This window comes from Macaca fascicularis, chromosome 19 (assembly GCF_037993035.2).
Source record: "Macaca fascicularis isolate 582-1 chromosome 19, T2T-MFA8v1.1".
NCBI classification, from domain to species: Eukaryota; Metazoa; Chordata; class Mammalia; order Primates; family Cercopithecidae; genus Macaca; species Macaca fascicularis.
Window position 1 is genome coordinate 57,506,806 of NC_088393.1, and position 245,608 is coordinate 57,752,413.

At 53.2% G+C, this 245,608-nt stretch overlaps 11 protein-coding genes and 2 long non-coding RNA genes across 111 annotated transcripts; 9 read left to right on the plus strand and 4 right to left on the minus strand.

Annotated features, from left to right (window-relative positions):
* Nucleotides 1–16,548: 16,548 nt before the first annotated feature.
* Nucleotides 16,549–43,034, minus strand: NOSIP (nitric oxide synthase interacting protein). The gene is made up of 9 exons (XM_045380004.3): nt 42,993–43,034; nt 21,440–21,510; nt 20,774–20,879; nt 19,730–19,811; nt 17,906–18,065; nt 17,691–17,809; nt 17,372–17,559; nt 17,142–17,250; nt 16,549–16,660 (listed from the first exon to the last, which is right to left on the minus strand). Exons 2-9 carry the CDS (start codon nt 21,507–21,509, stop codon nt 16,589–16,591), a joined length of 906 nt encoding a protein of 301 aa, XP_045235939.2. The 5' UTR covers nt 21,510; nt 42,993–43,034; the 3' UTR covers nt 16,549–16,588.
* An 87-nt stretch (nt 43,035–43,121) lies between these two features.
* On the plus strand, nt 43,122–54,425 carry PRRG2 (proline rich and Gla domain 2). 6 transcript variants are annotated; one of them, XM_045380007.3, is made up of 8 exons: nt 43,122–43,183; nt 43,895–43,950; nt 46,391–46,528; nt 46,758–46,933; nt 47,172–47,211; nt 51,957–52,092; nt 53,319–53,471; nt 53,786–54,425. In XM_045380007.3, exons 3-8 carry the CDS (start codon nt 46,444–46,446, stop codon nt 53,802–53,804), a joined length of 609 nt encoding a protein of 202 aa, XP_045235942.2. In that variant the 5' UTR covers nt 43,122–43,183; nt 43,895–43,950; nt 46,391–46,443; the 3' UTR covers nt 53,805–54,425. The 6 variants fall into 6 exon arrangements, 4 of the variants coding, with proteins under 4 accessions (XP_045235942.2, XP_065391782.1, XP_045235940.2 ...); XM_065535710.2 differs by having other exon boundaries at nt 46,431–46,528; XR_006694398.3 differs by lacking the exon at nt 43,122–43,183 and adding an exon at nt 44,163–44,240 and having other exon boundaries at nt 43,813–43,950; nt 46,431–46,528; nt 53,402–53,471; nt 53,786–53,922.
* A 189-nt stretch (nt 54,426–54,614) lies between these two features.
* PRR12 (proline rich 12) lies at nt 54,615–92,205 on the plus strand. The gene is made up of 14 exons (XM_045380003.2): nt 54,615–55,157; nt 56,724–56,836; nt 57,840–58,001; nt 58,083–61,399; nt 62,568–63,234; nt 65,275–65,702; nt 79,471–79,587; nt 79,813–79,946; nt 81,898–82,376; nt 86,427–86,552; nt 87,544–87,641; nt 90,618–90,764; nt 90,878–90,973; nt 91,227–92,205. Exons 1-14 carry the CDS (start codon nt 55,072–55,074, stop codon nt 91,371–91,373), a joined length of 6,117 nt encoding a protein of 2,038 aa, XP_045235938.2. The 5' UTR covers nt 54,615–55,071; the 3' UTR covers nt 91,374–92,205.
* A 9,300-nt stretch (nt 92,206–101,505) lies between these two features.
* On the minus strand, nt 101,506–106,570 carry RRAS (RAS related). The gene is made up of 6 exons (XM_005589931.3): nt 106,373–106,570; nt 103,256–103,343; nt 103,037–103,139; nt 102,832–102,940; nt 101,948–102,066; nt 101,506–101,874 (listed from the first exon to the last, which is right to left on the minus strand). Exons 1-6 carry the CDS (start codon nt 106,523–106,525, stop codon nt 101,790–101,792), a joined length of 657 nt encoding a protein of 218 aa, XP_005589988.1. The 5' UTR covers nt 106,526–106,570; the 3' UTR covers nt 101,506–101,789.
* Nucleotides 106,571–107,018: 448 nt separating this feature from the next.
* SCAF1 (SR-related CTD associated factor 1) lies at nt 107,019–124,741 on the plus strand. 5 transcript variants are annotated; one of them, XM_065535674.1, is made up of 11 exons: nt 107,019–107,190; nt 111,399–111,512; nt 111,732–111,789; nt 112,488–112,582; nt 112,879–112,979; nt 113,068–113,183; nt 117,038–119,872; nt 120,525–120,607; nt 120,828–121,046; nt 123,871–123,999; nt 124,307–124,741. In XM_065535674.1, exons 2-11 carry the CDS (start codon nt 111,405–111,407, stop codon nt 124,496–124,498), a joined length of 3,936 nt encoding a protein of 1,311 aa, XP_065391746.1. In that variant the 5' UTR covers nt 107,019–107,190; nt 111,399–111,404; the 3' UTR covers nt 124,499–124,741. The 5 variants fall into 5 exon arrangements, with proteins under 5 accessions (XP_065391746.1, XP_045235944.1, XP_045235946.1 ...); XM_045380009.2 differs by lacking the exon at nt 107,019–107,190 and adding an exon at nt 108,604–109,102; XM_045380011.3 differs by lacking the exon at nt 107,019–107,190 and adding an exon at nt 108,604–108,637 and having other exon boundaries at nt 112,488–112,586.
* Nucleotides 124,742–125,670: 929 nt separating this feature from the next.
* On the minus strand, nt 125,671–132,701 carry IRF3 (interferon regulatory factor 3). 21 transcript variants are annotated; one of them, XM_074024242.1, is made up of 9 exons: nt 132,473–132,701; nt 131,900–132,019; nt 131,511–131,683; nt 130,327–130,498; nt 130,172–130,242; nt 129,428–129,608; nt 128,954–129,331; nt 127,376–127,491; nt 125,671–125,936 (listed from the first exon to the last, which is right to left on the minus strand). In XM_074024242.1, the coding sequence occupies exons 3-9, from the start codon at nt 131,673–131,675 to the stop codon at nt 125,751–125,753; spliced, it is 1,269 nt and encodes a 422-aa protein (XP_073880343.1). In that variant the 5' UTR covers nt 131,676–131,683; nt 131,900–132,019; nt 132,473–132,701; the 3' UTR covers nt 125,671–125,750. The 21 variants fall into 21 exon arrangements, with proteins under 21 accessions (XP_073880343.1, XP_065391764.1, XP_065391765.1 ...); XM_065535692.1 differs by having other exon boundaries at nt 131,424–131,683; XM_065535693.1 differs by having other exon boundaries at nt 132,469–132,701.
* A 146-nt stretch (nt 132,702–132,847) lies between these two features.
* On the plus strand, nt 132,848–140,411 carry BCL2L12 (BCL2 like 12). 6 transcript variants are annotated; one of them, XM_045380018.3, is made up of 8 exons: nt 132,848–132,911; nt 133,009–133,128; nt 133,521–133,635; nt 133,846–133,988; nt 135,110–135,196; nt 135,279–135,370; nt 136,785–137,057; nt 140,196–140,411. In XM_045380018.3, the coding sequence occupies exons 3-8, from the start codon at nt 133,529–133,531 to the stop codon at nt 140,244–140,246; spliced, it is 753 nt and encodes a 250-aa protein (XP_045235953.2). In that variant the 5' UTR covers nt 132,848–132,911; nt 133,009–133,128; nt 133,521–133,528; the 3' UTR covers nt 140,247–140,411. The 6 variants fall into 6 exon arrangements, 5 of the variants coding, with proteins under 5 accessions (XP_045235953.2, XP_073880377.1, XP_045235951.2 ...); XM_074024276.1 differs by having other exon boundaries at nt 133,849–133,988; XM_045380016.3 differs by lacking the exon at nt 133,009–133,128.
* Nucleotides 140,412–143,200: 2,789 nt separating this feature from the next.
* On the plus strand, nt 143,201–155,622 carry PRMT1 (protein arginine methyltransferase 1). Of its 9 annotated transcripts, none has more exons than XM_074024252.1 (12): nt 143,201–143,531; nt 146,958–147,015; nt 147,226–147,324; nt 147,573–147,674; nt 149,000–149,155; nt 149,285–149,348; nt 150,647–150,789; nt 151,465–151,552; nt 151,633–151,748; nt 153,291–153,441; nt 153,799–153,920; nt 155,337–155,622. In XM_074024252.1, exons 3-12 carry the CDS (start codon nt 147,322–147,324, stop codon nt 155,418–155,420), a joined length of 1,029 nt encoding a protein of 342 aa, XP_073880353.1. In that variant the 5' UTR covers nt 143,201–143,531; nt 146,958–147,015; nt 147,226–147,321; the 3' UTR covers nt 155,421–155,622. The 9 variants fall into 9 exon arrangements, with proteins under 9 accessions (XP_073880353.1, XP_073880352.1, XP_045235968.1 ...); XM_074024251.1 differs by lacking the exon at nt 143,201–143,531 and adding an exon at nt 144,325–144,563; XM_045380033.3 differs by lacking the exon at nt 143,201–143,531 and adding an exon at nt 144,325–144,404 and having other exon boundaries at nt 147,226–147,339.
* A 1,160-nt stretch (nt 155,623–156,782) lies between these two features.
* Nucleotides 156,783–157,781, plus strand: ADM5 (adrenomedullin 5 (putative)). Its single transcript, XM_005589943.4, is given in 4 exon segments — nt 156,783–157,096; nt 157,099–157,114; nt 157,310–157,406; nt 157,409–157,781. Coding segments are annotated over 4 exon segments (501 nt in total). The 5' UTR covers nt 156,783–156,999; the 3' UTR covers nt 157,700–157,781.
* A 233-nt stretch (nt 157,782–158,014) lies between these two features.
* Nucleotides 158,015–182,814, plus strand: CPT1C (carnitine palmitoyltransferase 1C). 50 transcript variants are annotated; one of them, XM_074024204.1, is made up of 21 exons: nt 158,322–158,546; nt 158,878–159,107; nt 159,375–159,529; nt 166,367–166,506; nt 170,242–170,413; nt 170,740–170,841; nt 170,920–171,057; nt 173,689–173,940; nt 174,213–174,290; nt 174,508–174,615; nt 174,715–174,799; nt 175,399–175,594; nt 175,728–175,910; nt 176,955–177,060; nt 178,116–178,232; nt 179,282–179,446; nt 179,684–179,818; nt 180,778–180,930; nt 181,700–181,813; nt 181,936–182,028; nt 182,502–182,814. In XM_074024204.1, exons 3-21 carry the CDS (start codon nt 159,389–159,391, stop codon nt 182,685–182,687), a joined length of 2,664 nt encoding a protein of 887 aa, XP_073880305.1. In that variant the 5' UTR covers nt 158,322–158,546; nt 158,878–159,107; nt 159,375–159,388; the 3' UTR covers nt 182,688–182,814. The 50 variants fall into 50 exon arrangements, 45 of the variants coding, with proteins under 45 accessions (XP_045235960.2, XP_045235961.2, XP_073880313.1 ...); XM_065535678.1 differs by having other exon boundaries at nt 158,878–158,988; XM_065535679.1 differs by having other exon boundaries at nt 159,039–159,107.
* A 10,977-nt stretch (nt 182,815–193,791) lies between these two features.
* Nucleotides 193,792–200,598, plus strand: LOC141409119 (uncharacterized). Its single transcript, XR_012427881.1, has 2 exons — nt 193,792–194,012; nt 200,244–200,598. It is a non-coding gene; the product is annotated as an uncharacterized lncRNA (long non-coding RNA).
* Nucleotides 200,599–211,474: 10,876 nt separating this feature from the next.
* On the minus strand, nt 211,475–241,685 carry TSKS (testis specific serine kinase substrate). Its single transcript, XM_005589949.3, has 11 exons — nt 241,087–241,685; nt 240,071–240,299; nt 219,754–219,849; nt 219,465–219,548; nt 218,470–218,553; nt 217,583–217,875; nt 216,596–216,790; nt 215,620–215,793; nt 213,604–213,739; nt 211,781–211,905; nt 211,475–211,654 (listed from the first exon to the last, which is right to left on the minus strand). Exons 1-11 carry the CDS (start codon nt 241,254–241,256, stop codon nt 211,498–211,500), a joined length of 1,743 nt encoding a protein of 580 aa, XP_005590006.1. The 5' UTR covers nt 241,257–241,685; the 3' UTR covers nt 211,475–211,497.
* Nucleotides 217,577–225,742, plus strand: LOC123570271 (uncharacterized). Of its 8 annotated transcripts, none has more exons than XR_012427880.1 (5): nt 217,577–217,882; nt 218,088–218,276; nt 219,803–219,870; nt 222,074–222,179; nt 224,252–225,742. It is a non-coding gene; the product is annotated as an uncharacterized lncRNA (long non-coding RNA). The 8 variants fall into 8 exon arrangements; XR_010583110.2 differs by lacking the exon at nt 224,252–225,742 and adding an exon at nt 222,307–223,516 and having other exon boundaries at nt 218,636–219,870; nt 221,987–222,179; XR_010583107.2 differs by lacking the exon at nt 224,252–225,742 and adding an exon at nt 222,307–223,516 and having other exon boundaries at nt 221,987–222,179.
* Nucleotides 241,686–245,608: the final 3,923 nt, after the last annotated feature.

Below are 245,608 nucleotides of genomic sequence, written 5' to 3' on the forward strand. Positions count from 1 at the left end.
CTGTGAAGCAGGGGAAGCGTGTAGCAGTGTGGCAATGCTCTGATCACTGAGTGGCCGGGAAAGGTCTCAATGATAAATGGCGTGAAGGAGGGAGCCACGGAGAGATATGGAGGGAGAGCACTCCAGGGAGAGAGAAGAGCAAGTAAAATGGCACTGAGGCAGGAGTGGGCCTGGTGTGGCAGCAAGGAGGCTAGAGTGGCTGGAAGGGCATGAGCCAGGGGAAGAAGGTCAACTGAAAGCAGATGGGGCATGCGGCCAGACTCTGCAGGTCCCTGCAGGCAGGTCATGGTGGTCCCTGTTTGGTGGGACAAGACAGAGATGGACAGAGACCCAGAGAGAAGGGGATGGGGACTCAGAGAGAGAGGGACAGAGACCCAGAGAGAGGGGGCAGAAAGAGAGAGGGAAACAGAGACCCAGAGAGAGGGGGACAGCGACCCAGAGAGAGAGGGGGACAGAATTTATTCTGAGTGAAATGAGAGCCGCTGGAGTGTAATGAGCAGAGGAAGGATTATAAACAGCTTTGAGTTATTTAAGAGTCGGGTTGGGAGCAGTGGTTCACGCCAGTAATCCCAAGGATTAATCAAGGGTTGTTTGAGCCCAGGAGTTCAAGACCAGCCTGGGATGATCTTTCATGAAGACAGCATCTCTCTTTTTCTTTCTTTGCTTTTTTTTTTTGAGACGGAGTCTCACTCTGTCGCCCAGGCTGGAGTGCAGTGGTGGGATCTTGGCTCACTGCAACCTCCACCTCCCGGGTTCAAGCGATTCTCCTGCCTCAGCCTCCTGAGTAGCTGGGATTACAGACCCGTGCTACCATGCCCAGATAGTTTTTGTATTTTTAGTAGAGACGGGGTTTCACCATATTGGTCCGGATGGTCTTGATCTCTTGATCTCGTGATCCACCCACCTCAGCCTCCCAAAGTGCTGAGATTACAGGCATGAGCCACCGCGCCTGGCCACCAGCCCTGTCTTTAAAAAAAAAAAAAAAAAAAAAGGCCGGGCGCGGTGGCTCAAGCCTGTAATCCCAGCACTTTGGGAGGCCGAGACGGGCGGATCACAAGGTCAGGAGATCGAGACCATCCTGGCTAACACGGCGAAACCCCGTCTCTACTAAAAACACAAAAAATTAGCCAGGCGAGGTGGCGGCGCCTGTGGTCCCAGCTACTCGGGAGGCTGAGACAGGAGAATGGCGGGAACCCGGGAGGCGGAGCTTGCAGTGAGCTGAGATCTGGCCACTGCACTCCAGACTGGGCGACAGAGCGAGACTCCGTCTCAAAAAAAAAAAAAAAAAAAAAAAAAAAAAAAAAAAAAATTAGGCCAGGCTCAGTGAGCCAAGATCGTGCCACTGCACTCCAGCTTGGCGAGACAGTGAGACTCCGTCTAAAAAAAAACAAAACAAAACAAAGAAAATTACATTATAAAAAATCCCCCTGGCCGGGCGCGGTGGCTCACGCCTGTAATCCCAGCACTTTTTTTTTTTTTTTTTTTTTTTTTTTGAGACGGAGTCTCGCTCTGTCGCCCAGGCTGGAGTGCAGTGGCCGGATCTCAGCTCACTGCAAGCTCCGCCTCCCGGGTTTACGCCATTCTCCTGCCTCAGCCTCCCGAGTATCCAGGACTACAGGCGCCCGCCATCTCGCCCGGCTAGTTTTTTGTATTTTTTTTTTTTTAGTAGAGACGGGGTTTCACCGTGTTAGCCAGGATGGTCTCGATCTCCTGACCTCGTGATCCGCCCGTCTCGGCCTCCCAAAGTGCTGGGATTACAGGCTTGAGCCACCGCGCCCGGCCAATCCCAGCACTTTGGGAGGCCGAGGCGGGCGGATCACAAGGTCAGGAGATCGAGACCACGGTGAAACCCCGTCTCTACTAAAAATACAAAAAATTAGCCGGGCGCGGTTGTGGGCGCCTGTAGTCCCAGCTACTCGGGAGGCTGAGGCAGGAGAATGGCGTGAACCCGGGAGGCGGAGCTTGCAGTGAGCCGAGATCGCGCCACTGCACTCCAGCCTGGGCCACAGAGCGAGACTCCGTCTCAAAAAAAAAAAAAAAAAAAAAAAAAAAAAAAAATCCCCCTTATTTTTTAGGGTAGTGAAACCATTCTGTGTGATACTGTAATGATAGATGGATGTCATTATATATGACACAAAACTCACAGAATGTACAACACAAAGAATGAATTCTAATATAAACCATGGGCTTGAGTTAATATATCAATATTGGCTTATTGATTGGAACAAATGTACCACACTAATGCAAGATGTTAGTAAGGAAAACTGAGGGTGGGGTGGAGGGGCATATGGAAACTCTCTGTACTTTGCACTCACTTCTTCATTAACCTAAAACTGGTCTAAAACTAAGGCTCTTTAATTAAAAAAATCATAAGGAACTAAGAAAAAATATCTCCTTTATAAGACTAAAGTCCCATAGGTCCATCCCCTCATATTTAATATATTTTTTTTCACTCTTGGGAAAGGAGATAGACATAACCCAGGGTTAGATTGTAAACCTGTAGACGGTTTGGAGAGAACTGACATCTTAATACTATTAAGTTTACCAATCTATAAACACGGTATATCTCCACATTGCTTTAAGTCTTTTAATTATCCCATCAATGTTTTGTAGTTTTCGGTTTGTTGTTGTTGTTGTTAAATGAATCCCAAGTATCGTGGTTTCTTCCTCTGCTATAGCAAATTAAAATGCTTTTTAACTTCATATTTCAAGTTTTTGCTTCCAATATATAAAACAGAATTATTTTGATATTAACTTCATATGCTGTGAACTTGCCAAATGTGCTTACTAGTTCTAGAATTTCCATGTTATTCCTTTTTATTATTTATTCACTGACACTTCCTGTCGTTGTATGCATTATAAACATTTAGACTCTTTAGTATAGTTATAATAGCTATTACAATAGCTTTGTGTGTGTGTGTGAGGCCCCAGTGTGTGTATGAGGCCTCATGCAGTGGTAAGAACACAGCTCATTGTAGCTTTGATCTCCCGAGCTCTAGCTATCCTCCCACCTCAGCCTCCAGAGTAGCTGGGACTATAGGTGCGTATCACCAAGGTGGGTTTTTTTTTTTTTTTTGAGACAGAGTCTTGCTCTGTCATCCAGGCTGGAGTACAGTGGCATGATCTCAGATCACTGCAACTTCTACCTCCCGGGTTAAGGCAATTCTTGTGTCTCAGCCTCCCAAGAAGCTGGGACCGTGGGAGCCCACCACCACACTTAGCCAATTTTTTGTATTTTTTTGGCAGAAACAGAGTTTTGCCATGTTGGCCAGGCTGTCTTGAACTCCTGGCCTCAAGTGATCTACCTGCCTTGGCCTCCCAAAGTGCTGGGATTACAGGGGTGAGCCACTGTGCCCGGCCATGCTGGGTTCATGTTAAATTTTTTGTGGAGAAGACATTTTACTATGTTGGCCAGGATGCTCTTGGAACTCCTGGACTCAGGTGATCTTCCAGCCTCAGCCTCCCCAAGTACTGGAATTACAGATGTGAGCCTCTGCAGCTACCCTATCAATGGCTATTTTTATTTTTAAATTAAACAAAACAATTCATTTTTTGAGACAGGGTATCACTCTGTCACCCAGGTTGTAGTGCAGTGGCAAAATTATGGTTCACTGCAGCCTCAACCTCCTGGGCTCAGGTGATACTCCCACCTCAGCCTCCTGAGTAGCTGGGACTACAGGCATGGGCCATTAGAGGCAGCTAATTTTTTGCATTTTTTTTTTTTATAGAGACAAAGTTTGTCATGTTGCCAAGCTAGTCTTGAACTCCTGGGCTCAAATGATCCTCCTGCCTCAACCTCCCAAAAGTGCTGGGATTACTGGCTTGAACCATTATGCCTGGCCAATAGCTACTTTTTGTTTGTTTGTTTTAGGTGGAGTCTTGCTCTTGTAGCCCAGGCTGGAGTGCAATGGCGCAATCTTGAATCACTGCAACCTCCACCTCCCGGGCTCAAGCGATTCTCCAGTCTCAGCCTCCCAAGTAGCTGGGATTACAGGCATGGACCACCACGCCCAGCAAATTTTTGTATTTTTAGTAGAGACAGGGTTTCACCATGTTGGCCAGGCTGGTCTCGAACTCCCGACCTCAGGTGATCCGCCTGCCCCGATCTCCCAAATTGCTGCTATTACAGGCGTGAGCCACCGCGCCCAGCCAGTTCACTTTTTTTTTTTTTAGGTTTAGCTGGGCTTTTTGGAGTGTGCCCATGCAGCCACGTGTGGTTCAGGGTCAGCTAGATATTTGAGTAGAGTTGGGCTGGGTGCGGTGGCTCACGCCTGTAATTCCAGCACTTTGGGAGGCTGAAGCGGGCAGATCACAAGGTCAGGAGATGGAGACCATCCTGGCTAACACGGTGAAACCCCATCTCCACTGAAAATATAAAAAATTAGCCGGGCGTGGTGGTGGGGGCCTGTAGTCCCAGCTACTCGGGAGGCTGAGGCAGGAGAATGGCATGACCCCGGGAGGCGGAGCTTGCACCACTGCACTCCAAACTGGGCGAAAGAGCGAGACTCCATCTGAAAAAAAAAAAAAAAAAAAAAAAAGATATTTGAGTAGAGTTTATAGAAATCATTCCGGGTATTGGCCGAGCGCGGTGGCTCAAGCCTGTAATCCCAGCACTTTGGGAGGCCGAGATGGGCGGATCACAGGGTCAGGAGATCGAGACCATCCTGGCTAACACGGTGAAACCCCGTCTCTACTAAAAAAATACAAAACACTAGCCGGGCGAGGTGGCGGGCGCCTGTAGTCCCAGCTACTTGGGAGGCTGAGGCAGGAGAATGGCGTGAACCCGGGAGGCGGAGCTTGCAGTGAGCTGAGATCCGGCCACTGCACTCCAGCCTGGGCGACGGAGCGAGACTCCGTCTCAAAAAAAAAAAAAAAAAAAAAAAGGCCGGGCGCAGTGGCTCAAGCCTGTAATCCCAGCACTTTGGGAGGCCGAGGCGGGCGGATCACAAGGTCAGGAGATCGAGACCACAGTGAAACCCCGTCTCTACTAAAAATACAAAAAATTAGCCGGGCGCGGTGGCGGGCGCCTGTAGTCCTAGCTACTCAGGAGGCTGAGGCAGGAGAATGGCGTGAACCCAGGAGGCGGAGCTTGCAGTGAGCCGAGATCGCGCCACTGCACTCCAGCCTGGGCAACAGCGTGAGACTCCGTCTCAAAAAAAAAAAAAAAAAAAAAGAAATCATTCCGGGTACCCTCTCTCCAGCTTCTCTCTCCAAGATTTATCTCCTCACCTTCCTTTTGCTGTAGTTCTTCAAGCTAGGAAGACTGGATCTCTCCTGGTGTTTTAGCCGCCAGTCATGGTATTGGCTGGAACTCACCCCCAAGTAAAAGTTGTACAAATAAGAAACTTGCCCAGTTTCTTTGTTTTTTCTGAGTGTCAAGTCCCCTCCAGTTGCTCTATCTGCTTTTGTTTACCGTCCAGTGCCTTGCCTTTGGGTAATTGTTTCCTATGTTTTTTCCAGAGTTTGTAACTGTTATCTGTGTGGGAGGGCTGGAATTTCAATCCAAGCGCGTCTGACTCCAAGCATTTTAGTATGATTACATACTGCCCTCTAGTGGCTGGACGTGGAGAACTGGTTTATGTGGGAGGAAGGGCGTATTGGTAAATCTCTGAGGGCCGCATGTTTGGAAACATTGTGTATCTAAAACAATACCCACACATAGCAACAAATTACTTGCAAAGAACAGTTTATGGTGAAAAACTGCCCAGCATCTTGTCACACTTAGTGCTTCTCTCCAGAATTTTTTTGGTTTTAAAATACTCTTGCATATTTTATTTTAAAATAATGGCCATACTCTCACAGGATACAAAACCCTAAATATACAGGATGCTACAAGCTAAAAACACCACCTTCCACTAAGTTCAACTCTTCACAGACAGCCAGTGTTTCCTTCCAAGGAGAATCTACACATATTTAGGCAAATAAGTACAAATAGTTTTTTTGGGTTTTTTTTGTTTGTTTTTTTTTAGACGAGTCTCCGAGTCTCCGTCTATCTCCCAGGCTGGAATGTAGTGGTGCAATCTTGTCTCACTGCAACCTCCACCTCCCGGGTTCAAGCGATTCTCCTGCCTCAGCCTCCCAAGTAGCTGGGATTACAGGCGCCCGCCACCACGTGCAGCTAATATTTTGTATTATTAATGGAGACGGAGTTTTGCCATGTTGGCCAGGCTGGTCTCAAACTCCTGATCTCAGGTGATCCGCCTGCCTTGGCCTCCCAAAGTGCTAGGATTACAGGCGTGAACCACTATGCCTGGCTAATTTTTGTGTTTTTAGCAGAGACGGCGTTTCACCTTGTTGGTCAGTCTGGTCTCGAACTCCTGACCTGGAGATCTGCCCTGCTCAGCCCCCCAAAGTGCTCGGACTACAGGTGTGAGCCACCCCGCCTGGCCTGCATTTTTTTGTTTTGTTTTGTTTTGTTTTGAGATGGAGTCTTGCTCTGTCGCCCAGGCTGGAGTACAGTGGTGCAATCTGGGCTCACTGCAACTTCCGCCTCCTGGGTTCAAGTGATTCTCCTGCCTCAGCCTCCCTAGTAGTTGAGATTACTGGTGCCAGTCACCGTGCTTGGCTACTTTTTGCATTTTTAGTAGAGACGGGGTTTTGCCATGTTGGCCAGGCTGGTCTCAAACTCCTGACCTCAGGTGATCCACCTGCCTCGGCCTCCCTAAGTGCTGGGATTATAAGCCTGAGCCACTGCGCCTGGCCCCAGCCCATGTTTTTAAAGACACAGTCTTGCTCTACCACCCAGGCCAGAGTACTGTGGCACTCCGGTTGCAGAGAGCCAACATTGTGCCATTGCACTTCACTGATCTCAGCTAGCTGCAAGTGATTCTTGTGCTTCAGCCTCCCTAGTAGCTGGGATTACAGGCATGCGACACCACGCCCAGCTAATTTTTTTTTTTTTTTCCTTTTGAGACAGAGTCTTGCTCTGTCGCCCAGGCTGGACTGCAGTGGCGCAATCTCGGCTCACTGCAAGCTCTGCCTCTTGGGTTCACGCCATTCTCCTGCTTCAGCCTCCCGAGTAGCTGGGACCACAGGCACCCGCCACCACGCCCGGCTAATTTTTTGTATTTTTGTTTTTTTTGTTTGTTTGTTTGAGACGGAGTTTCGCTCTGTCGCCCAGGCTGGAGTGCAGTGGCCGGATCTCGGCTCACTGCAAGCTCCGCCTCCCGGGTTTACGCCATTCTCCTGCCTCAGCCTCCGCAGTAGCTGGGACTACAGGCGCCCGCCACCTCGCCCGGCTAGTTTTTTGTATTTTTTTAGTAGAGACGGGGTTTCACCGTGTTAGCCAGGATGGTCTCGATCTCCTGACCTCGTGATCTGCCCGACTCGGCCTCCCAAAGTGCTGGGATTACAGGCTTGAGCCACCGCGCCCGGCCAATTTTTTGTATTTTTAATAAAGACAGAGTTTCACTGTGTTAGGATGGTCTCGATCTCCTGACCTCATGATCCACCCGCCTCGGCCTCCCAAAGTGCTGGGATTACAGGCGTGAGCCACCGCGCCCAGCCCAATTTTTGTATTTTTAATAGAGATGGGGTTTCACCATGTTGTCCAGGCTGGTCTCAAACTCCTAAGCTCAAGCAATCTTCCTACCTCAGCCCCACGAAGTGCTGAAATGATGGGTAGGAGCCACTGCGCCCAGCCACTCTAGCTCGTGTTTTGCTGAGCGTCTTTGCATGTCTTTGGGGTACGTACACAGGAGTGAGGTACTGGAGTACCAGCTAGGCACATTTTTAGCGTTAATCGATATTACCAATTCATTTCCCCAGTTCATGTGCCCACCAGCGTGGTAGACAAGTTCCAGTTTCTCCACATCCTGGCCAACGGTTATTAGAAGAAACTTTTGAACTGTTTTTGCTTTTAGTTCTTCCGTTGGTGACCTCCCCACTTTCACATCAGCAGATCAAATCCCCATGCTGTTGACAACACGCTGGGAGCAAAGAGCCAGGTGGAGCTTCTAAGGAAGTCAGATCTTCTGATATTTTAAAAGCTAAGATACAATTCACAGGCCATAAAATTAACCCTTGGTTGGGCATGGTGGTTCACACCTGTAATCCTAGCACTTTAGGATGCTAAGGCGGGCAGATTGCTTGAGGCCAGGAGTTCAAGACCAGCCTGGCCAACATGACTAAACCCTGTCTCTACTAAAAACACAAAAATGAGCTGGGGGTGGCACATACCTGTAATCCCAGCTACTCAGGAGGCTGGGGCAGGAGAATCACTTGAACCCGGGAGGCAGAGGTTGCAGTGAGCCAAGATCATGCCACTGCACTCCAGCCTGGACGACAGAACCAGACTTTGTCTCAAAAAAAAAAAAAAACAAACAAAAAAAAAACGAGGCCGGGCGCGGTGGCTCAAGCCTGTAATCCCAGCACTTTGGGAGGCCGAGATGGGCGGATCACGAGGTCAGGAGATCGAGACCATCCTGGCTAACACGGTGAAACCCCGTCTCTACTAAGAAATACAAAAAATAGGCCGGGCGCGGTGGCTCACGCCTGTAATCCCAGCACTTTGGGAGGCCGAGGCGGGCGGATCACAAGGTCAGGAGATCGAGACCACGGTGAAACCCCGTCTCTACTAAAAATACAAAAAATTAGCCGGGCGCGGTTGTGGGCGCCTGTAGTCCCAGCTACTCGGGAGGCTGAGGCAGGAGAATGGCGTGAACCCGGGAGGCGGAGCTTGCAGTGAGCCGAGATCGCGCCACTGCACTCCAGCCTGGGCTGGGCGACAGAGCGAGACTCCGTCTCAAAAAAAAAAAAAAAAAAAAAAATACAAAAAATAGCCTGGTGAGGTGGCAGCGCCTGTAGTCCCAGCTACTCGGGAGGCTGAGGCCGGAGAATGGCGTGAACCCGGGAGGCGGAGCTTGCAGTGAGCTGAGATCCGGCCACTGCACTCCAGCCTGGGCGACAGAGCAAGACTCCGTCTCAAAAAAAAAAAAAAAAACGAAACCCACACCCCATCAACAGTCACTGTCCCCTCACTCTCTGTACTCCCAGCCCCGGACAGCCACTAACTACTTTCTGTTGCTATGGATTTGCCTATTCTGGGCATCTCATTATAAATGCAGTTGTACATGTGACCTTTTGTGCTGGCTTTCTTTAAGCGTGTTTTCCAGATCCATTCACACTGTAGCCCGTGTCGGGACGTCATTCCTTTTTAGGACTGAGTAACATTCCATGGCACGGGCTAGACCACATTTTGTCTCCACTCATCAGCTGACGGGCTTCTGGGTTGTTTCTGGGCTATGGTGAATTGTGCTGTTAGGGTCACTCATGTACATTTGTTTTGCCTCAACCTCCCGAGTAGCTGGGATTACAGGCATCCACCACCACACCTGGCTAATTTTTGTATTTTTGATAGAGATGGGGGTTTCACCATGCTGGCCAGGCTGGTCTCCAATTCATGACCTCGTGATCGGCCCACCTCGGCCTTGCAAATCAGGTACATATTTTTATGTGGACCCATTTTCAGTATTCTTTTTTTTTTTTTTTTTTTTTGAGACGGAGTCTCGCTCTGTTGCCCAGGCTGGAGTGCAGTGGCCGGATCTCGGCTCACTGCAGGCTCCACCTCCCGGGTTTACGCCATTCTCCTGCCTCAGCCTCCCGAGTAGCTGGGACTACAGGCGCCCGCCACCTCGCCCTGCTAGTTTTTTTGTATTTTTAGTAGAGACGGGGTTTCACTGTGTTAGCCAGGATGGTCTCGATCTCCTGACCTCGTGATCCGCGCGTCTCGGCCTCCCAAAGTGCTGGGATTACAGGCTTGAGCCACCGTGCCCGGCCTGTTTTCAGTTTTCTTGAGTAGATAACTAGGAGGGGAATTGTGGAGCTGAATTTTTCTTTTTTTTTTTTTTTTTTTTTGAGACGGAGTCCCGCTCTGTCGCCCAGGCTGGAGTGCAGTGGCCAGATCTCAGCTCACTGCAAGCTCCGCCTCCCGGGTTCACGCCCGTTCTCCTGCCTCAGCCTCCCGAGTAGCTGGGACTACAGGCGCCCGCCACCTCGCCCGGCTAGTTTTTTGTATTTTTTAGTAGAGACGGGGTTTCACCGTGTTAGCCAGGATGGTCTCGATCTCCTGACCTCGTGATCCGCCCGTCTCGGCCTCCCAAAGTGCTGGGATTACAGGCTTGAGCCACCGCGCCCGGCCGAATTTTTCTTTTATACATGTCTGACTTTGTCACCCAGGCTGGAATAAAGAGGTGGGATCATAGCTGGACCTCCTGGGCTCACAGCATCTTCTGGCTTCAGACTCCCATGCAGCTGGGACTACAGGTGGGCACCACCATGCCCAGCTAATTTATTCTTTTTTGTAGAGATGGGGTCTTGCTACAGTGGCCAGGCTGGTCGCCAACTCCTGGGTTCAAGCAATCCTCCTGACTCGGCCTCCCAAAGTATTGGGATTACAGGCGTGAACCACCTTGTTTGGGTTGATTTTATTTTTTAGACAGAGTCTTGCTCTGTCGCCAGGCTGGAGTGCAGTGGTGTGATCTTGGCTCACTGCAACTTCCACCTCCCAGGTTCAAGCAATTCTTCTGCCTCAGCCTCCCGAGTAGCTGGGACTACAGGAGGTGATACCACGCCCAGTTAATTTTTGTAATTTTAGTAGATACGGGGTTTCACCACGTTGGCCAGGATGGTCTCCATCTCTTGACCTCGTGATCTGCCCCCGCCTCAGCCCTCCAAAGTGCTAGAATTACAGGCGTGAGCCACCGCCCCTGGCCATGCGCTGATTTTTTTTTTTTTTTTTTTTTTTTTTTTTTTTTGAGACGGAGTCTCGCTTTGTCGCCCGGGCTGGAGTGCAGTGGCCGGATCTCAGCTCACTGCAAGCTCCGCCTCCCGGGTTTACGCCATTCTCCTGCCTCAGCTCACTGCAAGCTCCGCCTCCCGGGTTCACGCCATTCTCCTGCCTCAGCCTCCCGAGTAGCTGGGACTACAGGCGCTCGCCACCTCGCCCGGCTAGTTTTTTGTATTTTTTAGTAGAGACGGGGTTTCACCGTGTTAGCCAGGATGGTCTCGATCTCCTGACCTCGTGATCCGCCCGTCTCGGCCTCCCAAAGTGCTGGGATTACAGGCTTGAGCCACCGCGCCCAGCCCATGCGCTGATTTTTAAAAAGAGAAGTGGAGCCTGTAATCCCTGCGCTTTGGGAGGCTGAGGCAAGTGGATCACTTGAGGTCAGGAGTTTGAGACCAGCCTGGCCAATGTGGTGAAACCCCTTTTCTACTTAAAAAATACAAAAATTGGCCAGGCGCGGTGGCTCACGCCTGTAACTCCAGCACTTTGGTAGGCCGAGGCGGGTGTATCATGAGGTTAGAAGATGGAGATCATCCTGGCTAACATAGTGAAACCCCGTCTCTACTAAAAAAATACAAAAAAATACAAAAAAAAAAAAAAAAATTAGCCGGGCATGGTGGCGGGCGCCTGTAGTCCCAGCTACTCGGGAGGCTGAGGCAGGAGAATGGCGTGAACCCAGGAGGCGGAGCTTGCAGTGAGCCGAGATCGCGCCACTGCACTCCAGCCTGGGTGACAGAGTGAGATTCCATCTCAAAAGAAAAGAAATGGAAGGGTTAGGTATGGTGGCTCATGCCTGTTATGCCAGCACTTTGGGAGGCCAAGGTGGACAGATCACCTGAGGTCAGGAGTTTGAGACCAGCATGACCAATGTGGCAAAACCCCATCTCTATGAAAAATATAAAAATTAGCCGGGCGTGGTGGCACATACCTGTAATCCCAGCTACTTGGCAAGAGGCTGAGGCAGGAGAATGGCTTGAACCCAGGAGGCGGAGGTTGCAGTGAGCCAAGATCTCGCCACTGCACTCCAGCCTGGGCGACAGGGCAAGACTCCGTCTCAAAAACAAAAAAACAGAAATGGAAATGTAGTTTTTCACATGAAATCTCCCAGCTCCTTTTTTGCATTTGAAAACTTCATACAGTAAAATCCACTCCTTTTGGTGAACAGTTCTGAATTCTCATAAACCGGAGTCATGTAACCACCACAATCAAAATCCGGAACTGTTCCTTCACACCCCACCTAGAATCTCTTACTATTCCCCACTTTGGAGTCAATTCCTTTTCCTACCCTGGCAACCAAAGCTTTGTTCCTGGTTCATATAGTTTCGCCTTTGCAGTGTCAGAATAAATCTTCCTGTTTTTATTTTTAATTGTTTTGAGATAGGGTCTTGCTCTGTAGCCCAGGCTGGAATGCAGTGGTGCCATCTCAGCTCACTGCAGCCTCTGCCTCCTGGGTTCAAGCAATTCTCCCACCTCAGCCTCCCAAGTAGCTGGGATTACAGGGGTGCTCCACCACACCCAGCTAATTTTTGTATTTTCAGTGGAGACGGGGATTCACCATGTTGGCCAGGCTGGTCTTGAACTCCTGACCTGGGGCGATCCACCCGCTTTGGCCTCCCAAAGTGCTGGGATTACAGGCATGAGCCACCATGCCCAGCCATCTTCCTGTTTTAAATTATTTTTTCTTTTTTTGAGATGGAGTTTCGCTCGTTGCCCAGGCTGGAGTGCAGTGGTGCGATCTCAGCTCACTGCAACCTCCGCCTCCAGGTTCAAGCAATTCTCCTGCCGCAGCCTCCCGAGTAGCTGGGATAACAGGCCTGTGCCACCACACCCAGTTAAGTTTGTATTTTTTTAGTAGAGACAAGGTTCCACCATGTTGGCCGGGCTGGTATCAAATACCTGACCTGAAGTGATCCACCCACCTTGGCCTCCCAAAATGCTGGGATTACAGATGTGCACCACTGTGCCCAGCCTATTTTTATTTATTATTTTAATTTTTATTTTGGAACAGAGTCTTGCTCTGTCGCCCAGGCTGGAGTGCAGTGGCGCGATCTCAGCTCACTGCAACCTCCACCTCCAGGTTCAAGCAATTCTCCTGCCTCAGCCTCCTGAGTAGCTGGAACTACAGGCATATGCCACGACGCCCGGCTAACTTTTTATATTTTCAGTAGAGATGGGGTTTCACCCTGTTAGCCAGGATGGTCTCAATCTCCTGATCTCGTGATCTGCCCACCTCAGCCTCCCAAAGTGTTGAGATTACAGGTGTGAGCCACTGCACCTGGTTCATTTTTAAATCTTTACAAGTAACTACAATTTTCTGGAAGAGCTGTCTGTGAGCTTCTTGAAGCTGGAGCCCTCGGCAGGCACGCCTGCCATCAGTGCCACAAAACCCAGGTCTTGCTCTAAACTTTAGACCACTGTCTAAGGAAACTCTGCTCAAAAAAGACAAGATTTGTCTCACTTCCCGTCTCTTCTGCTACAGCTGAAGCTGTGGTTCTGCTCTTGCTTCCTCTCCAAGTACTTCAGAACCTTAAATGACAGAACAGGGCGAGGTGACTCAAGCCTGTAATCCCAGCACTTTGGGAGTCTGAGGCGGGTGGATCACTTGAGGTCAGGAGTTCAAGACCTGCCTGGCCAACATGGCGAAACTCCATCTCTACTAAAAATACAAAACAAACAAGCTGGGTGTGCTGGCAGCACCTGTAGCCCCAGCTACTCAGGAAGCTGCGGCAGGAGCCTAGATCATGCCAGTGCACTCCAGCCTGGGCAACAGAGCAAGGCTCCATCTTAAAAAAAAAAAAAAAAAAAAAGAACAGATTGGAGCCAGGACTTTGACCTCCCCACCCTACACTGCACAAAGTGTCTGTGAACACAGTGGTGTTTAGGTTCCTTTGGGAAAACACTGGTGCAAGATTAGAACCCTTCAGATTATTATTATTTATTTTTTTTTATTTTTATTTATTTATTTTTTTTTTTGAGACGGAGTCTCGCTCTGTCGCCCGGGCTGGAGTGCAGTGGCCGGATCTCAGCTCACTGCAAGCTCCGCCTCCCGGGTTCACGCCATTCTCCTGCCTCAGCCTCCCGAATAGCTGGGACTACAGGCGCCCGCCACCTGGCCCGGCTAGTTTTTTGTATTTTTTTTAGTAGAGACGGGGTTTCACCGTGTTAGCCAGGATGGTCTCGATCTCCTGACCTCGTGATCCGCCCGCCTCGGCCTCCCAGAGTGCTGGGATTACAGGCTTGAGCCACCGCGCCCGGCCCCCTTCAGATTATTATTGGGGGCGAGGGTGATCTGTTCAACATGTGAACAAGATGGGGGGTCTTAGAGGGCTGCGAAAGCTGGAAGGACTCGGTTGGTTGAGAGGTCTTGGGAAAGAGGACAAGGATTAGATTAAGGATGTTGAAGGAAAGGGCATGACATGGAACTCTGGGTATGGGGGCATGTGGTGGGAGCTTGTGGAGGTGGAGAGGCCAGTGGTCTCTAGGGGAGAGAGGGCATGAAGGATGGGGGAAGGCCAGGACAAAGTCTGGGGATCTCAGAGGCAACTGGCTCCTGGGGGAACCTGGTTTCTGTCACTCCCTCAAGCACGTGTGTCTTTGCTCAAGTTGTGCCTTCTTTTTTTTTTTTTTTTTTTTTTTTGAGACAGAGTCTCGCTCTGCCGCCCAGGCTGGAGTGCAGTGGCGTGATCCTGGCTCACTGCAAGCTCCGCCTCCCGGGTTCACGCCATTCTCCTGCCTCAGCCTCCCGAGTAGCTGGGACTACAGGCGCCCGCCACCTCGCCTGGCTAGTTTTTTTGTATTTTTTAGTAGAGACGGGGTTTCACTGTGTCAGCCAGGATGGTCTCGATCTCCTGACCTCGTGATCCACCCGTCTCGGCCTCCCAAAGTGCTGGGATTACAGGCTTGAGCCACCGCGCCCGGCCTCAAGTTGTGCCTTCTTGATCGTGCCATTGCACTCCAGCCTGGGGAGTGGAAAAGTATTACTCACTGAACAGCATGGTGCGTGCACTGCGATCTTACTTTGGTTGAAACCTTATGTGTACTCTTACATAAAGACAAGGAAGGACAGAACCTAGGTGGCATCACTCTGTGAGGCAGGAATGCTGTCCTTCTTGGTTTTGCTGTTGTTATTGTTGTTTTTTGAGATGGAGTCTGTCGCCCAGGCTGGAGTGCAGTGGCGTGATCTCAGCTCACTGCAACCTCTGCCTTCCAGGTTCAAGCAATTCTCCTACCTCAGCCTCCCGAGTAGCTGGGAATACAGGCACCTGCCACCACGCCCAGCTAATTTTTGTATTTTTAGTGGAGACAGGGGTTTCACCATGTTGGCCAGGCTGGTCTCAAAACTCCTGACCTCGTGATCCACCCGCCTCAGCCTCCCAAAAAGTGCTGAGACTACAGGCCTGAGTCACTACAACTGGCCTGTCTTTATTATTTTAATCTTTGCTTGTCTCCATGCTGTTTTTCACACTGCCCCGCAGCTGCTTTTGTGACTCGATGGTTATTAAACACAAGGCCTTAAGGGCAGCCCCTACATTCCCAGTCAAGTCTGACGTCACCGGGCTGCTTCCTGGTCCCCGCTCTGCCCTGGCTCCCTCACTTTCCCCTGCACGCCCTCTGCTCCTTAAATCTGCAGAGTGCATTGCTGCTCCTGGGCCTTCGCACTCACGGTTTCCTCTTCCTTTCCCCCTCAGGCAGCCACAGGTGGGGGCGTGGTGCTCCTGACCGCCTTTCCTAGTCCGGGTGCTGCGCAGCACTTTCTCACAGAACTGCACTTCCTTTGTGGGTCTAATCACACTGCAGCCCGGAAGACACGCTCCTGGGCATTTCCTGTTCTTCAAACCTGCCAAAACTCCGGGAACCCTAACAAAGAACTCGAGGAATTTCTATGTAGCTCATTAAAGTGGCGCACTCACGGGGTCTTGGCTTAGACTTGGACTTCCGGCCACTCGACCAATTTTAATGTTGTGCATTTGCTTTCTATTCAGGTTTTTTACTTTTTCTTTTTTTTCTTCTTTTGAGATGGAGTCTCGCTCTGTTGCCCAGGCTGAAGTGCAATGGTGCGATCTTGGCTCACTGCAACCTCCGCCTCCTGGGTTCAAGCGATTCTCCTGCCTCAGCCTCTCCAGTAGCTGGGATTACAGGTGCGCACCACCACGCCTGGCTAAATTTTTTTTTTTTTTTTTTGAGACAGAGTCTCACTCTGTCGCCCGGGCTGGAGTGCAGTGGCCGGATCTCAGCTCACTGCAAGCTCCGCCTCCCAGGTTTACGCCATTCTCCTGCCTCAGCCTCCCGAGTAGCTGGGACTACAGGTGCCCGCCACCTCGCCCGGCTAGTTTTTTTTTTTTTATTTTTTAGTAGAGACGGGGTTTCACCGTGTTAGCCAGGATGGTCTCGATCTCCTGACCTCGTGATCCGCCCGTCTCGGCCTCCCAAAGTGCTGGGATTACAGGCTTGAGCCACCGCGCCCGGCCTAATTTTTGTATTTTTAATAGAGACAGAGTTTCACCATGTTGGCCAGGCTGGTCTCAACTCCTGACCTCAAGTGATACGCTGGCCTCGGCCTCCCAAAGTGCTGGGATTACAGGCGTGAGCCACCGTGCCTGGCCAGATTTTGTTCTTAATGTGAGACCACATTCAATATGCTTAGCTCGTTCTTTCAAACTCCAGCGTGCGCTGTAGGAGCGCTGTTTGCACGGCCCCGCATCCTCGCCTGCCCTGTCCCCAGGGCGCCCACGCCGCGAATGAAGGCGCCACGTCCTTGAGCACCCTTGAGCACCCAAGCCGGTTTATTTGGTCTCCCGCATACAATCAGGCCTGCATCACCGGCCGCGATTTCTCCGCTTGCAGCTTTACTCCAGAGCCCGCGAAGCCGGTACCGCCCTGGGGGAGGTAGAGAGAAGGGCGAGGTGGAGGCCGGCCCGGGGGTGACCGGTGGGGCTCCAGGTGGTAGTGGGGATTCCTAAGCGGGTCAAGGTGAAGCGGGTTGCTGGCTAAGGAGTAGGAGTTGGGGAGGGGGCAAGGAGTAGGAGTAGGAGTTGGGGGGGGGCGAGGCGACCGCAGTGGGCATGGATGGACAGGGCGCAGGGCACAGAGAAGAGGGTAGAGAGTGGCGGGGAGGGGCCTTGGGAGGGGACGTGTGAAGGAGAGGGGTGGAGCCTTGGAGGGATGGAGGCAGGGGAGGGGCGGGGCCTTAAAAAATAGGGCGGGGACGGGGCCTGGGAGAGCAGGAGGAAATTGGGGGCCTTGGAGAGTTGGAGGAAGGGGAGGGGACGAGGCCTTGGAGGGGGGGAGGGGGTGAGGGGGTAAGGGGGAGGGGCGGGGCCTTGGAGTGCTGCGGGAAGGGCAGGGGTGGGACTCTCACCCGCTGCAGCACGATGATGTCGCGGTCTGTGAGTTTGTCTCCAGTCACAGGGTCCACCATGTCCTTCCGAATCAGCTTCTCCACGCATTCGAGGGTGACCACAGCCCCACTGCGGTGAGGGCGAAGGTGGGAGACTGATCAGAGGCCGTCCTGGAGACCTACTGGCCCCAAAGCCGGCCCGCCCCGCAGGTTCCCAGGTGGTCCCTTCCCTCCCCTCCTAGGTGACTCACGAGGGCCGCAGCACAGCGCAGGGGGTGGCGTTGCTCAGGCTGTCGCGGGTCACGGCGCACACGTAGCGCTCGCTGCGCGTGATGAGCCCCACGCGGTCCACGGAGCTGTCGAGTGGTGTGAAGTGCACGGGCGTCAGGTCTGACATGCGCAGGGGCTTCCCCGACATGGGGCAGGTCACCGTGCGGGACTGCAAGGGGCGGAGAGAGGCAGGCTCAGTAGGCAGGGCTGGCGCAGGTGGAGAACGGGTGGTCCCTGTGCGTGAGAAGGACGCTGGGGGACCCTGGCGCCCTGGCAGCGAGGGGCGCTGTGGGGGCTCACCGGCTTCTCCAGCTTGGTGGCCTTGGCTTCGGGCGTCAGTGACGGGATCCAGAAGCTGGGCAGCACTTTGTCCTTGTCCTTACTTGGAGGACCCACACTGGGCCCAGGTTGGGCATTATCTGTGGAGGAAGAAAGGGACTCAGATGCCGCCCCCTGGGCCCGCCCAGCCCGCGGCGCCCCGCCCCCCAACCCACCACAAGCGCACTCTGAGTCACCTGGGCTGGTGCCCGAGAGGGCCTTGGCTGTGAAAGGGTTGAGAGGCCGGCTTACGATGGCGGACTCCTTCTCCAGGAAGCCCCGCACATGGTCCTGCGAGGCCGCCCGCTGAAGCTCCTTCTGCTCCTCCCGCCGGGTGCCCCGCTGCTTCTCGTAGGCCTGCGCGGGGCGGAAAGTAGGCTGAGCATCTGCCCGTGAGGGTGGGTTTGGACCACCCTCGGGGTTTGGAGGTATCTTCCTCTCATTTCACAGGTAGGTAAACTGAGGCCTACACAGTGGAGGCAGTATCTGGCAGAGGGTGGTAACTGCCTGGGCGGGTGTGAACCTTACTGCGTTGTATAGCCAGAGCGCCAGACTCAAAGCCCATCTCTGTCACTCTGTGGCCTGAGTGAGCACTATGACCGCTCCTGGCCTCAGTTTCTTCATCTGTAAAACAGGCTAACAGTGGTGACCCACCTCGGCGGCTCACTGAAGGTTACATAAGGTGAGTGTTTAAAGCATGGAGAGCCTCACCTGGCACTCAGCTAAGCGTTTAATTAATGTCACCTGCTGGCCAATTAGGTTTACTATACAGTGCATGCCCCAGACCGTGTTTGGGACGGGGGATGTAGACTCCAGGTCTAAGGGAATGCTGAGGAGCCCAGTCTACAGATGGGCAGGGAGTGAGGACGGGAGGAGTGAAGCCACATCCTGAGCTCAGGCCCGCCTGGCGCACAGCAGGTGCCTAGGCAGTGCTGCAGTTCGAGACCACCCTGGGCCACCCAGCTGAGTGAGGAGGTAACAGTGACAGTGATGGATGCTCAGGAGGGCCTCCGACATGACAACCAGGCTGTGTGGAGGACATGGGCACGGGGGAGCCACTTGCTCAGGACAAAAAGCCCAATAAGCACATGACCTGTAGTGTTTCCTCAGTGCCAACAAACAGGCAGGGGAAGAGGGGGACAGACCCACTGTGCCTCAAATGGGGATAAACAGGGCCCCTCCTACCCATCAAATGGCTTTGTCCATGGAAGGCCAGGCCAGGTTCCCAGTAAAACGCCTTGAGAATGCTCATCTGCCTGCACCTCCCAGGTTCCCTGCTGTGTCCTCTGATTTGGCCCTGTCAGCCCATTTTACAGATGATGAAACTGAAGCCCAGAAAAATGAAGTGATGTCGATTCATTTAGCACATCTTTTTTTTTTTTTTTCTTTTTTTTTTTAAACAGAATCTCGCTTTGTCACCCAGGCTGAAGTGCAGTGATGCCATCTCAGCTCATTGCAACCTCTACCTCACGGGTTCAAGCGATTCTCCTGCCTCAGCTTCCTGAATAGCTGGGATTACAGGCACCTGCTATGCCCAGCTAATTTTTTTTTTTTTTTTGTATTTTTAGTAGAGACAGGGTTTCACCATGTTGGCCAGGCTGACCTCTAACTCCTGACCTCAAGTGATCCGCCTGCCTCGGCCTCCCAAAGTGCTGGGATTACAGGTGTGAGCCACCACTGCCGGCCCATTTAGCACATCTTTACTAAGGACCTAAGCCACAGGGGGGAAAACTCGAAGTCCAGAAGGGAAAGTGGGCGTGTGTCAGACAGCCACAGGTAGAGTTACAACTATGCCAAGTGCTAACAGAAGAGGTGACTGGGGCAGATCCAGGGGACTGGCAGGAGCTCAGAGGAGGCAGCACCTGGGCTGAAATCGGTGAGGAGGATTTGGCCGGAAGCAGGAGGGGAATGGTGTACCAGGCAGAGGGAACTGAGACTGGAGGGCTCCAAGTGGCTCTGCCTGTGAGCTCAGACTCAAAAGCTCCTGCCTGCCTGTGCCTCCTTCTCCCCATCCCCATCACCTTCATCTGCCGGGCGATCTCCTTCTTCTGGTGCAGAATGTACTCCAGGATGGCCTCACGCTCATACAGGTAGCCATCTGGGCTGCAAAGACAGGGTGCAATGAGGAAGAAAGAAAGTGATCCTCCCGCCTCGGCCTCCTGAAGTGCTGGGATTACAGGCAGGAGCCATCATGATCAGCCCCAAGTTCAATTATTCGCTAGAATTCACAGAACTCAGCAAAGCTGTTACACTCATGGTGATAGTTCACTGCAGTGAAAGGATGCAGACTAAAATCAGCAAAGGAAAAAGGCACGTGGGGCAGAATCTAATAGAGACCAGATTTCAGCTTGCAGCTGTCCTCTCCCAATAGAGTTGCAGGGAAAGTGCTTCATTCTCGCAGCAACAATGTGTGCCACATGTTGTTGCAGCCAGGAGTTCGAGACCAGCCTGGGCAACAAAGTGAGATCCCCTGTCTACAAAAAACAAACAAAAAAGCCAGGTGTGGTAGTGCACCCCCGTGGTTCCAGCTACTCAGGGGGCTGAGGCAGGAGGATCATCTGAGCCTGGGAGATCAGTGAGCCAAGATCTCCTCATTGCACTCCAGCCTGGACAACAAAGTGAAGACTCTGTCTCAAAAAAAAAAAGAAAAAGAAAAAAAGAAACTGAAGGTGGCCTTGGGGGCCCTGATCATTACTGTCTTCTACAAAATATACCACTAATTGAGCACGTATTTAGTGCCTGGACTCAGCACCCGTTAAGCCTTTGTCCTACCATCACAGGCAGGTCATGGGAAGTGTCCGAAGGTGAGCTGCTGTGATGGCCTCGGCAGTGCTCCAAGAGCCCTACACCCCATTAGGAATATGTTCCTTTCCATCTGTTCCACACTATGAAACAGACACTAGGATCATGCCCATGTCCCAGGTCAGAAAACAGAGGCTCTGAGGATAAACTGCTCGTCCAGGGTTCCCTGGCTGTGCAGGTGGCCAGGCCCACACACACAGCCTCCTCCTGGTGGTTCCCTTGCCCTCCCCACCCAGACCTACCCATCCCTGTTCCCAGCTCACGTGACAACAGGATCGTGGCAAGGCTGCAGGGACAGACAACAGCAGTCGAAGTCCTTCACGGCATCCCGGCTCAGTCGAATGTTCTGGGTCCCATAGCCTGAGGCCGCTGGGGACAGAGAGGGGCAGAGTGATGGAGGGGCAGAGCGACAGGAGACATGCCCGTCTCCAAAGCCCCAGAGAGAGAGGCAGAGAGACAACGGGGTGGTGGGGGTGGGGGACTCAGAGAGAAACAGGCAGTTGGGAGCCGCTGTCTGTGTGCTGGGGCCATGGGCTGAACCCACAGGGAGGTGTCAACCCTGGAGGGTGAGAGGCAAACAGGCCTGGTCACTGAGTGGCAGCTCAGTGGAGGGGCTGACGGCTGACTCCCCTCCACCCTTCTGGCTGTGACCAAGCTCTAGTGCCTGTCCCTCTTTGGGCCTCAGTTTCTTCTTCTGGAGCATGGGGTAACAACAGCGCCATCCCTGACACTCTTGTTGGGAGGAGTGAGTTCATGCGCAGAAGGCAGGGAACACAGTGCCAGGCCACATGGGGGCGTGGGATCACCCGGCTGTTGTTTACATGGTCATGGCCATCAGTGTGTGTCGGGGGCGGGAGACAGACATCCGGCACGAGGGGAGATGGTGACTCCAAGACACATCCATGCCCCGCCCTGCCCTAGCCCTGCACCTGTGTCCTTCTTCTTCTCGTGGTAGGTGTAGACGGCCCCCGCGGTGCAGTTCTTGCCGTGCCGTGTCATCCTGGGGAGGAAGGGACAGTGGCAGGGCTGTGGTGACCGGAGGCAGGCAGCACAGGGAAGACCTCTACAGCCCTCAGAGCTGATCTGCCCCCTCGATGACTCTACAGCCCTCAGAGCTGATCTGCCCCCTCGATGGGAAAGCGGAGGTGGAGAAGCGGGGTGAGGTGGAGGAGAGGGAGGGCATGTGGTCACCAGGCCTCCTCCTGGAAGTCCCCCTTCCAGACTCACCTAGACTCATTTATATATGAAAATAGCACCTTTACCAACAGAATTCTTTGTTTGGAGGGAAGAGGGTGGGGATCCAGGGTTCAAATTCTACCCACTACTTCAGATTAGCTGGGGTGGTGGCTGTGCCATTTAATGGAGGCAGAAAAAAAAAGACACTAAGGGGGCCACTACTGTTGATGAATCCACTCCACCTTCCCTTCCCTTCTCCTATCTGTAGGCTCTGACTGAGGCCAAGGCGTGGACCAGCCCCGTGATTGGCTCAAGGCTTGGCACTTAGCCAAGGCTTGACCCAATCGCTGCGTACCAGTCCACTAGCGATTGGATCTAGCGTCTGTGATTATATCTCAGATCGACCAATCAGAGGGCAGGTCAGAGTAGGGCTCTGTGGCTAGGGGAAGAGCTACCTCCACTCCCACTGCGGGTAAAGGAGGAAGAGAAGACCCCAGAATCCTGGAGCTCAATTCAAAAAGCAAAACTTTATTCTGTAAGTTTTCAAACACATACAAAACCAGAATAGCGTAAGGAACCCCATGTACCCATGTCCTGAGGTCCAGCACCTGTCAACATCTTGCCACCCTACTTTGATACCTTTGATCATTCCCCATACTTGAGTGCAAGCCCCACCCTTTTAAAAGACTTTATTGAGACTTAATTCACATACCATAAAATTGACTTTTTTTTTTTTTTTTTTTTTTTTGAGATGGAGTTTCGCTCATGTTGCCCAGACTGGAGTGCAATGGCATGATCTTGGCTCACTGAAACCTCCGCCTCCCAAGTTCAAGCGATTCTCCTGCCTCAGCCTCCCAAATAGCAGGGATTACAGGTGCCTGCCACCACACCTGGCTAATTTTTTTGTATTTTTAGTAGAGATGGGGTTTCACCCTGTTGGCCAGGCTGGTCTTGAACTCCTGACCTCAGATGATCCACCCACCTCAGTCTCCCAAAGTGCTGGGATTACAGGCGTGAGCCACCGCGCCTGCCCCTGCATGCTTTTTTATCCCTTAAAAGGATTCAGAGCCAGGCTCAGGGCTCACGCCTGTAATCCCAAAACTTTGGGAGGCCGAAGCAAGAGGACTGCTTGAGTCCACAAGATAGAGATGAGCCTAGGCAACACAGCAAGATCCATCTCTATTAAATTTAAAAAGAAATAAGTTGATGGCCAGGTGCAGTGGCTGACACCTGTAATCCCAACACTTTGGGAAGCCGAGGTGGGGGCAGATCATGAGGCCAAGAGATCAAGATCATTCTGGCCAACATGGTGAAACCCCATCTCTACTAAAAATACAAAAATTAGCTGGGCGTGGTGCAGGCCTGCAATCCCAGCTATTCGGGAGGCTGAGGCAGAAGAATCGCTTGAACCCAGGAGGTGCAGGTTGCAGCGAGCTGAGATTGCACCACTGGACTCCAGCCTGGTGACACAGTGAGACAAAGAAAGAAGAAAAGAAAAGAAAAAAAAAAAAAGAAAGGAAAGAAAGAAGGAAGGAAGGAAGGAAACAAAGAAAGAATCTAGTAACATTATATACTAGTCTCACTCATCTCTAAGTTGCCACCTAAAAATTCTCCCAAGCTTAAACAGTTGCAAAGGATACAATTTCCAGCAACGTAAATGTGTAGCTAATGGAATCTAAATACTGTAATGATTTGAGACCATTTGAAAAATGCAAGAAAAAGCTCTGCTTTAACAGCAGAAAATTGTACATGTCCTGTTTTTCTCTTTGAACTTGTATTTCTGTTCCACTTCCCTCTCTGCCACCCATTTTTAATCTAGCATCTTTTTTTTTTTTTTTTTTTTTTTTTTTTTTTTTTTTTTTGAGACAGGGACTCGCTCTGTTGTCCAGGCTGGAGTGCAGTGGTACAATCACAGCTCACTGCCGCGTTGACCTCCTGGGCTCAAGTGATTCTCCTGCTTCAGCCACCCGAGTAGCTGGGACTACAGGCATGTGCCACCACGCCCAACTAATTTTTGTATTTTTAGTAGAGATGGGGTTTTGCCATGTTGCCCAGGTTGGCCTCAAACTCCTGGACTCAAGTGAACTCCTGGCCTCCCAAAATGTTGGGATTATAGGTGTGAGCCACTGCGCCTGGCACATCCTATTTTTTGTGCTTGAAAATTCTTTTGTTTTGAGACGGACTTTTGCTCTTGTTGCCCAAGCTGGAGTGCAATGGCGTGATCTCAACTCACTGCAACCTCTGCCTCTTGGGTTCAAGCAATTCTCCTGCCTCAGCCTCCTAAGTTGCTGGGATTACAGGTGCACACCACCACACCTGGCTAATTTTTTTGTATTTTTAGCAAAAATGGGGTTTCACCATGTTGGCCAGGCTGGTCTTGAACTCCTGACCTCAGGTGATCCACCTGCCTCAGCCTCCCAAAGTGCTGGGATTACAGGTGTGAGCCACTGCACCTGGCCTGAAAATACTTGCTTTAGTGATCACCCTGTTATATATCTCTGCAAGACAAAAAAATATGGATAGGAAATCCTTTTAAACATTTCCCATCGTTCCTAGGCTATAAGAGTCCAATATTCTTCTAGCAGCGGTTCTCAAAGTGTGGGTCCTAGGACCCACACTTTGGGTCCTCGGTGTGGTCCCCCAACACATTTCTAGGGAGTCTGCAAGGTCAAAACTGTTATCTTAATAATACTAAGACATTATTTGCCTTTCTCATTCTCATTCTTTCACAAGTACACCAGAGGCTCCATGAGGTGTGATACTGCAACACTAAATTAGTAGTAATTTGTTACAACAATGATAGGAAACTAATATAGTCACCAGGGAAACGCACATTAAAACTTCACTGAGGGCTGAGTGCAGTGGCTCACACCTGTAATCTCAGCACTTTGGAGGCTGAGGCAGGCAGATCACTTGAGGTCAGGAGTTTGAGACCAGCCTGGCCAACATGGCGAAACTCCATCTCTACTAAAAATACAAAAAGTTAGCCAGGCGTGGTGGTGCGCGCCTGTAATCCCAGCTACTGGGGAGGCTGAGGCATGAGAATCACCTGAACTCGGGAGGCAGAGGTTGCAGTGAGCCAAGATCGCACCACTGCACTCTAGCTTGGGGGACAGAGCGAGACTCCATCTCAAACAAAACAAAACAAAACAAAACAAAATAAAACTTCACTGAGATACCTCCCCCCACGTACCACAAGGGCTGCAATTAGACAGAGGGGTGCAGGCAAGGACACGGAGCTACTAGAACCCTCATGCACTGCTGGGGGAGTGCAGACAAGCACAACCACTTTGGAAAGCAACTGTCAGTATCTACTGAAGCCAGGCATATGCCAATCCTATGAGCCAGCAATTCCTCTCCCACATATACACCTAACAGAAGGGTACTCCTGTTTACAAGACACATACTGCCCTATTCTCAATGGCTCACAAACTAGAAACTACCCCACCCCTGTCAGCACAGAGTAGATAAAGAAACTGGGCCATAGCACATAATGGAAACGCCCAGCAATCAGACACAACAGCCTACTGTCATACCCATAGTATAGCTGAATCTCACAGACGCCGTGCAGGCCAGACACCAGACATGCAAAAGAAAACTTACTGGATGGTCCCATTCATGTGAAGTTCAAAAACTCACAAAGTAATTATGACATTAGAAGTTATGTGTGGGTGGGTGTGGTGGTTCACACCTGAAGTACAAGCACTTGGGGAGGCCAAGGCAGGAGGATCGTTTGAGCCCAGGAGTTTGAGACCCGCCTGAGCAACACAGCAAAACCTTGTCACTATGAAACATAGAAAAATTAGCTGGGCATGGTGGTGCACGCCTGTAGTCGCAGCTACTTGGGAGTCTGAGATGGATCACCTGAGCCCAGGGAGGTCAACGCTGCAGTGAGCCATGATTGGGCCACTGCACTCCAGCCTGGGAGTCAGAGTGAGACCCTGTCTCAAAAAAACAAAAAAAAAGTCAGGTGCCTTTGGGAGGCGGAAGGTGGGGTGACTGGGAGGGGGCACAGGTAGCCTCTGGGAGGCTGGGAATGTTGTTTCTTGTTCTGGGTGCTGGTTACATGGGTGTGTTTGCCCTGAAACTCGCTGGGTTAGACAGTTATGCTTTCTGTACTTCTTGGTACATGTTATAAAAAGAAATTGGCTGGGCGCCATGGTGCATGCCCAGCCAATGTCTTTGGCTATAATCTCAGCACTTCAGGAGGCTGAAGCTGGAGGATCACTTGAGCTCAGGAGTTCGAGACTAGCCTGGGCAACATATTGAGACGCCATCTCTACAAAAAAAAAAAAGTATATAAGGTGGGCGCAGTGGCTCGCGCTTGTAATCCCAGCACTTTGGGAGGCCGAGGCAGGTGGATCATGAGGTCAGGAGATCGAGACCATCCTGGGCAATTCAGTGAAAGCCTGTCTCCACTAAAAAATACAAAAAACTAGCCGGGCGTGGTGGTGGGTGCCTGTAGTTCCAGCTACTCAGGAGGCTGAGGCAGGAGAATGGCGTGAACCCGGGAGGCGGAGCTTGTAGTGAGCCGAGATCGCGCCACTGCACTCCAGCCTGGGCGACAGAGAGAGACTCCGTCTCAAAAAAAAAAAAAAGAAAGAAATCAATGGCTCCATCTTGGCCATCATTCCCCCTCAGCCCACAAGGCACGTCCTTGGTCTCTATGTGGCTACAGATTCGTCCCTGCATGAACGCGACTCTTGGATTTGACACCTGTGGACAGACATCCTTGTCCATTATGACAAAGCAGTTTGGTACCCAATGTGTAGTATGTGTCCAAGGATGTTTTTCAGATAAATTCTTTTTTCCTTTCTTTCTTCCTTTTTTTTTTTTTTTTTTTTTTTTTTTTTTTTGAGACGGAGTCTCGCTCTGCCGCCCAGGCTGGAGTGCAGTGGCCGGATCTCAGCTCACTGCAAGCTCCGCCTCCCGGGTTCACGCCATTCTCCTGCCTCAGCCTCCCGAGTAGTTGGGACTACAGGCGCCCGCCACCACGCCCGGCTAGTTTTTTGTATTTTTTAGTAGAGACGGGGTTTCACCGTGTTAGCCAGGATGGTCTCGATCTCCTGACCTCGTGATCCGCCCGTCTCGGCCTCCCAAAGTGCTGGGATTACAGGCTTGAGCCACCGCGCCCGGCCCCTTTTTTTTTTTTTTGAGACGGAGTGTCATTCTGTCATCCAGGCTGGAGTGCAGTGGCGTGATCTTTGCTCACTGCAACCTCTGCCGCCCGGGTTCACGCCATTCTCCTGCCTCAGCCTCTCGAATAGCTGGGACTACAGGCGCCCGCCACCTCGCCCGGCTAGTTTTTTGTATTTTTTAGTGGAGACGGGGTTTCACTGAGTTAGCCAGGATGGTCTCGATCTCCAGATCTCGTGATCTGCCCGCCTTGGCTTCCCAAAGTGCTGCGTTTACAGGTATGAGCCACTGCGCCCGGCCTTTTCTTTCTTTTAAGACAGGGTCTCACTCTGTCATCTAGGCTGAATGCAGTGGTGCAATCATAGCTCACTGCAGCCCCAAACTCCTGGGCTCAAGTGATCCTCTCACCATAGCCTCCCAAGTAGCTGGGAATACAGGCGTGTACCACCACGCCCAGCTAACTTTTTATCCAGACGGAGTCTTGCTATGTTGTCCAGGTTGGTCTTGAACTCCTGGGCTCAAGCGGTCCTCCTGCTTTGGCCTCCCAAAGTGCTAGGATGACAGGGTATGAGCCACTGCACCCAACCCTGCTTTTAAGATAATTTTTAAAGTGGAATCACTAGTTCAAAGGGTGTGTGCATTTAAAATGTGGTTAGAGGCTGGGCTGAGTGCAGTGGTGTTTACAACTAATTGATCACAACCAGTTACAGATTTCTTTGTTCCTTCTCTACTTCCACTGCTTCACTTGACCAGCCAAAAACATATATACACACATATACATATATACACACATATACATATATACACACATATACATATATACACACATCTACATATATACATATACATATATACATATATACACACATACATATATATATATATATTTTTTTTTGAGACAGAGTCTCACTGTCGCCCAGGCTGGAGTACAATGGCATGATCTTGGCTCACTGCAACCTCTGCCTCCCAGGTTCAAGCAAATTCTCCTGCCTCAGCCTCCTGAGTAGTTGGGATTATAGGCAGGCACCACCGCGCCCAGCTAATTTTTGTATTTTTAGTAGAGACAGGGTTTCGCCATGTTGGCCAGGCTAGTCTTGAACTCCTGACCTCAGGTGGTCCTCCTGCCTCAGCCTCCCAAAGTGCTGGGATTACAGGCATGAGCCACCATGCCCAGCCAAAAAATGTTTTTGCTAGAATTTACTAGTTGCTCTCCATACAGACTGCACAGGTCTCTATACCTCCAACAACATGAGAGAGCCACTCCTCACAACTTTGCCACAGGGCTTCGTGGGGCCGGCTCTGAGCTGTGCCTGGGTCAGCAAGGAGCCTCCTGTACTGTGCTGTGGAAAATGTGGCATCAGTGAGAGGCTGGGAGAAGATATTTGTAATGCCTACAATCGACAAGGGACTAATATTATTTTTATTTTTATTTTATTTATTTTGAGACAGAGTCTTGCTCTGTCACCCACGTTGGAGTGCAGTAGCACATTCCTGGCTCACTGAAACCTCTCCGCCTCCTGTGTTCAAGCGATTCTCCTGCCTCAGCCTCCCGAGCAGCTAGGATTACAGGTGCCTGCCACCAGGCCCGGCTAATTTTTTTGTATTTTTTTTTTTTTTTTTTTTTAGTAGAGATGGGGTTTCACCATGTTGGCCAGGCTGGTCTTGAACTCCTGACCTCAGGTGATCCGGTCGCCTTGGCTTCCCAAAGTGCTGGGATTACAGGCATGAGCCACTGCACCCTGCCAACAAGGGACTAATATCTAGAATGGTCAGTTCTACTATAATGCATGCATTTATAAAAATCACAGCAATATGCAAAATCCTGCAGTCAAAACCACAGGGCTTACAGAGAAAACAGGATTGTGTCACGATCCTCGTAAACTTTGTCAGTGATGCTTAAAGAAAAAGACAAGAACGGAATACAAAAGGAGAGAACAGTTTCACACAGGCGAGGTGGTTAAGACATACCAACATACTCCAAAATATATGGCACTTGACCTTGACAAAGACTTGAAGTTTGTTATGGCAATGGTTGTGGGGTGGAGGGAGCAGCTTGTGAATTACTGTGATGTGGTGGAAGGAGGGTTATCTGAGATCTGATGGAAAGTCCTAGTACCAGATGTGGATGGGTGTGGCTCCTAACACCCGGGGAACTGCGGCGGTGGTATTTGTTTGAAGTGCCGTGTATGTGTGCTTTGTGTATGCCTACACTTGAAGTGCCGTGTATGTGTGCTTTGTGTATTCCTACACACACACTTATAGCAGAGTGCAGTTTCCTGGATTCACCTTGGATGAGCATAAGCAAATGTGAAATTGGGGTTATGCTCAAATTGTTCCCTGATATATCAACTGCATTGGAATAAATTCACATTTTCAAAATAAGTATTATAGTAGAACTGATGGTACATGAAACTTCAGCAAATCAAAAAGAAAATAAAAGCCACTCCAATAGAAAGATGAGTAAAAGAGGCTGGGTGCCATAGCTCATGCCTGTAATCCCAACACTTTGGGAGGCCAAGGCGGGAAGACTGCTTAAGGCCAGGAGTTCAAGACCAGCCTGGGCAATATAGTTAGACTCCATCTCTAAAAAAAAAAAAAAAAAAAATTGTTTATTATTTTTTCTTGAGAAGGAGTCTTGCTCTGTCACCAGGCTGGAGGGCAGTGGCATGATCTTGGCTCACTGCAACCTCTTGGCTCACTGCAACCTCCGCATCCCAGGTTCAAGCAATTCGCCTGCCTCAGCCTCCTGAGTAGCTGGGACCACAGGCGTGCACCACCACACCCGGCTAATTTTTGTATTTTTAGCACAGATGGGCTTTCGCCATGTTGGTCACACTGGTCTTGAACTCCTGACCTCGTGATCTGCCCGCCTTGGACTCCCGAAGTGCTGGGATTACTGGTGTGAGCCCACTGCGCCCAGCCTGGGAGGATTTTTAAATCATAGTGCTTGATGAGAAAAGAGTAAAACGAGCTCAATACCATGTAGGCACAGGAAATCTACAGGTGCAGACAATTATACTTTTTTTTTTTTTTTTTTTTTTTTTTTGAGACAGTGTCTCGCTCTGTCGCCCGGGCTGGAGTGCAGTGGCCGGATCTCAGCTCACTGCAAGCTCCGCCTCCCAGGTTTACGCCATTCTCCTGCCTTAGCCTCCCGAGTAGCTGGGACTACAGGCGCCCGCCACCTCGCCCGGCTAGTTTTTTTTTGTATTTTTTAGTAGAGACGGGGTTTCACGGTGTTCGCCAGGATGGTCTCGATCTCCTGACCTCGTGATCCGCCCGTCTCGGCCTCCCAAAGTGCTGGGATTACAGGCTTGAGCCACCGCGCCCGGCCTGACAATTATACTTTTTTTTTTTTTTTTTGAGACGGAATCTTGCTCTGTCGCCCAGTTTGGATTGCAGTGGCACAATCTAGGCTCACTGCAGGCTCCGCCTCCTGGGTTCATGCCATTCTCCCGCCTCAGCCTCTGGAGTAGCTGGGACTACAGGCGCCCGCCACCAGGCCCAGCTAATTTTTTTTAATTTTTTTTTAGTAGAGACGGGGTTTCACCATGTTAGCCAGGATGGTCTCGATCTCCTGACCTCGTGATCCGCCCACCTCAGCCTCCCAAAGTGCTGCAATTACAGGCATGAGCCACCGTGCCCAACCTACAATGATACATTTTAAAGAACACTTGGCCAGGCACGGTGGCTCACGCCTGTAATCCCAGCACTTTAGGAGGCCGAGGCAGGCGGATCACCTGAGGCAGGAGTTTGAGACCCGCCTGGCCAACATGTTGAAACCCCGTCTCTACTAAAAATACAAAAATTAGCCGGGCGTGGTGGCAGGCACCTGTAATCTCAGCTACTCAGGAGTCTGAGGCAAGAGAATCACTTGAACCCAGGAGGTGGAGGTTGCAGTGAGCTGAGATCGCGCCATAACACTCCAGCCCGGGGGACAAAAGTGACACTTCGCCTCAAACAACAACAACAACAACAAAAACACTTGCGGGACGGGCGAGGTGGCTCACGCCTGAGGCCAGCAGATCACCTGAGGTCAGGAGTTCAAGACCAGCCTGGCCAACAAGGTAAAACCCTGTCTCTACCAAAAATACAAAAATTAGCCGGGTGCAGTGGGTGCCCGTAATCCCAGCTACTTGGGAGGCTGAGGCACGAGAATCGCTTGAACCCAGGAGGCGGAGGTTGCAGTGAGCCGAGATTGTGCCAATGTACTCCAGCCTGGGTGACAGAGACTAGTCTCAAAAAATAAAGAATAAAAAATAAAGAACACTTGCAGACAAAAGGCTCCACATTACACATATTAGTTGTATTCAGGAAAGATTGTCTCCTGCTCTCAACTAGGCTGCAAGTAAGATCCAGAAGTTGGGGTGGGGAGCACAACCAAGGGTCCCACCGATGTAAAAAGCAACTTCATCTCTATCGCCCCCTTCTGGTTGCTTTGAGAAACTTGCCTTTCCCATTCAAAACTTGAAACACAAACCTCTAGGAGCTACGGAGCTCTCTCTCCCCCTACTGGCGTCTTCTCAGAAGCCACTCTGGGTTTTATGTATATTTACACAGAATCAACGCAAAGACCTTTACAGTTGGATGCGTTTTGACAAATGTATACACCCTTGTGACCTATGGAGATACAGAACCTTCCTATCACCCTAAATACCCCCTCACGCCCATTCCTGATCAATGTGCCCCTTGAGGCAGACAGGGCTGCTTGCAGAAGGGGACCTTGATCAAATACCCCAACTTGACCCAGGGTCCCCTCCACGTGCCAGGCTCCTCCTCCGACTTCCTCCTGACCGCCAAGCTTCTCAGTGAACGTCCAGCACCTGTTGCCTCCCCTCACTCACCTGCCACCCGCTCCCCAGCCCCCACAACTGCCACTCATGAAGGTCACGGTGACCTTCTCGTGGACACATTCCCCACTCTATTCTTAGTTGTCAACTCCCTTGACCCTCTGTGGTATTTGGCTCTAGGCACCTTGGCTTTCCCAGAGATGAGCTTGCTTGCTGTTTTGTGGCCAAGAACTGAGGTTTCAACACAGATGGGAACATTTTCCCTCCAAAAATGGGAGGAACAGCTGTAGAGGAAGCATTTAAACTTTTTTCAATTTTTTTTTTTTTGAGATGGAGTCTTACTCTCTTGCCCAGGCTGAAGTGCAGTGGCACGATCTGCAACCTCCACCTCCCGGGTTCAAGCAATTCTCCTGCCTCAGGCTCCCAAGTAGCTGGGATAACAGGCGCCCACGCCCAGTTGTTTTTTTTTTTTTTTTTTTAAGTAGAGACAGGGTTTCACCATGTTGTCCAGGCTAGTTCTGAACTCCTGACCTCGTGATCCGCCCACCTCGGCCTCCCAAAGTGCTAGGATAACGGGTGGGAGCCACCGCGCCCGGCAAACTCTTTGATTTTTAAAACTCAGTGATTTTTAAGATCCTGAGACCAGGCTGGGCACGGTGGCTCACACCTGTTAATCCCAGCACTTTGGGAGGCCGAGGCGGGCGGATCACGAGGTCAGGAGATCAAGACCATCCTGGCTAACACGGTAAAACCCTGTCTCTACCGAAAATACAAAAAATTAGCCGGGCGTGGTGGCGGGCGCCTGTAGTCCCAGCTACTCGGGAGGCTGAGGCAGGAGAATGGCGGGAACCCGGGAGGCAGAGCTTGCAGTGAGCCGAGATCGCGCCACTGCACTCCAGCCTGGGTGACAGAGGGAGACTCCGTCTCAAAAACAAAAAAAAGATCCTGAGACCAGAAAGTGTGAGCGCCTCCAACCAAGGGTTGAAGAATAGCCAGGTTCGGGATTTATAAACTCCGAAAGCTGAGCTCTCCTGCCCCACACTGTATTGTCTCCTTGGTAGGTCCAATTTCTTTTTTTTTTTTTTTTTTTTGAGACGGAGTCTCGCTGTGTCTCCCAGGCTGGAGTGCAGTGGCGTGATCTCGGCTCACTGCAAGCTCCGCCTCCCGGGTTCACGCCATTCTCCCGCCTCAGCCTCCCAAGTAGCTGAGACTACAGGCGCCCGCCACCACGCCCGGCTAGTTTTTTGTATTTCTTAATAGAGACGGGGTTTCACCGTGTTAGCCAGGATAGTCTCGATCTCCTGACCTCGTGATCCACCCGCCTCGGCCTCCCAAAGTGCTGGGATTACAGGCTTGAGCCACCGCGCCCGGCCGGTCCTATTTCAAAATAGAAAGCAGACTGCTGCCATCTGCTATCACCAGTATTTCAGAGAGGAAACAGACAAAGAGCAGGAGCAACCGATGTCAGCATCATCCCTGCCTCACAGGACAGGAAACAGGCTCACAGCATCTCCCAGCTGGGAAGTGGCAGAGCTGGGACTCAGACCCAGGCAGCCAGGCTCTGGAACCATTCCTGACAACTGTCAGTTTTCCCAGGAAAGTCACAGTCTCAGAAAAAAGGCCAATCAGGCTGGGCGTGGTGGCTTACACCTGTAATCCCAGCACTTTGGGAGGCCGAGACAGGTGGATCACGAGGTCAAGACAGTGAGACCATCCAGGCCAACATGGTGAAACCCCACCTCTATTAGCTGGGTGTGGTGGCGGGCACCTGTAGTCCCAGCTGCTCAGGAGGCTGAGGCAGGAGTATCGCTTGAACCCAGGAGGTGGAGTTTGCAGTGAGCCCAGATCACACCACTGCACTTCAGCCTGGCAACAGTGCGAGACTCCATCTCAAAAAAAAAAAAAAAAAAGAAAGAAAAGAAAAAAAGCTGCTCTGAACTAGACCCTGGCTCTAAGCATTTCACTGAGTATCACAACACCTCAAATGGTTGAATATCACAGCACTCCACTGAATATCACAACACCTCAAATGATTGAATATCACAGCACTCCACTGAATATCACAACACCTCAAATGGTTGAATATCACAACACTCCACTGAATATCACAACACCTCAAATGGTTGAATATCACAACACTCCACTGAATATCACAACACCTCAAATGGTTGACTATCACAACACTCCACTGAATATCACAACACCTCAAATGGTTGACTATCACAACACTCCACTGAATATCACAACACCTCAAATGGTTGAATATCACAATACTCCACTGAATATCACAACACCTCAAATGGTTGAATATCACAACACTCCACTGAATATCACAACACCTCAAATGGTTGAATATCACAATACTCCACTGAATATCACAACACCTCAAATGGTTGAATATCACAACACTCCAATGAATATCACAACACCTCAAATGGTTGCCATAAATGAAGAGAGGCACAGAGGCGGTGCCCTAGGTTATGCAGCTAGTGAGTCCTACAGCTGAGTTTGATCCAAGCACCTGTGGCTTTGACCACCCACTGTGCCAGCTGGCTGCAGGCGGCCTCAGGCACTGTGCTGAACTCTGAGAGAGGATCGGACAGCTAGTGTGTGTCTTGTCCTCCCCGAGATCCTGTCTCCTTTCTCCTCCAGAGCACTGCCAAGGTATGCCTCCTCTAAGAAGCCTGCCTCTCCGGGATCAGTTAGGTTCTCCTCACACTTGACCATGCCCTGAGCTACCTCCATTATAGCCCATCCCTTGGTATTTCGGCTCCAGAGTAGGGGCCCCTGGTTGGTGGGGCCTGGGTTGAACTTCAGTCTGGGTCCCAGCATTGCCTGGCACCTGGGAGGTCTCAGAGATGTCATGATAGAATCGATGAACCACCTTCAATCCTAGGGCCAGGGGAGGTGGGTTAGCAATGAGCTAACCGTGCAGCTATGACATCATGCCTTTAATACACTCATAATTCATTAGGAACACATGAATCACAGCAGCACTAGAAGAACAGAAGTAATCATCATATCCTTTAATCCCTTAAGAATCAGACCTTGTGGGAAGCACTTTCCATATGTGAACACATTCGGTCCTCAGGACGACCTCCCCACGTTCTGCCCCTTTTATTTCATTTTATTAATTAATTAATGTATTAATTTTTGGGGACGGAGTCTCACTCTGTCACCCGGACTGGAGTGCAGTGGCGCAATCTTGACTCACTGCAACCTCCGCCTCCCGGGTTCAAGTGATCCTCCTGCCTCAGCATCCCAAGTAGCTGGGATTATAGGCACGCACCACCATGCCCAGCTACTTTTTTTGTATTTTTAGTAGAGACGGTGTTTCACCATGTTGGCCAGGCTGGTCTGGAACTCCTGACCTCAGGTGATCTACCCACCTAGGCCTCCCAAAGTTCTGAGATTACAGGCATGAGCTACCGCGCCCGGCATCGCCCATTTAATAGGTAGGAAAATTAAGGCTTGAAGAAATTGGCCTCTGACAAACCAGTCTCGGGGGGCTTTTCAGAATGGAAGTTGATTAAGTCACTCTCTTCAACTGCTTCTTGGACATTACTCAAGACAAAAACCAAACTGTTCAGACTCGTGTAAGAGAAATGGGAGAATAGGAAAACTGCCATTTTGCAACCTCTGGTGAAATAGTTGACTCAGGCAATGATTGTTGATGGATGGCATTAATGGAGAGGCTGATGGGGCCTGGAGAGTCACAGGATGCTAATTCTCGCTGCTGGAAAAGACACAGTTGTAACTTTACAGTGCGCTTTTCGATGGCTGCCACCCGTCTCAGTCTACTCCCGCTGCCATAACAAAACACCACTCTGGGAGGCTTAAACGATAGACATATTTTCTCCAGTTCCTGAGGCTGTAAGTCTAAGTTCAGGCTGCCAGCATGGTGGAGTTCTGGTGACACCCTCTTCCTGGTTTGCAGATGGCTACCTTCAGTGGCAGAGAGAGCGCTCTCTGGTGTCTCCTGTTTTTTGTGGGGAGTCTCACTCTGTCACCTAGGCTGGAGTGCAGCAGCAGATCTCAGCCTACTGGAACCCCCCCCTCCTAGGCTCAAGTGATTCTCCTGCCTCAGCCTCCTAAGTAGCTGGGATTACAGGCGTCCACCACCATGCCTTGCTAATTTTTTTTTTTTTTTTTTTTTGAGACGGAGTCTTGCTCTGTCGCCCAGGCTGGAGTGCAGGGGCATGATCTTGGCTCACTGCAAGCTCTGCCTCCCAGGTTCACGCCATTCTCCTGCCTCAGCCTCCTGAGTAGCTGGGACTACAGGCGCCCGCCACCACACCCAGCTAATTTTTTGTATTTTTAGTAGAGACGGGGTTTCACCGTGTTAGCCAGGATGGTCTCGATCTCCTGACTTTGTGATCTGCCCACCTCGGCCTCCCAAAGTGCTGGGATTACAGGCGTGAGCCGCCGCGCCCGGCCTAATTTTTGTATTTTTAGTAGAGATGGGGTTTCACCATGTTGGCCAGACTGGTCTTGAACTCCTGAACTCAGGTGATCCACCCACCTCAGCCTCCCAAAGTGCTGGGATTATAGGCATGAGCCACTGTGCGCGGGCGGCCTCCTCCTTTTAAAGGACACCAATCCGTCAGATTAGGGCTCTGCCCTTTCACCTTAATTATCTCCATAAATTATGGCCCTACCTCCAAACATAACCACCTTGGGGAGTGAGGGCTTCAACATACGAATCTGGGGGGACATTCAGTCTATAATGCTGCCTGAAGCCTGAATGAATTATGCCACCCCTGAAAGTGGGGCATCCAGGCCGTATGCAACATGAAGGGGCCACCTCTGAAGTAATCACTTGATGGCTGAACGGAAATTTAATCAAGTCTTTACATTCAATTTCCTGATTCTAGGAAGTCAGGGGATACAGTAGGGAATAACAAAAAACGGCCAGAGAGTAACTGTTTTGAACTTTGCAGGCCAAACAGCCCCTGTAAGTATCCCACTCGGCCCCTGTAGCATAAAAGCAGCCACAGACACACAAATGGGCATGGCTGTGTTCCAATAAAACTTTATTTTTGGATTCTGACACGGAATCACGTACAATTGTCATAGGTCACCAAATTCATTCTTTTGATTTTTTCCAGTTATGTAAAAATGTTAAAAACCAGGCAGGGCGCGGTGGCTCACGCCTGTAATCCCAGCACTTTGGGAGGCTGAGGTGGGCGGATCACGAGGTTGGGAGATGGAGTCCATCCTGACTAACACGATGAAACCCTGTCTCTAGGGCGCCTGTAGTCCCAGCTACTCGGGAGGCTGAGGCAGGAGAATGGCATGAACCCGGGAGATGGAGCTTGCAGTGAGCCAAGCTCACGCCACTGCACTCCAGCCTGAGCGACAGAGTGAGACTCCATCTTAAAAAAAAAAAAAAAAAAAAAATTAAAAACCATTTTTAGTTTGCAGGCTGAACAAAAACAGGTAGCAGTTACAAAAGTCAGATATCTGCTGGCTGTTGTGGCTTGCAACTGGATAGAGCGCTTTGGGAGGCCAAGGCAGGAGGATCACTTGAACTCACGAGTTCAAGACCAGCCTGAGCAACATGGCAAAACCCTGTCTCTACCAAAAAAAAGCAGTAGCAACAGGAGTTTTGAGACTAGACTTGAACTTGCTATGGGGAACACAGCAAGACTCCATCTCTACAAAACAAAATGTAAAAAATTAGCTGGGCATAGTGGCATGCACCTGTGGTCCCAGCTACTTGGGAGGCCGAGGCAGGAGGATCCCTTGATCCCAGGAAGTTGAGGCTGCAGTGAGTTATGATCGTGCCACTGCACCACTGCACTCCAGCCTGAGTGACAGACTGAGACTTTGTCTCTGGGGGAAAAAAAAAAAAAAAAAAAGGGCCGGGCAAGTTGGCTCACACCTGTAATCCCAGCACTTTGCGAGGCCCAGGCGGGGCAGATCATCTGAGGTTGGGAGTTCAAGACCAGCCTGACCAACATGAAGAAATCCCATCTCTACTAAAAATACAAAATTAGCCGGGCGTGGTGGCACATGCCTGTAATCCCAGCTACTCAAGAGGCTGAAACAGGAGAATCACTTGAACTCGGGAGGCGGAGGTTGTGATGAGCTGAGATCACACCATCGCACTCCAGCCTGGGCAACAAGAGCAAAACTCCATCTCAAAAAAAAAAAAAAAAAAAAAAAAAAAATCAGGATATCTGATAAGGGAATTGCAGTGAGAATATATTAAAAACTAAAAACTTGGCCGGGCGCGGTGGCTCAAGCCTGTAATCCCAGCACTTTGGGAGGCCGAGACGGGCGGATCACAAGGTCAGGAGATCGAGACCATCCTGGCTAACATGGTGAAACCCCGTCTCTACTAAAAATACAAAAAACTAGCCGGGCGAGGCGGCAGGCGCCTGTAGTCCCAGCTACTTGGGAGGCTGAGGCAGGAGAATGGCGTAAACCCGGGAGGCGGAGCTTGCAGTGAGCTGAGATCCGGCCACTGCACTCCAGCCTGGGCGGCAGAGCGAGACTCTGTCTCAAAAAACACAAAACAAAACAAAACAAAACTAAAAACTTACAACTCAATAGTGAAAGGACACCTAACACAATTTAAAAATGGGTGAAGGATTAGAATAGACAGTTCTCCAAAGATCTAGAAATGGCCAATAAGAATGTTAAAAGACACCAGTTCACACCCAGTAGAATGACTATAATCAAAAAGACAGATAATAATAAGTGCTGATGTGGATATGGAGAAACTGGAACCCTTATATATTGGTGGTAGACGTGTAAAATGGTATAGCCATTTTGGAAAAGTCACAGTTTCTCAAAAGGCTAAATAGTCACCTTTTGACCCAGCAATTCCACTGGTAATAGAAATAAAAACATACATCCACACAGGCCGGGCGTGGTGGCTCACGCCTGTAATCCCAGCACTTTGGGAGGTCAAAGCGGGTGGATCATGAGGTCAAGAGATCAAGACCATACTGGATGGTGAAATCCCACCTCTACTAAAAATACAAAAATTAGCCGGGCGTGGTGGTGCGCACCTGTAGTCCCAGCTAGTTGGGAGGCTGAGGCAGGAGAGTCGCTTAAACCTGGGAGGCGGAGATTGCAGTGAGCCAAGATCCCGCCACTGGCCGGGCGCGGTGGCTCACGCCTGTAATCCCAGCACTTTGGGAGGCCGAGGCGGGCGGATCACGAGGTCAGGAGATCGAGACCATCCTGGCTAACATGGTGAAACCCCGTCTCTACTAAAAATACAAAAAACTAGCTGGGCGTGTGGTGGGCGCCTGTAATCCCAGCTGCTCGGGAGGCTGAGGCGGGAGAATGGCGTGAACCCGGGAGGCGGAGCTTGCAGTGAGCCTAGATTGTGCCACTGCACTCCAGCCTGGGCGACAGAGTGAGACTCCATCTCAAAAAAAAAAAAAAAAAGATCCCGCCACTGCACTCCAGCCTGAGTGACAGAGCAACACTCAATCTCAAAAAAGCAAACAAACAAACAAACAAACATACATCCACACAAAAACTTATATACAAATGTTGCTAGCAGTATTATTTATAAAAGCTAAAAAGTGGAGGGCCGGGCGTAGTGGCTCACGCCTGTAATCCCAGCACTTTGGAAGGCCGAGGCAGGTGGATCACCTGAGGTCAGACGTTCAAGACCAGGCTGGTCAACATGATAAACCCCGTCTCTACTAAATATACAAAAATTAACCAGGCGTGCTGGTGGGCGCCTGTAATCCCAGCTACTTGGGAAGCTGAGGCAGGACAGTCACTTGAACTGGGGAGACGGAGGTTGCAGTGAGCCAAGATCGCACCATTGCGCTCCAGCCTGGGCTACAAGAGCAAAATTTCGTTTAAAAAAAAGTGGAAACGCCGGGCGCGGTGGCTCACGCCTGTAATCCCAGCACTTTGGGAGGCCGAGGCGGGCGGATCACAAGGTCAGGAGATCGAGACCACGGTGAAACCCCGTTTCTACTAAAAATACAAAAAATTAGCCGGGCGCGGTGGCGGGCGCCTGTAGTCCCAGCTACTCAGGAGGCTGAGGCAGGAGAATGGCGTGAACCCAGGAGGCGGAGCTTGCAGTGAGCCGAGATTGCGCCACTGCACTCCAGCCTGGGCGACAGAGCGAGACTCTGTCTCAAAAAAAAAAAAAAAAGTGGAAACAACACAAATGCTCATCAACCGAACAACAGATAAGAAAATAAGTATATCGGCCGGGCGCGGTGGCTCATGCCTGTAATCCCAGCACTTTGGGAGGGCCAGGCAGGTAGATCGCAACTTCAGGAGATCGAGACCATCTTGGCTAACACAGTGAAACCCCCGTCTCTACTAAAAATACAAAACATTAGCCGGGCATGGCGGCGGGCGCCTGTAGTCCCAGCTACTCAGGAGGCTGAGGCAGGAGAATGGTGTGAACTCGGGAGGCGGAGCTTGCAGTGAGCTGAGATCTTGCCACTGCACTCCAGCCTGGGGGACAGAGCGCAAGATTCCGTCTCAAAAAAAAAAAAAAAAAAAAAACACATGCTAAGTGAAAGAAGGCAGGCAGTCACAATAATATTTTATGGTTTCATTTGTGTGAAATACCCCGATTAGGCAAATCCATAGATATAGCAGATTAGTGGCTGCCAAAGGCTGGGGGTGGGAAGGACTGGGAGAAAACAGGGAATGACTGCTAATGAGTACCATGGTTTCTTTTTGGGAGATGAAATGTTCTTATAGTGTTGATAGTTGCACAACTCTGTCAACGTACTAAACACCACTGAATTGTATACTTTCAATGGGTGAATTATATGTTAGGTAAATTATATCCCACTAATGCTTTTTTTTTTTTTTTTGAGAGGGAGTTATGCTCTTTTGCCCAGGCTGGAGTGAAGTGGCATGATCTCGGCTCACTGCAACCTCTGTCCCCTGGGTTCAAGTGATTCTCCTGCCTCAGCCTCCTGAATAGCTGGGATTATATGCACCAGTCACCACAACCGGCCAATGTTTGTATTTTTAGTAGAGATGGGGTTTCACCATGTTGGCCAGGCTGGTCTCGAACTCCTGACCTCAGGTGATCCACCTGCCTCCACCTCCCAAAGTGCCAGGATTACAGGCATGAGCCACTGCGCCTGGCCAATGCTGATTTTTAAAACAGGTAGCTGGCAGGATTTGGGTTTGGTCTGTAGAATGTAATTAGCTGATCCCTGGCATGAAGAAACAAGTAAAATGAGGCCAGGCTCAATGGCTCCCACTTGCAATCTTAGCATAGCACTTTGGGAGGCCAAGGCAGGAGGATTGCTTAAGCCCAGGAGTTTGAGACCAGCCTGGGCAACACAGCGAGATCTTGTATTTTTTTTTTTTTGATACGGAGTCTCGCCCTGTCGCCCAGGCTGGAGTGCAGTGGCACGATCTCCGCTCACTGCAACCTCCGCCTCCCGGGTTCACGCCATTCTTCTGCTTCAGCCTCCCGAGTAGCTGGGACTACAGGAGCCCGCCATCACGCCCGGCTAATTTTTTTTTTTTTTTTTTTTTTTTTTTTTTGAGACGGAGTCTCGCTCTGTCACCCAGGCTGGAGTGCAGTGGCCGGATCTCAGCTCACTGCAAGCTCCGCCTCCCGGGTTCACGCCATTCTCCTGCCTCAGCCTCCCGAGTAGCTGGGACTACAGGTGCCTGCCACCTCGCCCGGCTAAGTTTTTGTATTTTTAGTAGAGACGGGGTTTCACTGTGTTACCCAGGATGGTCTCGATCTCCTGACCTCGTGATCCGCCCGTCTCGGCCTCCCAAAGTGCTGGGATTACAGGCTTGAGCCACCGCGCCCGGCCACGCCCGGCTAATTTTTTGTATTTTTAGTAGAGACAGGGTTTCACCATGTTAGCAAGGATGGTCTCGATCTCCTGACCTCGTGATCCGCCTGCCTGGGCCCCCCAAAGTACTTGGATTACAGACATGAGCCACCACGCCCAGCCGGAACAGTTCTAAATTAAGAGAGATGTAAAACACAATAGCAAAAAACACTATATCCTGATTGCAACAAACCCACAGTTACACTGGACTTGACTCTGCACCACGTAATGGATAGTAGTCTAGAATTACAGTTGTTCTTGTAAAGTGTGATAATGGTATTGTGGTCATATTAGCAATGTTTCTGGTTTTCACACGCGCACCCTGTTAAATAAAATTTATAGAAGGTCATTGGTTAGGACTGAGCTCCTGCACTAGGTTCAACGAACCAAACCAAAATGGAGTCACTCATGCTAAAGTTCCATGCTTCCAAGCCAAAACTAAGTTGATACCCGATCTTCTGAGACATCGGGAGAGAGATAATAGCCAAATCCCCAAACAGCCCAGTTTTAGCCCACCTGATAAAGGAAGTCCCCTCTACTTTAACCTTTAACTTAGAAATTTAATCAAGTTAATCAATTTAACCAACTAGCTTTTTGTTTTCAGTTTCTGACTTTCTCAGCCCTTTGTCTCTGAAAACAACCTCCTCCTCTGCTCAGCTCATCGGAACACTCATGCTATTTTCCATAATTAGATGTTGTTCGATTGTAGATCCACAAATAAATGCCAATTAAGATCTTCTCACTACATGTGTTGTAATTTTGTCTTTTGACAATCCTTAAGTGTCGAGATGCCGAGGATTTGTTTTAATCTCTTTATGGTTAAAAAAAAAAACACAGCAAGTATGGCAAAAATAATAATTGGTAGATTTGGGTGACAGAAATTCCTGTATTCTTCTCTCAGTTTTATGTAAGTTTGAACATTTTCATAAGAAAACATTAACATCAAACTGTCTCAAGGACCCTTCAAGCCCCAAGTTCACAGAATTAGCAGCACAATCAGAATGCGAATCCACGACTGCCTGACCCCGAAGCTCCACACAGGAAAAGGTGAATCCCTGCACCAACCCCGAGAGGGAAGGGGCTATCAAAAACGTGAAGAGAAGGTGGCGATGGACGACTGCACAATCTGGTATCGCCCGCCGTCCCACCACAGTCTGAGAAACTGAGGCCAGGAAAGGAGTTATCTTTCCTCAACTCCCACTGCTTAGACCGCCAGCAATCCCAGTCCACTCCTTCCCTTGGGACCACCAGCAAATCGCCATCATCTACAGCGGAACTGTAACTCTCAGGAGAACTGGCCGATGCTGGCTACCACTTCGCTGAGTTTATTGTGAGAGAGAGTGAGAGTGAGTGAGTGAGAGTGAGAGACACAGAAGGAGAGAGAACTGCCCGATGGACGGTTGGCCACCTCCAGGAGAGTGTAGTTCAGCTTCAAACTTGGGGCGCCCGGACAGCTCTATTAATAATGATTGACAGGGAATCGGGAATCCAAAATCTTGCCCCAGTCTCCCTCAGGACCCCAGATCTCTAGCCCGCAGGAAAGCGATCCCAGCAACACCCTTCCTGCACCGCCTCGAACTTACCTCCCGAACGACTCCCGGTCCCTCGGTCGCTTCTTCAACTGTGCCCCGACACCGGAAAGGAGCACTATTTTCCCCCTCCGCTCCGCCCACTTCCGCCCAGTAGAAGGCATCGGAAGTAGAGCTGCCCCTAGTTGCGGAAGTGCCTCGCCTGGCTTGCTCAAGTCCTCTCTTCTCTTTCTCCCTTCGGAAACGTGAGTGGCAAATAGAAGGTTCCGGATATTGAACCTGGTGGGAATATGGAGAACGCTTACTATGTACTAGGCATTTCCCAGGGAGATCGTTTTTTCCTGCTTGATTCCCAGGCTTTGAGTCCCTCCAAGCCCAAATTTAAGGACTAATCACTTCCCCTAGAGATCGGGAAGCCCACTTCCCCAAATATATCATCCACTCTTCTTGCTGCATCTTAAAACTCAATTGAGAAGGGACAACTGCGCTCCCATTTTACAGACAAAGCCATTGGGAAATTGAAAGTCAAAGCCGTTCAAGTCGCCCTCAGGAAACAGGGATTTACTGCGGCACTGCCCAGCTGTCCCAGGGACTAAGGCATATCGTCCCCGCTAGTTTCTAGGTATCTAGGGACCCAGACATTAATTTTTCTAGCTCGGCCAGGCGAACTTCCAGGGTACAGCCAGAGCGGGTAGGGGGCGAGAGGGAGGAGGAGGGTCGAATCCAATCCCCCAAGTGCCCCATGGTATTCGACACCTTGGCTTCCCCATGGATCTCCGGACTTTAAGTCCTTTATCCCAAGGTCCCTTTAAATACTTTGTCCCTTACCTGAGTCCCGCCCAGGGCAGGTAATGGCAAGTTCCGCCCCCCTGCCAGAAACCGGGATCAGGCTTGGTTACCGGGAGTGGGGCACCCTCCTCCTTATCCCCTCCCCTCTTCCCTGTCCCTCTTCACAGCTGGCTAAGGAGGTCTCCATTAAAGAGGAAGGGGCAGTGCTCACATTTCTGGGCAGGTAAGTGAATGTCCCTGGAGGAAGAGCCTGGCTTGGGGACCCAGGCATCCTGGCTCCCCGCCCCTCCGAGACCCAGAAGTTTGGGGCTCCTAGGCCCAGGAGTCCAAGGCCCCTGCCCCCTAGGTCCCTAGACCCGATAATACAACTAATCCTCTGCCTCTGCCTCTCTCGTAATCTTTGTTGTCTGTGGGTGGATGTGACAATGAGCACAGAGAGAGGCACAAGTGGAAATTACCAGGAAGGGAAGACTCCAGATCACCAGTGGACATGTTTATGAGCATCTGTGTCAGGTGCTGTAGACACAATGGGGAAAAAAGATAAGCTGCTTGCTCTCTGCTCTCTTCTCTGGCGGACACTGCCTTCACTGAAATCCTGGCTCTCACACTTGCACACTGTGTGACCTTTGGCAAGCTATTTTACCTCTCTGTGCCTCAGTTTCCTTTTCTCTATATTGGGGACAATAATAGGACTCCTGGTCGGGCGCAGTGGCTCACACCTGTAATCCCAGCACTTTGGGAGGCTGAAGCAGGTGGATCACTTGAGGACAGGAGTTTGAGACCAGACTGGCCAACATGGTGAAACCCTGTCTGTACTAAAAATGTAAAAATTAGCCGGGCATGGGCTGGGCGCGGTGGCTCACGCCTATAATCCCAGCACTTTGGGAGGCTGAGGCGGGCAGATCACGAGGTCAGGATATCGAGACCATCCTGGCTAACACGGTGAAACCCCATCTCTGCTAAAAATACAAAAAATCAGCCGGGCATGGTGGCGGGTGCCTGTAGTCCCAGCTACTCGGGAGGCTGAGGCAGGAGAATGGTGTGAACCTGGGAGGTGGAGTTTGCAGTGAGCTGAGATCCTGCCACTGCACTCCAGCCTGGGCGACAGAGTGAGACTCTGTCTCAAAAAAAAAAAAAAAAAAAAAAAAAAATTAGCTGGGCGTGGTGATGCGCGCCTGTAATCTCAACTACCCAGGAGGCTAAGGCAGGAGAATCGCTTGAACCCAGGAGGCAGAGGTCACAGTGAGCTGAGATAGCGCCACTGCACTCCAGCCTGGGGTGACAGAGCCAGACTGTCTTAAAAAAAAAAAAAAAAAAGCTGGGCGCGGTGGCTCACGCTTGTAATCCCAGCACTTTGGGAGGCGGAGGCGGGCGGATCACAAGGTCAGGAGATCCAGACCACGGTGAAACCCGGTCTCTACTAAAAATACAAAAAATAAGCCGGGCGGCCGGGCACGGTGGCTCACGCCTGTAATCCCAGCACTTTGGGAGGCCGAGGCGGGCGGATCACAAGGTCAGGAGATCGAGACCATGGTGAAACCCCGTCTCTACTAAAAAAATACAAAAAATGAGCCGGGCGCGGTGGCGGTCGCCTGTAGTTCCAGCTACTCGGGAGGCTGAGGCAGGAGAATGGCGTGAACCCAGGAGGCGGAGCTTGCAGTGAGCCAGGATCGCGCCACTGCACTCCAGCTTGGGTGACAGAGCGAGACTCCGTCTCAAAAAAAAAAAAAAAAAAAAAAAAAAAAAAAAAAAAAAAAAAATAAGCCGGGCGCAGTGGCGGGCGCCTGTAGTCCCAGCTACTCGCGAGGCTGGGGCAGGAGAATGGCGGGAACCCAGGAGGCGGAGCTTGCAGTGAGCCAGGATCGCGCCACTGCACTCCAGCCTGGGCGACAGAGCGAGACTCCGTCTCAAAAAAAAAAAAAAAAAAAAAAAAAAAGGACTCCTGTGCAAAGTTTTGTTTTGTTTTGTTTTTGACATGGAATCTCACTCAGTCATCCAGGCTGGAGTGCAGTGGCACGATCTCGGCTCACTGCAACCTCCGCCTCCCAGGCTCAATCGATTCTTCTTCTGCCTCAGCCTCCCAAGTAGTTGGGATTACAGGCGCCCAGCACCGCGCCCGGCTAATTTTTGTATGACTCCTGTGAAAAGTCAAATGAGTTGAGTCAGAGCATAGTGGCTCATGCCTGTAATCCCAGCACTTTGGGAGGCTGAGGTGGGCGGATCACTTGAGGTCAGGAGTTCAAGACTGGCCTGGCTAACATGGTGAAACCTCATCTCTACGAAAAATATGAAAATTCACTTTGGGAGGCTGAGGCGGGAGGATCACGAGGTCAGGAGGTTGAGACCATCCTGGAGAACACGGTGAAACCCCGTCTCTACTAAAAATACAAAAAAATTAGCCGGGTGTGGTGGCAGGTGCCTATAGTCCCAGGTACTCAGGAGGCTGAGGCAGGAGAATGGCATGAACCCGGGAGGCGGAGCTTGCAGTGAGCCGAGATCGTGCCACTGCACTCCAGCCTGGGCGACAGCGTGAGACTCCATCTCAAAAAAAAAAAAAAAAAAAAACAATATCTGGCAGAGAATACAGGCTGTGTAAGTGTCTGCTATTATTATCATTCGTGGACCACAGAGGTCAGTCGATAGAGCACTGCCTTATTACCCAGGGACTGAGGCCCTTGTCAGCTGTAACACACCTGGTTCTAGGTGTCTGGAAAATATGAGGGGCCACCCCTCTCTGCTGCTGCTATACATGGCATTAACCACCTGCCTGGACACTTCACCCAGTGGGGAGACAGACCAAGGTGAGTGTTTGGGGGAAATGGTGTCCAGATACTTGGCATTGGCCTCCCCCTGACTCAGGAATGTCTCTAGTCCCTCCTCTTCCAGGACCCAGCCCCTTCCTCTTTCAGACCCAAGAGTCTGAATTCCCAGCTCCTGCTCCTTCCTCCGGGACCCCACTGCTTTCCATCCCCCTATGACTTCAGCCCTAGGGACCCTCCATTTTTCTGTCCCTCATGTCTTTGGGTCCAGAAGTGTTCCTGGCTCCGCCAGAGGCCCAGAGCTTCCTGAGTAGCCATACCCGGATTCCAAGAGCCAACCACTGGGACCTGGAGCTGTTCACACCAGGGAACCTGGAACGGGAGTGTCATGAAGAGAAGTGTTCCTGGGAAGAGGCCAGGGAATATTTTGAGGACAACACTCTCACGGTGAGGTCCTCAAGACCCTGGAGTTTCGGGCCCTCTCTCTTCTCTATACCTGTGGGGAGGTTGCAGGGGGAGGGCCTCTGTCTTCTCTATACCTGTGGGGAGGCTGCAGGGGGAGGTTCTGGCCTTCAGCTCCCTCCTCCCTGGTGTCTCAGAAGTCAGGATGGGCTAGTTTGGGGGTGTGAACCTACCAGCTGAATTGCTGCTTTTCCCCCTTCTTTTCTACTCCTCCCCCCTCAAGGAGCGCTTTTGGGAGAACTACATCTACAATGGCAAAGGAGGTGAGTGAGGGGCTGAAGCCGTCTTGTTCTGTGCAGCTAAGGGAGTCCCTTCCCAGGGAGGCCAAACCAACATCCTCCACCCCAAATTAGGTACAAGAATCGTCTGCCCCCCAATTCTGTGCTCTCTGAAGCTGGCTGCTAAAGGAGTTCCCCCGCTTAAGACCCCGGCTTGCCTGAGGAGCCCCCCACACCTTATGATTATTTTATTTTTAATTATTTGTTTTTGAGACAGGGTCTCGCCGTGTCACCCAGGCTGGAGGGCTGTGGTACAATCTTGGCCCACTGCAACCTCAACCTCCCAGGCTCAAGTGATCTTCCCACCTCAGCCTCCTGAGTAATTGGGACTCCAGGCCCATACTACCATGATAATTTTTGTAGTTTTTGTACAGACCGGGTCTCACTATGTTGCCCAGGCTGGTCTTGAATGCCTGGCCTCAAGCAATCCTCCTGCTTCAGTGTCCCAGACTGTTGAGACTATAGGTGCCAGGCCCCACCACATCTTATTGGATGCAGGTCCTGGGTCCCTAGGAAGGGAAGTGTCAGTGGAGGGAAAGGCTAGAGCTGTAGGGCCTGTCAGGCCTTAAGCTGAGAGGGGAAGGCCCACCTGAACCCTTCGCTGGTGTCCAGAGTAAATGGAAACACCAACCCCTCCAGCAGCCTGATTGCGGGAGACACTGCCCTCTAGCAACGTGACCAAGGGAGGAAGCCTGCCCATCCTCACCTGCCCATTTTGCCCCCAACAACCCCTCCTCTGAGTTCTGAGGCCCCATCTTGTTGCCAGCCTTGTTGCTAAGGGGGGCTGCTCCTTAGCAACAGGGCCTGGCCAGGCCAGACCAGATGAAGAAGCCTGAAGCAGTACCTGGCTGATTCCCCGCCCCCCACAGCCCCATCCCAGCAGCTGCCTGGTTGCTAAGGAGGCCTTCTCCCTAGCAACCACACCTAGCCAGGCTCCAGGACCCAAGGCCTTCTGCCCACTGGAGGACCACCCTCCGGGCCCCCGATGCCCCACCCACTTGTGGCCCGGTTGCTAGGGGTAGATGCACCTTAGCAACAGGCCCTAGGTCTGGGCTGGAGTCTCACACTGGAGCCTGGTTGCTAGGGGAGGTAATTTCCCTACAGGCCTAGCGAGGCATAGTGGCTCCTTGAATCCACCTGAAGGTGCCCACATCAGGAGGACCTGCCTTCTGAAGCTGCACTTGCGCTTTTTGCTAAAGGGGCTCAAAAGTCTGGGGGTTTACTGCGGTCAGATGTGGTGGCTCATGCCTGTAATCTCAGCACTTTGGGAGGCCAAGGCGAGCAGATCACCTGAAGTCAGCAGTTCAAGATCAGCCTGGCCAGCATGGTGAAACCCCATCTCTACTAAAAATACAAAAATTAGCCGGGCGTGGTGATGTGTGCCTGTAATCCCAGCTACTCAAGAGGCTGAGGCACAAGAATCACTGCAGCTGGGAGGCAGAGGTTGCAGTGAGCAGAGATTGCACCATTGCACTCCAGCCTGGGAGATGTCTCAAAAACAAACATACAGCAGGGTGCAGTGGCTCACGCCTGTAATCCAAGCACTTTGGGAAGCTGAGGCGAGCGGATCACCTGAGGTCAGGAGTTCGAGACCAGCCTGGTCAACATGGTGAACCCTGGTCTCTACTAAAGATACAAAAATTAGCTGGGCGTGGTGGCGCACACCTGTAATCCCAGCTAGTTGGGAGGCTGAGGCCGGAGAATCGTTCAAACCCAGGAGGTGGAGGTTGCAGTGAGCCAAGATCACACTATTGCACTCCAACCTGGGCAACAAGAGGGAAACTCCATCTCAAAAACAAACAAAAAATTTGGGGTTTACCTCTGGAGGAAAGCCCACCTATCTAGTGCCCATGGAAGTTTCCCCAGCAGCAAGAGCTAGCAAGGCCTCCCCAAGCCCAACGACTCCCTATACTCCCTTGTCCTTAGACTCGAGGCCTTGGATTGCAAACAGGGCTGCACCTTAGTAACATGTCAAACATGTATTCTAGATTCTTAGTTACATTGGCGGGGAGAAGGGGGTCCCTAAATTCCTCCATTTGTTTTTTGTTTTTTTGAAACGGGGTCGGGCAGGGCATGATGGCTCACGCCTGTAATCCCAGCATTTTGGGAGGCTGAGGCTGGTGGATCATGAGGTCAGGAGTTTAAAACCAGCCTGACCAATATGGTGAAACCCCATCTCTACTAAAAATACAAAAATTAGCCAGGCATGGTGGCGCACGCCTGTAATCCCAGCTATTTGGGAGCCTAAGGCACCAGAATCGCTTGAACCTGGGAAGCGGAGGTTGCAGTGAGCCGAGATCACTCCAGCCTGGGCAACAGAGTAAGACTCCATCTCCAAAAAAAAAAAAAAAAGAAATGGGGTTGCTCTGTTGCCCAGGCTGGAGAGCAGTGGCACAATCGCGACTCACTGCAGCCTCGACCTCCTATGCTCAAGTGATCCTCCCACCTAAGCCTCCTGAGTAGCTGGGATTACAGGCATGCACTACCAATGCTCAGATAATTAAAAAATTTTTTTATGTAAAGACGGGGTCTCACTGTGTTGTCTACGCTGCTCTCTACCTCCTAGGCTCCAGTCATCTTCCTGCCTTGGCCTCCAAAGTTCTGGGATTACAGGTGTGAGCCACCGAGCCTGGCCATTTTCTTTTTTCTTTTAGAGACAGGGTCCAGTCACCCAGGCTGGAGTATACTGGAGTGATCCTGGCTCGCTGTAGCCTCGACCTCCTGGGGTCAAGTGACCCTTCTTCCTCAGCCTCCCAGGTAGCTGGGACTACAGGTACCTGTAGCACCACACCCAGCTATTAAAAACATTTTTTCCGGCCGGGCAAGGTGACTCACGCCTGTAATCCCAGCACTTTGGGAGGCCGAGGCGGGCGGATCACAAGGTCAAGAGATCAAGACCATCCTGGCCAACATGGTGAAACCCTGTCTCTACTAAAAATACAAAAATTAGCTGGATGTGGTGGCGGGCTCCTGTAGTCCCAGCTACTTGGGAGGCTGAGGCAGGAGAATCGCTTGAACCTGGGAGGCGGAGGTTGCAGTGAGCTGGGATCATGCCACTGCACTCCAGCCTGGTGACAGCACAACTCCGTCTCAAAACAAAACAAAAAACCAACATTTTTTCCCCAGGCTCAGTGGTGGCTCATGCCTGTAATCTCAGAACTTTGGGAGGTAGAGATTGGTGGATTGCTTGAGGAATTTGAGACCAACCTGGGCAAAAAATACAAAAAATTACAAAACACAAAATTAGCCAGGCATGGTGACGCACACCTGTGGTCCCAGCTACTCAGGAGGCAGAGGTAGGAGGATCACCTGAGCCCTGGACGTCAAGTGGCAGTGAGCTGCGATTGCTCCACTGCACTCCATGCAGAGTCAGACCCTGTCTCAAAAAAAAAAAAAATTGTTTTTTTTTTTTTTGTAGAGCCTCCCTATGTTGCCCAGGCTGGGCTCAAGTAATCTTCCTGCCTTAGCCTCCCAAAGTTCTGAGATTACAGGTATGAGCCACTGTGCCTGGCTACCATGAATAATTTTAAAAGCATATCCCAAGTAGTGCATGTAACTTTTTTTTTTTTTTTTTTTGAGGGGGACAGAGTCTCTCTCTGTCATCCTGGCTAGAGGGCAGTGGCACAATCTCCCCGGCTCAAGCAATCCTCCTGCCTCATCCTTCTGAGTAGCTGGGACTACAGGCAAGCACCACCAAGCCTGGTTAATTTTTTTTTTTTTTTTTTTGAGACGGAGTTTTGTTCTTGTTGCCCAGGCTGGAGTGCCATGGCGCAATCTGGGCTCACCGCAACCTCCACCTCATGGGTTCAAGCGATTCTCCTGCCTTAGCCTCCCAAGTAGCTGGAATTATAGGCATGCGCCACCATGCCTGGCTAATTTTGTATTTTTAGTAGAGACAGGGTTTCTCCATGTTGGTCAGGCTGGTCTCGAACTCCTGACCTCAGGTGATCCAGCCACCTTGGCCTCCCAAAGTGCTGGGATTACAGGTGTGAGCCACTGCGCCTGGCTAATTTTGTATTTTTTGTAGAGATGGGATTTCACCATGTTGGCCAGGCTGGTCTCAAACTCCTGACCTTGTGTGATCTCCATGCCTCAGCCTCCCAAAGTTCTGGGATTATAGGCATGAGCCACCACACCTGGCCAGGACATAGTTTTGTTTTTTTGGTGGTGGTGGTGGTTTTTTTATTTTTTGAGAGGAAGTCTTGCTCTTGTTGCCTCGGCTGGAGAGCAATGGGCTCGATCTCAGCTCACTAAAACCTCCGCCTCCTGGGTTCAAGCGATTCTCCTGTGTCAGCCTCCCAAGTAGCTGGGATTACAGGCACATACCACCACGCCTGGCTAATTTGTTGTATTTTTAGTAGAGACAGTGTTTCACCATATTGGCCAGGCTGGTCTTGAGCTCCTGGCCTCAAGTGATCTACCTGCCTTGGCCTCCCTAGTGCTGGGATTACAGGCGTGAGCCACTGTATCCAGCCTGTAATCAGTCACGTATCCAGCCTGATGTCATTAAGTTTTCACAGTGGGGTAGGGGTTATGGTTCCCATTTTACAGAACCCGCAGTGGAGGGTCAGAGAAAGGAATGAGGTGAATTGCCTGAGGTCACAGGGCTAGGAAGGGACCCCAGCTCTGCCTGCTTCAGGGTCTGTTCTCTTCCCTCAGTGGGAAGGAATTTTGATTAGGGTGGGTGGCAGTCCCCGAAACAGTGGCTCCCCTTCCCTGCTTCCCTGCAGGGCGTGGACGAGTGGATGTGGCAGGCCTGGCTGTGGGACTGACGTGTGGTGTCCTTCTCATTGTCCTGGCTGGCCTGGGAGCCTTTTGGTATCTGCACTGGCGACGCCGCCGAGGCCAGCAGCCCTGTCCCCAAGAGTAAGGGGGATTCAGTGAGGAGGCGGTGGTGGTGGAGAGCAAGGGGAGGGAGGAAATGTTGACCTAAAGGGATGTGCTAAGGATTGGGGGCAGATGGGCACTGATGAAAGACCTGAGGACACTGTCATTTGGAATCTGTGAGCTGGCTTGTGTCTGGTTTTGGTGTCTGTTGCTCTGTCTGTCTAGATCCTCAGTACCTGGCCCACAGTAGGAGCTCTGACCACTTTTGCTGCCGGCCTGTCTTTGTGGTACTGGGATTACCACTCTGGATATTGTATCTGGTGAGGCTGCGACGGTGCAGCCTGTGGTGTTTGGGTGTCTGTGGTATGTCAGTTTCAGTGGTGACAGGTGCAGCACCTGAGTGGGTGTGGGAAATTGGTGAGGAGTGCATCTATGTTGTGTTCCTGTCTATATGGATGGGCTGAGTTCTGTCTGTTTGGTGTGTGTTGGCCTGCCTCTCTGCAGGGCTTTTTTTTTTTTTTTGAGACGGAGTTTCACTCTCGTTGCCCAGGCTAGAGTGCATAGTGTGATCTTGGCTCACTGCAACCTCTGCCTCCTGGGTTCAAGTGATTCTCCTCCCTCAGCTTCCCGAGTAGCTGGGATTATAGGTGCACGCCACCATGTCCTGCTAATTTTGTATTTTTAGTAGAGACGGGGTTTCTCCATGTTGATCAGGCTGGTCTTGAACTCCTGACCTCAGGTGATCTGCCTGCCTCTGCCTCCCAAAGTGCTGGGATTACAGGTGTGAGCCACCACGCCTGGCCCTTTTTTTTTTTTTTTAAGAGACAAAGTCTTACTGTGTTGCTCAGGCTGGAGTGCAGTGGCCCGTTCACAGCTCACTGCAGCCTCAATTTCCTGGGCTCAAGAAATCCTCCCACCTCAGCCTCCTGAGGATCTAGAACTATAGGTGTGTGCCGTGCATCCAGCAGGGCTGTCTTTTTCTCTATTGCTCTGCCTGTATCTGGTGCACATGGGTGTGTCTGAATAAGAGTGTGTCTCTGTGGTTGCTGATTTCTGTGTCTGCCTGTGTGTAGCTGACTGTCATTTGAGGCACTTTTCTGTGTGTAAGGCTAGGCTGAAGGTGACCCTCCTTTTCTGAGGTCCACCTCCCTTCCAGCCCTGTCCCAGTTTCACCCTGAATCTCCATCTCCTAGATCCCCTCTCTTCCGCCTTAGTCTAGGTATCCTGTAAGTTGCCTCTGCTAACTGTACCTTTGCTGTCCCCAGGGCTGGGCTTATCAGCCCTCTGAGTCCTTTGAGCCCTCTGGGCCCACCGACACCCCTGCCTCCATCCCCACCCCAACCCCCAGGCCTCCCCACCTATGAGCAGGCGCTGGCAGCCTCTGGGGTACACGACGCACCTCCACCCCCCTACACCAGGTATGGGGCGTGGCTTCTGCCCGGGGGCGGGGCGCAGAGGGGTGGGCACGTTGGAGGAGGAACCTGGGCTCAGGGGCGGGACTTGGAATTTGGGCCTTATTACCTAGGGCGGGGCTTGGAGTGCAGGGGCGGGGCCCCATGCAATGGTCTAGGGGCGTGGCCCAGCGTTGTATGTGCGGAGGCGTATAAGAGGGTGGGGCCTGTGCCCAGAGGGTCCGGGATTGGCTGAGACTCCAAGGGCGGTCGGAGTGGTCTTGGCTGAGGGGAAAAAAACACAGGAGCTTTGACTCCCTAGTGAGCCTCTTCTCTTGCAGCCTCAGGAGGCCTCACTGAAGAGCTGCTTTCGAGACCCGGCTCTCCGAACCGTGCCCCTGATTCACACCGGATTCCGGAAGCCCCTAGGCCTCGTAGACGCCGAAGCTGGACTTGGGGGGGCGGGGATGGTGGGAGTAGGGGTCGCCCGGCCCGAGGCCTGCCCTGGCACACGCGTTTCCCCCGCGTATGGATATACACATGTTCTCGGCAACGTGTTCCCGTGTCCTGGCCCCTCACGGGCCCCCACACTCTCCTGACCGTGAGGGCACTGGTCAGTTCCGCCCCCGTGGTAGGCAGACGCGCGGGGAAATTCGGACCCAGGAGCCCAGCCCCGGCTGTGCCGTCTTGTGTATGGGCAGATATGACCTGACAGTCCCCTCCAGTGCCACAGGGTACGCACACGCACAGCCCCGCCTGTGCACACGCGTGTCTTCGTGCACTCCCTGTGCGGTACAGAGGCACTTCGTAACCCAGGGAAAGGGCGGGGGGCATATTTGCAAGCGTGCTCGGTGCGGGCAGGCTCGCATTGCACCCAGGGAGCTGGAGTTGAGCTCTTCCCCTAAATAAAAACCCTTCGGAAAGGAGACCAAAAAAAGCAGAAATAATGCAAATAATAATAATAATAATAATGAACCGCGATCCCGGGCGCATCGGAACTGGTTTTCTGTGCAAACGCGCCCTACACCCCCAGGCCCTGCTTGCGCTCAGTCTCTCTCACTCTCCCTTTTTTTTTTTTTTTTTTGCATTTGCACGGGATTGTGGGAGGAAGCGGAGCGCAGCCAGACACCCCGCCGCCCGCCCCCCCTTCCCCTCCCCCCTCCCCCAGCCGCCTTGTGCAAAGATGGCTGCACCGTGAGCGCAGAGGAGGAGGAGGCGGCGGCGGCGGCGGCGAGAGAGCGAGCACCCAGCGCCTGCACCCACCCCGGGGCCGCCCGGGACGCCCCCTCCCGAGCGCGCGCCCCCCTTTTTCTCTCGCAAGCGCCGGGGCAAAGGCGGAGACAGCGGGGTCCCTCCACCCCCCCTTCCCTCCTCTAGGGGGAACCCCCCTTCCCCCTTCCTTGGCTCAGCGACTGCACCCCCTCCCTTGCCCGCCCCTCCGCCCCTGCCCCCTCCCTCCCCCGCCCGGGGCCTTCCCGGGCCTTCGGCGGCTGCAAAGAAAAAAAGAGAGAGAGAAAAGGGGGGGAAAAAAAGCAGCAGCGGAGGGAGCGGCGGCGGAGGAGAGCGCGCGCGCCCCCTCCCTCCCTCCCTCCCTCCCCCTCCCCCCAATTTCCACCGCGGCCAATTCATGGACAGGAACTACCCCAGCGCCGGCTTCGGGGACCCGCTCGGCGCCGGGGCGGGATGGAGTTACGAGAGGTCAGCGAAAGCTAGGTAAGGAGCTGAGGGTGGCCTGGAGAAAGGGGCCAAGGGGTGGGAGCCCAGGCGGGCCGGGCCGGGCCCGCCCGGCGACGCGTGCATCGCAAACTCCCCTCCGGCTTGCAAGGGAGCGGCCTTCCTCGGTTTGTAACAACGCCGCCGCCCCAGTTTGCAAATTGCAAACTCCGCCAAAGCCAGCTCCGGCATGCAAAGGGAGAATTGCAGCGGGAAAATGGGGGTGCAAAACAATTTCGGACGGGAAGGCCTTGGGAAGGTGGGAGGGACTGGCGAAGCAAGGCCTGGACTTCCCCCATCCTTGGATTCCCGGCTTGGTGACCCCTCCCCCCCGCGCCCCAGGCGCTGCTCTTGCAAAGGTGGGAAGAAGAGAAGAATTAGAACGCAGATCTGGGGGGCGCGAACCCCCCTCAGGTCCTATTGTTCCGGGACTGTGCGAGGCCGCGCCACTAGGCGCCCCCCCAAGAATTCCGCGCGCAGAGTGGGCATGGGGCCCCGCCCCCTTCCTAAGCTGCGGTTCTGTGTGTGTAAGGGGGGGGTCTAGCATCTGGGACACGCCCCCTTTAATGCCCCCACCCCCAAAGGCAGAGAATCCTAGTTAATGGCAAGGAGTGGAGCGTTTGCCCTCCTGAGTCTGGCCACGGACTGGGGCCGTTGCATGGGAAGAGTCGGATGTTTCCCGGGTGTGTGTTTGTGTGTCTGAGCGTGGGCCCTCTGCGTGCGTGGCTGGCAGCGTGTTCACCTGTGAATCTGCCCCTTTCCTGCTGCTTCCTCACACTTCACCTACCCCCGAGCACCTCCCCCCCAACACACCTGAGTTTCCCAGCACGGCATAACCCCAATTGTGTCAGGATTTTCGGTGTGGGATTCCTCCGTCTATATCTTTTCTTCCCCACGGGTGAGTTGGATACCCATTTGCACACACACCTGGCATTGCACGGGCCCATGCATTTGAACCTCAACCCCCGGGGATGGACGGTGTTCTTGTCCACACTTGTACCTGGTACTTTCCCCGGGTCTTATTCCCTCTTCTCTCCACCCCCCCCAACCGTTGCCGCTTGGGAACCGATCTGCCTCCTGCTCCCAACTTGTTTTGCACCACCCCATGAAGTTCAGGGCCTCTGTGTTCCCGTGTGTCTACGGAAGAGGAGTCGTCCATGTGGACCTTTGGCGTTGGCCCCATGGCCAGTGTTGCCGGAACGGGGCCTGGGGTGGGGGGTTGGTGGCGTCGACGGGGGAAGGCTCTCATTTGCAACTCAAGACGCTTCCTGTGCCTTGGACCCTCTTCTGTGTGTTAGTTTCGTCTCTGAGCATGCCTGTTTGTAAACGTGAGACTATCCGGGCTCTCTTTATTCGGGCTCTGGAGTGGGGGCCATTTCTGTGGCTCTTTAGTTGGGTACCCCGATTCCCTTGTCTTCTCCCCTTTAAAGGCCTACGGTTCCTTAGCTTAACACCCCCTACCCCAATCAGCTGGAAGGATCCCCCCAACTCCCTGGGGGGTTTCCTGAGCTCCTTTCTCAGAAGGCAGCTTGGGAGAACCCCCTGACGTCTTTCCTTTTCCCCCAGCTTGGTTTATGGCAGCTCCAGGACCTCGCACCCCGAGACGGACATCTTACACCGCCAGGCCTACGCGGCCCCCCACCCACTGCAAAGCTATGCCACCAACCACCACCCGGCAGGTACGGCCCCCATCCCGCCCCGCTTTGGGCTGGCCCTCCCCCGAGGCAGCTGATTGGCTGCTGAAAGTTCCGCCCCTCCTAATTGGCCGTGGCCCGTGCCGTGGCCCGCCCCTTGCCGTGTCTCCTCTGATTGGTTGCCTTTGAGGCTGCTGGTCCTTGCTTCATTTCTCGCCGGATTCGTCCGCCCCTGCCTAGCCCCGCCCCTTTCGCTCCAATTGGACCTGTCCCATCAGCCCCCAAATCCCACCTTCTCTTCCAGGCTTTTCCGCCTCTCTCCAGCCCACCCCAATTCTTTCCCTCTGGGTTTGCCCTATTCTTTTGGCTCCTTGGAACTCTGAATTCTGTCTTCCTGATTCTCTTTCTTCCTGACTGGCCCCAATTATCTGGCCCGCCCTCTTTTATCTTATTTTGCCCCATTGCCTTATTCCACCCCCTGCCTTTGCCTCCAAGGTTTCTGATTGGTTCCCCCTTCCTAGGGGTACTGGCAATGACATGATGCTGTCTAGTTTGACCTTTGACCTTCCTGATTGGCTCCTTCCCTTTTTCCCTCCCCATCTTTTTTTCTGAACCCTCCCATGGAGCTCAGTCCCTTTTGACTCGTTCTCTGGTCTTTCTGAGACTTCATTGTACCATCCTTTCCACTTCCTTGCTGGAAATACCCACATTTGGTCTCCCTCCTGGCCTTCCTGAGGACTCTGTTCTTTTGCCACTGGCTCTTTCGCTTCTAGATTTTTCCACACTTTTGTCTACCATTTCCTATCTGGGCCCCTGTCCTTATGACTGGATTGCCCCTTCTCTTGCTTTACTGTCTCACCTTTCCCCCTTCCCTCCCCTCATTCCTGTCTCATGAGCTTGCTTCTGTCCATCTTGTCTTCGAATTTGCCCTTTTCTCTCCCATCCCCTCCTTTTCCTGATCCAACTTGCTTTTGACCTCTTCCCTTTCTCTCTTGACCCTATCCTACCCATCCCTACCTGGCTGACTATACCCCCTGTCCCCGGGCAGGTCTTTCTGGACTCTTCGACACTGGCCTCCACCACGCGGGCTCAGCAGGGCCCGACGCCTCCGTCATGAACCTCATCTCAGCCCTGGAATCCCGGGGCCCCCAGCCTGGCCCCTCCGCCTCCTCTCTCCTCTCCCAGTTCCGCAGTCCTTCCTGGCAAACCGGTAAGCCCAGCGCCGGCCCTGCAGGGCCAGGGTGGGGCTGGCTTGCTGTCCGCTCTGACCCGCGGTCTTCCTCATCTCCAGCTATGCACACGCCAGGCCCCACGGAGCTCTTCATCTCGGGCGCCCTGCCGGGTTCCAGCACCTTTCCGTCCTCCTCTGCCCTGTCGGCTTACCAACACCCGGCTTCCTTCGGCAGCCGCCCCTTCCCAGTGCCCTCGTCCCTCAGCCTCCAGGACCCCCCATTCAGCCCTCCAGCTAATGGGCTCCTGTCTCCTCATGACGTGCTGCACCTGAAGCCCTCACAGGCACCCACGGTGCCCTCTTCACTGGGCTTTGAGCGCTTGGCAGGAGGCGGTGTCTTGGGGCCAGCTGGTCTCGGTCCAGCCCAGACCCCCCCTTACCGCCCTGGCCCCCCAGACCCACCACCGCCACCTCGCCACCTCCCAACTCAGTTCAACCTGCTGGCTTCCTCTTCTGCTGCCGCCGCCGCTGCCGAGCAGTCCTCCCCACAGCTCTATAACTTCTCGGGTGCTGCCCCGGGCCCACCGCCGCCTGAGCGGGCCCTGCCCCGCCAGGACACAGTCATCAAGCACTACCAGCGGCCAGCCAGTGCCCAGCCCCCACCACCCCCGCCACCAGCCCATGCCCTCCAGCACTATCTGAGCTGTGGAGGCAGCTACCCCTCCATGGGCCACCGGGCCAACCTGGCCTGCAGCCCCTTGGGTGGTGGGGAGCCCTCCCCGGGTGCTGGGGAGCCTAGCAAGGCTGGTCCCAGCGGAGCCACGGCGGGGGCATCTGGCCGGGCCACAGGCCCTGAGGCAGCAGGGGGCGGTGGGGCCGGAGGTGGTGGCGGAGGTTACCGCCCCATCATTCAGTCGCCTGGGTATAAGACGGGCAAAGGTGGTTATGGAGCAGCTGCCGGGGGTGCTACCAGGCCCCCCCCACCCCGTTCGACCGCTACCCCCAAATGCCAGAGCCTGGGTGGACCGGCAGCCGCCTATGCCACTGGGAAGGCCTCTGGGGCTGGAGGGGCAGGGGGCCAGGCTTATTCCCCTGGTCAGCCGCAAGGGCTTCTGGGACCCCAGGCCTATGGGCAAGGGTTTGGAGCGGGGCAGGCACAGGACTTGAGCAAAGGCCCCAGCTACTCAGGGGGCCCTCCACAGCCCCCCAGCGGCCCTCCTCCTCCTGGCCTGGCCACATGTCAGAGCTACTCCCCGGACCAGCTGCAGGGGCAGCTGTATGGGGTGCAGGGCGAGCCATACCCAGGGCCAGCCGCCCACTCCCAGGGGCTGCCCACAGCCAGCCCCTCGCTCAGCTACAGTACTGGCCATTCCCCAGCGCTCTCAGGCCATGGGGGTGGCTGGGGACCCAGCTCCTTGGGAGGTGGTGGTGAGGCCAGCCCATCTCACATCATTCGTCCGCTCCAGTCACCGCCTGCCACAGGCCGCCCGCCTGGAGTCGGTTCTCCAGGAGCCCCTGGCAAATACCTGAGCTCAGTCTTGGCCTCAGCCCCTTTCCTGGCACCTCCGGGAGCTGGCAGCTATGCAGCCGGAGCCGGTGGCTACAAGGGCAAGGGGGATGGCTCGGAGCTGCTGGCGGGCCCAGGTGGGCCTCCTGCGGAGCGCACAGAGGATGAGGAGTTCCTCATCCAGCATCTCTTGCAGGCGCCCAGCCCTCCTCGGACCTCAGGGGCAGACGGCTTGGTGGGCGAGGACGGGGCAGCAGATGCCTCTAAGGGACTTGGGGGGAGTGGCGGGGCCGGGGGACCGCCGGGTACACCCTACGAGTTGGCCAAGGAAGACCCCCAGAGGTACCACCTGCAGAGTGTCATCCGCACCAGTGCTAGCCTGGATGAGGGTGCCACTGCGGCACTGGAGCTGGGCCTGGGGAGGCTGAAGGAGAAGAAGAAAGGGCCAGAGCGGGGTGGCGAGACCCCTGAGGGGCTGGCCACCTCCGTTGTCCACTACGGGGCAGGTGCCAAGGAGCTGGGGGCCTTCTTGCAAAAGAGCCCACCACCCCCACCTCCCACGGCCCAGTCCACCCAGCCCACTCCCCATGGCCTCCTTCTGGAGGCCGGGGGCCCTGACCTCCCACTGGTGCTGCCTCCGCCTCCTCCCCAGCTGCTCCCCTCGGTCCTCAGCCATGCCCCCAGTCCCTCTCCCAGCGCCTCCAAAGTCGGCGTTCACCTCCTCGAGCCAGCCACGCGCGATGGGGCACCCCAGCCACCTCCACCGCCACCCCCGCCTCCACCACCCATGCCCCTGCAGCTCGAGGCCCACCTCCGCAGCCACGGCCTGGAGCCCGCGGCCCCCAGCCCCCGCCTGCGACCCGAGGAGAGCCTGGAGCCGCCAGGCGCCATGCAGGAATTGCTCGGGGCTCTGGAGCCGCTGCCCCCGGCGCCTGGGGACACCGGCGTAGGCCCGCCAAACTCGGAGGGCAAGGATCCCGCAGGTGCCTACCGCAGTCCCAGCCCGCAAGGCACCAAGGCGCCGCGCTTCGTGCCGCTCACCTCCATCTGTTTCCCTGACTCCTTGCTCCAAGACGAGGAGCGCAGCTTCTTCCCTACCATGGAGGAGATGTTCGGTGGAGGGGCCGCAGATGACTACGGCAAGGCCGGGCCACCCGAGGACGAGGGGGACCCCAAGGCGGGCGCTGGGCCACCCCCGGGCCCCCCTGCCTATGATCCCTATGGGCCCTACTGTCCTGGCCGGGCGTCGGGAGCCGGGCCCGAGACACCAGGCCTGGGCCTGGACCCCAACAAGCCCCCTGAACTGCCCTCCACGGTCAACGCCGAGCCACTGGGCCTGATCCAGAGCGGCCCCCACCAGGCGGCGCCACCACCCCCGCCTCCGCCACCACCACCTCCCGCGCCGGCCTCCGAGCCCAAGGGTGGCCTCACCTCGCCCATCTTCTGCTCTACCAAGCCAAAGAAGCTGCTCAAGACATCCTCCTTCCACCTGCTGCGGCGCCGCGACCCACCCTTCCAGACCCCTAAGAAGCTCTACGCCCAGGAGTACGAATTCGAGGCGGACGAGGACAAGGCTGATGTGCCCGCCGACATCCGCCTCAACCCCCGGCGCCTGCCCGACCTGGTCTCCAGCTGCCGCTCCCGCCCGGCCCTCTCGCCACTGGGGGACATCGACTTCTGCCCGCCCAACCCGGGACCAGATGGCCCCCGGCGCCGTGGCCGCAAACCCACGAAGGCGAAGCGTGATGGGCCGCCCCGGCCCCGGGGGAGGCCCCGGATCCGCCCTCTGGAGGTCCCCACCACTGCGGGGCCCGCCTCGGCTTCCACGCCCACCGATGGCGCCAAGAAACCCCGGGGCCGGGGCCGAGGCCGGGGTCGAAAGGCTGAGGAGGCAGGGGGCACCCGGTTGGAGCCCCTGAAGCCACTTAAGGTGAGGGGGATGGGGTCTTGTAGGGGATAGGGGAGGAGGGGCTGTGCCCGATGTTTGAGTCTAAAAAGGAAGGAAAGGTTTACAGCCGCACCTTGGCATTTCTGGGGCAGGGACATAATAAGGTTTATATTCCTAAAATCTGTGAGGAAGTTAGGTGAGGAATCAGGGTCCCACTGGCAGACCTAAGAATTGAAATTCTGAATCTAGGCTGGCCACGGTGGTTCATGCCTGTAATGCCAGCACTTCAGGAGACTGAGGCGGAAGGATCTCTTCCGGAAGGAAGCCAGATGTTGGAGACCAGCCTGGTCAACGTAGTGAGACCCTGGTTTCTATTAAAAACAAAAATTTAGCCAGATGTGGCTGTGTGTACCTATAGTCCTAGCTACTTAGAGGCTGAGGTGGGAGTATCTCTTGAGCCTTGGAGTTCAAGGCTGCAGTGAGCTATGATTGCATCACTGCACTATGGCCTGGAGTGAGACCCTGTCTCAAGAAATAAAGGAAATTATGGGTTTAGGGAGAGGCAGGAGGTTGGGGCTTATGCTTTTAGCCTTTTTTTTTTTTTTTTTTTTTTTGAGAGAGTTTCTGTCACCTAGGCTGCAGTGCAGTGGCATCATCTTGGCTCACTGTAACTTCCACCTCCTGGGTTCAAGAGATTCTCCTGCCTCAACCTCTTGAGTAGCTGGGATTACAGGCACCCGCCATCACACTTGGCTAATTTTTTTTTTTTTTTTGGTATTTTTAGTAGAGATGGGGTTTTACTACGTTGGCCAGGCTGGTTTGAAACTCCTGACCTCAAGTGATCCGCCCGCCTCAGCCTCCCGAGGTGCTGGGATTATAGGCGTGAGCCACCTCACCCGGATTGCCTGCTTTTAGCTTCTATATCCCAAATGATGGGCATTCAGGGATCCTACGTTCCTGGGTTTCATGGGAAGCAGGTCTGGGGACCTGAACTGGGCTGTAAGTGAAGAGCTCAGTGAGTCTAAGTTCCTGGTCTTCTGAGCGAGGAACTCCAGTCTTGTCCTAGAATCTAAGACAAGGGGTTTGCAGGTTTGAATTCTAGAAATTCACGGGCTGAGCACCTGTAAATTTGGATTTTGGGGGGCTGAGGGGGGATGGGACTGGGGGCCCAGAATCCTGGGCCCTCACGGCCCGCCACTCCCATGTCTAGATCAAGCTGTCTGTGCCCAAGGCTGGCGAGGGTCTGGGAGCCTCATCGGGTGATGCCATATCAGGCACTGACCACAACAGCCTGGACTCGAGCCTGACTCGGGAGAAGATTGAGGCCAAGATCAAGGAGGTGGAGGAGAAGCAGCCGGAGATGAAGTCGGGTTTCATGGCCTCCTTCTTGGACTTCCTCAAGTCAGGCAAGCGCCACCCACCACTTTACCAGGCGGGCCTGACACCTCCGCTCAGCCCTCCCAAGAGCGTGCCACCCTCTGTGCCAGCCCGAGGCCTGCAGCCCCAGCCCCCTGCCACCCCCGCTGTGCCACATCCCCCGCCTTCCGGAGCCTTCGGGCTTGGGGGCGCCCTGGAGGCTGCGGAGAGTGAAGGGCTGGGGCTGGGCTGCCCTTCACCCTGCAAGCGACTGGATGAGGAGCTGAAGCGGAACCTCGAGACACTGCCCTCCTTCTCCTCGGACGAGGAAGACTCTGTCGCCAAGAACCGAGACCTGCAGGAGAGCATCTCCTCGGCCATCTCTGCCCTCGATGACCCACCCCTTGCTGGGCCAAAGGACACCTCCACCCCAGATGGGCCGCCCTTGGCCCCCGCAGCTGCAGTTCCAGGGCCACCCCCTCTTCCGGGGCTCCCCAGTGCCAACGGCAATGGCACTCCTGGTGAGCTCTGGGAACGTGGTCTGGGAGTAGAGTGGAGCTTAAAGGTTATCACGGTCACTAAATACAGTTGTGCAGGTTACGCACTGTTTAAGAGACACCATTCACATAGATGGTACAAGCTGGCATATTTATGAAGGGACTTTCCTGATTACACAGGCATTTTGAGGAAGGTGTGTATCTTGTTCTAATTCACCCAGAGGTGCTAAGTGGACTAGGAGGGGCCCCAAGGCAGATACTGGAGAATGCAAGGAGACAGGGCAGGTGATGAGTTACAGGAGAGGGGCTACTCAGGTTCTGAATGGTGGGAGGTGTGGGGACTGAGGAGGGCTCTGAGTCAGCCACATGTGAAGGTACAGAAAGATGTCTGGGGGCAGAGAAAGACTTGGGGAGGGTGATGGGTCTTGGGAGTGGGCAGCGGAAGGCAAGACTAGGGGCACAATTGGGAGATGAGAGGTGGGAGCTTACGGGAGGGCATAGAGGGGACTTGGGAAATGGAGAGAGCTTTTGGGGGGTGTAGAAAGTTGGGGAATGGGAAGTGGGGAGGTGAGAAGAAGGGGTGAGGCCAAAGCTGACAGGGTCATTGTAGGAGAGAACAGCCAGGCTGAGAGAGCCTTTGAAGGGCTTGGAAGGGCCATGGCCAAGGATACAAGGACGGAGAAGCAGCAGTTTTACGGGTCGGGTGAGATTTCAGGGAGTTAGAGGGGAGTGTTAAAAAAAAAAAAAAAAAAAAAAAAAAAAACCATGACAGGCTGGGCACAGTCGGCAACACCTGTAATCCTAGCACACTTTGGGAGGCTGAGACAGGAGGATCACTTGAGCCCAGGAGGTTGAGGCTGTGGTGAACCATGATTGAGCCACTGTACTCCAGCCTGGCTGACAGAGCAAGACCCTAAGACAGGGTCTTTTTAAACAAAAAACCTCCCAAACAAAACAAAAAGACCCTGTGAGGTTTTTGTTTTGTTTTGTTTTGTTTTTTTTGTGAGACAGAGTCTTGCTCTGTCACCCAGGCTGGAGTTTAGTGGCGCAATCTTGGCTCACCGCAACCTCTGCCTTCCAGGTTCAAGTGATTCTCCTGCCTCAGCCTCCCAAGTAGCTGGGACTACAGGTGCGTGCCACCATGCCCAGCTAATTTTTTGTATTTTTAGTAGAGATGGGGTTTCACTATATTGGCCAAGCTGGTCTTGAACTCCTTACTTCGTGATCTGCCCACCTCAGCATCCCAGAGTGTTGGGATTACAGGCGTGAGCCACTGTGCCCAGCCGTTTTTTTTGTTTTGTTTTGTTTTTCAAGACAGAGTCTCACTCTGTCCACCAGGCTGGAGTACAGTGGCACGATCTTGGCTCACTGCAACCTCCGCCTCCCGGGTTCAAGCTGTTCTCCTGCCTCAGCCTCCCAAGTAGCTGGGATTACAGGCACCTGCCACCACACCTGGCTCATTTTTTATATTTTTGGTAGAGACAGGGTTTTACCATGTTGGCCAGGCTGGTCTCGAACTCCTGACCTCAAGTGATCCGCCTGCCTTGGCTTCTGAAAGTAGTGGGATTACAGGCGTGAACCACCATGCCCGCCTCCTATGAGGTTCTTAAAAGGCCTGAAGAAGGGAGCTGGCAGACAGAGGAGGGGTTAGCAGTCTGCACACTAGTGAGCAGGCCAAGGAAAGAACAAAGATGGGCCTGGAGGGAGGAGGATGAGGCCTTGGAGGAAGACAAGGTGAGGAAGTAGAGCTAGGGAGGTGATGACTTAGGAGTTGGGAGGGTCATTCAGGAGGAGGAGTTAAGAGCCAGACAAGAGCTTTGAGACCACAAAGAGACATTTCAGGACTGAGAAGGGGATTAGGGATGGGAGACAGGTCTCCTTTACAGCCACAGGAGCCAGAGTAGGTCTCTGTAGAGACTCCGATAGGGTAGAAGGGCCACTGGGAGCTGAGTGGTAGTTACAGACAGAGGGGTTCTTGGTACAGAAAGTGATGTTTAAAGGACAAGAGGAAAGGTGCCAGGAATGATGAATAACATCCAGGCCTGATGTCCCTGTCTCCCCCAGAGCCCCCACTGCTGGAGGAGAAACCCCCACCCACTCCACCTCCTGCCCCGACTCCTCAGCCTCAGCCTCCACCACCCCCTCCGCCGCCACAGCCAGCCCTGCCCTCACCGCCCCCGCTGGTGGCCCCCACGCCCAACTCACCACCGCCACCACCGCTGCCGCCACCACCTCCACCAGCTATGCCCTCGCCTCCACCGCCACCCCCACCAGCCGCTGCCCCACCCGCTGCCCCTCCTGAGGAGCCCGCCGCCCCGTCCCCCGAAGACCCTGAGCTGCCGGACACCCGGCCCCTGCATCTGGCCAAGAAGCAGGAGACGGCGGCCGTGTGTGGGGAGACGGACGAGGAGGCTGGCGAGAGTGGCGGAGAGGGCATCTTCCGGGAGCGGGACGAGTTTGTCATCCGCGCCGAGGACATCCCTTCCCTCAAGGTGAGTCCCAGCCTTCAAAAACTGGGCCTGATGGGTTTGGTCACCTGTTTTGTTGAGCGCCTGCTGGATGACAGGCTTGTATTGGGACCTGCAGATCCAGTGATGGCCTGGCCGCCCTGGAATTCACAGTCCGATGGGGCTGATAGAGGTGTCGAGGACCTGCGGGCCTCAGAGGTTTTATTTGCGTTTGTGTGTATACATGCATTACTTACATGTAAGGTAAAGCGATTGTTAACGTGTATGTGTCTATACATGCATTACTTGCATATAAGGTAAAGCGATTGTGAATGTTTATGCAGATACCCTACTGTGGGTGGTAGAGGACCAGTACTGTACAAGCAGATGCGGCTCTGGCCTCAGGGAGCTTCTAGTCTAATGGAACGAGCCAGAGAGACAGGCTACTTTGCCATTTATGGCACAATGGTGGAAATGTGAGTCACTGACATAGACTACCTGCAGGTAACCCGTAAATGTAATTGGGCCGGATGCGGCGGCTTACACCTGTAATCTCAGCACTTTGGAAGTTTGAGACCAGCCTAGCCACATATTGAAACCTTTTCTCTCAAACCAAAAGAGTGAATCATTTGGGAATGCTCACTGTGTGTCAGGCTATATCTTTTTTTTTTTTTTTTGAGACGGAGTTTCACTCTTATTGCTCAGCTCACTGCAACCTCCGCCTCCCAGGTTGAAGAGATTCTTTTGACTTGACCTCCCAAGTAGCTGGGACTACAGACACACGCCACCACGTCCGGCTGATTTTTGTGTTTTTAGTAGAAACGGGGGTTTCACTGTGTTGGCCAGGCTGGTCTCAAACTCCTGACCTCAGGTGATCTACCTGCTCGGCCTCCCAAAGTGCTGGGATTATAGGTGTTAGCCACTGCACCCGGCTGGCCATATCTTCAATACTTACTTTAAATAGTTAAATACATAAATGCAGACCAACAGCCTGTTCACTGCTTCCAGTCTACCGCAGGGGTTGGAAAACTGTGGCCCCTAGGCCAAATCCAGCCCACTGCTTGTTTTTGCAAATAAAGTTTTATTGGCACACAACCATGCCCATTCATTTACATGTTGTCTATGGCTGTTTTTCGCATATGGCAGCGAGCTGGGTAGTTAGCTGGCCCTCAATGGCAAAAAATATCTCTGGCTCATCATGAATAAGGTTTGCTGGCCTCTACTGTACTGGGTTCATTGGACAAATAGAGTTGGATCAGAGGATTAACTTGCAAGGCACTTGATGGGGTAGGTGTTATCAGGTGCCCATGGAGTGCTCTGCACAGGGCATGCGGCTGAGCAGGTGTTCAGGAGGTCAGCCCTGATGGTGGCATGGAAGCCAAGGCCATTCTCCATGTCAGTCATTGTCATTGATTGTACTGATTATGAGACAGGATTATTGTTTGGCCCTTCATGTATACTATGACACTTAATTTAATCTTGGCCAGGCGTGGTGGCTCACGCCTCTAATCCCAGCACTTTGGGAGGCCAAGGCAGGTGGATCACTTGAGGTCAGGAGTTTGAGACCAGCCTGGCCAGTATGGTGAAACCCCGTCTTTACTAAAAGTACAAAAAATTAGCTGGGTGTGGTGGGGCGTACCTGTAATCCCTTCTACTCGGGAGGCTGAGGAAGGAGGATCACTTGAACTCTGCTGGGGGAGTGTGGGGCGGAGGTTGCAGGGAGTGAGATTGTGTCACTGCATTCCAACCTGGGCGCCAAGCAAGACTCCATCTCGAAAATAATGATAATTTAGTTCTGGATGTTGTTTTAATTTAATGTTGGATGTAACATGGAGAAATTATGGGAAAAATTAATTATAAGGATAATAACTATTATTACACTTTCTTCTTTTCTGTTTGTTTGTTTGTTTGTTTTTTGAGATGGAGTCTTGCTCTGTCACCCAGGCCAGAGTGCAGGGGCGCAATCTCAGCTCACTGCAACCTCTGCTGCCCGGGTTCAAGCAGTTCTCCTGCCTCAGCCTCCTGAGTAGCTGGGATTACTGGCACGTGCCACCACACCTGGCTAATGTTTGCATTTTTAGTAGAGAAGGGGTTTCAACATCTTGGCCAAACTGCTCTTCCACTTCTTACCTTGTGATCCACTCATCTCGGCCTCCCAAAGTGCTGGGATTACAGGCATGAGCCACCGCGCCCGGCCTTACACTTTCTTCTTAAGTGTGTTTTTTGAGGCAAACTCAAATGTATTTTTTCCTATGTTATTTCAATGTATTTCATTGTGGGAAAAGTAAATAATAGAGCAGGCTGGGAGTGGTGGCTCACGCCTGTAATCCCAGAACTTTGAGAGGCTGAGGTGAGAGGATCACTTGAGAGCAGCTAGCCAAATAGCAAGACCTCACATCTACCAAAAACAATAAATAAATTAGCCAGGCATGGTAGCGCATGCCTGTAGTCTCAGCTACGTGAAAGGCTAAGATGGCAGGATTGCTTGAGCCCAGGAGTTTGCGGTTGCCGTGAGCTATCTATGATTGCACCACAGCACTCCAGCCTCGGTGACAGAGCGAGACCCTGTCTCTAAAAAAGAAAAAAGAAGGCCGGGCGCGGTGGCTCAAGCCTGTAATCCCAGCACTTTGGGAGGCCGAGACGGGCGGATCACGAGGTCAGGAGATCGAGACCATCCTGGCTAACACGGTGAAACCCCGTCTCTATTAAGAAATACAAAAAACTAGCCAGGCGAGGTGGCGGGCGCCTGTAGTCCCAGCTACTCGGGAGGCTGAGGCCGGAGAATGGCGTAAACCCGGGAGGCGGAGCTTGCAGTGAGCTGAGATCCGGCCACTGCACTCCAGCCTGGGTGACAGAGCGAGACTCCGTCTCAAAAAAAAAAAAAGAAAAAAGAAATGTCTACTACCTCCTGAGGAACAGGATTTTGGGAACATCACAGTCAGAATTTCGTTTTATCTTTCTTTGTTTTTAAAATCATGGTCACATACGTACCATGAAATTTGTCATTTTAACCAGTTTTCAGTGTATGGTTCAGTGGCATTAAGGATATTGACATCATGCCGGGCGTGGTGTCTCACGCCTGTAATCCCAGCACTTTGGAAGGCCGAGGCGGGCAGAACACGAGGTCAAGAGATTGAGACTATCCTGGCTAACATGGTGAAACCCTGTCTCTACTAAAAATACAAAAATTAGCTGGGAGTCTCATGTCTGTAATCCCAGCACTTCGGAAGGCTGAGGTGGGTGGATCATGAGGTCAGGAGATCGAGACTATCCTGGCTAACATGGTGAAACCCCATCTCTACTAAAAATACAAGAAATTAGCTGGGCCTGGTGGTGGGTGCCTGTAGTCCCAGCTACTCTGGAGGCTGAGGCAGGAGAATGCCGTGAACCCAGGAGGTGGAGCTTGCAGTGAGCCGAGATTGCGCCACTGCACACCAGCCTGGGCGACAGAGCGAGACTCCGTCTCAAAAATAAAATAAAATAAAATAAAATTAGCCAGGCATAGTGGCGGGTGCCTGTAATCCCAACTACTCGGGAGGCTGAGGCAGGAGAATCGCTTGAACCTGGGAGTCGGAGGTTACAGTGAGCTGAGATCGCGCCACTGCACTCCAGTCTGGTAAGGGAGCAAGACTGTCTCAAAAAAAAAAAAAAATTGACATCATAGGCCAGGTGCGGTAGCTCATGCCTGTAATTGCAGCACTTTGGGAGGCCAAGGCGGGCAGATCACCTGAGGTCAGGAGTTCGAGACCAGCCACTGCACTCCAGCCTGGGCTACAAGAGCAAAACTCTGTCTCAAAAAAATAAAGAAAAAAAAATATTGAGATTGTTGAATGACCGTCACCACCATCCATCTCCAAGTTTTATCTTTTTATATAAAAAAGATAAACTTCATTATAGAGACTACAGTAGCATTTTGCAGGGATGGAAACTGAGGCTCACACAGGTAAAAAGTTCTTCCGACTGCGAATTACTATGCCCATTTTTTTGAGACAGGGTCTCTCTCTCTGTTGTCCAGGCTGGAGTGCAGTGACATGATCTTGGCTCACTGCAACTTCTGCCTCCCTAGTTCAAGCGATTCTCATAACTCAGCCTCTCGAGTAGCTGCGACTACAGAGGACCCTACCATGCTTGGCTAATTTTTGTATTTTTAGTGGAGATGGGGTTTCACCATGTTGGCCAGGCTGGTCTCAAACTCATGACCTCGGGTGATCCGCCCACCTCGGCCTCCCAAAGTGCTGGGATTACAGGAATGAGCCACTGTGCCTGGCCTATTATCCTCATTTTTGAGGGAAGGAAACCGAGGCACAGAGAGATAAAGTAGCTTTCCCAGGCTTTTGTAGCTCGGGATCCACACCCAGCCCTGCTGGCCTTAGGAACCCATATTCTTATTTATTTATTTATTTTTGAGATAGTGTTTCACTCTTGTTGCCCAGGCTGGAGTGCAATGGTGCAGTCTTGGCTCACTGCAACCTCCTCTTCCCGAGTTCAAGTGATTCTCCTGCCTCAGCCTCCCGAGTAGCTAGGATTACAGGCATGCGTCACCATGCCTGGTTAATTTTGTGTTTTTAGTAGAGACGGGGTTTCTCCATGTTGGTCAGGCTACTCTCGAACTCCTGACCTCAGGTGATCTGCCCGCCTCAGCCTCCCAAAGCGCTAGGATTATAGGCGTGAGCCACTGCGCCCAGCCAAGAACCCATATTCTTATCCCCGACTCAGCCAGGCACCATGTACATTCTAGTCAAACACAGCTGAGCCAGCACTGGGTCAAATGAACAGGGTCCTAGGGCAGGGACCTTGAGCATCCCCATTTTACAGATGGTGAAGTTCACATTCAGAGAAAGGGAGTCAGTCGGCTGGCCAGTGCCAACCTGGGATTGGAGCCAGGGCCATCTGACACCACCTCCCAGCTGGCATGGGGCAGGGGAAGGGGCCAGGTGAGGACTCAGATGCTTAAAATACAACTTGAGTGTGCATTATAATGGGGGACAAAACCCCATGCCTTTGCCAAACATGCAGACCTTGGGGACTCATTTGTGGGCCTGGAGACAGGGCAGGCTGCTGGCTTAGTTAAGACCCCAGCTTTGGGCCGGGCGCGGTGGCTCAAGCCTGTAATCCCAGCACTTTGGGAGGCCGAGACGGGCGGATCACGAGGTCAGGAGATCGAGACCATCCTGGCTAACACGGTGAAACCCCGTCTCTGGCCGGGCGCGGTGGCTCAAGCCTGTAATCCCAGCACTTTGGGAGGCCGAGACGGGCGGATCACGAGGTCAGGAGATCGAGACCATCCTGGCTAACACAATGAAACCCCGTCTCTACTAAAAATACAAAAAAAATTAGCCGGGCGAGGTGGCGGGCGCCTGTAGTCCCAGCTACTCGGGAGGCTGAGGCAGGAGAATGGCGTAAACCCGGGAGGCGGAGCTTGCAGTGAGCCGAGATAGCGCCACTGCACTCCAGCCTGGGCGACAGAGTGAGACTCCGTCTCAAAAAAAAAAAAAAAAAAGAAACCCCGTCTCTACTAAAAAATACAAAAAACTAGCCGGGCGCAGTGGCGGGCGCCTGTAGTCCCAGCTACTCGGGAGGCTGAGGCAGGAGAATGGCGTAAACCCGGGAGGCGGAGCTTGCAGTGAGCTGAGATCCGGCCACTGCACTCCAGCCTGGGCGACAGAGCGAGACTCCGTCTCAAAAAAAAAAAAAAAAGACCCCAGCTTTGGTTTAACCCGACTGACTCAAATTTCTGACACTTATTATTATTATTTTTTTGTTTTTTTGAGACAGGGCCTCACTCTGTCACCCAGGCTGGTGTACAGTGGCATGATCATGGCTCACTGAAGCCTCAAACTCCTGGGCTCAAGTGATCCTCCCACCTCAGCCTCCCGAGTAACTAGGACTACAGGCATACAACAGCATGCCTGGCAAATTTTTTTATTCCTTAAGTAGAGACTGGCGTCTCATTCTGTTAACCTGGCTAGTCTTGAACTCTTGGGCTCAAGCAGTCCTCCCGTCTCAGCCTTCCAAAGTACTGAGATTGCCGGTGTGAGCCACTGTGTCTGGACTTTTTTTTCTTTTTTTTTTTTTTGAGACGGAGTCTCAATCTGTCTCCGAGGATGGAGTGCAGTGGCACAGTCTTGGCTCACTGCAACCCTCACCTCCCAGATTCAAGCAATTCTCCTGCCTCAGCTTCCTGAGTAGCTGGGATTACAGGCGCGTGCCACCACGCCCATCTAATTTTTGTATTTTTAGTAGAGATGGGGTTTCACTATGTTAGTCGGGCTGGTCTTGAACTCCTAACCCTGTGATTTGCTCCCCTTAGCCTCCCAAAGTGCTGGTATTACAGGCGTGAGCCAGTGTGCCCAGCCCATTTTTTTTCTTTTATCCATCTCTTTTTTTTTTTGAGATGGAGTCTCGCTCTGTCTCCCAGGCTGGAGTGCTGTGGCACAGTCTCGGCTCACTGCAACCACAACCTCCCAGGTTCAAGTGATTCTCCTGCCTCAGCCTCCTGAGTAGCTGGGATTACAGGCACCTGCCACCACACCTGGCTAATTTTTGTATTTTTAGTAGAGATGGGGTTTCACCATGTTGGCCAGGCTGGTACAAACCACTCTTAAAGCCCCTTCAAAAACAAGCTATAGACCATCGTTTATTCCAGAAAAACAGCAGTCCAATATAAATATCACCTGAGTCATGTATGTGATTTTAAATGTTTTCATTCCTGCATTTATAAAAATAAAAAAGATAGATGAAATTAGCAATAGGTGGCCAAAGTGCTATACTCTCAGCACTTTGGGAGGACGAGGCAGGAGGATTGCTTGAATCCAGGAGTTGCAGACCAGCCTGGGCAACATCGTGAGCCCCTGCCTTAAAAAAAAAAAAAGAAAGAAATTAGCCATAGGGATGCATTTTATTTAACCTAACATATCTAAAATATTATTTTGGCTACATGCGGTGGCTCACACCTGTAATCCCGGCAGTTTGAGATGTTGAGGTGAGAGGATCACTTGAGCCCAGAGGTCCAGGCTGCAGTGAGCTATGATTGCGCCACTGCACTCCAGCCTAGGCAACAGAGTGAGCCTCTGTCACGCACGCATGCACACACACACAGAGTTTCAACTTGTAATTAATAAAGAACAACTCTTAATGATGTTTTTGTCAGGTGTAGTGGGTCATGCCTGTAATCCCAGCACTTTGGGAGGCCAAGGTGGGTGGATCGCTTGAGGTCAGGAGTTCAAGACCAGCTTGGGCAACATGGCAAAACCCCCCTCTCTACAAAAAAAAAAAAAAAAGAAAAAAAGAAAAGAAAAAATTAGCTAGATATAGTGGCATGCACTTGTTGTCCTAGCTACTCGAGAGGCTGAGGTGGGAGAATCGCTTCATCCTGGGAGACGGAGGTTGCAGTGAGCCGAAATCGTACCACTGCACTCCAGTCTGGGTGACAGAGTGAGAGCCTGTCTCAAAAAAACAAAAAAAAAGAAAGCTGTTGGCTGGGTGTAGTGGCTCAGGCCTGTAATTGCAGCACTTCGGGAGGCCAAAGCAGGTGAGTCACCTGAGGTCCAGAGTTAAGACCAGCCTGGTCAACATAGTGAAACACCATCTCTACCGAAAATATAAAAATTAGCCGGGCGTGGTGGTGGGCACTTGTAATCCCACCTACTCGGGAGGCTGAGGCAGAAGAATTGCTTGAACCTGGGAGGTGGAGGTTGCAGTGAGCTGAGATCGTACCATTGCACTCTAGCCTGGGCGACAAGAGTAAAACTCAGTCTCAAAAAAAGAAAAAGAAAAACTGTTAATGATGTTTTATTTTATTTTATTTTTTTTTTGAGATGGAGTCTCGCTCTGTTGCCCAGGCTGGAGTGCAGTGGCGCGATCTCAGCTCACTGCAAGCTCCACCCCCCAGGTTCACGCCATTCTCCTGCCTCAACCTCCCGTGTAGCTGGGACTACAGGTGCCTGCCACTACGCCCCGCTAATTTTTTTTTTTGTATTTTTAGTAGATACTGGATTTCACCATGTCAGCCAGGATGGTCTCGATCTCCTGACCTCGTGATCTGCCCGTCTCGGCCTCCCAGAGTGCTGGGATTACAGGCGTGAGCCACCGCACCTGGCCGATGTTTTATTTTTATTTTTTTTAATTTATTTTTTTTTTGAGACGGAGTCTTGCTCTGTAGCCCGGGCTGGAGTGCAGTGGCTGGATCTCAGCTCACTGCAAGCTCCGCCTCCCGGGTTTACGCCATTCTCCTGCCTCAGCCTCCGGAGTAGCTGGGACTACAGGCGCCCGCCACCTCGCCCGGCTAGTTTTTTTTTTTTGTATTTTTAGTAGAGACGGGGTTTCACCGTGTTAGCCAGGATGGTCTCGATCTCCTGACCTCGTGATCCGCCCGTCTCGGCCTCCCAAAGTGCTGGGATTACAGGCTTGAGCCACCACGCCCGGCCCCGATGTTTTAATATTATTAAATGGGGGTATTACTAAAATGAAAAGTTGAGGTTTTAACTTCTTTTTTGCGTACCAAGACTTCAAAATCCTGTGAATACTTTGTACTGATTGAATGCATCCATTGGACCAGCCACATTTCAAGTGCTGCATCCTGTCACCTTGGGCGCGGTGGCTCAAGCCTGCAATCCCAGCGCTTCGGGAGGCTGAGGTGCTTGGCAGATCACTTGAGCCCAGGAGTTTGAGACCAGCCTGGGCAACATAGTGAGACCCTGTCTCTGCACAAAATTCAAAAAAATTTAACCAGACAGGGTGGTGCCCGCCTGTAGTCCCGGCTACTGGAGAGGCTGACGTGTGACAATCACCGGAGCCCAGGAAGTTGAGGTTGTAGTGAGCCACGATTACACCACTGCACTCCAGCCTGGGTGACGGAGAATGTGACCCTGTCTCAAAAAAAAAAAAAAAAAAAATCAATCTCAAAAGCTCAAGATCCGCTTGTGGGAACGAGCTGCCAAATTGACAGGGCCAGGCTAGCCCATTCTCCTTCCCTGCCTGTAAACTGAAACTGCCGTTGGGGTTGTTGTAAGGGTTGGGCAGCGTGTATACTCCAAGCATGTAAGAATTCACTGGGTGGAGACTGGGCGCAGTGGCTCCTGCCGGGAATCCCAGGACTTTGGGAGGCTGAGGTGGGTGGATTGCTTACGCTCAGGAGTTCAACACCAGCCTGGTCAACATGGTGAAATCCTGCCTGTACTAAGAATACAAAAAATTAGCCAGGTATGTGGTTTCACATGCCTATATTCCCAGCTACCCTCGAGGCTGATCACCCCGAGTTTGAGAGATCAAGGCTGCAGTGAGCCAGGATTGCGCCATTGCATTCCCACCTGGGCAACTGGAATGAGACCCTGTCTCAAAAAAGAAAAAGTTGGCTGGGTGTGGTGGTTCGCATCTGTAATCCCAGCACTTTCGGAGGTCGAGGTGGGTGGATCACTTGAAGTGAGGAGGTCAGGATCAGCGTGGACAACATGGTGCAGTCCCGTCTCTACTGAAAATACAAAACTTAGCCAGACATGGTGGCGGGTCCCTGTAATCCCAGCTACTCAGGAGGCTGAAGCAGGAGAATCACTTGAATTCAGGAGGCGGAGGTTTCAGTGAGCTGAGATAGTGCCGCTGCACTCCAGCCTGGGCCACAGAGTGAGACTCTGTCTCAAAAAAAAAAAGTTCATTGGGTGGAGAAGAGTATGGTGTTGGGGTTGTCCAGGCAGAGGAAACAGCTGTGCAAAGGCCCTGTGGTGAGGGAAAGCACACTGTGTTTGAGGTGTGCAGGGTCACAAGGTGTTAAGTGACTGGACAGTGAATGCTGAGGCTGGGCAGGTGGGCTGGCCCCAGCCATGTTGGACATGGGTGCAGGGATGAGTTCCGTGGGTGCTGGTGAAGACATTAGGCTCTATGCCATTTAGAGCCCCTGGCTAGTAGGGAGGTGACTGGGGAGTTGTTCAAGCCTGGACAGTACTCTGTCCACAGCATCTGTCCTGGGACTGACTCCCCTGTTAATGGAACCCTGCAGTTTTCTTTTTCTTTTTTTTTTTTTTGAGACAAGTCTTGCTCTTGTCCCCCAGGCTGGAGTGCAATGGTGCAATCTCAGTTCACTGCAATCTCCGCCTCTCGGGTTCAAGCGATTCTCCTGCCTCAACCTCCAGAGTAGCTGGGATTACAGGCACCTGCCACCACACTTGGCTAATTTTTGTATTTTTAGTAGAGACGGTGTTTCACCATATTGACTGGGCTGGTCTTGAACTCCTGACCTCAGGTGATCCACCCACCTCGGCCTCCCAAAATGCTGGGATTACAGGTGTGAGCCACCCTGCGCCCAGCCTGGGGCCCTGCAGTTTTCTCATTAATATCGAGTCTGAGTGTCTCTAGCTCAGTGGCTTACATCCCCACTGCTTACAACACACGTCTTAGCTTGTCACACTTCAGATTCTCAGGAGAAAATCTGATTCTACTCAGCCTATAGGGCCAAGATGAGGTCAGTAGCTGGGAGCAGTGGTCCACGCCTGTAATCCCAACACATTGAGGCCGAGGTGGGAGGATCTTTTGAACCTGGGAGTTGGGCATGCCATGGTAAAACCCTGTTTCTTTTTTTTTTTTTTTTTTTTTTGAGATGGAGTCTCGCTTTGTCGCCCAGGCTGGAGTGCTGTGGTGCAATCTCAGCTCACTGCAAGCTTCGCCTCCAGGTTCACGCCATTCTCCTGCCTCAGCCTCCTGAGTAGCTGAGACTACAGGTGCCCGCCACCACCCCCGGCTAATTTTTTTGTGTGTTTTTAGCCAGAACGGTCTCGATCTCCTGACCTGGTGATCCGCCTGTCTTGGCCTCCCAAAGTGCTGGGATTACAGGCGTGAGCCACTGCGCCTGGCCTTTTTTTCTTTTTCTTTTTCTTTTTTTTTTTTTTTTTGAGACAGAGTTTTGCTCTGTCGGCCAGGCTGGAGTCCAGTGGCGCAATCTTGGCTCACTGCAACCTCTGCCTCCCAGGTTCAAGCGATTGTCCTACCTCAGCCTCCCGAGTAGCTGGGATTACAGGCATGTGCCATCATGCCCAGCTAATTTTTGTATTTTTGTAGAGACGGGGTTTCACCATGTTGGCCAGGCTGATCTCGAACTACTGACCTCAGGTGATCTACCTGCCTCGGCCTTCCAAAGTGATTACAGGCATGAGCCACAGCCCTGGCCGTGAAACCCCATTTCTACAAAAAATACAAAAATTATCCAGGAGTGGTGGTGCATAGCTGTAGTCCCAGCTACTTGGTTGTGTAGGTGACTGAGGGAGGAGGATCACTTGAGCCTAGGAGGCAATAGGTGAGCTGTGGTCATGGTTGTGCTACTGCACTCCAGCCTAGGTAACAGAGTGAGAGGGTCTCACAAAAACAAAAAACAAAACAAAAAAGGCTGGGTGAAAACTCTGTTTAAAAAAAAAAACTCTATCTAAAAAAAAAAAAAGAGGCCGGGCGCAGTGGCTCACCCCTGTAATCCCAGCACTTTGGGAGGCCCAGGCGGGCGGATCATGAGGTCAAGAGATCGAGACCATCCTGGCCAACGTGGTGAAACCCCGTTTCCACTAAAAATACAAAAATTAGCTGGGCATGGTGGCGTGCGCCTCTAGTCCCAGCTATTCGGGAGGCTGAGCCAGGAGAATCACTTGAACTCAGGAGATGGAGGTTGCAGTGAGCCGAGATCGCGCCACTGCACTCCAGCCTGGCGACAGAGCAAGACTCTGTCAAAAAAAAAAAAAAAAAGCCTGCTGGTGACCTCCCTAGGTTGACTCTCCAATCTCCAATCAGCTGTGGGTTCCACTGAGTAGGAGGCTGTGGGCCGGGCCACTTTTCTAGTAATCGGCGGTTGGCATGGTCAGTGATATGAGTGACATGAGGAGAGGCAGGATGGGTGGGGCTTGGGGATTGACTGGCCCTGTTTGGGGAACGGACAAGGCTGAAGTCAGGGTGAGGCCTGATGACTGGGTGTGGAGTGGGGATGCTGGGAGGAAAAGTGGTTTGAGGGAAGGTACCAAACCCAGTGCGAATGTGCTAGCCAGGGGGTCTGACTCCAGCTACAGTGTCAGCAGCTTCCTGAGAGGAGGCTGACACAGGGAGTGGGAGGGGGCAGAGGCAGGGGCAGTCTTCCTGGGCTGACAAGATGCTCCAATGGCTTCCTCAAGCTGGTGCTTTTTCACCATGTAGGCTGGGCTGGTCTCAAACTCCCGACCTCAAGTGATCCACCTACCTTGGCCTCCCAAAATGTTGGGATTACAGGTGTGAGCCACTGCACTCAGCCTGGCCCCCCTTTTAAAGACACATTCCTTCCAGGGACTCATTTTGGCATCTGTCACCCATTCCAGGAAGCATTCTTGGATTCAGTTTAAATTTGAGGCTGAGCGCAGTGACTCACGCCTGTAATCCCAGCACTTTGGGAGGCCGGGGCAAGTGGATCACCTGAGGTCAGGAGTTCGAGACCAGCCCAGCCAACCTGGCAAAACCCCGTCTCTACTAAAAATACAAAAATTAGCCTGGTGTGGTGGGTGCCTATAGTCCCAACTACTAGGGAGGCTGAGGCAGGAGAGTCGTTTGAACCCGGGAGGCACAGGTTGCAGTGAGCTGAGATCGCACCACTGCACTTCCAGCCTGGGTGACTGAGCGAGGCTCCATCTCAAAAAAAAAAAAAATCTGAGGCCCCTCCTCTAGGCTTCTATAGTGTCCTGGGAATTGGCAACAGGACATTTATGACTTGTACTATTATTTCTTGTGTCCATATTTGGCGCCTCTGCTGCCTCTTCAGTCCTCAAGGTCACATTCTCTCACGTCCATCAGTTGCCGTCGCCCAGCTGGGGCACACGCAAACTGCAGGGTGGTGGTGGTTGGTGTTCAGGTGTTTGTGGGGTAGGGGGAGCAGAGATAGGGAGCCTTCCTGTTGCTCTGTCTTCCCCGCTGTGGACATGCTGATGAAATGGTCTCAGGTAACCTCACCTGCCTGTTCTTGGCACAGGCCACAAACTCACCCTGCTTTGTTTATTTGCTTGGCCGTCTTATTACCTCTGTTATTACCTCTGTGTGAAGGCTTTTTTGGTGTCTTAGACCCCTCAGGCTGCTATACCAGAATACCATAGACTGGGTGGCTTATAAGCAACAGAGATTTGGCTGGACTTGGTGGCCCACGCCTGTAATCCTAGCACTTTGGGAGGCCGAGGCGGGTGGATCGCCTGAGGTGGGGAGTTCAAGACCAGCCTGACCAAGATGGAGAAACCCTGTCTCTACTAAAAATACAAAATTAGTCGGGCGTGGTGGCGCATACCTGTAATTCCAGCTTCTCAGGAGGCTGAGGCAGGAGAATCAGCTTCAACCCAGGAGGCAGAGGTTGCGGTGAGCTGAGATCGCGCCACTGCACTCCAGCCTGGGTCACAAGAGCAAAACTCCGTCTCAAAAAAAGAAAAAGTAAAAAGAGAATTGTGAGGGGACACAGACCACAACAGGACGTCTTGCTCACAACCGTACCCTCCTGTCCAGCACAGTAAATAGCAGGCGGTGCCCAAAGATTGTCATTACTCTGAGTCACACAGGAAGTTCTGGGCTTTCACCCCGTAAGGCAACAGTGACTCAAACTCTACAGCCTAAGAACGAGCAGCCTGATGCAGGGTACCGGGTGGGCAGGAGGGGACAGGGCCAAGTTCAAGCCGCACACAGAACTGAACACATCACGGGGGTAGAAGATATTTGTTGTTGACGTCTCTGCCTTTTCTCTAAGGGGATGGTGAGGGAGGCCAGTGGGCCAGGGCATAGGGGCAGTAGGTACAGGAATGAGGGCTGACCCAGCTGGCCTCACCACACCCCTCCTCCTCAGCTGGCGTTGCAGACGGGGCGCGAACCCCCACCCATTTGGCGAGTCCAGAAGGCCCTTCTGCAGAAATTCACTCCAGAGATCAAGGACGGCCAGAGGCAGTTTTGTGCCACCAGTAATGTAAGCCTGCAAAGGGGACCAAGGACGTGGGGGCCCCGGGGTGTGGTGTCTAGGAGCTGGGGTTCCCCTTAGCGGGGCTGTGACTCACTCCACAGTGTACCTGGAAGGGGGCCCCCTGCTGCCGGGAGACTCCAGGCAGCTACCATGGTAGCCCAGGGCACAGGGGTGTTGGCCGTCTGGCTGGCAGTGTGAAGAATTTCCTCATGTGCCTCTTTCTCCCCATAGTATTTGGGGTATTTTGGGGACGCAAAAAATCGGTACCAGCGCCTCTATGTAAAGTTCCTGGAAAATGTCAATAAGAAGGACTACGTGAGGGTCTGTGCTCGGAAACCCTGGCATCGGCCCCCAGTGCCAGTCAGGTACCAACCACGGGGGACACAGGGGCAGGTAGTATGCAGCGCCGACAGGCATGGGGGTGGAGCATGCACGAGAGAAGGCTAGAGAGTGGGAGGTGGGGACAGAGCCCAGAGAGAGAGAGGGACAGAGACCCAGAGAGAGAGAGGGACAGAGACCCAGAGAGAGGGGGGGACAGAGACCCAGAAAGAGAAGGGACAGAGACCCAGAGACAGGAGGACAGAGACCCAGAGACATGAGGGAGATGGAGACTCAGAAGGAGACAGAGACCCAGAGAAAAAGAGGGGCAGAGATGGGGGAGGATAGAGATCCAGAGAAAGGGAAACAGAGACCCAGACATGGGAGGGGAGAGAGCCTCACAGAGGAGTACAGAGACCTGGGGTGGACAGAGACCCAGAAAGAGGGCAACAGAGACTCACAGAAGGAGGGGAACAGAGACCCAGAGAGGGAGGGGGTCAGACACCCAGAGAGGGAGGGGGACAGACACCCAGAGAGGGAGGGGGACAGACACCCAGAGAGGGAGGGGGACAGACACCCAGAGAGGGAGGGGGTCAGACACCCAGAGAGGGAGGGGGTCAGAGTCCCAGAGAGGGAGGGTAACAGAGACCCAGAGAGGGAGGGGGTCAGACACCCAGAGAGGGAGGGGGACAGACACCCAGAGAGGGAGGGTAACAGAGACCCAGAGAGGGAGGGGGTCAGACACCCAGAGAGGGAGGGGGACAGACACCCAGAGAGGGAGGGGGTCAGACACCCAGAGAGGGAGGGGAACAGAGACCCAGAGAGGGAGGGGAACAGAGACCCAGAGAGGGAGGGGGTCAGACACCCAGAGAGGGAGGGGAACAGAGACCCAGAGAGGGAGGGGGTCAGACACCCAGAGAGGGAGGGGAACAGAGACCCAGAGAGGGAGGGGAACAGAGACCCAGAGAGGGAGGGGATCAGACACCCAGAGAGGGAGGGGGTCAGAGTCCCAGAGAGGGAGGGTAACAGAGACCCAGAGAGGGAGGGGGTCAGACACCCAGAGAGGGAGGGGGACAGACACCCAGAGAGGGAGGGTAACAGAGACCCAGAGAGGGAGGGGGTCAGACACCCAGAGAGGGAGGGGGACAGACACCCAGAGAGGGAGGGGGTCAGACACCCAGAGAGGGAGGGGAACAGAGACCCAGAGAGGGAGGGGAACAGAGACCCAGAGAGGGAGGGGGTCAGACACCCAGAGAGGGAGGGGAACAGAGACCCAGAGAGGGAGGGGGTCAGACACCCAGAGAGGGAGGGGAACAGAGACCCAGAGAGGGAGGGGAACAGAGACCCAGAGAGGGAGGGGAACAGAGACCCAGAGAGGGAGGGGGTCAGACACCCAGAGAGGGAGGGGGTCAGAGTCCCAGAGAGGGAGGGGGACAGACACCCAGAGAGGGAGGGGGTCAGAGTCCCAGAGAGGGAGGGGAACAGAGACCCAGAGAGGGAGGGGGACAGACACCCAGAGAGGGAGGGTAACAGAGACCCAGAGAGGGAGGGGAACAGAGACCCAGAGAGGGAGGGGAACAGAGACCCAGAGAGGGAAGGGGTCAGACACCCAGAGAGGGAGGGGGACAGACACCCAGAGAGGGTGGGGGACAGACACCCAGAGAGGGTGGGGGACAGACACCCAGAGAGGGTGGGGGACAGACACCCAGAGAGGGTGGGGGTCAGACACCCAGAGAGGGAGGGTAACAGACACCCAGAGAGGGAGGGGGTCAGAGTCCCAGAGAGGGAGGGGGTCAGAGTCCCAGAGAGGGAGGGGGTCAGAGTCCCAGAGAAGGAGGGGATCAGAGTCCCAGAGAGGGAGGGTAACAGACACCCAGAGAGAGGAGGGGACAGTATGAGAGAAGCTGTTTCTGTGCCTAGGGCACTGAGCAGGGGCAATGAGGAGAACCTGGGTTCTCGGGGGCTACTGACTACCTTCCCTTCTCTGTTCCCTTCTAGACGCTCTGGGCAGGCCAAGAACCCCACATCTGCTGGGGGTAGCTCTGCACCTCCCCCTAAGGCCCCAGCACCACCTCCCAAGCCTGAGACCCCTGAAAAGACGACATCTGAAAAGCCCCCAGAGCAGACGCCTGAGACGGCTATGCCTGAGCCCCCTGCCCCCGAGAAGCCCTCCCTCCTGCGGCCTGTCGAGAAGGAAAAGGAGAAGGAGAAGGAGAAGGTGACGCGTGGGGAGCGGCCACTGCGGGGCGAGCGGGCCGCCAGCGGACGGCAGACGCGGCCAGAGCGGAGTCTCGCCACAGGACAGCCTGCCACATCCCGGCTGCCTAAAGCCCGGCCTACCAAGGTGAAGGCTGAACCGCCCCCTAAGAAGAGGAAGAAATGGCTGAAGGAGGCAGGGGGCAACGCTGCGGCAGGCGGGGGCCCACCAGGCAGCTCCTCAGACTCGGAGTCCTCCCCTGGAGCCCCCAGCGAGGACGGTGAGGCCCCAGGCAGCCTCAGGGCTGCAGGGGTGGGTGGGAAAGGGACGACACAGGTGAGGGCTGTCCAGAGGGCTCTAGGTAGCCTCAGCAGGATGGTAACAACTAGTATGTTACAGATAATGGCAGCAGCTGACAGTCACGGGGCATCTAACTGTACAACAGGCTGCCTGCTAAGAAGCTGATGGATGTTAACTTGTGTAATTTTCACCCATCCTAGTAGGTAGATACTGTTACCCTCATCTACAGGTGAGGAAGCCGAGGCACCAAGAGACGGCAGCATAGTCTGTGTTGGGTGCCCACCAGAGTTGCAACTGAGCCCAGGGTGCCTCGGACTCTACTCTTCAGTGCTGCGTTCTGCCTCGTAACAGGCAGGATTTGAGGGCTGAGGAAGATGTGGGACTAGGTGGCTGTCCTGGAGACTCTGTGATGGTGGGGTTTCCTATGAGGCCCTGGGTGACACTGAGAAAGAGGCATAACCTCTTGTGCCTTAATGATCTCACCTGTAAAATGGGTTCATAACAGACGAAGGTCATAGGAGAGTGCCGATCTTTAGTAGACACCACTTTGTGTACTCCATGTCTGCCCAGCACACTGCCACATCCTCAGTGCTTTTGATGATGTCCGGTTAGGCCGGGCACAGTGGCTTGCACTTGTAATCCCAACACTTTGGGAGGCCAGGGCAGGCAGATCAGGTGAGGTCAGGAGTTCAAGACCAGCTTGGCCAACATGGTGAAACCCCGTCTTTACTAAAAAATACAAAAATTAGCTGGGCACGGTGGCACATGCCCGTAATCCCAGCTACTCGGGAGGCTGAGGCAGGAGAATCACTTGAACCTGGGAGGCAGAGGTTACAGTGAGCTGAGATCAGGCCACTGCACTCCAGCCTGGGAGACAGAACAAGACTCCATCTCAAAAAAAAAAAAATATATGTCTGGTTAGTGACGACAATAACAACAACAAAAATATATATATATATTCACATATGTACAGTAAGGGTAACAGCTGACTTTTGTTAAGTGCTTACTATGTGCCAGGAATCATTTTAAACATTTGCATACAGGCTTACTTGACCTTTACCTAATAAACCCTGTGAGATAGCTTATTAGAATTATCCTCATTTTAAAGATGGGGGCCGGGTGTGGTGGCTCACACCTGTAATCCCTCCACTTTGGGAGGCCGAGGTGGTAGGATCACTTGAGCTCAAGAGTTAGAGATGAGCCTGGGCAACATAGTGAGACCCCCATCTCTACAAAAAATTTTTTAAAAATTAGCTGGGCTTAGTGGCGAATGCCTGTTGTCCCAGCTACTCAGGAGGCTGAGGCAGAAGGATCACTTGAGCCCATGAGTTCAAGGCTATGGTGAGCTATGATTATACCACTGCTTTCCAGCCAGGGTGACAGAATTAGACCCTGTCTCTAAGGATAGCTTCTTAAATAAATAAAAGATGAGGAAACTGAGGTACCGAGCAGTGATGGGACTTGGTCAGGGCCACACAGTTTTTAATCTCTGTTTTTAACAGAGATTAGAAATACAGCCACTCAAGGCCGGGTGCGGTGGCTCATGCCTGTAATCCCAGCACTTTGGGAGGCCAAGGTGGGCAGATCACAAGGTCAGGAGATCGAGACCATCCTGGCTAACACAGTGAAACCCCGTCTCTACTAAAAGACACACACACAAAAAATTAGCCGGGCGTGGTGGCAGGCGCCTGTAGTCCCAGCTACTCGGGAGGCTGAGGCAGGAGAATGGTGTGAACCCAGGAGGCGGAGGTTGCAGTGAGCCGAGATCACACCATTGCATTCCACTCTGGGCGACAGATGGAAACTCTGTCTCAACAAATGAATGAATGGCTCTTTCTCGGGGTTGTCCAGGGTCCCAGTTTCCTTCCCTCTTGTTGAGGAGCTGTCTGCCTTGTTGCTGGGGTCATGACCCCTTTCCAGTGAGCCCAAGCCCAGTTTTTGCCTTTGGCTACCCCACAGACCTTCCCCAGTACCCCCAAATCCCATCAAGCTCTTTGTCCTGGCTTCCCTATCTTAGGGACCGCACCTCTGGCTACACAGTCACCTGACCAGACTTCCCAGGAGCCATTCTCACCTCTTTTTTTTTTTTTTTTTTTTTTTTTTGAGACGGAGTCTCACTGTTACCCAGGTTGAAGTACAGTGGCGTGATCTTGGCTCACTGCACGCTCTGCCTTCCGGGTTCATTCTCCTGCCTCAGCCTCCTGAGTAGCTGGGACTACAGGTGCCCACCACCACACCCGGCTAATTTTTGTGTTTTTAGTAGAGATGAGGTTTTACCATGTTGGCCCAGGGTGGTCTCGAACTCCTGACCTCAGGCAATCCGCTCGCCTCAGTCTCACAAAGTGCTGGGATCACAGGCTGAGCCACCGTACCCAGCCTTTCTCTTTTCCTTTTCTACCTATCGCCCCCACAGCTGGGCAGCTCCCAGCCCTGCCTGGCCCCATCACCTGCACTCTTTCCCAGACCTGCCCAGCTCAGCCTCGTCCTCTGCTTCCAGCCCTGCCCCACCTCCATTTGTTCCTAGCTGGTCCATCAGCCTGGACTTCAGCCTCACTCCTCCAGTCTGTCCGCTAGTTGGCTTTAGGAGGCATCTTTCTACACTTATACTCACCCCTTCCCTGCTCTCAGCTCTCCCATGTTTCCCTAGTACCCACCAGAAAAAGCCCTTGCCCTTTCTGCCTCGTGTTGGAGGCCCAGTATGGTTTGGTCTGCACTGACCTGTCCACTCCCAGCTCCCATCTCCTCCATCAGCCTTGCCTCTTTATGATCTGACCTCTCTGGACGCACTCTTTTGGAAACCAACAATGCTGCTGCTTTAGACTTAAGTGAAGCCACAATTAACTGCTCTGAGCTCTCTCTCAAGGCTCAGCCTTTGTTTGACCTTGAACAAGGGTGACTCTGATGCCTCCTGTGAGCTTCTTTTTTTTTTTTTTTTTTTTTTTTTTGAGACAAAGTCTCACTCTTTATTTCCAGTGCAATGGTGCAATCTCGGTTCACCGCAACCTCTGCCTCCCGGGTTCAAGCGATTCTCCTGCCTCAGCCTCCCAAGTAGCTGGGATTACAGGCGCCTGACACCACATTCAGCTAATTTTGTATTTTTAGGAGAGACGGAGTTTCTCCATGTTGGTCAGGCTGTTCTCGAACTCCCGACCTCAGGTGATCCACCTGCCTTGGCCTCCCAAAGGGCTGAGATTACAGGCATGAGCCACCATGCCCAGCCCCTTTGTTTTTTTTTTTTTTTTGAGATAGAGTTTTACTCTTGTTACCCAGGCTGGAGTGCAATGGTGGGATCTCTGCTCACCGCAACCTCTGCCTCCCAGGTTCAAGGGATTCTCCTGCCTCAGCTTCCCGAGTAGCTGGGACTACAGGCATGCTCCACCATGCCCGGCCAATTTTGTATTTCTTAGTAGAGATGGGATTTCTCCATGTTGGTCAGGCTGGTCTCGAATTCCTGACCTCAGGTGATCCACCAGCCTTGGCCTCCCAAAGTGCTGGGATTACAGGAGGCTACAGCACTTTACGGGCCATAGTGCCCGGCTTTTTTTTTTTTTTTGAGACTAGGTTCACTCTGCCACCCAGGCTGTGCAATGGCACAGTCTTGACTCACTGCAACCTCCACTTCCTGGGTTCAAGCCATCCTCCTGCCTCAGCCTCCTGAGTAGCTGGGATTATAGGCGTGTGCCACCACGCCTGGCTAATTTTTGTATTTTTAGTAGAGACAGGGTTTTACCATGTTGGCCAGGCTGGTATCAAACTCCTGACTTCAGGTGGTCTGCCTCAGCCTCCCAAAGTGCTGGGATGACAGGTGTGAGCCACTGTGCCCCGCCTTCTCTGAGCTTCTTGCAGTTCCTGTGGTTCTGCCACAAGAGCACGTGGCACTGGTGCTTGCCTGTCAGTCTTCCCTAGTGGACTTGGACCTCCTGAAAGCAGGGATTTCTCTTCTGGTCCCCAGTGTTGAGAACAGCATCTGCTACACAGGTGGTCTCAGAGGAAGTTGGGATAACGAGCCTGCGTCCTGTCTTTTCTGCAGAGCGGGCAGTACCTGGGCGTCTGCTGAAAACCCGGGCGATGCGGGAGATGTACCGGAGCTATGTGGAGATGTTGGTGAGCACAGCACTTGACCCAGACATGATCCAGGCCCTGGAGGACACGCATGGTGAGCTGAGGCCTGCGGAGGAGGGGTGGGGGCTGACTCGGTCTGAGGGAGCAGGTGCTGAGGGCTTGGACCTGGTCTGAGAGAGGAAGGGCTGGGACCTGGAGTCCTGGGTCTGAGGGAGGAAGTCCCTGGGTCTGAGGGAGGAGGGGCTGGGGGCCTGGACTCCCGGGTTTGAGGGAGGAGCAGCTGGGGGTCTGGACTCCCGAGTCTGAGGAAGGAGGGGCTGGGGGTCTGGACTCCTAGGTCTGAGGGAGGAGGGGCTGGGGGTCTGGACTCCTGGGTTTGAGGGAGGAGCAGCTGGGGGTCTGGACTCCCGAGTCTGAGGAAGGAGGGGCTGGGGGTCTGGACTCCTAGGTCTGAGGGAGGAGGGGCTGGGGGTCTGGACTCCTGGGTCTGAGGGAGGAGGGGCTGGGGTCTGGACTCCTGGGTCTGAGGGAGGAGGGGTGGGGGTCTGGACTCCTGGGTCTGAGGGAGGAGGAGCTAAGGCCTGGACCTGGTCTGAGGGAGGAGGGGCTGGGGCCTAGAGTCCTGGGTCTGAGGGAGGAGTTCCCTGGGTCTGAGGGAGAAGGGGCCGGGGGCCTGGACTCCTGGGTCTGAGGGAGGAGGGGCTAAGGACCCGGACTCCTGGGTCTGAGGGAGGAGCAGCTGGGGGCCTGGACTCCTGGGTCTGAGGGAGGAGGGGCTGGGGGCCTGGACTCCCGGGTCTGAGGGAGGAGGGGACTGGGATTGGACTCCCGGGTCTGAGGGAGGAGCAGCTGGGGGCCTGGACTCCCGGGTCTGAGGGAGGAGCAGCTGGGGGTCTGGACTCCTGGTTCTGAGGGGCGAGGGAGCTGGGGCCAAGACTCCTGGGTCTGAAGGAGGAGGGGACTGGGGCCTTTACTTTTGTCTCTGAGTGGGAAGGGGATTTGGGGACCCAGACTCCATGACCCCACCTTGGCCCCGGTGCTTTGTGGGGCTGTGGCCTTCCTGACACCATGTCCTCATCCATCAGACGAGCTGTACCTGCCCCCCATGCGGAAGATCGACGGCCTGCTGAATGAGCACAAGAAGAAAGTCCTGAAGCGGCTGTCGCTAAGCCCAGCCCTGCAGGTGCCTGGGGGTCTGGGCGGGGGGTGTCTGGGGCCCAGGGTCCACATAGAGAAGACATGTACATGTTGGCTGCTATTGGGGAGGGTGATTCTTGGAAGGAGATCGTCCTTCTGGGCTCAGATGGAAGAAAAGTTGAGGGCAGGACTGTCAGGAGATCTCTGGGTTCTCAACAGCTGTGAAGCCCACGTGGGGAGGAGCTGTGGGCCTTGGGGCGGTGGAGGGGAGGTTTTGAAAGGCTAGGCTGTTGTTGCGGAGAGTAAGTGTGGAGCCAAACATAGACTAGGCCTGCACCCAAGGCTGGCGCTGGACTGGTAGCTTCTTCGTGAGTCCAATGCAGGCTATTAGGATCCCAGGCTTCCGTGTTAAGTCATCTGTATGATTTCCCTTCTGGGATATTCTGGGATGGAATATCAGGGCTCTGAAATCCAATGGTAAACTAAACTGGCTCTGAGGATTCTGGTTGGGATGTTAGTGTGGCACTTAGAATTCCGGGATAGAGTGTTAGGGTAACTGAGGCTTCTGGAATCGAATGTTATTCTGGCTTTGAGAATTCTGGAAGACTTGTAGTGAGTCTGAGAATTCTAGGCTGATACTAAGAATTCTGGGATAGGCTGTGAGGCTGGCGCTGAGATGGCTGGTGGGAAGTTAGTCTTAGAAGATATACAGGGAGGCCTGGCGCGGTGACTCATGCCTGTGATCCTAGCACTTTGGGAAGCCAAGGCTGGCCTGAGGTCAAGAGTTCGAGACCACCCTGGCCAACAGGGTGAAATCCTGTCTCTACTCAAAATAAAAAATTAGCTGGGTGTGGTGGGGGGCACCTGTAGTCTTAGCTTCCCGGGAGGCTGAGGCAGGAGAATTGGTTGAACCCAGGAGGTGGAGCTTGCAGTGAGCCGAGATGGCACCACTGCACTCCAGCCTGGGCGACAGAGCAAAGGCTGTCTCCAAAAAGGAAAATATATGGGGAAATATTAGTCTGACTCTGAGAATTTTGAGAGAGATAGTAGTTTTCTCAGAATGATGGGTGGGATGTTAGAATGACTGATAATTCTGGAATGGATTCTTAGACTGGTGCGGAGAAATCTAAGCTGGAATGTTATGCTGGCTCTGAAAATTTGGGGGTAGAGTGCTGGGTGAGTTGGAAAATTCTGGGTAGCATTAGGTTATAAAAACTCTGGAGGGGCCGGGCGCGGTGGCTCAAGCCTGTAATCCCAGCACTTTGGGAGGCCGAGACGGGCGGATCACGAGGTCGGGAGATCGAGACCATCCTGGCTAACACGGTGAAACCCCGTCTCTACTAAAAAAATACAAAAAACTAGCCGGGCGAGGTGGTGGGCGCCTGTAGTCCCAGCTACTCGGGAGGCTGAGGCAGGAGAATGGTGTGAACCCGGGAGGCGGAGCTTGCAGTGAGCTGAGATCCGGCCACTGCACTCCAGCCTGGGGGACAGAGTGAGACTCCGTCTCAAAAAAAATAAAAAATAAAAACTCTGGAGGATATGAATCTAGTCTATAAATTCTGAGACGGATTGTTAGGCTGGCACTGAGGATTCTGGTGAGATGTTACACTAGGGTGGATAATCCCGGTGTAGGATATTAGGGTAGGTCTGAGAAGTATGTGTTATTAGTCGGGAGTTAGAATTCTAGGGTAGATGACCGGGTGCGATGGCTCACACCAGTAATCCCAGTACTTTGGGAGGCTAAGGCAGGCGGATCACGAGGTCAGGAGATCAAGACCATCCTGGCTAACATGGTGAAACCCTGTCTCTACTAAAAATATAGAAAAAATTAGCCAGGCATGGTGGTGGGTGCCTGTAGTCCCAGCTACTTGGGAGGCTGAGGCAGGAGAATGGTGTGAGCCCAGGAGGTGGAGTTTGCAGTGAGCCGAGGTCGCGCCACTGCGCTCCAGCCTGGGCGACAGAGTGAGACTTTGTCTCAAAAAAAAAAAAAAAAAAAAGAATTCTGGGGTAGATGGTTAGGATGGGACTGAGAATTCTGGGGTAGATGGTTAGGATGGGAGTGGGAATTCTGGGGTAGATGGTTAGGATGGGACTGGGAATTCTGGGATAGATGGTTAGGATGTGAGGGGGAATTCTGGGATAGGTGGTTAGGATGGGAGTGGGAATTCTGGGGTAGATGGTTAGGATGGGGCTGGGAATTCTGGGATAGATGGTTAGGATGTGAGGGGGAATTCTGGGATAGATGGTTAGGATGGGGCTGGGAATTCTGGGATAGATGGTTAGGATGTGAGGGGGAATTCTGGGATAGGTGGTTAGGATGTGAGTGGGAATTCTGGGGTAGATGATTAGGATGGGAGTGGGAATTCTGGGGTAGATGGTTAGGATCAGGCTGGGAATTCTGGGATAGATGGTTAGGATGTGAGGGGGAATTCTGGGATAGATGGTTAGGATATGAGGGGGAATTCTGGGATAGATGGTTAGGATGGGGCTGGGAATTCTGGGGTAGATGGTTAGGATGGGACTGGGAATTCTGGGATAGATGGTTAGGATGGGACTGGGAATTCTGGGTAGGTGGTTAGGATGTGAGTGGGAATTCTGGGATAGATGGTTAGGATATGAGGGGGAATTCTGGCATAGATGGTTAGGATGGGGCTGGGAATTCTGGGGTAGATGGTTAGGATGGGGCTGGGAATTCTGGGGTAGATGGTTGGATGGGAGTGGGAATTCTGGGGTAGATGGTTAGGATGGGGCTGGGAATTCTGGGATAGATGGTTAGGATGGTGCTGGGAATTCTGGGGTAGAATTTTGGGTGACACTGAGAATTTGAGCCAGGCCAGAAAGCACAGTGTAAGCTTCACTGGTCAGGCCCAGCCTCCTCTGTCCTTTGAGGAGACCAAGACTCCAGTTGTCTCTGCTGATCTGCAAACTGGGGGAAACTGAGGCACGGATCTGAGGCCTGGCTGTTGAGTTTGGGGTGTGTGGGTCCAGGGCGGTGTCCAGCTGACCCATCGGCTTCCCGCAGGATGCCCTGCACACGTTCCCACAGCTGCAAGTGGAGCAGAGTGGGGAGGGCTCCCCGGAAGAGGGGGCTGTGCGGCTGCGGCCCGCCGGGGAACCGTACAACCGCAAGACACTCAGCAAGCTCAAGAGGAGCGTGGTCAGAGCCCAGGTGGGCCCTGGGGCCAGGGCTGGGAGTGGGGAGTGTGGCAGTGTGTGCGGAGGGAGGAGAGGGGCTGCCCAGCGCCGGGCCAGAGGGGCTGAGGCATCTCCACTCCTACCCAGGAGTTCAAGGTCGAGCTGGAAAAGTCGGGATACTATACGCTCTACCATTCACTCCACCACTATAAATACCACACCTTCCTGCGCTGCCGGGACCAGGTGAGCCCCACCCACAGCACCCATCACCCTGGGATTCCAACCCTTGTGACCTCCTCTCGGGATCCGAGGGTCCAAGCCCAGCCCCATCCTGCCGCAGACCCAAGAGTTCAGGTCTTTCTAACTTGGACTTAAGGATGCAGCCCCCAGCCCTGGTCTCCCTGGGACACTGACATCTGACTCCCCAGGTCCCAGCCCCTTCCCTCCCCAGAGGCCGCTGTGCCACCCTTCCCAGTGCCGTGTTTGACCCCTGCAGACCCTGGCCATCGAGGGCGGCGCCGAGGACCTGGGCCAGGAGGAGGTGGTCCAGCAGTGCATGCGGAACCAGCCGTGGCTGGAACAGCTCTTTGATTCCTTCAGTGACCTGCTGGCCCAAGCACAGGCCCACAGCCGCTGTGGGTGACCCTGCCCCAGCCTGTGACGGGGGCGCCTCCTCCATGAACCAAGAACTGGGACAGAACCGTGTCCTCAGGAGCTAACCCCTGGGCTCCGTCGCCGGGAAAGGGGGTCATGGGTCAGGGTGTGTCTGTGCTGCCCCCTCCAGGGCAGGGTTCAGAGTCCGACTCCCCCCTCTCCCGAGCCCCCTCCACTCCCTCCCCATTCCTCCCACTGTTCGGTGTACAGAGAAATTATTTATATATATGTATAAATGTCTATTTAGTAACGGTTTCCCTCTCCCCTTGCCCCGACCCCCCCTCCACAGCCACAGCCCCCGCCCCCTCCACCTTGTACATAATGTATAGGAAAAGTCTATGTATGGCTGGGGGGGGTGGGGTGGCTTCAGAGAGCTGGGGGACCCCTTCCCCCCAAGTCCCCCCTGCAGGCCAAGATCTTTGCTAAAGGCCATTCCCTCCCCAGGGCATTTGGCATCGGGTGGGAGGGGAAAACGCATCTTGTTAATTATTTTTAATCTTATTTATTGTACATACCTGGGGCAGGGGGCTGGGGAGGTGGAGAGGGGAGAAGGGTCCCCTCTCTCTGCCCCTCCCACTCCTTTTCTACGGCGATTTGTCTGTGTCTGGCCCCCACCCGCTGCCCCCCCCCCTTGTTGTCTGGATGTGGTTCTATTTTTTATCGGTCTCCTTTCCCCTCCTCCCTGTTCTCGCCCCCTCCACCCCACCCCCTGCTCCCACCACCCTTTGTCTCTTGCTCTTTCTTGGGCTTCTGTACAACTCAACTTGTATACACTGTGTACACACAACCAGCCAAACGAAAACCCAACGGCAAACACTTTACCGGCAGGCTGGAGTGCCTCTGTCCTGCGGCGCTGGGGTGGGTGGCAGTGGTGGCAGGGGCAGAGGGTCTGGAACAGGACTTTCCTAGAGCCCTGGGCAGTGGGAGGCCTGAGGCTGGCATATGTTCTGTGTCCCCACGCAGCAAAGTATCCCACCCTGAAATTTAATGACTTCAGACAACACATACTTATCATTGGAGGGTTTCTTTTGTTTTTTAGCTAAAGACAGGATTTCGCTCTGTCACCTAGGCTGGAGTGCAGTGGTGTGATCATAGCTCACTGCAGCCTCCAACTCCCTGGCTCAAGCGATCCTCCTGCCTCAGCCTCCCAAAGTGACGGGAGTATAGGCAAGAGCCACTGTGCCTGGCTCTGTGTTCCTTATGTTACCCAGGCTGGCCTTGAACTTCTGGGCTTAAAGGATCCTCCTGCCCCAGTCTCAAGTAGCTGGCATTACAGGTGCATGCCACCACACCCAGCTCAAACCCTGTGCGTTTTTTTTTTTTTTTTTTTTTTGGAGACGGAGTCTCCCTCTGTTGCCCAGGCTGGAGTGCAGTGGTTCAGTCTTGGCTCATGCAACCTCAACCTCCCCAGTTCAAGCGATTCTCCTGCCTCAGCCTCCCAAGTAGCTGGGATTACAGGGGCCTACCACTACATCCGGCTAACTTTTGTATTTTTAGTAGATAACGGGGGTTTCATCATGTTGGCCAGGCTCGTCTCGAACTCCTGACCTCAAGTGATGCACCAACCTCAGCCTCTCAAAGAGATTACAGGTGTGAGCCACCGCACCTGGCCTCAAGTCCTGTATTGAATCCAAGTGAGCGGTCCATGGTACAGCACTCTCGGAGTTCCCCAAGAGCTTGTAGAAATGTAGAATCCGCACGGGCAGCAGACAAGGAGAGGGCAGGTCGAATAGGACTGTTTCCCCTCCTCCCACCCTTAAAGGAAAAGATGGAGAATCTCAGGCTGTTGCTCCGATCTACTTGATCAGAACCCACTTTTTAGTAAAATGCCAAGAGGATTCTCAAGCACATTCAAGTTTGAAGAACCGTGTTCTAGAATAAGAAGGTTAAAAATGTACAGGTTGGCTGGGCACGGTGGCTTACGGCTGTAATCCTAGCACTTGCGGGGGGCCGGGGTGGGTGGATGACTTGAGGTCAGGAGTTCGAGACCAGCCTGGCCAACGTCGTGAAACCCCGTCTGTACTAAAAATACAAAAATCAGCTGGACGTGGTGGCATGTGCCTATAATCCCAGCTATTTGGGAGGCTGAGGCAGGAGAATTGCTTAAAACCAGGAGGCGGAGGTTACAGTGAGTTGAGATCTTGCCATTGGGCCACTCCAGCCCTGGTGACAGAGCTAGACTCCATCTCAAAAAATGAAAAATGTGGAGGTCACCTGGCAATATTTTAGAACCCAGCCTATGAAGCAGTGAACAGGCTGTTGTCATTCTAGAGCCTAGGTGGAGGGACCACAAGTGTTCCAGAACCCTGGCTTAGTCCGTGGGTAGGGACCCAGTGTGAGATTTGAGGGTGGAACATCAGCATTCCAGATGCCCTTTTAGGTGAGATTGAGGAAGAACCCTCATCGTTCTAGAACCTTGAGTATCGTTCAAGGGGTGTCCAAGGAGAGAATATAGTCGTGGGTTCTTTGTGTCTGATTGGACCAGTAAAGCCCCTTCCTCATCCCTCTTTTTTGTTTATTATTAGAAACAAATTAAAAACCATGGCTTCAGGCTACTAAAAGCCTGAAACAGAACAACAAAATAAGGTGGGTTGGACAAATTTGGACTCTAGACCATCACGTTACAGTTTGTTTTTTTTTTTTTTTTTTGGGCAGAGTCTCTGTCACCCAGGCTGGAGTGCAGTGGTGTGATCTTGGCTCACTGCAAGCTCCGCCTCCCGGGTTCACGCCATTCTCCTGCCTCAGCCTCCCAAGTAGCTGGGACTACAGGACCCGCCACCACTCCGGCTAATTAATTTTTTTTTTTTTTTGTATTTTTAGTAGAGACGGGGTTTCACCATGTTAGCCAGGATGGTCTCGATCTGACCTCATGATCCGCCTGCCTTGGCCTCCCAAAGTGCTGGAATTATGGGCAAGAGCCACCGCTCCTGGCCACATGTTACAGATTTTAGAGCCCTGGTTTCAGACTAGAGGATGGATAGTAGCATTTGAGAACCATAATGGGCAAGTCAACAATAGACCTTGAGGCCAGGCGTGGTGGCTCACGGTTGTAATCCCAGCACTTTGGGAGGTGGAGATGAGCTGGTCACCTGAGGTCAGGAGGTTGAGACTAGCATGGTAAAAACTCTCTCTCCTTTTTTTTTTTTTTTTGAGGCAGAGTCTTGCTCTGTCTCCCAGGCTGGAGTGCAATGGTGCTATCTTGGCTCACTGCAACCTCCAACTCCCAAGTTCAAGCGATTCTCCTGCCTCAGCGTCCTGAGTAGCTGGGATAACAGGTGCATGTCACCACTCCTGACTAGTTTTTGTATTTTTAGTAGAGACGGGGTTTCACCATGTTAGTCAGGCTGATCTTGAACTCCTGACCTCGTGATCTGCCCATCTCAACCTCCCAAAGTGCTGGGATTATAGGCATGAGCCGCTGCACCCGGCAAACCCTATCTCTCTTAAAATTACAAAAATTAGCCGGGCGTGGTGGCTTGCGCCTGCTACTCAGAAGGCTGAGCAGGAGATTCGCTTGGGAGACTGAGGTTGCAGTGAGCCCAGATCGCTCCACCACACTCCAGCCTGGGCAACAGAGTGAGACTCCGTCTTAAAAAATTTAAAAAAGGATCATGAACTTTCTAGAATCATTGAGTTAAGAGGACTGAGTACAAACCATTACTGTGCTTGAACTGTGGCCTGTAGGGGTGCAGCCTTTGATGGGAAGCCACACACTCAAGGTCCTGGACGAGGCTGTCAAACTGAGGGCAAATGCCAGGTGAAAGTGGCTCATGCCTATAATCTCAGCACTCTGGGAGGCCAGGGCAGGAGGATTGCTTGAGTCCAGCCTGGGCAACATGGTGAGACCCTCATGTCTACAAAAAAAAAAAAAAAAGTTAAAATTGAGGCCAAAGGATTGGCATTGTCCCAGGTCAGAGTTCCAGGATGGAAAGTGGGTGGAGTGTTCTTTTTTTTTTTTTTTTTTTGTTTTTGAGACAGAGTCTCGCTTTGTTACCCAAGCTTGAGTGCAGTGGCATGATCTCGACTCATTGCAACCTCTGCCTCCTGGGTTCAAGCCATTCTTCTACCTCAGCTTCCCGAGCAGCTGGAATTAAAGGCACGTGCCACCATGCCCATTTAATTTTTGTATGTTTAGTAAAGACGGGTTTTTACCATGTTGGCCAGGATGGTCCCTAACTCCTGATCTCAGGTGATCCGCCCGCCTCGGCCTCCCAAAGTGCTGGGATTGATTAGAGGTATGAGCCACCATGCTCGGCCTGGAGTAGAGTGTTGTGAGCATGGACAGTGAGGTCAGGAATCGTCCCTTTAGGGACAGAATCACCTTGTGGTTGGCCTTTGGTATCCAGCTGCCCAAATTAGAATCCCAGCTGCAGCACTAACCGGGCAGGTTGGGTAACAGACCCCATCTTCACCTTTGCCATCTGTTAAACGGGCTTTTGTCAAAATGAAGGAAGACAACCAGTTTGGATCACCTGGCCTGCAGCTCCTGTGACCTGTAGCAGGAGATCTAGAGAAGCTTAACAGAGGTCCATGACATGACAGAAAAGGAGGAGAGAGACAGAAAGATAAAGATGGAGATATTGGCCACGCATGGTGGCTCATGCCTGTAATCCCAGCACCTTGGGAGGCCAGGGCGGGTGGATTACCTGAGGTCAGGAGTTCGAGACCAGCCTGGCCAGCGTGCTGAAACCCTGCCTCTACTGAAAATACAAAAATTTGTCGGGCATGGCCAGGTGCTGTGGCTCACGCCTATAATCCCAGCACTTTGGGAGGCTGAGGCGGGCAGATCACCTGATGTCGGGAGTTCAAGACCAGCCTGACCATCATGGAGAAGCCCTGTCTCTACTAAAAATACAAAATCAGCCGGGGTGGTGGTGCATACCTGTAATCCCAGCTACTCGGGAGGCTGAATCGCTTGAGCCCGGGAGGCAGAGGTTGCGGTGAGCCGAGATCACGCCATTGCACTTCAGCCTGGGCGACCAGTGAAACTCCATCTCAAAAAAAAAAAAAAATTGGTCGGGCATGCTGGCAGGCGCCTGTAATCCCAGCTACTTGGGAGGCTGAGGCAGAAGAATTGCTTGAGTCTGGGAGACGGAGGTTGCAGTGAGCCAAGATCATGCCACTGCACTCCAGCCTGAGTGGCAGAATGAGACTCCGCCTCGGGGGAAAAAAAAAAAAAAGATGGGGACATCAAAACCTGGAAAGCTTTAGAATCGTTGCTAGGGTCTGCCAGAGCACAGGGGAGGGGAGGAACCGAATACATAATTTCTGGCACTAACAGTGTCTAGGGAGATGCCAGTCTTTTCGATGTTGTCTGTTGATCTTTGGGACACTGGTGGCTGTAAACCTTCCAAAATGGTCTGCCAGTTGTGTGGAGCATTTGGGGGCAAGCGGTAACTTTTGTCACATTCTTAAAGTGCATCTCGGTCCTGCTAGAAGCAGGGTGCCCCAGCCAAGAAGTTGGCCCCATTGGGCGGTGTAGGAAAGACTCTGATCCTCTGCAGGGATCATGTGGATGGTGAGATCTGGGAAGAGAGATGTTGGCACAGGACTCCTTCCTGTTGGGGGTGCAGTATCCGCAGCTGGGGCTTAGGTGGAAGTGTCAGAGCTTGTTTGGAAACTGATTGAAACATTGCCCACCCTCTTGCCCCACCACTCCCCATCCAGCAGGGGTGGACCCCTGGTGTGCAGAGGTCCTAGCAGGAAAGAGAGCCAACAAGTGACATAGTACATCCGAGCCGTACTTTTTCCCAGGGAAGAAGGTTGAGAACAGGCCAAAGGTTCTGTAATAATAGAACCCAGAAAGGGATATTAGCTAATCAGTGTTTTGTTTTGTTTTTTTTTTTTTAGAGACAGTATCGCTCTTGTTGCCCAGGCTGGAGTGCAATGGCACACTCTCGGCTCACTGCAACCTCCGCCTCCCGGGTTCAAGCGATTCTCCTGCCTCAGCCTCCCAAGTAGCTGGGATTACAGACGCCCACTACCACACCCGGCTAATTTTTGTATTTTTAGTAGAGATGGGGGTTTCACCATGTTGGCCAGGCTGGTCTTGAATTCCTGTCCTTAGGTGATTCGCCCGCCTTACCCTCCCAAAGTGCTGGGATTACAGGCGTGAGCCACTGTGCTCAGCCCGCTAATCAGTGTTTTAATCCGGGATACAGAGGGACATTCATGGTTCTGGGGCAGAATGGAGAAGTGTCGGCCAGTCATTGATGGTGAGCACTTAGTATGCGCCAGGCTCATTCCTCCTCTGCAATCGTCTCCTTTAGCCTCGCGCTCACCCTGTGAAGTGGTTTTGTATTTGCCCCCATTTTACCGATGAGACTGAAGTGGCAGAGCTGGATTTGAATTCAGGCAGCCTGGCCTTGCAAAGGCCATACTCCACCCTAGGACTAGGAAGCAGGTTCCAGGATGGGTGCGAGTAGAACCTTCAGGGATCAGGACCCGGGGCACAGGAAGCAGATGGTTGACTGCTGACAGGTGGAGCCTCAAGTTCAGGGCATGGGGACATCTCGGTTGAGGGTTTTAGCCTGGCGTGTTGGGTAGGGCTTTAAAGATGGCCGGTCACACAGGCTTGGGAGGTGAGTGGACGGTAGTCTCCAGTTAACTTCAGCCTTCTAGGGTAGCAAATAGTGCACAGGACTGCCCCTCACCCCCACTAGAGCTTAGGTGGGATGGGGGAGAACCTTTTTTTTTTTTGAGGCGGAGTCTCACTCTGTCGCCCAGCCTGGAGTGCAGTGGCCGGATCTCAGCTCACTGCAAACTCCGCCTCCTGGGTTCACGCCATTCTCCTGCCTCAGCCACCCGAGTAGCTGGGACTACAGGCGCCTGCCACCTCGCCCGGCTAGTTTTTTGTATTTTTTAGTAGAGACGGAGTTTCACCAAGTTAGCCAGGATGGTCTCGATCTCCTGACCTCGTGATCCTCCCGTCTTGGCCTCCCAAAATGCTGGGATTACAGGCTTGAGCCACCGCGCCCGGCGGGGGAGAGTCTTAAGTGTTCCCAGGCTGGGCACGGTGGCTCATGCCTGTAATCCCAGAGCTTTGGGAGGCCGAGGCAGGAGGATTGCTTAAAGGGAGTTCAAGACCAGTGTGGGCAACGCCGCAAGACCCCCATCTCCAAAACAAAATGAAAAAGTAGCCAGGTGTGCGCTCGTAGTCCCAGCTACTTGGGAGGCCGAGGCAGGAGGATCACTTGAACCCAGGAGGTTGAGGCTGCAGAGTTGTGATCATGCAACTGCACTCCAGCCAGGGCAACACCCTGTCTCAAATAAATACATAAAATGTAAAAAACGAAGGGCTCCTTGGGAGGCTGAGGCGGGTGGATCACGAGGTCAGGAGATCGAGACCATCCTGGCTAACACAGTGAAACCCTGTCTCTACCAAACAAAATACAGAAAATTAGCCGGGTGTGGTGGTGGGCGCCTGTAGTCCCAGCTACTCGGGAGGCTGAGGCAGGAGAATGGCATGAACCTGGGAGGTGGAGCTTGCAGTAAGCTGAGATTGGGCCACTGCACTCCAGCCTGGGCGACAGAGCGAGACTCCATCTAAAAAAAAAAAAAAAAATGTTCCTAGGACACAGATGGGCTTTGGGCTTCCAGACTGAAGTGTGTCATCCACTTACCCACTGTGGCCTTAAGACACCCGACACTTCTGCTCCTCCCAGGATAGAATAGGGGGGTTGGATGGGGGGTGTCCACATTGACCCCAAATTGGATTTAGTGTTTAGATTCAGATGTCAGTGCCACTGGGAACTTTCTGGAACTGAGGACTTGCCAGACAGCTGCTTGGACACCATTCCACCCACCTGTCCCTTCTCGATATACATTGAAGGTGAGAATGGGACAGGCAGGGTTTGTAGCAGTTGCTTCCTGTCTCTTTTTATTTTTGTAGACAGGGCGTAGCTCTTGCCCAGGCTGGTCTCAAACTCCTGGCCTCAAGTGATCCACCCGCTTCGGTCTCCCAAAATACTGGGCTTACAAGCTTGAGCTACCACACCCAGCTGAGTTGCTGCCTGTTTCCAATGTCCTAGAACGTTCTATTGGAACGTTCTAGAAAGCACTATGCAATAGCCCACTCAGCAATGATAGGAATGTTGTCTATTTGCCCTATCTATTAAGATAGCCACTAGAGGCTGGGCGCGGTGGCTGACGCCTGTAATCCCAGCACTTTGGGAGGCCAAGGCAGGCAGATCACTTGAGGCCAGGAGTTCCAGACTAGTCTGGCCAATGTGGTGAAACCCTGTCTCTACCAAAAACACAAAAATTATCCGGACATGGTGGCACGCACCTGTAGTCCCAGATACTCAGGAGGCTGAGGCAGGAGAATCGCTTGAGCCCAGGAAACAGAGGTTGCAGTGAGTGGAAATCCTGCCACTGCACTCCAGTCTGGGTAACCGAGTGAGCCTCTGTCTCAAAAAAAAAAAAAAAAGCCACTAGCCATGTGTGACAACTGAGGTCTTGAAATGTTGATTTGACTAAGGAATTAAGTTTTATTAAAATATATATATATATATATATATATATATATTTTTTTTTTTTGAGACAGAGTTTTGCTCTGTTGCCCAGGCTAGAGTGCAATGGCACAATCTCGGCTCACTGCAACCTCTGCCTCCCGGGTTCAAGCTATTCTCATGTCTCGGCATCCTGAGTAGCTGGGATTACAGGCACCCACCACCGTGCCCAGCTGTTTTGTATTTTTAGTAGAGACGGGTTTTCGCCATGTTGGTCAGGTTGGGCTTGAACTCCCAACCTCAGGTGATCCGCCCGCCTCGGCCTCCCAACGTGCTGAGGTTACAGGTGTGAGCCACCGTGCCCGGCTTTTATTTTTTTATTTTTATTTATTTATTTATTTATTTATTTATTTATTTATTTTGAGACAGAGTCTCGCTCTGTCGCCCAGGCTGGAGTGCAGTGGCCTGATCTGGGCTCGCTGTAAGCTCCGCCTCCCAGGTTCATGCCACAGCTGGGACTGTAGGCGCACGCTGCCATCACCAGCTAATTTTTTGTATTTTTAGTAGAGTTGGGGTTTCACCTTGTTAGACAAGATGGTCTCGATCTCCTGACCTTGTGATCCGTCCGTCTCGACTTCCCAAAGTGCTGGGATTACAGGCGTGTGCCACCGCACCTGGCCGTATTTTTTGTTTTTTTGAGACAGCCTTTCTGTCGCCCAGGCTGGAGTGCAGTGGCGTCACCTTGGCTCACTGCAATTTTTGTCTCCCAGGCTCAAGCGATCCTCCTACCTCAGCCTCCTGAGTAGCTGGGACTACAGGCACGTGCCACCACGCCCAGCTAATTTTTGTATTTTTGGTAGAGATAGGGGTCTCATTTTGTTGCCCAGGCTGGTCTCGAACTCCCGAGAGTTCGCCCTCCTCAGCCTTCCAAAATGCTGAGATTGCAGGCATAACCCACTGCAACCAGCCAAATTTTATTTAATTTTAATTTAGACAGCCACATGTAGCTTCGGCCTACCATATTGAAGAGCACATTCTGTAACTTTCTAGGAAAAAAAATTCCTTCAACAGATGTTCAAACTTTATCCCAAGAAAATACTCATCAGGTCAAGAGATTGAGACCATCCTGGCTAACACGGTAAAACCCCACCTCTACTAAAAATACAAAAAAATTTAGCTGGGAGTGATGGCATGCACCTGTAGTCCCAGCTACTCAGGAGGCTGAAGCAGGAGAATCGTTTGAACCCAGGAGGCGGAGGTTGCAGTGAGCTGAGATTGCGCCACTGCACTCTAGCCTGGCCACAGGCTAGAAAAAAACAAAAACAAAAACAAACAGAAAAGGGTAGAATTGTCCTGTTGAAGGGAAAGTGGGGGTCCAGGCACTTGGTTCTGCTTTTTAAATTCTTCTGCTCCTCCCCAAGCAATAGGTTCTAGATCTGAGGCTTCTAGGTGGAGGGAGGCTTTAGAACATGTGTGCCCTGAATTCATTCACCTTCCCAGAGTTCATTCCCCCACCGTTTTTTTTTTTAAGAGATGGTCTCCCTATGCTGCCCAGGCTGGTTGAAAAGTCCTGGACTCAAGCGATCCTCCCGCATCGGCCTCCCAAAGTGCTGCGATTACAGGAGTGAGCCACAGTGCCCAACCCTCATTACCTCTTTAGAAAGCACCTCCTGACGTTGGCAGTGACGTTTATTATTCTGGGGGATGGGAGTTATATACAGCAGTGACCCGGAGCCCCTCGCCCCCACCAGGCTTAGGTGGGGACAGGAGGTGTTGGCGGAAGGCACACAGTGGCAGTAGCCCAGAAGAGGCCAGGAAGTAAGGGTGGGCATGTGATGTGTCCTGGGAGACCCAGATGAGGAAACTGAGGCTCAGTGAGGGCCTCAGGTCACACAGCAAGGTGTGAAGGCAGCTGGTCCCGAGAGCTTGTGCTGGTTGCTTCTCTCTTGCCTGGGCTACAGGAGGACGCAGGGGCAGCCCCCGCCCTTCTTCCTGGGGGCACTGGAAGGGCTGGGTGGGAGCTCTTGTTCCTGGTATTTCCTGTGGGAAAAGGCCAGTGAGGTTGGAGTGGAAGTGCTGGGGACAAGGACGACGGGAAGGGGACTCGGCTCACCGGACAGCCCGCACCAGCTGCTCAAAAGCCTCGTCCACGTTGAGACGCAGTTTGGCCGAGGCCTCAAAGTAGGCCACGTGGTGGGAGGCGCCGAAGGCAGATGCTTCTGATCGGGGGACCTGGGGGTGCAGGGGACACGGAGGAGTCAGGTCCCTGCACTCAGGGTGACCGCAGCTGGAGAGACAGACAGGCAGGCTGGATGCTCTAGGAGAGGTGACCCACTGTGAGAACTCAAAGAGGAAGAGTTCCTGAGAGATTATGGAGGGCGATGCCGCAGGGGCTTGGTGTCCTCTAAGTGAGGGATGGGGGCGGGCTTCGTGGACACTTGCCCTGCTGTGCCTTCGATAACCAGGAGTGGGCAGGCCGGGAAGTCAGGGTGTTCCCGGCAGAGGCCAGCAGAGCCCCAGAGGCTGGAAATCCCCAAAACCTTCGCCAAATGGATGAGTTCTGTGTGGAAATCGTTGTGGGGGAAGTGTTGGGAGCAGGGAAAGGAGGGGCGCAACTGTGCGGGGCATCTGGCACCTGGAGAGGAACTGGGGAGCCATGGAGGGGGCCGGCCATGAGCAGGGGACGTGCTGGGGCTGGTGGGAGGTTGGCTGGAAGGGAGGAATGCGAGGAAGGGGCAAAGAGAGCTGGCGGATGGGGGTGAATGTCCTTTGTTCCATCCTGCAGCCTCTCCTGAGGACACCTGCGTGCTAGGCCCTCTGCTCGGTCATGCTCGGGACCCCGAAGGTCCGGTTTGGGGGTAACCCATCTAGGTGAGCTGTGTGACAGCGGCAGTCGCAGGACTGCAGGAACAGAGGAGGATGCTGACGGGGGACAGGTGTGCTGAAAAGAGCCTCCCAGGCTGAGATGGGGTCCCCACAAAGAGGGGTGTCCCGAACCTGGCGCTGTGCCTCCAGATCCGCCTTGTTCCCGACCAACACGACGGGGAAGTCATCGCGGTCCTTGACCCGGAGAATCTGCGTGAAGAGCTTGCCCACCTCGTTGAAACTGCGAGTGAAGCCAGAGGCATGAGATCCAGCCAGCTGCAGAGCCCAGGTCCTCCCCACACCCACCCACTGCTCCACCACCGGCAACCCCTGTCACCTCTGCCGGTCGTTAATGGCAAACACCAGCAGGAAGCCGTGGCCGGCACGCATGTACTGCTCTCTCATGGCCCCGAACTCCTCCTGGCCCGCAGTGTCCAGGACTGCAGAGACAGGGAGAGGGGCCATTGTGGGGACCAGGCTCCCCCCAGTCACCCCCAAGAGCCCTCAGCCCCCGCTGACACCACCCCCATCCATTATCCATCCCCGCCGCCCTCACTGTCCAGCCGGGCCGGGATCCCATCCACACTGCAGATCTTCGTGTAGGAGTCCTCAATAGTGGGGTCGTAGTCAGACACGAAGTAGGACTGGCAGGATGGGGAGAGGATAGTTATTGCAGTGCCCCGGCAGACAGGACGAAGCCCTGCCCCTGGGATGCCTCTCTCAGTCTCTGTCCCTGTCTCTCTAAATGTCTGTCCCCATTGCTGGGTCTCTGCCCCCTTTCTCTGGGCCTGTGTTCCCTCTGTCTCTCTGAGTCTTTTTTTTTCTTTTTTTTTCGACGGAGTCTCGCTCTGTCGCCCAGGCTGGAGTGCAGTGGCGCGATCTGGGCTCACTGCAAGCTCCGCCTCCCGGGTTCACGCCATTCTTCTTCCTCAGCCTCCCGAGTAGCTGGGACTACAGGCACCTGCCACCACGCCTGGCTAATTTTTTCTATTTTTGAGTAGACATGGGGTTTCACTGTGGTAGCCAGGATGGTCTCGATCTGCTGACCTTGTGATCCACCCGCCTCGGCCTCCCAAAGTGCTGGGATTACAGGCGTGAGCGACTGCACCCTGCCTTTTTTTTTTTTTTTTTTTGGAGACAGTTTCGCTCTTGTAGCCCAGGCTGGAGTGCAATGGCACAATCTCGGCTCACTGCAACCTCCACCTCCCGGGTTCAAGCGATTCTCTGCCTCAGCCTGCCAAGTAGCTGGGATTACAGGCATGCGCCATCATGCCCGGCTCATTTTGTAGTTTTAGTAGAGATGTGTTGGTCAGGCTGGTCTTGAACTCCTGACCTCAGGGGATCCGCCCTCCTGGGCCTCCCAAAATGCTGGGATTACTGGCGTGAGCCACCGCACCCCGCCCTGTCCTTCTTTCTCTCTAAATGTCTGTCCCTGTTGCTGGGTCTCTGCCCCCTTTTCTCTGGGTCTGTGTCCCCTGTGTCTCTCTGAGTCTCTATTTCCCTCTCTCTGGGTCTCTGTCTCCTTCTTTTTGGGTAGCTGCTCCCCTGCCCCCCTTTCCCTGCCTCCCACCAGTCTTCTGAGTCACTCCTGGTCCTTTCTGGTGTAAGGTACATATCCCACATCATGATTACATCCTAGCTGTGTGACACTGAACAAATCACTTCCCCTCTCTGAGCCTCAGTTCCTCAGTTTCTTCATTTGAAAAAGGAGGCTAAGAACAGCACTACACTTCATCCAGCACCGGCGAGATTCAGAGCAAATCCCTGTTAAATATTGAATGTATCGGTTATCGGAGGCGTTATTGTCCAGACTGCCTGTTTACATCTCTCCCTCCTCTTCTGCCTCCTCCCTCCCTTCTTCCTTCTCCCCCGTCCCCTCCTCCTGCTCAGGCGGCCTCCAGCGTCTCCTCCCAGGGGAAGGTCCCGGTTCCAATCCGGCTGCGGAGAGGCTGCCCCACCCTCGGGCCCCGGCCCCTCCCTTCCTGCCTGGGTCCTGCCCGCTGCCAGCCAGGCCTTAGGCCAGCTCTGGGACTGCCTCTGGGTGCAAGGGGCCCAGGGCTGGGGCCTTTCTCTACACAAGAAGGGCTCCCTCCCAGGCCCTTGCTGGGGTCTTTTGGTGGGGGTGGGTTGGAGGTGTCCTGGGGCCCCAGGGCCTGTGCAGTAGCATCTCAGGCGGAGGCACTTCTCTAGGATTTCTTTGAAGCAGGGAGGACCTCCCTCAGGAATGGGGAGGAGGTTTCCTGGGTAGGGGTGGAGTTTCAGGAAAGAAGGGGTGATTTGGAGGCTAGGGGTCTGAATACTCCATCTTTCAGTTAGAGGGGTGCTTGGTGAGGGCTTGTCCTGGAGGGAGGCTATAAGGACCAGGCCCTGGGAGGGATTGTGGCTCTGGGGGTAGTTAGGGGCGTGACCTCAGAGCACAGCGTGAGAAGCTCAGGGCTGAGAACTGGGGGCCAGCCCCGAGGTGGCGCAGGGGGTTATAGTATATACAGTCTTAGAAACACTGGGTTCATTGTCAGAGAGACTCCCAAGGAGTAGGTCTTTCTGGGGGTGCCAAGAATCTGGGGGCTTCTTCCTTGGAGATTATTTGAGAGCTATCCAGGGTTTCTGAGAGGGGCTCAGGGAGTTGCAGTGGAGAAAGCACGGGATGGAGGAGGGGCTGGTTTTCCTTGGGGGCGGGGTGGGGGAGTGGGGGTTTGGGTCTTGAGGAATGGGGGATTGTCAGGACTTGGGGTCTTGGGAGATTTCTGGAATGGCCAAGGGGCAGGATCTCTTTTTAAATCTTGGGTTGGAGAGCAGGACTGTCTTAGGGCTGGGTAGTCCCAGAAGAGTCTCAGGGCCAGGGTCTGTGTAGAATTTCTAGATTCTGGGGGCAGTCATGGAAGGGGCTAAGAATCGAACGTGGGGACAGGCAAGGTAGCTCACGCCAGTAATCCCAGCACTTTGGGAGGTCAAGGCAGGCCGATCACGAGGTCAGGAGTTCGAGACCAGTCTGGCTAATGTGGTGAAACCCACTAAAAAATACAAAAATTAGCCAGGCGTGGTGGCACACGCCTGTAGTTGCAGCTACTCGGGAGGCTGAGGCAGGAGAATTGCTTGAACCCAGGAGGCAGAGGTTGTAGTGAGCCAAGATCGTGAACTCCAGCCTGGGGGACAGAGCGAGACTCCGTCTCAAAAAAAAAAAAAAAAAAAAAAATCGAATGTGGGGGAATCTCAAAGGTGTTGGGCACTGGCGTTCTCCCAGGAAGGTTCTCAATGGCTTAGAGCGGAAGTTGGGGACTGGGATTTGGGGGAGATAGGGCTCAGGGTGGTGGAAGTTGGCACTGAGGGCGTGGTGGGGGGGCCTGGGAGTGCTTAGGGTCCGAATGGGGTGAGTGTTCTATATTTAGCATGCTCCCAGGAGGTGCTCAAAGCCAGGTCAGCAGGTAAGCGGGGTCTGGGGCACTGGGGGAGGGAATGGTGGGTCTCAGGATGCGAGTGCAGAGGGAAGGCTCCCCCGTGCAGGGGATGGAGGCTCTCCAAGAGTTTAGGTTACAATCTGTGGGGATCTTTTAAGATTAGAGGGCCTTATAGGAGGGTCTCAGTGACGGGTCAAGGGGGAAAAGGGGTCTCGGGGGTCCCCCCAAGGGCTCAGTTCTGGGTCCCGGGGACACCCTCCCGGGTGAGGGCCCACTACCTGGATGAACTGGATGGTCAGCGCGCTCTTGCCCACGCCGCCGCCGCCCACGACCACCAGCTTGTGTGTCTCGCTGGGCGGGGGGTCCCCGGGCCCAGGTCCCCCGCCCCGGGGCCGCCCCCGCCCTGTCCCGGACGCCGCCCCGCTGCTCATGTCGCCACCGCTGCTGCTGCCTTCGCTACCGCCTGCGGGGGAGCCGGGCGGGACCCGGGGGGGCGGGCTACGCTAATGAGGTTACTGCATAATCATGAGCTCTGGCGAGGAAGGCTCGCGTCTCGGCACACTTAAGGAGGGGGACGGGCCAAAGAAAGGGAGGAGCTATGTTAATAAGGGAAAGGGAACGGGGTTCGCTGCGACGGGGAATTCCGAATGAGGCGGGGCTATGCTAATGAGAGACCTGTGCTCGCCCTGAGCGGCGCCACGCGCTCTCAGCGGGAGGGCGGTCTGTGGGCGTGGCTATGCTAATATAAATTTATTCTTTCAGCAGACGGGGTGGGAAGCTCGTCAGGGGAGGGGATATGCAAATAGAGACCCCTGTGACACTGCTGCTTGGGGCACGGTCTCTGAGGCCTTAGTATGGTAGGCGGGGCTCGTCGACTCGCGCGCGCGGCCGTATATAGGGCGCTCCGAAGCAGCAGCAGGTTTTGAGGAGAAGCTCCACCTCCCTCCTGGGATCCTAGCCAAGCTTTCGACCCGGGCGTCTGGGTTAGAGTCTAGAGTCTCCGCCTGCTAAGGGACCCAGGCTTCCGGTTCCCGCTGTCCCAGCCAAGCGGAAGACAGACTGGGAGGAGAGTGGGGCCCTACAGGGGGACAGCGGGGTAATGGGGCAGGGAGGGGCCGTGAGATCACTGCATTCCTAATCCATGAGCCAGCTCGCCCAAGTTGGGATGCCTGGGTCATGAAGAGCCTGGGGCCAGGATTTCTGGGTCTTGAAAGAGGAGGAAGCCGAGGGCCCAGACTCCTGGGTCCCTAGGAGAAAATGGGCTGGAGATGTGGACTCCTGGGTCCTGGGGAGGAGGGTGTCAGGGAGGAAGGCGTCTGGGGTCCTTAGTTCGGTAAAGGAGGGAGCCGGGGACCTGGACTCTTAGTTCCAGGGGTTGGAGAGGCTGGGGACCCAGGATTCTGGGTCTGAGTGAGGCCACTGGGTGGGGGGGACCCGAATTCGTATGTGAGAGCTTGAGACCAGGACTAGTCTGGGAGACCTGCTCTTGGGTCCGAGGAAGGAAGAATCAGACTCTTGAGTCCAAGAGAAGAGGGAAATAGGAGTCTGGACTCTGCTCTGAGTAAGAGGATTCGGAATTCAGACTTCTCTGTACTGAATGAGGCGGCTATGGGGTCGGGCTTCTGGGTTCTAAGTTTATTTTTATTTATTTATTTTTGAGATGGAGTTTCCTTCTTGTAGCTCATGCTGGAGTGCAATGGCGCAATCTCGGCTCATTGCAACCTCCGCCTCCCGGGTTCAAGCGATTCTCCTACCTCAGCCTCCCGAGTAGCTGGGATTACAGGCGTTAGCCACCACGCCCGGCTAATTTTTGTATTTTTAGTAGAGACGGGGTTTCACCATGTTGGTCAGGCTGGTCTTGAACTCCTGACCTCAGGTGATCCGCCTGCCTCGGCCTCCCAAAGTGCTGGGATTACAGGCGTGAGCCACTGCGCCCGGCCTATTTTTATTTTTTAGAGATGGGGCCTCCCTATGTTGCCCGGGCTGGCCTCCATCCGCCTCAGTCTCCCGAGTGGGACTACGATGTGCGCCACTGCATCCCGTCTGGTTCTAAATTTAGGGGGACCTAGAGGATCTGGATTCTGAGAGCCCCAGAATGTGGGTAAGACAACATCCAGCAAGCCGTGCTCACTCCGCCGAACTACAATTCCCTTGCATCTATTCTGTTTAGCGCCTTTTACGTCACCTCCTGTTCCGCCACCCTTTCCGCGCGCGCGCAGGGCACTGTGGGGCGTCATCGCGGGCTACCGCGGCCCCGCCCACTTCACCTCTCACCCCACTAGCTGTCCCCGCGCGACAGAGGCGGTGCGCGGACTACGCCTCCCGGCGTGCATTGCGCGGACCCCGCCCCATGTGTCCCATTGGCTTCTGGGAAACCGAGTCCGGTTGTGTTTCCGCCGGCCTTCACGGCGCCGTGCTCGGTACTTGAAATCCCGGCAAGCTCGGCGGCGCTTTAGCTCCGCCTCTCTCCTCCTTTGCTGACGAACCCCGCCCCAGCCTGCCCCGCCCCGCGCCGGGGCCGGAGCCGCAGCCCGAGCGGCGGGGTAAGATGGCGGCGGCGGTCCGGGCCGCGGGGCTCGGGCCTATTGGGGTGGGCGGGGCGGAGTTGGGTCGCTAGTTGTCCCGGGGTCTTCCCCACAAGCCACGGGTCCTGGAGGGCTTCATGGGGCGGTCTCGGGCCCGGCAGCTGCGGCGAAACCTGGCGCCGAGAGGGGGGCCTTCTCAGGGCCCTGGGACGCATCCGTGGGTTCCTGGGGGCGTCAGTGGGGCGTCTCCGAGAGGACTGGGGGCGTCCCTGGGCCTAGACCGAGCCTAAGGCCTGCCCTCCATCATATAGCTGGCCTGGATCGTGTCTGTAGACACTGTAGATTGTCTTTATGGGCTGACCGGGGACTAGGGTCTGGTTAGAGGGTTCTGGGGCCATCTTGAGATCTTGAGATATGTCCCAGGGGTGAAGGAGGGTCTGCAAGACCTGAGGAGTATCTTCAGAGCCATCTAGAGCGCCTGGGGTATGTGTGTTAGGGCTGGAAGGAGTCTACATGGGCTGGCCTGAGGATGCAACTGGTCTGCATAGGTCTGGGGCCATTTATCAGGCCTAGAATAACTGCCAAGGGCTAGGAAGTCTTAGAGCCCCCTAGGGGGTTGGGATATGCCCACCAAGGGAGGGCGTCAAATATTGAGATGTACTGAGGGTCTGGGGTCTCCAGGGTATGGGTAGTGTCTAATAATGGGTGACAGGAGGCTGGGGGCAGTTAGAAGGACCTGGAACCATCTAGATGGCTTGAATGTGACTGCAGGAATGCAGATTTTATGCCTGGAGCAAATTCGAATGCCCATGGGGTCGGATCAGCTTGTGGCGAATAATACAGAAAGAGAATGAGGAAATTTTGCCCAGCTTAGATATACTTGCCCTTCAGAAAGTGATTCAAATGAAAAATGTTTTAAAATTCTGCATTACCCTGGGGGTTATTGAGAGAGTTAGAATTAATCTACTTTAGGCTGGAAGAGTCTGGAGGGTCATCTAGACCCACTATTACAGTGCTTTTCAAACCATGTTGACCGTGATCTGCATTAAGATACATTTTTTCATTAAGACCTAGTAGAGACAGTCATAATGTATTTAACATCATATAACATAATGTGTTAACATTAACTCATCTTCCACAAATTGACATTTCCACTTACTACTTGCGATGTGCTGCGAAGAACTATTTTGTTCTATTTACTTTTTATAACAAGCTATTTGTGAAGCACTAAACTGGTATATGACCCTGTTGTTGGGGAAACCACTGATCCAGACAGGACCTAGCAGTATCTGCAGAGCATTCTTCTGTCCAAAAGATCTAAGTAACTGAGGGTGTGTCTGCAAAGCCTGGTGCTGTCTAAATGAGCAAGCAAGCATCTTTGTATACTGCAGAGGGTTTGGGGATCCCTGAGCCTGTAGTCAGCAGATGTTGATTAAGCTTCTCATATGTGACAGTCACTGTTCTAGGTAGCATGTGCTTCCCGGGGAGGTGCTGGAGAACAGTCCCAGGGCCAGGAACTGCCCACCGGGCTGAGCATGTTGAGTATTGGTAAAAGAGGCTGGGATGTAATAGACTATCAGGATTGGGTGTGTCTTAGGAAGTTAGGAATTAGGTGGAGCTGGGAGGCTGAATGTAGAGGCTTGGCATGGTTTGAAAATCTATATGGGATGTAGAACAGGACCAGGGTCTTGTCTTTGCAGGAATGCTGTGGGGGAAGCAGGGAGGCAGATGTAGGGGAAACCTGGGCTTTAAGGGCTAATAGTGTCATTCTTGTTCATTGAGCACTTGAGGTACTCTAACTGTGTGGCAGGAGTCAGGCTTTCAATATTCACAGCCATTCTCTGAGATAGATACTCCTATTTCGTGCATTTACAATTAAGCATACTGAGTTGTGGGTTAGGGATTTTGAAGCTTTCTAGGAATTTTGAGATTGGATATTGTCTTATGAGTAGCAGATTTGACAGTCGTGGGGAAGCTTACAGCTGAAATATTCATATTTTTCTGAAGCCCTAATCAAGACATCCACCCGTTTGATGGATGATCTTTCAACCGCCTGACTGGGGAATCATATCAAAGAATTTCCATGACATTGCAGAGGCTTTGGGCAGATGGCAATAAGTAAATGCCTCCTATAAAGTTTCCCTTCAGCATGCCTTTCTGAAGTTTAGCGTTTTCATTTTAAAAATGGCATACTGGTTTTGCAGATCACTCAGTGAAGTTTCCAACTTAGGTATATAAATAAAATTTGGGGGTGGACCTCACCATCGAGGACAGTTGATGCTCTAGGAAGCTGTGTGGTGTTTGAGGCATGGCGTTGAATATTGCCCAGCACATTGGCCTTGGGAAAGGTGGGTTTATAGGACTGTGGAACACACTCTTTGAAATCATGGTGCAGCACACACAAAAATCCTCGGTGTTGGCTTTGCCTCTTAGGAGGCCAGGGAACAAGGTCTTGAAGTTTGGATACGTTGTTGGGGAAGCTGCGGGAATTGAGGAGTGAAGTGTTAAAAGTGGAGGCCGGGGAGGCCTCCCTTTGACATAAGAGGCACCTGAAACCCAGAAAAAAGGAAGAGAATTGCTCCTAGTCCCTGGGGTGTCTATGCTGGGCCCAGCGCCCACCCAAGCACAGGGTGAAGCGGGATGAGGTAGAGGAGAGGAGGGGTGCCAAAGGGGATGCTGAGGGAGATAGTGTGGGGCCCTTGAGGTCTTCATGTCTATCCTCTACTTCCGTCCTTTCTCCCGGGACCTCCACTCCAAACTGTTGCCCCTGGACCCCCAGGTGACCATGGAGGAAGAAGATGAGTCTCGAGGGAAGACGGAGGAGTCGGGCGAGGATCGGGGCGATGGTCCACCAGACAGAGACCCCACGCTTTCTCCTTCTGCCTTTATCCTGGTGAGGCTGCTGGGCTCCTGGCACTGAGGGATGGAGGAGCTGGGCATCCACACTCCAGGGGCCTGACTCCGGGGCCCAAGGCAGGGGCGCTGGACTCCTGGCTCCCATGAAGCACTTGAGTTTGGCTCTCAGTGTCTGGGACGTCTGTCTCCCAAGGGGCAGAGGTTGCAAAGCATCTGCCTGGGTCCTCTGACGCTTGGTTCTTCCCCCCTTCTCCAGCGAGCCATCCAGCAGGCTGTGGGAAGCTCCCTGCAGGGGGACCTGCCCAATGATAAAGGTATGGCGGCTTCCGGTTCCTTTCAGCCCCACCCTCTCTCGGCATTCTTTCTTTATCCTAATGTCATTGATACAAGCTTTTCTGAAGCCACCTGGGTGCCACCCTTGTGCTGGCACGGGGAGCCAAAAATGGGCAGACACCCTGTGGCTGCCTTGGAAGGGCCTAGCGTGCAGTGGAAGGGAGACAGGCACAGTGCTGGGAGAGGGCAGGAGGCCCACCTCAGCTCGCACAGTGGGAGACGGGTCAGGGCACCTTCTCAGAGCGGGGACAGGTGAACGGGCCCTCTAAGGACCTATGAGTCGAAGGACCTAGGATTAGAGGGAAGCCTGATTGGCCGCAGCAGGCCCACAGCACAGGTGCAGCGGCGAGGAGCTGTGCTGGGGTTCCTTGGGGCTGCCATGCAGGAAGGTGTGAGTGGGGTTGCGGGAGGCAGGAGAGGTCTGTGGGGACTGCATCCCAGCAAGGCCTGAATGCCAGGTTGAGGTGTCTGAGGGCAGACAGGAGGACAAATGGCTGAGCGTCAGAGCCTCAGAAGTGGGTGCTGGGAAGTCCTCCTGGGAGGCAGAGTGTGGAGGCCTGGAGAGAGGCGGGAGGCTGGTTCCGCTGTCAGGAACTAGATCAAGCTCCGCTTTCCTCTACCCCACAAGTCTCGGCAGCGAGTCCCCTGTGTCCAATACCCCATGCAAATCTCTCACCAGATGGCTCTCGGTGTCATGGCCTTCGATGGCGGCGCTGCCGAAGTCCACGGTCAGAGCCCCGTTCCCAGGAATCAGGGGGGACTGACACAGCTACTGTGAGTAAGAAGAGGGGCTGGGGGCCTGACTCACGGGTATTGGAGGAAGGGACGGGTGCCTGAGTCTGAGGGAATGGGGTTTGCGATGCTGACCAGGGGCAATGTTGGAGAGTCTGGGGGCCTGATCTGGGCCTGAGCTTTGAGTGCTGGCAGCTGTCAAGCTACAGGAATTAGATCCTCAGTTTTCTCGGGGATCTTAGATGTCTGGGTTCCTGAGAGGTCAGGGAGTTGGGAAGTAGGATTTGCCAGTCTTCATGTGACCGGGGACAGCATAGAGTGTCTCCGGCCTCTTCCAGGTGTTGGACATGGCTGCGGACAGCTTCCTTGCCGGGCTGGTGAGTGTCCTGGATCCCCCGGATACCTGGGTTCCCAGCCGCCTGGACCTGCGGCCTGGCGAGTGAGTAGCTGGGCAGCTGGAGTGGGAGAGGCCTCGGTGTGAGAGCCAGAAGCACCCCTAAGGCTCACCCACCCCTTCCGCCTTGCAGAAGTGAGGACATGCTGGAGCTGGTGGCTGAGGTCCGAATCGGGGACAGAGATCCCATTCCTCTGCCTGTGCCCAGCCTGCTGCCCCGTCTCAGGGCCTGGAGGACAGGCAAAACGGGTATGTGGAGCCAGGGTGGAGCTGGGCAGGTGGCCTTGGAGTTGTGTGGGGATCGGCTGTTTTTGGTAGTGATGGTGGTGGTGATCGTGTCATTTAGACAGAACTTTTCCCTTCTCTTCGTATTAGATGTGATCAAGGCTGTAGGTGCATACAGATGTACATAAAGTAAAAACCGACGTGCTGGGGCTATGTGGGAGCAGTCATCGTGTGTGACACTTGGTTTCGGCACACTAAGCGTTAGTGTCACTGCACTGGAACTTCATCTCCCCAGGAGGGGGACTCTTCGAGTTGCTATATTCAGAGAAGCAGACAGCCTGAAAAATGGCAGGCACTTGCCCAAGGGCGCACAGCCAGATGCTCCATGGGGTGCCTGGGCCTTGAGCCCTGGTGTGTCTAGGAGTCTGAAGCCCAAGTTTTTGATTTCTGAGATGTGCGCTGCCCAAGGAGGAATCTTCTCCTCCAACCCTGCACACAGTGGTACCTGTGAGCAGTTTAGACCAAACTTGAACGCACAGCTCAATTGCAAGGAGGACTTGTTACTATGCACATCGCTGGGCCACTCCCAGGGGTTCTGATTCTGCAGGTCTGGAGTGGGACCGGGGAATTTTCATTTTAAACAATACATGCTGCTGAGCCCTGGACTCTGTTGAGAACTCTAGGTTTAGGCCTGCCTTCTGCGTGAACATATGTATTTGGAGGAGGGGGTGGAGGGAGAGGAGAGGAAGGTGCAGTCAGCTATGGGCACCAGCTGTGAGCCGTGAGCACTGGTTCTGTGGTAGAGCAGGCACACCACTCTGCGCCAGGTCATGTTCACCTTGTTTCGCTCTGTTGCCCAGACTGGAGTGCAGTGGCGTAACCTCGGCCCACTGCAACCTCTGCTTCCTGAGTACAAGCGATTCTCCTGCCTCAGCCTCCTGAGTAGTTGGGACTACAGGTGTGTGCCACCACACCCAGCTAATTTTCCTATTTTTAATAGAGATGGGGTTTCACCATGCTGGCCAGGATGGTCTTGATCTCTTGACCTCAAGTGATCCGCCTGCCTCAGCCTCCCAAAGTGGTGGGATTACAGGCGTGAGCCACCGTGCCTGGCTACCTTCTTTTTTTTGAGGCGAGGTCTCACTATGTCCCCCAGGCTAGAGTGCAGTGGCACAATCATGGCTCACTGCAGCCTCAAATTCCTGGGCTCAAGGTATCCTGTTGTCTCAATCTCTGGAGTAGCTGGGACTACAGGTGCATGCCACCATGCCTGGCTAGTTTTTTTTTTTTCTTTTTTCTTTTTTTGAGATGTAGTCTTGCTCTGTCACCTAGGCTGGAGTGCAGTAGCGCGATCTAGTCTCACTGCAACCTCCGCCTCCCGGGTTCAAGTGATTCTCCTGCCTCAGCCTCCTGAGTAACTTGGGATTATAGGCATGCACCACCACGTTCAGCTAATTTTTCTATTTTTAGTAGAGATGGGGTTTCACTGTGTTGGCCAGGGTGGTCTTAAACTCTTGACCTGAAGTGATCCTCCTGCCTCAACCTCCAAAGTGCTGGGATTACGGGCATGAGCCACCATGCCTGCCACCTCCCTTCCTTTTTTTTTTAAATAGCTGGAAACGATTTATGCATTAAGTACAGAGACATGGTACTTAGGACTCACGACATTCTTAGGGGCCCACAATTTCTTTAAAATCAGAAGCTGTAGATCTGGGCGCGGTGGCTCACGCCTGTAATCCCAGCACTTTGGGAGGCCAACGCGGGCGGATCATGAGGTCAAGAGATTGAGATCATCCTGGCCAACATGGTGAAACCCCGTCTCCTCTAAAAATACAAAAATTAGCTGGGCGTAGTGACACTTGCCTCTAGTCCCAGCTACTCGGGAGGCTGAGGCAGGAGAATCGCTTGAACTCAGGAGATGGAGGTTGCAGTGAGCCAAGATTGTGCCACTGCACTCCAGCCTGGGTGACAGAGCAAGACTCCGTCTCAGAACAAAATCAGAAGCTGTAGGGGATAAGTAAACAAATGGGCAGGGCAGCGTTCCCCTAAAACTTGATTTAGGAAAACAGGTGGTATGCTGGATTTGGCCCCTGGGCCTTAAGAGTGATAAAGGTGTATCCGGAAGCTCATAGTAGTTGTTCTCAGGGGGACTCTGAGGTTATGTTTTATTTGTTTATTCCAGGTAGTTTTAAAAAGAAAAGAAAGTTCACCCATAATCGTATCCCATACAGAAATGTATATAAAGCTGTGGATCTCGTGTGTTTGCAGAGCGCTCTGGTCTGTGGAGTCTGTTATGCTTAAGGTGCTGGGAATAGCGATGAGGCTAGGAAAAGCTGAGGCTCAGACTGTCCTCACCCAGCAGCAGGTGCAGCCTGGCTCTTTCTGCGCACTCATCTGTTCCTCCGCTCATCCTGGGAAGTACATGCTGTCATCATCACCTCTGCTTCATCTTCCCCGAAGCCCTTGGCAGCTGAGGGACTGTACACTCCACTCATTGATAATCTTTTTTTGTTTGTTTGTGAGATGGAGTTTTGCTCTTGTTGCCCGGGCTGGAGTGCAGTGGTGCGATCTCGGCTCACTGCAACGTGCCTCCCAGGTTCAATTCTCCTGCCTCAGCCTCCCGAGTAGTTGGGATTACAGGCATGTGCCACCACACCTGGCTAATTTGGTATTTTTTGTAGAGACAGGGTTTCATGTTTGTCAGGCTGGTCTCAAACTCCCAACCTCAGGTGATCTGTCTGCCTCGCCTCCCAAAGTGCTAGGATTACAGGCATGAGCCACTCTACCTGGCCATGAAGGGTGTTGGATGAATGAACAAATCCCCATTTTATAGATGAGGAAACTGAGGTAGACACATCCATCCACTTGCCTGTGGTCATGTGGCTGGTGAGGGCCAGCCTGTGGATCAAGGGGTGGCTCTGGTGCTGCCCTCTTGACCCCTTTTCTTCCCTAGCGCTGTCCTCACACCGCTCTGCTGGCATCCTTGCTGTGGTGTGGCCTCTGTCAGTCATCTCCTTCGTGTGACTGTGGCATCGCGACTGTAGTACTTAGCACAGTGCAGCGGGCTCTTTGGGGGCGAACGAGGTGACATATGAAGTACCATGCCTGGTTTGGAGGAAGAGGCAAACCTTTGTCATTGCCACCGACACTGGTCAGTGGTGTCACTGAGTCCTGAGCAGATGTAATTCCTTGGGTGGGGACTCAGCACAGAGTGAAGCACTTGGGGTGAAGACCAGCCTCGCTGTGCTCCCCAGCTCTGCCATTTCCTGGCTCTGCACTGGAATCTCACCCTGTCAGCCTCCCATTCTTCCCTCTACCAAACAGGATAAACTCCCACGAGAGGCAGCTGGCGCAGCAGGCCGGAGCTTGTTTTTGTCTTGGAGGGGGACTTAGGTTTGAATCCCAGCTCTCCCCCTGCAGCCTGTTTTCCTGTTTCATCTTTGCCCAGGCTGGACTGCGGTGGTTGTGGTCAGAGCTCACTGCAGCCTCCACCTGGGATCGGTCACCAGCACTGGTCAAGGTAGTTCCTAGTTTCAGGGCCAGGGTACATTGTCCAGGGTCAGGCCAGTGCTGTCACAGGATACGGGAGTGCAGGTTCAGGGCCACATTAACCGAGTTTACACCCTGACTGCTGCCTCCTCTCTGTGTGCCCTTGGGGAGGATACTGCAGCTCTCTGCCTCAGTTTCCTCCAGTGACCTTTGGGTTAAGAACTGTGGTGTGCAGTTGTCAGGAGCATCCTACGGCTGGCTCCTGTGAAGCAGTTGGGGCTTCCTGGGCAGGACCTGGTGGCCCAGCAAGTGTCCACAGCTGAGCCAGAAGCAGGCACCAGGAGGGAGGTGAAGGCCCTGACCGCTCCTCTCTCCCTGTTCCTTTGCAGTTTCTCCACAGTCGGACTCCTCTCGGCCCGCCTGTGCCCGTCACCTCACCTTGGGCACGGGAGACGGGGGCCCTGCCCCACCCCCTGCCCCCTCCTCTGCATCCTCCTCCCCTTCCCCTTCACCCTCATCTTCCTCCCCTTCCCCTCCCCCACCGCCACCGCCCCCTGCACCCCCAGCCCCGCCTGCCCCCCGATTTGATATCTATGACCCCTTCCACCCCACCGACGAGGCCTACTCTCCACCGCCTGCTCCGGAGCAAAAGTACGACCCCTTCGAGCCCACTGGCTCCAACCCCAGCTCATCAGCCGGGACCCCCTCACCTGAGGAGGAAGAGGAGGAGGAGGAAGAGGAAGAAGAAGAGGAAGAGGAAGACGAGGAGGAGGAAGAAGGCCTGTCCCAGAGCATCAGCCGTATCTCGGAGACCCTGGCGGGCATCTACGATGACAATAGCCTGAGCCAGGACTTCCCAGGTGACGAGAGCCCCCGCCCGGACCCGCAGCCCACACAGCCGCCTCCTGCCCCTGGAACGCCGCCCCAGGCGGACTCCACCCGGGCTGATGGAGCCACGCGCCGGCGGGTCTTCGTGGTAGGGACTGAGGCGGAAGCCTGTCGGGAAGGCAAAGTCTCGGTGGAGGTGGTGACCGCTGGTGGAGCCGCCCTCCCACCGCCCCTGATGCCACCCGGCGACTCGGAGATCGAGGAAGGCGAGATCGTCCAGCCGGAGGAGGAGCCCAGGGTGGCGCTGTCCCTCTTCCGCCCGGGTGGCCGGGCCGCCCGGCCTCCCCCTGCCGCCTCAGCCACCCCCACGGCCCAGCCCCTTCCCCAGCCTCCCGCTCCCCGGGCCCCCGAGGGGGACGACTTCTTGTCCCTGCATGCGGAGTCCGACGGCGAGGGGGCCCTGCAGGTGGACCTGGGAGAGCCGGCCCCTGCGCCGCCCGCTGCAGACTCGCGCTGGGGCGGCCTGGACCTGCGCCGCAAGATCCTGACCCAGCGGCGGGAGCGCTACCGCCAGCGCTCACCCTCCCCGGCGCCCGCGCCTGCCCCGGCCGCTGCTGCTGGTCCGCCAACTCGCAAGAAGTCCAGGAGGGAACGCAAGCGTAGCGGCGAGGCCAAGGAGGCCGCCTCGTCCTCGTCAGGCACCCAGCCTGCGCCTCCCGCCCCGGCCTCGCCCTGGGACTCTAAGAAGCACCGCTCGCGGGACCGCAAGCCCGGCTCCCATGCCTCGTCGTCCACCCGCCGCCGTTCCCGCTCCCGCTCCCGCTCCGCCCGCCGCCGCTCGCGCAGCACCGACCGCCGCCGTGGGGGCAGCCGCAGGTCGCGGTCCCGGGAGAAGCGGCGGCGGCGGCGGCGCTCCGCCTCGCCGCCCCCGGCCACCTCCTCATCGTCGTCCTCGAGGCGCGAGCGGCACCGCGGGAAACACCGGGACGGTGGCGGCAGCAAGAAGAAGAAGAAGCGGTCGCGGTCCCGGGGTGAGAAGCGGTCTGGGGATGGCAGCGAGAAGGCCCCAGCGCCCGCCCCGCCCCCCTCCGGCTCCACCTCTGGTGGTGACCGCGACAGCCGCCGCCGGGGGGCCGTGCCACCCTCCATCCAGGACCTTACGGACCACGACCTCTTCGCCATCAAGCGGACCATCACGGTGGGCCGGCTTGACAAGTCCGACCCCCGAGGACCTTCTCCTGCCCCGGCCTCGTCACCTAAGCGGGAGGTCCTGTACGACTCCGAGGGACTGAGCGGCGAGGAGCGGGGCGGCAAGAGCAGCCAGAAGGATCGGCGCCGCTCAGGGGCTGCCTCCTCCTCCTCCTCCTCCCGGGAGAAGGGGTCTCGTCGGAAGGCGCTGGACGGGGGTGACCGGGATCGGGACAGGGACAGAGATAGGGACAGGGACAGGTCATCCAAGAAGGCCCGGCCCCCCAAGGAGTCGGCACCTTCCTCAGGGCCCCCGCCAAAGCCACCGGTCAGCAGCGGCTCAGGCTCTTCATCCTCGTCGTCGTCCTGTTCTTCCCGGAAGGTGAAGCTGCAGTCCAAGGTGGCGGTGCTCATCCGCGAGGGTGTCAGCAGCACCACCCCCGCCAAGGATGCTGCGTCGGCCGGCCTGGGCTCCATCGGCGTCAAATTCAGCCGCGACCGCGAGAGTCGCTCCCCCTTCCTCAAACCCGACGAGCGGGCCCCCACTGAGATGGCCAAAGCAGCTCCGGGCAGCACCAAGCCCAAAAAGACCAAGGTCAAGGCCAAGGCAGGGGCCAAGAAAGCCAAGGGGACCAAGGGAAAGACCAAGCCATCCAAAACCAGGAAGAAGGTCCGCAGCGGAGGTGGCAGCGGGGGCAGTGGCGGCCCGGTGTCGCTGAAGAAGTCCAAGGCGGATAGCTGCAGCCAGGCGGCAGGCACCAAGGGGGCGGAGGAGACTTCGTGGTCCGGTGAGGAGCGGGCAGCCAAGGTTCCTAGCACCCCGCCCCCCAAGGTAGCCCCACCACCCCCTGCCCTCACTCCGGACTCGCAGACCGTGGACAGCAGCTGCAAGACACCCGAGGTCTCCTTCCTGCCGGAGGAGGCCACTGAGGAGGCTGGGGTCCGAGGTGGGGCAGAGGAGGAGGAGGAGGAGGAAGAGGAGGAGGAGGAAGAGGAAGAGGAGGAGGAGCAGCAGCCTGCCACCACTACGGCCACTAGCACTGCTGCAGCCGCCCCTAGCACTGCCCCCAGCGCAGGGTCCACAGCCGGTGACTCGGGGGCGGAGGACGGGCCAGCTTCCCGTGTCTCCCAGCTGCCCACGCTGCCCCCGCCCATGCCCTGGAATCTGCCGGCTGGTGTGGACTGCACCACCAGCGGCGTCCTGGCCTGTGAGTGTCCCCTGGGGGAGGGGGGTGCTGGGGCAGGTGAGACAGTATGGGGACTGGAGGATACAGACTTAGAGGCAGTGGGGTGCCCTGGAAGGGAGAGGTTTATAAGGACATGGACTAGGAGGGTGGGGGTGGGTGAAGGCCAGTTAGGGTCTGTCGGGAGGCTCTAGTTTCTGGGTGTACTGGGAGAGAAGGGCTGGCGGGAGCAGGTGGTGGCCAGCGCAGACTGGAGTGGTGGGCTGGGTTCTGGGATTCCCCTAGAGGGGGACTAGGAGAGAGGGACCAGAAAGAATGGCTTGAGCAGGACACCATGTTCCTTACGGATGGTGGTTGCCTCTACCAGACTGCAGAGGTGGGGAGAGAGGCTGGGACTGGCCACAGGGGGTCAGGAGGCAGAATCTCACTCCTGCCGTCTCATCACTGCATGACTGAGGCCAGCCCCACAGCCACACACCTGGAGTCCCAGGAACATTCGGGGTATGGGCCGTTCTGTCATTGGCCAAGGCCCCCTTTTCCCAGTTCTGAGTGTGAGGCCTTGTGGCTGTTCTGGGACCCAGGGCAGGAGATGGCAGCAAGTATCCAGGTGAGGTTCACCAGCTCCTGTCCTGTCACCTCCTCCATCTTCATGTTGTCACCTCTCCACGTCCTGCAGTGACTGCACTTCTCTTCAAGATGGAAGAAGCCAACCTGGCGAGCCGAGCGAAGGCCCAGGAGCTGATCCAGGCCACCAACCAGGTGGGCTCCCCTGGGGGAGAGTCCCTGCCGCCCCTTCTTTTGTCCATTGTCTCGGGTTAGGAGAGGAACCGCAGGCCCGGCAGCTCTGGGGCAAGGTATCGGCCTGAAGAGGAGCCTGTTGCCTCAGCTGTGGGGAAGTCAGCGTGGGAACAGTGGGGTGCACGTCCCCTCTTCTCCTCCACCTCCCTTTACTCATCACCCCTCCGTCCTCTTCCCACAGATCCTCAGCCACAGAAAGCCACCCTCAAGTCTGGGGGTGACCCCAGCTCCTGTGCCCACCTCTTTGGGTCTGCCCCCTGGCCCCTCCAGCTACCTGCTTCCTGGCAGCCTCCCTCTGGGGGGCTGCGGTTCAACTCCCCCCACCCCCACCGGGCTGGCTGCCACGTCTGACAAGAGAGAGGGCAGCAGCAGCTCTGAGGGCCGTGGGGACACAGATAAGGTGAGCTGGCCTGGGGAGAGGTGGGGCAGTGGTGACAGTTCTGTAGAGAATATGGACAGGAACTGAGATGCAGGGGCCCAAGGAGAAAGGGAGACTGAGGCCATAGAAACCAAAGTCGTGGAACTGTAAGGAACTCCACTTCGCTGGAATGGATGAGCGGGAACTTCGCTGGGCATGTCCAAGGGAAAATCACGTCTGTGCGTGTGTGGGGGTGTGTGCATATACCCCACATATACACACCCTGTAACAGACAGCCCCACACTGCAGCCCACCCCTTGATGATCTGTTTTTCACGCTGTCTCCCTCTCAGTGTGAGTGGGGGAGGCTGGTTTCTGAATAAAAACTCAAGAACTTGTTTCTAGTTGAAGGGAGGGAGAATGGGTGCCAGGCAGACAGTAATGTAGGTTCTTACTCAGCTGCTCTGGCCGGCTCTTACTCCTGGGCTCTGGGGCTGTTTCTGTCTTGGTCAGGTCTAGATGTGGGTTTTTTGTTTCTGTTTTTTCTTTGAGATGGGGTCTCGCTCTGTCACCCAGTCTGGAGTGCAGTGGTGCCATCTCGGCTCACTGCAGCCTCCGCCTCCCGGGTTTGAGCGATTCTCCTGCCTCAGCCTCCCGAGTAGCTGGGATGACAGGCACACACCACCACACCCGGCTAATATTTGTATTTTTAGTAGAGATGGGGTTTCACCATGTTGGCCAGGCTGGTCTTGACTCCTGACCTCAGATGATCTGCCCACCTCGGCCTCCCAAAGTGCTGGGATTACAGGCGTGAGCCACTGCTCCCGGCCTTGGTTGGTTTGTTTTGAGACAGGGTCTCACTCTGTCACCCAGGCTGGCATGCAGTGGCACAGCCACAGCCTCAGCCTTGATCTCTCGGGCTCAAGGGATCCTCCTACCTCAACATCCTGTGTAGCTAGGACTACAGGTGCGCGCCACCATGCCCAGCTAATTTCTTAATTTTTTTGTAGAGTTGGGGGTCTCGCTGTGTTACCCAGGCTGGTCTCGAACTCCTGAGCTCATGTGATTCTCCCACCTCAGCCTCCTAAAGTGCTGGGATTACAGGTGTGAGCCACTGAGCCCAGCCTATATATGTTTTTTTACAGTCCAGCAGCCCATAGCCAGACGGTGGTGTTGGCCACTTTACACAGCTGTGTACAGTGCCAGATAAAGCTGTATAAACCCCATTAAACATCCCGTGTGAGCCGCGGAGGCGGGGCTGCAGCTTAGCCCATCACTTGTCTGTAGCTTGTGCCTTGTGCTACAGGTCGCGGACGGTGAGGACCCCCTGGTCTACAGCGGCCCTTTGCCTTGCTTTACCACATCCGAGATGGGTGTTTGGGAGCAGCGTCTCTCTAGAGACCCACATCCTGTGGGGCCAGGCAAGCCTGAGAAGTCCCTCCAGGGCGGCCTGTGTCTCTCCTGGCCATAGAGTTGCCCTAACAGCTCAGTAGCTCGTCAGACAGTGTCACTGATGTTGCTTCCGGAGTCTGCTAGCCATTGTGCCCTGCCATTTCCAGGACTCAGGTTTACCTGCCCCTACTTTGATAGTCACCTGACTTGGGAGGGCAGTTTCCCCAAGGGCGGTGGCAAGGGACTATCCCTTGTGCCTGCAGAAGGTCGGTTCTTCTCTGGTCCCATGTGGCTCTCTGGCTAGAGGTTTCCTGTCTGCTTTTGCAAAGATTCCGCCTGAGGCCAGGGATGCAACTGCTGCCCCGAGCCTGTGGCTGGGGGATCTCCTCGCTTGTTGGCCACAGGCGGGAAGAGCCTTGTCTCGGAGGCTCTTTGCCCTGCCCACTGTTCTGTCCTTCCCTTTTCGTCCCACGGCCATCCCCCTTGGAACAGGCACAGCTCCCCTGGATTGAGTCTTTGCTCTGTACCTGGCCTGTGCCATGTCCTTCATGTGTGTCACTGTAGTCCTCCCCATAGGTGCTGTCCGCATTTTATAAATAAGCCACAAAGGTGGCCAGGCGCGGTGGCTCGTGCCTGTAATTCCAACACTTTGCAAGGCCGAGGCGGGTGGATCGCTGTAGCCCAGGAGTTCAAGATCCGCTTGGGCAACATAGTAAGACCGTCGCCAGAAAAAGTACAAGAATTAGTCGGGCGTGGTGGTGGCACCTCTAGTCCCAGCTACTCAGGAGGCTGAGGTGGGAAGATTGCTTCAGCCCAGGAGTCCAGGGGTACAGTGAGCAGTGACTGTGTCACTGCACTACAGCCTGTGTGACAGGGAGAGACCCTATCTCAAAAACAAAGAAAAAGCCACAAAAAGGAGGTTTGGCTGAGCATCCCAGGGGTCAGAGACAGGGAGTGGCAGACCAGGCTTCCGATACAATGGGCTTGAGGTCAGTCCCCACCCCCACTCCTCAGTGCGCCTCCATCCCCTTGGTGACCAGAGCAGTATTGTAAAAACCTTTTAAACTGAGTCCTCCCCCTTTCCACGGTGAAAAGCCCTGTGCAGCTTTCTACAGCCCTGTCTGTAGAGTCTGATTCAAAACCAGCTGCAATTGCTTGGCCAATGCCTGTCTTCTCATCAGACCGAACTTTGTGAGGGCAGGCAACGCATGTCTCCTGGTCCTGGCCAGGCCTGGAGCAGCCCAGGGTTCAGCCTAGAGGAGATGTTCAGTGACATGCAGAGCACAGGCCTGGCCTTTGGTCCCAGGCACCTGCAGCAGAGGGTGCATGGGACAGACCCTCAGCAGGACTTCCAGCCTGAGAGCAGCCAGACTGTCCGAGAGGCTAGGCTGGCAGCAGAGGCGAGTGGAGGTGGAGGTTCTGCAGGTACTCACTGGCCCTTGCTGTCTCTTCCCCCGCTGTCGCCACCCCACCAGTATCTGAAGAAGCTGCACACACAGGAGCGGGCGGTGGAGGAGGTGAAGCTGGCCATCAAGCCATACTATCAGAAGAAGGACATCACCAAGGAGGAGTACAAGGACATCCTGAGGAAGGCCGTCCACAAGGTGGGCACCCAGAGAGAGGGGCAGACACAGGCCGGGGAGAGGACGAACTGGAGGGCCAGATGTGTACAGACAGATGGACGCGGATGGGAGACGGGGAGGTCAGTCTGGGAGGGTGATGGGATTTTCTCAAGGCCACCTGGGCTTGTTCCGCTGGCCCTGGGGCACCCATCATCTAGGGGGACAGAGGAACTTTGGCCTGGTTATTGGGGAAGCTGCTCCTACCCCAGTCCCAAGCTGCACCCAGCAGTCCCGGGTGGATGGGACTCCGGGAGCCTAGTGGTGACTCCGGCTGTCCCCGGCCCCCCAGATCTGCCACAGCAAAAGTGGGGAGATCAACCCGGTGAAGGTGAGCAACCTGGTGCGGGCCTACGTCCAGCGCTACCGCTACTTCCGCAAGCACGGTCGCAAGCCAGGGGACCCCCCAGGGCCCCCACGGCCGCCCAAGGAGCCAGGGCCCCCGGACAAGGGTGGCCCGGGCCTGCCCCTGCCCCCTCTCTGAGAGCCCTGGCCAGCTCTTCGCCCCTCGCCTCTTTGAAATTCTGGACATATTTATGGCTCCACCTCCCCACCTCCCTCCCCCATCAGTGGGATGATTGGGGGAGGGTTGCTGCAGGGAAGAGGAGAGCCCCCTGCCCTTCCCTGCCCCGTGCCCACCCCCCTTGCCCCCAAGCCTGTCCCCAGTGCCCCTCCCTTCTGTTCGTGCCCCTCTCCCCAATTTCATTAAAGATTTCATGAAACATTACCCCTGAGCCCCATGGTTCTAACCCTTTGTTTTCAGAGACAAATTTGCCAGAGGGTTGAGGAGGGGCCCCTAGGAGGCTGAGGGTGGGAGAAAAGGGAGCCAGACTGTGACTTGGGGCAGCTGCCTCCCCTGAGCCTCAGTTTTCTCATCTGTATAGTGGTGTTGTGAGGATTGAACAAGACACCGGTGGAGCACTTAGCACAGTCTCTGGCAGGGAGCCAGCTGCTCACAGGGAGGCGGGGCCAGCCCCCACCTGATCAGCATCCTCCCAGCTCAGGGCACCTGCGTGCCATGTGCCTGCCTTGGAATTGCTCCCAGAGCAGGATCTGCGTTCCCCATTGAGTTGGCTTTTCTTTTCAGCAGCCCCGTGAAGCTGGGGTGATCTCATCCACTCTCCCGAGAGGGAAACTGAGGCACAGAGCAGCAAGGGCCGAAGGGTGAGTCAGGGCTGCGCTGGCTTCTGCCAGTTTCATCACCCAGAACTGAGGCCTAGCCAGGAGAGGTGACAGTGCCCAGGGTCACCAGACAGGCAGGCTTTGCAGGCTCTAGGGTGGCCGCAGAGCCTTTTTACCAAGGCCCCCTCCAGCCCCATGTAGAGGGAGCCTGAGCCTGGAAGGAGAAGGGCCGTTTGCCCACACTGTTCATAGGCAAGGCAGGGACCTGGGTTCTGGCCAGTCTTTGTGTTTCCTACTCTGTGACCTTTGTGCCTCTCCCAGCCTGTGTCTTGGTCTACAAAATGGGGGCAGCCATCAGCCACCAGGTCCCTGGGCAGAGGTGAGGAAATGTCAGCTGCCCCCTGCAGTGCTTGGTCCTCATGCATTGAGCACCTGAGTTGTGCATAGCTGCACAGATGGGTAAACTGAGACCCTGAGCAGGAATAACAACCAGCTTGGGTCAGAGGACACCCAACACCAGACACACACAAGAGGTGATCATAGCAGGAACCAGTTTATTGGTTGAGGTGGTGGGGGGTGGGGAGGTTAGAGGCCACACCATGAGGAGCGAGGGCTCAGGTCTCCCCAGGACCCTGGAAATCCATATCCTCCACCAGGTCCTGCAGGTAGGCCTTGTACTGGTCAGAGGTGAGGGACAGTGGGTGGCTGTTGGAAATGTGCAGGTCCACAGTGTTCTCCAGGGAGGAGGCACCCCCTACCCGGGCGATTTCTACCAAGGCCCTGAGGCACGTGGGCACAACCTGCGGGGGAAGTGGGGACAGGAGTCATGGAAAACACCCGGCCAGTGTCCACCAAGGTAGGAGTCAGGGCTGGGAGAACTACAAGTCCCTGCAGCCCCCGCTGTAACCCAGGATGAAACACACACACACACACACACACACACACACGGCTGGGAGAACTACAAGTCCCTGCAGCCCCTGCTGTAACCCAGGATGAAACACACACACACACACACACACACACACACACACACACACACACACGGCTGGGAGAACTACAAGTCCCTGCAGCCCCTGCTGTAACCCAGGATGAAACACACACACACACACACACACACACACACACACACACACACACACACACACACACAGGGCTGGGAGAACTACAACTCCCTGCAGCCCCCGCTGTAACCCAGGATCACACACACACACACACAACTCCCTGCAGCCCCCGCTGTAACCCAGGATGAAACACACACACACACACACACACACGGCTGGGAGAACTACAAGTCCCTGCAGCCCCCGCTGTAACCCAGGATGAAATACACACACACACAGGGCTGGGAGAACTACAACTCCCTGCAGCCCCCGCTGTAACCCAGGATGAAACACACACACACACACACACACACACACACACACACACACACACACTCTACAACTTCCTGCAGCCTCTGCTGTAACCCAGGATGAAACACACACACACAAACACACACACCTTCCTGCAGCCTCTGCTATAACCCAGGATGAACCATAGGCCCAGGGCTGCTGGGAGTTGTAGATTTCCCTCTACACACACACACACACACACACACACACACACACGCATATGAGGCTAGAGTATTCCCAGATGTCAGGGCTGAGCAGTCTGTGATCTCAACTCGTGGGAGCCACAGCCATGGCCTCACAATGGCAGCTAAAACTTGAAGTCCACCAGCTTCGACATGGTTTAGAGCAGAGGTCCCCAACCCCCCACGGCCTGTTAGGAATCAGGTTGCCCAGCAGGATGTGAGCAGCGGGTGAGGGAATATTACTGCCTGAGCTCTGCCTGCTGTCAGATCAGCGGCAGCATTAGATTCTCAGAGGAGCACGAACTAATCGTGAACTGCACACGCGAGGGATCTAGGCTGCTCCTTAGGAGAATCTAATGCCTGATGATCTGCAGTGGAGCAGTTTCATCCCCAAACCACCCCCTCCCTGTCTGTGGAAAAATTATCTTTCGTGAGACTGGTCCCTGGTGCCGAACAGCTTGGGGACCACTGGTTTGGAGAGTTCAAAGCAGGTTCTGCAGGTGAGGCCGTGGGAAGGAGCTCCCGGGGATGAAAAACTGGTTATTGCAGAGATCTTGGAAGTTGCAGTTTTTTAGAGGGCCCTCTGGGAGTTGGAGTTCCTGGGAGCAACCTCTTCCCTCTGTAAGGCCACCCCTCTCAGCCCCAGGGACTCAGGTCTGCAGGCACCTTGACCATCACGAGCCTCTTGGTCCATGGCTGGTCCTGGGGCCATGACTCCCCCACACAGAACCAGAGGGCATAGCGTGGTGAGCGTCCACTTCCTTCTGTGAAGGTGATCAGATCTGGGGGCCCAGGAGTCTAGTCAGTGATGAGAAGAGGACCCTCTACCCGCCCTTCCCCGTAAACTTGAATGGCAATCCCCACCATTTCCCCTGACCTAAGGCCCTCTGCTGCCTCGCCCAGAGGACTGCTTGTTTGGGGAAAGTCCCCATGATTCTGTTTGTATACTTCCTCCTCCTTCCCTCTCTCCCTCCCATCATGGTGGGGTTGTTGGAAGGCCCCCCACCCCCGCAAGCCCCCAAGCCTCAGCATTCACAACAGGCCCAGAGTAGGGGGCCCAGGCTTCCAAGGATGCCAGTGAATCTGGAGGAGAAGCTGGTTGGCATTCAGTCCCCTCTGAGGCCGCACTGTCCAACTGCAGCCATTAGTCATGTGAGGTCATTTCAGTTTAAATTGTAATCAATTAAAACGAATCGTAGGCCGGGCGCGGTGGCTCAAGCCTGTAATCCCAGCATTTTGGGAGGCTGAGACGGGCGGATCACGAGGTCAGGAGATCAAGACTATCCTGGCTAACACGGTGAAACCCCGTCTCTACTAAAAATACAAAAAACTAGCCGGGCGTGGTGGCGGGCGCCTGTAGTCTCAGCTACTTGGGAGGCTGAGGCGGGAGAATGGCGTGAACCCGGGAGGCGGAGCTTGCAGTGAGCTGAGATCACACCACTGCACTCCAGCCTGGGAGACACAGCGAGACTCCGTCTCAAAAAAAAAAAACAAACAAACAAAAAAAACGAATCGTGTCCTGGTGGCACTCGCCTCACCCAAGTGCTCGGCCCTTGTGGCTAGTGGCTGCTGCACTGGACAGTGCAGGTGACTGTCATTTCCATCATGGCAGAAAGTGCCACCGCACAGCGAAACCCTAAGGGACATAGCTTTCCTGCTATTGGTCTGTCCACCATCATTAGTTACGATAATGATGACAGCGGCAGCTAATTCCCCGAGCATGCTGTGTACTGGGCCTGTGTCTCACCCCAGTGCTGGCAGGCAGGTAGAGAGAGGAGACCGTCCTCGGATTCCACGGGCTCAGGGCAAAGTCCTTTGCCTCGGGTTATACAGTGGGCCAAGGGCAGCCAGGGTCTGAATTCAGTCCTAATCCTGAGTTTTTGTTGTTGTTGTTTGAGACAGAGTCTGGCTCTGTCACCAGGCTAGAGTGTAGTGGTGCGATCTCGGCTCACTTTAATCTCTCCCTCCCTGGTTCAAGTGATTCTCCTGCCTCAGCCTCCCGGGTAGCTGGGATTACAGGCGTGTGCCACCATGCCCGACTATTTGTTTGTATCTTTAGTAGAGATGGGGTTTCACTATGTTGGCCAGGCTGGTCTCAAACTCCAGACCACGTCATCTGCCCGCCTCGGCCTCCCAAAGTGCTGGGACTACAGGCGTGAGCCACCGTGCCCGGCCAATCCTGAGTTCTTAACCACTGTGCAGTCTGCTTTCTACTGGGCAGGGCGAAGCCCCCATCTCACTCACCTACAATGAAGGGCCCCAGGTCGAACACGCCTCCTTCCTTGTCCTTGGGGACCTCGCCATCAGGCCCATGCCCGCTGTTGAGCAGCTCCTCGCTCACTGCCCAGTATGTGTGGCAGTGCCCCAGCCGCTGGGCCCAGAGCCGCTGCCCGGCCCGCCGCAGAGCCAGTCCCCCACCCAGGGAGCTCAGCACGTGCCTCACGTAGCTCATCACTCCCCTGTCTGTCAGGGACATGCCAGGGTCTGGCAGTGTGATTGGCCATCCAGGCAGCGTCCTGTCTCCCACTTCGGACCCCACCAGCCGCAGGCCCTCCGGGCAGGAGATGGTCTGCTGGAAGACTTGGCGGCCCCGGTAGAAGGCTGTCACCTCGAACTCCCACTCTGAGCAGTGGCAGCAGCCGTGTGAAGGGGAGAGAGATTGAGAATCAGGGGCTGCCGCCCAGACCTCAGCCCTCCCAGCCTGCAGCTGACACTCACCTTCCCCCGGCACCAACAGCCGCTTCAGTGGGTTCTCAGAGGGCTCCAGGTTTGGGAAGGGAGTGGGACTGTCCAAGCTGGGGCTCCGCAAGGGCTGAGGGGCTACAGCCAGGCTTGGGGGTCCTGGATCTGGCAGTGGGGCCAACACCATGTTACCCAGTAACTCATCCAGAATGTTTTCCTGGAGGGAAACAAAGAAAGAGAATCAGGCATTTCCATAGTCTTTTCTGGAGACTTCCTATGGACCAGGTCTGTTCTCAGCAATGCAGGGAGGTGAGGCTTGAGCTCTGCCTTCAAGGGGCTTCCAGCATGGGGACAGAGCCAGCCATGGCATCAACAGCCAAACACTCTAATGAACGCCAGGTGCTACCATTCCAACCCAAGGATCTGGCTCTATGCAGGTAAGACCTGGGCGGGGCAGGCTGGGTAGAATTTCAGAGGGGATGCTCCCCCAGCTCAGGCCTCAGCAGGATCAAGGTGAGGGAGTTTTCAGTTCCCAAGAGGCTGACAGCCCCCTGCCGAAGTCCATGAAATCCTGGGAAGGTGTGCTAGGGCCTTGAATGCAGGGTGAAAACTCGGAATTTTCTCCTGAGGAGACTGGAGCAGGAACAGACGGGGCCACCACTGGCTCAGGTAAGGGGCAGGCTGGAGGCAGGGAAGCGGGGGGATGGTCCACAGGGAGAGGACAAGGCCCATGGGGACACGACAGAGACTGAGGGGCATGAAGGTTGGGCACATTCTCACCTGGGTATCAGAAGTACTGCCTCCGCCATTGGTGTCCGGAGAGGAGTCTGGCTGGGAAAAGTCCCCAACTCCTGTTGAGAAAGGTGGTGAGGGGAGTAGGGGTGCCAGGAACCCTTGGGACCCCAGCCTCCCACATGAACCCCGATCTGGCAGACCTGAGTTCACAAACTCGTAGATCTTATGTGGGTCGTGAGGGTCCTTGCTCCGGTCCTCTGCTAAACACAACCCATCTTTGCGGTTGAGGGCAGAACGGAAATTCCTCTTCCAGGTTGGCAGGTCTGGCTTATCCCTCCCGGGAACGTACGCACCAGTGGCCTCGGCCCAGGCCTGGGGCAACAGTGGTGTCAGGATAGTGGGGGAGGACGACTTAGATCCTGCTCCTGGGGCCCTAACCCTGTCTCCTGGATCCTAACACCACCCTCTTTCCCTGGCAAGTTCTAAGTCTGCAAGTTCCATCCCCAAATCCCCCCGTCCTATCTACCTCCATCCCCCACCTCGAGTTTTTAAAAGCCTTTTTTTCTTTTTGAGATGGAGTTTCACTCTTGTCACCCAGGCTGGAATGCAATGGCGCAATCTCAGCTCACTGCAACTTCCGCCTCCCTGGTTCAAGCAATTCTCCTGTCTCAGCCTCCTGAGTAGCTGGCATTACAGGCGGGCACCACCGCACCTGGCTAAGTTTTGTATTTTTAGTAGATAATTTTGTATTTTCACCAATGATTTTGTATTTTCACCATGTTGGCCAGGCTGGTGTCAAACTCCTGACCTCAGGTGATAGCCCGCCTCGGCCTCCCAAAGTGCTGGGATTACAGGTGTGAACCACGGCGCCCGGCCCAAAAAACTCTTCTTTCTAAGCCAGGCTTCCAAGTCCAACTTGGTGTCTAACCCCGTGCACCACCTGCCCCGCGACACCCTCTGTGATAACCCCGCCCCTCACACTGTTTACCACCTCTGGCATATACTAATTCAGTGGTTAGGAACCCCAGATTTGGGGCTCCAGGTCTCACCTCTGATGTTTCAAAAACCATCCCCCAGTATCTATCCTACAACCAAGAGCCCCGGCCCCTAGAGAGCCCCAAAACCCCAGGATTCATTTCCTTTGCGTACTAACCGGCTTTCCCGGTTTTATTGCCGTAACCGGGCAGCTCCAACCCTGCTTGCGTCCCACCATCAGTCAGCTGATCCGGCTAGCCCCGCCCCTCCCGTTCTAGCCCCACCCACCAACGTTGGCACGAGCCAGCCCCTCGGGCGATACCTCCGCCGTCTCAGCCCGGCCCGCTAGGAGTCCTTTCTGCCCCGCGCGCAGCTCAGGGTTTCCAGCGTCCCCGGTCGTCTCACGCACCTGGAAGATTCTGAAATCCTCCTCCTGTGCATCCTGCCGTAGGCCGTGCTTCCAAGGGATGCGGAAGCGCGTGCGGCTCTCGTTCACCCAGGCCACGCCCTCCAGTTGCCCCAGGTCCAGCTGCGACACCAGCCAGGGCAGGATCCGTGGCTTTGGGGTTCCCATGGTCCGGCCTGCGCGTATAGGGCATTTTCTGGGCGCGACCGGCCTCCCCCGGACCCACCTGGCCTGGAGTTTCCGCACCCAGAACCCTCCCTCTCACGGGCCACGGCACAGGTCCTTCACCCATATTTTCGGGGGTACAAACAGGAAACCTCCTCTTCCCATCCTCCCATCTTCCCGAGAGGCTCCTTAATCCGCTAGGGTTCCTTCCCATATCCATGGCATACCCTTCCCCAGTGTCTTCAGTGCAGACCCTCCACTCTCTCAATTCCGCCAGTATAGACCTCCTCTCTCCCCGACATCATCGAAAGCAAGTATCCCCACTTTCAGGGTAGCATCCTCTTTCCCTAGTTATTTCAGTGCAGAATCGATTCACGTGTAAGCCTCTATCTCCTGCATTTACCCCAGTGTAGATCCCCTTCCCCAGTCCCCCTACAGAAGATCCCCCGAAACATTTCCAACACAGAACTTCCATCCAATTCCTCCTCGACTGCCAGCCCCCCTCCTCCAGGACAGAGCACGCCTCAGGTTTCGGGAGTGAACTACACCCATGTACGGAGTCCATCCTTCCCTCTGTAGAACCCCTCAGTGTAGACGCCTCCTGTTTTCCTCTTTCCTCCCTACTTTTTCTAGTTTTTCTCCAGCCGACCTCCAGCGTCGGCCACTGTAGCTCCTTCCTTGCTCCACTTTCCCCAGAGTACACAGCCTGCCTTTCCACTCTCCGTGCAGACCCATCCTGTTTCCCGCTCCTCGCTCTCGGACGCCACTAACGCTCTCCCAGGCTCTTCCGCGTTACCTACGATAGAAGCTCAGGGCGTGCAGGGAGCTGGCGCCCACCCCTGTTTTGGGGCTCCGGATAGCTCTCAAAGTCGGGGCTGCGCACCCCCTTTCCCGTCAGCTGAACTCTAGACGCTGAGGCTTTCTTTTCGATCGACTTCTTGAAATAAAACCAACTTTATCATTCTTTGGGTAACACACCCCGGAGCCGAACGGACGGCCCGCGGGGCCCGGGGCTGTCCCCGCCCCTATGCCCTTTTTTGGGTTTCCGGCCAGAGGCATGCTGGGAGCGTCACATGCAAATTGAGCGTGCATCCAGCGTTCCGCCCTTTCTTCGTTGGGCCAGTTACCGACCCGGCCCAGTGCGCAGGCGCGGGAAAGTTGAACTAATAAAGTTTGTACAAGTTGAGTGGAGGCGGCGGCAGGTTGAGTGGAGGAGGCGGCGGTGAGGCCCCGGACCAGGTCAGCGGGGTGTTGACGAGGGGTGGGGTAAGGAGGGAAGAGGAGCGGGCCAGGATCCAGTAGTGGGCACCCCAGTCCCGCTTCTCCGACATCCAAGGGTCCAGGGTCCTCTAGATTCCAGCAGGAGTCGGGGATTTGGAACTACACCTCACAGCAGGCTGCGCGGCGAAGAAGCGCGGACCGAGGGGAAGATTTGCCCTGAAGCCTCCTGGGATTGGTAGTTCCCGATGCTTTAAGGGTTTCAGTAGTTTGGCATATGCCTCTTATAGAATCCAGGAGTTGGGGCGCTAAGCCCCTTCTTCCTGGGAGACCTAAGGGTCTGGGGCTCCAGTTCCTTTCTCTCTAAGACTCAGGAGTCTAGACCCCATCTCCCTCCTCCTTTAGACCCACGAATCTGGGCACCCAGCCCCCCCACCTTTCCTTGGATCAAAGAGTCTTTCCTGACCCCTCTTTCGTCTGAGGACTCAAGAGTCTAGGCCCCTAGACCGACACTTTCCAAATGACCCAGGAGTCCAGGCCTTCCTTGGGACTCACAAGTCCTGGTCCCCAACCAAGCCTCCACTTCTTGCTAACCCCTTGGAGTCCAGTCCCTAGTCCCCTCTCTCACAGGTGCCTCCATGGCAGGCTCTGAAGAGCTGGGGCTCCGGGAAGACACGCTGAGGGTCCTAGCTGCCTTCCTTAGGCGTGGTGAGGCTGCCGGGTCTCCTGTTCCAACTCCACTCAGGTAAGAGGAGTTGCCCTTCTCCCCCAGGGGCCAGCATTTGAGGCTCCCTCCTAACTCTTGCTCCTGGTCTCAGTCTGTCTCCTCTCTTTATATCTGGCTCTATTCTCTGTTTTGGAGAGAGGTCCTCAGCGGGGGAGGGAGGGAGTTGGGGAAAGAGCCTGCTTGCAGGGGATCTTTGGTGGGGTCACTCTCTGAAGTCCTCTTCCCCAGAAGCCCTGCCCAAGAAGAGCCAACAGACTTCCTGAGCCGCCTTCGAAGATGTCTTCCCTGCTCCCTGGGGCAAGGAGCAGCACCCCCGGAGTCCCCTCGGCCTTGCTCTCTGCCCATCCGCCCCTGCTATGGTTCAGAGCCTGGTAAGAGATTTCCATGATCGTCTATGAAACTGGCAGAACACGGGATAAGGTGCTAGTTTAAGATCACTCAGGGGGTGGCTGTGTGGAGTCTCTAGCATCAGCCTTCAGGATGGAACCGTCCTGTCGTCTCCTCTCCCCAGTTAGATTTCTATCTGTCAATGCTGTGGGTTGGCTTTCAGAGAGCATTTGGTCCATCTGGTTGTTGTCTCTTTCCTTCCATAACTACTTCCCTGCCCCTAGGACTTTTGTAGCCAGGAATACCGCTGATAGAGGGGTAGGAGGGCTGGTTTTCAATTACATCTCCCTGGCTGTTTTAGTTGCGTGACTCTGGGGAAAATGCTTTCTCTTCCTTGCTCCCCTGTTTTTCCAATAGCAGAGTAGGAATTGGGGAGGAGGTCACTGGACTTGATCAAGGTGACCCACAAGTTTCCCCGTAGGTGTGAACCTGGACAGACTAGTAATGGCTGCTGCGAGTGCTAGCTTGAAAAGGAGTTCACAGCTGGGGAGAGGAAGTGCTTTGATCAATTGGTGATGTCTGAAGTGGGTGAGGGAAGGGGGATACTAACAGTAGTGTCTTGTGTTTGCCTTCCTTGGATGAGATCATCTTCGAGGTCTAGTTCAGCTCTGACAGTCTTTTGGAGACAGAGCTCTGTCACCCAGGCTGGAGTGCAGGGTTGCAATCTCGACTCATTGCAATCCCCACCTCCTGGGTTCAAGTGATTATCGTGCCTCAGCCTTCCGAGTGGCTGGGCTTGCAGATGCACTCCAGCATACCAGCTAATTTTTGTACTTTTAGTAGACACGGGGTTTCTCTATGTTGGCCAGGCTGGCCTCAAACTCCTGGCCTCAAGTGACCCTCCCGTTTCGGCCTCCAAAGTGCTGGGATTACAGACATGAGCCACCGCACCCGGCCAGCTCTGACATTCTAAGTGCAGTTTGAGGATCTGATAAAATGAAAAGTACAAAGGTTTTGGCATTTTTTACCAAGTTTTCTCACTGGGACTCAGCTTACCCCATTATAAAATGGGAATCATTGCCACCTGCCACGGTAGTTGGGGGAAGGAGAGAATCCATAAGTTTCCAATGTCCTGGAAACCTGTCATTAACTCTTTTCACCCCAGGCCCAGCTACTCCAGACTTCTATGCCTTGGTGGCTCAGCGGCTGGAACAGCTGGTCCAAGAGCAACTGAAATCTCCACCTAGCCCAGGTGAGGCACGGAGGAGCCCCAGAAAAGGATGGGAGTAGGAGGATAGGGTTCTGCCCCCAGCCAAATTCTCTTCTGCCTCCAGAATTACAGGGTCCCCCACCCACAGAGAAGGAAGCCATACTGCGGAGGCTGGTGGCCCTGCTGGAGGAGGAGGCAGAAGTCATTAACCAGAAGGTGATGGGCGTCTGTCCCACCCCTTGGCAAGGACAAGAGTTGCGGAATGGTGGGGCACTGGGATCAGAAGCTGGATCTGTATTTTCTTTGGATGGTCAGGTGGAAAGAGGCTGGGACAAGGTTTCAATGAAGGGTTGAGGCTGGGCGTGGTGGCTCATGCCTGTAATCCCACCACTTTGGGAGGCCTAGGTGGGCGGATGACTTGAGGTCAGGAGATCGAGACCAGCCTGGCCAACACAGTGAAACCCCATCTCTACTAAAAATACAAAAATTAGCCAGGTGCGGTGGCACATGCCTGTAATCCCAGCTACTTGGAAGGCTGAGGTGGGAGAATCGCTTGAGCCCAGGAGGCGGAGGTTGCAGTGAGCCAAGATTGCACCACTGCACCCCAGCATGGGTGACGAAGAGAGACTTTTTTTTTTTTTTTTTGATACAGAGTTTTGTTCTTGTTGCCCAGGCTGGAGTGCAATGACACAATCTCAGCTCACCGCAACCTGCGCCTCCTGGGTTCAAGCGATTCTCCTGCCTCAGCCTCCCAAGTAGCTCCCAATAGCTGGGATTACAGTCATATGCCACCACGCCTGGCTAGTTTTGTATTTTTAGTAGAGACGGGGTTTCTCCATGTTGGCCAGGCTGGTCTCGAACTCCTGACCTCGGGTGATCCGCCCACCTCTGCCTCCCAAAGTGCTGGGATTACAGGCGTGAGCCACTGCGCCCGGCCGACTCTGTCTTAAAAAAAAAAAGAATGGTTGAACGACAGGAGTATGGTTAGGGTAGTACTGTACTGTAAATTAGTGGTTTTAATTGATTGTTAGAGGGGTGTGGCCTAAATTCAGAAGATGTGGCCATCAAAAACATCTAGAAGAGATTGACCAGGTTGGGGAAGTAAGGGAATGAATGTGGGGATGGGGGAGTGTCTAAAATCTTACTGAGCATAGAAGGGGCCTGGCTTACAATGTAGGGGAAAATGTACTAACAGAGGAGGCCTGGCTTGTGGCTGTGTCCTGGAATCTGATTGGCTCAGGAGCTTGGGCAAGGCACATGGTCCTCTAATACTGATTGAATGGTAGAGGGCAAGATTGTTGTAGACACTAGGCCCCTGGGAAAGGCTACCGGGGGTGTGGCTAGATTAACTCCATTACAATAGAGATTGGGCCTGATTGGCTCTTGAGGCAAGGGCAGGGGCGTGGCTTAGCGACAGGCGTTCTAGGCCCGTATCCCGAGGGTGGGGGTAGTTTGGCAGAGACCCTAGAGTCCGGCTTGATTGGCTAATATGGATGAGGGGTGGCCTAGAACTTTAGCGTCTAGAAAGATCCTGAACCGGGAAGTCACGCCTCCCAGACCCCCCCCCCCCGCCCCGTTGGTTGGCCCCAGGGGCGCTGCTGACGCAGACCCTGCCTTTTCCACCCTACAGCTGGCCTCGGACCCCGTCCTGCGCAGCAAGCTGGTGCGCCTGTCTTCCGGCTCTTTCGCCCGCCTGGTGGAGCTGTTTTGTAGCCGGGAGGACAACTCTCACCCAAGCCGAGCATGCCCCGGGCCGCCGCCTCCTTCCCCGGAGCCCCTGGCCCGCCTGGCCCTGGCCATGGAGCTGAGCCGGCGCGTGGCCGGGCTGGGGGGCACCCTGGCCGGACTCAGCGTGGAGCACGTGCACAGCTTCACGCCCTGGATCCAGGCCCACGGGGGCTGGGTGAGCCGTTGAAGCCTCTCTCTGCGGGCCTCATTTTACCCAACTGTCTTGTGATAGAGGTTCTTAGGTTCCCCTCAGACCTCAGGTATTCTCCCAGCTCCACTGCGTTCGTTCTGTGTTGAGCCCTTGCTGTATGCCAGGACTGCAGTGATGAGTGCGGATGCTATGCCTGGCGTCAGCGACTGGGTACACTAATACTGTGAGCGTGAAACCAGTGACTGAGATTACTCAGGGAGAGGCAGGGCGAGGTGGCTCATGCCTGTAATCCCAGAACTTTTGGAGGCCGAGGCAGGAGAATCATTTGAGGCCAGGAGTTCAAGACCAGCCTGGACAACATAGTAAGACCCCCATCTCTACAAAAATTGAAAGTAATTAGCCAGGGTCAGGTGTGGTGGCTCACGCCTGTAATCCCAGCACTTTGGGAGGCTGAAGCAGGTGGATCACCTGAGGTCAGGAGTTTGAGACCAGCCTGGCCAGTGTGGTGAAACCCCGTCTCTACTAAAAAAGTACATAAATTAGCCGGGCTTTGTGGCAGGTCTCTGTAATCCCAGCTACTCGGGAGATTGAGGCATGAGAATCGCTTGAACCTGGGAGGCAGAGATTGCAGTGAGCTGAGATCGCGCCACTGCACTCCAGCCTGGGTGACAGAGTGAGACTGTTGTCTCAACAAAATAATAAAAACGGGGTGCGGTGGCTCACGCCTGTAATCCCAGCACTTTGGGAGGCTGAGGTGGGTGGATCACTCGAGGTCAGGAGTTTGAGACCAGCCTGACCATGGTGACAGTCTGTACTACAAATACAAAATTGGCCAGGCGTGCTGGTGCACACCTGTAATCCCAGCTACTGGGGAGGCTGAGGCAGGAGAATTGCTTGAACCTGGGAGGCAGAGGTGGTAGTGAGCCGAGATTGCGCCATTGCACTCTCCAGCCTGGGCAACTGTCTCTCAACTCTTGAGACAGAGCGGAACTCTGTCTCAAAAAATAAATAAAAATTTAAAAAATTAATAATAAATTAGCAAGGTGTGGGAGCTCACACATTTACTCCCAGCTACTCAGGAGGCAGAGGAGCCAGGAGGATCACTTGAGCCCAGGAGTTCAAGGTTGTGGTGAGCTATGATTGCGCCACTGTACTCTAGTGTGGGTGACACAGTGAGACCCTGCCTCAAAAAATAAAGTAGGGACAGTAGTCATGCTACCTCAGAGGGTCACTCTGAGGGTTAAAATGGGGTCAATCTGGTAAGCTGTCTGTGCACTGCCTGGCATGCGGGCATTTGTTGATGTGGTTTTATGTGTCTACTCGCTGCCGTTCCAACAACGCCTGCCAGGATGCCCTCCCGGGGAAGCCCCGCCTCCGTCCTCTGCCCCTTCTGGTGGGGTCTGGTTTCACCCCCAACAAGGCCTTCCCAGGTCCCCATTGACAATCACAGCCACCTCCACACCCCCCCACCACCCTCCTTCCCGCTTCCTGCTCTACTTTTCCTTCCATAGCAATTTGCGCCTTCTAACAGCTGGTGGAATTGACTTGTTTTGCTTATCTTCTGGTTTATTTTTCTCTCCTGGCATCTCCTGCCTCTAACACATCAGCTTCAGAAGACCCAAAAGTCTTCCCCACTCTTACTTTATCTCCAGTGCCGGTTTCAGAGTTGGATTGGGCTCCAGCATACTGGCCCTGTGACTTGGTGACTGTTGCAGTCTCCCTGAGCGACACTTTCCCCCCTGGTCCAGTGAGCACCGTCTCATTTACCTGCCTCGGGGGTCGCTGTGGGTATTCACCGAGAGAGGGACACAAGCCAGGCTCTGGATGGAACCGGTTTCCCTGGCAGGAGCTGGTCAAGTGTGTTTGAGGAGCAGGGAGGAGGAGGCCAGTAGGGCTGGAGCAGGGTGAGTGGGCGAGAGCTGAGAGGAGGAGAGGCGCTGGGCCAGCCGGGACCCTGTGGTCACGGTGAGTGACAACTGGGACTTTGACTCCGGGTAAGCCAAGGACTCTGAGCAGCCTAGATAGTCGCTGATTTAGGCGTTAACGGGTGCCCTCTGGCGGCCGACTAGAGACAGACTGCGATCAGACCCAAGTCAGGGGCAGTGGAACATGCTGGATTTAACTTAGCGGTGGAGCTGACAGATTTGGCTAATGGGCCAGATGTGGGGACAGGCCAAAGGATGCTGGCTTAAGCAGCTGCAGGGCGACATCTAAGTTCCCTGAGAAGATGGGGGACGGATGGGGGCTATGGGGGTGGGGACAGGGGCGATGGGGGTGAGGAGCAGGACTGGAGATGGTCCAGTCTACAGTAAGATCAGAACACATCGCACATGTTGAGGGGACTGGATATAAGTGTTGGGCTCAGCAAAGAAGCTCATTTATTTTATTTTATTTTTTGAGACGGAGTCTCGCTCTGTTGCCCAGACCGGAATGCAGTGGCACGACCTTGGCTCACTGTAACCTCCGCCTCCCGGGTTCAAGTGATTCTCCTACCTCAGCCTCCTGAGTAGCTGGGGTTACAGGCGCACGCCACCATGTCCAGCTAATTTTGTAGTTTTAGCACAGATGGGGTTTTGCCATGTTGGCCAGGCTGGTCTCGAACTCTTGGCCTCAAGTGATCCACCTGCCTCGGCCTCCCAAAGTGCTGGAATTACAGGCATGAGCTACCACGCCTGGACAATTTCTTTAAAAAAATTTTCAATAGGATCGATAGCAGGCAAGCTTTCTTGGTGGGCCAGGTCCTCTGCCAGGGATTTCAATGGAATGATCCCATTTAAACCCACTACAACCGCATGGGGCTCTTATTATCCTCATCTTGTGGGGGTGGAGAGGGAAAGTCCCCAGCGTGCAGCGTGTTGGAATCTGGATTTGTACACGAAACCACCGCTCTGAATTGTTCAAATCCCAAGACTCTTCCCCGTCTCTGACTGTCCCTCGACTCTTCACTCTGTCTGGGTCTCTGCCTAACCCCACTCCAGTGCCTTTCCTCCTCCTGCCAGGACTCTGTCCCCCTCGTCCCTGTGCCCTTCTCTGGGTGTCTGTCCCTCTCTGCTCTCTGGTTCCTCGCCTTCCTGTCTCTGATCTCACAGGGCTGATGTGGACGCTGCTGTAGGGGGGAAATACCTGCCCTGCTCACAGGGCTCTGCCACTTTTCCCTTCCAGGAGGGCATCCTGGCCGCCTCACCCGTGGACTTGAACTTACCATTGGACTGAGCTCTTTCTCAGAAGCTGCTACAAGATGACACCTCATGTCCCTGCCCTCTTCGTGTGCTTTTCCAAGCCTGCCTTTTCAGCTCAGGGCTGTGGGGTGGTGGTCGCCCTACCTGTTTTTGCCAAAAATAAATTGTTTAAAACTTTTTGTATTAAAAATGTTACAAAGTGTTCAACTGTCTGTTCTTACACTCGAGAACTGAAGTTCTAAGTAGAGGAGATTTGGTTCAGAGATTTCTGTGGCTTACACAAATTAAGGAAGGAACCAGTTCATTCTAGAAATATTTATTTGGAGCACCTACAAGAACCTGTCTCCTGGACATGTAACATATTTGAGAGAATATCTGTAAATAGTCCAGCAACTTGCTTTTTTTTTTTTTTTTCTGAGACGGAGTCTCGCTCTGTCGCCCAGGCTGGAGTACAGTGGCCGGATCTCAGCTCACTGCAAGCTCCGCCTCCCAGGTTCACGCCATTCTCCTGCCTCAGCCTCCCGAGTAGCTGGGACTACAGGCGCCCGCCACCTCGCCTGGCTAATTTTTTTGTATTTTTTAGTAGAGACGGGGTTTCACTGTGCTAGCCAGGATGGTCTCGATCTCCTGACCTCGTGATCCACCCGTCTCGGCCTCCCAAAGTGCTGGGATTACAGGCGTGAGCCACCGCGCCCAGCCTTTTTTTTTTTCTTGTTGCACAATCTGGTTATTCTACCTAATGCTGTATGATGGTCATGGAGTCTTTCTAGCGAGTTCCACAGAAAGGTACAGTCTAACTTCACCTGTGTCTAGGACACCACCCTCTTCTTGTTTTTCTCCTCCCATTGCTCCTTTCAAGTCTCTTTTTCTGGTTTCTCATCTACCTAAAGACCAGTGGTTTGTCACACACACACACCCCTTTTTTTTTTTTTTGGCGATAGGGTCTTGCTCTGTTGCCTATACTGGAATACAGTGGCACTGTCATGGCTCACTGCAGCCTCAACCTCCTGGGCTCAAGTGATCCTCCCACTTCAGCCTCTCTAGTAGCTAGAACTAAAGGCATGCAACACCACACCTAGCTAATTTTTAAAAAAGAATTTTTGTGGGAGGCCGAGGCGGGTGGATCACTTGAGGTCAGGAGTTCAAGACCAGCCCGGCCAACATGGTGAAACCCCATCTCTACTAAAAATACAAAAATTAGCTGGGCATGGTGGTGGGTGCCTGTAATCCCAGCTCCTCGGGAGGCTGAGGCACGGGACTCGCTTGAACCCGGGAGGCAAGAGGTTGCAGTGAGTTGAGATCACACCACTGTACTCCAGCCTGGGCAACAGAGTGAGACTCTGTCTCAAAAAAAAAAAAATTGTAGAAATGGTGTCTCACATTGCCCAGGCTGGTTTCCACCTCCCGGGCTCAAGCGATCCTCCTACCTTGGCATCTCAAAGTACTGGGATCACAGGCATGAGTCACTGTGCCTGAGCGGTTTGTCTCCTTATTAGGGCCATATCCCCCTTCACAGAGTCATGTTTGTAAATAAAGTGAAATGTACAGGATTACAAACCGAACCAATTACAGTCGATCCTCAGTATTTGTAGATTATTTGCAAATTTGCATCCTTGCTAAAATGTATTCATACCTGGAAAACGAAGGCAGTGCTTTTGTGGTGTTTTGGAGAGCAATGCTTACACACAGAGCTGCAACAAGCTGGAGACCTGATGTGCATGGTTCAGCTGGGCTCCTCTTGTTTCAGCTCAAACACTGGAAACAAGTGTCCCTTTCTTGGTTTGTTTAGTGCCACGTTTTTCTTTTCTTTTTTTTTTTTTTTTTAATAAGAGTCTCGCTCTGTCACTCAAGCTGGAGTGCAATGGCATCATCCTGGCTCACTGCAACCTCTGCCTCCTGAGCTCACGCGATTCTCCTGTCTCAGCCTCCCAAGTAGTTGGGATTACAGGCGTGTGCCACCAGTCCTAGCTAATTTTTAAATTTTTATTTATTTTATTATTTTTTGAGATGGAGTCTCTCTCTGTCTCCTAGGCTGGAGTGCAGTGGGGCGATCTCGGCTCACTGCAACCTCTGCCTCCCGGGTTCAAGTGATTCTACTGCCTCAGCTTCCCAAGCAGCTGGGACTACAGGCGCCCGCCACCACGCCCGGCTAATTTTCGTGTTTTTAGTAGAGACGGGGTTTCACCATATTGGCCAGGCTGGTCTCGAACTCCTCACCTTGTGATCCGTCCACCTAGGCCTCCCAAAGTGCTGAGATTACAGGCGTGAGTCATCGCGCCCGGCCTAATTTTTTTTCTTTTTTTTGATACAAGAGTCTGTCGCCCCGGCTAGAGTGCAGTGGCGCGATCTCGGCTCACTGCAAGCTCCACCTCCTAGGTTCAAGCCATCCTCCTGCCTCAGCCTCCCGAGTAGCTGGGACTACAGGAGCACGCCGCCACGCCCGGCTAATGTTTTGTATTTTTAGTAGAGACGGGGTTTCACCATGTTAGCCAGGATGGTCTCGATCTCCTGACCTTGTGATCCGCCTGCCTCGGCCTCCCAAAGTGCTGGAATTACAGGCCTAAGACACCGCGCCCGGCCGCCCGGCCAATTTTTTTTTTTTTTTTTTGAGACGTAGTCTCGCTCTGTCGCCCAGGCTGGAGTGCAGTGGCCGGATCTCAGCTCACTGCAAGCTCCGCCTCCCGGGTTTATGCCATTCTCCTGCCTCAGCCTCCCCAGTAGCTGGGACTACAGGCGCCCGCCACCTCGCCCGGCTAGTTTTTTGTATTTTTTTTAGTAGAGACGGGGTTTCACCGTGCTAGCCAGGATGGTCTCGATCTCCTGACCTCGTGATCCGCCCGTCTCGGCCTCCCAAAGTGCTGGGATTACGGGCTTGAGCCACCGCGCCCGGCCAATTTTTGTATTTTTAATAGAAATGGGCGTTTCACCATGTTGGCCAGACTGGTGTCGAACTCCTGACTTCAAGTGATCCGCCCGCCTCCGCCTCCCAAAGTGCTGGGATTACAGGCGTGAGCCACTGCGCCCGAATCCTATCGGAAATTTTTAAGTCTCAGGCGTTTGCCAGCGGCACGCCAGAGAGTATAGCCTGCACCGAGGCCCAGAAACCAAAGAGCGAGCTCATTCCGGGATTGGAGAGGAGTGTGAGCGGAGGGAAGCAGAGGGATCAGAGAGAGGAGGGGCAGGACCCACGCATTCGGCCCTTTGCATTCAGCCTTATTCAACTAGGAACTTTTCCTGCAAATCAAGCAAAGCTTCCCGGAGGAAGTGGTGCCTAAGCTGCGCTCTGATTCTCGTTTAGAAGCTGACAAGACAAAGAGAGGTGGGCGGTCCTGGCAGGGGGAGGGACTCGGCAAAAACCAAGTACCTTGAGAGGGGTTGATGGGTTTTAAAAACTTTGAATGATTATGTCAAAGGCTAGGGATTTAATGTGTTAACTGCGGACTCCTATTCCTCACTTGCTTGGGGACCCCAGCGATGCCATTCCTCTCTCTGGGCCTCTCACTTACTCAGTTTTTCTCCCAGGTAATGAGCACAAGCTCCCTTTTTCCTCGAGACTCCCCCCGGGTTGGGAGGATCCACCGAGTGGACTAGGCGTGATCGTTCCTTTGAGCCAATCGTTGGTGCCTGAAGCCCCGCCTTCTTCCCCACCCGTGGGCCAATTGTCGTGTTCTCCTTGAGACTGGCCGCTTGGCGAGGGTGAAAGGCCGCGTGACGTCACTTCCGGATAAACCAATGGCAGCGATTAAGAGGCGGGTCGTTTTGGTGATGGACAGTTGTTTCAAGACGCCCCTTTAGCGCGGGGCTCCCCGGGAAGCTTTGAGGCGGTGCTGGGGGTAAAGGGGCGGGCATTCCTCGTGGATTTTGCCCAATCACCAGTCGCGCTTCTTGCAATAGACGGGCAGTTTTCCCCATCTCGGGTCGACTTGAGGGGGCGGGATTCTGGACGCCAGTGTTGGCAAACCCCTGACCTATGATGGACGTATTCTCCAGCCAATTATCAGACGGTATTCTCAGACGGGCCGCCTCCATTGCCAATGAAATCTTCCAGCGGGGTCGCGGTAGGCGGGCCGTGGACCCTCTGGTATAAGGCGGTCCCGGGGGAGTGAGGAGAAAGGGGGGGTCTTGGCGGCTGGAGGAGGAGTAGTTGCGGGTGAAGATGGCGGCAGCCGAGGCCGCGAACTGCATCATGGAGGTGAGCGCTTGGAGCGCCGCCGTGGGCGGGGGTCGGCTTTGGGTCGATGTTTCACGCCTCTGTGGTGGGAAAAGGGCTCTAAGTTGGCGACATGGGGTTGGAGGTCCCCCGCCGCACACGGGGGCGCCGCACGCTCCACATCCGGGGATATCGTTTGAGGTGACGGCTCCCTAGCTTTCAAGGGCCTTCGGCATCCGGCCTAGCGGAGGGTCTTATCCCCCCTCCCACGTGGAGGAGGGCTGGGGGCGCTTCCGGCCAGGCCCCCACGTGGCCGCGGCGCGGTGGGTGGGGAGGGGGTGTGCCGAGTCCGGTGGCCCGGCGGGCTCCACGTGCGGGACAAAGGCCCCGCCCCCGGCCGGGGAGGGGCGCCCGGGGGGGCGGGGAGGGGGTCCGACCCTCCTGAGGCCCCCAGCCCTCCTACCCAGGGACCCGGGCACACGTCGTGGGGTGGGAGCGACCTGGGGCCCTCCACGATGTAGAGTGTCTTTTGGGAGGAGCAGTGCCTTTTACAACCTCCTTCCGAGCTCCAGGGGCATCTATTGGGATATCGGCCCTGGATTTGTGCGTTCTGGATTAGGGACTGGAGGAAAACCAAGAATGGGGCCCCCCTGACCCCATTTCCCCTCCTAGAGTTCTCCCCCTCACCCAGGGCTTTAGGTGTTGGGGGATGGGGCATGCCCCTGTGACCTCCCTCTGGGTGGTGGTGGGGCATCTAGATGGAGATTTTCCCACTAATAGGCGCCGTGCACCCCCTTGTGGCCATTTCTGGGTGTGTGGGAGGGACATCTTTTTCATGGGGCGTGTCCTGAAGCCCACCTCCCGTCGGATTTCTTCCTGGCGGGCGGAGGGAGGAGGGTACGTCCGCTGGGAAGGAGTTGTGGGAAATACGTAGGCTGAGAGCTTTACCCTCTGCTGGAGCGCTTTCTCTCTCCTGGGCCTTTGTGAGGGCGGGAGATGACCTCCCCCTTCCTGAAGCCCTGTGTAGGGGTCCTGAGCCCCGGGGTCCTGAGGGTGGGTGCCTGAAATGGTTTCAAGTGAGGTTTGGTTCTCGTGCAGCCATGTGGGGGAGGTTTCAGTCTTGCGTTTCAAGCCTTCGGGCTGGGGTTGTCTGGCGGTAGTTTTCAGTGGTGGTGATAAATGGGCCCCAGCGGGAAACCCCCGCAGCACCTTTCTTATAGGCATCCCCGCTGGCTTGGGAGAGCTGGGGGGAGGGTGTTTGGAGCCTAGTAGGTCATGGCCAGTGACGTGGCCCTTCTTGGAGTGGTCACATCTGGAAGAGATGTAATCTGATGGGGCCTCTGTCCTTCCACCCCTTTACCCATGGCATTGACTGGGGGGGCAGGTCAGCTGTAAGCTGTCAGGATGCAGCTCCCAGGGGTCACTGTAATGACTTCGCACCCTCTTGGCTGTCTCCTGCACCTGGGGCTCTGTGGGCGGAGGAAATAACTTTCCCAGAGGTGGCCTCAGGCTTGGCCACACCTGGAAGTCTTCAGGACCTGGGATGGGTGTCTGAAATGGGGGCGATGGGCTGACTCCCCAAGCTACTTTTTTTTTTTTTTTTTTTTTTTTGAGACGGAGTCTTAATCTGTCACCGAGGCTGGAGTGCAATGGCTTGATCTCGGCTCATTGCAACCTCCGCTTCCTGGGTTCAAGCGATTCTCCTGCCTCAGCCTCTTGAATAGCTGGGATGACAGGCACCCGCCACCAGGCCCAGCTAATTTTTGTATTTTTAGTAGAGATGGGGATTCACCATGTTGGTCAGGCCGGTCTCAAACTCCTGACCTAAGGTGACCCACCCGCCTCTGCCTCCCAAACTGCTGGGATTACAGGTGTGAGCCACCGCGCCCCCAAGCCACTTTCTGGAGCCCGCTCATTCTTAAGAGGGTCCAGGAGCTGCCCATCCTCCATGGGACCCTACCTTCATGGGCAGAGGGTCATAAGGGAGCGGGTTGGTTCCAGCTGGTTTTGTTTGGGGCTCCTGAGTCCAAGGCAGGAGCTGGGGGCTGGGGTACTAGCTCTGGGGAAGTGCCCGTGTGCCACACCTCTATTCTGGAATCCTCTCAGACATGAGACTGGTTTGCAGAGGTGGCAGATGCCCTGTGGGCATACCCTGCCAGCCTCGTTCCCTCCTGCTATTCATGGCACCCTGGGATAGGGGTGTGTGTGTCAGGAAGTGTCACCTAATCTGGGGGAGATTAGGTGATGAGAGGGAGCGACAGCTGGCGGGGGTGGGTGCCAGTTCCCCTGGCCTGGATGGGGGAGGTGTGTGGTCAGCTGCCTGGCCAGAGAGGGGCAACAAGGGGGCAGGCCACCATCTCTCCAGCCACAGCTGGGATAGGAGACCCCCTTTCTTCTCCCCTCACTTTTCCCATCCCTTTCTTAAACACCCCACCTCATTACTTGCCCTCTTTGCCACCACTCCCCGCCAAGAAGGAGAATTGCTGGAAACCCCCCCCCACCCCCTCCCACCCCGCCAGAGCCCAGGTCCCCGCGCCCAGCCCTCCCGCAGCCACTCCCAGTAGCTAATCCTTTCTCCCTGTTACTCTCTCCTAGAATTTTGTAGCCACCTTGGCTAATGGGATGAGCCTCCAGCCGCCTCTTGAAGAAGTAAATATCCTTTTGTGAGACCCCTTCCCACCCCGACCTCCACATCAATATATTTTGCCACACATCTGGCCCTTTCTTGAGGTCTAACCATACCCCTCTTGCTTCAAACCAGTTTACTCCAGGACCCCAAACACTTAGTAGCAACCCCTCCAGGTTCACAGCCCCCGCTGGCCTCCCCCAGTATCTCGGCTACTTCCTTAACTCCACCTCCAACCCCCCTTTGCCCTTCCCTGTGTCTGCCCCCATTTTCCTTCCCCTCCCCTCCCCAGCTGTGGGCTGAGCTAGAGACGGGGGCAGAGAGACTGGAGAGATGGTAGGCATGGCTGAGGTATCGGGGTGCTCCCCTGGATGGTGCTCTGTGGGGGTCTTGGAAGTGGAAAATGGGGTTGTTAGGTTTTGGGGTTCTTGGGGGGCAAGATGGCAGGCGGGGGCTGTAGGGTTGTAATGGTATGATTTTGGGGGGTTCTATACTACTGTTCAGGGAAAAGTAGGGACCTGGAGGTTTAAGAGACTGTGGGGAGCCCCCAGATCTGACCCATGATCCCATCGGCCCCCTCCCAGGTGTCCTGTGGCCAGGCGGAAAGCAGCGAGAAGCCCAATGCTGAGGACATGACATCCAAAGATTACTACTTTGACTCCTACGCCCACTTTGGCATCCACGAGGTCAGTGGGGACAGCCCCCAAGGCCCCAATCTTAAAGGGGTTAAATGTTGGGGAAGGGGTGGAACCTGTTTTCCCACGCATGCGCACTGCTTCCCCTGGCAGCAGGCCGCCCCTCTGCCCCTCTGCTGCGCACCCCTTAGGGTCGCCTCGCCAAGTCGTTGCCTTGGAGACCGAGGTTAGCCTGAATCTCTGCAGGGGCCTCTCACCGATGGCTGGGGTAGGAGCGTGCATGCGTGCTTGGGGCCTTAGGCCGCGGTCGGTCAGGGCCCACGGTCTCTGCCGCCCTCTAGTGACTGGCGGTGGGACTGCACCTGGCTGCTCCCGGCCTGACAGCTTCTGCACCCTTGAGATCTGACTGAAGACTCTGAAATCCCAGAACGAAGCAGGAGTGGCATTCTAAGGAATTTTCTTTTCCCCCTGAGGCCTTTTTCATAAAATTATGGCAAAATATGCATAAAATTGCCATTTTTCATTTTTAGAGACAGGGTCTCGCTCTGTCGCCCAGGTTAGAGCACAGTGGTACAATCGTGGCTCACCGCAGCCTCGACCTCCCCAGCTCAGGTGTTCCCCCCACTTCCGCTTTCGGAGTAGCTGGCACCACAGGCGTGCGCCACCACTCCCAGCTGATTTTCTTATTTTTCTGTAGAGATAGTCTTGCCTTGTTGCCCAGGCTGGTCTCAAAGTCTTGGGCTCAAGTGATCTTCCAGCTTTGGCATCCTGAGGTGCTGGGATTACAGGCATGAGCCTCTTCCCCCAGCCTGAGGACTTGTAAAAGCCAAGGGTTCGCTGGTTCTTAGGTGGCAGTGGTGAAGTCTGGCCAAGATGGGAGTTTAGTTCTCTGATTTTTTAAAAAGGGAAACTGGCTGGGCACGGTGGCTCACGCCTGTAATCACAGCACTTTAGGGGGCCGAGGTGGGTGGATCACCTGAGGTCAGGAGTTCAAGACCAGCCTGGGCAATATGGTGAAATCCCATCTCTGTGAAAAATACAAAAATTAGCCAGGCATGGCGGTGTGTGCCTGTAATCGAAACTACTCGGGAGGCTGAGGCAGGAGAATCGCTCGAACCCAGGAGGCAGAGGTTGCAGTGAGCTGAGATTGCCCCACTGCACTCCAGCCTGGGCAACTGAGTGAGATTCCGTCTCAAAAAATAAAATAAAATAAAATAAAATAAAAATAAATAACTGAATAAATAAAAAAGGGAAACTGAGGTGCATGGAAGGAAGCAAGAGGACCGAGTTCTGGCCCTCCGAGCTCTCAGGACACACTGTTCTTCAGCGGGGAATGTGGGGCCCCTCACGGCATCTCTGTGCCGTTCTTCCCTCAGGAGATGTTGAAGGACGAGGTGCGTACCCTCACGTACCGCAACTCCATGTTTCACAACCGGCACCTCTTCAAGGACAAGGTGGTGCTGGACGTCGGCTCGGGCACCGGCATCCTCTGCATGTTCGCCGCCAAGGCCGGGGCCCGCAAGGTCATTGGGGTGAGTCGCCGGGGCTTCCAGGCAGGGCCAGGCCTGGGGAATGGAGGGGGGCCATCAGGGCTCAGGGATGGGACGGAGGGGATGGGGACAGGGGATAGGTCTCACTCTCCCTTCTCCCTGGGCCCTCAGATCGAGTGTTCCAGTATCTCTGATTATGCGGTGAAGATCGTCAAAGCCAACAAGTTAGACCACGGTGAGCCCAGAAAGAGGATGGGTTTGTGGGAGTGGAGGGGGTGATGCTCCGCTTCCCCAGGGCCCTCTGAAGAGCAGTGGGGTCTACGGATGGCCACAGATTCAGCGGCTCCCCACCCATGGTCTTCTGGGCTGCCGGCCACCTGAGAATCTGAGTGTCAAAATCACAAGCTTAGCACCTCCGTCTTAAAATTAGGGCAAGAAGCACTCTCTAGTTTCTTGAATGAGTAATAGAGTCACGTGGTTGGCCACTGTTCTCACAGTGAGAAGCCTGCCCTGTTTCCCAGCTGCCCTCCTCCGAGTTTAACCAACACTAACTTCTAGAGACGTCTGGACCTACAAACACATATATATGTAAATGTGTTTACATTCACGCGCATAATTTTCACGCCGGTAGCATTTCATACCAGCCTCTTGCCCTTGGCTTCTTAAACACCTGCTTGTCATGTTGTTTAACATATTCCAGGCCGGGCGCGGTGGCTCAAGCCTGTAATCCCAGCACTTTGGGAGGCCGAGGCGGGCGGATCACAAGGTCAGGAGATCAAGACCATCCTGGCTAACCTGGTGAAACCCCGTCTCTACTAAAAAATACAAAAAAATTTGCCGGGTGTGATGGTGGGCGCCTGTAGTCCCAGCTACTCGGGAGGCTGAGGCAGGAGAATGGCGTAAACCCGGGAGGCGGAGCTTGCAGTGAGCGGAGATCCGGCCACTGCACTCCAGCCTGGGCGACAGAGCGAGACTCCGTCTCAAAAAAAAAAAAAAAAAAAAAAATCGTGACTGGGCGCGGTGGCTCACGCCTGTAATCCTAGCACTTTGGGAGGCCAAGATGGGCGGATCACGAGGTCAGGAGATCGAGACCACCCTGGCTAACATGGTGAAACGCCGTCTCTACTAAAAATACAAAAAAATGAGCCGGGCGTGGTGGCGGGCCCCTGTAGTCTCAGCTACTGGGGAGGCTGAGGCAGGAGAATGGTGTGAACCTGGGAGGCGGAGCTTGCAGTGAGCCGAGATCGCGCCACTGCACTCCAGCCTGGGCAACAGAGTGAGACTCCGTCTCAAAAAAAAGTAAAAATAAAAAAATCATTACATTGCCTGATACCCAGTTCACATAAAATTTCTGCTCCTGCCTCAAAAATGTCCAGAGCCATTTATGAATTTTAAAACAGTTAAGAGGGTTCATGGCTTCTGCTCACCGAGTTCTCTGAACTGAGTGGGGTCCCCAGGCTGTGGCCCCCGGGGGAGGGGAGGTGAGGGGCAAGCCTCCTGGGGGCTGACGTGGCCACCCTTGTCTGCCCGCAGTGGTGACCATCATCAAGGGGAAGGTGGAGGAGGTAGAGCTCCCGGTGGAGAAGGTGGACATCATCATCAGCGAGTGGATGGGCTACTGCCTCTTCTACGAGTCCATGCTCAACACCGTGCTCTACGCCCGGGACAAGTGGCTGGTGAGGCCCCAGCAGACGGGTGCAGCTCGCATGGGCTGGGGGCCAAAAGCACTCAATTTTTCCCACAGACGGGACTTACTATGGGGGTGTGGCTGCAAGGTGTTAGAAGGCCACAGCCCGAGCCAGGTGTGACAGACCCTGGTGGGAGATGGTGCGATGTGGGGGGGTTTGTAGGAACAGGAAAACTATAGCAGGGCACTAGACCAGGTTCTCCGGCCCCAGCAGGCCGCCCCGGGAGAGGTGAGGTGACCGAGAGCTGGATGAAGATGTGGAGGGGTGGCCAGGGCAGGTGTTCCCTTGCTGCATGTGGAGCAGCAGGGAGGCCCGTGTGGAAGGAGGGTCTAGAAGGGCAGCAGGAGGAGCAGTGGAGGTAAGGGGTGACAGGGCATGTGCAGATTTTGTGGGGCCTTATGGGACCCCGCGCGACTTTGCTTTTCCTCTCAGAGCAGCCAGGGAGGGTCTGAGGATCCCCAGAACCTCGAGGGACAGGAGCTGACTGAGGTGCCCCTGGGTGCCCTCTGGCGGCCGTGTGGGAAATAGACCAGGGGGTGAGGGGTGAGTGCCGCTGCGACATGAGGGTGGCTCAGACCAGGGCAGAAGGTCACATCTCGGGGGCAAGAGTCAGGGCAGCGTTGCCAGGCCCCACCCTTCATGCCTCGCCCTGCCCCTCTGCAGGCGCCCGATGGCCTCATCTTCCCAGACCGGGCCACGCTGTATGTGACGGCCATCGAGGACCGGCAGTACAAAGACTACAAGATCCACTGTGAGCGTGGCCCAGGAGCGGGCGGGCGGGGCCCCGGGTGGGCTGCCGCGGGCTCACCCCCTCCCTGCCTGCCTCCCCAGGGTGGGAGAACGTGTATGGCTTCGACATGTCTTGCATCAAAGATGTGGCCATCAAGGAGCCCCTAGTGGATGTGGTGGACCCCAAACAGCTGGTCACCAATGCCTGCCTCATAAAGGTGAGGGGGGGGGGTGGGCATGGCCAGGTGCCCCCTGGGTTGAAACCAAAGAGAGGCCATCACCTGGCCCTGGCATGGGACTTTGGGGCCCAGAGTGTTGGCCTGAGGTCTCAGAGCCTGACCTGCCAGCCAGAGGTGGTGCTAGGGGCCCAGGAAAGACGTTTCATCCTTTAAACATCTTTGTGAGCGCTGCCGTGTGAGAACCACGTTTGGCACTTGGTGTCCGGCAGAGGACACACCCGCAGCTGGTAGCTAAAGCCCACAGCCCGTACACGGGAAGGCAGGACCTGGGGCGATGAGCGGGTGCACACGCTGCAGAAGAGCAGGGGGCCAGGCTGGGATCCGAGATGTGCCTGTGGTTGCAGCTACTCAGGAGGCTGAGGCGGGAGGATCTCTTGGGCCTGGGAGTTCAAGGCTGCAGTGAGCTGTGATCACATCCCTGCACTCCAGCCTTGGTGACAGTGTTTTGTTTTGTTTTTAACTTTTTTTAACTTCTGAGACCCTGTTTATTTATTTATTTATTTTTTCTTTTTTTTTTGAGACGGAGTCTTGCTCTGTCGCCCAGGCTGGAGCGCAGTGGCCGGATCTCAGCTCACTGCAAGCTCCGCCTCCCGGGTTTATGCCATTCTCCTACCTCAGCCTCCCGAGTAGCTGGGACTACAGACTCCCGCCAACCCGCCTGGCTAGTTTTTTTTTTTTTTTTTTTTTGCATTTTTTAGTAGAGACGGGGTTTCACTGTGTTAGCCAGGATGGTCTCGATCTCCTGACCTTGTGATCCGCCCGTCTCGGCCTCCCAAAGTGCTGGGATTACAGGCTTGAGCCACCGCGCCCGGCCGACCCTGTTTAAAAAAAAAAAAATAAGGCAACGAGTATTTGTTGAGCTGGGATGTGTGAGCCGGGTGAAGCTGGGTGGTTGGCCGGGGGTTCCTGTGGGGAGGAGGAAGCTGTTGAGTGGGAATGGAGAGGAGACTGGAGGGGCAGGGACCCCACCCAGGCCACCCTCCTGAGAACCAGCGGAACTGGTGCAGGGTTTTCGGTTGGATTGCCGTTTGAAGCCATCATGCTGGTGGACTTGTGAAGGGTTGGGGAGAGTGGGGAGCGCGGAGAGGGGGGAGCGCGGAGAGGGGGGAGCGCGGAGAGGGTGGAGTGCGGAGAGGGGGAGCGCGGCCCGGAGAGCGCGGAGAGCGGGGAGCGCGGAGAGGGGGGAGCGCGGAGAGGGGGGAGCAGGGTGCCTGCATTCCCAGGAGGTCTGGCCAGGTGGGGTCGGGGCGGGGTGGGCTCTGGACAGAGTTAGGGTGGCGGCGCCAGGTTTGGGTGCGGGAGAGAAGGGAGCAAAGAATCTGGGCTCAAACCGAGGCGGTTTATTGGGAGCCGGACAGTCAGGATGAGGAGTGAATGAGGAGCTGAGGCTGGGTGCCAGTAAGGGAGGGCCAGCGGGAAGGGGACAGTGAGGTCACAGGCCCTCTGGGAGCTTGAGGGAGGGAGGAGGGGATGAAGCGAGGTGGGGACACATCCCGGAGCTCACCCTCTCCTGTCCTGCAGGAGGTGGACATCTACACCGTCAAGGTGGAAGACCTGACGTTCACCTCCCCGTTCTGCCTGCAAGTGAAGCGGAATGACTACGTGCACGCCCTGGTGGCCTACTTCAACATCGAGTTCACGCGCTGCCACAAGAGGACGGGCTTCTCCACCAGTGAGGCGGGGCCCGCAGGGCTGGGGGCTGCTCCTGAGCCAGGGCCGAGGGGCACCCACATAGTGGAGGGGGTGACAGAAACGGGCAGAGGGAGCCATGGGGACATGTGTGTTCCAGCGTGAGCTCTGCCATGTAGCAGTCACGTGGCCTTGAGCAAGTGATCTGAGTGTGCAGTGCCTCAGTTTCCTCATCCACAAAAGCCTGACACGGTCCCTGTCTCCAAAGCTGAATGACAGGGAGGTGACTCACGGACAGCAGTCCCGTCAGCTGTCAGGGGGGTGGACATTCCAACAGAGGGAACACAAGACTGGGGCCAGGGCAGCAGGCCAAGGCCAGCTGACCCGCCTGCGCCCCCAGGCCCTGAGTCCCCGTACACGCACTGGAAGCAGACAGTGTTCTACATGGAGGACTACCTGACCGTGAAGACGGGCGAGGAGATCTTCGGCACCATCGGCATGCGGCCCAATGCCAAGAACAACGTGAGGCTCTGGGCAGCTGGGCAGGAGGGTGGCAGCCGGGGTGGGGAGCATGGATAGGGGCAGTGGTAGGGGGGAATGGTGGCAGCGTAGGGGATGGGGGTAGCTGGGGCGGATGGGGGCAGCTGGCAGGGGCGAGTGCCTCTGCCTGTTCCCGGGTCCCTGAGCCCCTCAGCCCCACGCCTGTCTACACAGCAGATTTCTTAGCATTTACTGGAAGATGGGCCTGGGGACCCAGGCCAAAGCCCTGTCCTCCTGGTGCTTCCAGTCTACACAAGGGGATCAGTGACATGGTGATGCCAGTGGGAGGTGACCTCTGTCAGGCTGGGAGCAGGGCAGACAGGTGTTGGCGTGGGTGAGCTCCAGGGCAAGAGGCGGCCCCGGTAGAGCGCACAGGGTTTGCTAGCCCAGGTGGGAGGCATGAGAGGAGGAGAAAGGCAGCTTTTTGTTTTCCACTCCCCCCTTTTTCCTCCTGAGCACCTGGTAGGAGCTGCCATCACCTGAGATCAGGGGGTTTCCAGGGGAGCTGGGGGGTCTTCTGGGAGAGAGGGTCTGGGCAGAGAGGTCCAGTGTGGCGGGTTTGAGCAGGCAGGAGGATGGAAGGCCGGGAGCCTGGAGTCACCGGGAGTGGTGTGGGCTGGAAGAGTGAGTCCCGGCCCATGGGTGCGAGGGTGGGTGGCACTCAGGGCAGTCATGGAATGTGGGCCCCGGGACGCCCTCGAGCCCGTGACAGCAGCAGTTGTCAGCTGGGCAGTTTCAGTGCCCCCCACCCCCGACAGAGGACGTTCGTCACCATCTGTGGAAACATTTGTGGTTGTCACTCTGGAGAAGGGGTGCTCCTGGCATCTGGTATGTAGGGGCCAGGGGCTGGTAAACGTCCTACAACCACAGGACCACCCCCTGCAAAGACTCCTGTAGCCCCTGGGGCCATGGCGCTAGCTGGGAAACAGATACTGGAGAGGGAGGAGGAGTCCTCGGGGCTGTTGGCAACTTGATCCCCTCTTCCTGTGCTGGAGGGTATGGGGGGCCTTCAGGAAGCCTGGGAGGAGAAGTGGAGACAGAGGCTGGACCACTGCGTTTCACTGGAACGTTTGCCTGAGCAGAAGTGGGCTTGGGAGAGGTTTTCTGATTTATGAAAGAAGCAATCACTGCATTGCTGATGGGGAACGTCTTGATGGAGAAATCCAAGGGCAAGGGATAGCAGCCAGGCTCTGCTCCTGAGTGAACCTAGTGGGCTTGAGGGTGTCCACGTGGCGCTGTCCCTTGACAGGGTCAGGACAGCTGCTAGGGTGGGACCAGCAGTTGGGGTCTGCAGTGTGGAGATGGGCAGGAAGCTGGAGCCCAGCGCATGGCCTGCCTGCACCGCCCTGCCACCACCTCCTGGTGGGTTCCGCCCTCATGCCTGCCCTCTCCCCACAGCGGGACCTGGACTTCACCATCGACCTGGACTTCAAGGGCCAGCTGTGCGAGCTGTCCTGCTCCACTGACTACCGGATGCGCTGAGGCCCGGCTCTCCCGCCCTGCACGGGCCCAGGGGCTGAGCGTTCCTAGGCGGTTTCGGGGCTCCCCCTTCCTCTCCCTTCTTCCCACAGAAGGGGGTTTTAGGGGCCTGGGCTGGGGGGATGGGGAGGGCACATCGTGACTGTGTTTTTCATAACTTATGTTTTTATATGGTTGCATTTACGCCAATAAATCCTCAGCTGGGGTCTGGTTCCATTTCCTGGGGGCAAAGGAGGTTTGGGGTTTCCTTCGCAGGTGCTGAGGTGCCAGCCTGAGGAGTGGGGGGACCGGCCTTGGAGCCTGCTGGTGGCTGCCATTCTGTGGATCTGCATCTCCCCTCCCCTGTCGCTAGGCCTCTGGCTCCCCTCCACGGCTCTCTCTCAGGGTCTGTCCCCTCCTCGGCTGTCTCAGGCTCCCTCCGGCTCCCTCCCCTCCACGGCTCTCTCAGGCTCCCTCCCATCCACAGCTGTCTCTCAGGGTCTTTGTCCCACTCTTCATCCCCTCCTGGGTCTGCGCCCCTCCCCTCTGCAGTGCCCCTGTGTCCTCCTGCCTGGTGGGGGATGGGGTTGGTGTTCCAGCACAGCCAGCCCTCAAGTTTCCCAGAACAGTCTCCCCACCTTCCCCCAACACTCACATTGTACCTCTCTGGCTGTTTTTCCTGTTTGGGTCCCTCCAAGGCCCAACTGTGCCCAGCCCTCTGCAGCTGGGGACACTGAGTGGGTTGGGGGTGTATGTTGAGGAGGATAGAATTTCTTGTGGGGGTGTGGCCCTGCTTCCTCCCCTAGCATGGCTTGGGGCTTAGGGCTGGGGACTTGCCCTCCATGGAGGTCAGTGGGAGTTGCAGCTCAAAGGTGGCAGGGCCTACCCATCTTACAGAGGCGAAGACAAGGCCCCTCTGCCTCTGCTGCAGCCATGGAGTCTGCACCCACCCTTCTACCCTCAGAGCCTGGCCATGGGGTCCTGGGTCCCCACAACACTGTGCACTGGACCTCCACATTGACACAGCCCTGGCTACACCTGCTTCAGTGCATCTGGAGCCCTCACTGGCGGGTGCCTGACACCTTGGCCTTGTTTTCTAACGGAGGAGCGCTTCTTGGCGTGTTTGTGGTCTCCCTCGATCCACACCCTCCAGGGGGCCGCATGCGCACTCGTCCTGCATTGCCTGGCCCCCCGAGGTTCCAGGGTCTCTAAACAGCTTCCGGACGACTACGGGGTGAGGGTGAGGTCACATCTACAACCGGAGCCAGCGCTTCCCTGCCTCCACCCCTTTTCGTGGAATCCCGCTGCTTAGCTCTACCTGTGGGTGTCATCGGCCCCGCCCCACTTCCCCATGCTTTAAGGTGGGTGAGTCTCCACAGACCTCCCAGGGGGATAGACAGCGCTGGTGTGACCTGCACCCCTAGTGAGGGCTCTGGAGCCGCGGTGCGTGAAGCTGGGACCCGGGTTCGAATCCTGCCCCTCTGGTGTGGTGCGGCCTTTTCCCACAGACTTTTGACCTCAGTGTTCCCCGCCTGGGAAGTGGGGACTGGCCCTGGCTCCTGGCTCCAGAGCCGCACCCAGAGGCGATCAGCCCGGCGCCGGAATGGGGTCGTGTGGCTGCAACTCCAGGCCACGGATCCTGACCCGCCCTGCCCACATCCTCATCCTGCTGTTGCTCCTCGCCTTCTCCGCCCAGGGGACCCGGATACTGCAGCCAGGTGAGAAACCTCGGTGGCAGCAGGGACGGGGCAGGAAGGAGACCGTAAAGGGCGCGCGCCCCCTCCCGGCCGCGGAACGGCCGGGTGATCTGTAAGCGCTCCCCGCTGGTCTTGGAGTGCTTGGGTGCCCACCTCCATCACGCCCCATTTCTCAATTCGGTTTGAACCCGGTTTTCTCCCACGCTCCCTCTCCAGGCGAGGCCAGCACCAGGTCCCCCAGCACCGCGGGCACGTCTGTTACCTGGGCGTATGCCGGACCCACCGCCTGGCGGAGATCATACAATGGATTCGCTCTGCCACCACCAAGGAGCCCTCAGGGAAGGCCAGCCGCGAGCCCCAGAACCCCTACAGCTATGGGCGCCGCCGGTGGCGCGAGGCGGAAGCCCGGCTCGGTTCCCAGGACTCCGGCCTGCAGCGAGGGGGCCAGCGCAGTGCCCAGCTCGCTGGGTGACCTCCGGCACGGCTCGTCCCCTCCTCGGCTTCAGTTTGCCTATCCGTATATTGGAGCTTCTACCCCACGTGTCTTCTCCCCTAACTCCAGCCCCTGAAACCGCCTTCCCCAGTCCCTCCCCGGGCTGTGACTAGGTTGGACCCAGGAGCACAAGGGACCAGGCTGGACGAAGAACACTGACGCCCAAAGCCGAATAAACGAGAGTTCCGTGTTTCAGTCTCTGCTTCCCTTTACCTATTTCGACCTCTCAGTCGGGGCTGGGTCTCTAATACACCCTTCTCCGTTATCCATGCTGCTTCTCCCTCACGGAAGTCCCACTGTCTACCTTGAATCCAACCCGCTGTAGCGCCTCCTTCTTGCCAACTCAATCCATGCACCTTCCGTGGGTGGTTTTGGTGGGCCCTCCTTACCGCCAAACATCCCTCCTCCCTCCCTGGCGTGAAAGGGCTGAGATTTGCTCCGGCACCCTACGCGCCTGACGTTACAATGCACTTAGGGGTGGGCTGTGGCCTCCCAGGTGAGCCTTGTTCCTCGAAGAGACAGATTAAGAGACAATGCGCCGAGTGAGGAGCCCAGAAACCCGAGTTCCGAACAGCTGCGCAGAATGCGAGCGGCCAAATGGTGGAGAATCTGGCCGGGTAAAAGGAGACAGAGGACTGGGGATCGAACGGATGGAGGGGATTGGACGCCGTGGCTCTAAGGGGGCGGGGATAGAACGCGGGGATTGGAAGGAGGCGGGGATAAAACCCGGGACCTGAATACCCGGCTAGGGACACTAGAGACAGGAATCGGGGTTTCTGGGTGACGGTGATCTGGGAGTGGGCAGGACTCCAAAGGCCCGTCGACCCGGTGGTGGACTCCTTGCACTGGGATTGGACATACGCAAGCCGGAGATTTGGGGCCGGCGCTCAAAATCCGGGGGCGGGGGTGGACTCGGGTTTGGACCCCAGGATCCGATCAGCGGACCCCTGATTCAACGTGGTAAGTATTGGACCCCAGGGGCTCGGGCTCCTGAGGGGGCTGGAGTCCTGTGTCTAGGGTTGGGCGTGCAAGCCTCTCCATCACTTGTCCTCGACGCTCGCCTCCGCTCACAGTCTCAGCATCCCAGGCTGCGAGGCATGCGCAGTGGGTGCTTCCTTCCCCATCCTCTCCAGCGCGGGCAGGGGGAGGGGACGCTGGGCCACCTCAGAGCAGATGAATTTATAGACACCACCCCCCTTGCCTTGGCATGAGAAGCAGAAATGGGGTGGACAGCGTCAATATCTAATAGGTGTTTGTTTCATATGGGTCTAAAACTAATGTTTTTCTCAAGACCCCGCAACTCAGCCTGGACCAGTTTCCCTCCTCCACCTACCCCCGAATCTTCAGAGTCCTGTATTAGGGGGGAGGGCACTGCCCCCGCACCATGTTCTTGGCAGAGCAGGTAAAGGGGTTAACGCGAGCTATCCCTCTGGCCTCTCTACGCGTTCCCAGAGGCCCCGAATTGACGTCCTTCCCTCAAAACCTCCGGGTCTACAAACCAGGACCCGCAAGACCCCTCAGGTGCTTAGAGAAGGATGAGCTAGTCCTGGGTCAGCGCAAAGAGGCAGCTGGAGGCGTGGGATCCCTGGTCTGAGGGAGGAGGGGCTGGGGGCCTGGGCTTCTGGGTCTGAGGGAGGAGGGGCTGGGGGCCTGGACTCCTGGATCTGAGGGAGGAGGGACTGGGGCCTGCACTCCTGGGTATGAAGGAGGAGGGGCTGGGAGCCTGGACTCCTGAGTCTGAGGGAGGAGGGGCTGGGGCCCTGAAGAGTGACTCTGCCCGACTCCCAGGGCTCCAGCGTGACATGGCTGAAGCGCACCAGGCCGTGGGCTTCCGAACCTCGCTGACCTCGGACGGGGCTGAAGTGGAACTCAGTGCCCCTGTGCTGCAGGAGATCTACCTCTCTGGCCTGCGCTCCTGGAAAAGGCATCTCTCACGTTTCTGGGTGAGGAGTGCTGCTGGTTGGTTTCCTTCCGGGGATCCAGGTTTCTGCTTCCTGGATGTCTGAGGCTCACTTCCGGCATTTCAGTTGGTCCGTTTCTGGGAGCCTATCACCACTTTTTCCGGGAATTTCGATGTCTGCTCCCGGGACCCCTTTAGTTATTTCTCCCTGGCTCACTTCCGGGATCCACAGCCTCACCTGCTGTGAACTTCTGTTCACTTCTTTCACCCAAGAGGGGAACTGGGCCCCCCAAAAACTACCCACTTTCAGTTACTAGAACTCCATATCCTTACCTTATGGTGAAATTCTCATTTCTCCCTTTCATCTCAAGCTTCTTTTGTTGTTGTTGTTGTTGTTTTTGAGACAGAGTCTCACTCTGTCACCCAGGCTGGAGTGCAGTGGCACAATCTTGGCTCACTGCAACCTCCACCTCCTGGGTTCAAACAGTTCCCTGCCTCAGCCTCACGAGTAGCTGGGATTACAGGCACCCACCACCACGCCCAGCTAATTTTTGTATTTTTAGTAGAGATGGTGTTTCACCATGTTGGCCAGGCAGGTCTTGAACTCGCGACCTTGTAATCCACCCACCTCGGCCTCCCAAAGTGTTGGCCAGGCTGGTCTTGAACTCCTGACCTCAGGTGATCCGCCTGCCTCGGCCTCCAAAGTGCTGGGATTACAGGTGTGAGCCACTGTGCCCAGCCTGTTTTTTTCTGAAACAAAGTCTCGCTGTGTCACCCAGGCTGGAGTGCAGTGGCACAATCTCTCCCAGCTCACTGCAACCTCTGCCTCTTGGGTTCAAGCGATTCTCCTGCCTGAGCCCCCCGGGGTAGATGGGATTGCAGGTGCCCGTCACCATGTCCAGCTAATGTTTGTACTTTTAGTAGAGAAGGGGTTTCAACATGTTGGCCAGGCTTGTCTTGAACTCCTGACCTCAGGTGATCTGCCCACCTCGGCCTCCCAAAGTGCTGGGATCATCTCCAGCTTTTTTTTTTTTTTTTTTTTTTTTGAGACAGAGTCGTGCTCTGTCTCCCAGGCTGGAGTGCAGTGGCACGATCTCAGCTCACTGAAGCCTCCACCTCCTGGATTCAAGCGATTTTCCTGCCTCAGCCTCCTGAGTAGCTGGGACTACAGGTGTGCACCGTGATGCCGGCTAATTTTTGTGTTTTTAGTACAGACAGAGTTTCACCATGTTGGCCAGGCTGATCTCGAACTCCTGACCTCAGTGATCTGCCTCCCAAAGTGCTGGGATTATAGGCATGAGCCACTGCACCTGGCCCAAACTCCTGCCCTTTGTCCCTGTTCTAGAATGCCCATGCCCAATGTGTAACCAGCATCCATGTCTGTCCCAGAGTTCCTGGTTCTAGAACTCTTGCACTGTCTCCATACAGGGCCTCCCCCTCGTCACATCCCCTGTGTGTGAACTGGGGTCTTGAACACCTGTGGGGTCAGGACTGAGTTTGAATCCTGACTCCACGGCTTAGTAGCTGTGTCATCTTGGGCAAGCACCTCTCTTGGAGTTGCAGTTTCCCTTCGTGGAAAACACTGGTGTTGACAGCACCTCCCTCACAGGATAGCCTTTTTTTTTGGAAACGGAGTCTCGCTCTGTCGCCTAGGCTGGAGTGCAGTGGCGTGATCTCCACTCACTGCAAGCTCCGCCCCCCGGGTTCACGCCATTCTCCTGCCTCAGCCTCCCGTGTAGCTGGGACTACAGGCGCCCGGCACCGCGCCCAGCTAATTTTTGTATTTTTAGTAGAGATGGGGTTTCACAGTGTTAGCCAGGATGGTCTTTTTTTTTTTTTTTTTGAGACGGAGTCTCGCTCTGTCACCCAGGCTGGAGTGCAGTGGCCGGATCTCAGCTCACTGCAAGCTCCACCTCCCAGGTTCCCGCCATTCTCCTGCCTCAGCCTCCCGAGTGGCTGGGACTACAGGCGCGCGCCACCTTGCCCAGCTAGTTTTTTGTATGTTTTTTTTAGTAGAGATGGGGTTTCACCGTGTTAGCCAGGATGGTCTCGATCTCCTGACCTCGTGATCCGCCCGTCTCGGCCTCCCAAAGTGCTGGGATTACAGGCTTGAGCCACCGCGCCCGGCCTCCAGGATGGTCTTGATCTCCTGACCTCGTGATCCACCTCTCTCGGCCTCTCAAAGTGCTGGGATTACAGGTGTGAGCCACTGCGCCCGGCCTAAATTAACTCTTTTATGTCCTGGCCCATGGCGAGGTCTGAGTGTTAGCTTCTGATGTTGTTCTTCATTCATTCACCATATATTTATGGGGCATCCGGTAAGGGCCTGGCCCTCTTTAGCATGGAGAACACAGCAGAGATCAACAGATGGAATCACTCCTGGTGCCGGGGCTCACGGCTTTAATCCCAGCACTTTGGGAGGCTGAGGCAGGAGGATCGCTTGAGCCCAGGAGTTGGAGACCAGCCTGGGCAACATAGGGAGATCCCATCTCTATTGAAAAAATTAAGACAGGCAAGGCACAGTGGCTCACGCCTGTAATCCCAACACTTTGGGAGGCCGAGGCGGGCAGATCATGAGGTCAGGAGATCGCGACCATCCTGGCTAACACGGTGAAACCCTGTTTGTACTAAAAAAAAAAAAAAAAAAGAAAAAGAAAAAGAAAACCCGGGTGTGGTAGCGGGGGGGCTGTAGTCCCAGCTACTCAGGAGGCTGAGGCAGGAGAATGGCATGAACCCGGGAGGCGGAGCTTGCAATGAGCCGAGATGGCGCCGCTGCACTCCAGCCTGAGCGACAGAGCGAAACTCCACCTCTAAATAAATAAACAAATAAATAAGACAGAATCCTGCTTTTATGGAGTTCTCATTCGAGTTGGGGGAGAAGGCAATAAAACAGATGAGCAAAATATACAGTATGGTGACATTCTGTAGTGTCATCTGATATTGATGGTGAAACGTGCTATGGTGAATGATAAATCGGGTGGAGAAGAGTGATGCCGGGGTGTCGCAGTTAAATAAGGGGATGGTGGGCTGGGCGCGGTGGCTCATGCCTGTAATCCCAGCACTTTGGGAGGCCAAGGCAGATGGATCACAAAGTCAGGAGTTCAAGACCAGCCTGGCCAATATAGTGAAATCCTGTCTCTACTGAAAATACAAAAATTAGCCGGGTGTGGTGGCGGACGCCTGTAATCCCAGCTACTTGGGAAGCTGAGGCAGAAGAATCACTTGAACCCGGGAGGCAGATTGCAGTGAGCCAAGATTGCGCCACTGCACTCCAGCCTGAGCGACAGAGCAAGACTCCGTCTCAAAAAAAAGGGGGGGTGCGGCCCAGGAGGATCTCCTGAAGCTGAGATGTTTCAGTAGGCTAAACCGCGCCTCTATGGTCTTGTTGGTTGTGAAATCTGTTCCACTTGGCAGACAGCCGCCACCTTGAATTCCAAAGAACCTCTCCCCGCCCCCTTACCCTGGGACTCCTTGGGCCTCAGGCCAGTCCACCAACTAAAGTGTTAACATGTAGCCATCCTTGGCCGCGTGTGGTGCCACGCCTGTAATCCCAGCACTTTGGAAGGCCGAGGCAGACAGATCATGAGGTCAGGGAGCGAGACCATCCTGGCTAACATGGTGAAACCCCATCTCTACTAAAAATGCAAAAAATTAGCCAGGCATGGTGGCGGGTGCCTGTAGTCCCAGCTACTCGGGAGACTGAGGCAGGAGAATGGCGTGAACCCAGGAGGCAGAGCTTGCAGTGAGCCAAGATCGCGCCACTGCACTCCAGCCTGGGCGATAGAGCGAGACTCCGTCTCAAAAAAAAAAACAAACGTGGCCATCCTTTTCCTGTGTTTAAATACGTATGTACACAGAAACATATATTTATAGACCTACAAATATATACATACACACACATACTTGTGTGTGTGGTAAAACTGCATGGAGAAAAATGCATTTTTTTTTTTTTTTGAGACAGATTTTGTACTTGTTGCCCAGGCTGGAGTGCAATGGCATGATCTTGACTCACTGCAATTTCCACCTCCTGGGTTCAAGCGATTCTCCTGCCTTAGCCTCCCAAGTAGCTGAGATTACAGGCGCCTGCCACCACGCCCAGCTAATTTTTGGTATTTTTAGTAGAGACAGGGTTTCACCATGTTGGTGAGGCTGGTCTCGAACTCCTGATGTCAGGTGATCCACCCGCCTTGGCCTCTCAGAGTGCTGGGATTACAGGCGTGAGCCACTGCACCTGGCCTTTTATTTATTTTTTTTTTTGAGATGGAGTCTGGCTCTGTTGCCCAGGCTGGAGTGCAGTGGCCGGATCTCAGCTCACTGCAAGCTCCGCCTCCCGGGTTTACGCCATTCTCCTGCCTCAGCCTCCCGAGTAGCTGGGACTACAGGCACCCGCCACCTCGCCCGGCTAGTTTTTTGTATTTTTTTTTTTTTTTTTTTTTTTTTTTTTTGAGACGGAGTCTCGCTCTGTCACCCAGGCTGGAGTGCAGTGGCCGGATCTCAGCTCACTGCAAGCTCCGCCTCCCGGGTTCACGCCATTCTCCTGCCTCAGCCTCCCGAGTAGCTGGGACTACAGGCGCCTGCCACCTCGCCCGGCTAAGTTTTTGTATTTTTAGTAGAGACGGGGTTTCACTGTGTTAGCCAGGATGGTCTCGATCTCCTGACCTCGTGATCCGCCCGTCTCGGCCTCCCAAAGTGCTGGGATTACAGGCTTGAGCCACCACGCCCGGCCTTTTTTGTATTTTTTAGTAGAGACGGGGTTTCACCATGTTTGCCAGGATGGTCTCGATCTCCTGACCTCGTGATCCGCCCGTCTCGGCCTCCCAAAGTGCTGGGATTACAGGCTTGAGCCACCGCGCCCAGCCTGGCCTTTTTTTTTTTTTGACATAGAGTCGGTCTGTTGCCAGGCTGGAGTGCAGTGGCGTGATCTCTGCTCACTGCAATCTCCACCTCCCAGGTTCAAGCGATTGTCCTGCCTCAGCCTCCCGAGTAGCTAGGACTACAGGTGTGTGCCACCACGTAAAGCTAATTTTGTATTTTTAGTAGAAACGATGTTTCACCATGTTGGGCAGGATGGCCTCTACTCTATCTCTTGACCTCGTGATCTGCCCGCCTCGGCCTCCCAAAGCACTGGGATTACAGGCATGAGCCATTGCACCTGGCCTTTTTTTTTTTTTTTTTTGAAACAGAGTCTCGCTTTGTCGCCCAGGGGCTGGAGTGCAATGGCAGGATCTTGGCTCACTGCAACTTCCACCTCCTGGGTTCAAGCGATTTTTCTGCCTCGGCCTCCTGAGTAGCTGGGATTATAGGTGCCCACCACTGTGCCTGGCAAGTTTTGTATTTTTAGTAGAGATTGGGTTTTGCCATGTTGGCCAGGCTGGTCTTGAACACCTGACCTCAGATGATCCACCCGCCTCCGCCTCCCAAAGTACTGGGATTACAGGCATGGGCTACTGCGCCTGGCCAAACCCCAGTGTTGTCATTTGTAAAATGAGGTCATGTTAGTACTTACTTAACACAGTTTGGGGAGGATTTAAATTGTTAATCCTTGTAAATGGCACCTGGAATGTAGTAAGTGCTCATTAAATGTTAGTTCTCTCTCTCTCAGGCTTCCAAAGGAGTTTAGTTAGTAACCCAGTGCTGTTGTTCATTCCTCATTGATTCCATGATCTGGTACTTCTAGAAGGCCTTACTGAGCTCCAGACCCTGCTCTGAACAGGATCATTTTGCTTTTTTCTTTTTTGGAAACAGAGTCTCGCTCTGTCGCCCAGGCTGGAGTGCAGTGGTGTGATCTCGGCTCACTGCAAACCCTCCTGGGTTCACACCATTCTCCTGCCTCAGCCTCCTGAGTAGCTGGGACTACAGGTGCCCACCACTACGCCCGGCTAATTTTTTTTTGTATTTTTAGTAGAGACGGGGTTTCACCGTGTTAGCCAGGATGGTCTCGATCTCCTGACCTCATGATCTGCTTGTCTCGGCCTCCCAAAGTGCTGGGATTACAGGCGTGAGCCACCGTGCCCGACTTTTTTATTTATTTATTTTTTTGAGACAGGGTCTTACTTACTTTGTTACCCAGGCTGGAGTGTCACCATCACAGCTCACTTCATCCCTAAATTCCTAGGCTCAAGTGATCCTCCTGCTTCAGCCTTCCAAGTAGCTGGGACTAAGGTGTGTGCCGCCGTGCCTGGCTTTTTTTTTTTTTTTTTTTTTTTTTTGAGACAGAGTCTTGTTCTGTCACCCAGGCTGGAGTGCAGTAACGTAATCTTGGATCACTGCAACCTCTGCTTCCTAGGCTCAAGCGATTCTCATGCCTCGGTCTCCCAAGTAGCTGGGATTACAGGCACCCGCCACCATGCCCGGCTAATTTTTGTATTTTTATTAGAGACGGATTTCACCATGTTGTCCCGGCCAGTCTTGAACTCCTGGCCTCAAGTGATCCACCCGCTTCAGGCTCCCAAAGTGTTAGGATTACAGGCGTGAGCCACTGCTGGTCTTGAACTCCTATGCTCAAGGGATTCTCCTCCTTGACCTCCCAAAGTGCTGAGTTTACAGGAGTGAGCCACCACACCCGGTCTGTTCTGCCTTTGACAGCCTCCCCTTCGAAGTCCTGCCTCAGAATATCCTCCTCCAGGGAACCCTCCCTGATACCCTTGAACTGTAACTTGCCAACACAGGGCTCCTCCTGTTTCTTGCCCTATAGCAATTAATACTTACTTCATTCTGGACTGACCTTCCTGAGGGCAAGACCTGGATCTCTCTGTTCCCTACTAGATCTTGAGCATCCAGCTCAGGGCTTAACACACACTGGGTGCTCAATAATGTTTGAGGATGGCACAGAACAGAGGAGAGGGCAGATGATTGAATGGATGCCCTTTCCTCCCCACAGAATGACTTTCTCACCGGTGTGTTTCCTGCCAGCCCCCTCAGTTGGCTTTTCCTCTTCAGTGCCATCCAGCTTGCCTGGTTCCTCCAGCTGGATCCTTCCTTAGGACTGATGGAGAAGATCAAAGAGTTGCTGCCCGACTGGTGAGGTTCCCCCACTCCAGCCCAGTAACCCCCAATCACTCTCCCTCCACCCAGTAAATTCTTCTGTCATTGTGGTGTACCTGCTAAAGAAAAGTTACCTCTGAGACTTACTTTGGGTCAGATTAATAAAGGTATAGCATGAAGAAGAAGGAGGTGAGGCCGGGCGCAGTGGCTCACCCCTATAATCCCGGCACATTGGGCATTGGGAGGCCGACGTGGGTGTATCACTTGAGGTCAGGAGTTCAAGACCAGCCTGGCCAACATGGTGAAACCCCATCTCTACTAAAAATACAAAAAAGTAGCTGGGCACGGTGGCAGGCACCTGAAATCCCAGCTACTAGGGAGGCTGAGGCAGGAGAATCGCTTGAACCCGGGAGGTGGAGGTTTTAGTGAGCTGAGATCGGGCCATTGTACTCCAGCTTGGGCGACAAGAGCGAAACTCTATCTCAAAAAAAAAAAAAAAAAAAAATAGTGCGAGCTTTGCTGGGCACAGTGGCTCATGCCTGTAATCCCAGCACTTAGGGAGTTCAAAGCAGGAGGATCACTTGAGCCCAGGAGTTTGAGACCAACCTAAGCAACATGTTGAAACCCCATATCTACTAAAAATACAAAAAATTAGCCAAGTGTGGTGTCACTCACCTGTGGTCCCAGCTACCCAGGAGGCTGAGGTGGGAGGATCACCTGAGCCCAGGAGGTCGAGGCTGCAGCAAGCTGAGATCATGCCACTGCATTGCAGCCTGGCAACGGAGTGATGCCTTGTCTCAAGAAAAAAATTTAAAAAAATGGCCAAGCATTGTGGTTCACACCTGTAATCCCAGAACTTTGGGAGGCTGAGGTGGGCAGATCACCTGAGGTCAGGAGTTCGAGACCAGCCTGGACAACATGGTGAAACCCCGCCTCTACTAAAAATACAAAAATTAGCCAGGTGTGGTGGTGCGCACCTGTAGTCCCAGCTACTCGGGAGGCTGAGGCAGGATAATCACTTGAACCTGGGAGGCAGAGGTTGCGGTGAGTCAAAATTGTGCCACTATACCTTCAGCCTGGGTGACAGAGCGAGACTCCGTCTCAAAAAAAAAAAAAAAAAAAAGGCCGGGCGCGGTGGCTCAAGCCTGTAATCCCAGCACTTTGGGAGGCCGAGATGGGTGGATCACGAGGTCAGGAGATCGAGACCATCCTGGATAACACGGTGAAACCCCGTCTCTACTAAAAAATACAAAAAACTAGCCGGGCGAGGTGGCGGGCGCCTGTAGTCCCAGCTACTCGGGAGGCTGAGGCAGGAGAATGGTGTGAACCCGGGAGGCGGAGCTTGCAGTGAGCCGAGATCACACCACTGCACTCCAGCCTGGGCGACAGAGTGAGACTCCGTCTCAAAAAAAAAAAAAAAAAAAAAAAGTATGAGCTTTGCCCATCTCTAGTCATGTAGTCTTAGCCAAGAGACCTCACCATTCTTTTTTTTTTTTTTTTTGAGACGGAGTCTCGCTCTGTTGCCCAGGCTGGGGTGCAGTGGCCAGATCTCGGCTCACTGCAAGCTCCGCCTCCTGGGTTCACGCCATTCTCCTGCCTCAGCCTCCCGAGTAGCTGGGACTACAGGCGCCCGCCACCTCGCCCGGCTAGTTTTTTGTATTTTTTAGTAGAGACGGGGTTTCACCGTGTTAGCCAGGATGGTCTCGATCTCCTGACCTCGTGATCCGCCCGTCTCGGCCTCCCAAAGTGCTGGGATTACAGGCTTGAGCCACCGTGCCCGGCCGAGACCTCACCATTCTTGATTGTCAAGGCCTTCATCTGTAAAATGAGGGTATGAATAATTGCTTCGTAGAGTGCTTGGAAGAATTAATCAAAATCCTGCCTGTCGTCTGTGTATGGTGACTCACACCTGTAATCCCAGCACTTTGGGAGGCAGACGTGGGCGGATCACCTGAGGTCGGAGTTCGAGACCAGTCTGGCCAACATGGTGAAACCCTGTCTCTACTAAAAATACAAAAATGAACCAAGCGTGGTGGCAGGCGCCTGTAATCCCACCTACTCGGGAGGCTGAGGCAGGAGAATTGCTTGAACCCCGGAGGCAGAGGTTGCAGTGAGGTGAGATCATGCCACTGCACTCCAGCCTGGGCGACAGAGTGAGACTCTGTCTCAATTAAAAAAAAAAAAAATCCTGGCTGGGCACGGTGGCTCAAGCCTGTAATCCCAGCACTTTGGGAGGCCGAGATGGGTGGATCATGAGGTCAGGAGATCGAGACCATCCTGGATAACACGGTGAAACCCCGTCTCTACTAAGAAATACAAAAAACTAGCCGGGCGAGGTGGCAGGCGCCTGTAGTCCCAGCTACTCGGGAGGCTGAGGCCGGAGAATGGCGTGAACCCGGAAGGCGGAGCTTGCAGTGAGCTGAGATCCGGCCACTGCACTCCAGCCTGGGCTACAGAGCGAGACTCCGTCTCAAAAAAAAAAAAAAAAAATCCTGCCTGTCCCAGAGTCAGTAGAGTGCCAGGAGTTTCTCTTGGGAGTGGTTGCATTATTTTTATTGTGTTATTGTCATCTTCAGGAAGGGTTTGAAAACCGGGTGCAGGTGAAATGTCAGGTCTAGTTCTTTGATGAGTCCTCCTGGGGAAGAAGGTCCACATTTGGTGCAGATGGCTTCAAAGAACAGACCCGGGACCAGATGTAGACGTTTCCAAGAGGGATGCCGGGCACAGTGGCTCACACTTCTAATCCCAGCACTTCGGAAGGCTGAGGCAGGAGGCTTGAGCTCAGGAGTTTGAGACCAGCCTGGGCAACATAGTGAGACTCCCATCTCTACCCCTCCCCCGCAAAAAAAAATTCCCAGAATGCTAGATTTACCCAGTCTATAGAGGGAAAGTCATTTGACCCAAGTCCTCCAAGTGACATTTGCAAACTTTGCAAACAAACGTGCTGATTTAATGTAGCTTTAGACCAGCTTTTCCTAAATTTAAGCTCGCATTGGTATCACCTGGATGGGTTGTTAAAACACTGATTATGGCCAGGCGCGGTGGCTGACATCTGTAATCCCAGCACTTTGGGAGGCCAAGGTGGACGGATCACCTAAGGTCAGGAGTTCGAGACCAGCCTGGCCAACGTGGTGAAACCCTGTCTCTACTAAAAATGCAAAAAATTAGCTGGGCATGGTGGCAGACACCTGGAATCCCAGCTACTTGGGAGGCTGAGGTAGGAGAATTGCTTGAACCCAGGAGACAGAGGTTACAGTGAGCCAAGATCGTGCCACTGCACTCCAGCCTGGGCGACAGAGTGAGACTCCATCTCAAAAACAAAACAAAACAAACAACAACAACAAAAAAACGCTGATTGCTGGACCCTACCCAGAGAGATTTTGGCTTGTTAGGTGTCAAAGGGGCCAGAAATATGTATTTCCAACAAGCTCCCAGGCAGTTCTCCCAGGAGGTGCTCCCAGGAGCCACAGTTTCAGAACTATTGCCTTAGAGTAGTGATAGCTGGGAGGAAAAAGTGTCCCCTCAATAGAAATAATGGCTGTCATTTATTAAGCACCTACCGGTTTCCATGGAAAGTGACTTTGGAAGCTTGGTGCTGCCACAAGGGGAGGGGGCTGGAGGGGGTGACAGAGCTCACACCTACTAAAATGACAAAAATGGGTTTCTCTGTCTGACAGCCAAAAGATCAGTGCAGGGGCTGGAGGGGGCTGGAAGGGAGGGAGATTCTGAGGCCAGGAGACCTAGGCCCAGCCTCTGTTTCTCTCCCTGCAGGGGCGGACAGCACCATGGGCTCCGGGGGGTCCTGGCAGCTGCTCTGTTTGCCTCTTGTTTGTGGGGAACCCTGATCTTCACACTGCACGTGGCCCTCAGGCTGCTTCTGTCCTACCACGGCTGGCTTCTTGAGCCCCACGGAGCCATGTCCTCCCCCACCAAGACCTGGCTGGTATGGGAGGGGCATAGCCCTACTCCAGCTCTCCTGGGACCCACTTCTCTGTCCCCCTCTCTCTGGATCTCTATCCCCCTCTCTCTCTGGGTCTCTGTCCCCCTCTCTCTCTGGGTCTCTGTCCCCTGTCTCTGGGTCTCTGTCCTTCTCTCTCTGGGTCTCTGTCCCCTGTCTCTGGGTCTCTGTCCTTTTCTCTCTCAGGGTCTCTGATGCTCTTAAGTCTCTGTGTCCTTCTCTTTGGGTTTCTGTCCCACTGTCGACCCCTGCCCCCCTCAACTCCCTGGTCCCAGTGAGGGGTTAATGACCCGGTAACTCCTCCTCCCCAGGCCCTGGTCCGCATCTTCTCCGGCCGCCACCCGATGCTGTTCAGTTACCAGCGCTCCCTGCCGCGCCAGCCCGTGCCCTCTGTGCAGGACACCGTGCGCAAGGTGGGCCTGGGAGCGCGCAGATGGGCCGGGGTGGCCGGGGCGGGCCGCGGGCATGACCTGCCGTCTTCTCTCCTTTAGTACCTGGAGTCGGTCCGGCCCGTCCTCTCCGACGAGGACTTCGACTGGACCGCGGTCCTGGCGCAGGAATTCCTGAGGCTGCAGGCGTCGCTGTTGCAGTGGTACCTGAGGCTCAAGTCCTGGTGGGCGTCCAATTATGTGAGTCCCGCCACTGCCACCAAGGCCATACCTGAAAGGCTAAGTTTGTGAGCTCGCCCTGCTAAACTGGCGAGTTCTACACGCCCCGCCCCACGACACGCCCACAACCCACACGCCCCCTGCAGCGATTGGAGCCTGGCCCCGGGCCTGCATCCTGGGCCCCCAAGGGCCAATACACTGAGCCCTGCTCACATACGTCTGTAGCCTAACCTCAACATTTAAATATAGATATAAGCATATGTATTTATTTATATATATATGCTCATAACATATATATGCTCTCTATGTTTAATGTTGAGGTTAAGGGTATAGATGCTCCAATATTCTGAGCTCCACCCTTGATCTTCCAAAGACTGAACCAGAATTCCAGGACCTAGGGCTGGCGCACTGTCTCACGCCTGTAATGCCAGCACTTTGGGAGGCTGAGGCAGGCAGATCACATGAGGTCAAGAGTTCGAGACCAGCCTGGCCAACATGGTGAAACCCCGTCTCTACTAAAAACACAAAAATTAGCTGGGCGTGGTGGCACATGTGCCTATAATCCCAGCTACTCGGGAGGCTGAGGCGGGAGGATTGCTTGAACCCAGGAGAGGTTGCACTGAACTGAGATCATGCCACTGCACCCCAGCCTGGGCCACAGAGCGAGACTCTGTCTCAAAAACAAAACAAAACAAAAACAAACAAACAAAAAACCACAAAGGAGTTGAATGGTGAGGAGTGGTGGGAGAGGCCTGAAATCCAGACTGAGGATCCTGGACTCTTTCCTGGGGGTACTAGGGAGCCATGGGAGGGTTTGGAGCAAGGAAGGGGCTGGGTCAGCTCTGGTGTGGGGGAAAGACTGGAGGGTGGGAGGCTGCAGAGGAAGCTACTGTGAGATCTACTATTGTAGGTCATTGAGACACTGGGCTCGGATGAGAAAACCTGTGGTGAGAGTGAGAGGGGAAGGGAAGAGGGTCTGCGGCAGAGCCCCAAGGGGCACCGATATGGCAGGCTCAGTTGGTCAAACCCAATGAAGGGGACGGCAGGCCTTGCTTTTCTGGTTAAATTTTTGTTTTTCTTCACACTTTTGGACAAGATTCTACTTACACACATACACACACACACACACACACGCATATTTTTTTCTTCCCTTCCTTCCCTCCCTCCCGCCTTTCCTATCTTCTTTCCTTATTTCCTTCCTTCCTTTCTTTTTTTCTGTCTCCTTCCTTCCTTCCCTTCCTTCCTTTTTTTTGTTGAGACAGAGTCTCGCTCTGTCACCCAGGCTGGAGTGCACTGGCGCGATCTCGGCTCACTGCAAGCTCCGCCGGCCAGGTTCATGCCATTCTCCTGCCTCAGCCTCCCATAGCTGGCTAATTTTTTTTTTTTTTTTTTTGTATTTTTAGTAGAGTCAGGGTTTCACCGTGTTAGCCAGGATGGTCTCGGTCTCCTGACCTCATGATCCGCCTGCCTCGGCCTCCCAAAGTGCTGGGATTACAGGCGTGAGCCACCGTGCCTGGCCTCTTTCTTTCTTTCTCTTGCTTTCTTTCTTTCTTTCTCTTGCTTTCTCTCTCTCTCCTTCCTCCCTTCGGGATTACAGGCGTGAGCCACCGTGCCTGGCCTCTTTCTTTCTTTTTCTTTCTCTTTCTCTCTCTCTCCTTCCTCCCTCCCTCCTTTCTCTCTCTCTTTTCCATCCTTCCTTCCCTCCCTCCCTTTCTCTCTTTCTTTCTTTCTCTTTTTTTTCTTTTTTTTTTTTTTTTTTTTTTTTTTTGAGACGGAGTCTCACGCTGTTGCCCAGGCTGGAGTGCAGTGGCGCGATCTCGGCTCACTGCAAGCTCCGCCTCCCGGGTTCCCGCCATTCTCCTGCCTCAGCCTCCTGAGTAGCTGGGACTACAGGCGCCCGCCACCGCGCCCGGCCAATTTTTTGTATTTTTAGTAGAGACGGGGTTTCACTGTGGTCTCGATCTCCTGACCTTGTGATCCGCCCGCCTCGGCCTCCCAAAGTGCTGGGATTACAGGCTTGAGCCACCGCCCCCGGCCTTCTTTCTTTCTCTTTTTTTTTCTTTCTTTCCTTTTTCTTTCTTGAAAGGGGTCTCACTCTATCACCCAGACTGGAGTACAGTGGCATGATCACAGCTCACTGCAGCCTTGACCTCCCAGGCTCAAGCCATCCTCCCACCTCAGCTTCCCTAGTAACTGGGACTCGGGAAGGCTTGTGCCCCCGAGCCCTGCTAATTTTTGAACTTTTTCGTAGACATGGGGTCTTGCCATGTTGCCCAGGCTGGTCTCAAACTCCTAGGCTCAAGCTATCCTCCCACCTCAGCCTCCCAAAATGCTGGGATAACAGGCGTGAACCACCGCTCCTGGCCTGTATATTTTATTGTACCTCCAAGCCAACTGCCAGTGATATACACACCATTATTTTATGTACAACAACAACAAAAACAAACCCTACAAGACCAGCTAAACTGTGACACAGTGCTTTCTTTTGTGTTTTTCATTGTTTGATTTTATTATGGTATTGGCAAGGCCAAAATTTTCATGTATTTACACATATATATATAATTTCACATATTTATTATTTTATAAATTTTACATTTATGTTCTGTTTTTCTTTTCTTTTCTTTTCTTTTCTTTTTTTTTTTTTTGGGACAGGGTTTCACTCTTGTTGCCCAGGCTGGAGTGCAATGGTACGATCTTGGCTCACTGCAACCAATGCCTCCAGGATTCAAGCGATTCTCCTGCCTCAGGCTCCCGAGTAGCTGGGATTACAGGCGTGTGCCACCACGCCTGGCTGATTTTTGTATTTTTATAGAGATGGGGTTTCATCATGTTGGCCAGGCTGGTCTTGAACTCCTGACCTCAGGTATCCACCCGCTTCAGCCTCCCAAAGTGCTGGGATTACAGGTAGGCGCCACCGCGCCCAGCTGTACCTTGTTCTTTCCAACAGCTATGTAATAGGGCACTGCCGGAGTGTAACAGGGTTTAGCTAACTGATCCCCCATGGATGGATTTCTATGGATTTCTAGGTGATTGCTATTTACTGACTACGATGACTGGCTTCTTTGGCTGTATCCTCCTTGCCTGACACAGGAACATCTGGGGCCTTCCCTGTCCTACTGTCCCTCCCACAGCAAGGCCCTGGCCCCTCACTGTGTGTCTCCCCACCCCACTCCCAGGTCAGTGACTGGTGGGAGGAATTTGTGTACCTGCGCTCCCGAAATCCGCTGATGGTGAACAGCAACTATTACATGATGGTGAGAAGGGGAGGGGTGAGGTTCACAGGCCCCAGGTCTAGGGTTGGGGTACCTGGATGGAATGTGACATTCATGCTCAGTGACCTGGATCTGGACGCACCATCTGGGATTCATCGTTCCGCCCTCTTTTGGGGTCAGGACCTGTATTTGGGTCAGTGGTTCCATCAAGGGCAAACCTGACCCCGGGTGTTTTGCTGTCCCCTCTCCTGGTCCCCAGGACTTCCTGTATGTCACACCCACGCCTCTGCAGGCAGCTCGCGCTGGGAATGCCGTGCACGCCCTCCTCCTGTACCGCCACCGCCTGAACCGCCAGGAGATACCCCCGGTAAGAGGGCCCCAGTGGGCTGGGGATGGAGGTGTGGTCCTGTGGCCTTTGGGCCACAGGGGTCCTGGAAGGCAGCTCACAGCCCACGGTTTCCTGCAGACTTTGCTAATGGGAATGCGTCCCTTATGCTCTGCCCAGTATGAGAAGATCTTCAACACCACGCGGATTCCAGGGGTCCAAAAAGGTGAGACCCTCTCCTGTCCCCACTGATGGAGGCAGAACAATATAGTGGCTAAGAGCATGTTTTCTGGAGTCCGCCTGCCTGAGCTGGGACCCATTGCATCCTTGCTGTGTGACCTTCTGCACGTTATTACCCTCTCTGAGCCTCAGCTTCCACTAAAGTGGGATAATAATTGTACCTAGGAGCTGGACGCGGTGACTTATGCCTGTAATCCCAGTTCTTTGGGAGGCCGAGGTGGACGATTGCTTAGGCCAGGAGTTCGAGACCAGCCTAGGGCAACGTAGTGAGATCCGATCTATATGAAAAATTCAAAAATTAGCCAGGCATGGTGGTATGCGCCTGTGGTCCCAGCTACTCAGGACCCTGAAGTGGGAGGATTGCCTGAGTCCAGGAGGTTGAGGCTGCAGTGAGCTGAGATCTCACCACTGCACTCCAGCCTAGGCGACAGAGCGAGACCCTGTCTCCAAAAACCGAAAGTCCTAGGGTGCTGATGATTACTAGGGTGCTTTGAACAACTGATGACACCTAAGCAGCATATAATAAATGGTCGCTATTTTTATGTGTCTGGCCCGTCCCCACGCTTCTGCCAACGCCACCCCTAGACTACATCCGCCACCTCCATGACAGCCAACACGTGGCTGTCTTCCACCGGGGCCGATTCTTCCGCGTGGGGACCCACTCCCGAAACAGCCTGCTTTCCCCGAGGGCCCTGGAGCAGCAGTTTCAGCGAATCCTGGACGATCCCTCACCAGCCTGCCCCCACGAGGAACATCTGGCTGCTCTGACCGCTGCTCCCAGGTAAGGGTCGGGGGTCAGGGGTCAGGGGTCAGGGGCTCTCAGAGGCCGCCAGTGTCCTGAGGCCATGGAAGGGCAGGGTGGGACCAGGTGACGGCTGGGCAGGATGGACTCAGGCACATCCCGGGCCCTCCAGGGGCACGTGGGCCCAGGTGCGAAGGTCCCTGAAGACCCAGGCAGCAGAGGCCCTGGAGGCAGTGGAAGGGGCTGCTTTCTTTGTGTCACTGGACGCTGAGCCCGCGGGGCTCACCAGGGAGGACCCAGCAGCGTCGTTGGATGCCTATGCCCATGCCCTGCTGGCTGGCCGGGGCCATGACCGGTGAGTCAGTCTTGGGATGGGGCCCCCAGACATGGCACCCCAGAATGCAATATCAGACCTAGGACCCCCGACAGTAGACAGCCAGACCCTGGAGCCCACACCTGCAAAGTCTGTAGACCAGCAGCTGCCTAAAGCTGAGGACCCCAGACCCAATGCTTTGGGACCTGGAGACCTGGGACCAAGACCTATAACCCAGTCCCAGTGACCCCCAAATCCGAGACTCCAAACCCCTGAGCTGGACCCTCAGACCCAGAGACCCCAGATCTGAGGACCACCAAACCCAGGACCCCTAGGCCCTGACCCCAGACTTGGCAACCTCGGCCTCAGAACTTGAACCATTCAATCCTCAGGCCTTAATGCAGGCACCCCAAACCCATGGCCCCAGACGCAGACTTCCAGACCTAGAGATTCTCAGGCCTGGCAGGCATCACTGAATTCCTAGGCCCCAGGGGGGTCCCACTGACCTCCCAGCACCCCCAAAAGCCTTGAACCTTCCTCAGTGAGTTCTCTAAAAATCTCCAAACTCTAGACTGGGCGTGGTGGCTCATGTCTGTAATCCCAGCACTTTGGGAGGACGAGAGGGGCAGATCACTTGAGGTCAGGGGTTCAAGACCAGCCTGGCCAGTATGGTGAAACCTCATCTCTAATAAAAATGCAAAAATTAGCTGGGCATGGTGGTGCGTGCTTGTGATCCCAGCTATTTGGGAGGCTGAGGTGGGAAAATCACTTGAACCCTCAGCTACTTGGGAGGCAGAGGTTGCAGTGAGCCAAGATCGCGCCACTGCACTCCAGCCTGGGCAACAAGAGTGAAACGCCATCAAACAAAAAAACAAACAAAATCCCCAAACTCTAAATCCCAGACATATCTTGGATACCTCCAGGGCCACTACTGAGGACCCCCAATGGTCCTAGAAATCCCCACACCAGCACCCCAATGGATTCCCACATCTCCCCATCTAGAAAACCCCCTCAAGTCCCACAGAAAGCACTCCGAGGTCCCTCTGCCCCTCGCTCTCGGTGACCCCTCTGAACTCTCCCCGACAGCTGGTTTGACAAATCCTTCACCCTAATCGTCTTCTCTAACGGGAAGCTGGGCCTCAGCGTGGAGCACTCCTGGGCCGACTGCCCCATCTCAGGACACATGTGGGAGGTAGGGCGGCCAGCCCTCCCTTGTTCTGGGGACCCCGCACCATCTCCAAAGACCATCCTCTCCAGGGCCTTAGGGTCAGAAGAATAACTGAGGCTTGGCCAGACACGGTGGCTCACGCCTGTAATCCCAGCAATTTGGGAGGCTGAGGCAGGCAGATCATGAGGTCAGGAGTTCGAGACCAGCCTGGCCAACATAGTGAAACCCCATCGCTACTGGTAGCCAGGCATGGTGGTGTGTGCCTGTAATCCCAGCTATTCGGGATGCTGAGGCATGAGAATTGCATGAACCCAGGAGGTGGAGGTTGCAGTGAGCTGAGATCGTGCCACTGCACTCCAGCCTGGGCGACAGAGCAAGACTACATCTCAAAAAAAAAAAAAAAAAAAAAAGAAAAGAGAAGAAAGAAAAACTGAGGCTCAGGGAGAGGCAGAGGCTGGCCCAGGGTCACCCAGCAAAGAAAGGGTCTGGGGTGAGGACCTTCCTTTGATGAATTGGTAACTGGGGCTCAAAGAAGGAAGTGATTTTCCCAGAGTCCCACAGCGAGGAGTTACAGAGCAAGAAGACAACTCCGGGCTGGGTGCAGTGGCTCATGTCTGTAATCCCAGCACTTTGGGAGGTCAAGGCAGAAGGATCACTTAAGCCCAGGAGTTTGAGACCAGCCTGGGCAACATAAATGAGACCCTGTCTACAAAAAACATTAAAAAAAAAAAAACAAAAAAACTAGCCAGGCATGATGGTACATGCCTGTGGTCCCAGCTACTCCGGAGGATAGCTTGAGCCCAGGAGTTTGAGGCTGCAGTGAGTTATAATTTCACCACTACACACCAGCCCGGATGACAGAGCAAGACCCTGTCGAAAAGAAAAGAAGTACAGGGACAGTAAACGCCGGTTGAGTATTGGTATTAGTCCTGTTCTTGAGGAACATGAACCCGAGAACCCATCTGTGAACATCAGAGACTTCCCTCTACCCCAAAAAGGGCCGTATGAAAAGAGGTCCCGGTTAGATGGCCTCAGTCCACAGGGAGGAAGGGTCTCTGACAGCCTCTGTTTGTCCACAGTTCACTCTGGCTACAGAATGCTTTCAGCTGGGCTACTCAACAGACGGCCACTGCAAGGGGCACCTGGACCCCACACTACCCCGGCCCCAGCGGCTGCAATGGGACCTTCCAGACCAGGTGAGGCTGGATTTCTGGGCCTCTCCTCCAAGTCCCAAGATTCCTAGCCTTGACTCCAAACTCATCCCCACCCCCAATCTCAACCTGAAAATCAACCCCATTTCTACCCCCAACCTGAAACCCCCACTTCCCCCACCTCCAAATCAGGCCAAATGCATCTACAACCTCAAACCCCAACACGAACCTCATCCCCAGCCCCAACTCCAACCCTCCTCCCATTGCCAATCCCATCCTCAACCCCAGCCCCATGTCTACTCGCTTCAGACTCAAAACTCACCACTGTCCAACCCCAGCACCAACCCCTACTCCATGCCCAATCCCATCCCAACACCACCACCACACCTGAATTCATTCCCATGTTCATCCTAACTCCACCCCATACCCAACCCCAACCCCATCCTGTACTCAGTCATGACCCCACCTCCAACCACAACCCATGCCCACCTCCAATTCACTTTCCATATCCAACCCCTTCCCCATTCCATTCCCAAACCACTCTCAGTCCCTCCTCCATTCCCAACCCCAGCTTCAGCTGTGGCCCAACCCCAATCCTGTTCCAGTCTGCACTGCATGCCTATCCCCATCTTTTTTTTTGAGACGGAGTCCGGCTCTGTCACCCAGGCTGGAGTGCAATGGCGCGATCTCGGCTCACTGCAAGCTCCGCCTCCTGGGTTCAAGCGATTCTCTTGCCTCAGCCTCCCGAGGAGCTGGGATTACAGGTGCCTGCCACCACGTCTGGCTAATTTTTTGTATTTTTAATAGACATGAGGTTTCGCCATGTTGGCCAGGCTGGTCTCAAACTCCTGACCTCAGGTGATCCACCCGTCTCGTCCTCCCAAAGTGCTGGGATTACAGGCGTGCGCCACCATGTTCAGCCCCTATCCCCATCTTTAGTCTCATCCTTCAATTCTCTTCTGTTCTTTGTCCCCATTTCCGTATTCTGCCGCAACCCTAACTCCACGTCCACCTTCGCTTCTAGCCTCATTCCTGGCTTTCACCCTACCCCCATCTGTAACCCCAACTACTCCTCTTCCCTCCTCCTCTGGCAGATCCACTCCTCCATCTCTCTAGCCCTGAGGGGAGCCAAGATCTTGTCTGAAAATGTCGACTGCCATGTCTTTCCATTCTCCCTATTTGGCAAGAGCTTCATCCGACGCTGCCACCTGTCTTCAGACAGCTTCATCCAGATCGCCTTGCAACTGGCCCACTTCCGGGTCAGCTGGGTTCCCCACCACAGCCCCCTCAGGGTCTCAGTCCACCTGAGCCCCCAGGACCTGCCCCTCCACAGTTCCCTGTGGTCGTTGCCATTGTGGGTCGGCCATCTTGAATTCTCTCTCCCAACCATTCTTGGGCTGGCTGGAGGACACTGGAGGTCTGGACAGAGATGGGTCAAGTCTGTAAGATTTCCTGAGCCCTGCTGACAGACTCCTCTTTTCCTCCTTGTCCCCCAGGACAGGGGTCAATTCTGCCTGACTTATGAGTCGGCCATGACTCGCTTATTCCTGGAAGGCCGGACGGAGACGGTGCGATCTTGCACGAGGGAGGCCTGCAACTTTGTGAGGGCCATGGAGGACAAAGAGAAGACGGTGGGTGCAAGCCTCGCTTGAGGCTTCAGTCATTTCCAGGTACTCACTCATCCACTTGCAAACATTGATGGGACCTACTAAAGCCAGCCTCCATGAGGGGCACGAGGGACAAGGGATGAATCAGACCTGGCCTCTGACTTCAAAGAGCTCACCGATGGGGGAGACAGCCCAGCATAGTGTGATATCTGCTTTCATGGTGGTCTCACAGGGCACTGGGGGAGCACCCAAGAAGGAACCCCATTTATTTATTTATTTATTTATTTATTTTTGAGATGGAGTCTTGCTCTGTCACCCAGGCTGGAGTGCAGTGGCACAGTCTCGGCTCACTGCAACCTCTGCCTCTCAGGTTCAAGCAATTCTCGTGCCTCAGCCTCCCGAGTAGCTGGAATTACAGGTGCCCGCCACCATGCCCAGCTAATTTTTTTTTTTTTTAGTAGAGACGAGGTTTCACCATGTTGGTCAGGCTGGTCTCAAACTCCTGACCTCAGGTGATCTCTCTGCTTCAGCCTCTCAAAGTGCTGGGATTACAAGCGTGAGCCGATGGGCCTGGGCGGAACTCCATTTTTACAATGTAACTCTGCCCATTTAACCTCTTTGTGACCTTATGACCTTCCTTTGCACCATTCCCCGCACCCCCTCTGCCCAGATCCCACCCACCCCTCACTTCTGCTCCCTTGCCCCACACCTACCCCCGCACCTACAAGGTATTGTGGTTCCATGGGAGGAGTTTGGGCTCTGGGGCCAGACACACCTAGAAACCCACCTGGGTGTCCCTGGCTGTGTGAACCTGGGCACATGGGTTCCCCTCTTTAAGCCTCAGTTCCCCATCTGTAAAATGGGGTTGAAATTCCCACCTTGCAGGGATGCGGCAAGCTTGGTTGAGGCCAGGTGTGCCGCAGGCCCAGCACTAAGTCGACTTCCTGTCTTTCCATGACCTGTGACCTCCCTGGGGACCCCAGGACCCACAGTGCCTTGCCCTGTTTCGCGTGGCAGTGGACAAGCACCAGGCTCTGCTGAAGGCAGCCATGAGCGGGCAGGGAGTCGACCGCCACCTCTTTGCGCTCTACGTCGTGTCCCGATTCCTCCACCTGCAGTCGCCCTTCCTGACCCAGGTTGGGGCACAGGGAAAGGGTTAGAGAGGGAAATGGGAGACCATGGAAGAAGGGAGAGGCTTCAGGGAAGGAGGGTGATGTTGAAAAAGGACCCATCAAGGCCGGGCGCGGTGGCTCACGCCTGTAATCCCAGCACTTTGGGAAGCCGAGGTGGGCGGATCACTTGAGGTCAACAGTTCGAGGCCAGCCTGGCCAACATGGTGAAATTCCATCTCTACCAAAAATACAAAAATTAGCTGGGCATGGTGACAGACACCTGTAATCCCAGCTACTTGGGAGGGCTGAGGCAGGAGAATCCCTTGAACCCGGGAGGCGGAGGTTGCAGTGAGCTGAGATCGTACCACTGCACTCCAGCCTGGGCGACAGAGTGAGACTCTGTCTCGAAAAAAAAAGGGTGATGTTGAGAAAGGACGCATCAGCAGAGAAGTCAGTTAGAGCGCTGGAGGGCGGGGGAAGAAAGGCAGAAGGCGGAGATGCAACCAGGCAACCGGAGCAGACAAAAGAGGAAAGGGTCAGTGGGGTGGGGCTAGGAGGAAAGGGCGTGGTCAGAGAAGGGGCGTGGTCCGAGGGAGAAGGGGAGAGGGACGTGGTTGGTGAGAAGATGAGGGGCGTGGCCAGATAGGGCATGGCCAGGAGAAGGGTGTGGTCAGGGAGAAGGAGGCCCGGGATTTAGGGGTGAGAAAGAGCCAGGGATGCAGGGAGTGAAGTGGAGCCAAGGGCCAGAACGGCAGATCTCTGTCCTGCACATGTGATGGGCTCCTGTCCTCAGGTCCATTCGGAGCAGTGGCAGCTGTCCACCAGCCAGATCCCTGTCCAGCAAATGCATCTGTTTGACGTCTACAATTACCCGGACTATGTTTCTTCGGGCGGTGGATTCGGGCCTGTGAGTGGAGCTGGCGCGCGCTGGCCCCTAGAGGAAAGAGGGGGCTGGGGTCCTGCACTCCTGTCTAGTGGGGGTGGAGGAGACTGGAGATATTTTCTTCCCTTCACTCTTTCTGACTCCAGGCTGATGACCATGGTTATGGTGTTTCTTATATCTTCATGGGGGATGACATGATCACCTTCCACATCTCCAGCAAAAAATCAAGCACAAAAACGGTGAGACAAACGTTTGTACTCACCAACTCCCTCTTTCCTCAGGAACCAGGAGCCTAGGCCCCTAGCCCCTCCTCCCTCAGACCCAGGAGTCCAGGCCCCCAGCGCCTTCTCCCTCAGACCCAGGAGTCCAGACCCCCAGCGCCTTCTCCCTCGGACCCAGGAGTCCAGGTTCCCCAGCCCCTCCTCCCTCAGACCCAGGAGTCCAGGCCCCCAGCGCCTTCTCCCTCAGACCCAGGAGTCCAGGTTCCCCAGCCCCTCCTCCCTCAGACCCAGGAGTCCAGGTTCCCCAGCCCCTCCTCCCTCAGACCCAGGAATCCAGGCCCCCAGCCCCTCCTCCCTCAGATCCAGGAATCCAGGCCCCCAGCCCCCTCCTCCCTCAGACCCAGAAATCCAGGCCCTCAGCCCTCTTGTTTCTCAGCCTCCAGGATCCCGTCTTCCAGCTTCCCCTGGCTCTGACACCGTTCTCCTTCCAGGATTCCCACAGGCTGGGGCAGCACATTGAGGACGCACTGTTGGATGTGGCCTCCCTGTTCCAGGCGGGACAGCATTTTAAGCGCCGGTTCAGAGGGTCAGGGAAGGAGGACTCCAGGCACAGGTGTGGATTTCTCTCCCGCCAGACTGGGGCCTCCAAGACATCAATGACATCCACCTACTTCTGACTCCTTCCAGCAGGCGGCTGGCCTCTCCGGGGAATGAGGGTGAAGATGGCCACAGCTGGCTGTCACAGGGCAGGGGCAGCCTGTTTGGCCACCGGATATCCAGGCTAATAAAGATGTGTGAGCTGGGTGTGTGGTGTCTGCTATGCTGTTGGGCAGGGAGGGGTGGAAGAGGTGAGGACCAAGGTGGAGGAGAACAGATCTTCTGACCTCGTGATCCGCCCACGTTGGCCTCCCAAAGTGCTAGGATTACAGGCGTGAGCCACTGTGCCTGGCCCACAGGTTTTTCTTTTTTTTTTTCCCAGAGACAGGGTCTCAGTCTGTCACCCAGGCTGGAGTGCAGTCTTGCAATCATAGCTCACTGCAGCCTCAACCTCCAAGCTCAAGTGATTCTCCTACCTTAGCCTCACAAGTAGCTTGGGCCACAGGTGCGTGCCACCACATCCAGCTAATTACCTTTTTTTTTTTTTTTTTTTGTAGAGACAGGGTTTTGCCATATTCCCCAGGCTGGTCTTGAACTCCTGGGCTTAAGCGATCCTCCTGCCTCAGCCTCCCCAGTAGCTGGGATTACAGGCACCTGCCACCATGCCTGGCTAATTACAAAGCATCTTTCTGGGGAGCTGCACATCATCACATAGCCGGGGCTTTGTGAAGTCACGTTGGCCAGCAGAGATGAGCAAACACGGCTTCTAATGTTTGCTTCTTTGTCTCCCAACTCCAATTTCTGCTTCCGTCTTCCCATGTGATCTCCTCTGTCTCAAATTTCTCTCAGCCTTTCTCTTCCAAGGTCACTTGGCATTGGATTGATGGGCCACAAAGATGATGCGAGATGATCTCATTTCAAGGTCTTTAACTGCACCTTCAGAGACTCTGTGATGGTTAATACTGAGTGTTGCTGGGGCGCGGTGGCTCACACCTGTAATCCCAGCACTTTGGGAGGCCAAGGTGGGCAGATCATGAGGTCAGGAGTTCAAGATCAGCCTGACCAACATGGTGAAACCCAGTTTCTACTAAAAACACAAAAATTAGCCGGGCATGGTGGCACATGCCTGTAATCCCAGCTACTCAGGAGGCGGAGGCAGGAAAACTGCTTGAACCTGGGAGGCAGAGGCTGCAATGAGCCGAGATCGTGCCGCTGCACTCCAGCCTGACAACAGAGCGGAACTCTGTCTAAAGAAAAAAAAAAAAAATACAGAGTGTCAACCTGACTGGATGGACGGATGCAAAGTATTGATCCTGGGTGTGTCTGTGAGGATGTGCCAAAGGAGATTAACATTTGAGTCAGTGGGCTGGGAAAGGCAGACCCACCCTTAATTTGGGTGGGTACCATCTAGTCAGCTGCCAGCATGGCTAGAATATAAAGCAGGTAGAAACATGTGAAAAGACTAGAATGGCCTAGCCTCCCAGCCTACATCTTTCTCCCGTGCTGGATGCTTCCTGCCCTCAAACATCAAACTCCAAGTTCTTCAGTTTTGGGACTTGACTGACTCTCCTTGCTCCTCAGCTTGCAGATGGCCTGTTGTGGGACCTTGTGAATGTGTGAATTAATACTTACTAAACTTCCATATATATATGTGTGTGTGTGTGTGTATGTGTGTGTGTATATATATATGTATGTATACACACACACACATATACACACACACACACACATCCTATTAGTTCTGCCCCTCTAGAGAACCCTGACCAATACAGACTCTTTCCAATAAGTTAACATTCACAGGTTCCAGGGATTTGGATGTGGCCCTATCTTTTGGGGTCCTAGGTGTGAGGGAGGAGAGGCTGGTACCTGGATTCCTGGATTCCCATTCAACCCACTATACTTGATCCCTGGTTAAAGTGGTATCTACTGGGCTTTTTCCTCTGTAAATTTAACATTTTTCCCTTTGTAATTTTTTTTTTTTTTTTGACGGAGTCTCACTCTGTTGCCCAGGCTGGAGTGCAATGGCATGATCTCAGCTCACTGCAAGCTCCGCCTCCTGGGTTCAAACGGTTCTTCTGCCTTAGCCTCCGAAGTAGCTGGGACTACAGGTGCCCACCACCACACCCAGCTAATTTTTTGTATTTTTAGTAGAGATGGGGTTTCACCATGTTAACCAGGATGGTCTTGATCTCTTGACCTCGTGATCTGCCCGCCTTGGCCTCCCAAAGTGCTCTCTGTCACCCACGCTGGAGTGCAACGGCATGATCTTGGGTCACTGCAACCTCCGCTTCCCAAGTTCAAGTGATTCTTCTGCCTCAGCCTCCCAAGTAGCTGGGATTATAGGCGTGTGCCACCATGCCTGGCTAATTTTTGTATGTTTAGTAGAGACGGGGTTTCACCATGTTGTCCAGACTGGTCTAGAACTCATGACCTTGTGATCCGCCCACCATGACCTCCCAAAGTGCTGGATTGTAAGTGTGAGCCACCGCACTTGGCCCTTATTTTTATATTTATTATCTTTCTATTTTTCTTTCAGGATAACACTAATTAGTGTTACATTATAATATATATTAATATCTTGGCTTTGGATATCTCTTAATAGTCCTCAACAGGAAAACCAATCTTTGTTTTACTCATTTACTTCTTTAGACAACCTTTACAATAATTGTGTCCAATCCATTGAAAAATCATCTCATTGGGATTTTGATTGAATCCTCTTTAAAACCACAATGTAACTGGGGGAGAATAAATATCAGCAGAGCATACATATTAGCTATCCAGAAAAATAATTAGTCTTTCAATGAATTTAAGGCCTTTTTTTTTTTTTTTTGCAAGTAGTCTTTCAAAAATACATTTGGTCCTCAGGGGTACAGAATTGAATTAATCATAATTGCTGGTCCTTGGCACATACTATTATTATGTGTGCCAATTATTAAGCTATTATCTCTTGGCTTCAAATCTATTTCTCAACACTGGGCTTTGCGTAACTGGGAATGGGACTCTGAAAACCCCACTTTCACTTTGCCAAGTGGTGTGTTAGCCTCTGCCAATAGGGGGTGCCAGAGGGACTGTACAGCCTGAAGGAGGAAAAGGGGTCTTGCTCCTTCCTGTTTGCTCTCTGCTTACTTCCTGTTGGTTTCCTGTTCCCATCTGCATCAGCAAAGCTTCTTCACCCTGTCCAAGGCAGTTCTTTCCTGTAGCAGCAACTAAATCCAATGTGCAGTTTTTCCAAACTTGCACATCCTCAGAGATGCCAGACCATTTGGAGATGCCAGACCAGCACCCCTGCCTGAGAAAATTCCAGTTTCTGGTGATGCTCCTCAGAGCTCAGAAACACCAGCACCAACTGAGCAGTTCCTCCTCTTCAGAGCCTCAGTTTTTTTTTTTTGTTTGTTTGTTTGTTTGTTTTGAGACAGAGTCTCACTCTGTTGCCCAGGCTGGGGTGCAATGGTACGATCTTGGCTCACTGCAAACTCCACTTCACGGGTTCAAGTGATTCTCCTGCCTCAGCCTCCTGAGTAACTGGGATTATAGACATGTGTCACCATGCCCAGCTAATTTTTGTATTTTTAGTAGAGACGGGGTTTCCCCATGTTGGCTATGCTGGTCTCGAACTCCCAACCTCAGGTGATCCACTCGCCTTGGCCTACCAAGGTGCTGGGATTACAGGCATGAGCCACTGTGCCCAGCCCAGAGGCTCAGTTTTATGTCCACTGGCTCCTCATCCAAATGTGTAGTTTTTAATAACTCTAACCTTTGTCTTTGTTTTTCATACCCTAGTGAGATAGCAATTTGGCAGGACTGGTTTCCAAGACAACAAGACCTAAGACCTCACTGGTAAGACAGAAAACAGCAAAAGAAACTGGCCAAAACCAGCTAGAACCAAGAAGACAATGAAAGTGACCTCTGGAGCTGGGCGCAGTGGCTCACGCCTGTAATCCTTGCACTTAGGGAGGCCGAGGCGGGCAGATCACCTGAGGTCGGGAGTTCAAGACCAGCCTGACCAACATGGAGAAACCCCGTCTCTACTAAAAATACAAAATTAGCCAGGCGTGGTGGTGCATGCCTGTAATCCCAGCAACTCGGGAGGCTGAGGCAGGAGAATTTCTTGAACTCGGGAGGCGGAGGTTGCTGTGAGCCGAGATCATGCCATTGCACTCCACCCTGGGCACCAAGAGGGAAACTCCATCTCAAAAAACAACAACAACAAAAAGAAAGTGACCTCTGGTTACCTTCACTGCTCATTATATGCTAATTGTAATGCATTAGCATGCTAAAAACACTGCCACCAGCACCATGACAGTTTACAAATGCCATGGCCGTGCTGAAAAGTTACCCTGTATGATCTGGATGGGGGAGAAAGTCCAGGTTCTGGGAGCTCCCTGCCCCTTATCTAGAAAACCCATGCATAATTCACCCTGTATTTAGCATATATTCAAGAAATAACCATTAAAATAACCAACCAACAATCCTCAGGGCTACTCTGCCTATGAGGTTGCTACTCTTACTTTCCTTCCTTTCTTTTTTTTTTTTTTTGAGACGGAGTCCTGCTCTGTCGCCCAGGCTGAAGTGCAGTAGTACGATCTTGGCTCACTGCAACCTCCGTCTCCCGGGTTCAAGCGATTCTCCCGTCTCAGGTTCCCAAGTAGCTGGGACTACAGGCGCCCGCCACCACGCCCAGCTAATTTTTTTTTTTTTTTTGAGACGGAGTCTCACGCTGTTGCCCAGGCTGGAGTGCAGTGGCGCGATCTCGGCTCACTGCAAGCTCCGCCTCCTGGGTTCACGCCATTCTCCTGCCTCAGCCTCCTGAGTAGCTAGGACTACAGGCGCCCGCCACCGCGCCCGGCTAATTTTTTGTATTTTTAGTAGAGACGGGGTTTCACTGTGGTCTCGATCTCCTGACCTTGTGATCCGCCCGCCTCGGCCTCCCAAAGTGCTGGGATTACAGGCTTGAGCCACCGCGCCCGGCAAATTTTTTTGTATTTTTAGTAGAGATGGGGTTTCATCGTGTTAGCCAGGATGGTCTCAATCCCCTGACCTCGTGATCCGCCCGCCTCAGCCTCCCAAAGTGCTGGGATTACAGGCATGAGTCACCGCGCCCTGCCTCTCTCTCTTTCTCTCTCTTTTTTTTTTTTTTGTTAGAGACGGAGTCTCGCTCTGTCGCCCAGGCTGGAGTGCAGTGGCACATCTCAGCTCACTGCAAGCTCTGCCTCCTGGGTTTACGCCATTCTCCTGCCTCAGCCTCCCGAGTAGCTGAGTAGCTGGGACTACAGGCGCCCGCCACCTCGCCTGGCTAGTTTTTTGTATTTTTTTAGTAGAGACGGGGTTTCACCATGTTAGCCAGGATGGTCTCGATCTCCTGACCTCGTGATCCGCCCGTCTCAGCCTCCCAAAGTGCTGGGATTACAGGCTTGAGCCACCGCGCCCGGCTTCTTTCTCTCTCTTTCTTTCTTCCTTTTCTTTCTTTCTTTCTCTTTCTTTCTTTCTTTTCTTTCTCTTTCTTTCTTTCTTTCTCTCTCTCTCTTCCTTCCTTCCCTTCCTTCCTTCCTTTCTTTCATCCTTTCGTCCTTTCTGTCTTTCCTTTCTTTCCTATCTTTCCTTTCTTTTCTTTCTTTCTCTTTCTCTCTCTCCTTCCTTCCTTCCTTCCTTTCCTTTCCTTTCCTTTTTCTTTCTTCGAAGGGGTCTCACTCTGTCAGGCTGGAGTACAGTGGCATGATCATGGCTTACTGCAGCCTTGACCTCCCAGACTTAAGCCATCCTCTCACCTCAGCCTCCCAAGTAGTTGGGACTACAGGCATGTGCCCCCAAGCCCAGCTAATTTTTAAACTTTTTCATAGAGATGGGGTCTTGCTCTGTTGCACAGGCTGATCTCAAACTCCTAGGCTCAAGCTATCCTCCCACCGCAGCCTCTCAAAATGCTGGTCAGAGTTCGAGACCAGCCTGTCCAACATGGAGAAACTCCATCTCTACTAAAAATACAAAATTAGTCTGGCGTGGTGGCGCATGCCTATAATCCCAGCTATTGGGAGGCTGAGGCAGGAGAATCACTTGAACCAGGAGGCAGAGGTTGCAGTGAGCTGAGATCGAGCCATTGCACTACAGCCTGGGCAACAAGAGCAAAACTCTGTCTCAAAAAAAAAAAGCAAAAATGTATTGGGAGTCTGGGTATAAAGTTATATAAAATAAAGCATCTGGGCTGGGCGCAGTGGTCATGGCTCTAATCCCAGCATTTTGGGAGGCTAAGGCGGGTGACTCACCTGAGGTCAGGAGATCGAGACCATCCTAGCTAACACGGTGAAACCCCGTCTCTACTAAAAATACAAAAAATTAGCCTGGCGTGATGGCACGCGCCTGTAGTCCCAGCTACTCAGGAGGCTGAGGCAGGAGAATTGCTTAAACCGGGGAGGCAGAGGTTGAGGTGAGCCAAGATCGTGCCACTGCACTCCAACCTGGGCAACAGAGCAAGATTCCATCTCAAAAAAAAAAAAAAAAAAGCATGTTTACATCCAATACCATGAACCAGTTAGCGTTTCCTGGGACATGGGTCAGCATTGTGTAAGGGTTGGGAACTACTGGCAGGACGGGAATTCCTGTCTCACTGACTGCCCTCAGAGCCTTGACAAACTCGTATCCCCATCTGGTTATTTTATAGGCAGTACAGGGGTGTTATATGGGGACTGACAGAGTTATAACACTCTATACTTTATTTATTTATTTATATTTTATTTAATTAATTAATTTATTTTTTGACATGGAGTCTCGCTCTGTCGCCCAGGCTGGAGTGCCGTGGCGCAATCTCGGCTCACTGCAAGCTCCGCCTCCCGGGTTCACGCCATTCTCCTGCCTCAGCCTCCCGAGTAGCTGGGACTACAGGCACCCCCCCCACCATGCCTGGCTAATTTTTGTGTGTGTGTGTGTTTTTAGTAGAGATGGGGTTTCACCGTGTTAGCCAAGATGGTCTCAATCTCCTGACCTCATGATCCGCCCACCTCAGCCTCCTAGAGTGCTGGGATTACAGGCATGAGCCACTGCGCCCAGTCTATTTATTTATTTATTTATTTTTGAGACAAAGTCTTGCTCTGTCACCTGGGCTGGAGTGCAGTGGCACCATCTCGGCCCACTGCAACCTCTTCCTCCCGGGTTCTAGCAATTCTCCTGCATCAGCCTCCCAAGTAGATGGGATCACAGGCATTCACAACCACACCCAGCTAATTTTTGTATTTTTGGTAGAGACGAGGTTTCACCATGTTGACCAGGCTTGTTGGGGTGATCAGACGGTGATCAGACCCAACACCAGGTCGTGGGGGCTACGAAGTCTGGCAGAGTCAAAGGAATGAGACAAAACAAGTTAAGAGTACATAGGGTGAGTCCAGGGGGCCAACGCTGGAGTATGGAGTTTGTGAAGGCCCCAAGCTCTGGGAGCCCACACTATTTATGGGTAACCAAACAAAGAAGCAGGTGGTGAGGACGTGCGGACATGCAGATGTGGGGGTAGAAAGGTAGCGGTGCAAGCGTAGCTGTGACGGTTTAGCATATGCTCTGCTACTTGAGATAAGGGAGAACAGGTTCTTCTAATTCAAGTTACATTAATTTATGATCCTGGGAGAGCAAGGAGTAAGGAGCCAGCGAGTCTGGATACATTCCAGAGGCTCCAAGGGGTTTTATGCCCTGAGCCCTGGGTTCTCTCCAAGCCACGAGGGGTTTTATGCCCTGGGCTTAGATTCCAGCGTGGCGGGGCAGTATTCCACCCTTCGGCACAGAGCTTGGTGTTCCATAGGCCATGAGGGGTTTTAGACCCTGGACCCAGGACATGTTCCAAGACTCTTTTACATTATGCCAGACAAGCAAGCCCTGCCTCAGCTCTTCTGCCAACAAGGCTGGTCTCCAAGTCCTGACCTCAGGTGATCCACCCACCTCAGCCTCCCAAGATGCTGGGATTACAGGCGTGAGCCACCACGCCCAGCCAATAATGATGTTTCTTTTCCTCGCCATCTTAGACATTGCTTTAGGAAACTCTGTCTTCGAATTATTTATTAGACCTTGCCTGTTCCCGAAGGAAGCTTCCCAACTAGACGGCTGTCCTGTGATTCAACCTAAACCTGCCTGTCCCAGTCACCTAGAATACTTCTTTAAAATTGTTTCCTGCAATGTCACCCACCTGGCCTGTCCTCAGTACTATAATAATGCCCATGCCATCTCTCCTACAGGCAATGGTATCTACTTGTACCACTTATTCAATGCCATTTATAGGGCAGGAATTTTTTTTTTTTTTTTTTTTTTTTTTAAACAAAGTATCGCTCTTGTTGCCCAGGCTGGAGTGCAATGCATGATCTCGGCTCACTGCAACCTCCGCCTCCCAGGTTGAAGCAATTCTCCTGCCTCAGCCTCCCAAGTAGCTGGAATTACAGACACCTGCCACCATGCCCGGCTAATTTTTTTTTTGTATTTTCACCATGCTGGCCAGGCTGGTATCGAACTCTTGACCTCAGGCTATCCGCCCGCCTCGGCTTCCTAAAGTGCTGAGATTACAGGCGTGAGCCACCGCGCCTGGCCAGGGCAGGATCTTTTAACACTACCTGTCAAGTAAATGCCACACATTTTTGCCTTGATAGTATCATCAAATACAATTCTTCTTGTCTCCCTTGGAGGGTCTTAGTTCCTCTCTAGACAACTGTGCCCTTCTCTACTCCCATAGCTGCCTCTCATAATAATGGCATTATTTTAAATTACCACTTTCCTGCCAAATTCTTTTTCTTTTTTTTTTCTCTTTTTTTCTTTCTTTCTTTTTTTTTTTTTTTTTTGAATTGGAGTGTCACTCTGTCACCCAGGCTGGAGTGCAGTGGGGTGATCCTGGCCCACTGCAACCTCCACCTCCTGGGTTTAAATAATTCTCCTGCCTCAGCCTCCTGAGTAGCTGGGATTACAGGCACCCGCCACCACACCGAGCTAATTTTTGTATTTTTAGTAGATATGAGGTTTCGCCATATTGGCCAGGCTGGTCTCAAACTCCTGACCTCAAGTGATCTGCCCACCTCAGCCTCCCAAAATGTTGGGATTATAGGCGTGAGCCACTGGCCCCGGCCTCCCCCGAAATTCTTATCCCATTCATGCTTAAACCAAAGCGCCCCTTAGTTAACAGAGATACTCAACCTTCTTAACTCCCATCCCACATGGGTTTGTGCTCCCAATGGATACCTTTGGCTATATGGACACTGTAGTAGTCCGTTGTCCCCCTGCTATAAAGACCTAGCCGAGACTGGGTAATTTATAAAGAAAAAAGTTTTAATTGCCTCACAGTTCTGCATGGCTGGGAAGGCCTCAGGAAACTTACAATCATGGAAGAAGGGAAAGCAGGCACATCTCACATGGTGGCAAGTGAGACAGAGCGAACAAGCACAGGGAAACCGCCTTAGAAAACCATCAGATCTCAGGCTGGGCACGGTGGCTTATGCCTGTAATCCCAGCACTTTGGGAGGCCTAGGAGGGGGATCACCTGAGGTCAGGAGTTCGAGACCAGCCTGACCAACATGGAGAAACCCCGTCTTTACTAAAAATACAAAATTAGCTGGGCGTGGCGGCAGGCGCCTGTAATCCCAGCTACTAGGGAGGCTGAGGCAGGAGAATCGCTTGAACTTGGGAGGTGGAGGTTTCGGTGAGCCGAGATCGCACCACTGCACTCCAGCCTGGGCAACAAGAGCAAAACTCCATCTCAAACAAAACAAACAAAACAAAACAAAACAAAACAAAACAAAACATCAGATCTCGTGAGAACTCACTATCTACAAGAACAGCGTGGGGAAAACCACCACCATGATCCCATCACCTCCCACCTGCACCCTCCCTCGACGTGTGCGGATTACGGGCATTACAATTTGAGACGAGATTTGGGCGGGTACAGACGTGTGCCGATTACAGGCATTGCAATTTGAGATGAGATTTGGGTGGGGACACAGAACAAAACTATATCAGATACCCACCCATTCAGTCAGCCTCCAAATAACTTTTCTTTCATTTGAAATCATAAAACCCATGGTTAACAGTGTATTGATAATGTTTGGTTCAGAAGTCAATGTATAACAGGACAGGCAAAGCCCCCTAATATATAGTTATATGACATCACTCACCCAAGAGCTAAGCAGGTAATTGGCCTTATCTTGGCTAGAGTTGGGGCTGCCATCAACTTGTTGGCCCCAAGGGGAGGATTTACCCATCATGAGGCAACTCTTCAAAACTTTACTTCTTTACTTGGCCGGGTGCAGTGGTTCACACCAGCAATCCCAGCACTTTGGGAGGCTGAGGCGGGCGGATCACGAGGTCAGGGGATCGAGACCATCCTGGCTAACATGGTGAAACCCCGTCTCTACTAAAAATACAAAAAATTAGCCGGGCGCGGTGGCGGGCGCTTGTAGTCCCAGCTACTCTGGAGGCTGAGGCAGGAGAATGGCATGAACCTGGGAGGCGGAGCTTGCAGTGAGCCAAGATCGCACCACTGCACTCCAGCCTGGGTGACAGAGACTCCGTCTCAGGAAAAAAAAAAAAACAAACTTTACTTCTTTCCTCTGTACACTGCTGTCCCATAGACTGGAGGACAGTTTAGATAAATCGAGACTGTTCCTTGTCTGTAACAGATGTAGTAATGGGTAGCAGGTTAGCATTAGTCTATCCATGGCCTAATGGAACATTAGTAATTAGTATGGTCTAGGGGAACGACTGTAATTAATAAAACCTGCTGTACCTATAAAAACACCTCAGGTCAAATAGAGAAAAATATCAACAAGATATACAAACAACTACCCTGCTACATAGCATTCATCATACCCAGACTGATACAGAACAGCTGGGGTCCTGGCGAAACCCTATCCTTAAGCCTGGAACCGCCGCCCTAAGTGAAAGCAGCTGACCCCATTTTTCCACCCAAATGTTGCCTTTTTGGCCTGCCACACCCCTATCCTGTGCCCACAAAAAGGCTTCAGCTGGCAGAGTAACACAAGCGGCTGATGAGTGAGCATCAGAGACTACGAATGGAGAGACAGGGCTGACTTCAGATGGGACCGCTTCAGGGAAAGATCACCTTCTTCCCGCACCCTCTCCTGGTCTCCATGCCGCGGAGAGCCACTCCCATCACCCAATAAAATCCTCCCCATACACTACCCTACAATCTGTTCGTGTGACCTAATTCTTCCTGGACGCCAGTCAAGAACCCGGGTGCGGAGAAGGCAGGGGCTTGGACGCTCCTGCACAGAGCCTGCTCCCACCACAGAGGAGTGACCGGCCGGCTCCAGCGTTTGTTCCCTGCAGTTCCTGCACTCGCTTGCTCCCACGCTCCCTCTCTGAGAAATCACCAGCAGCAGGCTGAGCCAAAAAAGCCACTCCAGTTCCCGCTCGTGAAGAGGATCCAGGTCAAGGTGAGGTAGGAGTTAAGACGAAATCACGTAGACTGATAGGGCATGGAAGTCCTTGGTAAGGCTTTTCTTTTTAATGAAAAGCAGCCCCAAGTCATTTTCTAACAAAGAGCGGCTTGTAAAGTTGAGCTGCAGGGATAGACCAGCAAGTTGGGAGCTTGCATGGGTGAATGCCGGCCTGGCAGGAACTAGGAACTAGGGACTAGACATGTTCAATATGGTGGCTCCATCTTTCCTTCTCTGCCAGCCACAGCGTACTGTAATGAGCAGGCAAGCGAGCTCTGGCCGTGAGGAGGATTCATTTGCATAATAAGATTAGGGTGGGGCGGTCTTGGCCCCGTGGCTTACTGCAGAGGCTGCAGTGAGCCGAGATCTCACCGTTGTACTCCAGCCTGGGCGACTGAGCAAAACTCCGTCTCAAAAAAAAAAAAAAAGGCCGGGCGCAGTGGCTCACGCCTGTAATCCCCGCACTTTGGGAGGCCAAGGAGGGGGATCACCTGAGGTCAGGAGTTCGAGACCAGCATGACCAACGTGGAGAAACCCCGTCTCTACTAAAAATACAAAAAATTGGCTGGGCATGATGGCGCATGCCTGTAATCCCAGCTACCCGGGAGGTTGAGTCAGGAGAATCACTTGAACTCAGGAGGCGGAGGTTGCGGTGAGCCGAGATTGCCATTGCACTCCAACCTGGGCAACAAGAGTGAAACTCTGTCTCAGAAAAAAAAAGAAAAAAGATTAAGGAGGCCTATGTAATGTCTGAGCGGGGAATAAAGTAGGAATTTGGCAGGACTAATTTCCAAGACAACATGTGACCATGACCCTGCTGATAACACGGGAGACAGTAAAAGAAACTGGCCAAAACCAGCTGGAACCAAGACAGGATGAAAGTGACCTCTGGCTACCCTCACTGCTCATTATATACAAATTAGAACGCATTCACATGCCAAAAACACTTCCACCCACGCCATGACAGTTTACAGACACCACGGCCATGCTGAGAAGTTACTCGTCATCATCTGGATAGGGGAGAAAATGCAGGTTCTGTGAGTTCCCTGTTCCTTACCCAGAAAACTCAGGCATAATCCACCCTTATTTAGCATATAATCAAAAAATAACTACAACCATAAAAATATATCAAAATAGTCAACCAATAGCCCTTGGGACTACTCTGTGGGGTAGCCACTCTCTTTCATTCATTCCCTTTTTTTTGAGACAGGATCTCCCTCTGTCGCCCAGGCTGCTGGAGTGCACTGACATATTCTCGGTTCATTGCAACCTCTACCTCCCAGGTTCAAGCATTTCTTGTGCCTCGCCTCCTGAGTAGCTGGGACTACAGGAACATGCTACCATACCTGGCTAATTTTTGTATTTGTTTTATTTTGTTTTCTTGTTTGTTTGAGATGGAGTTCCACTCTTGTTGCCCAGGCTGGAGTGCAATGGCACGATCTTGGCTCACCGCAACCTCCACCTACCGAGTTCAAGCGATTCTCCTGCCTCAGCCTCCCAAGTAGCTGGGATTACAGGCATGCACCACCACGCCCAGCTAATTTTGTATTTTTAGTGGAGATGAGGTTTCTCCATGTTGGTCAGGCTGGTCTCGAACTCCCGACTTCAGGTGATTCGCCTGCCTTGGCCTCCCAAAGTGCTGGGATTACAGGCATGAGCCACAGCGCCTGGCCAGTTTTTGTATTTTTTAGTAGAAATGGGGTTTCGCCATGTTGGCCAGGCTGGTCTTGAACTCCTGGCTTCAAGTGATCCGCCTGCCTTGGCCTCCAAAGTGTTGAGATTACAGGGGTGAGACACTGCACCCAGCCACTTTTTTTCCTTTACTTTCTTTTCTTTTCTTTTTTTTTTTTTTTTTGGAGACGGAGTTTCGCTCTTGTTGCCCAGGCCGGAGTGCAATGGTGCGATCTCAGCTCACTGCAACCTCTGCCTCCCGGGTTCACACGATCCTCCTGTCTCAGCCTCCCGGGTAGCTGGGATTACAGGTGCCCGCCACCACGCCTGGCTTATTTTTGTATTTTTAGTAGAGATGGAGGTTTCATCATTTTGGTCAGGCTGGTCTCGAACTCCTGACCTCAGGTGATCTGTCCGCCTCCACCTCCCAAAGTGCTGGAATTACAGGCGTGAGCCACAGTGCCTGGCTATTCCTTTACTTTCTTAATAATCTTGCTTTCACTTTACTGTATCCACTTGCTCTTGATTTTTTTTTTTTTTTTTTTTTTTTGAGACAGGGTCTCACTCTGTTACCCAGACTACACTGCAGTGGTACCATCATGCCTCACTATAGCCTCGATCTCCCAGGCTCAAACAACCCTTCAGCCTCAGCCTCCCGAGTAGCTGGGACTACAAGTAGGCACCACCATGCCCACTTGGCCAATTTTAAAAATTATTTTTATTTTTATTTATTTATTTTTTTGAGATGGAATTGCACAGGCTGGAGTGCAATGGCATGATCTTGGCTCACTGCAACCTCTGCCTCCTGGGTTCAAGTGATTCTCCAGCCTCAGCCTCCCAAGTAGCTGGGATTACAGGTGCGTGCCACCACACCCAGCTAATTTTTGTACTGTTAGTAGAGACAGGATTTCACCATGTTGGTCAGGCTGGTCTCGAACTCCTGACCTGAAGTGATCCACCCGGACTCGGCCTCCCAAAGTGTTGAGATTACAGGGGTAAGTTACCGTGCCCGGCCTAAAATTATTTTTAGCATAGACAGAGCCTCACTATGTTGCACAGGCTGGTCTTGAACTCCTGTTGCTCTTTTTTTTTTTTTTTTTTTTTTTTTGAGATGGAGTCTTGCTCTGTCGCCCAGGCTGGAGTGCAGTGGCCAGATCTCAGCTCACTGCAAGCTCCGCCTCCTGGGTTTATGCCATTCTCCTGCCTCAGCCTCCCAAGTAGCTGGGACTACAGGCGCCTGCCACCTCGCCCGGCTAGTTTTTTGTATTTTTTTTAGTAGAGATGGGGTTTCACCGTGTTAGCCAGGATGGTCTCGATCTCCTGACCTCGTGATCCGCCCATCTCGGCCTCCCAAAGTGCTGGGATTACAGGCTTGAGCCACCGCGCCCGGCTCCTGTTCCTCTTGAATCCTTTCCCGTGTGAAGCCAAGAACCCACTTGGCCTCCCAGGCTGAACCCTAGTTTCTGGGGTGCGTCCTGTGACAGCAGGACCAGTATAATGCTGTTTCCTGTAGTTCCTGCCACCACAATACCACAGGGTCCCCTTTTTGCCTTTTCAGTTTCCTAGTTACCAATCCTTTAATACCTAAATTTATTTATATTCGGTCATCTCTGTTAAAATAACCAGTGTGATTTCTGTCTCCTGAATATACCCTGACTGACACAGATTTTGTCATAGGAAGGAGTTTTTCAAAGGTGGGTTTTGGGGAATTGTTTGTTCATTTATTTATCTATTATTATTTTTTGAGACAGGTTCTTGGTCTGATACCCAGGCTGAAGTAGAGTGGTGTGATCATGGCTCACTGCAGCCTCGAGCTCCTGGGCTCAAGCAATCCTCCCAACTTAGCCTCCCGAGTAGTTGGTACCACAGGCACGCTCCACCATGCCCAGCTAATTTTTATTTTATGTTATTTATTTATTTATTTTTGAGACAGAGTCTCGCTCTGTGGCCCAGGCTGGAGGGCAGTGGCGCCCTCTTGCCTCACTGTAACCTCTGCCTCCTGAGTTCAAGCAATTCTCCTGCCTCAGCCTCCCGAGTAGAAATACAGGCACACGCCACCACACCTGGCCAACTTTTGTATTTTTGTTTTGTTTTGTTTTGTTTTGAGACGGAGTCTTGCTCTGTCACCCAGGCTGGAGTGCAGTGGCGCGATCTCGGCTCACTGCAGGCTCCACCTCCCAGGTTCACATCATTCTCCTGCCCCAGCCTCCCGAGTAGCTGGGACTACAGGCGCCCGCCACCATGCCCGGCTAATTTTTTTGTGTGTGTTTTTAGTAGAGGTGGGGTTTCACCGTGTTAGCTAGGATGGTCTCGATCTCCTGACCTCGTGATCCGCCCGCCTCAGCCCCCCAAAGTGCTGGAATTACAGGTGTGAGCGTGCCCAGCCACTTTTGTATTTTCATTAGAGATGGGATTTGAACTCCTGGTCTTGAACTCCTGACCTCAAGTGATCCACTTGCCTCGGCCTCCCAAAGTGCTGGGATTACAGGCGTGAGCCACCGAGCCCTGCCCTCATTTTTATTTTTGGTAGAGACGGGGTCTCACTATGTTTCCCAGGGTGGTCTCAAACTCCTGGACTCAAGTGATCTTCCTGCCTTGGCCTCCCAAAGCACTGGGATTACAGGGGTGAGCCGGCATGCCTGGCTGAGTATGCTTTAGTTGCATTTTGGGTTGTTTTTTTTTTTTTCTGGAGACGGAGTCTCGCTCTGTCACCCAGGCTGGAGTGCAGTGGCCGGATCTCCTCTCACTGCAAGCTCCGCCCACTGGGTTCACACCATTCTCCTGCCTCAGCCTCCTGAATAGCTGGGACTACAGGCGCCCGCCACCACGCCCGGCTAATTTTTTCTTTTTTGTATTTTTAGTAGAGATGGGGTCTCACCGTGTTAGCCAGGATGGTCTCGATCTCCTGACCTCGTGATCCACCTGTCTCGGCCTCCCAAAGTGCTGGGATTACAGGCTCGAGCCACCGCGCCCGGCCTGCAGTGGTGTCTTCTGAGTACCCTGAGACGCCTACTGAAAGGACATTACAAGCTTGGGATTTTGTTGGTTTTTGTTTGTTTGTTTTTGGAGATAAGGTCTCCCTCTGTTGTGCAGGCTGAGGTGTAGTTGCACAATCCCAGCTCACTGTAACCTCAAACTCCTGGATTCAAGTAATCCTCCTGCCTCAGCCTCCCAAATAGCTAGGACTAGAGGTGTGCACTACTGGCTACTTTATTTTATTTTATTTTTTGACAAGGTCTTGCTATGTTGCCCAGGCTAGTGTTGAACTCCTGGATGCAAGTGATTCTCTTACCACAGCCTCCCAAAGCACTGGGATGGCAGGCATGAACCGTGACACCCAGCCAAGCTCAGATCTTTAAACTGTCACCTCCAGTCAGTCAGAAAGCCAGAGAGCTGCCCTGGAAACCCTAAAATATTTTTATATTCCTTGTGTATACAGTGCCATATTACTGAAAATCCACCACAAAATGTAACTATGGGCGGCAGAGTGGCATACCAAGTGGAATTTTAAGTATTGCCAGGTGTCTATTTAATTTAATTTAATTTATTTATTTATTGTTGAGACAAGTGTCTCACTCTGTAGCCCAGGCTGGAGTGCAGTAGCATGACCTTTGGTCACTGCAACCTCCGCATTCTGGGTTCAAGTGATTGTTGTGTCTCAGCCTCCCGAGTAACTGGCATTACGGGTGCACCACCATGCCGGGCTAATTTTTTTTAATTTTTTTTGAGACAGAGTCTTGCTCTGTCGCTCAGACTGGAGTGCAGTGGCGCAATCTCGGCTCACTGCAACCTCCGCCTCTTGGATTCAAGGGATTCTCCTGCCTCAGCTTCCCAAGTAGCTGGGTACAGGCGCACGCCACCACCTCTGGCTAATTTTGTGTTTTTAGTAGAGACGGGTTTCCTCATATTAGCCAGGCTGGTCTTGAACTCTTCACCTTGTGATCCGTCCATCTTGGCCTCCCAAAGTGCTGGGATTATAGGCGTGAGCCACAGTGCACGGCTAGTTTTTTTTGAGACAGAGGCTCACTCTGTCACCCAGGCTGGAGTGCGGTGACGCGATCTTGGGTCACTGCAACCTCCACCTCCTGGGTTCAAACGATTCTTGTGCCTCAGCCTTCTGAGTAGCTGGGGCTACAGGTGTGCGCCACCACACACAGCTGATTTTTTTGTATTTTTAGTAGCGACGGGGTTTCACCATGTTGGTCAGGCTGGTTTCAAACTCCTGACCTCAAGTGATCCACCCACCTTGGCCTCCCAATGTGCTGGGATTACAGGCGTAAGCCACCGCATCCAGCACAAGTTTCTAATATGAAGGTTTGGGTGTCAATTGAAAACGAGTGGGACTTTGAGACTTGAGGCCACTGCACTCCAGCCTGGGCAACAGAGCGAGACTCTGTCTCAAAAAAAAAAAAAAGAAATGAAAAGAAAACGAGTGGGATTTCAAGACTTGAAACGTGGACATCTGGTTGAACACAGATGAATCTGTGAATCTTGGATTTTCTGTACTTCCCACTTTTCCCACTGTCTACCAACCCATTTCTGCACTCCACTTTGCAGCACGTCTCATCACTGATATCTGCCGGGCACGGTGGTTCATGCCAGTAATCGCGGCAATTTTGGAGGCTGAGTCAGGAGGATTGCTTAAGTCCAGGAGTTCAAGGCCAACCCAAGCAACATAGTGAGACTCCAGCACTACAACAACAACAAAAATATAATAAATAAACAAAAGTAACCAGGTGTGGTGGCTCAAGCCTGTAGTCCCAACTACTGGAGAGGCTGAAGTGGGAGAATAGCTTGAGCCCAGGAAATGGAGGCTGCAGTGAGCAGAGATAGCACCACTGCACTCCAGCCTGAGCAACAGAGCAAGATCCTGTATCAAAATAAATAAATAAATACAATTATTTGCCTTCCATTCTCTCTCAAATTCATTCACTGGGGGGCCAGGTGTGATAGCTCACACCTCCTAACACTTTGGGAGGCTAAGGCAGGAGGATCACTTGAGGCCAGGAATTCGAGAGCAGTTTTGGCAATATGATGAGACCCTATCTCTACAAAAAATTTTAAAAATCTGGCTGGGCATGGTGGCTCACGCCTGTAATCCCGGCACTTTGGGAGGCCGAGGTGGGCAGATCACCTGAGGTCAAGAGTTCGAGACCAGCCTGGTCAAAATGGTGAAACCCCGTCTCTACTTAAAATACAAAAATTAGCCAGGCATGGTGGCAGGCACCTGTAATCCCAGCTACTCGGGAGGCTGAGGCAGGAGAATTGCTTGAACCCGGGAGGCGGAGATTGCAGTGAGCCAAGATCGCACCGTTGCACTCCAGCTTGGGGGACAAGAGTGAGACTTCGTCCAAAAAAAAAAAGAAAAGGTGATTAAGGCCAGGTGTGGTGGCTCACGCCTGTAATCCCAGCACTTTGGGAGGCCGAGGCACGTGGATCATGTGAAGTCAGGAGTTCGAGACCAGCCTGGCCAACAGGGTGAAACCTGGTCTCTACTAAAAAATACAAAATACCGCAACCAGGTGTGGTGGCACGGACCTGTAATCCCAGCTACTCTAGAGCCTGAGACAGGGTCTCACTATGTTGCCCAGGCTTGTTTGGAACTCCTAGACTCAAGGAGTCTTCCTGCCTTGGCCTCCCAAAGTGCTGGGATTACAGGCATGAGCCATTGCGCCCAGCCAAAAAAAACAAAAAGAAAACCTGTTTTTAAAGACTTTAGAAAATCAACTAACTGCTGACCTTGACCAATATAGCGATGAAGGCTGTGGAACAGAACAGCTATTTCTGTCACACTGGGAAGACGACATAAAGAAAATGATGAGCTCAGGACTTTAATCTCTCAGTACCAGAAGGAGATGGAGATGCTGTGTATTTCCAAAGAGCTCGAAAACCTGGGTGTATGTGTAGCAATGGATTCTAACTGTGTTGCACCAGGGAGGATGGAATGTAAAGTTTGATGGGAATGAATTAGTTTATTAATTCTGAATTTAATGTGCTAGCTTGAGCAGCTGGAAGTAGCTCTAATAATAATGGACCAAAACTTGGGTTCAGTGGTGGCCTACGTTTAATTAGGTTAATATCCCAGAACTTCCCTGGTGGAATGTCAAGAAGAGAAGGTAAAGTGGCCGGGCGCAGTGGCTCATGCCTGTCATCCCAGCACTTTGGGAGGCTGAGGCAGGCAGATCAGCTGAGCTCAGGAGTTTGAGACCAGCCTGGCTAACATGGTGAAATGCTGTCTCTACTAAAAATACAAAAATTAGCCAGGTGTGGTGGTGGGTGCCTGTAGTCCCAGCTACTCAGGAGGCTGAGGCAGGAGAATGGCTTGAACGCGGAAGGTGGAGGTTGCAGGTTGCAGTGAGCTAAGATCCTGCCACTGCACTCCATCCTGGGTGACAGAGTGAGACTGTCTCAAAAATAAATAAATAAATAAATAAAATTTAAAAATCTAAAGGATTTGGGAGGTAGCAACTCTGGAATAGACTTGTTATGTGCAATTACCTGTCTCTCCTTCTGTATGTACCCCCAGGAGCACACAGGGACATTCTTTTCATTGAGAAATGAACTAGGGAGGAGTATGAATAAGTGGATGGATGGATGGATGGATGAATCAATCAATAGATACATAGAGTGCTCTTCATTCAACAATTGAAGCACACACATTTTTTTCTGAAGCACACTTATAAAAATTGATCTGTACTAAACCAAAAGAAACTCTCGATAAATTTCAATGAACAGGTATCATACAGATCAATGTTTCTGATCACTGTGCAATTAGATCTCCAGTTAACGTCAAAAAGAGGAATTTAAGATCCTCATATATGTGGAAATTTAAATTCTTCTAATTTTTGCTTTTGAGACAGGGTCTTGCTCTGTCACCCAGGCTGGAGTGCAGTGGCATGATCACAGTTCACTGCAGCCTTGACCACCCAGACTCAAGCCATCCTCCCACCTCAGCCTCCCTCTGTCGCCCAGGCTGGAGTGCAGTGGCCGGATTTCAGCTCACTGCAAGCTCCGCCTCCCGTGTTCAGGCCATTCTCCTGCCTCAGCCTCCCGAGTAGCTGGGACTACAGGCCCCCGCTGCCTCGCCCGGCTAGTTTTTTTTGTATTTTTTAGTAGAGATGGGGTTTCACCACTTTAGCCAGGATGGTCTCGATCTCCTGACCTCGTGATTCGCCCGTCTCAGCCTCCCAAAGTGCTGGGATTACAGGCTTGAGCCACCGCGCCCAGCCTTAATTTTTTTATTATTATTATTTTTAGCAGAAACAGGGATCACTATGATGCACAAGCTGGTCTTGAACTCCTGGGCTCAAGCAATCCTCCCGCCTCGGCCTCCCAAAGTGCTGGGATAAGGTGTGAGCCACCACACCCGGCTTTCTCTGCATTCCAGTGGACTTGTTTACAATTTTTCACTTCTAACTTTGCATTCTTTTAAGTGTGTTTCTTTCTTTTCTTTTCTTTTTTTTTGAGACAGAGAGTCCCACTCTGTCGCCCAGGTTGGAGTACAATGGCGCGACCTCGGCTCACGGCAGCCTCTGCCTCATGGGTTCAAGTGATTCTCCTGCCTCAGCCTCCTGAGTAGCTGAGATTCTAGGCATGTGCAACCATGCCCAGCTAATTTTTGTACTTTTAGTAGAGTTTGGGTTTTACCATATTGGCCAGGCTGGTCTCGAGCTTCTGACCTCAGGTGATCCGCCTGCCTCAGCCTCCCAAAGTACTGGGATTACAGGTGTGAGCCACCACCCATGGCCAGTGTGTTTCTTATAAAACACCATTGATCTGGATTTAGTGTGTATATGTTTTAATGTGTGTTATCAAACTTTGTCTTTTAACTGGTGAAGTCTTGTTAATTTACATTTAATTGTTGATATAATTTACACTGTGTTTATCATCTTCATTTATTACTTCAGTTTATCTCTCCCTCCTCAAACCCCAAAATGTGGATATAATCTAGACTTTAATTTTCAACTATTGAGGATATATTTTTCTGTTTCTTTCCTTTTTTTTTTTTTTTTGATACAGAGTCTCGCTCTATTGCCCAGGCTGGAGTGCAGTGGCATGATCTCGGCCTCCCAGGTTCACGCCATTCTCCTGCCTCAGTCTCTGAAGTAGCTGGGACTACAGGCGCCCACCGCCACGCCTGGCTAATTTTTTTTTTTTTTTTTTGGTATTTTTAGTAGAGACTGGGTTTCACTGTATTAGCCAGAATAGTCTCGATCTCCTGACCTCATGATCCGCCCGCCTCAGCCTCCCAAAGTGCTGGGATTACAGGCATGAGCCACTGCACCCGGCCATATTTTTCTGTTTCTTACATCAAAGTTTCATTTTAAGGCAACAGAAAACTTTACCAAATTATTCTAACCGCTTTACTTCATATGTTTCTTGCAATATCTTCTGGATTTGCATTTTTTTCTCTTTATTTATTATTTTATTTTTTTAGACGGAGTCTCATTCACTCTGTTGCCCAGGCTGGAGTGCAGTGGCGTGATCTTGGCTCACGGCAACCTCCACCTCCCAGGTTCAAGCGATTCTCCTGCCTCAGCCTCCCTAGTAGCTGGGATTACAGGCACACTCCACCACGCCCACCGAAGTTTTGTATTTTTAGTGGAGACTGGGTTTCACCATGTTGGCTAAGCTGGTCTCAAACTCCTAACCTCCAGTGATCTGCTCGCCTCGGCCTCCCAAAGTGCTGGGATTACAGGTATGAGCCACTGCGCCCGGCCTATTGCCTCATTTTCACCTGAAGAAATCAGCTATTCTGCCAGACACAGAGGGTATTTCCAGGTATATTCTGTCTGTTAGAGAGGGTATTTTTACTTTGAGGAAATGCCAGTTCCCTGTTCTGTCTTTTATGGAGGGAAATATGATAACTCCGTGCTTTCCCTTTGAGCTCAGAGGTGTACTAGCCGGGAGGGGTATTAAATCCTTGGGCGAAAAGCCCTGGATATAAAGAAAACATTGTCAGGCTGGGCACGGTGGCTCATGCCTGTAATCCCAGCACTTTGGGAGGCCAAGGCAGGAGGGTTCCTTGAGTCTAGGAGTTCCAAACAAGCCTGGGCAACATAGTGAGACCCTGTCTCAATTTTTCTTTTTTTTCTTCTTTTTTTTTTTTTGAGACGGAGTCTCGCTCTATCACCCAGCCTGGAGTGCAGTGGCGCGATCTTGGCTCACTGCAAGCTCTGCCTCCCGGGTTCACGCCATTCTCCTGCCTCAGCCTCCCGAGTAGCTGGGACCACAGGCGCCCACCACCACGCCCGGCTAATTTTTTGTATTTTTAGTAGAGACGGGGTTTCACCGTATTAGCCAGGATGGTCTCGATCTCCTGACCTTGTGATCCGCCCGTCTCGGCCTCCCAAAGTGCTGGGATTACAGGCGTGAGCCACTGCGCCCAGCCCTGTCTCAATTTTTCAATTTTTTTTTTTTTTTTTTTTGAGACGGAGTCTCACTCTGTTGCCTAGGCTGGAATGCAATGGCACAATCTCAGCTCACTGCAACCTCTACCTCTCAGGTTCAAGCAATTCTCCTGCCTCAGCCTCCTGAGTAGCTAGGATTACAGGCATGTGCCACCACACCTGGCTGATTTTGTATTTTTTAGCACAGACGGGGTTTCACCATGTTGGTCAGGCTGGTCTCGAACTCCTGACCTTTTGATCTGCCCACCTCGTCCTCCCAAAGTGCTGGGATTACAGGCATGAGCCTCCGTGCCAGGCTCAATTTTTCAAATATTTTTAAAATTAAAAAAAAAAAGAATAAAGAAGGCTGGGCATGGTGGCTCACGCTTGTAATCCCAGCACTTTGGGAGGCCGAGAGAGTGGATCATTTGATGTCAGGAGTTCGAGACCAGCCTGACCAACATGGTGAAACTCCATCTCTACTAAAAATACAAAAAAAAATTAGCCAGGTGTGGTGGCACACGCCTTTAGTCCCAGCTATTTGAGAGGCTAAGGCAGGAGAATTGCTTGAACTCAGAAGGTGGAGGTTGCAGTGAGCCGAGATTGTCCCACTGTACTCCAGCCTGGGCAATAGAGCAAGACTCTGTCTAAAAAAAAAAAAAAAAGAAGAATACAGAAAACACTGAAAACTCTATAGAAGACCTTGCCTCTACAAAAAAACTTACAAAAATTAGCCAGGCATGGTGGCACGCACCTATATTCCTAGCTACTTGGCTGAGGTGTAAGGATTGCTGGAGCCCAGGAGTTCAAGGCTGCAATGAACTGTGGTTGCAGTGTTCAACTCCAGCCTGGGCAACAGAGCAAGACTGTCTCTTAAAAAAAAAAAAAAAAAGGCCGGGCGCGGTGGCTCAAGCCTGTAATCCCAGCACTTTGGGAGGCCGAGATGGGCGGATCACGAGGTCAGGAGATCGAGAGACGATCCCGGCTAACACGGTGAAACCCCGTCTCTACTAAAAAATACAAAAAACTAGCCGGGCGAGGTGGCGGGCGCATGTAGTCCCAGCTACTCGGGAGGCTGAGGCAGGAGAATGGCGGGAACCCGGGAGGCGGAGCTTGCAGTGAGCTGAGATCCGGCCACTGCACTCCAGCCTGGGTGACAGAGCAAGACTCCGTCTCAAAAAAAAAAAAAAAAAAAAAAAAAGGCCGGGCGCGGTGGCTCAAGCCTGTAATCCCAGCACTTTGGGAGGCCGAGATGGGTGGATCATGAGGTCAGGAGATCGAGACCATCCTGGTAACACGGTGAAACCCCGTCTCTACTAAAAAATACAAAAAAACTAGCCGGGCGAGGTGGCGGCGCCTGTAGTCCCAGCTACTCGGGAGGCTGAGGCAGGAGAATGGCGTAAACCCGGGAGGCGGAGCTTGCAGTGAGCTGAGATCTGGCCACTGCACTCCAGCCCGAGTGACAGAGCGAGGCTCCGTCTCAAAAAAAAAAAAAAAAAAAAAAAAAAAAAATTCTCACTCTCTTCTTCCTATTTCCTCCAGGTTGATTTTAGAAAGAATGTCAAAATAGGCCAGCTGCGGTGGCTGACACCTGTAATCCTAGCATTTTGGGAGGTCGAGGCGGGCGGATCATGAGGTCAGGAGATTGAGTCCATCTTGGCTAACACGATAAAACCCCGTCTTTCCTAAAAATACAAAAAATTAGCCGGGTGCGGTGGCGGTCACCTGTAGTCCCAGCTACTCGGGAGGCTGAGTCAGGAGAATGGCGCGAACCCGGAAGGCGGAGTCTGCAGTGAGCCAAGACTGGACCACTGCACTCTAGCCTGGGTGACAGAGCGAGACTCTGTCTCAAAAAAAATAAATAAATAAAAATAAAAAAGAATGCCAAAATGTAATAGCATTAGTCCAGCATCTTGTTCTAAATTAACTTAGGTTCTGAGGTTTGCATCTGGCCATTTCAACTTCTGCCATCTTTGGGGATCTAAATCTATTGGTTTTTGGCCGGCGTGGTGGCTCAGGCTCACAATCTCAGCACTTAGGGAGGCCAAGGTGGGCAATCACTTGAGGTCAGGAATTTGAGACCAGGGTGGTCAACAAGGTGAAACCCTATCTCTAAAAATACTAGCTGGTCGTGGTGGTGGGCGCCTGTAGTCCCAGCCACTCGGGAGGCTGAGCTGGAGAATCACTTGACCTGGGAGGAGGAGGTTGCAGTGAGCTGAGATCATGCCACAGCACTCCAGCCTGGGTGACAGAAATAGACTCTGTCTCAAATAAATAAATAAGTAAATAAATAATAGGCCAGGCCGGGCATGGTGGCTAACGTCTGTAATCCCAACAGAGGCTTTGAGAGGCTGAGGCTGAGGCCGGCAGATCACGAGGTTAGGAGATCCAGACCATCCTGGCTAACACGGTGAAACCCTGACTCTAAAGAAATCCAAAAATGGCCGGGCGCGGTGGCTCAAGCCTGTAATCCCAGCACTTTGGGAGGCCGAGACGGGCGGATCACGAGGTCAGGAGATCGAGACCATCCTGGCTAACACGGTGAAACCCCGTCTCTAATAAAAAATACAAAAAAAAAAACTAGCCAGGCGAGGTGGTGGGTGCCTGTAGTCCCAGCTACTCGGGAGGCTGAGGCAGGAGAATGGCGTGAACCCAGGAGGCGGAGCTTGCAGTGAGCCGAGATCTGGCCATTGCACTCCAGCCTGGGTGACACAGCAAGACTCCGTCTCAAAAAAAAAAAAAAAAAGAAATCCAAAAACTAGCCGAACCTGGTGGCACGCGCCTGTAGTCTCAGCTACTCAGGAGGGTAAGGCAGGAGAATCTCTTGAACCTGGGAGGCGTAGGTTGCAGTGAGACGAGATCACGTCACTACACTCCAGCCTGGGTGACAGAGCAAGACTCCATCTCAAAAAAATAAATAAATAAAATAAAAATAAATAAATAAATAATAAATCTATCGGTTTTTTGCTTCTGCTGACTTGACCTACCTTCCTTCCTTCCTTCCTTCCCTCTCCTCTCCCCCTCCTCTCCCTCTCCCCCTCCTCTCCCCTCCTCTCCCCTCCCCTCCTCTCCCCTCCTCTCCCCCTCCCCTCCCCTGCTCTTTCCCCACCCCACTTCTCCTCTCCTCTCTATCCTTTTCTGAGACAATCTCTTGCTCTGTCACCCAGACTGGAGTGCAGTGGCAAAATAATAGCTCAGTATACCCTCCACCTCCCAGACTGAAGCAATTCTCCCACTTCAGTCACCCAAGTAGCTGGGACTACAGGCTTGCCCCACCACATCCAGCTAAATGTTTCTGTTTTTGTTTTGTTTTGTTTGTATACATGAGATTTTGCTATGTTCCCTAGACTGGCCACAAACTCCTGGGGCTCAAGGGATCCACCACCTTGGGCTCCCAAAGTGCTGGGATTAACAGGCATGAGCCACTGCACCTTGCCGGGGCAGGATTTTAAAGAGACTTTAATTTTTAGAGTGGTTTTAGATTTACAGCAGAATTGAGTGGAAAGTTCCATTTACCCTCCTTTCCCTGACACATGCACCTCTTCTCCCACTATCAACATCCTCCACCAGAGCAGTACATTTTTTTTTCTTTTTTTTTTTTTTTGAGACGGAGTCTCACGCTGTTGCCCAGGCTGGAGTGCAGTGGCGCGATCTCGGCTCACTGCAAGCTCCGCCTCCCGGGTTCCCGCCATTCTCCTGCCTCAGCCTCCCGAGTAGCTGGGACTACAGGCGCCCGCCACCGCGCCCGGCTAATTTTTTGTATTTTTAGTAGAGACGGGGTTTCACTGTGGTCTCGATCTCCTGACCTTGTGATCCGCCCGCCTCAGCCTCCCAAAGTGCTGGGATTACAGGCTTGAGCCACCGCGCCCGGCCCTTTTCTTTTTTTTTGAGACAGAGTCTCGCTCTGTCGCCCAGGCTGGAGTGCAGTGGCGCGATCTCGGCTTACTGCAACCTCCGCCTCCCAGGTTCAAGCGATTCTCCTGCCTCAGCCTCCTGAGTAGCTGGGATTACAGGCGCCTGCCACCACACTCAGCTAATTTTTGTATTTTTAGTAGAGACGGGGTTTCACCATGTTGGCCAGGCTAGTCTCCAACTCCTGACCTCAGGTGATCCACCCGCCTCGGCCTCCCAAAGTGCTGGGATTACAGGTGTGAGCCCCCGTGCCCGGTCTAGAGTGGTACATTCTTTTATGGCTGATCAACTTACCATGACACATCATTATCACCCAAAGTCCATAGCTGACATTAGGGTTCACACTTGGTGTTGTACATGGTTTTGGACAAAAGTATAATGACATGTCTTCACCACTACAGTATCACACAGAGTTGTTTCATGGCCCTAAAAATCCTCTGTGTGCCACCTGTTCGTCCCTCCCTCCCCAATCTCTGGCAAACACTGCAGGTTTTTATGTTTGTTTGTTTGTTTTTGAGACAACGTCTCACGCTGTCGTCCAGGCTGGAATGCAGTGGTGCTCCACCTCCGGGTTCAAGTGATTCTCCTGCCTCAGCCTCCCAAGTAGCTAGAATTACAGGTGTGCGCCACTACACCTAGCTACTTTTTGTATTTTTAGTAGAGACAGAGTTTCACCATGTTGGCCAGACTGTTTCAAACCCCTAGCCTCAAGTGGTCCACTTACCTCGGCCTCCTATAGTGCTGGAATTACAGGTGTGAGCCACCGCACCTGGCCACAAACACTAATCTTTTTACCGTCTCCAGAGTTTTGCCTTTTCCAGAATGTCCTACAGTTGGAGTCATACAGTATGGATGGGTGGTTATTATATATCATATATAGGTTTTTGTCCACGGTTCCTGGCTTATAACTCCCATAGCCCTTGTTATAGTGTTTTTCGTTTTTTTGTTGTTGTTGTTTGTTTGTTTGTTTTTTTGAGATGGAGTCTTGCTCTGTCACCCAGGCTGGAGTGTAGTGGCACGATCTCGGCTCACTGCAACCTCTGACTCCTGGGTTCAAGCAATTCTCCTGCCTCAGCCTCTGGAGTAGCTGGGATTACAGGCTTGTGCCACCACACCTAGCTAATTGTCTTCTTTTTTTTTTTTTTTTTTTGAGATGGAGTCTTGCTCTGTCACCCAGGCTGGAGTGCAGTGGCATGATCTCAGCTCACTGCAACCTCTGCCTCCCGGGTTCAAGTGATTCTTGTGCCTTAGTCTCCCAAGTAGCTGGGACTACAGGTGTGTGCCCAGCTAATTTTTGTATTTTTAGTAGAGACAGGGTTTCACCATGTTGGCCAAGCTGGTCTCAAACTCCTGGTCTCAGGTGATCCCCTCGCCTCAGCCTCCCAAAGTGCTGGGATTACAGGTGTGAGCCACCGCACCTGGTCCTGGCTGACATCTTGACTCTAACTTCATGGGGGGTCTGAGCCAGGACCAATGAGCTAACCCTAGGAGTCAGGTTAACATTGTATTTTTGACCTTCAGAAGTTGAGATACGCTTGTTACCTTAAGCAACTAAGCATATAACAAAAATACTTATGGGGTATTTCTACACAACAATAGACAACTAGCCGGGTGCAGTGGCTCACGCCTGTAATCCCAGCACTTTGGGAGGCTGAGCTGGGCAGATCACGAGGTCAGGAGATTGAGACCATTCTGGCTAACATGGTGAAACGGCATCTCTACTAAAAAAATACAAAAAAATTAGCCAGGCGTGGTGGCGGTTGCCTGTAGTCCCAGCTACTCGGGAGGCTGAGGCAGGAGAATGGCGTGAACCTGGGAGGTGGAGCCTGCAGTGAGCCGAGATGGCGCCACTGCACTCCAGCCTGGGCAACAGAGAGAGACTCTGTCTCAAAAACAAAAACAAAACAAAACAAAATAGACAACTAATATAGTTATCTAGTAATAATCAGCCTAAAAAATGTTGACTTGACAGACCCAAACTACACCACAGAACCTTGTTTCTACCACCATTGCCATCTCAAAGAACTGTACCACCATTAGCACCTCTCTGGGGACCACGACATCCTGTTTGCTGAAAATTAAATAAATCACAGTGGGCCGGGTGTGGTGATTCACACCTGTAATCCTAGCACTTTACAAGGCAAGGCAAGGCAGATTGCCTGAGCTCAGGAGTTTGAGACCAGCCTGGGCAACACGGGGAAACCTTGTTTCTACTGAAAATACAAAAACTTAGCTGGGTGTGATGGTGTGCGAATGTAGTCCCAGCTACTCGGGACGCTGAGAAAGGAGAATTGCTTGAACCCAGGATGCAGACGTTGCAGTGAGCCGAGATCACAACACTGCACTCCAGCCTGGGCGACAGAGTGAGAATCTGTCTCAAACAGAATAATCAAATTAATTAAAATAAATAAATCACATTGGGCATAGAGGGAGTGCATGGTGTGTGGGCAATTCACTAGCCCTCTGGTGCCAAAAAAGCAGACAGAATTCATGCCAGCATGAGGGGCCATTTATTGTTCAGGGGCTAAGCCCCCATGTTTTGGGGGGGTTCCCGCACTGCTGCCTCCCCCCATTGTTCCTGTGGACCCCTCAAGTGGCAGGTTGCTGAGATGATCGTGGAGGGAGCACGTCTTCAAATGTAGATGGTCCAGAGTGGCCATCTTCTCCCTGTCATGAGGCAGTGGGGAGTTGATGGCAACATGGCTAGGTGCTGGGATGTTCGAGTGGAAGGGGAGATCAGGCCCTTTCCCCAAGATCTCACCCTCCTCCCATGCCCTCAGCCTCCTTCCTCACTCCGGCTTCATCTTGTCTGTCAGCAGTAGATTCTTGGCCCGCAGGGCCTCGTCTTGGGCCAGCCGAAGGGTGGAGCTCAGGGCCTCTGCCCTGACGTGTTTGGCTAAGGCCTGGCGCTCCAGCTCCTGGGGAGAGGAGCGTAGGCGTAGCTGGGCTTGCCGGACTGGGCTGGGGGTGGAGGGGGAGCTGGATTGCGGAGGGCAAAGCGTAGGGTCCCATGGGGCCCACATTTCTCCCTCAGAGTTTCCCATCATGCCTTGAGCTTGAGACTGACCCCAGCATCCCACAATGCACTGGTCTCCAGATTCCGTTGTGGACTAAACCTATGTCTGTCCTATTGTCTGTCCCATGATGCACTGACCTATGTCCCAGCAAACACTAAATCAGTGTCTATCATCTGTCTCCTAAGCTCATGAACTATCCTACATTTGATATGTGTATGTGCCCCAGTATCCTACCATATGGTAGCCTCCTACATCCCATACGTTAGAAGACCCCACATCTCCTTATCCATTAGACCAGCACCTCTCACACAAAAGTCCTGGCTGGGTGCAGTGGCTCACACCTGTAATCCCAGCACTTTGGTCAAGAGTTTGAGACCAGCCTAGCCAACAGGGTGAAACCCCGTCTCTACTAAAAGTACAAATATTAGCCGGGTGTGGTGGCATATGCCTGTAATCCTGGCTGCTCAGGAGGCTGAGACACGAGAATCTCTTGGACCTGGGACGTGGAGGTTGCAATGAGCCAAGACGGTGCCACTGCACTCCAGCCTGGGGCAACAGAGTGAGACTCTGTGTCAAAAAAAAAAAAAAAAAAAAAAAGGCCAGGCACGGTGGCTCATGCCTGTAATCCCAGCACTTTGGGAGGCTGAGGCGGGCGGATCATGAGGTCAGATGATCGAGACCATCCTGGCTAACACAGGGAAACCCCGTCTCCACTAAAAATACAAAAAACTAGCCAGGCGTAGTGGCAGGCGCCTGTAGTCCCAGCTACTCAGGAGGATGAGGCAGGAGAATGGTGTGAACCCAGGAGGCGGGGCTTGCAGTGAGCTGAGATTGCACCACTGCACTCCAGCCTGGGCGACAGAGCGAGATGCCGTCTCAAAAACAAAACAAACAACAACAACAAAAAAAGCAAACAAAAAACAGTCCTTAGTGCCCTAGTTCTCTATGTCCAACTGCACCAAGCCCCACGTCCTCTCATGTATTATTCGTATAGCTGTCACATCAATGTCTCACAATGCCTCACTTGTCTGTCTCACCCACTACAACATAATCCCATAGCACATTAGGTCAACATCCCATAATACAGTGCACTAGGGCTCAAGTTCCACGAACTACTGGGCTGAGTGTGTTGTGCAATGCCCCAGGAAGAGCTGTGGTTCCATTTCCCATAACGCACCAGCTAACTGGGACCTCCGGTCACTGGGTCTCCTATCTTACCTCAATATAGCTGACCCCAATGATCTCATGCAATGCACTGCCTCTCTAAAAATTTAGAGAAAATCAGGCCTATATTCCATGAAGCTTTAGACTGGTGTCTGTCTTGTGTCCCACAATGCACTAGATCCAATGTCCCATCATGCTTTAGGCCCAAGTCCACCTTCCGAGGTTTCGTAATGATTGGCCTGTGACTCACTCACCACCAAACTGCTTGTCCGTCTCCCCATGCATCAGGGCCAAGTCCTCCCCCAGTGCCTGCTGCTCCCAGCTCTGCCCTTCCTTTCCTGCCACACACCAGCAGTACCCTTGAGTCCGGGGCTCCCCTCTCCTTGCCCCAACAGAAAAGTAAAGTGGGACATGGTGGCCCATATTCCCTGGTACCAGAATCTTCTTGTGTAGCCTCTGACAGCTGGGACAGGCAGGAGTCAGGCCCCTCTGCTTCACCTCATCCACTAGCGGGATCAGCGCTCGGTCCAGCAGCTGCTGCAGGGACTCCGTGGACAACTGCGACCCCTGGCTGGGGGAGGGGTGGTCACCAGATAAAGAGGTCCAGTACCAAGTCCAGGGTGCCCCATGCTCACCTGCACAGCCTCCATTTGGCCTTGTTTCCAGTATGCACCCTATGCAACCTTCCCAGCATGGACTGTGCACCAGCTGTCCCTTGGTTTCCATGGTGCTCTGGGGATCACCACTCTTTTTTGTTGTTTTTAAGACGAAGTCTTGCTCTGTCACCTAGGCTGGAGTGCAGTGGCGCGATTTTGGCTCACTGCAACCTCCGCCTCCCGGGTTCAAGCGATTCTCCTGCCTCAGCCTCCCAAGTAGCTGGGACTACAGGCATGTGCCGCCACACCCAGCTAATTTTTGTATTTTTAGTAGAGACAGGGTTTCACCATGTTGGCCAGGATGGTCTTGATCTCCTGACCTCATGATCTCCCCACCTCAGCCTCCCAAAGTGCTGGGATTACAGGCGTGAGCCACTGGGCCTGGACCTTTTTTGGTTTTTTTTTGAGATGGAGTCTTGCTCTGTCATCCAGGCTGGAGTACAGTGGCATGATCTGGGCTCACTGCAACCTCTGCCTCCTGGGTTCAGCGATTCTCCTGCCTCAGCCTCCTGAGTAGCTGGGATTGCAGGCACCCGCCACCACACCTAGCTAATTTTTGTGTTTTTAGTGGATATGAGTTGTCACCATGTTGGCCAGTCCGGTCTTAAACTCCTGACCTCTGGTGATCCTCCCACTTGGCCTCCCAAAGTGCTGGGATTACAGGCGTAAGCCACCACGCCCGGCCGGAATCACCATTCCTAAGGACACCAGACAGCCCTGAGTTTAGAAAGGCCGTTATAACTAACGCTTCCCATAATGCACTAGTGAAACTCGATTTCATGTTGTATTGTGAGTCCCCCTTTCCTACAATGGACCTTCCCACAATGGACCAAAAATGGTGCATCCCTTGGCTCCCACAATACACCAAGGTCTCACTTCCCCCACAGTGCACTGAAACCCTGCCTCCCCTCATGTTCACATCCCAGCCTTCCCTCAATGCACTGGAAATACGATGCTCAAAATGTACCAAGTTATTTTCTTTTTTTTTTTGAGATGGAGTCTTGCTGTCGCCCAGGCTGGAGTGCAATGGCGCGATCTTGGCTCACCGCAACCTCCACTTCCCAGGTTCAAGAGATTCTCCCGCCTCAGCCTCCCGAGTGGCTGGGATTACAAGCGTTCACCACTACGCCCAGCTAATTTTTGTGTTTGTAGTAGAGACGAGGTTTCACTATGTTGGCCAGGCTGGTCTCAAACTCCTGACCTCAGTGATCTGCCTGTCTTGGCCTCCCAAAGTGCTGGGATTATAGGTGTGAGCCACTGCATCCAGCCTTTTTCCTTTTTTTTTTTTTTGATACACAGTTTCACTCTGCCTACGAGGGTGGAGTGCATTGTCGTGATCTCAGCTCACTGCAACCTCCGCCTCCCGGGTTCAAGTGATTTTCATGCCCCAACTTCCTCAGTAGCTGGGATTACAGGCACACACCACCACACCCAGCTAATTTTTGTATTTTTGGTAGATACGGGGTTTCACCACATTGGCCAGGCTGGTCTCGAACTCCTGATACCCAGTGATCCACCCACCTTGGTCTCCCGAAGTGCTGGGATTACAGGCATGAGTCACCGCGCCCGGTCTATACCAAGTTTCTCTTGAGTTCCACAAGACACTGATTTTACCTTGTAGAGTGGGAACAAATGAGGCTTCTAGTGCAGCAGGACTGGCTGTTTCTACCATGCACTGGAATGCCTTGTCTCCCAAATGAACAGCGTCCCACCCTTCACTAATGTCCCATCTCCTTCCGCATCTCCTTTAATGTTCTATCCACAAGGCTCCCAGAGGCAGGCCTAGCCCCATTACCTGGCACAGCGGGCACAGTTGCCTTGTTGGGACCGATCCAGGTTCATGGAGAGGTCAGGCCCTCTTCGAGAGTTCTGAAATTGCCGCCCGAACTCCTCCAGAATGGGTTTCAGTGGGCCCAGCCCCTCCAGTTCGCTCCTCAGTGAAGCCACAGACACTGCTGACCGCTCCACCCTGAGGCATGAGTAACCAGTGCTGCCAGCTCCCTCTTGAGCGGTATAACCCTGGCAAGACTCCACCCATTATTAGTCCACCACTTATGTCTCCATCTGGTCTGCAATTCTCCACCCTGCCCTCCCCTCTCTGCTCTGACTGGCCTCACTTTTTGTATTTTATTTTATGTTATGGTAGTTTATTTATCTATTGACTATTTTGAGCCAGGGTCTGGCTCTGTTGCCCAGGCTGGAGTGCAGCATCACCATCATAGCTCTCCGAAGCCTTGAACTCCTGGGCTCAAGCGGTCACTCCTGCCTCAGCCTCCCGAGCGGCTAGGACTACCATGGTGCGACACCACACCACTCCCAGCTAATTTTTAAATTGTTTGTAGAGATAGGGTCTCCGCTATGTTGCCCAGGCTGGTCTTGCACTCCTGGCCTCAAGTAAGCCGCCCGCCTCGGCCTCCCAAAGTGCTGGGATTATAGACGTGAGCCACCTCACTGGGCCACCTTTTGTAGATTATTGTTTGGAATGCCCCTCCTAGTTCTCTAATTGGCTTTCTCGGATCCCTCTTGACCCCACCCTTTGTCCTTTTAAGGTATAGACCACACCCCTTCTCTAATTGATTCTACCCCTCAGGCCTTATTAGGGTTGATGCAACCCTTCCTGCTCTCTAATTGGTGTTTCCCCATGTCGCTATATGTTCCGGAATGCCTGGCCATAGCTGATTGGCCTATCCATTTCCCTCAAGGCCCCGCCCTTGGGTTGGGATCGCCCTGCCCCTTCCGGTCTTCCCAAGCACTGGCCACCCAGTCCTTACATCGTACACAGCTCGTCCGCCCGACCTCGCAGCTCCTGCAAGCCCCGCGCTGTCTGTGCCTGCTCGCGCTGTGCCCGCTCCCACTGGCCCAGGAAGCCGTCGACCCTGCCGCCCAGGCCCCCAAGCAGTCGCAGGGCTTCCTGCACCGCCCCCTCTTCCTGATGCCACCGGGCGGTCAGCGAGGACACCTCTCTCCTGGAGGGGCAGAGAGGGGGAATGGGTCGGGGCTAGGCTTGGACAGGTCCCCATCTGCCCCCACTAGATAGGCGGAACAGGACTCACCTATCTCGCCCCACTGAGACCATGCCGGTGGCTCCAGACCCACCCAGGTCTCCAAATTTTCTTGCACCCTCCATTTGGTGAAATTTGGTCCTGTCTTCCAGAGCCCCGCCTTTATCCCCTTACTTTACTGGCTGTCTTGGCCCTTCCCTGGTCAGGTCCCCAACCTCTACCTCAGCTCCTCCACACACTGCCCCCCAAGGCACTGTCCACCCTACTCTGCCCCACTTGGTGCCTCCAGGACCGCTCCTCTCCCAAGCCCCGCCCACCTCAGTTTCACCAGGCCTGGACCTGCCTCCCAGCAGCCCAGAACTCAAAAATTCATTATTTTGTCCCTCCCTTGCTCAGGTCACTGCCTTCGGGGCACTCCCTCCTCTGCTCTTGGAGACCCCAGGCTTGTCGTCCTCCGGTTAGAATCTTTGAGGCTCCTCCCCTGTGTCCCCGCCCACTGCAGCTCCTGGAGACTCTGCCCACGCCTCTGCCCACCTTCGTTCCTCGAGGCTCCTCCCATGTCCCCTCCCACCTCAGGTTCTCGAGGCTCCACCGATATCACCGCCCACCTCAGCTCCACGAGGCTCCCTGAGTCCCCACCCATGCCTCTCCTTGAGAACCCCGTCCCTTGGGTCCCGCCCACCGCAGCTCCTCGAGGCTCCACCCCCGAGTCCCCGCCCACCTCGTTTCGAGGCCCCGCCCCTAGGTCCCGCCCACCTCAGCTCCTCGATGCCGGTGAACACCTTCTGCAATTCCTGCTCGCTCACGTAGGGGCCCTCACCTGCCCGAGGCCCCATTCCCCAGCCTGCGGGGACCAGGCCGCGAGGCCGCGAGGGTTTGTCAGGACTCCCTGGCGGGCCGGGGCAGCCCTGGGACGTGGCGGCGGGGCCCAGGCCGTTCCGGGAGAGGCCAGCCTCCGGCTTCTGCTGCTGCTCCGGCTCCTGCTGCTCGGTCTCCTGCCGTCGCGGCGTCTCATCCTGCAGCTGCTGCTGGAGGTAGCGCAGCTTCTCCTGGTCGGTAAGGGAGGACGGGACGGGGTCACAGCGTCCAGCCGCTTTCCTCCCACAACCACCTCTACCCCCAAATCCGCTCCAGTACTCCCCAAGATTGGAAGTAGAACGCCTGTGGGGACAGGATGTTGGAAGTCCCACTGGCTGTCATTAGGGAGGGGAGGCACCATTTGAGGCCCAGTTGGACTCCAATTCCCGCTAACCTCCCACAGCCTGCCTCCAGGTATCCACCCGGCCCTCCAAGCCTTCCAGGCGTCAAATACCAGTCCCGGCCACTTGGCAAGAACAACTGAAGCTTTCTCAGCATTTTGTTGGAAAATGAGTGGGCATGTGGACAGGACAGGCCTTCTTACTTGAAGTCCAGCTCGAGTCTCTTTCTGGGACCTGAATGTGACTGCAGGGTAAGAGTCCCCCAGCTGGGTGTTGGAGCCTCATTTGAATCCCTCTTATCAGTGGGTTCTAAGGATGACTGTGTGCACGCAGGAGCAGTGTGGTGGTGGTGTTGGGGAGGGGAGTTCCACCTAAAAGTGTATCTTGAGTCCCTCGCGCATCTGACGTCCTCCCACAAATCCTGGGACCTCCTCCATTCCTTACCTCCAGCAAGGCAGAATTCTGCTTCAAGACGTTGGTTTTGATTTCAGCATCTTCCACAGACCGGGTCACCTTCCAGCAGTTCTCCTGGGTCAGACACCAGGGCGAGGGCCCTGCCTTCCCATTTCAGTTCTGCCTCCCAACCCTTAGCCTGTCTATTTCCATACAGGGTCCAGGCCTCCCAGCCCCTCAATACAAGACACACTCGGCCGGGCGCGGTGGCTCAAGCCTGTAATCCCAGCACTTTGGGAGGCCAAGACGGGCAGATCACGAGGTCAGGAGATCGAGACCATCCTGGCTAACATGGTGAAACCCCGTCTCTACTAAAAAATACAAAAAACTAGCCGGGCAAGGTGGCGGGCGCCTGTAGTCCCAGCTACACTGGAGGCTGAGGCAGGAGAATGGCCTAGACCCGGGAGGCGGAGCTTGCAGTAAGCTGAGATCCGGCCACTGCACTCCAGCCTGGGCGACAGAGAGAGACTCCATCTCAAAAAAAAAAAAAAAAAGACACACTCACCAGCTCATTTCCTTGGCTAAAGGGATGGCTTCCTCCTTAGCCAGACGTGCCAGAGTGGTACCCCTCCACTTCCTCCCACCTCTTGTTGATCCACCCACTCCATTCTTCCCCTCTTTCTTTTTTTTTTCTTTTGAGACTGTATTGCTCCAGCACCCAGGCTGGAGTACAGTGGTGCAATCTTGGCTCACTGCAACCTCCACCTCCTGGATTCAAGTGATTCTCCTCCCTAAGCCGAGTAGCTGGGATTACAGGTGTGCGCCACCACACCTGGCTAGTTTTTGTATTTTTAGTAGAGATGGGGTTTCACCATGTTGGCCAGGCTGGTCTCAAACTCCTGACCTCAGGCGATCTGCCCGCCTCGGCCTCCTGAAGTGCTGGGATTACAGATGTGAGCCACTGCGCCCAGCCTCCTCCCCTCTTTCTTCCACCCTCTTATTCCCATTCCCCTCTCCCCACCCACTCCTGCATCCCACTGGCTCACCTTGAGTTGAATGCAGTACCCCTCCAACTCTTCTGCCTCTTGCCGCCTTCTCTCCAGATTCTCGCTCAGCACAGAACACTCACTCTGGAGCATGGAAGGAGGAGAGGTTAGCCAAGGACACAAGGGGACAGCCTGTGGAAAAGAATATCTGGGCCTGGGAAGGTTCCTCTCCCTTCTGAGTCTCAAGCTCCCCAACTGAGCTATGGGCGTGTTCCACTGGAGGCAGGCTCCAAGCAGGGAAGTTAGCCCTGGAGAAAGGGCAGGTGTTGGACGTAGGGTGTCCTCACACCTGCAGAGTCTGCACGTGCTGGTTAACCCGGGTGGTCTTTTCCTTCAAGCTGGTGATGGAGTCTTTGGCGCGGACCAATCCACTGTTGACCCCACTCTGGGGAAGAATGGGAGACAGGTGAGTTATATGGTGTGTGGGTGCAAGCCCCAAGCCCAAGAAAAATTCCAGAACTGGGAGGCTGTGTTTACACCTTGATTTTGCCCTGGAATGGCTGTGTGACTTGGAGTTAAGAGCTATACCTCTGATTCTTAGCATTCCTGTGCAGCAAACCCAGGGGATAAATGACCTTTCTTCATGGTGGGCTGGGAGAAAAATAGGATCCAGGAGGGAATAGGGGATGGAGGTGGGGTGTGCAGACACGTGGAGGAAGAAGGATGAACTCAACCAAACACTGAGCTAAATGTCTTTGGGGGCCAGGTGCCGTGGCTCACTCTGGTCATCCCACCGAGGTGGGTAGATCACTTGAGGTCAGGAGTTCAAGACCAACTTAGCCAACATGGTGAAACCCCAACTCTACTAAAAATACAAAAATTAGCCGGGCATGGTGGTGCATGCCTTTAATCCCAGCTACTTGGGAGGCTGAGGCTGGAGAATTGCTTCGACCTGGGAAACAGGGGCTGCAGTGAGCTGAGATTGCACCACCACACTCCAGTCTGGGTGACAGAGCAAGTCTCTTAAAAAAAAAAAAAAGTCCTTGGGGTCCACAGCATAAAAAGATGAACTTTGAAAACACATGCCCTGGCTCTCTCTCCAGGAAATGGTGAATTACAAAGGAAGCCACTTTTATTTTATTTTCGTTTTTTTTTTGTTTGGTTGTTTTTTTTTTTTTTTTTTTTGAGACGGAGTCTCGCTCTGTCGCCCAGGCTGGAGTGCAGTGGCCGGATCTCAGCTCACTGCAAGCTCTGCCTCCCGGGTTTACGCCATTCTCCTGCCTCAGCCTCCCGAGTAGCTGGGACTACAGGCGCCCGCCACCTCGCCCGGCTAGTTTTTTGTATTTTTTTTAGTAGAGACGAGGTTTCACCGTGTTAACCAGGATGGTCTCGATCTTCTGACCTCGTGATCCGCCCGTCTCCGCCTCCCAAAGTGCTGGGATTACAGGCTTGAGCCACCGCGCCCGGCCCTTTTTTGTTTGTTTTGTTTTGTTTTGTTTTTTGAGACGGAGTCTAGCTCTGTCACCCAGGCTGGAGTGCAATGGCACGATCTTGGCTCACTGCAACCCCCGCCTCCCGGGTTCATGCCATTCTCCTGCCTCAGCCTCCCGAGTAGCTGGGACTACAGGCACCCGCCACCATGCCTGGCTAATTTTTTGTATTTTTAGTAGAGATGAGGTTTCACTGTGTTAGCCAGGATGGTCTCGATCTCCTGACCTTGTGATCCGCCCATCTCGGCCTCCCAAAGTGCTGGGATTACAGGTGTGAGCCACCGCGCCTGACCAGGAAGACACTTTTCAGATCTTGCAATGCACCAAGCACTTGTCTTTTATTCTTCACAACCACACCTCTTGAGGTTATTTGGCCTATTTTACAAGTGAGACAAATGTGTCTCAGAAATGGGCTATCCCTTGTCTTCCCAGGTACTCAGCACATTAGGTGACCTCATCAGAATCTAGATTCAGAACCCTTGTTTTAAACCATGACACCATGTGGCCTCTGGTCATCATTACTTTATATCACATAAAATGTTGTGTGACTCCTGCCAATCTGTGGTTCAGGAGGGATGCATGTGGTAGGATCCATTCTCCCAGCTTGGACAGTTACAGAAGCCTTAGCCTGGCATAGGACTGTCCAATCAGAGACTACATTTCCCAGGTTCCCTTGCAGCTAGATGTGGCCATGTGACTAAGGTCTGTCCAATGGAATGTGAGTGGAAATAATATAGTCAATTTATTTTGGGGAGAGGTCGGGGGGTCTCTCATTATTACCCTGGCTGGTGTGGAGTGATACTATCATAGCTCACCAACTGCTGGGCTCAAATGATCCTCCTGCCTCAGCCTCCCAAGTAGCTAAGACTACAGGTGCTTGCTACCATGCCCAGCAAAATTTTAAAATGTTTGGTATAGATGGGTTCTCACTATGTAACCCAAGTTGGCCTCAAACTCCTGGGCTCAAGTGATCCTTTTGTGTCAGCCTCCAAAAGTGTTGGTCTTACAGGATTGAGCCACTGCACCCAGCCTCCTTTCTCTCTCTCTCTCTCTCTTTTTTTTTTTGCCTACATCATTACTTGGACTGTGCAGAATTATAGTCAATTTCTGAGTCATCCCTTAAAGGAAGGAATAAGAACTTTCCCTTTTTCTCTCATTTCACTGGAATGCACAAATGAGGGCTGTCTTGGACCAGCAGATAGAGGACACAACGAGACAGAAGGAGCCTGAATCCTTGACATGGAGCCACCATACTCCATTCCAATCACCTGTGAAGACTTTCAGGGTGAGACATTACATCTTCTGTGTTATTCAAGCTGTGTTATTTTGTGGGGTTTTTTTTTTGTTTGTTTTTTTACAGTAGTCAAATGTATAACTTCAATATCATTGACGTTCTTATTTCACACTTGAAGGGAAAGAGAGGCAGAGAGCCATTTGCCAGCTGGTTATGACCAATTCCAGCCAGTGGAAGGGAAGTGGGCACTGGTGGATGTGTGGAAAAGACAGGCATGATCTCTTCCCCTGTTCCTCCTGCTGAATGGCTGGAAGGCAGTGGTGAGAGCAACTGTCTAGAAATGGCCGAACAACCAGAACATAGATGCCTGTAACCTGCTGCATTTGAAGAGCAGAGCTACTATGCTTATCAAGTCTTTTATGTGCAAAAAAACCACAGCTCTCTTGATTTCTTTCATGGTTGCTGAACTAATTCACAAAAGAAAGAGAGAACAAGTTTCCTCCCTTGTAAGATGGGGGCAGCAACACATTTCTTGCATGATTGCTCTGGGGAAGAAGTGTGGTAAGAAATATTGTATCCAGGAGGCGGAGCTTGCAGTGAGCCGAGATCGCGCCACTGCACTCCGGCCCGGGCGACAGAATGAGACTCCGCCTCAAAAAAAAAAAAAAAAAAAAGAAATATTGTATCCAGCTGACATCAACAAAATGGTGGATTAAAGAATTCAGGCCGGGCACAGTGGCTCACACCTGTAATCCCAGCACTTTGGGAGGCCAAGGTGGGTGGATCACTTGAGGTTAGGAGTTTGAGAACAGCCTGGCCAACGTGGTGAAACCCCATCTCTACTAAAAATACAAAACTTAGCCAGGCGTGGTGGCTGGCACTTGTAATCCCTGCTACCTGGGAGACGGATTGACACAGGAGAATCCCTTGAATCCGGGAGGCAGAGGTTGCAGAGAGCCTAGATGGCGCCATTGCACTCCAGCCTGGGCGACAGAGTGAGACTCCATCTCACAAAAAAAAAAAAAAAAAAAAAAAAAGGCCGGGTGCGGTGGCTCACGCCTGTAATCCCAGCACTTTGGGAGGCCGAGGCGGGCGGATCACCAGGTCAGGAGATGGAGACTATCCTGGCTAACACAGTGAAACCCCGTCTCTACTGGGAAAAAAAAAAAAAATTCGCCAGGTATGATGACAGGCGCCTGTAGTCTCAGCTACTTAGGAGGCTGAGGCAGGAGAATGGCGTGAACCCGGGAGGCGGAGCTTGCAGTGAGCAGAGATGCGGCACTGCACTCTAGCCTGGGCGACAGAGCAAGACTCCGTCTCAAAAAAAAAAAAAAAAAAAAAAAAAAAAGAATTCAAAAATTCCACCCCTCCATAAAAACAATGAAAAACTAACAAAACATGGGCTTTGAAAAAAAAAAATCAGTTTTTTCACAATTCTGGAAATTAACCAAAGGCTTGCAGAAACTCAAGGAGCATTTATTCAAGAAAAGTGACTCTCTATAAAAACATCAAGACTTGAGGAATTTTAACTTATCCTAGTCCTATCTTCCACTCCCTAGCTCAGCAGGAACCCTGGAAAGTAACAGCCCACATTTCCCACAGGGAGGAAGCAGAATGAAGCTAGAACTCATTCAAAGCCTTATTACCCAAAGAAGAGTCATTGTATGATTTTTTTTTTTTTTTTTTTTTTTGAGATGGAGTCTCGCTCTGTCATGCAGTGGCGCGATCTCGGCTCACTGCAAGCTCCGCCTCCCGGGATCACGCCCTTCTCCTGCCTCAGCCTCCGAAGTAGCTGGGACTGTACAGGGACCCGCCACCACGCCCGGCTAATTTTTTGTATTTTTAGTAGAGACGGGGTTTCACCATATTAGCCAGGATGGTCTCGATCTCCTGACCTCGTGATCCACCCGCCTCGGCCTCCCAAAGTGCTGGGATTACAGGCGTGAGCCACCGCGCCCAGCCCATTCTATGATTGTTAAGTGATGCCTGGGAAGACCCCACACAGAATAGTTGTCTTTCCTTTTCAGAACTGGCAAATCCCTGAAAATATCTCTGATGGTTGAAGGAAAGATTTGGATGTTTTTCCTCTCCAAATCTCATGTTAAAATGTAATCCCTTGCCAGGCACAGTGGCTCACACCTGTAATCCCAGCACTTTGGGAGGCTGAGGCAGAAGGATTGCTTGAGCTAAGGAATTTGAGACCAGCCTGGACAACATGGTGAGACCCCATGTCTACAAAAAAAAAAAAAACCCACAAAAATTAGCTGGGTGTGGTGGTGTGCACCTGTAGTCCCAGCTCCTCAGCAGGCTGAGGTTGAAGAATCGCTTGAACCTGGGAGGTGGAGGTTGCAGTGAGCTGGGAATGTGCCACTGCACTCTAGTCTGGATGACGCTGAGATTCTGTCTCAAAAACAACAACAAAGAAATGCAACACCCAGGCTGAGTGCAGTGGTTCATGCCTGCAATCCCAGCACTCTTGGAGGCCAAAGTGGGCACATCACTTGAGGTCAGGAATTCAAGACCAGCCTGGCCAACATGGCGAAACCCTGTCTCTGCTGATACAAAAATTAGCCGGGCACAGTGGTGCATGCCTGTAGTCCCAGCTACTCGGGAGGCTAAGGCAGGAGAATCACTTGAACTCAGGAGGTGGAGGTTGCAGTGAGCCGAGATCACGCCACTGTACTCCAGCCTGGGTGGCAGAGTGAGACTCCATCTCAAAAAAAAAAAAAAAAAAAAAAAAAAACCACCTGTGTGGCACCTCCTTGCTCCCGCTCTTGCCAGGTGATATGCTGGCTCCATCACCTTCTGCTATGAGGCCCTCACCAAAAGCTGAGCAGATGTGGGCACCATGCTCATCAGCCTATGAACCATAAGCCAATTAAACCTCTTTTATTTATACCCAGCTTCGAGTATTCCTTTATAGCAATGCAAGAATGGACTAACACAGAGTGGGAGAGGGAACATTTGTAAAGAAAAAAAAAATGTACGCTTGTTTTAATGTTGCTACTGCCAAAGGCAATGGATAACAGTTGGGGGAAGCAATAAAAAACAAAAAATCTTAAAAGGAAAATCTGATGGAGATATCTTTTGAAGCTTTGAAATATTCCAACAAGTTCCTGGGAAGGTAGAAAGCCACTGGCCTATGTAGGGTTGTGTACATGCTTGGGAAAGTTTTGAGAAGGCCCCAAGCTTTTCACCTCTGGCTGACCTTGAAACCTTGAAACGCTGCACCAGCAGGAAGGGAAGGCTAAGGTAGAGTTGTAAATTGTCTATCTGAGTGTTAAAGTTGTGCCTCATCAGGTACACAGAGCCATTTGGCAAAGACTAGAAGATTTTGTTGTTGTTCCAGTTTAAGGAAATCTCTCTCCAGTCATTAGCTAACCACTAAAATCAGAGAACAGACACTTCAGTGGCCAAACATGACAAAGAACACAGATATTACAGGAATAGTTCAGAAAAGTCTCTTTTTTAAAGAGCAACTATAGGCCAGGTGCAGTAGCTCACCCCTGTAATTCCAACAATTTGGGAGAATGAGGTGGGAGGATTGCTTGAGCCCAGAAGTTCAAGACCAGCCTGAGCAACACAGTAAAACTTAATCCCTTAAAAAAAAATAATAGGCCGGGCGCGGTAGCTCAAGCTTGTAATCCCAGCACTTTGGGAGGCTGAGACGGGCGGATCACGAGGTCAGGAGATCGAGACCATCCTGGCTAATCTGGTGAAACCCCGTCTCTACTAAAAAAAAAAAAATACAAAAAACTAGCCGGGTGAGATGGCGGGCGCCTGTAGTCCCAGCTACTGGGGAGGCTGAGGCAGGAGAATGGCATAAACCCGGGAGGTGGAGCTTGCAGTGAGCTGAGATCTGGCCACGGCACTCCAGCCTGGGCCACAGAGCAAGACTCCATCTCAAAAAATAAATAAATAAATAAATAAATAAATAATAATAATAAAATGGGCCAGGCACGATCTCATGCCTGTAATCCCAGCACTTTGGGAGGCCGAGGCGGGCGGATCACAAGGTCAGGAGATCGAGACCATCCCGGCTAACATGGTGAACCCTGTCTCTGCTAAAAAACACAAAAAATTAGCCAGGTATGGTGGCAGGCACCTGTAGTCCCAGCTACTCGGGAGGCTGAGGCAGGAGAATGGCGTGAACCTGGGAGGCGGAGCTTGCAGTGAGCTGAGATCGCGCCACTGCACTCCAGCCTGGGCAACAGAGCAAGACGCTGTCTCAAAAGAATAATAATAATAAAATTATCTGAGCTTGGTAGTGCACACCTGTAGTCCCAGCTACTCAGAAGGCTGAGGCAGGAGGACCCCTTAAGCCCGGGATTTAGAGGCTGTAGTGAGCCACAATCATGCCACTATACAGTGGCCTGGGAAACAGAGCAAGATCCTGTCTCAAATAATAATAAAAATAAATAAGTAAAAATAATAAAAAGCAACTACAACAAGCAATAATAACAACAAATCCTTATGAGTGGGGAGAATCTGTTTCTAGGGTTGCTACATTATGATACTTTATTATTTTATTTATTTATTTATTTAGAGACAGAGTATCCCTGTGTCCCCCAGGCTGGAGTACAGTGGCACGATCTCAGCTCACGGCAACCTCTGCCTCCCGGGTTCAAGCGATTCTCCTGCCTCAGCCTCCCCAGTAGCTGGGATTACAGGCGCCCGCCACCACGCCTGGCTAATTCTTGTACTTTTAGTAGAGATGGGGTTTCACCATATTGGCCAGGTTGGTCTCGAACTCCTGACCTCAGGTGATCTGCCTGACTCGGCCTCCCAAAGTGCTGGGATTACAGACGTGAGCCACTACTCCCTGATACATTACGATACTTTAAATGGCCAGTTTTCAGGCTAGGCACGGTGGCTCACACCTGTAATCTCAGCACTTTGGGAGGCTAAGGCAGGTGGATCACCTGAAGTCAGGAGTTTGAGACCAGCCCAGCCAACATGTTTAAACCTCATCTCTACTAAAAATCCAAAAATTAGACAGGCGTGGTGGTACACATCTGTAATCCCAGTTACTGGGGAGGCTGAGGCAGGAAAATTGCTTGAACCTGGGAGGCAGAGGTTGAAGTGAGTCAAGATCATGCCACTGCACTCAAGCCTGGGTGACAGAGTGAGACTCCGTCTCAAAAAATAAAAATAATAATAGCCGGGCGCGGTGGCTCAAGCCTGTAATCCCAGCACTTTGGGAGGCCGAGACGGGCGGATCACGAGGTCAGGAGATCGAGACCATCCTGGCTAACACAGTGAAACCCCGTCTCTACTAAAAAATACAAAAAACTAGCCGGGCGAGGTGGCGGGCGCCTGTAGTCCCAGCTACTCAGGAGGCTGAGGCAGGAGAATGGCGTAAACCCGGGAGGCGGAGCTTGCAGTGAGCCGAGATCCGGCCACTGCACTCCAGCCTGGGCGACAGAGCGAGACTTCGCCTCAAAAAAAAAAAAATAAATAAATAAAATAAAATAAAATAAAATAAAAATAATAATAATAATAAATAAATAAAAAATGGCCAGTTTTGAAGAAAAAAGTTATAAGGCATGCAAAGAAAGGAAAACTATGGCCTATACAATGGAGGACAAGCAAGCAATCAAGAGAAACTGTTCAGGGGTAGGATGGCTGGGGCAGATTTGGACTTACTAGGCAAAGACTTTAAATCAGCTATTTTAAGTATGTTCAAAGCGCTAAAGGAAACAATTCCTAAATAACTAAAGGAAAATGAGAGAATAATGTCTCACCAAATAGTGCATATCACTAAAGAGATAAAAATTATTAAAAGCAACCAAATAGAAATTATAGGGTTGAAGGGCCAGGTGCAATTGTTCACAACTGTAATTCCAGCACTTTGGGAGGCCAAGGCAGGCGGATCGCGAGGTCAAGAGATCAAGAACATCCTGGCCAACATGGTGAAACCCCATCTCTACTAAAAATACAAAAATTAGCTGGGGATGGTGGTGGGTGCCTATAGTCCCAGCTACTCGGGAGGCTGAGGCAGGAGAATCGCTTGAACCCGGGAGGCGGAGGTTACAGTGAGCTGAGATGGCGCCACTGCACTCCAGCTTGGCAACAGAGCGAGAGTCTGTCTCAAAAAAGAAATTCTAGGATTGAAAAGTTCAATCACTGAAGTGAAAAATGTACTAGAGGGGGCTATGTAGCAGAATAATGATTCAGTGAACTTGAACATAGCTCAACTTTGATTATCCAGTCTGAGAAACCTAAGAACAAACAAAAAGAATAAAGAAGAATGAATGCAGCCTCAGAGAGCCATGGGTCTGGAAGTCCCAGAAGGAAAGAAAGGGGCAGAAAGAATATTTGAAGAAATAATGGTTGACAACTTCCCAAACTGGATGATTTGAGCATTAATCCACACATCCAAGAAGCCAAATGAACTCCAAATAGGCTCCACGGGCTAGGCACAGTGACTCATTGCTGTAATCTCAGGACTTTGGGAGACTGAGGAGGGAGTATTACTTGAGACCAAGAGCTCAGGACCAGCCTGGTGAACATAGCAAAACCCTGTCTCTTAAAAAACAACAATAAGAAGGTTGGACATGGTGGCTCACACCTGTATTCCCTGCACTTTGGGAGGCCAAGATGGGAGGATTGCTTGAGCCCAGGAGTTTGAGACCAGCCTAGGCAACAAAGTAACACACACATCTCTAAAAATTAAAATGAAAATAAAAACATTTTTAAAATAGGATAAAATGGGCCAGGCATGGTGACTCACGCCTGTAATCCCAGCACTTTGGGAGGCTGAGGCGGGTAGATCACAAGGTCAGGAGTTCAAGACCAGCCTGGCCAATGTGGTGAAACCCCATCTCTACTAAAAATACAAAAATTAGCCGGGCATGGTGGCACGTGCCTGTAATCCCAGCTACTTGGGAGGCTGAGGCAGGAGAATCACTTGAACCCAGGAAGCGGATGTTGCAGTGAGCCAAGAACGCGCCACTGCACTCCAGCCTGGCAACAGAGCGAGACTCTGTCTCAAAAAAAAAAAATAAATAAATAAATAAATGCAATCAGTATCAGAAAGAAATCTGGGGCCAGGTGCGGTGGCTCATGCCTGTAATCTCAGCACATTGGGAGGCCAAGGCTGGAGGATCACGAGGTCAGGAGATCGAGACCATCCTGGCTAACACAGTGAAATCCCGTCTCTACTAAAATGTAAAAAAATTAGCCGGGCATGGTGGCATGCACCCATAGTCCCAGCTACTCGAGAGGCTGAGGCAGTAGAATGGCGTGAACCCAGGAGGCGGAGCTTGCAGTGAGCTGAGATTGCGCCACTGCACTCCAGCCTGGGTGACAGAGCAAGACTCCGTCTCAAAAAAAAAAGAGAGAGAGGAAAAAAAGAACAAAAAAGAGAGAAATTTGGGAAACACACAAATGTGTGGAAATTAACACACTAAAAAAAACAGTGGTGCCAGGCATGGTGGCTCACACCTATAATCCCAGCTCTTTGGGAGGTCGACTTGGGATGATCACTTGGGCCCAGGAGTTCGAGAGCAGCCTGGGCAACATAGTGAGACCTCATCTCTACAAAAAAAATTTTTTTTAATTAGCTGGGCATTGTGGCACACATCTGTAGTCCCAGCTACTCAGGAAATTGAGGCAGGAGAATCATCTGAGCCCAAGAGGTTGAGAGACTGCAGTGAGCTGTAGCCATGCCACTGCACTCCAGCCTGGGTGACAGAGCAACACTGTCTGAAAAAAATTAAAAAACCCAATGGGTAAAAGAAAAAATCACAAAGGAAATTATAAGATTGTTTGGGATGAAGAAAAATGAAAATACAGCATACCAGAATGTAAGTGATATAGTGAAAAAATGCTTTAAGGGAAATTTATAGCTGTAAACACATTTAAAAAGAAGAAAGGGCCAGGTGCTGTGGTTCACGCCTGTAATCCCAACACTTTGGAAGGCTGAGGCAGGTGGATCATGAGGTCAGGAGATGGAGACCATCCTGGCTAACACGGTGAAACCCCGTCTCTACTAAAAATACAAAAAAAATTAGCTGGGCGTGGTGGTGGGCGCCTATATTCCCAGCTACTAAGGAGGCTGAGGCAGGAGAATGGCGTGAACCTGGGGGGCGGGGCTTACAGTGAGCCGAGATTGCACCACTGCACTCTGGGCAATAGAACGAGACACTAAAAAAAAAAAAGAAGAAGGATCTCAAAATCAGTATCTTAATGCCCCACCTTAAGAAAATAGAAAAAGAGGCCAGGTGCGGTGGCTCACGCCTGTATTTCCAGCCCTTTGGGAGGCTGAGGCAGGGATCACGAGGTCAGGAGATCGAGACCATCCTGGCTAATACAGTGAAACCCTGTCTCTACTAAAACTACAAAAAATTAGCTGAGTGTGGTGGCGGGTGCCTGTAGTCCCAGCTACTTGGGAGGTTAAAGGAGAAGAATGGCGTGAACCAGGGAGGCAGAGCTTGTAGTGAGCCAAGATTGTGCCACTACACTCCAGCCTGGGCAACAAAGTAAGACTCTGTCTAAAAAAAAAAAAAAAAAAGCCGGGCGCGGTGGCTCAAGCCTGTAATCCCAGCACTTTGGGAGGCCGAGACGGGCGGATCACGAGGTCAGGAGATCAAGACCATCCTGGCTAACATGGTGAAACCCCGTCTCTACTAAAAAATACAAAAAAACTAGCCGGGCAAGGTGGCGGGTGCCTGTAGTCCCAGCTACTCGGGAGGCTGAGGCAGGAGAATGGCGTAAACCCAGGAGGCGGAGCTTGCAGTGAGCTGAGATCCGGCCACTGCACTCCAGCCTGGGCGACAGAGCGAGACTCCGTCTCAAAAAAAAAAAAAAAAAAAAAAAAAAAGAAAAGAGTAAATTAAATCCAAAACTAACAGAAAGAAGGAAATGATAAATATTAGAGCATAAGGAAACAGAGAATACAAAAACAATAATAAAAATCAACAAAACCAAAAGTTGGTTTATTGAATAGATCAAAAAAATTGACAAATCTTTAGCTAGACTGACCAAGAAAAAAAGAGAAGACTCAAATTACAAAGATCAAGAGTGAAAGAGGAGACATTATTATCAACTGTACAGAAAGAAAAATGATTATAAGGGAAGACTGAACAATTGTATGCCAATGTATCAGACAATCTAGATACAATGGAAAAATGTCTGGAAACACACAAACTACCAAAACTGACTCAAGACCTAGAAAGTCCGAAAAGACCCATAACAAGTAAAGAGATTGGGCCGGGCGCGGTGGCTCAAGCCTGTAATCCCAGCACTTTGGGAGGCCGAGATGGGCGGATCACGAGGTCAGGAGATCAAGACCATCCTGGCTGACACGGTGAAACCCCGTCTCTACTAAAAAATACAAAAAACTAGCCGGGCGAGGTGGCGGGCGCCTGTAGTCCCAGCTACTGGGGAGGCTGAGGCAGGAGAATTGCGTGAACCCGGGAGGCGGAGCCTGCAGTGAGCTGAGATCCGGCCACTGCACTCCAGCCTGGGCGGCAGAGCGAGACTCCGTCTCAAAAAAAAAAAAAAAAAAAAAAAAAAAAAAAAAAAAAAACAAGTAAAGAGATTGAATTAGTAAAAGTAATTTTAAAACTTCCAACAAAGATGGCCAGGCATGCCTGTAATCCCAGCACTTTGCAAGGCCGAGGTGGGCGGATCACGAGTTCAGGAGATCGAGACCATCCTGGCTAACACGATGAAACCTACTAAAAATAAAAAAAAAAAAGTTAGCTGGGCGTGGTGGCGGGTGCCTGTAGTCCCAGCTACTCAGGAGGCTGAGGCAGGAGAATGGCGTGAACCTGGGAGGCAGAGCTTGCAGTGAGCCAAGATTGTACCACTGCATCCAGCCTGGGCGACAGAGTGAGACTCTGTCTCAAAGAAAAAAAAAAAAAGAAAAGCCTATAACCAGATGGCTTCAGCAGTAAATCTTATCAATCATTAAAAAAAAAGAATTGACAAACAATCCATTTCAAAGTCTACCAAAAAATAGAAGGAGCAATTTCTAACTCAGGAAATATCTGACAGTATCTCCCTGATACCAAACAAAGACATCACAAGAAAAGAAAACCACAGACCAGGCCAGGCATGATGGCTCATGCCTGTAATCCCAGCGCTTTGGGATGCCGAAGCAAGTGGATCATGAAGTCAGGAGTTTGAGACCAGCCTGGCCAAGACGGTGAAACTGCATCTCTACTAAAAATACAAAAATTAGCCAGGCACAATGGTAGGCGCCTGTAGTCCCAGCTACTCGGGAGGCTGAGGCAGGAGAATGACTTGAACCCAGGAGATGGAGTTTGCAGTGAGCTGAGATCGTGCCACTGCATTCTAGCCTGGGCAACAGACTTTATTTCAAAAAAAAAAGAAAGAAAGAAAGAAAGAAAACCACAGACCAATATTCTTTATGAATATAGTCACAAAAATCCTCAACAAAGTACTAGCAAACCAAATCCAGCAGCATGTAAAAAGGATTATACATCGTGACCAAGTGGGAATTACCCCCGGAATGCAAGGTTGGTTCAACATCCTAAAATCAACAAGTGACTGGACACGGTGGCTCATCCCAACAATTTGAGAGGCTGAGACAAGAAGATTACCTGAGGCTAGGAATTCTAGATTAGCCAGGTCAACATAGTGAGACTCCATCTCTATAAAAAAATTTAAAAATTATCTGGGTGCAGTGGCATGTGCTTGTGGTCTCAGCTTCTTGGGAGGCTGAGGTGGGAGGATTGTTTGAGCCCAGGAGGTTGAGGCTGCAGTGAGTTTTGATGTCACCACTGCACTCCAACGTGGGAAACAGAGCAAGACTCTGTCTCTAAAAATAAATAAATGTTACATACCATATTAATAGAATAAAAGGGGAAAAAAAAACCACAATCATGTCAGTACAGAAAAAGCTTTTGACAAAATATAACACCTTCTGATGATAAAAAAAAAAAAAAAAAAACAACTCAACAAAGTAGAAATAGAAAGGAACTTCCTCATCCCAGTAAAGGGCAGCTACAAAAATCCCACAAAATGTGATAGTTTAAAATATGCCCATAAATTCTTTTACATTCCTTTAAAACATGGAGCCTTATTTGCCTCACTTGAGTATGAGCTGGACTTAGTGATTCACACCCAGGAAATAGAATAAGGCAGGATGGGTGTGGTGGCTCATGCTTGTAATCCCACCACTTTGGGAGGCTGAGGCAGGCGGATCACCTGAGGTCAGGAGTTCGAAACCAGCCTGCCCAACATGGTGAAACCCTGTTTCTACAAAAAATATAAAAATTAGTCAGGTGTGATGGTGCACACCTGTAATGCCAGTTACTCAGGAGGCTAAGGCATGACAATTGCTTGAACCTGGGAGGCGGAGGCTGCAGTAAGCTGAGATTGTGCCACTGCACTCCAGCCTGGGTGACAGAGACTGTCTCAAAAAATAAAAAAAATAGAATAAAGTAGAATCGATGATATGTGAGGTAAGAGACTACTTCATGAGAAAAACTGTTTCTTTTTTGCTCTCTCTTCCTCTGGGGAATGATAGCCTCAATGTCATAAGCAGCCACCTATGAAGAGGCCCATGTAGCAATGAACTGAGGCCTCCAGCCAAGGGCATGTGAGTGCCCCATTTTGGTAGCACAACCTCTGGCCCCAGTCCAACCTTCAGGTGACTGCAGACCCCGCCAAAATCTTGATTGCAACCTCGTGAGACAACCTGAGCTAGGACTACCCAGCTGAGTCCCTCCAGGTTGTTGTTTGAAGTTTTGGTGTAATTAGTTTCACAGCAATAGAAAGCATTACACAAAGTATCTTTCTAACCTGAAGACTCAGAAGGTCTTGGGTTTCCTGTGGGTAATTGTTCTGGAAACCAAGGCAACAGAATCTAGGGTCAGCTAATTTCTCCCAGTTACTAGCCCTATGACCTCATGGAGGGGACTTCACCTCTCTGTGCCTCTGCTTCCCTACCTGTGAAATGGAGATACAACTAACAGCTACCTTCACAGAGTTCCCATCGTCCTTCCTCCTACCTGGAAACTGACACTTTCTCAACCAGGGCCTCCATCACCACCTGGTTCTCTGTCCCCTTCTTTCCAGTTCTCTGTCCCCACCCAGCCCCTGTGTCTGTTCCTTCTCTCTCTGGGTCTCTATCCCCCTCCTCTATTTCTGGGTTTCTCTCTCTTCCTGATTCAGCTCTGTCCCCCAAATCTCAGAGTCTCTGACTTCTTTTCTCTGAGTCTCTGCCTTTCTACTCTTTAGGTCTCTGTCTGCTTTTTTTCTTTCTTTCTTTTTTTTTTTTTTCTTTTTTTTTGAGATGGAGTCTCACTCTGTCACCAGGCTGGAGTGCAGTGTCACTATCTCGGCTCTCTGCAACCTCCACATCCCGAGTTCAAGCGATTCTCCTGCCTCAGTCTCCCGAGTAGCTGGGATTACAGGCATGTGCCACCACGCCTGGCTGATTTTTGTATTTTTAGTAGAGATGGGTTTCCACTATGTTGGCCGGGCTGGAGGTCTCTGTCTTCTTCCCCAGGTTTCTTTCCTTTCCTTTCCCCCACAGTTTGGGTGTCTGACCCTGTCTTCTCTGTCTTCTCCTCTTTGCATCTTTTTTTTTTTTTTTTTTGAGACGGAGTCTCGCTCTGTCGCCGGGGCTGGAGCGCAGTGGCCGGATGTCAGCTCACTGCAAGCTGCGCCTCCCGGGTTTACGCCATTCTCCTGCCTCAGCCTCCTGTGTAGCTGGGACTACAGGCGCCCGCCACCTCACCCGGCTAGTTTTTTGTATTTTTTTAGTAGAGACGGGGTTTCACCGTGTTCGCCAGGATGGTCTCGATCTCCTGACCTCGTGATCCGCCCGTCTCGGCCTCCCAAAGTGCTGGGATTACAGGCTTGAGCCACCGTGCCCGGCCTCTGCCTTTCTTTTCTCTCAGTATCTGTCCCTTTTTCTAGGTCTCTATCTCCCTTCTCTGTGATGTCCCCATCTCTCTAGGCTTCTGCTCCCCCACTTTCCTACTGTGGGTCTCTGTCTCCCTACTATGAATCATTTCTTCTTTTTCTTCTTTTTTTTTTTTTTTTTTTTTTTTTTTTTTTGAGATGGAGTCTCCCTCTGTCCACCAGGCTAGAGTGCAGTGGCGTGATCTCAGCTCACAGGTACCTCCACCTCCGGGGTTCAAGTGATTCTCCTGCCTCGGCCTCCTGAGTAGTTGGGATTACAGGCACCTGCCACCACACCTGGTTAATTTTTGTATTTTTAGTAGAGACCAGGTTTCACCATGTTGGCCAGGCCACTCTTAAACTCCTGGCCTCAAGTGATCTGCCAACTTCAGCCTCCCAAAGTACTGGGATTACAGGCGTGAGCCACCGTGCCCAGCCCTGGATCATCTCTTCTTCTGTCTCTGAGTCTCTCTCACACTGGACCCATGTGTTCCTTCCCCAGAACCTCTGTCCTCCCACCCTCCGAGTCTCTTTCCTTCTCTCTCTGGGTTTCCATCCCTCTCTCTGGCTCCCTCTCCTAATCTCTCTGGGTCTCTGTCTCCCTCTCTCCGGGTCTCTGTCCCCCTCTTTCTGGGTCTCCATCCCCCTCTCTCTGGGTCTCTCTCCCTTTCTCTCTCTCTGGGTCTCTGTCTCCTTCTCTCTGGGTCTCTGTCCCCCTCTCTCTGGGTCTCCATCCTCCTTTCTCCGGGTCTCTATCTGCCTCTCTCTGGGTCTCTGTTCCCCTCTCCCTGGGTCTCCCTTCCCCTCTCTCTGGGTCTCTGTCCCCTTCTGTCTCTGGGTCTCTGTCCTCCTCTCTCTCTGGGGCTCTGTCCCCATCTCTCTGGGTCTCTGTCTCCCTCTCTGGGTCTCTGTCCTCTCTCTGGGTCTCTGTCCCCTCTCTCTGGGCTCTGTGCCCTTCTCTCTGCCTGTCCCTGCCTTCTCTCTGGATCCTGCTGCCCCCTCTCACTTCTCCAGCACGCACCCCAAGGTCATTACTTTTTCCATTTCACCGAGAAGGAACTTGAAGGCCCTTAGAGGCCCACACTCCCCTGCAGCCCCACAGCAAGCTGGCGGCTGTGTCAGACCTTGATCCTGGCTGCCTGGGGCACTTTCTCAGGCTTCACGATCCACTGGGGGATGTGACTCAGAAATAGCTCTGGTGGGAGGCAAACGGCTGCAAGTGCTGCCCAAGAGACACTCCCCAAGAGAGGGCGGAGAGCTCTTCTGTCTGAGGGAGGAGATGTCTCCAGGCATCCTTCCCAGCCCAGACTCTGCCGTGTTCTCTTCTCTGCAGCTCCTCCTCCTTCCCTGGACCCTCGCCCAGCCTCCCCTCTGGCCTCCCTGCCTCAGTCTCTCCCCTCCAAATACCCCCCCTCAACCCAGGGGAGTCTTGGGGAGAGAAAGGCCTTTTGTATGAGTGACAAAAGCAGCAGCCTTCTTGTCCTGATCCTGCTTCTTACGAGCTCTCCAACCTTGACCTTGCGGAGGTTACTACATGGCTGTCTACCATAGTTGGGTTTTTGTTTTTGCTTTTGAGACGGAGTTTTGCTCTTGTTGCCCAGGCCACAGTGCAATGGCACAATCTCGGTTCACTGCAACCTCCGCCTCCCAGGTTCAAGCGATTCTCCTGCCTCAGCCTCCCAAGTAGCTGGGATTATAGGCATGTGCCACCACACCCGGCTAATTTTATATTTTTAGTAGAGATGGGGTTTCTCCATGTTGATCAGGTTGGTCTCGAATTACTGACCTCAGGTGATCCGCCCGCCTCAGCCTCCCAAGGTGCTGGGATTACAGGCGTGAGCCACCAAGCCCGGCCTCAAAAATTTGTTTTAAAAATTAGCTGGGTGAAGCCGGGCACGGTGGCTCACGCCTGTAATCCCAACAATTTGGGAGGCTGAGGTGGGAAGATAATGAGGTCAAGAGATCAAGACCATCCTGGCCAACATGGTGAAACTCTGTCTCTACTAAAAGTACGAAAATTAGCTGGGTGTGGTGGCGCGTGCCTGTAGTCCCAACTACTCTGGAGGCTGAGGCAGGAGAATCGCTTGAACCCGAGGTGGAGGTTGCAGTGAGCTGAGATCACACCACTACACTCCAGCCTGGCAACAGAGCGAGACTCCATCTCCAAAAAAAAAAAAAAAAAAAAAAAAAATTAGCTGGCTGTGGTGGCATACGCCTGTAGTTACAGCTACTTGGGAGGCTGAGGTGGGAGGATCACCTGCGCCTGGGGAGGCCAAGGCTGCAGTGAGCCAATATTGTGCCTGGGCTGTCATGCTGTCACTCCAGCCTGGGCAACAGAACAAGAACCAGTCTCAAAAACAAAAAAAAAAAAAAAGAAAGAAAGAAAGAAAGAAAGAAAGAAAAACATTTGTTTAGCTGGGCATGGTGGTGTGCACCTGTAGTGCCACCTACTTGGGAGGTCAAGGTGGAAAGATCGCTTAAGCCCAAGGCTTTGAGGTTGCAGTGATCTATTATCATGCTGCTGCACTCCAGCCTGGGCAATAGAGTGAGACCCTGTCTCAAGAAAATGAAAAAAAATAAAAATAAAAATAAAGAAAAAGAGAGGCCAGGTGCGGTGGCCCACATCCGTAATCCCAGCACTTTGGGAGGCTGAGGTGGGTGTCACCTGAGGTTGGGAGTTCGAGACTAGCCTGGCCAACATGGTGAAAGCCCATCTCTACTAAAAATACAAAAATTAGCCAAGTGTGGTGGCACTCTTGTAATCCCAGCTACTTGGGAGGCTGAGGTGGGAGAATCACTTGAACCTGAGAGGTCGAGTTTGCAGTGAGCCAAGATCGCGCCACTGTACTCCAGCCTGGCTACTGAGTGAGACTCCATCTCAAAAAAGAAAGAAAGAAAAAGAGATATTTGTTAAAAAGAATATATGTGGGCCGGGCGCGGTGGCTCAAGCCTGTAATCCCAGCACTTTGGGAGGCCGAGACAGGCGGATCACGAGGTCAGGAGATCGAGACCATCCTGGCTGACACGGTGAAACCCCGTCTCTACTAAAAAATATAGAAAACTAGCCGGGCGAGGTGGCGGGCGCCTGTAGTCCCAGCTACTCGGGAGGCTGAGGCAGGAGAATGGCGTGAACCCGGGAGGCGGAGCTTGCAGTGAGCTGAGATCCGGCCACTGCACTCCAGCCTGGGCGGCAGAGCGAGACTCCGTCTCAAAAAAAAAAAAAAAAAAAAAAAAAAAAGAATATATGTGGCTGGGCATGGTGTTGCACTCCTGTAATCCCAGCACGTTGGGAGGCTGAGGCCCCAAAATTGCTTGACGTTAAGACCAGACTGTGCAACATTGTGAGACCCTGTCTCTACAAAAATTATTTATTTATTTATTTTAAGACAGAGTCTTGCTCTGTCACGCAGGCTGGAGTGCAGTGCCGCGATCTCAGTTCACTGCAACCTCTGCCTCCCGGGTTCAAGCCATTCTCCTGCCTCAGCCTCACCAGTAGCTGGGACTATAGGCACATGCCACCACAGGCACATACCCTCACGCCCAGATAATTTTTGTATTTTTAGTAGAGACAGGGTTTCATCATATTGGCCAGGCTGGTCTTGAACTCCTGACCTCATGATCCACCCGCGTTGGCCTCCCAAAGTGCTGGGATTATAGGTCACTGTGCCTGGCCTACAAAAAGTTTTTTAACAAATTAGCCAGGTGTGTGCCTGTGGTCCCAGCTACTCAGAAGGCTGAGATGGGAGGATCCTTTGAGGCCAGGCTGCAGTGAGCTGTGATCGTGCCACTGCACTCCAGCCTGGGACACAAAGCAAGACCCTGCCTTAAAAATAAATAAAAGCTGGGCGCAGTGGCTCGCACCTGTAATCCTAGCACTTTGGGAGGCCGAGGTGGGCGGATCACCTGAGGTCCGGAGTTCGAGACCAGCCTGACCAACATGGAGTAACCCTGTCTCTACTAAAAATACAAAATTAGCCGGGCGTGGTGGCTCACGCCTGTAATCCCAGCTACTAGGGAGTCTGAGACAGGAGAATGGCTTGAACCCGGGAGGCGGAGGTTGCTGTGAGCCGAGATCATGCCACTGCACTCCAGCCTGGGCAACAAGAGCGAAACTCCGTCTCAAAAATAAATAAATAAATAAATAAATAAGATTTAAAAATAAAGAAACAAATGTATGCGTCTCCATTTTACAGATGAGAAAACTGGGGCTCCCTGAACATAGAAAGTGCTGGTAAGTGCTAGTGAATCTCATCAGCATCATGAAGATCATGGCTATTGTTAGTGTAGTTCTCAGTATCTGGTAGAGCCTGTTTCAGGCCTGCCCCAGGGGAAGCCAGGTGGGGGGTGAGGAGCAGAGGTGCAGTGAGTTAAAGCACCAATTTGTAACCCTCTATACTTTTGCCAGAAATTATCTAAATCTCCCTAAATCTTGCTCACCTCTCAGTTTTGCCCCAGATTCTTAGGTGACTCCCCTCAGAGAACGCCTACTCACTCGCTAAGGTCCAGTTGCAAGACATCCTCCTCCAGGAAGCTTTCCCTGATACCCCCAACCTGGCTTGAGGAGCCCTTCTCTGGGATCTCCTCCATTATGGAATTTCTCACCCTAGTCTGTGTCTTTTGCCCCCACCAGACTGGGAGCTCCCCAAGCGCAGGGATCTGGCCTGGTTCCTGAGCCCAGCCTCACTGGGGACATTTGGGATTGACTGTGTGAATTGAAGACCGACACCCAGGCCAGGCACAGTGGCTCTCGCCTGTAATCCCAGCACTGTGGGAGGCCGAGGCAGGAGGATCACTTGAGCCCAGGAGTTTGAGACCATCTTGGGCAACACAGTGAGACTGTCTCTAAAAGAAGAAGAAAAAAAATAAAAGACCAACGCCCGGATTCATGGCTGGCTGCCAGAGAAGGAGGAGGCAGTTCCCAGTTAGTTCCTCTGCATCTCAAAGAATGACCAGAACGTTCTCACTCCAAGTCAAAAACACCCCATCCCCATCCTAAGTATTTGCTACCACCGAGTGGAGGACCTCGGTCTTCCCCAGCAGGTGGTGTGGGGGGCCCTCACCAGGATTTCCGTGATGTCTGCGTCATCCGGATCCCAGGGTAGGCTGGGGGAGGCAGGGGGCCCGGCCAGCGTGAGTTGGCCGCTGAGGTCTTCCACTGTAGAGTCTGTCCCTGTGGAGTCGGTGGGCTCCATGGCGGCCAGGTTGAGCAGTGACACATTGGTGCAGGCCGAGGACCGCTTGAGGTTCAGGCACCAGTGCATGGGCTGGTGGGACATCTGGGGCTCCACCCTGCAGAGGAGAAACAGGCAGAAAGGTCGAGAAGCAGCTCCACGGTGTCTGGCCCCTCCTGCCTTCCTTTCTCCATACCTCACGCCCTGTGACTCCACTCTCACTGTATACAAGTTTCTCCCTTCTCTGTCCTCACTGCCTGCTTTATTCTCCTTCCCTGCTGCCTACTTTCTTTTCTTTTTTCTTTTTTTTTTGAGACAGAGTCTGACTCTATTGCCTAGGTTGGAGTGCAGTTGCATGATCTCGGCTCCCGATCCCAGTTCAAGCAATTCTCCTGCCTCAGCCTACTGAGTAGCTGGGGTTATAGGCATGCGCCACCATGCCCAGCTAATTTTTGTATTTTTAGTAGAGATAGGGTTTCACCATGTTGGCCAGGGTGGTCTTGAACTCCTGAACTCATGATCCGCCTGCCTCAGCCTCCCAAAGTGCTGGGATTACAAGCATGAGCCACCATGCCCAGCCACCACTACCTACTTTCTTCTCCTTCCCCGCTGCCTACTTTATCCTCCCTTCTCTGCCCCAGCCACCTACTTTCTTCTTCATTCACTAGCCTCCCTTCTCCTTCTTCCCTCCCCACTGGCTTTTTCCTCCCTCCTTTCATCCCCATTGCCTTCTTCCTTTCTACCTCCCTGCGACTTGATGTCTTCTTCACCGCTGCCCTCTTTCCTGCCCCCCACCTGCTGGCTTTCCCTCCTCCCCTTCCTCCAGCATCCACAGTCGGACTCCTGCTCTGTTGGAGGAAGTGCTGGGCGTTAGAACCATCCCTGACAGGGTGCAACAAACCCACCCGTGGAACGACACGGCCTTCTTTTTCTTCGGGATCCCCTTGGCCCGGCTGCTCACCCCCCGGGGAGCCTCTGGGACTAGCTGGGAGCAGCTCTCGACCCCCGTGGGGGTGTCCCCGGCCTCATGGATCTCCTTGGACTGCCAGATCGTTTTCACCACCACGCTCGCCATGGCGTGGGGGTCTGGCTCCCAGGGAGGGCTCCTTCCTCTGAGACTTCCCGCCTACTGTGACCACAGACCCTCAGGATCCAGTGTCCCCTCAGCCTGCCTCACAAAGGACCCAACCACTGGGCTCCAGTGAGTGGGGGACATGGGGTAGGGAGGGGTGCTGGCCCAGGTCATTCCCCCAGGGTTCTCAGTGGACTCCTCCTGTGCGGGATTCTAGTTACATGCCCACGTGCCCCCTGTCTTCAGAGCTCCAGTGGATAGACTCGTGCTAGCCTGTAACTTACGACGGGTTGGCCCACGGATTCTTGGGAGAGATCCAACTTCCCTCTCCCTGAGACTAAGCGTGGGGTCACCCAGCCCTGTGCACTTGTACTTGATTCTTCATGTAGCTTCCTGGATTTGATAGTTGGCTGGGGTCTGAGAGACTGTGGTCTAAGAGGGCTGAGATCCAGACCCTGACCCGGAGGGTCTCATATTCTATGGCGCATTGGGGTGGGGGGAAAGGCAATGTACAGGTAGATCAACAAGAGAAAGCTAGGTACGGTGGGCCTTGGGGTCAGGGTGGAAGGTGAGGGAGGAGAGGAAGGTGGAGAGTTGCGGCAGGAGAGAAGGTGGCATCCCTCTCCCCCATTTATTTATTTATTATTTTCCTTAATTTTTTTTTTTTTTTTTTGAGACAGAGTCTCTCTCTGTCACCCAGGCTGAAGTTCAGTGGCTCAATCTCGGCTCATTGCAACCTCTGCCTCTCGGGTCCAACTGATTCTCCTGCCTCAGCCTCCTCCCCAATAGCTGGGACTACAGGCGTTGGCCACCATGTCCGGCTAACTTTTGTATTTTTAGTAGAGACAGGGTTTCACCATGTTGGCCAGGTTGGTCTCAAACTTCTGATCTCAAATGGTCTACCTGTCTCAGCCTCCCAAATTGTGGGATTACAGGTGTGAGCCACCACGCTTGGCCATAATTTTTTTTTTTTTTTTTTTTTTTTGAGATGGAGTCTCGGTCCAACACCCAGGCTGGAGTGCAGTGGTGTGATCTCGGCTCATTGCAACCTCTACCTCCCAGGTTCAAGCGATTCTCCTGCCTCAGGCTCCTGAGTAGCTGAGACTACAGGTGCCCACCACCACACCCAGCTAATTTTTTTTTTTGTATTTTTAGTAGAGATGAGGTTTCACTATGTTGGCCACGTGGGTCTCCAACTCCTGACCTTGTGATCTGCCCACTTTGTCCTCCCAAAGTGCTGGGATTATAGACATGAGCCACTGCACACCCCCCCACCCCCAGCCCAGAAAATGTCACAAATTTGCATGTTATCTTTTTTCGCAGGGCCCATGCTAATCTCTGTATCGTTCCAATTTTTTTTTTTTTTTTTTTTTTTGAGACAGAGTCTAGCTCTGTCGCCCAGGCTGGAGTGCAGTGGCCGGATCTCAGCTCACTGCAAGCTTGGGCCCGGGTTCATGCCATTCTCCTGCCTCAGCCTCCCAAGTAGCTGGGACTACAGGCGCCCGCCACCTTGCCTGGCTAGTTTTTTTTTTTGTATTTTTAGTAGAGACGGGGTTTCACCGTGTTAGCCGGATGGTCTAGATCTCCTGACCTCGTGATCCGCCCCTCTCGGCCTCCCAAAGTGCTGGCATTACAGGCGTGAGCCACCGCGCCCGGCCAGTTCCAATTGTAATACATGTGCCGTGGAAGCAAGCACGCCCTGCTATTTAGGGACAGACTTTTCCTGTTCCTGGGTCCCTGGATGTCCCTCTTCACACTTCTCAAAAAGACTAGTTCAAACATCACTGCTAACAGACATTTTATTTATTTATTTATTTATTTATTTATTTATTTATTTATTATTTATTTTTTTTTTTTGAGACAGAGTCTTGCTCTGTCGCCCAGGCTGGGGTGCAGTGGCCGGATCTCAGCTCACTGCAAGCTCCGCCTCCCGGGTTTAGACCATTCTCCTGCCTCAGCCTCCCGAGTAGCTGGGACTACAGGCGCCCGCCACCTCGCCCGGCTAGTTTTTTGTATTTTTTAGTAGAGACGGGGTTTCACCGTGTTAGCCAGGATGGTCTCGATCTCCTGACCTCGCGATCCGCCCATCTCGGCCTCCCAAAGTGCTGGGATTACAGGCTTGAGCCACCGCGCCCGGCCGATAACAGACATTTTAAATGCCGTTATCCCAGGGGAGAAAGTACTTCTTCCTTGTCATGAATGGACTCCAGTTCTTGGAACTTTTTATGTATCTTTCTATAAAAAAGAACTCCTGGCCGGGCGGGGTGGCTCACGCCTGTAATCCCAGCACTTTGGGAGGCCGAGGCGGGCGGATCACCTGAGGTTGGGAGTTCAAGACCAGCCTGGCCAACATAGTGAAACCCTGCCTCTACAAAAATAGAAAAATTAGGCGGGCATGATGACGGGTGCCTGTAATCCCAGCTACTCGGGAGGCTGAGGCAGGAGAATCGCTTGAACTTGGGAAGCTTGAACAGTGAGCTGAGATTGAGCCACTGAACTCCAGCCTGGGCGACAGAGCGAGACTGTCTCAAAAAAAAAAAAAAAAAAAAAAAAAAAAGGCCGGGCGCGGTGGCTCACGCCTGTAATCCCAGCACTCTGGGAGGCCGAGGAGGGCGGATCACGAGGTTAGGAGATCGAGACCATCCTGGTTAACACGGTGAAACCCTGTCTCTACTAAAAATACAAAAAATTAGCCGGACGTGGTGGCGGGCGCCTGTAGTCCCAGCTACTCGGGAGGCTGAGGCAGGAGAATGGCGTGAACCCGGGAGGCGGAGGTTGCAGTGAGCCGAGATCGTGCCACTGCACTCCAGCCTGGGAGACAGAGCGAGGCTCCGTTTCAGAAAACAAAACAAAACAAACTTCTTCAAGTCCTGGGATTAATCATTTTTCCTGTGTTTAATGGGGCTGCTTTATGTTCTTCAGGGGCAAACAGCACCCCCCCATATTAGAAATGGACTCTTCCAGTGACTAAAACAGCTGAGCAACGTCTGTCCTCCTGGAATCCAAAATGGACTTTCCCAGGTCCCATTCCTGGAAACCCAAATGGACGCATCCATTGAGCCTGGAAGGTGGGCTCTTCTCAACCTCCTTTCCATCTCCCAGGATTCAGAATGGCCATTCCAAAGGTCCCGGACACACCCCCAAGACTCATTCCAGGAATGCTTGGCTTCTGAGATTAGAAAAGGATGATGGGGTGGTTTTGTTCCTAGAGGTGACAGAAATGGACTCTTCCAGTTCCCTTTGTCCCAAATTTCTCAATCGCCCGGGGCGCTGGGAGCTCTGGCCGTTTTGCCTTCCCCAAAGCTAGTTTACCGAAGAGTCTCTGGGGAGCTGGGGGTTGGGAATGGAGGCTGGGGCTGGGCCAAAGCAGGTTCACCCATTCCTTCCTTTAACAGATGTTGTTGAAAACTCTTCAAGGCCAGGTCCCATTCTTGCCCAGAAGGAGTTCCCAGTCTGGAGGAAAGAATTAATTTTGGTTTGATATCTGCTACAGTGGAGGCTGCCCGAGAGACGCTGTGGTTGGACAAAAAAAAAAAAAAAAAAAAAAAAGGGCAACATATATTGAAAAGTAAGCCAAGATATGGTTTACATTTATTTCTGCTTTTTCACTTACAAGCTATGTGGCCCTGGGCAAGTCATTCACCCTCTCGACCTAAGGTTTATTTATTTATTTATTTTTTTTGAGACGGAGTCTCGCTCTGTCGCCCAGGCTGGAGTGCAGTGGCCGGATCTCAGCTCACTGCAAGCTCCGCCCCCCAGGTTCACGCCATTCTCCTGCCTCAGCCTCCCGAGTAGCTGGGACTATAGGCGCCCGCCACCTCGCCCGGCTAGTTTTTTTGTATTTTTTAGGAGAGACGGGGTTTCACCGTGTTAGCCAGGATGGTCTCGATCTCCTGACCTCGTGATCCGCCCGTCTCGGCCTCCCAAAGTGCTGGGATTACAGGCGTGAGCCACCGCGCCCGGCTCGACCTAAGGTTTAACCTCTGCTTAATGGGACTAGACTTGAATTACTGTTTTTCACTCTGAGATTCTAGGTCTCCTGACAACTCAAGTCCCGACACGTTGGCTGCAGAGAAGGGGGGAGGGGAGGAAGGCTTCCTAGAAGAGGATTTTAGCAGTCGGGGGTGACAGTAGATGGAGAAAGGGAACACTGAGACGCTTGCGCAGTAAACACCGCACGCTCTCTTGCCCCGCCCAACCCCTTCTCTGCAGCAGGGAATTGCAGGCGTCGCTCCACCTATCCCAGCCGAGCGGAGTGACACCCTCTCTCGTTCCTTCTCTACTGATCTTCGCCTTCCGCCCGCCCCACAGCCGCCCAATAGAGAGCTGAAGTAGGACAGATCTCGCCAATCCGC

Excerpts from the sequence above, each read along its gene's own strand:
- NOSIP (XM_045380004.3), bottom strand. The coding sequence starts at position 21,509 with ATGACACGGCACGGCAAGAACTGCACCGCGGGGGCCGTCTACACCTAC. Across the intron at positions 19,812-20,773 it reads TGCCACGATCCTGTTGTCAC|CCCAGATGGCTACCTGTATG; the intron begins GTGAGCTGGGAA and ends CTGTCTTTGCAG. Across the intron at positions 17,810-17,905 it reads CCTCTCGGGCACCAGCCCAG|ATAATGCCCAACCTGGGCCC; the intron begins GTGACTCAGAGT and ends CTTCCTCCACAG.
- PRRG2 (XM_045380005.3), top strand. The coding sequence starts at position 44,218 with ATGTTTATGAGCATCTGTGTCAG. Across the intron at positions 46,934-47,171 it reads TTGAGGACAACACTCTCACG|GAGCGCTTTTGGGAGAACTA; the intron begins GTGAGGTCCTCA and ends TCCCCCCTCAAG. Across the intron at positions 52,093-53,318 it reads CAGCAGCCCTGTCCCCAAGA|GGCTGGGCTTATCAGCCCTC; the intron begins GTAAGGGGGATT and ends TGCTGTCCCCAG.
- PRR12 (XM_045380003.2), top strand. The coding sequence starts at position 55,072 with ATGGACAGGAACTACCCCAGCGCCGGCTTCGGGGACCCGCTCGGCGCC. Across the intron at positions 58,002-58,082 it reads CAGTCCTTCCTGGCAAACCG|CTATGCACACGCCAGGCCCC; the intron begins GTAAGCCCAGCG and ends CCTCATCTCCAG. Across the intron at positions 79,947-81,897 it reads CGGCCCCCAGTGCCAGTCAG|ACGCTCTGGGCAGGCCAAGA; the intron begins GTACCAACCACG and ends GTTCCCTTCTAG.
- RRAS (XM_005589931.3), bottom strand. The coding sequence starts at position 106,525 with ATGAGCAGCGGGGCGGCGTCCGGGACAGGGCGGGGGCGGCCCCGGGGC. Across the intron at positions 103,344-106,372 it reads TGACCATCCAGTTCATCCAG|TCCTACTTCGTGTCTGACTA; the intron begins GTAGTGGGCCCT and ends CCATCCTGCCAG. Across the intron at positions 102,067-102,831 it reads ATCTGGAGGCACAGCGCCAG|GTCCCCCGATCAGAAGCATC; the intron begins GTTCGGGACACC and ends CTGCACCCCCAG.
- SCAF1 (XM_065535674.1), top strand. The coding sequence starts at position 111,405 with ATGGAGGAAGAAGATGAGTCTCGAGGGAAGACGGAGGAGTCGGGCGAG. Across the intron at positions 119,873-120,524 it reads CACCAGCGGCGTCCTGGCCT|TGACTGCACTTCTCTTCAAG; the intron begins GTGAGTGTCCCC and ends CACGTCCTGCAG. Across the intron at positions 120,608-120,827 it reads TGATCCAGGCCACCAACCAG|ATCCTCAGCCACAGAAAGCC; the intron begins GTGGGCTCCCCT and ends CTCTTCCCACAG.
- IRF3 (XM_015441656.3), bottom strand. The coding sequence starts at position 131,675 with ATGGGAACCCCAAAGCCACGGATCCTGCCCTGGCTGGTGTCGCAGCTG. Across the intron at positions 130,243-130,326 it reads CTACGAGTTTGTGAACTCAG|GAGTTGGGGACTTTTCCCAG; the intron begins GTCTGCCAGATC and ends CTTTCTCAACAG. Across the intron at positions 125,937-127,375 it reads AGAGGCTCGTGATGGTCAAG|GTTGTGCCCACGTGCCTCAG; the intron begins GTGCCTGCAGAC and ends CTTCCCCCGCAG.
- BCL2L12 (XM_045380018.3), top strand. The coding sequence starts at position 133,529 with ATGGCAGGCTCTGAAGAGCTGGGGCTCCGGGAAGACACGCTGAGGGTC. Across the intron at positions 133,989-135,109 it reads CTGCTATGGTTCAGAGCCTG|GCCCAGCTACTCCAGACTTC; the intron begins GTAAGAGATTTC and ends TTTTCACCCCAG. Across the intron at positions 137,058-140,195 it reads TCCAGGCCCACGGGGGCTGG|GAGGGCATCCTGGCCGCCTC; the intron begins GTGAGCCGTTGA and ends TTTCCCTTCCAG.
- PRMT1 (XM_065535698.1), top strand. The coding sequence starts at position 144,369 with ATGGCGGCAGCCGAGGCCGCGAACTGCATCATGGAGGTGAGCGCTTGG. Across the intron at positions 144,564-146,957 it reads ATCCGGGGATATCGTTTGAG|AATTTTGTAGCCACCTTGGC; the intron begins GTGACGGCTCCC and ends ACTCTCTCCTAG. Across the intron at positions 151,749-153,290 it reads CCAATGCCTGCCTCATAAAG|GAGGTGGACATCTACACCGT; the intron begins GTGAGGGGGGGG and ends CCTGTCCTGCAG.
- CPT1C (XM_074024204.1), top strand. The coding sequence starts at position 159,389 with ATGGCTGAAGCGCACCAGGCCGTGGGCTTCCGAACCTCGCTGACCTCG. Across the intron at positions 170,842-170,919 it reads TGCAGGACACCGTGCGCAAG|TACCTGGAGTCGGTCCGGCC; the intron begins GTGGGCCTGGGA and ends TCTCTCCTTTAG. Across the intron at positions 175,911-176,954 it reads GCTGGCCGGGGCCATGACCG|CTGGTTTGACAAATCCTTCA; the intron begins GTGAGTCAGTCT and ends TCTCCCCGACAG.
- TSKS (XM_005589949.3), bottom strand. The coding sequence starts at position 241,256 with ATGGCGAGCGTGGTGGTGAAAACGATCTGGCAGTCCAAGGAGATCCAT. Across the intron at positions 217,876-218,469 it reads AGAATTCTGCCTTGCTGGAG|GAGAAGCTGCGCTACCTCCA; the intron begins GTAAGGAATGGA and ends CTTACCGACCAG. Across the intron at positions 213,740-215,619 it reads AACTGTGCCCGCTGTGCCAG|CCAGGGGTCGCAGTTGTCCA; the intron begins GTAATGGGGCTA and ends CCCCTCCCCCAG.